The sequence below is a fragment of the Hypomesus nipponensis genome, chromosome 20, assembly GCF_054491055.1.
Source record: "Hypomesus nipponensis isolate SF chromosome 20, ASM5449105v1, whole genome shotgun sequence".
NCBI lineage: Eukaryota > Metazoa > Chordata > Actinopteri > Osmeriformes > Osmeridae > Hypomesus > Hypomesus nipponensis.
The window spans coordinates 9930589-10201291 of NC_140380.1; the positions used below are offsets into that span (position 1 = coordinate 9930589).

Below are 270703 nucleotides of genomic sequence, written 5' to 3' on the forward strand. Positions count from 1 at the left end.
GGGGGAATGTCCCTATACTTATTGTGAGTCACTCTGGATAAGAGCGTCTGCAAAATGACTAAATGTAGGGTGCATCCGAGTGTGTCTTACCTCAGTCTCTGCAGACTTCCCCTGAGAGTCATCTCCATGTTCTCCTAAAACAAATCAGGAGTTTAGGTGTGCGTCTTACACACACACACACACACACACGTGACTCGTGATTGGTGCCCCAGGAGGAACAGAATATCCCAACATGCTCTTCACCTTACCTGCCTTTTGTGGTCTGGTCTCTCGCTGCCCAATGAAAACGGAGAGAGAGGAGTGCCCTACAGGAAGAGAAGTTAATGTATTTTCTGCCTGACTATATCTACACAGAAGAACACAAATACCAGTTAAAGTGTCAAGAAACAGAACTGAGTAAACCACACACACACACACACAGGAGAGTAGAGGACAAATAATGCCCGACACACTCTCTCTCTCTTTCTTTCTTTCTTTATTTCTTTCTCTCTCTGTCTTTCTCTCTCTCACACACACACACACTCTCTCTCTCTCTTTCTCTCACACTCTCTCTCTCTCTCTCTCTCTCTCTCTCTCTCTCTCTCTCTCTCTCTCTCTCTCTCTCTCTCTCTCTCACACACACACACACACACACACACACACTCTCTCTCTCTCTCTCTCTCTCTCTCTCTCACCCCAGAAGGGCAGCTGGGGTTGACTGACACACTGCTCCGTCGATACCGGGCTGAACTTGTTGGACTAAACACTGTCATGCCATCACTGTGGTATGGAAACAGATACCAATGAGACAAACGACAGCGACATTTACAAAGCCTGCCACAATTCAAGTTTAAAATAAAACTTGACTGTTCAGGCGGATCTCGTACTTACTTGACACTAGTGATCATGGGGGCGCTGTTCGATCTACGAAGAGCCCCGCCCCCGCTCCCAGCAGCTGCGCCGGCGCACTGGTCCACTTCCATTCGTTCCATTTCTATGATCCTCGGCCCCCGGGAGAGCAGCGTGGGTAGCGGCCCTCTAAGCTGTCAGAGCAGGCGTCAGGCTTGACTCTAGCCCGGTGAAAGCCCGACCAGCAGGCCTCACTTCCAACCTACAGTTCCAAAACCAGAGCCGCTGACAGCGGGAAATATAACCGCTGCCGTTTGTTCTATAGCATTTTTGATAGATGAAACCAGACTTTGGAGACCTATCGCAAACCTTTCAAACAAATTAGTTGCTACGTAATGCCAACCTTTGGTGGTTGGACTAAAGTACTTTCCGTGAAACGCAAATCCTGTTGCCGTAAAATACAAATCCCCCAAATCCCCCCCAGAGACTGTAAACTCAGTTTTGATGGAATCTAAGCAATACTTTTAAGGTACATTAGGTTATGAGACCCTGCAAGTGACGTGACTTTTTAGGATTAGCAAAATGGCTAACAATCTAGCCTTAGAATAAAAGAGCATAGTACTGTACAAAGTCGCCTTTCGCAGTTCGCATACTTCATTTAAGTTGGCCGATAAGTCCCCCTCAAAACCAGCAGAATCTTCGAACATTTGGGGCGTTCATCGAAATATAACTAATTGAAAGATTTTTACTACATAGTCCTTCAACAAATAGAGAGGTAGTTCTCTACTGTGATTATAGTGCCTCGTACAGGCCACATCAAATATTACAGATAAGCGTATTGCAACATTGTTTGGTAGTAAGACTCCACTGGCAAAACTGTCAAAATGAAGTCCAAGAAATATTAACATTTATTTGATTACACTTTGTCGTATGACCACAATGTTTCCAGGCTTTACGTTGATGCGAAGGCCTATTTTAATGTGTGTGAGGGAGAGAGAATGTGTGAGAGGTTTATAATTCAGCAAGATGTTATGTGTGCATGACTGAACTGTATTAACTGGTCAAAGGGACTTTTAGACACCTTCAACACTCAAGATCGACAATTCGGTTACTCTATAACTTTATTGGGTGGTACACTTTTATATAACAACAACAACAACTGTATATACTCAATTAATCTCAATCAAATCAATTAAAGTGCAACATCTGACATACAAAGCATAGACATCCAAGAAAACACACATGTACATCAATAACTTCTGAGTAAACGGCAGTCATGCTCGCATCCCCACCCCCCAAAAAACAAAAAACCCTCAAAACATAATCCTGGAAGACTTGGATTCACTCTCTGCGTGCACCTGCCTTTCCTTCGTCTTCTCCTCCACCTCCACCACCTCCTCCTCCCCGACCCCTTCTCTCTTCAGTATCCTCAGAGGCCACAGGGTGGCGCTGCGGTGGCGGCGGCTGGCGCCGTCCGCAGGCCAGCAGCAAGGGCCGCCCTGATCCCCAGTCAGGAAGTAGAGGAGAGCGTTGAGCCAGGCGTTGCAGGCAGCCAGCGGCCTAGTCACCTTGTAGCAGATGGAGATCATCTTCATGGTGTTGCATCCGCCCACCTGACCCCGCCGCAGTAGCAGGAAGAGAGTCCGGGTCACGTGGAACGGCAGGAAGCACAGGGCGAACAGGAAGGTTATGGTCATGATGGTTTTGATGGACTTGCGACGCCTGCGTATGTAGTGGAAGTGTTGGGAGCTGGAGATGGAGACGGAGGTTCTCTCTCGGGCCCCCTCTACGTCTCCTCCTCCTCCGCCGTCTCCTCCTCCGCCATCTCCTCCTCCTCCGCCGCCGCCTCCTCCTCCTTCCTCCCGGCCCTCCCGTGAGCCAGGAGCAGAGCTCAGCGTCCGGAAGATGGTCCTGACCACCCGGGAGTAGCACCAGGCGATGATGGCGAAAGGCACAAAGAACCCCAGGAGATGCAGCGTAATCCCGTACGGCACGTAGTCGGCAAAGTCCTTATCGATGGCGTCGTCCCAGCAGTTGACGTAAGCCCCGTTGAAACCCTCCCCGCTCCCGCCTCCGCCGCCGTCCTCCTTAGACCCGCTGCCGTTCTCCGCTGGGCCTCCCCCTCTCACCACCAACCCCGTCTGGGCAAATCTGAAGATGGGGCAGGTGAGGATGAACACCATGATCCAGACCAGGGCACAGGTCCCCTTCACGGCCCTCTTGCTCTCCAGAGTGATGGTCCTCATGGGGTGGCAGATGCCCAGGTAGCGGTGCACAGAGATGCAGGTGAGGAAGAAGATGGAGCAGTACAGGTTGAAGTAGAACAGGAAGCGGACCAGGCGGCACATGAAGTCCCCGAACACCCAGTTGTCCCTCATCACGTAGCTGGCTACCAGGAAGGGCAGGGAGAGGCCGTACATTAGGTCCGTGGTTGCCAGGTTCACCATGTAGATCAGAGAGGTGTTCCAGCGCCGGGAGCCTCCGTTGCCGCGCCGACAGTCGCCGCGGCGCCGACAGGAGCGCAGCAGGACCACGGAGTTGAGCGTCAGGCTGAAGAGGAAGGTGAGAGAGTAGCAGACGGGGAGGAAGACGTACTTGTAGGACTCGTCGATGCTGCAGGAGGCGGTAGAAGGCGGGGGATAGGGGGAGGTGTTGGAGGAGGGGGAGGCGGAGGTGTAGTTCGGATTGCCTGGTCCTGCTGGGCCCAGTGGTGTGGCGTCGGAAGCCTGGCTTATCGTCATGCTTGGTGGATGTTTTCCCTTCTTGCGTAACGAGTCATGTTCCTCTGTCATCACACCCTACTCCGGGGGGAGATTGTTCCTGTTGGCTTATGTTCCTCTCATAGTTTCTCAGAATCTCCAGGTGCCGTCTTCCAATCAGTGTGTCATCCGAGTTTGCGGAGGGTCTGGCTTGGAGATGAACGTTCTGTTCGGGACACAGAAAACAAGTTCTTCAGTTGGGAAACACTGCTGGGGAATGTGCTGTTTTTGCTGATCAAGAGTAATTTTCGGTCTGCTTGCCATTTAATCAGTAACAACAGTTTCCGGAAACCCTCCCATTCATTCATGTTCCATCTGCTTTGTTAGTGATCCACTTCTTCGACCATAGATCAACCTTTCTGTGAAACTTGCCCAACGTGAAGCGTCTCTGCTACAGTACATTTACTGTGCTAATAGTTTTTCCATTCTATAGGCTACCGTGTATTGTGAACTAACATGTATGCATGTGTGCGTCTGTGCATGCATGCATGCTCGTGTGAGTCACCAAATGTCATAAATTAAAGCTAAACCCGTTGGAAAATAACGGGTATGTTTATGCGCAAGATCCTCCTAGAAACGTTTGCGTTCAGCGTCTCCATCTCCAGTTGCGTCTCCCCCAGCTGTGGGCGTCTTCAGACAAGACACCCCTTATTCAGTCCCCACAGACAACAGTGTCAGATCAACAGACAGGATTTCTTACCTCTGAGTCGGGTGATGGGTGTATTTCTAGAGCGGAGGGTGTTGCAGCTAAAAGTGTCCTGAACCTGGGTCCCAGAGCCCCCTTTCTCTGACCTTCACAGACTCTGTAAATAATTGATATCCATTCATTCAGACAGAACTGCAGAACGGAAACCCAATCCAACCTGGTGCAGTCGCACTGACTTGGGTTAACTACATCTTGGAACAGATTAATCGAATCTGAGATACTTTTGCATGCGTATCGTGTGATATTTTGTCAGCCGTAGACTGAAGGATATTGGAAAAGTACTCATCTTTCCTATCTGTGTGCATATCACAGTCAAGGCTGTCTATTATTATATTGTAACAGAATAAATGATTTTGTTCTGACTACTTTAATTCAGCTAAACTTGAAATAACCTGTGCACATTTGTAAACATTTTGATGAAATACAAAACCACTTACCTGATTCTCTGGTAATAAAAGGCTGTTTTCCTTTGTCGTATTCAGAAAGCCTGATGTTCCTATGACACTAAACATTCATTTTATCCCCTCTCGCAACAAAGCAGAACTACCGTTTGTGAAACATGCAGTAACTTCTCTTTTAGTCACTGCCTCACAATATGTATCTCTTTACTGTTTCTCTTCTAGGTCTCTCTCCCGGCTGATGTTTAATTATTCCGAGTACTGTTGTTCAACCTTCATTCTCCCTGCCCTGTTTGTCGTGATCCTCTGTTATTGACCCTTCATTCATTAGTGCAGAGCAAGTCAGCGAAGGTACACTTTTGTATGGACTCCCTCTCCCCTTCTCGCTCGCTCGCTCTCTCTCTCTCTCACACACACACACACACACACACACACACCTCCCACAGTCCTACTAACACACACGTAGGGCGGGCGACATGCCATACAGTACCCATTTACAGTTTATTAAATGCTAAATTAGTAATAAAAAGTCAATACTGAAAAAAACAATACTTTAGACATAAAAAATGAAAATGGCCTTTAAATTCAAGACAATAGGAAAGGGACTCTGGGTGTCTATGGCTATCAATCCTTCAATCTAGACTTATGCCTTTCTCATACGCGTGATTGGCTGAGACCTTGCTAAAATGGAACGGCTGCTTAGTAAGGCACAGGACATCATAGGAAGTAGCAGGTAGTTCCTACGAAAATGGCAGTTATGGTCATAAACCAATGCTAGTATCATAGGTGGGTAATAACAGGTACAAACGTGTCAAGATCATTTATCAAAGGTTAAAAACTGATACGAACTACTGTCCCAGACCATCAGTGGACAATTCCCTTTCAGTGGCAGATTCAAGGCTTCCCTTCCTTGAATTGACATCAAATATTTGTTGTACATTCACCCTGAATTCGCAACCCCTTAGCTTGTGTGTGTTACATTATTAACACACTATGAGTGGATTATTCCCTTATACACTTAAACACAATAAAACGTGGTGACAAAGTAGCATCCCTTTTTTGTTTGTAGGTAATACAACGCAAAGCTGGGTGGTCATGTTTATAGAAGTGCTTTCACTTAGCGATCGACTTCTCACAGGGCTTTTTGCTCCTTGGAAGGTGTCAGACAAATCAGAACAGATGTTAAGCATTCCACGTGTGGCTCAAAACATCCCTCTAATATGACTCCATATTGTTAAGTGCGTGAGTACAAATAAACATACTGTATGTCCTGTTACAATACATTTGATAACGATGCTACTAATAAAGGATCAGATCGACTATCCATATTCTTTACGATACAGATATCGTGACGTAATCCTGTGTAATCCTTCCCAATGTATCATTGTTCCCACTTCGGAGTGTTTGTTCCAACAGTCGCTAACAGATTCAAACGGACCTCCCAGCAACAAGCGCGTCGACCCCCGGAGATCCCAAAGCGCTCTCTTGCTGCTCTGCCTAACGTCCTGTGTCCGTCAGCATTCACGCGTCAACATCCTGTCCTGATGTCACATCCTGTTTGCGAGTGTTACGTCAGATCCTGTACATCCATGAGCATGGCGTCCTGTTTGGTCCTTAGCTGGTCCCTCTCCAGCAGGTGGCACACCAGCTCAGAGCTCAGGTCTGGGGGAAGTTGGGAGGGGCATGGGGGGGCATGGGGGTAACAGGTATCAGTATAGATGCCAATAAGTGACTCAGCAAGACAGCTATTAGCTGAGGAAGACATTTCAGTTTAGTCATTTTAGCAGATGCTCTTATCCAGCGAAGTAAGTACAGGGACATTCCACCCCCCGAGGCAAGTAGGTTGCCTTACCCAGGGACGCTACGTCATTATTGTGTGATTGTGATTGGTCACCCGATTCCCTAACTGCTCAGCCATCTGACCCCCCCCCCCCCCCCCCGACAATAATTCATGCATGTGTAAGATGTAAAGAGTGGGTAAAGAGAAAAGGAGAGAGAGAGTGTTTGCATCTCTGTGCGTGTGTGTGTGTGTATGTTTCAGCCCCATCACACGTTCTAGCATATCCAACTCGACACGGATGTTACGGGATCACGACTTTAGCGTGACGTTAACGAGCTATATGTGACGCCTGGCGAAGCGACAGCTGTGTCTGCAGGAGAGTGAACTCACCCTGTGCTTCCTGGTTGAGGGACAGCCTGAGGGAGTGCAGGTGCTGGAGAGAGCAGAGCCGGAGGTCGCGGAGATCCAGATGCGTCCTCCTGGTCGCAGCGGTACAGCTGGCGAGACGCTGACAGACGCACAGGTACAATGTTGCTATGCAGGTAGACCCGACAACGCATGAACTTGTAGATTGAGGCGCGATGCAGAAATACTGCCATCGTCTGACGGCAACTGTCTCTAGCTTCTTATTTGACGCCTCCCACTCAAGTCTATCCAACAGTCTGTTATCTCTCTGTCTGTCTCTTTCTCTCCTTACTCGTTATTTTTCAATTGTCCTTGTCTAACATTTCTGTTAACACTTTACTTCTCTTTCATACTATCACCTACCTCCTTTTCTTTCTGTTCTGCCCACAGCTTGTCCCGTAGCGCCCTCAGTGCAACCTTCACTTCCTGCTTCAGGCCAGAAGGGTGGTAGCCGTTGCTACTTGCTCCTGTTGAGCCCTGGAAAACAGGAAATGAACATGAAGTAAACATGTAGCAAATAGGAAGTAAACCGGAAGTAAACAGGAAGTAAACAGGAAACACGACAAAGGGATGGGGCAACATGGGTATGTGTTAAATGTTTAACTAACAAGGCCATACAGGGACTGTGGAATTTGGGCAGGATATATTGTGTTACAGCATAGTGAGTGATTGGTTTTGGGGATTTCTTGAATGGGTTTATTTTAGTCAAACTATCCAGGGGCGAAGAACACTCACCTCTTTCCCAGTTCCTGCCTCCTCTTCATCGCTTTCACTATTGTTGATATAGCACAGCTGTAGGTTTTTATGATGGGTAAACCTACGCAAAGAATCAGGTATGAAGACAATAAATCGCGCCACAGTAATGATAGAAGCGACCGGCAAAAGAAGAAATGTACCCGTGTCCGCCTACCGAGAAGTGATCACAGTGACCCGACAGCTTCTGGGCTCGACCTCGTCCTCCCCGCTCTGCCTCCTCGCGCCCCCCCGCCTCTCGTCGCCACTCCCCTCCGATCCCGTCAGCAGCTCCGATCCGCTCGCGCTCTAAGAAGAGAGAAAACATAACTCCTGAAGGAGGGGTGGAAGGATGGAAAGAAGGACGGCTAGGGAACACGTGGCGGTGAGGGGAGAGTGGACTTCGCAGTCCTGTTCTGGAGACACCATCAAGTCTCACGGAACATTCCAGGGAGGTGTTTCGCTCATGTTGTCGTCTGGTACCAGACATGTTGTAAATACCTCGAGTCTTGCTGACAGAGGCCCACCGCGAGAGATTATGACGTTGTCTGAAAGATGAGTAAAACGGAAATCCACAAATAGAGAATATGTCAGGATTGTTTGGGCCTGGGGAGGGGGGGTTTAGGTGGGGAAGGCATCCCTTTTAGCAAGCGCGAAGTGTTCAGGGACGTTAACCAGATTTGGTAATCCGTGAGGGCTGCCTGACTGCCAAAGACTCATTCCTGCTTCCTATGAGGACGGAAGGTAGCTGCCCTGAATGAACTTCCCCAGGCTTCTGGATTGCATCAAGAGCCTCCTCGGGACCTACCCCAGTGCCGAGCCACAATCTGCGCACAGACCAGCTCTGCAGACCCACGACCTGACAAAACGCTGTCCACAGACCAGCTCTGCAGACCCACGACCTGACAAAACGCTGTCCACTACAGCCCCAAGCTTCGCTGGATGGTTCGACCGTTGTCGTTTGTCGTTTGTGTGACTCGTTGGAGTGTGAGGTTCTGCTCTGGATGTCACGAGTCTGTCTGAAGAGGGTCCTGTCCTGGACGCTGCCTCCTCCTCTCCCCCCCCCCCCCCAGCACCAGAACACTTCCTCTTACAGTGTGGGAGGAGTGCAAACAAGCAAAAGAAAACACTTCAGACAACTGAGACCCAACCGTAAATACCCCCCCCACACACACACACACACATCCCCCCCCTTCACAGTTGAACCCTGACCTTTGCCCTTTCCCTCCTCTCCTCCTCTTGTTTCTCCAGCTCAGCGATCCTCCGGCTCAGGTCCTCCCAGTGCATTATGGGTAGGTCCTGGTCCTGTTCGGAACACTCTGAAGTCTTGCGACGCTGCGTCCCTCCTTCCTCTTCCTCACCGGACTGTCCCGCGTCAGTCCCCTTCTCAGTATCCCCCTCCATCTTTCACTCTGGGGAACAATGTTGATAATGTAGTTGAAGAAGATATGCTATTTGGTAAAAAAAAAAAAAAGTTATTCAGCAATGGGAAATGCTACATAGGTGTTTAATGTCAATGCAGGTTTTCTTTATAGGGTGTTTGAGAATGTGAAGCTGTGATACACTAGGCTTATACAATAATAAGCAGGTTGTATTTATTTTTTTCTGCTGGAATTCCTGAGGCTACGCCACAGTTTGAGACTGAGATTAGAAACTTGGATGTTATTTCAAGACTTGCAGCGAGACAACTGAGCTCGAATTTCTTGTCAAGCAGCCGCCTTGCTCTGGAAGTAGAGAGAAGGTCGAACTACAAGGTATCTCCAATGTTTAATATCCGTATCACACAACCATCGATTATATGTTGTTTACAAGTTAGATGTAAGGGGGGCGGATGACTTCAAGGCTACTTACCTATTCCAAACCATGCACAGCTCCCGACATTGCGTTTTCGCTTTCTGTGTTCTGGGTGCTGTTGATTCGCGGTCCACCCGCGTTGAAGCCTACTAAAGTCTATTAACATTTGATTAAACTCTTCCTATAAAGTTGAGGAAACACCCTGCCGTTTCCAGAAGGCTACCCCTTCCCTTTAATCCATCCCCCTCTTCCTAAGCGCGTTCCCACAGCTTTTTAACCTCGGTTTCGGCGTAATGAAATGAAGAAAAAAAACGTCTGTGACCGCTGAATCAAGAGCGTCGAGTCCATGGTACGCCACCTCTACAACTTTCCAGCTTCAGTTTCTGTCTGACTGTGATTACATTAGACTTTTTATTATAAATAAATAATAGTGTGGTATTTCCAACAGGAAACATGTACAGAATGAACACAGGAAAGGGTTAAGAATGTAGACGACTCCTAGGTGTCCTATTTCACAATTTTTGGAGATGACGGTTGATGCATTGGGACTTCCATGACCAGATGGGAGAATCCTTTAGACGGACAAAGAAATGCAGTGACAGTTTGGCAGTGCAGCACTTGGGGAGAAACAACGTTAGTAAAAAAAAATAACGGATTGATGTGGGCAGTTTTCTCGTGTTTAATTGACAGGCATCCGTTTGATTGCAACAATAGGGCCCCACATGTACTGCTACTGTATCCAATAGGTTTAGAAAGAAGTATTGTACGCGTTATGGTTTTACAAATATCCATGTCATATTTCTGATCACAGTTAGTTTTATTATTGAATGTGTTCGTTACAAAACATTGTTTTGATGTTCAGAATATCTGTTTAAAATGTAGAATGAGCTTATTCTAAGGTGACATAAGGGTTTTAAAAATTCAGACAAAGCAGCACATGAGAAGTTTTGTTACACAGGAAAAAAAACAATTCGAAACATACTAGCCATTCATCTCTTGACGAGAATGTTTTTTATATTTACCGTCAATTAGGCCCATAGATAAAAAAATGTCTGTCTTGTGAATACAACCTTTTACTGTCTAATTTGAAGATAAACTTACTACAGTCTCAAAAATACCATGTACTGCCATATGTCTTTCTTTCAATACAACAAGGATGCCTCACTTTTAAAATCCAGTCCTTCCGTACGATGAAAGCTATTTTTATGCTTGGTAACAAAACTGTAGTAAGGACTTCCTTTAAGATTCTTACATGAATCCTCCCAAAGAGGGTTTTGAGTTTCTGATAATAGAAAAATCTAAAAAAAATCTAGATTTATTTTCAACAAAATAACTTTTGCCCTCATGAACAATGGCATCACATTATTAAAATCCTCCCCCTCTTCTTCCACCTCCTCCTTCCTAAATCACCTGCAACACCTTAAATCACCTCCTCCACCACCTCCTCATTCTCACAAACTAGTCTGCGTTTCCATCTGTTCCCACTGGGTGGCGCTGACGAGCCGGTAGTTGAGTCTCCTGTAGTTGTGCGGGTGTATCTGCCTTTGCCTCACCACCTCATTGAAGAGGCTCTGCGTGACCGGAGGAGGAGGGGAGAACTTCCCAGTGTGGGCCAGAGCCTGGTAGTAGCCCCACTGGTCCTTCTCCATCCTCAGCATGTGCCTGAGCTGCACCCCCATCTCTGCCTTCCTGTCGATCTCTTTCTGGGCGTCCGCCTCCATGTCGGCGCGGGACGGCAGGGGCACCGAGCCTTCCAGCACCCCCAGGGCATATTGGACCTGGGGGGAGAGATGCAGGGAGAGAGGTGAGGGAGAGATGGAGGGAGAGGTGGAGGGAGAAGTGCACGTGGTACCACTAATAATTGTTATTTTGAATGAATAATCAACATTTTGTTTTGATAATTAACTCTTGCTTCGATGAGTTTTTTTTCTCTCGGATGCTTCACTTCTGCCAAACCCTTCCAGGGCTCAGTACCTTCCACTGACCTGACAGTGGAAGTGGGGAAAGGGGCAAATGATTTTGCAGATGCCCAGGATGAAGAGCGAGGGGAAGGCCGGGGGCATCATGAACTTGTACAGAGGGGTCACCAGCTGTTCCTGGATCTTCAAGCCCAGCTTTGTGGGATTGAGGAAGGGGTAGGTGAAGTTGTAGCCCGTGCAGAGCATCAGAGCCTGGGCCTTGGTCGTGGAGCCGTCCTGGAACTGGAAGGATCCATCCTCCAGGACTCGTATCAGAGGAGGGGCCTGCTCCACCCCCACGGAGGAGAGGGTGGGTAGGGTGGGCTTCCCGTGGCTCAGAATCACCTGGAGGGAGGAACAGGGAGGAGGTAGACCGCATTCCAGGACTCTCACCACCGAAATACCGTTAAAACTCTGCACTTCGGATCCTTGATCTTCATCTGTGCGGTTTTGGACTATTTGTTTGTTGCTTTGGATGAAAACGGCCTGCTAAATCAAGTTAAAGTAACATTTGAATTGGGGATGGGTATAGCTCAATGGTTAGAGGATTTGACTACAGATCACAGGTTTGAATACCCACCCATTAGTTGCTTTGAATAAAAGCGTCTCCTAACTGAAGACGTTATTACTTTAACTAGACCTCATTCGATTCCTGTTATTCTGGTTCCCATCCCATAGGCGTGTAAAAAAAGAAGCTTTGTAAAAACTTAAGAGTGCAAAGAGAACTAGTAACGGGTCAGTCCATGTGTGTGTGTGTGTGCAAGCGCACACGTGTGTGAATTCCCACCTTGGCGTTGGCTCTTGTCAGCTCTTGACAGATGTCTACTCCAGAGTTTCCAGCGCCGAGAACCACGACTGACTTTCCAGAGAATGGCTCAGGGTAACGGTACGAGTGACTGTGCATGACTGTGCCTAGGGACAAGAGAGAGGGAGAGCGAGGGAGCATAGCTCTTAATGACGGACGGCCGGCCGGCCGGACAGGCAGGGCCAAAAGACTGGACCACAGCCAGGAGTGTAAGACAGGCAGAGAAAGGATGGCGAGGGGGAAAGAGCGGTCCGTACCTTTAAAATGCTCCATCCCTGGAATGGAGGGGAAGTGGGGGTCAGAGTAGTGCCTTCAGGGAACAGAAAGGGGTCAGAGGTCAGAGCTCAGGGTACCTCGAAGGTCATTCGTACAGCGTGGCATGGCAGGACACAGCCTGAGATGTGATCTCATCTCACCCGTTACAGATGAAGACAGAGTCGAACGCCTCCGCCGTCTCCGCTCCCGACTCGTCGCGTGACGTCACCGTCCACCTCGTACCGGTCGACGACTCCCCTGTCTCCGTGGCGACGGGGCTGACGTCATCCACCACTGTGGCGAACTGGAGTGGAGGGAGGGAGGGCTAAGTGCTAAAGTCCCTGGTCTGTAGACACCCCAGGTGGCCTGTACCTACTTTGATGTGGGGCGTGACGCTGTGGGTCTCACAGTAGCTCTGCAGGTACCGATGAACTTCCTTGTGGGGCAGGAAGGAAGGGAGCTGGGGGTCAAAGGGGAAGTCGGGGAACATCATCACCTCTTTGGGAAGGTTGGTCCTGAAGGGGAAAAACATTACTCCACAGAGGGGGGCAAGAGACTTAACAAAGTCTGAGACAGAGAGAGAGACGGAGAGAGAGAGACAGACACACAGACACAGAGAGAGAGAGAGACAGACAGACACAGAGAGAGAGACACAGACAGACAGACAGACAGACAGACAGACACAGACAGGAGAGGTTCCTGTACCTGAGGTTTCTGTACATGCTGCTGTGTATGGGTATCCCGTTGTCGTAGTTACCGACGCGCTCCTCATAGAACCAGGTCCCGCCCACGTTCTTGGAGAGCTCGTAGACCACAGGAGGGGCGTAGATGTCTGGTCTGGAGAGGATGTGCCGGGCAGCACAGAGGCCGGCCGCCCCCGCCCCCACCACCGCCACGCGCAGACGCAACATTCTACAGGACGCCACCACGACAGACCAGCGTGGGGGTGAGAAATTATTGACTTAAACGCATACTACTTCCTCCTTTAAAATTCTTCAGCTAGACTTTGATCTTTCGAGGTGTTCCAGCCATGTACTTGTGGGGTGGGTATAGCTTAGCGGTTAGAGTATTAGACTGCAGGTTCTGTGTGGCTTTGGTCTGTTTGATGAATACATCCTTACTTTAATAATGAGAAGCACATCTAGCTATGAGTTATCTCTGGAAAAGCAAACGTGTGCCTTTCCCATTTCCCCGCTTGTCACTTAATCATTAATGGAAGTTGATTGCGGTGGATATCCCCGTTTGCTTTCGTCAATTTAGAACACACTTGACGCGTGCGCCCCCTGCAGTCCCAAATAAATTGTGACGTGAAGACTGAATCGTTATCGGAACTTCTTTTGAAGTTCTTACCAAATTGATACATTTGATGTAGTGAATCAATGTATTACATCCCATCATAAATGTATTCGATGGACATACCACTTAATCATGTTATTGTTACCAATGCACATTCCAACATCTGACGATAAGGCTGAAGTGAAGTAGTTGGTAAAGTAGACAACAATAGTTTAACTCTTATATCGTTTTTAACAGGAACAACAATTTTGTTTCTTGGAAATAGGTCTTAGAATGTAGACTACTGAATACTGTTACATGATACTAGTTCATATGTATTTTAGTTGGCCACAATGCTCCATTCATTTCTAGTCATTTTCTTTTGTTATTTAATCTTCTTAAGACTTTCTGGAATCGGTTAACGGATTAAGATTCTTCCGATGGGCTGCACAAATAGACATGTATTTACCTGTGATGTAGGTTCTCCGTTAAAGAGATGCAACAAAAAAGAGTGATGGAATGAGACGAACTTAAAATTCAACTTTTACCGGTGTTCGAATCTGAGGGTGAAGTGATACAACTACTTATTTAAGGGAGTTCACGATTTTAAGCCCCGCCTCTAGGTCGCACGAGTTCATTCTGAATGTGTTCTTGATAGTGTGCTGAAATTAAGTATAATTCATGCTAAATAGTTCGTTTGTATTACCATCACACATAGGCCTAGCCCTAAAATGTTTACATTTTCAGTCAAGGAAACTAATTAATAGTCAATGTTTTCTTCCTTATAATGTGGACATTGCTGACAACTTTCTAAAGCGGGGTAATAAAGGGGACATTACGTTTTTTTTAAATTTATTTTTTTACAATTTTCAGAATAAGAGTCATTTGGCAAATTAACAAGAGTTTTCCCTGTTTGTTTGAAAGTGAAAAGGCACTCTGATGGTCTGATCCTCTTTTGCGCCTCAATTTGTGACGTCACGTTTTGCTTTTGGATAACTGACGAAACTTTACAGCCTTTAACGTGTTCTGTTCCATGGTTAATGATGAGTTCCCAAAAGGGAAAAAGGCCAAAGTCCAAGCAAGAAGTGTTCATCTAAGGCAACGGAAAACTACTGATACATCATACAGAAAGAAATGAATGGTGTCGTAAGGTGTACTGAATGAGGCTCTCGCCATCTTGTGAGATGTGGTTTATGTACGCAGGGGGAAGTGGTTGAGGTTGATGAAGAGGTCACTCTTAATGACCCCGATGGGCTCGACCCTTTATCCATACAGCCTACACGTTGCATCTGATCCTTTCAATGGGGGCTGGGTTGTCCAGAAAGGAAGGGAAAGGAATCTTTCAAACAAGGCCCTCTGTTCAGTACCATGGAGCAGGCTAGTGTGATGTTGGAATCATAGACATCACTTATTATGTCTATGGTTGGAATACTTATGACTTCATTATAGCAGGCCGTACAGCAGATTTTGTTTTCTGCAAATGTAACCAAGGATACAGAATGTTCTACTGTAACCAAGGGTACAAAATGTTCTACTGTAACCAAGGGTACAGAATGTTCTACTTAGGTATTTTCTTTCCAATTTATACCTCAAAACAAGAGTAAGATGTGCTGGTGTTAACTTTTAAGCAACATTGCTTTTCATCTCATGGGACAATATATTTATGGTGTGGCAGTTAACAGATTCTGCCATGAACAAGAAGATCTACCATGTTTGTGGTCAATGCAACCAGTTTTTATGCAATGTTCTATAACTGTACATCGTTTCCGTCACATTTATACTTCACCACACCGCTCTGTACCTCTCTAATAATTTATCAATATTGGTTGAATCCAAACATAAAAAATATATTGGAAATGCAAAAATGCTCTCCTTCCTATCTATGTGGTATATTATTAATTTAAAGTAATCTGCACTGCCAGACTACAGTAGCGCAATTGAACTTTGTGTGTGTGTGTGTCTAAGTGAGCAGTTTCCTAGAAAGCTTTACTCTCCTTTGACCCGAACCAACTGAAGCCATAAAGTTGTGTAATTATGATAACAAATCATTTCCAGATAAGTTGTGCACCACATGCTGCCTGCATGATTCTAACTGGTCCTCCAACAAGTAAGATGGCATAGCAGAATCTTAGATGTGTGCAAGAAAGATTAATATTGGTTTGTTATATCAGCCATAGCCCTAAAATAATTACAAACATTATGATTGGCCCTCTTCTTACTAAGGTACGAAATAATATCAAACACAAAGTCAGTTTTTACAGAAAAAAAAGATATTTTATAACACAATGCCATAAACACAAACATGGTACCGATACATCACATTCCTCTACATGAAAAAACAGTAAACATTCTCTCTCCATCTTAACTCTCTCCCCCCCCCCTCGCTCTCTCTCTCTCTCTCTCTCTCTCTCTCTCTCTCTCTCTCTCTCTCTCACACACACACACACCTCCTCACACACTCCCTCCCTCCCTCACCCCCCCCTCTCTCTCTTTCTCACACACACATTCCCTCACCCCTCTCTCTCTCTCTCTCTCTCTCTCTCTCTGTCTCTCTGTCTCTCTCTGTCTCTCTCTCATACACATACACACACACCCTCCCTCACCTCCCCCCCTCACTTGGCCGTGGCGTTGCCGTGAGGCGGCTGCTGTTGCTGCTCTGCCAGGGCCTGCTGGAGGCGGGTGCGTTTGCGGGAGTAGTGCTGCCAGTGGAGCAGCTGCTGCTCGTCGATGAACTTGGCACACTGGGCGTTTACCAGCTCCTTCCGGAAGTGTTCGTACTGCAGGAGCTCCAGCATGTGCAAGCAGTGAGGATATCTGTGGTTCAAAAGAAACAGAGATGGTGTTTACATCAGTGGTTGCGTGAGAGAAGTCAGGAGTCAGATGGCTGAGCGGTTAGGGAATCGGGCTATTAATCAGAAGGTTGTCGGTTTGATCCCCGGCCGTGCCAAATGAGGTTGTGTCCTTGGGCAAGGCACTTCACCCTACTTGCCTCGGGGGGGAATGTCCCTGGACTTACTGTAAGCCGCTCTGGATAAGAGCGTCTGCTAAATGACAATGTAAAATGGTAAAATATGAGAATAAATCATGAAAATAAATATGTATTAATAAGATAAATATGGGTGCGAAAAAACGTTTGAGAATCACTGATTTAGCGTACAACAAGAGAAGGTTGACAGTCACGTGTGTGTGTGTGTGTGTAGGGGGAGAGGGTATTTGAACTGGCAACCTCTTGATCTGCAGACACTTACTTGAGGAACTTTGCATACTCGGGCTCTTTCCAGTAGAGTAAGTACTTCAGATAATTTACAAACGGCTTCTCTCGAAGGTACCCTCTCTGGGCTAGGACTGGAGGGTTACAAAGTAAAAAAAAAAAACGTGTACACACAGTTGCAATAGTGACAGCAATTATGTATATTCTTGTGTTTACGTTTTTAGAAATAATGTATTCAATACAAATGGACTCACAATTCAAGTAATTCGGGTTGGCCAAACACTGTACGAACTCCAGCTCTGACTGAAAGCGGTTTCTCGCCTGCTCATCTGAAAATTTAAACACGTAACTAAACACGTTAGCTGTGAGCTAACCAGCTAGCTCCTACGGTAATGTTTTTAGCTAGCTAAATGTAATAGTGTCAAACCTGTTTCCATCACTCCTGCCATTGTCTTTGGATGCTCCCGAGCAAACGTACATTCGCTGATTAAATAGAAACAATAAATATATTTTCGGTAGTTGGTCAACTAAATGTTGTTATGTCTGTGTTAATCTTTGCGTTCTGATAAATAACACACAGTACATCTGCCGTAAACCGCTAGCACTTTTTTTTTTTTTTACTTCAGTTTCCGACAATTTAAATTCCATGCAAGACCCTTAGTCAAACACAAGAGGGCAGCATTTAACACATTTTACTTTTACATCACGAACTCTCTGTAGTTTACCTTTCTGCTAATCGTGTTTACGTGAGATATTTGATCTGAACTTCCCCGGAACGTCTTTTTTTCTCTGCCATGGGGTTAGCTGACTGGTGATGTTTTTTTAACTCTGTATAACACGAGACATCTATAATCTCAGTATGCCTGTGCGCATCGTCCATTAAATATCGGGACACGTTATCCCTTATTTCTCAGCGTGAGAAATGGTTGAACGGTTGCAGCCCTGGAAATCTCATGGGTCACTCAAAGGCAACAGATTGAGAGTAAAGGGTTGCACCACGTGAATTCAAATAAATAGATAAACCATTTGTTTTCCTGACCAACAGGTTGACTGAATGAAATGCCCAGGGCTTTTCCCCTCTTGTTTTGCTCAGGGATGAGTCAGGTGAATAGTTGACAGTTGTTCTACTCGCCTGAAGCTTCTGTGAACTTTAACCTGCAACACGGAGGGAATGGAAGTGGTCCGAGAAGCGGTGTGGGTGTGGTAGGTAAACACCTATAAGCACTTTAGACTGGACGATGGCCTTTTGTGAATTTAGAAGTATTTCAAGAAGATGGTGTTGATGTTGTAATGATAATGTATTCATTTAGCAGACGCTTTTCTTTCTCCCGAAATAAGCATATCGGGCGATTTGAACCCGCGACATCTCATTCTGCGGTCCTATGTTCCGCCACTGTGCTGCCATATGACGTGTGTATCTGTTACTTGCTGTTTTAACAAAATGTAGAATAACGGCATACTGACTGCGGTTCAACCTTGAAGGCAATATTTTATTGTTTTTGTAACAGTTTTTAAAACAGTTTCAAGCTTTGTATGAAGTACATCCAGACATTTTTCATACAAAAGACAACTTTTTCTAATAGAACTCTAATAAAATAGATTTTAAAAAATCAGCAATTTACATAGACAACTATACAAATATGTATGTATGTATATATATGCTATATTTATAAAATCCCTTTTATATATATATATATATATATATATATATATATATATATATATATATATATATATATATATATATATATATATATATATAAGGGATTTTATTCAATTTTATGTTTCTATTAAAATGTGGAAATCATCATTTCCATTTCCACTTTGACACATTATCAAAAATGTGTATAAATTAAAACATGACTTTGATGATTTGATTTCGACATGAACATCCATATCCTTTCGGTTTCCCCATTTTCATTCTGAGTACAGCAGCTCACATTTGCATGTTCATGGTTATAAATGTTTGTGTGTCTGTGTGTGTTTGTGTGTGTGTGTGTGTGTCTGCATGAATTCTCAGTGTATAAAAAAAAAACTCAGTCCATGTGGCCTTTAGCTGTCAGGTGAAGAGGGTCAGTCATGTCTTAGTACTGGTCCTACTGGTCTGGGAGAGGCTGGGAGGAGGAGGTGGAAGCTGCCTCTGCGCTCCCTCCCCTCCCCTCACCCTCCCTCCTCATCCCCCGAGGCTGACGGCAGCAGCGGTGGTGTTGGCCCAGGCAGGGAAGGTGTCCAGGTCGAAGATGATTCTGCCCCAGCTGTTGATGGCCAGCGTGATGCAGAGGATCCCAATGATGTTCATCATCAGGCCTGTCCTGGCCTGGCAGGATGGAGGGAGGGAGGGAGGGAGGGATGGAGGGAGGGAGGGAGGGGTGAGGAGGGAAGGTGGAAGGACATAGGGAGGGATGATGACTACAGGCATGAACGAACCACACTTGAAGTTTATACAGTGTTGTTCGGTTGCCCAGTGTCAACCAACACAGGTAGGCCGACACAGGTAACCAAAATTCTGATTCTCACCATGTCCGACACCTTCAGGTAGCCGTAGGAGAAGACGATGGCGTTAGGGGGCGTGGCCACGGGCAGCATGAAGGCAAAGGAGGCGCTGAGGGTGCAGGGCACCATGACGTAGAGAGGGTTCACCCTGATGGACTGGGACTGAAGCACAACACAGCCAACGTCTTTTAGACATGGTTTTTTTGTTGTTTGTATTTGTGCGCTACAAGGGTGGCCTAACTAGGGCATAGGTATTCAAACACATGAACACGTTGCATTGTGTGTGTGAGAGAGAGAGAGAGAGAGAGAGAGAGAGAGGGAGAGGGAGGGAAAGAGAGAGAGAGTAAATGGTTGACAGATTTCAGAATGGACAAGATACGTACAGTATAGACTCGACATATTAATGTAAACACCCCCTCCGCGGTTCTCAGTCTCTCTCTATCTCTCTCTCTCTCTTTCTCTGTTCTCGTTCTATTCTCTCTCTCTGTTCTTTCTATCTTTCTCTCTCTGTTCTCTCTCTCTCTGTTCTCTCTCTCTCTGTTCTCTCTCTCTCTCTCTCTCTCTCTCTGTTCTTTCTCTCTCTGTTCTCTCTCTCTCTCTCTGTTCTCTCTCTCTCTCTCTCTCTCTCTCTCTCTCTCTCTCTCTCTGTCTCTCTCTCTCACTCTCTCTGCTCTCTCCATCCCCTCTCTGTTCTCTCTCTAGCTTTCTCTCTCTCTGTTCTTTCTCTGGGCGTTCACTGGGTTTATCTCTCAATCTTTCGTTCCCGTCCTCCACTTTGGCCTTTCTCCGCCTGTGCTTTCTCTGAGGACAGTGGTGGTTAGTCTGGTTCCTGGTCCTGAATTGACCGAGTCTATTCACGCCCACATTCCAGCACTATCAAAAGGAAACCTGAGTGCAGGTAGGACTGGACCACTGCTCTAACACACACACTTCTTTGATCCCTGCTGTTCTGGGAAAGGGGAACAGGACACTGACCTGCATCATGGAACTGTGTGTGTGTGCGTGTGTGTGTGCGTGTGTGTGTGCGTGCGTGTGTGTGTGTGTGTGTTTACCATCGACGCCAGGATGGGAAGGAAGAGTGTCGCCGTGGCAACGTTGCTGGCACATTCGGTGAACACTGCGATGAGGAGGCAGAGGATGATGGAGATGGCCCAGGGTGGGATGGAGTGTAGAGGGCTCAGCTGGTCACCCAGCCACCGGGACAACCCAGACACCTGGACACACACACACACACACAGGTACATACATACACATATATATACACACGCATTTGCACAGAAGGTCAGTACACAATATTATGGATCCTAAAAACACATTACATTTACATTTCGCCACACAGCAGACGCTCTTATCCAGAGCGATTTACAGTAAGTACAGGGATATTGCCCTGACTGATTTTCCACACACACACCTCGCTGCCCTTGGCCAAGGCGAACCCCCCCCCGAGAAGCAGAACGATGTTCCAGGGCATCTTCTTCTGGGTCACCTGCCAGGTGAGCAGGGTGGGGGCGGGGCTCTGGTACCGGGGCCCTGCAAGGACGGCGCACCTGTCACATGACTGTGTGTGAGAGGCAGTGTGTAGGTGTGTGTGTGTGTGAGAGAGAGTCTGTGTGAGTGTGTGTGTCTGAATAACCTGTGCTGTCAAGACTCTGTGACCTCCAGAAGCAGAGGAAACGAGGGGCTTCAGAGGGCAAGACGAACAGCAACATGGCTACGAGCATGGCCACCGTAGCGTCAGTTACATACCTGGAGGGAGGGAGGAACCAGACATTGACAGACAGCTCAACTTTTTCACATCCTACTGTGAATCAACCCCCCCCCCCACACACACACACACACACACACACACACACACACATGAGTTGTCGACAGCGATGGAACCAGCTGATGAGAAAGAACACAGTGTGTGTACCAACACGAAACATCGATCGGTTTGTCACACAAATTCAGTTGCAACATGTGCATGTGAGAGAAAGAGTTTGCCTAAACGTGTCAGGTTCAGAGAGACAATTATTTTGGATGAACCTTTGCACCTGACCGGTTTGGTCAGCGCTTGTTTGTCTTTCAATGTGTTTTGTGTCCCTTCAGGTTCGTGACGTTCATTTCATCTAAGGACATCTAAGGACATCTAAGGACATCTAAGGTAACTGTCCTTGTGACTCAACACGCAGGTGTCTCTAGTGACATGGTGTTTACGGGTGCGTGTATCGATGCATGTGTGTATGTTCCCGTGCGTGCTTAGCATGCAGCGCATCTGTGCATGTGCACACGCGCGCATATGGCGTGATGTGTCTTGGCGTGTGTGTTTAGTGTGAATCGGTGTGTGTGTGTGCGCGTTGAGCATACATACTCAGCCTTGGCGTTGAACAGGTGGGTAGCCCATCCGTCCACGAAGCGAGGGTCTCTGGTGAACCACAGCGCCACCAGCAGGAGGAAGAGGGTCAGGACGCTGAGCTCTCCGTAGCTCATGGGCCCCAGGCTGCGGTACTCCTCTAGGATCACCGAGTACGCCGCCCTCTCCTTCTCTGTCCGCACCGCCCCGCAGCCCCACGTACGCCTCAGGCTGGAGAGAGAGAGAGAGAGAGAGAGAGAGAGAGAGAAAATATTAAAGGGGAAGATAGAGAAAACAAGAGAGAGAGAATGAGAGAGAGAGAACTTGAGGGGAAGAGAGAAAGGGAGAATGAGAGAGAGAAATAAAGGGGAAGATGGAGAAAACGAGAGAGAGAGAGGGAAACAGAGAGAACAAGAGAGCAAAGAGTGAGATATTGACACAGAGAGGGAGAGAGAGAGAAATAGAGGGGAAGATTGAGAGACTCAGACACATAGACAGAACAGAAGAGAAAAAGAGAGAGACAGAGAACAAGAGAGCGAAGAGTCAGATAGAGACACGGAGACAAAGCAATAAATGCTTTCGAATGCTCTTTGGTCATCCATGACAAGCTAGCTCAACTATCAAGTTCCTAGCTCGGGCAATGACCTTTGAATCAAGACGGGAACAAAATCCATAATTCAACGCATGACGTTTCCTGTAAAGGCTGTGCTTCACTGCATCCTCAATGGCTCCCTATACCAGCCCCCTCCTTTCCAACGGTCCTCAGACACGTGTAGGGTTTCAGTTTGGCCACACTCACTTGAAACCAAGGAAGAGGCCTTGGAGCCACAGCCAGGCCAGGACCAGCATGAGCACCATGGTAGGGAAGGCGAAAACGAACCAGGATGCAAAGTTGATCACGTCCCCGTTCTGAGGGAAGAGCCTGAGGGTGGAGGCTGAGCTGAGGAGGTTTGTTCATGAAGGTGTAGTGTGTGTGTGTGTGTGTGTGTGTGTGTGTGTGTGCTATACGTACTGACTCATCTGTCCCACGAGCACCAGGTTGGGCCCAGTGCCCGTGAGGGTGGCCGTGCCCCCGATGCTGGCAGAGTAGCACACACACAGGGTCAGAGCCTTACACATCTTCATCCTCTCCTCCTCCTCCTCGCCTCCTGCCGTCCTCCCCTCCACCATAGAGACGACCACTGGATGAGAAGGAGTCAGACACCAGCTGTTAGCTGAACCGACTGTCTTTCATTATGGGATGGTTACTCGGTTACCATCTGAAAGCGTCCATCCGCCGGGAATGCAAACGCAAGGAGAACGCTGGATTCTAGCGGAATGTCAACGAGCTTTAGGCTTCAGTGTGTGGATGGGCCTTTCTTCTCTAATCTAAATGATTTGGGAGTTGTTGTGTGGATGGGTGGGATGGAGGAAGGGGGGTTTCCCAGTCTCACCCTGCCCATTGTTGGGCTTCTCTACTGGGCCTTCAGACGGAGGTGTATCCTGGGGGTCCAGCTTGTCCACCTGGCCCTCTCCATCCACCTGTTCCATGTCTTGTAGGCTGATGGGTTTCCCCTCAGAGTACCCGTTGATGGAAGGCTCCGTGAGGTGATTGTCCCTCTGGGCCGTACCATCCTGCTGGCCCGCGGGGGGGCTCCGGAGCTGCTCCAGCACGGCCTGGACAATGGGGACCATCATGGCGGTGGTGGCTGTGTTGCTGATCCACATGGACAGGAAGGCTGTGACTCCCATGAAACCCAGCATCAGCCTGGGACAGGGGAGAGGGATGAGGTTGGTCGAGTGAGGGAGGGCGAGCGAGGGAGTGGTGAGTTAACCAGGGAGCAGAGGATGAGAGATGGCGACAAAAGATAATCCTAATCTGGCGTTCTACACCGTGACCTGTTGTGGATTACAGGGCGGGTGTGCATACTCACAGGGCGGGACGCACCCCGACGACCAGAAGAACCCTGAGGGCAATTCTCTTGTGAAGGTTCCACGTCTCCACGGCTACGGCCACCATCAGACCGCCCACAAACAGCATGTTAGTGTCTTTCAGGTACTGCATGCACACCTGGCACACAGGGACAGTCAAACACACCGACGTGAACACACACACACACGGGGACGCAAGAGATAGAAGGGAGAGAGAAAGGGAGAGAGAGAAAGAAGGAGAGAGAGAGAAATCGAGGGGAAGATAGAGAGAACAAGAGAGAGAGAGAAAGAAGGGGGAGAAAGAGATTGAAGTGTAAGAGAAAGGGAAAGAGTGAAAGAGGGAGAGAGAGAGAGAGAGAGAGAGAGAGAGAGAGAGGGAGAGAGAGAGAGAGAGAGAGAGAGAGAGAGAGAGAGAGAGAGAGAGAGAGAGAGAGAGAGAGAGAGAGAGAGGGGGATGGAGGGATGGAGGTACCTCTCTGGACTCCATGATGCCCAGCAGGGGGAACAGCACGGTGGGCAGCAGAGCAGTCACAGCCAGCGGCAGCACCTCCGTGCACCAGTACACCGCCATGAGGGCGATCACATAGGCACAGCCTGCCTCCTGCACCCCACACACACACACACACACACACAAACACACACACACACAGACACAGACACGCCCACACACACAGACACACAGAAATTACTGTAAACCAGTTCCAGTGATGAAGCAATAAACCAAAAGAGGGTTTAGTATTTGTCTTTGATACATTACCCCCCAAGCCATGTCACAGTTCCATGGAAAGGGGAAGTTCTCATGTGAAGCCCTTTTCCTTAATCAATGTGTCTTTAAGATGGGTTCCATTAAAGTTAAAAACTCAATCAGAATTCGGTTTATCTGCCATGTAGGTTTACACAAACACAGAATGTACTGTGGCAGAAAGGGGCAAACAATAAACACATACAGATCTTAAATTGCAGGTTAATTATTGTTCATTATTATCCAGAGTGTCTTACTATAAATAATTTGTGCGACCAAATCATGTCTTGCGCCAGTAACTGTAAAAGTTAGTAGCGCAAGTGTCACCAGTGGAAGAGACCTGTAAGCTTCAAAGGGGGTTCTTTATTAATGAACGAATGCAATATGAGTAGGCTAAATGCCTGAAAATATCACGAGAAGGGAAAAACATTAAATGAGTTTAAGTCATAGACATTAGGTCAATTTTTACACCGGTCTGCCAATTTTTTTCGTTTTGATTAAACTATGAGGCTGCTGATCAGCATTCCCTCTTGCAGAAGAAATGAGAAGTCAACTATTTAATTCCACTCTTCACTCTTGGTATTTTGAGTTGTAAATGAGCAGAAAGAAATATGCTTTTTAATCTATGTAATCTTTATAAATAATAGGTAGGCTATGCATTTTTGATATAAAATTTAAGAAATATCAGTTGTAAAAATGTCAACGGACCCCTCTGCAACCGACACAAGCAAGCACACCCTACAATTGTACCCTCTCTAGTTATTCATTTTCCACTTCACTTTCCTATTTGAAGTTGAAGTTACAAGTTTTCGTTGTATCTCAAGTCAGAACTCCTGTTTTTCTGCACGGCAGGCTGTCAAATGAGCTTTCCTGAGACAGTTTCTCTCAAAACACTGATCGCATAGCGGGGTTTAAACTCTTTTATTTGTATTGGACGTAAAAGTCATGCTCGTCTCATTCTTAGGTAACTGAATAAGACTTTGCTGGGGGAAATCCAGAACAGCCTGTTTCCCAGGTGACAGCCACGCAGCGTGAGGTTAACTTTTTATTCTGAGAAGCTTGGACGGTTCTTGGAACACGAAATAAAACGTGGACTCTTATCGCGGATGGGGAATGAGAGTTTTGGGGGAGACGTGTGAGAGGAGAGAGGATGGTTGTTATGACACCATTTAGTTGGTGGCGCACAATACCCTGTGAAGCCCCCTTGTTGTCTTAACCCCAGGCGCGAGCTGGAGGAATGTGTCGACCTCGTGTCACGCAAGGTCTCAACCTTCTCGTCCATTGAGAGACTGACAGAGATGTAAATCAACGGTTGGAAATATTCATATTTATGTATAATATTTTTTATTGACAGATTGAGAGGAGTCCGAAACAAAAAGAGTGGGAAGTGGGACTTCTTATAATAAATTCACAGATTGAAGCGAAATTTCGCAGAACGTTGACTTTCGTGATTTATTGAGTTGGCCTAGACCTAAAATTAAAAAACGTGTCACAATTTTTCACTGGCAATTTCCAACAGTAAAGACAATATTTTCAATCAAATTATACATAAAATGGGAAACGCATTGCCTACCGTGGTTCTGATGAGTAACGGCAATGGAAGGAGGATGAATGGTGCGAGGAACAGAATCATCCCGTTTTTACAGGACCACATAAATTGTAGCGATGAAAACATCTTCTCCATGCACGATGAACCCTGCATGGAAAAAAAGCTCACTCGCTCGGTCCAGTTCCTGTTCTACTGGTAAGCCTGAAGATGTGGGGCAGTTGCGCTTAAAGTTGAAAAACTTCAGATTGCCCCAAGGACATGGCATCTGAGCTGTGTGCGTGCGTGTGTGCGTGTGTGTGTGTGTGTGTGTGTGTGTGTGTGTGTGTGTGTGTGTGTGTGTGTGTGTGTGTGTGTGTGTGAGAGAGAGAGAGAGAGAGAGAGGCAGAGAGAGGGAGAGAGAGACAGAGAGAGACAGAGACAGAAACTCAGAGAGAGGCAGGCACCAACACCTCTCAATCTGTAAATATTAACTTTGCGTGATTTTCCTTGCACACTGTTCTCCACGGGTGAGTTGATCTATCTGTTACAAAGATAACACTATTTCGGCAACTATTCAGTGGACTACAAAAATTCAAAAACATTGAAATTAAGACACCGCACCTGCATATTTTAGTTCAACATTACGCAACCATTCCGGCATTTTGAATTATTATTATGTTTATCAACGTAGGTGTTGCTTCAATATCTTATCTATTACTCTTGTGAATTCACCAGTGTCCTAAGTGTTGAACAAACGAATGCTATACATGTTAGCTAGGTTATACTGTTTTATAAATGACAGGTGAAGGGAGCTGGCGCTCAACTGCTGTTCGTCTAACTTTTGTCTTTCGGAGCTACACTCCCACCTTGTGGCCATATCGGTTACACGGCCCCCAAACACAAGCAAGGAAAGCTGGTATGTCGGGCGTTATGCTCTTATATGAAGGCCCTTAAACATATTCTCCTCCCTTGATATCTGCTGTAGGATCAAAATATGCACGAGCAAAACAATGTCTGGAGTAACTTGATCGAAGGACTAGAATGTTTTCTGACACCTATAGCATCAACATACAAGGACACACACACACACACACACACACACACACACACACACACACACACACACACACACTGAGGTTAGAGCAGGACCTTGTGGCCTGATGCCAGGGTGCATTGTGGGGCAATAGGGGGGGTACCAAGGTCTTGTGTGGGCGTGAGGCTGGAACCAGGCAGCATAAGGCAGAATGAACATCCTTCATCTTCATCACAGTATGAGAAGGAAGTAAAACATGCTGAGGTTATTTCACAGGTCAGGTCAACATCTCTCAAGACCAGTCGGTTGGGATCTTTCAGATACTTGTTGGGTTAGAGGAGGGAAGGAAAGAGAGAGAGAATGGAGGGAGGTGAAGAAGGTGAGCTGAAGGAGGGAGGAAAGGAGGGGTGTCTATTGTTGTCAGGAATGGATCGTGCTTTATTCAACAACTGGGTCCAGGTCCTCAGTCTTTCTACAGCAGCTGGTGGCTAATGGAGTACGTGGATCGATCCTGGGTTGAACATTAACCCAACATTGTGGGCGCTGGGTGTGTGTACGTTTGGGCAGAGGGTCCAAGCTAGTCAGTGTTCACTGCTTCTGTATCTGTCTGTCGTCTGTTTGATTCTTTATCTCCTGTTTACTGGGTAAGTTCCGACTTGTACAGTATTGTATTCTGTTATCCAAAGTAACGTACAGAGGGGTATTTGAACGTGCGACTTTTAATTCTGCAGTCAAACGCTCTAGCACTAAGCTTTACCCACCCCCACAAGCCGGTGTTTGATTTTCATTAAAAGTTTGAAAAAATCAGCTTTTTGTATGTAATGATATCTGAAGAGGCTGTTGTTCTTTAGAAAGTAAAACCTACAATGGAATTATTTATCATTTAGTGATTATTGTTTAGTTTGTGCTGATGTTATTGCAGCTGCCTCTATAACAAAGACAACTTGTGATAATATTCTTGTAAACGGTGCGGCTCTGTGGTGTCGTCAGAGTCCTGGTTGCTCTTTGTGTGCTATAGGAGAGCGCGGCCACAAATAGCCACATCTGGACTTTAGCAGTTTAAACTGAAACCTTTGACCCTCTGGCAAACAGTCATCTTTCCTGAAAGACACATGCAACACAAGCCTAAACCAAACGACAGATGCTGTGCCGATTATCATCGCGATTGTCAAACAAGGGATTTTACACAATGTCGTTCTCACAGTGATAGCGTTAATACCCCAAATCTGTGTTTGGCTGTGTGTGTATTCCAGACTGGCTGTTAGGACATGAAGCTGTGTTTTCCTGTGGTCTTGCTGCTGTCTGTCTGTGGTCATGGTGCAGCTGTAAGTTGGACAACTGTGACCTTACCCTGAGAAACTGACCAGTAACCTAGCAACGATGACTGACAGGCCTAATGTTCTACACCTACTAAAAATCATTTGTGCGATCCGGCCTACTTACTTTTCCATATATTTTCTTCTTTCTGTTTCTCTCTCTCTCCTTCCCTCTCTGTCATTCTCTCTGTCTCTCTCTCTTTTACTCTCCCTCTCCTTCTCCTCCTCCTTCCTCTCCCTTCCTCTCTTTCTCTCTCCCCCATTCCCTCTTTCCCTCCTTTATCTCCATCTTTCTTTCTTTCTTTCTTTCTTTCTTTCTTTCTTTCTTTCTTTCTTTCTTTCTTTCTTTCTTTCTTTCTTTCTTTCTTTCTTTCTTTCTTTCTTTCTCTCTCCCTCCCTCCCTCCCTCCCTCCCTCCCTCCCTCCCTCCCTCCCTCCCTCCCTCCCTCCCTCCCTCCCTCCCGGGTGTCCCTCCTCAGCACCCCCTCCTCCCCTCCCCCTCCCTGCCCGGCGTGGGCCAGCCAGGCTGTGCAGGCCAGGAGGCCTGGCGGGCAGTAGGGGGCGCTGTGGAGAAGCTGGGTCTGCAGCTGTTCAGGAGGCTGAAGGCCGGACCGGACCATCCCAACATCATCATATCACCCCTCAGCATCTCGCTCGCTCTGGCACAGCTCACCCTGGGTGAGAGAGAGAGACAGAGAGACAGAGAGACAGAGAGAGAGAGAGAGAGAGAGAGAGAGAGAGAGAGTGAAAGAAAGAAAAAATGAAGAGGAAGGTAAATTGTCAGATTTTTCCCAACCTCCCCCCTCCTCCTCCTCCCCCCCCCCTCGTCCTCCTCCCTCCTCCTCCCCCCTCCTCCTCCCCCCTCCTCCTCCCCCCTCCTCCTCCCTCCTCCCCCCCAGGGGCCCGTGGGGACACAGAGAAGCTGCTCCTGCATGCCCTCCAGGCTGACTCCATCTCCTGCTTCCATCCCAGCCTGGGGGCTCTGCTCCAGCACCTCACCAACACCTCCCTCCAGGTGGCCTCACGTCTCTACCTGAGCCCAGGTAGCCGTGTGTGTGTGAGGGTGTGTGAGGGTGTGTGTGTGTATGAGGGTGTGTGAGGGTTTGTGAGGGTGTGTGAGGGTGTGAGGGTGTGTGTGTGTGTGTGACGGTGTGTGTGAGGGTGTGTGTGAGGGTGTGTGAGGGTGTGTGTGTATGAGGGTGTGTGAGGGTGTGTGTGTGTGAGGGTGTGAGGGTGTGTGAGGGTGTGTGTGAGGGTGTGTGTGAGGGTGTGTGTATGAGGGTGTATGAGGGTGTGTGTGTGTATGAGGGTGTGTGTGTGTGAGGGTGTAAGGGTGTGTGAGGGTGTGTGTGAGGGTGTGTGAGGGTGTGTGTGTGTGTGTGTGTGTGTGTGTGTGTGTGTGAGGTTGTGTGTGAGTCCCATCATCGTCCCGCCCCCTCTGTCCCCTCCCAGGGTTCAAAGTGATTCAGTCCTTCGTCGAGGACTCTGAGAAGAAGTATGGGTCAGAGCCCGCCCCCCTCATCTCTGCAGAAGAGGTCAACCAATGGGTGGCCGACGTCACCGAGGGACACATGACTAACTTCCTCCCCAGTCTTCCATCTGATGTTGTACTCATGCTTATAAACGCCATGCACTTCAAAGGTAAGAGCTCTCTCCACCTTCTAAAGGAAATCATTTGGTTGAAACTGCTTCCAGTCAGTGTCAACAAAACGTCTTGTATCTTTTGAATGTGATCTTCCTTGCGATCATAAAAATTCTTCCTTTGCAACATTATTTCTTTCTATGACTTTTAAAACATGTTGTTTTCTTTCTTTTTTGCCTCTGTCATACCTGCTGTATCTTTCTTCTTCTCCGTTTGTATCTCTGTTCTTCCTCTGTGGTAGGGGAATGGCAGACTCAGTTTGACCCCAAGTCCACCTCCAAAGGAGTCTTCTACCTAGAGAACAGTAGCTCGGTCAAGGTGGATATGATGAAGTCGGCCATGTATCCCCTCAGACAGTTCATGGATGAGGAGCTGGAAGCCAGGGTGGGCAGCAGCAAAACATCCTTCTGCTTCAGTCTGTCTGATTCAGGGCAACATTCAGCCGCCTTCGGCTCTGGGGCTTCAACACAAGCAGGACGACAAATAATCTCTCCACCTTTCTCCCTCTCTTTCTCCTGTCTTGACCTCCCTTGTCCATCCCTGTACTGTCGTCTCCTCTCTGTGAACAGGTGGCCTGTTTTCCCTTCAAAGGAAACACCAGCTTCCTGGTGGTGTTGCCGGTACCAGGAGGAGGAAACGTGTCGTCTCTGGTGCAGAAGCTGAACATCTCTGACCTATACAGCCGGCTGCCCGATGAGACGCCCATGCAGGTCAGCCTGCCCAAGTTCAACCTGCAATATAGCCAGGAACTACAGGAGGCGCTGCAGAGCATGGGTGAGTAGGGACCATAGGATCCAAGGATCATATTATGTAGAATTACTCTGAGTGACCTTTGTTCAATTCACAAAGAATAAGAGTGCAAACAAAATCAACACACAACAAAACACAATCAACAAAATGTTCCCAGAGTCACTCTGAAGACTCCTCTGCTCTGCTCCGCTCCCCTCCCCTCCCCTCCACACCCCTCCCTCCCCTCCCCTCCCCTCCCAGGCCTGGGCTCTTTGTTCACGACTCCTGATCTGTCAGGGATCTCGGAAGGGGCCCTGGTGGTCTCCAGCGTCCTCCATGCGTCCGGGGTGGAGCTGAGCGAAGAGGGGGCGGAGGCTTCAGCCGCCACCTCCATCGCCATGACGCGCTCCATGACCAATCCACGCTTCGCCGTCAACTCCCCCTTCCTGTTCGCTCTCGTTGACGACGCCTCCCTCGCCCCTCTCTTCCTGGGCCTGGTGACTAACCCCGCCCCCGGGGCCAGCGTCATGCAGAACGACGGGCCCCCCGCCGACGATCCCTACGGCAACAGGACCCTCGGCGACAACGGAGCGCAGATGGACGGCCCCGACGGCGGTGCCGGCGGAAGTCTGCTCGGCGACAACGATGTGCAGAGCGATGAGCCCAGAGGAGAGAGCGCCTCGCCGTGTAGCGCCCCTAGTGGACAGGAGGGCTCGCTGCAGCCCCCTAATGAGGTGGCGGGCCAGGAGCCTGGAGGTTGTCCAAGTCCCAGTCACAGCTTGCCTGTCTAGTCAAACCTCCACAACCACGCCTCCACCAGAGCTTCCCTGGACTTCAGACCCAACGTAGAGAATCACAACCACACAATGGCCCGATCAAACTGGACACACTTAGCTACAGCAACAGCTGTCTTCTCATTGATCACTGGTTAGTTAAAAAAGAGAGTGCATGTCTGTGCTCTAAACGACTCAGATTTACAGTGGTTCCCATAGACGTATGCAGAGCAATCGACCACAACCAAAGGATACCTGTGTACCGATGAACATGATTTCCGACCCCGCTGTTATGGTCTTAATCTATGTTGTGTTGTGTACTTACTCGTCCCCAAACTGGTGAAACGTTTTTATTCATTATTAAAAAAAACAGAGGAAATATCTGTGAGGACTTGAGTCTCTTCTTGAAATGAAATGGGGACAGTATTCAACGTATCGTGTTTTCATTTAGCAGAGGGTTGTATCCAAAGCTACATGAATGGCCGAAGGGGGTTTGAACTGGCAATCTCTTGATCTGCAGTCAAATGCTCGAAAACAGAGCTACACGCATCAAAGCTCACTATCTACCTCATCCAATCTCTCGCTGTAAATCCCCAAAGGAGTGTGCGTCCTCGAATGCACTGCTGCATGTATGGAGGGTTTACATCTGGAGTTTATCACATGGTCAGAGACGAACGTGGGTCGCAGTTGGTCCAGTCCTGTTCTCAACGTGACCATCTGTGGCTGTGCATCATTCCCTGCATGTCAGTTGCCTTAATCTGGGGTTAAAGTGGAAAGGCTGGTGGGATTGAAAATATGATCTCATTGCACTTGTTGACGGGTGACCTTACGTCACTTTTGCTTTTTGTTAATGTATAAAATGTGTTTCAACCTAATCTATCTATGGGAACATCGTAATGAAGAACGTAGCCAATGACAATTGATTGATTTAGGCCTACTAAAGTCTTCTGAAGACCTTTGAATTGACTTGACAAGATCAAATTACAATTTCCCTGAAATATGCAGGGAATTGTGAGAATTGTTTGAAAACGAGTGAGGTTTAAACCATGTGAAAACCTAACAGATACTGTAGGCCTAAGCTGATAGTTATGGTCGTCAACATCTCGTCAGTGAAAAAAGCCGAGGTTATAGGTTTGTGTTTCGCATCAACCTCCTCGTGCTCTCAGAGGATTTGGACCAGGACAGTTTTCTGTGCCTGGATTTCCCAGCGGGCGAAATCTCAGTCCAAGCCTCTGGGCAGCTGAGTGAGAAAGAAGGGGGATTATACCCCCCTCCCTTCCAGTTTCTCACTCTCTTTTATCTCCCATCCCCTTCATTTCTCTCTCTCTCTCTCTCTCTCTCTCTCTCTCTCTCTCTCTCTCTCTCTCTCTCTCTCTCTCTCTCTCTCTCTCCCTATCTCTCTCTCTCTCACACACAAACACACCCACTTCCTCTCCTACCTGCTGTCTCATCTCTGATGGGGACTGACTGTTAAAATGAGCGTCTCAGAAATACACCGTGGGACTCTTCGCAAGTACGGTAAGAAACATCGCTTCATTACGATGAATAATACTTTCATTTAGCTGGTGCTGTTATCCTAAGCCGACAGTACGCAGGGGATTTGAACCTGCAAACTTTAGATCAAATGATCTGACCGCTGAGTTATCCTCTCCTTATTCCGTCATGTCTGTGTTTTGCGAAGGCTATAACGTGAGGTGTTCGACGTCTCTGTAGAAAGAGTTTCGTGTTTTTGTTAACATCCAATGATGTCACTAATTGCCTGTGTTGCTGTGAAAATTCACGTTCAGCTCTTCGATAAAACATTATTTATTTATTTATTTCGATCGATGTGATATTGTTAGCATTTATGTGAACTGCGAGGAAAAAAAACAGTTTTACACGACTGAAACCTTAATAATGCATTAGTTTACTTTTCTGAACTGAAGTTTCATATTTAATGTAGTATACTCATGCAGCAAACTCATCCATACAAAGCACCGTAGAGAATGCAATTGGAACCTGTAACCATTTGATCTGCAGTCAAACGCTATCCCACTTAGCTATACCCATCGGATCACTGAGTTGAGCAGAGATCCTAAAAGCTAGCTTCAATGGCACCACAGCAGCATATTTTGAAACATCAACCAATATTTAACAGTGCCTCTCCTTGTTGAGATGGACCCAGAGAGAAACTCAAAGATAAACAAGGCACACGAAGCCGTCTCAATCACTCCGCCTGACTGGAACAGCTTCGAACTGAGCAGCATGTCTGAGAGTCTAGACTCTCTCTCTCTCTTTATATATGTCTTTCTCTCTTCCTCTCTGTGTCTCCCTCTCTATATCTCTCTCCCTTTTCTCTCTCTCTCTCTCTCTCTCTCTTCAGCGCTAGATCGTGGAAATTGTTTTGTGCGACCTGCTGCTCCCAGCCCTGTGTCTGTGCTGCAGGTGTGGGGTCAGGGTCAGGGTCTGTGTCTGTGCTGCAGGTGTGGGGTCAGGGTCTGTGTCTGTGCTGCAGGTGTCAGGGTCAGGGGTCTGTGTCTGTGCTGCAGGTGTCAGGGTCAGGGGTCTGTGTCTGTGCTGCAGGGGTCAGGGTCTGTGTCTGTGCTGCAGGGGTCAGGGTCAGGGTCTGTGTCTGTGCTGCAGGGGTCAGGGTCAGGGTCAGGGTCTGTGCTGCAGGGGTCAGGGTCAGGGTCTGTGCTGCAGGGGTCAGGGTCAGGGGTCTGTGTCTGTGCTGCAGGGGTCAGGGTCAGGGTCAGGGTCTGTGCTGCAGGGGTCAGGGTCAGGGGTCTGTGTCTGTGCTGCAGGGGTCAGGGTCTGTGTCTGTGCTGCAGGGGTCAGGGTCAGTGTCTGTGCTGCAGGGGTCAGGCTCTGTGTCTGTGCTGCAGGGGTCAGGCTCTGTGTCTGTGCTGCAGGGGTCAGGGTCAGGGGTCTGTGTCTGTGCTGCAGGGGTCAGGCTCTGTGTCTGTGCTGCAGGGGTCAGGCTCTGTGTCTGTGCTGCAGGGGTCTGTGTCTGTGCTGCAGGGGTCTGTGTCTGTGCTGCAGGGGTCTGTGTCTGTGTGTTCTGGTTCGTTCTGGCCCTGGTCAGCTGGAGCTCAGAGGCCCCTGATCCTCTCACCATCTGACTCGCTCTAATCCCAGCGGATGAGAGAATAAGAGAGGGGCAGAGAGATGTGTTTAGGTTTGTGTGCATGTGTGTGTGTGTGTGCAGAGGGGGGGGGGGGCGTTGTTGTGTGTGTATGTGGTTGGGTGTTTAATGCGACCTGATTCTAAATCAACCCTCCACCCTTGAGATACTCAACCTTTTTTACTCCCTTGCTCTCTATCCCACATGATCTGGGCGGTTTAGCTAAAACCTCGCAGACAACAACAGTTCTCTCTTCTCTTCTGCTCCGTCTCTGCCTCTGTCCCTCCGCGCTGTCCAGGTGGATTCGTGTTCAAACAGTGGAAGGAGAGGTACATGGTGCTGTCCGCAGACGGCGTTCTGCTGGTGTGTCGCGACGCAGCGTCTCCTCCAGACCAGATGGTGGCACTGCAGGGAGGCTGTGAGGGCATTGTGGAGGGCAGGGAGATCCTGGACCTCCCGAAGCTGCCCTCCGGGGGACGGAGGGACTGCTGCTTTGCCCTCATCCTGCCCCTCGACAAGTTCCTGCTCCTGCTGACTCACACACCTGAGGAGTGCAGGTGAACAGATGAGCTGGGAGGGGGGGGGGTGGGGTGGAGGGGGCTGGGGGCTGGGGTGGAGGGGGGTGGAGGGGGGGGCTGGGGTGGGGGGGGCTGGGCTGGGGGCTGGGGTGGGGAGGGGCTGGGCTGGGGTGGAGGGGGGGGCTGGGGTGGGGTGGAGGGGCTGGGGTGGAGGGGCTGGGCTGCAGGGGGAAGCTGGGCTGGGGTGGGGTGGAGGGGCTGGGCTGCAGGGGGGAGCTGGGCTGGGGGCTGGGCTGGGGAGGGGTGGGAGGGGGGGGGGCTGGGCTGCCGGGGGGGGGGGGGGGGGTGCCGGGGTGAAGTGGGGGGGAGTTGGGTGTGTGGCTTGTTATCATTGTGTTGGCCCTTAACATCACCTCAGTTCAGATAACTTTGTAAAAGTATAAGATTGTGTTCTACTGACTGTACACTGATCTGAGGAATGAGAAATATTTTTTTATTATTTCTTCAGCCAGTGGCTTAACATGCTCAGGAAGGTGAGAGAGGTGAGTCAGTTTATCTGAAAGTCTTTTCGTCTACATCCTGCGGATGTAAAATATGCCTTTGTTTTTCACTATCGGTTCCGAATCAAATCCACTTTTATTTTTTATAGACAATAGATTTTATTCACAATTATGGAAGCAAATCAGTGGCATAATGTTTTGAATTTTAAAAGGCATTGAATACTTAATATTAAGTATATCAATTTTAAAGAGGTGAATTTAAAACAAACTAATTCGGTGGTGTTTAAATTTCAATATTAAAAATTCAAAATATTATGTGATGTAGGTCCGTGTACGTGAGTTTAATTCCTTATATCCTTATAACGGAACACGCATGAATACGAAAAACGTTTGTCAGTCCGTTTTTTCGTTTTTCTGCAAAAACGGAAAAACGGATTTTGACGTGTTATTTTGTTTTCTCGTTTTTTAAACACAAACCATAAAACAACTTTATATTTGGATTTTTCTCACGTGGGTGGAGGTAAGCGTGAAATGCCTGTCATTGGCCGAATGTGTTGTCAGCACTACCTGTTCTTTCAAAGTAAAAGTTTCCCCCATCTAACTCGATTAGCCTAATATGGGTTATCTATCAGTTACATTTTAGGGTATTCACGTTTATAAACTTGCCAATTAATCTTTATTGACTTGGGAGTTCACCCTTCCAACTTCATTCAATGCATCTAATTTTTTAGGGCCTACTGATATCTACAGGCTAAATAAACTAATGTCAAAATGCTGTAGGCTTAGTTGTGTTTTTCCATTTATATTTGTATTAGTAATATTATAAAATCACATCAATCAATTTTATTGGCCCCTCAGTGTGGTAGTGTTGCTGTAAATTGTTAGCTAACTGATAGTGCTTATAGATTCAACATTCCATTGAACTTCTTTCACACAACTGTAAAAATATATACATCATGGCAATTCTAAATGTGCAGAGGAAAATGGAATGTGCAACTGAAATGCAGGGATAGCAGCATGTGAGGTTCTTATGCACTGATGATCCTGTGCACCCTGCTCAGACACAGTTTATGCATGCCGCTAGGCGCTTGACCTATAGGCGGCAGGAGGAGGAGCATGGACCCCTACTCATCAATGGATCGGAAGCGGAGAAGATCAGCTGCTTCTAGTTCCTCGGGGTGAACATCAGCAACGACCTCACCTGGTCTGTTCATACGGACAAGGTGGTCAAAGCGGCCCGTAAGCGCCTCTTCTTCCTGAGGAGACTGAAGAAGTTTGGTATGGACTCAGTCATCCTCATTAACTTTTACAGATGCACTATAGAGAGCATTCTGACTGGTTGCATTACAGTGTGGTATGGGAGCTGCACAGACAGGGACCGCAAGGCCCTACGAAGTGTGGTCCGTTCTGCTGAGTTCATCATCGGCAGGAAGCTCCCAGCCCTACAGGACACCTACCACACACGTTGCCTAAGGAAAGCCTGCAGGATTGTAAGAGACTGTTCCCACCCATCCTTCAGTCTCTTTACCCCGTTGCCTTCTGGCAGGCGTTACCGCAGCAGCCGGTTGCGCACACGCAGACCGGACAACAGTTTCTACCCAAGGGCCATCAGGCTTCTGAATGGACACTGATGTGGACATTGATTTACTGCACACTAGTCACTTATACTCTGTCACTTTCAGCTACTGGTTGCACTATCAGTAACATTGCACTACTGTACCTCACTGTACCTCGCCACCAGGCTCCTGTATGGTCATTGACATAGTCACTGATCTGCAAATTTGCACTATTGTACTGTACTCCACTTAGGTCAAAATAGGTTATAGGGTTGAAACAGGTTTTATGTGCATTTAGGGTTAGTATAGTGTACTATTTATTGTTATCTGTAATTGAGGAAGTTTTAGTATTAGGATTAGTATAGTCAATTATTTATTGCTAGCTGTATATTTAGGAAGTTTCACTTATTTAAGCTCAGCATAGATGTAAATTATGTTACGTGTACTTATATGTTATGTTATGCCAGGTGTTTGCGTTGTCTTGTCTTAAGAATTTCAGTGCCCAGTCTAACCTTGTGTTGTTCTGTGTACCTGACAAATAAAAGACTTGAACTTGACCTCCCTGTAGTCTGTCACTGACACAGAGTTTCATGCATTCAAATTTCCCCCCAGTCATCTACACACCATACTCCACTAATTGAATGGTTACTTTTAAGTGTCAAAAATAAGTTGCACTATTAATAATACAAAAGCTGTGTCAAGTTGCATGGGTAGTTTTGATGGAGAACAATCTTCAAGACATGCCACACATCTTTCATTGGATATAGGTTGGGGCTCTCACTGGGTCAAGGATATAGACCTTTTTATTCCTTAGACTAGTGGTCACCAATCCTGTTGCAGGAGAGCTCCCTTTGTGTATAGGTTTATCTCCACATGACCTTAGCTTCCGTTACTGAGTGGTTGCACAACTAACTAGCACACACATGGTGTACTTTTCTCTGTTCCTTGTTGCCCTATTAAGTGTTGACATATACAGTTTGTATATAAAAAAGCTCCAAGTTTAACGCCATGTTGCCCTTTTTCATTTGTCTGTAATTAAATTGATTTGAAACCTGAAATGACCCTTCTTCAGAAATGACATTTTTTACAAAGTTTAAGTGCATGAATGTTTGTTTGGATTTCAGAGTTCCTAAATGAATGTAGTATAACTAACACATGTATCTGGATATATGTAAGATACAGTATTTCATGCAGAAAGAGAAGGTGCAGTTAGGTGTTGAAATGTATTTGACTTTGTATGGTACTTGAATGTTGTATCCCAAAGGAACAGAGAAAAGTACACCATCTGTGTGCTAGTTAGTTGTGCAACCACTCACTAACGGCAGCTAAGGCCGTGTGGAGTGAAACCTATACACAAAGGGAGCTCTCCTGCAACAGGATTGGTGAACACTAGTCTAAGGAATAAAAAGGTCAATATCCTTGAGTGACCCAGTGAGAGCCCCAACCTATGTCCAATGAAAGATGTGTGGCATGTCTTGAAGATTGCTCTCCATCAAAACTACCCATGCAACTTGACACAGCTTTTGTATTATTAATAGTGCAACTTATTTTTGACACTTAAAAGTAACCATTCAATTAGTGGAGTATGATGACTAGGGGGAAATTTGAATGCATGAAACTGTGTCAGTGACAGACTACAGGGAGGAGGTCAAGCGCCTAGCGGCATGGACAAGCTGTGTCTGAGCAGGGTGCACAGGATCATCAGTGCATGAGAACCTCACATGCTGCTATCCCTGCATTTCAGTTGCACATTCCATTTTCCGCTGCACATTTAGAATTGCCATGATGTATATATTTTTACAGTTGTGTGAAAGAAGTTCAATGGAATGTTGAATCTATAAGCACCATCAGTTAGCTAACAATTTACAGCAACACCACCACACTAAGGGGCCAATAAAATTGATTGATGTGATTTTATAATATTACTAATACAAATATAAATGGAAAAACACAACTAAGCCTACAGCATTTTGACATTAGTTTATTTAGCCTGTAGATATCAGTAGGCCCGAGAAAATTAGATGCATTGAATGAAGTTGGAAGGGTGAACTCACAAGTCAATAAAGATTAATTGGAAAGTTTATAAACGTGAATACCCTCAAATGTAACTGATAGATAACCCATATTAGGCTAATCGAGTTAGACGGGGGAAACTTTTACTTTGAAAGAACAGGTAGTGCTGACAACACATTCGGCCAATGACAGGAATTTCACGCTTACCTCCACCCACGTGAGAAAAATCAAAATATAAAGTTGTTTTATGTTTAGTTGTTTTAAAACGAGAAAACAAAATAACGTCAAAATCCGTTTTTTTCGTTTTTGCAAAAAAACGAAAAAAAAGGACTCACAAACGTTTTTTGTATTCATGCGTGTTCCGTTATAACGATATAAGGAATTAAACTCACGTACACGGACCACGGCCGATGTACTTCCATACACAACATGCATCGGATATAACAGATATCCACAACAATAAAAAAAAAAAAACTTTTGAGAGGAGCATTTCGATCCCATCTCTCAGCTCGCTCACAGCGGTCCTCTCGATTCCCAGAGCGTCTCGACGTCACGCCCCTGCAGACGGCACCTGACTCGGTCTCCCTGCATCACAGACAGAGATTCGCTTCCAGACCACGTCACCGGGAAAGACCCTCAAACTCCCCCAGTTAGCGACACAGAAGCACCGTCACCGGGCCCAAGCACAGGAGACGCCCCACAGAAGGAGAAGGGTATTTCATGAAGGCCTATCATGCAGGCCTATTCCTGAAATTGAGATGACTTGCGTGCTTTTATGATGGTAATTGCTGAAGAGTGATTAGAGATGTACAGGGTGATTTACATGATGTACATATTGTGTACATAATGTACATGTCCTGTGCCCTCGCAAGTGTTTTGGGTTTGTAATGTGGAGTTATAAATGTATACGGTTAAGGAATTATGACAAATTAAATTAACAATCTCTGAATTCATAATAAAAACGCACGGTCACTCGTCCTCCATAATGCTTCATTCGTGTCATCTCTTCCACCCTCCACCCCCAGTTAAGAAATCCCCGCGGTCAAAGAGGAACGGGTCTGGGCGGTCGTCAGGTTGCCTCCGCCACGGCAGCAGCAACAACGCTAAAGCGGTCCGGGCGGTTTACCTGCTGATGGGCGGCGCGGCCGCGTCCTCCGCCATGGGTTACCTTGGCGCCTGCTCTTCCTCCAACCTGGAGACCAGGGCTCCCGACCTTCCGATGACCACAAACTTCTCCGAGATAGGCTCCGGAGGGGCATACCACACCTGCAGCCAGACGGCAGACTCACCCCACTTCCACAGTTTCGACTTCGAGGCGGGAGACTCGGACTTTGACGCCTTTGACTGTGGCGGATTTGCATTCTAGTGGCCTGGGACCAGGGCTGGCCCAAGGCATGAGCGAACCAAGCGGCTGCTTAGGGCCCCCGTGGCCACCAGAGGGCCCTCAAGAGCACATTAAATTACAGTTTAATGTAATTTATTTTTAAAGCGACTCAGAGGGGCCCCCAAATCAATTCTGCTTAGGGTCCCATAAAGGCTTGGGTCGACCCTGCCTGGGACTGTCTTGTGGCGTTTTGAGTTTGGCAGGCAGAAGACTTTCAGGTCATTTATCTTTATCTACACAATTGATTCTTGGTGATATCTCCTTTCTATGTGATACACGTGAAACAATGTATGGCACCCAGTGTCTTGACACTTTAAATGCTCTCTTGATCATTCATTGTGGTTGTGCAAATGTAACTGCTGGTTGTCGTCTAGTATCCTATGTGTTCCACCACTGACATCATAGGGATGTGAGTGACAAGTCTGTAAATAGTATCGTTTTTTAATGATACTGTTTTAATTAAGAAATACAGGTTTACGTAAATATCACGATAATGTCCCAAAAAGTCCCCTAAAGTTTCTCTTTATAGATATTATGTTTTACTGTCCTACATAGGCTATTTTAAAACTGAGATCATTGGCTCTTATCTTAGATGATAGTGTTGTGACCCATGTGCTCTGTGATGATTGTTGTTGGCCGTCTTGTTTTGGCTGTTTTTCAATGTTCAAATCTGAGAATCTAAATTAAACATCATGGAAATTACGTGTTCGCTTTTTTCTACGTTTCTTAGAGGCAATACGCCTACGGATTGATAAAACAACCAATTTCTTTGCATGTTTCACGTTGCGTGACACAATGTTTTTTTAAAGAAGTATACTTTCAAATGAACCACGGCAGGCCACAGTCCTATGTAAAACAAGGATACACTAATTTGTAAAATAGAACAACCAGTTCCATTCAACATCACACTTTACTTGAGGTCAATATTTTGTAATCGCGTTTGTTTCGCTTGACTACGAGTCTATCCGTAGTTTCCTGTTAGGTTGCCAAGGAAATGAGGATCATTGATGGTGGCTTTGTAGCTAATCTGAATGAACATTTGAGGTTTGACTTAATAATTTCATTGTGTTACCAAACATAAAACCGTTTTTGTATTAAAATGAAGTATTAAAACATTTGAATGCATTTGTCAACAATTTCATGTTGACGTGGAAGCCCTGCTAACATCCTACTTGTCGTTAAATTGTTAGCCTAGCTAGCTTGTGTCTGACTGGCCTGGTAGTCTACAACTCTCATCCGGGTGTGTTTTTGCAACCTCAGTTGACATATCGTACCTAATGGGTTGATCATAGTTGCAACATTGGCTAGCTAGCTAGTCATATCCATACTTTTATCGTAAGTAATGTCCGATTTGGTTAGCATGTTACTGGCTCAGTTCAATTACAGCAAGCCAATGGTTAGCCATGTGTTTATCCTGCTCAAGGGAAAGGAGCCGGACTGGTAATGGCAGAGTTACATATTATCGGTCAGATCGTCGGGGCCAGCGGCTTCCCTCAGACTAGCCTGTTCTGCAAATGGGGAGTTCACACGGGTATGTACTTGTGCTTATTCACATCTGGCAAGTTAAGTTGCGCTGTCAATGCGTGGACTTAAATCAGTTTCATCCATACCGTACGATTTCTTAAGTATCCATTGACACGCTTATCTGTTCGTTTATAGGAGGGGCTTGGAGGCTTCTCTCTGGCCTGAAGGAGGGTCAAACTCAGGTGGACCTACCCCAAGCAGGAGATATGGCCTACTGGAGTCATCCCATTGACCTACACTACACCACCAAAGGACTTCAAGGTAGGACTTATGGGCTAGATCCCGTTTAAGCCGGCATGTTAACCACTCACTCAATTTGCAGTTGTTTTAAGTACTAAAAAAAAGCTTCCTCGTTTTGTATTCTGGAATTATTCCCCGATTTAGTCCCACGCAATTCTGTCCCGGACGCCAGCTCTGTAACAGTGCTGTTTATTTCTTCCGGACTCATTTACATGGACATTTAGTCATTTAGCAGACGCTCTTATCCAGAGCGACTTACAGTAAGTACAGGGACATTCCCCCTGAGGCATGTAGGGTGAAGTGCCTTGCCCCCAAGGAGACAACGTCAGTTTGCACGACAGGGCATCGAACCGGCAACCTTCTGATTTAACACCCTGATTCCCTAACCGCTCAGCCATCTAATCCGTCCTCCGTCTCTCCGTCCAGGGTGGCCCAAGCTTCACCTGCAGGTGTGGCACCAGGACTCGTTCGGGCGCTGCCAGCTGTACGGTTACGGTTACTGCCACGTTCCCTCCAGCCCGGGGCACCACCAGGTGCGCTGCGTGACCTGGAGGCCCCAGGGCACCTGGCAGGAGCAGCTGAGCCAGGCCATCGTGGGGGGAGGCCCCCAGCTCCGCTCCCCAGACCTGGTGTACAGCGGGGCGGACAGGTACCGCCTGCACACGGTGGCCATGGGGACAGTGGAGCTGGAGCTCGGCGTGATCATGAGACACTTTGAGAGGTACGGCGTGGAGAGCTGAGACGATGTACCACGACCGGTGGGGGGCGTGGGGAAGGGCTGGGGGGGCGGGAGGAAGGGCTGGGGGGTGGGGGGAAGGGCTGGGGGGGTGGGAGGAAGGGCTGGGGGGTGGGGGGAAGGGCTGGGGGGGGCAGGGGGAAGGGCTGGGGGGCGGGGGGAAGGGCTGGGGGGACGTGGGGAAGGGCTGGGCGTGGGTAAGGGCTGGATGAGGCAGGAGACTTGGACATCGAGGCAGGTGAAAAGAACTGGTCGGATGGGATTGTTTCGCCTTGGAAGATTTGTTTTGGTGGCGTACCTGTTGAGAGTGAAACCTCAACTGCTTGTCTTTACCATTTTTCTCCACAAGGGGGACAGTGAGCCTTTGAGCACCATCAGCCTTTACAATTTGTCCTCACAATTCAGTCATTCCTCATTTCACAGCAACTACTAATATTTTAACCAATGCAAAACAGATTTTATACTTTATAGCCGTTTCTTAGTTTTTTTTTTTACTTTTCTATAACTATTTTGGTGTTTTGATATAGTGAAATTATGTAAATAAAAATACACACTTGCATTCCAAAGTTCTGTGCCAGTAATGTTTAACCTGTTGTCCAACAATAAACGAACGTTGGTTTATAATTAGCTAGTTATCACAGTTGATGAGCGATGATTGTGTCTCACTCTTCAGCCAAGCTGCGTGAACAAGCAAACACGTGCTTTGAAGCTGTGTCTCACAAAGCCACTTTATGGTTACTTCCTGTATCTTGTTACTATTTAAGTTCAGACACAGGATGCAGAAACAAGAAGATCAGGGTCTTGGTACCAAGCAAGGGGGAATCAAAACAACAATGCACTTATTGTATTTGAATGATTCCGATCGTGTATGCATGTTGTTGCTTTGATTCCCTCGCGGTTAGTTTAGCTAGTATCGTCATCAGACGGGCCTGCTTAACCTGGCTACAGCCAACATCCGAAACAGAGAGAGAGAGAGAGACAGAGAGAGAGAGACAGAGACAGAGAGAGAGACAGAGAGAGAGAGAGGGTTTACCAGTTAAAGGTCACTATTTTGCTTCTTATATAGACTATGATTTTGTGTAAAGGCAGACAAGCAAGGGAGATTACATCAATTTGTTTTTCTTTTAAGAGGTTTAAGTAGGATACAATTGAGACAAATTAAACTGTAAACTAAGTTGGAAAGGTATATGTAGGATTTTTTTCGATTGATTGATATAAACCCGCCATAATCTATGGGTACTAACGAACCATTTAGCGTCAACACATTGATGCTTTGAAGCATTCCAGGTTAGGGTGTCTGGGTCACGATGGCATGGCGAAGCCCCGGTGGTGGCCACTAGGGGTCGCTGTGTCAGCCAGACAGTCCAGGAAGGCACTCTTCCAGGGAGCCAGTGAGTGAGTGAGTCAGTCTGGGCTGAGCTTCTGGTGGTGGAGGTGGTGATCTCTGTGTGGTGCTTCCCTGTGGTCTGACCACCCGTGTCTGCGACTGTCTGGCGGAAAAAGCAGCTCCCCTGGCCAGACTGCTTTGTGTCAGGAGACTGCAGACGAGGTGTAAGAAGGCAGGAGAGAGAGAGAGAGAGGGAGAGAGGGAGAGAGGGAGAGAGAGAGAGAGAGAGAGAGAGAGAGAGAGAGACAGAGAGACACAGAGAGAGAGAGAGAGAGAGAGAGAGAGAGAGAGAGAGAGAGAGAGAGAGAGAGAGAGAGAGAGAGAGAGAGAGAGAGAGAGAGAGAGAGAGGGAGGGAGGGAGGGAGGGAGGGAGAGAGAGAGAGAGAGAGGGAGAGAGAGGGAGAGAGAGAGAGAGAGAGGGAGGGAGGGAGACACTAGGAAACAGCTCAGAGGGGTGGGGGGGGGGGGGAGGGGGGCGTGTTTGTCGACATCGCCTCCGCCGGGCGAGCTGAACGAGAGAGGCTTCGAGACACCCAGAGGCCTTCCCAAGGCTGCCCCACGTTCCTCTCTGCTCCCACCGGGACGAGTGGCGGCGGCATGAGGGCCGGGCGCGTGCTGCTGGCGGCCGTGGCGTTGCTGCAGTGTGTGCGCCACAGCGGGGCCTTGTCCACCTGCAAGAGCCTGGACCTGGAGCTGGTCAAGAGGAAGCGCATCGAGGCCATCCGGGGCCAGATCCTGAGCAAGCTGCGGCTGTCCAAGGAGCCGGACGACGACAGGGGCGAGGAGGAGGAGAAGGAAGAGGAGGAGGAGGGCGTCCCCGCGTCGCTCCTGTCCCTCTACAACAGTACGGTGGAGCGCCGCGGGGAGCAGGCGCGCACGCTGGCGCCGCACACCCCGGATGAAGACCAGGAGGCCTACTTTGCCAAGGAGGTGCACAGGTTTAACATGACGCAGAGTGAGTATTCGCACACGCTGTGCGGTTTATAGCCCGGCGAGAAGTCTACCCACCCACACCTCCACTTCCTGTCGATACAGAAACTCTTTCATGCTGCCGTCGGTCTTCTCTGTCTGCCCTTGAAACAGTGGATGGGGGAGGGGAGGTAATGGGTTTCATTTTCGGATGATTTGATTGGTTTGTAATAGGCATGTGTCATCCGGGTGTACTCATATCATTGATTCAGTCTCTCAAATCCTGCATAGATGCCGTCTTTGGTTGAAAACTAGAATTTATAATCTCATGTTTTTGAAGAAAACCCTCCGAAAAGCTTTGGGGTTGATGTGTTTTGCACAGAAGGGTTTCAGCAGGGAGAGGTTCCTGGCAGAAAGAAATCACATGGTTTATAGAGCAGTCAGAACAGCCCATGAGAATAGATGCTTCTGATCTCATTTTAGCATGTCCACCTCACGTCAAATGTTGTGGATATGATGCAGATGACATCCGTTTGAAGTCTGGACAAAGTTTCCGACCAAACAAATATAGAAACTGTAGTTGGCGGCGAAAACATTTCAGGATGCAAATTTCTGTAATTACGTCCTTCAGATAAGGTTTGTTGACTGGAAATGGGTGTTTCCCTTTGTCGGTTTTACTAAACTCACTGCAATCGGTCCGCTGTGTGTGTAAACCACAAGCACCCTCAACCTTTTACCTCCCTCTCACCAGATGCTTCCTTCCTCTTCTCTTCTCAATCCTTCCCCCTTTTCTTTTCTGCACGGAATGACGGCATGAATCTCGTGTCGTGCGTTCTGGTTGTCACTGAGATATACCCTGGCAACTCAGGTTGACGTTAGCAGCGTTTAAGAGCAGGGTCTCTGATTAAGGCTCTGGTCAATGTGGTGGGGTTAGCGTAATGCTCTGCGGTGAGGCAGGCCTGGTATGATCTTCAGACCAGAGTAGCCTCACTTCCTCGTCGGCGCTGTCGATATGTAATTATTGTCACAGACTCACATGGGTAATTTTGGTGATGGCAGATAGTTTGTGAGATGGGGCCAAAAACTGAAACTGACTTTGGCCCTCTGTACGTTTTTTCTTTCTTCCCCCGACTAAAATGTTGCTTTAAGAAAGATGGTTTAGCTATAACCAGTGCTAGATCTTCTTTCCTGTTCCTCTTTACGATTCACACATTTTTTTGTGGTGGTTGTTAATGCCCAACCAGATATTTTATGCCCAAACAGATACCGTCCAGATATTTGCAGTGATGCTTCAGCCACAATTTCTCTACAACAGGGGTCTCCAACTCTGATCCTGGAAAGCAAATTTCCTTTAGGTTCTTCAACCTCAGTTGTAACTGATTCAACACATCAACCAGCATAAAAAAAATCTAATCAGGTGTGCTACAGTTAGATTAGTGTCGAAGCCAACTCCTGCAGTAAGGCAGCACTTCAGAGACCCCTGTATAATACTTGCAGTGAAAGTATTTACATTTAGTCGTTTAGCAGACGCTCTTATCCAGAGCAGCCGGGAATCGAACCATCAACTGTCTGATTATCAGCCCGACTCCCTAACCGCTCAGCCATCTGACCCCCGTCTTTGTGTGTCAGTGACAGTCTACCTACTCTGTTTCTCCCAGGTCGCAATGCGTCACAGAACAGGATGCGCTTCAACATCTCTGAGATGCGGGCGACGCTGGGGAACGACAGCCTGCTCTCTCAAGCGGAACTGCGCCTGCTCATCAAGAACCCCACCATGCTGCCCGGAGCCGAGCAGAGGCTTGAACTCTACAGGGTCAGAGGAGAGAAGTCCCGCTATTTGGGCTCGCGGTTTGTCTCGAACGTTTCGGCCAATCACTGGCTCTCTTTCGATGTCACGCAGACCCTAAGTGAGTGGCTGCGAGGGTCAGGTGAGACAGGAGGGTTTCTGGGTAATACAGATAACATGTCATGAGTATAGACGTGAAAAACATGGCTTTACCAAGATGTCTTTTTTTTTTCCACAGGAAAAGAACAAGAGTTCGAACTGAAATTGCCTTGTGAATGTGGAGAGGATATGCAGGCTTTCCAATTTACTGTATCAGGTAATATCACAATACTACAATCTCACAAGTTTTGACGGTTGGACCTCAGACCAATCTGACTGAACCCTCTGTTTTCTGTCAACAGGGATGGCCGTCACTGAAAGAGGAGACAAGGGACAGCTCCAACTGAGAATGCCAAGGCCTCACATCTTGGTGATGTCACTTCCTGTGGAACGTCACAGCCAGCTCACCTCTCGCAGGAAACGACAGACAACAACAACGGAGATGTGCACAGAGTGAGACTCTCTCTCTCTTCTCTCTTCTGTCTCTCTCTCTCTCTCTCTCTCTCTCTCTCTCTCTCTCTCTCTCTCTCTTCTCTCTTCTGTCTCTCTCTCTCTCTTTCACACACACACACACACCCACACTTTTAGTGACCAACAACTATTCTGGTATTTTCTTTCCTTCCAGTAGCACTGAGAGCTGTTGTGTGCGAAGCCTCTACGTAGACTTCCGGAAGGATCTGGGTTGGAAATGGATCCATGAGCCAACCGGCTACTTTGCCAACTACTGCATGGGACCATGCACCTACATATGGAACACAGAAAGCAAGCACTCCCAGGTATAACAGACATAATAGCATGGTTGGGGAGTCTCTGGTACCAGGCGGAAAGCCTGTCGTCACTCCAAATTAGAGGCTAGTTACCCAGTTTACCAAGGGTGTTGCCTGGAAAATGAAATCTAGTTTAGGTATTTTAGATTTTTCCATGTCAAGACTGTCTGGGTAGGATTGATCTGTTTCACTGTGCCCCCCCCCCCCCCCCCCCCCAGTCCATTGTGGTAGAAGTATTTTGATATATTATTGTTTATTTTGTCATTTTTTTATGATTATATATACGTTCAAAAAAAGTGACTAGTAATCAGTGCATCATGTTGCGTGCTGAACGGGCTTCTCTTCCTTAGGTTCTGGCTCTGTACAAACAGCACAACCCTGGAGCATCCGCACAACCTTGCTGTGTGCCGCAGCTGTTGGAACCGCTGCCCATCCTCTACTACGTAGGACGGCAGCACAAGGTCCCGTATTTAGGCCTATTTAAAACAATTTAGCATACTCTACGGATTTGACGTTTTCACCCGTTCGATAGCTTGCTAGCTAGATTTTTTCGTCGAAAAAAATAACTTAAGTTAGCATCGATATTAAAAGTCCGGGAAGGCAATACGGATAGTAGCACAAGGTCCGGGTGGAAACTACAAAAGTTCACATTTCATTCGGTTATCAGATGTGTTTATCCAGCACGCCGTGTAACTAGAGGGCTCATGGAAGTATAGCGAGAGATCAAGGATCTGGCATAGTTGGACCGTATTTCAATGTTGTTTGTGGTATTTCATTGAAATGCACAAGAATGTTAAATCGGTCTTAATTGAAAGCTGTTGTGGAAAATTAATTGTGGATGTGTCCATGATAACGTTGGCTGAAATGTGTTCTCTTTCTGCAGGTGGAGCAGCTGTCTAACATGATAGTGAAGTCCTGTAAGTGCAGCTGAGATCCATCTCACCTCATCCTCGGAGCCGGTGGTCCGTTCACCTCAGAACACCACTGTCTTCATCGGTGTGTCACAACAAAAAGATTTAGGAGACTTAAAGGAGATAAGGCCATTTACCAGAAAAGTTGGAAGGTTGACTACGTACTAGTTAAGTTTACTTTGTCAAGACTCCAACCGATTTTTCAGTCTTAATTTTTAACTAGCTGTGTCGTGGGCCGTGTGGGCAGCTGGGGTCATGTTTTGTTTTTACGGCTGGATGTACCCCTCTCTTATCCTGAACATTTCCTAAGGAAGCCAGAAGTAAGTACAGCAAAGAAGATTTAGCTCAAAATACTGAATGCGTGATGCTTCCTATTGGTATTTCTGCCTGATCCATTGTTGATCAAATTAATCATTTTAAGTAAATCGACCCCTCTCAGTTCAAGATTCAGCAAAGGTTGAAAATTGTAGCAACATGATTTTTTTTTTGTAGCTGAATAAAAAGATAGTGAATTTGGCATAAGTGTCTAAGTACTTTATTTTTGTAAACACCCGTTGTGTTTTTATACAGGGACTCCTCTCTCTGTTTGGTCTCTTGTGCCCTCTAGTGGCCACGTTAGTAAAGACGCATTCACAATATAGAGACGCAATTCACAGGCACCGTAAAAAGCTGTTTATTTTGGAATGTCTTCAAAAACATCGACACATTCAGAGGACAATTTTAAGGCTTTTTGGAATGTCACCGTCCTGAGATAGAAGTCATGCAGGAATGAAACCACACGGCCTATGTTTTCTCTAACACCTACTGTGGTACACAGTAGGCCTACATGTACATTTATTCATTTATCAGACGCTTTTATCCAAAGCAACTTCCAAGAGAGAAGTCGCTTTAAATGTGAACATTGTCAAATGAACAGGCTGGGCCGTGTGCATCTACCAAAAAAGCATATCAACGATTAAATCAATGGAAGGCTTTGGATGTGGGATATCCAAGGTCAATCAATAAGGATCACGATTTCAAATGATTATCTGCCATGTACGCCCCTACCACTCCCGGACGACCTTGTCCCACACCAGCTGCCCGTGGGGTTCCTTGGCCCCCACTGGGAGCAGGGCCAGGTAGGTGGGGGTCTGGGCCCCCTCCTCGGGGCTCTTCGGGGCTTTGTCGCCTGCCATGTCAGTACGGACCCACCCTGGGCAACAGGCGTTGAGAAGGATTCCATCTCCGGCCCTCGTATTGGTTATCTCGCGTGCCTGGATCATCGAGAGCACAGTCACTCCGATCTGAAGAAAAATAAAATGATGATTAATTTCATGACGGCAACTGTATTTTTTTTTTGTCGGGTTGTTGGGTACGTTCCAAATGTGCAGTTGTGAAACTCAGGTGCGGTTGCAGAAACTTCTTTCATGCTATTCAATTGTGTTATAACAGCAAAATCTCTGCCAACTGACACACAGGTCAAAGGGTTTAGCAAGAGCTCAATTTAAACGGCCTTAGGAGTGGGAACACCGCCCTAGAAGGTGGCAGTTATGAGAAATGTGTAAGCTAGCTACTATAACAAGGATTTGGCTGAAATGCAACTCTTTCCACGCTGAGTAGTAGGTATATCTGACTGTATTTTCACAAAAGAGAAAAACCGATTGAGTTTGCAGTATGCACCCTTAACTAGCTCGTGATGCGGACTACACTGACAGTCCAATACCTTCGTAGTGCCATAAGCGGTGTTCGACCACCCTTCCGCTTGATGGCTACCCTTCTGAGCTGCAGTTACAAACTCCCCCATCAGACCGCACAGCTCCTCCTCAGACAACTTCGGGTCTCTAAACCTTAATAAAAAATAATATAAAAAGAGGTGAAATACTATCACCTTTAAGATATAAACAGGTAACTTGCGATGATGTTGAGTGAAACGATTGCAGTAGTACGCCTACTTGGCTTGAAGTTGAGGGCTACATTGATCAAGGGCCCGCTTGCTGACAAAGCTGGATATGTTGACTACCCTCGCGTTGGGTCTGAGAATAGGAAGAAGGGCGTGGGACACCCACAAAGTTCCCCAAAAGTTGGTCCGCATGGTAACTTCAGCCTGCTCCCCAAACGGTTCCGTTGCGTCATCTGGGAAGGAGATGGATTATATAGTCACTTTTTATACTTTATTCAGTTGCCAGACACTTTTATTCACGGCGGCGTACAGATAGCGAATGGATAGTACTGTAGCCACGCATGCCAGACGCTTTTCTTTCCAAAGCAACGTAGGCTACAATTTACAGACAGCGGTTACGACCACAGACAGTGGTCGCTTTATATCAACCTACGGTTTTATACACAAACAGGGAGTTCAATAAATCATGTTTAGGCTATGTATGGTTCTCGCTAGTTATACCACGTTAAAAGAAAACGGAAAGTCATACAGCGAGGCTCACGCCGCCGTGTAGGATAGCCTATCCTTACTTTTAAAAGCAATCCCAGCGTTGTTGACGAGCACATCCAATCCCCCGTAAGTGGTCTGCAGAAAGTCACGAAGTTTCACAGCACTTCCTTGATCACAGATGTCCAGATGTTGGAAAGTTGCCTGAAATCCCTCGGACTTCAGCAATTCCACGGCCTCTTTACCAAGTTTCTCATTTCGGGCAGTAAGGATCACGTCCCCGGGAAACTTCGCCTTGCAGAGCTCTTTCACAATTGCAAATCCAATGCCTTTATTACCACCGGTCACGACTGCAACTTTCTTCGACATTTTCTCTCAGTGTTTACAGTAATGAGTGGCTTGGTATTATTTATAGCACTTCGGATTCTGTAGTCCAACCCAACGACTACTACAATCTCACCTGATGATCTAGCTATAGATAGCGTATGCAGCCTTGAGAAAACAATAGCCTAGAATATGCTTAGTCACGATGATATCATTATCCCATTTTCAGAAAGCTAATCTGAGCTATATAATGTAATGGCAGGAGTGTAGTCTATATTTTTGATATACAAAAAAAACGAGGTTGCAATGGTGGGAGGTTGAGATATCCTCCAAATCAAATTACTTTCCAATCGATGTGGGCATGGTACAGAACAATAATATGAGAGCAAATGAGAATTTGAAGAAAGAAGGGTCACAGCCTCTGTCACCCCTGTCAATGTACTCCGGTTGCGTTATGGATCTGCATTAGCGTGCAGCTATCAAAACAATTATGCTTATTAATAAACCATTTGACTTTTTAATATACACTTTTTTATACCCATAATCGAAAGCCTTGCAAAAACTTTTGCAAGATACGGCAGGAAATAAACCTGATTATTATGACCATTGGAAGCATGGGAATATTACAGATTCTTAAAATCCAGTCTACACTACGTTTATTTTACACTACGTTAACCTTTATTTACATAATGCATGAGCAGCGTGATAGGATTGATTGTCGCGAGATTGTGCGAGGGTATAGGTTCAGTAAACATGGCGACGTCTAATTTGCTCAAGGTAGGAGACTCTTCAATTCAATAAGCTCAAAAGCATTTGTAATGATTGGTTGCAATTGCTGTCTGTTTCGAATAGTGGGATTACTTTTGTTGGTCTTGCTTGAGACTTACCTAAAACCTGGCAGTCGCGTCTCCAACATGTATAGTCTGTGCTAACAACTGTAACAGTGGTTAAGCTTGCTAGCTAGCTAGCTTGCTAGCTACTCCAGTAAACATGGGGCCGACCAGCACATAAGCCAGTTAGCCATGTAGCTTCTGTCGAGCTGAATTGCTTTTTCTAACGAGCAACGATTTCTACACATACATTTCGTTGATAGTTGGTAGTTGTTATTAAGTAAACATTGTTCAACGTTAGACTGTGTCTTACATTGTGCATGCTAGCGAGCTGCTAAGACTATATTTGTAAACGGTCTCTGTCAGTGTTCACGTGTCTGCACAGAGTCTAGAGAAAACAAGTAACGCTATATGAACAGCATCTCATTTGCATGCTCAACATCGGTTGTGTTTTGTTGATGTCAGAATAAAACCGTGAAAGAGTGTTTCTTTTTGGTACTCTGAGTGGGAACCAGGAGCATATTTCAGTTGTTTCAATAACGACTCCTGTCAGTGTCGTTATTAGACAGCCTAGCTGCATAATACTAATACATTCCACATACATATCCATCGTATAGTGGATCAAACCGGCTCTTCTCTTTAACTTAGAACAAAGGCTCCCTCCAATTTGAAGACAAGTGGGACCTGATGCGCCCAATCGTCCTAAAGTTGCTCCGACAGGAGTGCGTCACCAAACAGCAGTGGTTTGACCTTTTCTCGTGAGTATAGCTCCGTTGTTGATATGATAAACGTCACACCTGAGAGACGACGTACAACGCAGTAGCCAATGGGTATGTGTAAATGACCTCTTCCTGTTACCGTAGAGACGTTCATGCGGTATGTCTTTGGGACGACAAGGGTCCAGCCAAGATCCACCAAGCCCTGAAAGAGGACATTTTAGATTTCATCAAGCAGGCACAAGCGGTATGTCCTTTCAAGCTTGGGGAAAAAGTCTATGCAAGGATTTGATAAGTCGTGACTGGCAAAACACTGATCATCCAGAGCTTAGAACACGCACCCATGTTGCACTCACTGTATTAAACAAGCCTACATTTCTTCGCTTCATTTGTTGTCTCCCTAGGAAAAAGCCTGGTTTATGCCTTTTGTAAGCACGCTAAAAGGGATTATTATTTGTTTTCCACCTGGTGACATGCACACCTCCACGTGTACATTTGGCTTGATAGAACATTGCAAGGTGCTACTGCCTTTTGGTGACCCTGAAGTGTGGTGACACGGGCGCTGTGCTGTTTCCCACAGCGAGTGCTGAGTCACCAGGACGACACGGCCCTGCTCAAGGCCTACATTGTGGAGTGGAGGAAGTTCTTCACCCAGTGCGACATCCTGCCCAAACCCTTCTGCCAGCTGGAGATCACTCTGATGGGGAAGCAGGGGAGCAACAAGAAGTCCAACGTGGAGGACAGCATTGTCAGGAAGGTGAGGAGAACGGCGATGGGTGAAAAGAGAGAGAGGAAGGAGGGTGATGGAGAGAGGAAGGAGAGAGATGGAGAGAGAGGAAGGAGGGTGATGGAGAAAGAGAGAGGAAGGAGGGTGATGGAGAAAGAGAGGAAGGAGGGTGATGGAGAAAGAGAGGAGGGAGGGTGATGGAGAAAGAGAGAGGAAGGAGGGTGATGGAGAGAGAGTGGAGGGAGATAGAGAGAGGAAGGAGGGTGATGGAGAAAGAGAGAGGAAGGAGGGTGATGGAGAGAGAGGAAGGAGGGTGATGGAGAGAGTGGAGGGAGATGGAGGAAGATGAAGAAGGATTTCTGAATCATGTTTAACCTAAACATAACAGGGATTGGGGGTTTATAACTTATAACTACTACTGCCATCAAGTTCGGGGTCCTCATTCAAGTGTTATAATTTGCTCTGGTCTCTCCTCTCTCTCTCTCCTCTCTCTCTCTGCCCAACCATCCAGCTCATGCTGGACACCTGGAATGAGTCGATCTTCTCCAACATCAAGAACAGGCTGCAGGACAGCGCCATGAAGCTGGTCCACGCCGAGAGGCTTGGTGAGGCCTTTGACTCTCAGCTGGTCATCGGGGTCAGAGAATCCTACGGTGAGAACCAGGAAACGTGGCCCGTACCAGTGGCGAATGGCCTCGTTCTAGTAGCGTACATGTGACCTGCAGTCTAACCACTCAGCTGCGCCTATCCCTTCCTGCGTGTAGTAACTAGGGCTGCTCTTCCTCCGCCCCTCCTGCAGTGAACTTGTGCTCCAACCCGGATGACAAGCTGCAGATCTACAGGGACAACTTTGAGAAGGCCTACCTGGACTCCACAGAGAGGTTCTACAGAACACAGGCACCTTCGTACCTCCAGCAGAATGGAGTCCAGAACTATATGAAATACGTGAGCCCTCAGCCTTCCTCTGTCGTATAAGAGTTATTAAGAACTTAATTATTTTTTTAATCAGTAATTTTTTTTTTGCCCTCTTTCCCAGACAAGCAGACCAGCCTTTGTTTACTTTCTGATAGAAATGTCAACGTTGATGTTAATATTTTTCCCCAAACACTTTTTTTTTTTTTTATTATTATTTTTTTTTTTTACTTATCTTTTGTTGGCTTATACAATGTTTTTATTTTTATTTGATGTCTTTATTTTCCCAAACAGGCAGACGCCAAGTTGCGTGAGGAGGAGAAGCGAGCGCTGCGGTACCTGGAGACAAGGCGAGAGTGCAGCTCCGTGCAGGCGGTAAGTCTCTCCGCCGCCGCCCCCCTTCACACGCTCACACCGTTACACCGAGCCCCGACGAGTCATTGAGTTTTCTGGTCCCCCGACATCAGCTCATGGAGTGCTGCGTCAACGCTCTGGTGACGTCGTTCAAGGAGACCATCTTGGCAGAGTGTCCAGGCATGATCAAACGAAACGAGACAGAGAGTGAGTACGGCCGGAGCACTCCAGCCAAAGGCACAGCCAGCTCAGGTTTGCAAAAGAAATGTCATGTCCGTGCCCCCCCCCCCACACACTTCCTGTCCGTGACCTCACTTCCTGTCCGTGACCCCACTTCCTGTCAGTCCTCCCTCCACCCTTTGATGTCAGCCATCCGTACAGGACTGTATTCCTTTATGTCAGTATCTGACCGACACCAGAGCACACGAGGAACATGCCAGTAATCCCCAGTGTGTCCCAGTAGATTAACTATACAAGCCTATATGTGTGTTTTAGCATATCATGCATGTATTTTTAGTATTGAGCGTACATGGTTTTGATAAGCACCATCTAAACTGATGGCTGCAAGCCGTTTAATCTGGGTTATCACCACTGCTATCCTACTGTGCAGTGCCTCTGCTGTAGCTGTGCAGGGCGATCTGGGCCCGCCCAGGACAGATGGGTGACTGTGTGGTTCCTCCGCAGAGCTGCGTCTGATGTTCTCCCTCATGGACAAGGTTCCCAGCGGGATCGAGCCCATGCTGAAGGATCTGGAGGATCACATCATGAACGCCGGCCTGGCAGACATGGTGGCCTCCGCGGAAACCATCACCACGGTGAGGGGGGCCAGCATGCGCACGCACACACACACACACACACACACATTCAGTCAACAAGCGATTCAAAAATCGACAGTAACAAATTGAGAGATACGTCACTGAATTACGTGTGTGTGTGTGTGTGTGTGTGGACAGGACTCTGAGAAATATGTGGAGCAGCTCCTCACTTTGTTCAACCGCTTCAGTAAACTGGTGAAAGAGGCTTTCCAGGACGACCCCCGCTTCCTAACAGCCAGGGACAAGGTAGGCTCCACACCCTTCTGTCTCCTGCCAGCCTTCCAGGATCCAGCTTTAGAAAATAAAGCATGGCTAACCCTGATGTCGTTGTGTACATTTAACAAATACCCCAAACTTTTTTTTCCAGGCTTACAAAGCGGTTGTGAACGATGCCACCATTTTTAAACTTGAACTGCCCTTGAAGCAAAAAGGGTAAGAGAAAAACTCTTCTGTTTACCACAAGAATATACAAAAAAACAAAAACAAAAAAAACAATTCTTCACAGAGTTTGTATTTGACCTGTATGTGGTTTTCATTTGTGTCCTTACTCTACCTGGTCTCCCTTCCTGGCGGGTCAGTGTGGGTCTGAAGACCCAGCCGGAGTCTAAATGTCCAGAGCTTCTGGCAAACTACTGTGACATGCTCCTCAGAAAAACCCCTCTGAGCAAGAAGCTCACCTCTGAGGAGATTGAGGCCAAACTGAAGGAAGTTGTAAGTGCGTGTTTTTAAACGTGGACTTTGTAGGCCCGAAAAAAACCAAACTGTTAAATTGGCGTGGCTCAGGGCCTCAGTCGGCCCCTGGTCATGTACGTAGATTCTGCGTGGTTTGTTTATGGTGGCTATGGGCTCAGTAGAAGACTTCTGTGACTTGATGACGTTGATGCTCTCGTGTTTTGGAGGGAGCCGCAGCGACATCAGAGTGACATCAGAGTGACATCAGAGTGACATCAGAGTGACATCAGAGTGACATCAGAGTGACATCAGAGTGACATCAGAGCAACCTGTGTTTTCATGCCCGGTCGTTTGTGTCTGCGTCTAGCTGCTGGTGCTGAAGTACGTCCAGAACAAAGACGTCTTCATGCGCTACCACAAAGCCCACTTGACCAGACGTCTCATCTTGGATATCTCGGCTGATAACGAGATCGAAGAGAACATGGTGGAGTGGCTCAGGGTACGTGTGTGTGTGTGTGTGTCTGTCCACATGAAGCGCTTGTATAACACAGACACTCTGTAAGAAGGAGTGTGTGTGCAGTTTTTTTTTCCTCTCGTGGCAGTGATTGGCTCATTTCGGTCACGTGTCCTCACAGGAAGTCGGGATGCCTGCAGACTACGTAAACAAGCTAGCCAGGATGTTCCAGGACATCAAAGTGTCAGAAGATCTCAACCAGTCTTTCAAAGAGATGCACAAACACAACAAATTGGCGTTGCCAGGTAACAGACAGGAAACTGGCCCTCTACCTGGACCTGACCCGGGGGGGTGGGGGGTGGGGGGGGGGTGGGCATGACGGGGGGGCATGACCTGTGTGCTGTCCTGTTAGGATCTCACTGCATTTCTGATGTATTTCTCAAGCTGCTGCGTGTGTTTGTGTTTGCTGGCGCGCACGCGTTTCCACCAGCCGACTCGGTGAACATCAAGATCCTGAACGCGGGGGCGTGGTCCCGCAGCAGTGAGAAGGTGTTTGTGTCTCTGCCCACGGAGCTGGAGGATCTGATCCCGGAGGTGGAGGACTTCTACAAGAGGAACCACAGCGGACGCAAGCTGCACTGGCACCACCTCATGTCCAACGGCATCGTGAGTGACCGGCCTGACGGCAACAGCTGCTCCTGGCCTGCACTGTGTTTAGAAGGAGGTACATTACATTTACATTTAGTCATTTAGCAGACGCTCTTATCCAGAGCGACTTACAGTAAGTACAGGGACATTCCCCCCCCCCCCCCCCTATTGATGCTATCAATAGCATCATTGCTATTGATGTTGAAAAAAAGAAAGTTGGTTTGAGTTGGTTTGTCACGTATAGAGGTTCTTTAAAATGTTACCCCAGGCATTTAGTTACAGATCTCACACACGGTTTCGAGTTTACGGAGAGACATTTCTTTGGTCAAAACAACGAGATTTTTATGTCACTGCACGCCTCTGTCTGGTCAGATCACCTTCAAGAACGAGATGGGACAGTACGACCTAGAGGTCACAACCTTTCAGCTGGCCGTGCTGTTCGCCTGGAACCAGCGTCCCCGGGAGAGGATCAGCTTCGAGAACCTGAAACTGGCCACGGAACTTCCTGACGCTGAGCTGAGACGCACGCTCTGGGTGAGGGGCTGTAGGGACCGCACTTCCTGTTTCCTGTACGGTAGAATACAGTAGAGTCCCTCATTAAATACTCATCAATGTCGCAAACCTATAAAATAAAATAAAACGCTAATATTTTTTCTACCTTTCAAGACAATATTTTCGAAAATATTCTTCAAACCATTCTACAACTTTTTTTTTTTTATTCGCAAACTTAGTTAGTTGCGAGCCCTTGGTACATAAGTAATTGTTTTTATGGAAAAAAAGAAAAGAAAGAAGTGAGCTGGGATCTTAACAAATATATCATTCTTTGGGCTATGTATTTAAATGTTTTCTTTACTAAACTCACCCCGTGTCCCGTCTCAGTCCTTAGTGGCATTTCCTAAACTGAAGCGGCAGGTGCTATCGTACGACCCCGTCGTGGGTTCACCCAAAGACTTCTCAGAGGGCACGCTATTCTACGTCAACCAGGAGTTTTCACTCATGTAAGATCGCCCAGTTAACGACCAGCGTTCTTTGAAATACCAAAGGAAACGTCTTCTTAATTGGTTTACTCCAAAAAGTGTGTCGTGTATGTAGAGTATATTTAGGCTGTTGATACTTAGGTTTCTTCACCACAGAAAAAACTCCAAGGTGCAGAAGAGAGGGAAGATCAACCTGATTGGCCGACTCCAGCTCACCACTGAGCGAATGAGAGAGGAGGAGAACGAGGGAATTGTCCAGCTCAGGATATTAAGAACTCAGGTAGGAGTCTCACAGCTCTGTCAATAAATCTATGTTGGACCATTTCCAAGTTATCATCGTTTTATGTGCAGGTCATGATTATTAATCATTGATCATCTCATGATCATTTTCATAGGCAGATATCTACTGTTTTGTTCGAGACATTGACTTGGCACACACACACAGAATCAACCTGTCAATATACCCGGAGCATTTCATCTAGATCATTGTACTTGGCTAATATCTACTGCTCTGTTATTGATATTGACTTTCTCCTCAAACCCACCCTCCCCAAACCCACCCTCATCCCCTCCCCTCCCCCCCTCCCTCTTCCACCAGGAGGCCATCATCCAGATCATGAAGATGAGGAAGCGCATCAGTAACGCCCAGCTGCAGACGGAGCTGGTGGAGATCCTGAAGAACATGTTCCTGCCCCAGAAGAAGATGATTAAGGAGCAGATGGAGTGGCTCATAGAGCACAAGTACATCAAGCGAGACGAGACGGACATCAACACCTTCCTCTACATGGCGTAGCGAAGCACTCTGGGATGTCGCTCGCGGCGACAGTGGTCAGCCTGGGTGGGAGGGGTCATGCCTGACGGACAATTTAAACATGACCAGGCCCCCGCCGCCCCCCCCCCCACACCCCTCGCCCCTCCCCATCCTCCTCCCTTTTCTTGTGTGGGGATAAACCCTTGAATTATTGACCTGAGAATCGCAGGCTTATTTAAAAACAAAACAAAAAAAACAAACAACAACGAAACTAACTGGTAACTGGGAATCCCTGCCTTACAACTGAACAGAAGAGAGAAGTGGGTGTAAGCAGGAGTCTAGAAGCTCCAGCGTTGTTCTGGGCAGAAGACAGGATGTGGCCTCCATCTGTTGCCATGACGCCCCCCCCCCCCCCCCTCCAGAGTTTTTTTATGGAGCTGGGTTCCACTGTGTCTCAAAAGGCGTGAGGCAAAAGACTGTTGGTTCGTGATGCCCAGGCTGAGGTGTTCCTTAAAGGGGCGTTCCGTAAATCTGGATTCTGAAAGTTCAGAACCAACCGGGTCACATGACTAAGAACAAACATCAGCTCCAGAATAAGTAAACACACAACTGAACCAACATAGCTAGCAAACTGTGGAAATGAGATAATCCTGCTTTACTGGGTTAAGCCCCCTATAGTACAGTTAAATCAGGTCAACCCAAATCCAGGCAAGAGGAGACAAGGCCAGTCATGGTACAGGTGGAAACTTGTTTCCCCCCCCTACCTTGCCAGACATATTTGTTGTGGTGGAGATGACAAAATTCATAGCACTAATGACAATGACTCGTTCGACATCGGTCAGTAGTTGTCTGAACACTTTGTGAACACGGTCTTGACATTGTTACAAACACAGCAACAGACTGACTCGGGTGGGCAAAGTTTCCAAAATGGACCCATCTTATTTTCCCAGGACTAGTTTTAGACGGATACTGATGGGAGGGAACACTGATGTTGGGCTGTTCTTAATTTCAGTTTTAACGTTATATTACAATTTTACAGGACCGAAGAGGAACAATCAATTGGTTGGGTGACATAAAAATTCCCCCAACTAGTATGCAGGAGTCCTCCAACCATCCCTACATGTGCTGTAATAACCTGTGTAGAGGGTTATGGTACTGTAGAAGGTGGAGCATTTTAGCATTCAGCTTATACAGAGAGAATGCGAGAACTCTGTTCTACTGTGTCACATATTCAAGGGGCCAGAGTGATGTCTGGTTGTGGAGTTTGAAAGTCAAAGGCTCATTTTTTTTGTGATGAGAGGATGGCAGCAGGTGCCCTCCTCCTCACCCTGTCACCAGAGAGGAGCAGGCACCGTCCTCCTCCTCACCCTGTCACCAGAGAGGAGCAGGCACCGTCCTCCTCCTCACCCTGTCACCAGAGAGGAGCAGGCACCGTCCTCCTCACCCTGTCACCAGAGAGGAGCAGGCACCGTCCTCCTCACCCTGTCACCAGAGAGGAGCAGGCACCGTCCTCCTCCTCACCCTGTCACCAGAGAGGAGCAGGCACCGTCCTCCTCCTCACCCTGTCACCAGAGAGGAGCAGGCACCGTCCTCCTCCTCACCCTGTCACCAGAGAGGAGCAGGCACCGTCCTCCTCACCCTGTCACCAGAGAGGAGCAGGCACCGTCCTCCTCCTCACCCTGTCACCAGAGAGGAGCAGGCACCGTCCTCCTCACCCTGTCACCAGAGAGGAGCATGGGGTTACCAGGACAGTGAGTAAAGCTGTGTTACAGACGGTAACTGCCATGAGACAATGCAAAAGGAGAGTGTACAAAAAAAGATGTGAAAATGAGATTAAATAAACAGCACCTTATTAAAAACTAGTTTTGTACAGTTCCTCCTATAAGATGTTTTGCCCTTTGATGATTGTTATTGTTACAGATTTCGGCCACAAGAGTGTGACAACGTGCATTTTTTATGTATGGTATAAGTTATATAGTACATCCTCCTATCCTATACAAATGTTACAGTTGGTCAAATTCTCAAGATACCTCCACAACACAACTTGAATGTTACGTGTTCTCAAGCAAATGTGTTCGCCTATTAGCCATAATATTCTTGACTGAGTTTTTAATGAAGCTTGAAAAAAAAAAAAAAAAACAGTTTGTGCTGTGTATCTCATTCCCAACATGAGAGCAGGTTTAAAGAATATCTTCTGTTTGAGAAAAGTGTGCAATTAGACTGGTGCAGCCGGGGAACCCCCTTCAGCCTGACCACGAATGGAACTGAAGTGTGTACGCGCGCGCGTGCGTTCAAGAGACAACACCGGCTGCACATGCTCAGTCTGCAGCATCTTAGTCTCTTGCGCGCAGGCTCCTCCCTGGTTTGCGCGTGAGGAGAGGAGAGAAGAGAGCTGTATACGGGTCAGAGGGGGGTGCGTCGCTCCGAACGAGGAATCTCAGCTGACCCGGGACCGCCAGACCCGACCGCTGGATTCCCGGAGGACCGGATAGATCACGTCGCCAAGGAAGAAGAGGTCTGTTAAGGTAAAACATACGGGAACACGTTCTGGGACCGATGCCGCTGCAGGTGCAGTTGCTGTAATCCGCGCAATACGCTGTGATTCCTGTGCGGTAAGAAGAGGATGAGAAGGCGCCGATGGTTGGTATACAGCAGCTTTAGCCGAACTGTAGGAGAAGCATGTGTTGCAGACGAGATGGGCAAGACATTACTCTAAAATCACCTGATTTATGGCTTGCCGTCCCAAATTCTGAGCACGAACGGTTCAGCTCGAGGGGACACGCTCAATCGGCCGGTTGCGTGCTGTACCGCGCGCGACGGAAGCCGAGGGTGATGTGGCTGGGCTATCCGCGAGGATTTTCTATGCACATAATAGGCGACATGTAGGCTAATAACATATTCATCACTGAACAATGTTACAATAGATTTGTTCATGTAGCCCATCGCAAGCGGTTTTCAGTTCCTGCGGTTCCCAATTTGCTTCAGAATCTTATTCTCTGGAATCTGGATAGAGTAGCTTGCAGTGGAGTGGTTATTTGATAATGTAGTTATTTCAGAAGAATGCGCCTTGCTGTTTTATTGTTGTCTACAAAGAACAAATTGGATATTGTCGTTTTCAGAATGACAGCAGCCCCATCCAATCTCCCAATGTTACTGTTACACAAATTCCCGTTTAAAAATAACTGCTTTTTTTCTTTCTTTCCCTGCATCGGTTGGGCATTTGTAAAACTATCCATGGCATCAGCTATGTTGGAATCCAAAATCAAGTTTCCGTTGCGGCTTGAGAATGTACATGTCCTGGTCCAGGATGTGAGAGAAACATCTGTAAGCCTTGTCAAAGACTGCCCCCCTGTGACCTCGAGTCGATATGATGCCTTACCACTAGTGAATAGATAAGAGGTGAGAGTGGGAAGCACGTGTGCCCGATGTCATGGTCGATACTGTAGCTGGCCGGCTGGAGGAGACTGCAGAGAAGAGATGATGCTGGGATAGCCCTCCGTGCAGGGAGGTGAGGGAGGGAGGGGGGGGGGGGGGTGTTCCTGAGCCAACCAGGTACAAGTCCCTCCTCTCTCCTCCTCTCCTCTTTTGTCCTCCCTCTCCTCTCTTTTCCTGTCCTCCCTCTCTTCCTCTCTTCTCCTCCTCTCCTCTCTCCCCTGCCCTCTCCTCCTCTCTTTTCCTGTCCTCCCTCGACTCTCTTCTCCTGTCCTCCCTCTCCTCCCCTCTTCTCCTCCTCGACTCTCTCCCCTGCCCTCTTCTCTCTTCTCCTGTCCTCCCTCCCTCCCCTCCTCTCCTCCCTCCCCTGCCCTCCTCCCCTCTCTGTACAGTGGAAACAGATGGAGGGGAAGAGGGGGGCTCTCCATGTCTCTGCTGTGTGTCAGCAGATCAGTGCATTACTGCCCACTGTTCAGCTCCCTCAGTGTAATCAGTCTTTCAGCAGAGCAGAGTAGACCCCCCCCAGCCTACCCAGCCTCCTTCCAGTTGCTTCCTCGTGCACACCAGACCAGTACTGGAAGCAGAAGTGTGAGACTTGACACAGACGTGATGTTATCCGACCGTGTGATGATGTGGTACTGGATCACCGGAGTTGGTTCCCAAAGAGGCAGAGGCTGCGGAGAGTAACAACCTGCAGGGCGGTGCTGAAAGAAGGGACCCTTGCCTTTTCCAAGTTGAAATATGTCTGTGTCCGTCAAAACAACCAACCATACACGAATCCCTGCCAGTGGCGAAAATCTGCTATCAATTATATGCCATTTTCTCAAGAGCAATTCCTGAGGGGGACACCACAAATACTGCTGTAACACATAGTTGTTATATTATTAATATGATTGAAATATCCTTATGTTCACAGTGATTTATTGGGCGGGACAAATCCTATTTTACCAGGATGGGGGGATTCTGTTCCCCCAGAACCGCCTATGATCCCTGCGGCAGCTAGTGGAGGGTCGTCATATACTTCATCCTTCAACTGTCATTTAGCATTAGCAGCTAATCCAGCACCAAGCTTGACACTTTACCAATAACTACCATCAGAATTCACATGGACATTAGAATCCATCAATCAACCAATCCATGTATTATTTATAGAGAACTATTCAAAATGACCACTGTTGACCATTGTCCTGTAGATGAAAACATGAATTACCAATCAGTTATCTGACCTCAGTTGAGGTTGAATTCAATGCTTGTGGAGTAGCGAAAGACTCAAACTGCGGTGCAGCAGGGCTCCATTCCACGGAGGGTCTGATTGGGATCTGATCGGGGAGACGTATGGCGAGAAGAGAGGCCGCACAAGACGGCTTTCCCAGCGCTGTCACGAGCAGCGACTCCACACCATCTGTCACTCTCCGTCCCCCTTGGTATTTGGTCAAATTTGTTTTCCAATCAGTGTGAGTCAGACTTCCAGTCCATGCTGAGTAGTAAACAGACACATCCTTTAGTTCCATTCATTGCTGTTTGGTACTTGGTTCAATAATTATTCCAATCAATGACTCAATAGCGGGACAGCCTTGCCATGCAGGCCTAATTAGTCTATAACCCTACAGACCGTAACCCCGGACAACAACTTTCTTTGCATGTGTATGTGTTTTTTTTTTATTTTTTACCCTCTGCTCCCTTGAGAGGATTTTCCATGTTTGTCCTTTTGATTTGGCATTCCTCCCCTTTCTCATTCGTTCATTTCATCGACGGTGACCTGTCTCTCCAGGGACCCCTGGAAACACGACAGGAACAAAAACACTGTAAATCTTTTCGGGGGCTAAAGGTTTGATTTGATTAAGTCAGCTTCTGAGGAGAATTGTTTTATGAGTCCGGACAGGAGTATAGAAGCAACCCATTTTGGCTGACGGTGCATTTAATATATAGTGAAAGGTCTTCAACATTTCTTTGTTTTTGGTCCCTTTTATCTGTTTATGTTAAATGGATTGAATGTGTTGTTTGTATTTACTGTCTAATGATGGTTCAGTTGCTGTGTCTGTATTCCCTGGACATGGAAGATTGACAGAGAACATCACGCAGCAACAGTCAGTTAAGGTTGATTAAAAAGCCCCCAAAAGGCTTTCGTCTCATTCTACTCTCTCTCTCTCTCTCTCTCTCTCTCTCTCTCTCTCTCTCTCTCTCTCTCTCTCTCTCTCTCTCTCTCTCTCTCTCTCTCTCTCTCTCTCTCTCTGTCGCTCTCTCTCTCTCTCTCTCTCTCTCTCTCTCTCTCTCTCTCTCTCTCTCTCTCTCTCTCTCTCTCTCTCTCAGTCTCACTCTGTCTCTGTCGCTCTCTCTCTCTCTCTCTCTCTCATATATAGATACACACACACAAACATACACTCACATATCTCCCAAGACAGAAAAGATGGCCTCTTAAACCTAAATAAGATTGAGATCATAATCAAATCTCAGAAAGTCCCGATGGATCACAAATGGACTGTAAATTACAATATCTTTGAACAGCCTACATAGGCCCTTGAAAAGCAGGCAGGATCACAAAGCTTGTATAACGACAGATCAGGTAATGATGATGGTTTCCCTTTTCTTGCCTTCGATGGTTGTGGTAAATTGTCATGAGTCACCATGGCGATATACAGTATATTATGTTAGATGAACCTTCAAGACAGCCAAGGTAGATTTGTTCTTCCTGGAAACCGGGATGAGATAGGTCAGCGAAGCTCAGCTACATCGTAGATGGAGGCCAGTCAGTCAGCAGCAGCTTGAATCTATGGCTGCAAGAAGATTGGCTGTTTCTTGAACGGCTCAATCTTTCTTTTCCTCCTCCTTCCTCTCCATGCCCTGGTCTTTCACTGCCTCCCTCCATCTCTCCCACTGGTACTGTCTCAAGTGATGGATGTGTTTGGGGTCAGTACAGGGGTCACTTGCAGGAGATTACCAGAAATATCAAAGGATGGATGAGCGAGTCCTTTTTTGACGTGGTGATTCGATATCTGTGTTCTTTAGTCGTACTTAATTGACGGTTGTGGAAAATGTCGCTTCTGCTTTGAAATGTTTCGGTCGTCAAAAGCAGTTGGACACGTCTGTGTCGGAGACTTTGCTCGAGGCACCGCGGTCGGCCATGTTTACTTCCTGTTTCTGGTTGGTGACAAGCAGAAGTGGAAAGCATCTGCTGACACTGACACTGTCGCTGAAGCCGACAAAGTCAAGTCACCACACAGCATGTTTGATGTATGTTCAACTCCACACGAGTGTGAACGCCTAAATTCCTTGCAGTGTTTGTGCTTTCCTCATCCTGTCTCGTTTTAAAACACGACGCCGGACCGGCTGAGCGTTCTAGAACACGGGACCCTCCCCTCCGACGCCTCGCTCTCACCCCGTCTCCCCTTCTGGTCTCTCCCCTGCCGTGACCCGACAGGAAGCAGGATGTTCTGCTCGGCAAGGGCCTTCGAGGGGCAGCAGCACGCGGCGTTGAAGAGGCAGTGTCTGCAGAGCGGCCTGCTGTTTGAGGACCCTTGCTTCCCGGCCGTGGACGACTCGCTCTTCTACCAGGGCAACCGGATCGGCCAGGTGGTCTGGAAGAGACCCCGGGTGAGTTCAGTTTATTTACTTCTTTTTGGACATTTGATTTTGTTTTTGATTTTATCCAGAGAGACGTTCTGGAGGGCTGGGGCTGGGGCTGGGGGTGGCTGGGGGTGGGGGCTGAATGAGTACGGCATCTAGTCCCAAAAATGTGTAAGGTACATGTCTCGTTTAAGAGGATCGGCGGGATATTGCGCTGTCCTTCATTACTGCCCGACAGGAGCGCTCCACACCTCTGTTCAATCTGTGCATCCAGTGTTTGACCGCTGTGAACTGCCCTAAAACTCACCAGGGACTTGACCTCTTCAAACACAGGCAGCGCAACTGTTGATAACAGTACACAGAATGATACAGGCAGGAACTTGTTTTTGGTGTTGAACTGTAAGACTTAAAGGCCTGAATAGGTAAAAAAAAAAAAGTGGTTCTGTTGACCCACAGGCAGTAGATAAGCCCATGGTTGCTTGGCTGCTTGAAAAGCCTCCACTCTGAGTCCAGCAATATAAGACCTGGAGAATGAAGAAACATTCGCAATAAAAAAAAGCGTCTTTAACGCCTTGGGCGAGACAATGCGTTAGGGACTGTCCAAGTCAATTATCCCTCCTGCTCCCTAACATATCCTCCACCTGGGGCGCCTCTGATTTCCAAGTTTCGGAGCCAAGGTGCGAAGTGTGTTGCTGGGCGGCTGGTTCCATTAGTTTTGGCAATTCCGTTCCTCTGTTCCCCCTTCCTTGCGGGTGTGCGAAATCGTGACGTTTTTCTCTTGTTGCTTGGTTGAGCTGAATGTGATTTATATAGTTGCGTGTGTTAGCTGAGCGTGTACTCTACCTACTTTCCATGAGTATGAGGTACATTTATTGATGTTGGTTGGTTAAATTGCACTCAAATACTGTCTTTAAAGTATTGTGTAGCAAGTTGTATTGCTCAATCATTATTCAGTCCCTGTTTTCAGAGTCAGTAACAGCTAGTGCTAATCCGTCTAGTGTAGCCTACAGTAGTAGCGCTACTGTCATTTACAGTAGCGCTACTGAGGTATCCCAATTCGAACTGAAATGCCTAGTTCCTCATGAGCACTGTCTTGTTCGGTTGGGTGTTTATATTTTAGTTTATTGTTGTTATTTTTGTTTGTAGGTGTGTCGTTTTTAACACACAACCTTACGTTTTGTTGCAGGCACAAATAATCTATACTGTGCGGCAGGTAGGAAATTCTGTGTTCTATTTTTAGGAGACTTATCTTTCATTCATTATTTTACAGTGATCATAATGTGTACTACGTTTCATCTATACACCAGTCTTTTACACTGGGAACACAGGGGGAACATATTTACCTGGGGGCCTGAGGAAAGAGTCTGGCCATTAATAAAGCAATACAGTGATGTGATGATGTATGTTACTGTAATCATTATACACCATCACATCAGACCTTATGCTCGTGTAAAGTAGGTAGAGTAAGCTATAAACAAACACAAGCAATCAAAAATCACATTCAACTCAACCAAGCAACAAGAGAAAACGTCATGATTTAGCGCAAGGCAGGGGGAACAGGGGAACTGAATGATATGGAACACCGGTTCTGAAACCACTGCTTTGGTCGGCGACGAACCCCAGCGCGCAAATAATCCAGTCTCACCAACTTCTTCTTTCTCTCTTTCAACCTTTTTATTTCTGTTATTTCGTGTTTGTCATCTTATTTTATTGCATGTCTAAGACACCATGAGGTAGCTTGATGTGGCTTGTGGCTACAGCAGATGGATTGTAGCCTGTCTTTGGTGGGTACTAGCAGGGATTCCAGCGAGAAGTTGAACACTGGAGTACATTTCACATTTACTGCTATCCCCGTTTAAAAGGCACTTGAGTGCGTTTATGTCTCGGGCCCAAAACAGCAGAGCATCCAGAGCATAAATAGAACAACCTTATAAAATGCATCTCTCTCTCTCTATCTCTCTCTCTATCTCTCTATCTCTCTCTCGCTCTCGCTCTCTCTCTCTCTCTCTCTCTCTCTATCTCTCTCTCTCTCTATCTCTCTCTCTATCTCTCTATCTCTCTCTTGCTCTCGCTCTCTCTTTCCCGGCCTCACCCAACAGCATCCTCCAAATTACTTGGTGTGATTTATGAGATGACTGACAAGCAATAAAATGTTGGAGCTATTTATCTGTTTATCTGAGCTCACTTGGCCCCCCTCCCAAGCCAAACACGTCCAGGCTAAGTGATCTCGATCGGTGTTGCAGCTTGATTAGTCTTCCCTTACTGTCAGCTGTGGTCCCCTATAATCTTTATTATTACCAGCAAAGTGAAGTATAATGACAAGAGCGTACACTTGTGTTGTGTGTGTGTGTGTGAGAGAGAGAGAGAAAGAGAGAGAGTGAGAGAGAGAACAGGTGTGCAGTTGTGTTGGATGTGTGTGTGAAGGCTGCAGGTGAGTGATTGGGACTCTGAGGCTGCAGTGACAGCTTCTCAGTACTGTGGTAAATGATTTGGTTAATATAGCTGCCAGCATTAGCCGTGACATCCACATTATTCCAGACCCTTAGGGTTGGGAGGGATCGATAAACTCATCATCCCACCACCTGAGCCAGCCCCCGGAGCTGGGTTGGAGGAGGGGATCTCGGTCCACAATGGTTCCCTCACTCTCTGGGCCTAGTCCAGTATTTTTTCAACCTTTAGAAATTATTTTCTAAACATTTTGTAGAAAATATTTTTGTTACCTATCAAACCTTTTTTTTTTTTTTTACCTTTAGAAACTTGTATGGGTTACTTAAATAGTGTGGCAAATAACCCAGACCAATGTCAAAATGCAAAAACACAAGAATTTACACTTTGGGACAGGTCAAGTTAAGATTGGGATGGTTAATTTTGCACTTCAGGACAGTACTGGGACAGTGAGGAAAAAGGTTAGTTGCAAGCCCTGCCTGGTTCAGCCTGTTCCTGGATCTCTGTGCGTTTGAACCCTGCTTGGGGCTTCCTCTGTCTGGATCAATACTGTTGCAGACTCTTAAAAAAAAGGTTAGAAATTATAACTCTGCTTACGGCAACACACGCATACACACACACACACACACCTTATTGCACATTGACTCATCCCAACTGGTCGGCAGGACTGTGGGACGCTGCCTCAAGGGAGCTCTGAAGGAGAACTGGTCGACTCTCAGCAAAAGTTGGCTTTTGCTGCAACCAGCTTTCACCTGAATCAGCAAATCACTGACCTTGGCTGTGTGTGTGTGTGTGCGTGTGTATTTGTGTGTGTGTGTGTGTGCCCTCCTCATAATGCAGGAACACATGAGCACATGCTTCTGACAGAGGACGCGTAAGAGGAACCAGCAGAGCTGCCTGCAGTGACAGGCTTGAACACACACACACACACATCTCATATGCACACGCACACACGCCCCTTAATTACTTTTGCCTTAATAAAATATTAAGCACGTCTAGAACAAGAGCATTCAGGAGGCTCATTCGTTATTGTCAGGAGCAGAGCAATGGCTTTCCAGTCCACACTGGCTGCCCTGGAACCGGCACACACTCTGCCCGTTCTGACTGCTAGAATACTCTCTGCCCTGCTGAAGAGATTGGCTCATTAAAAAGAACATATTTTATCTCTTTGAATTTCTCCTCCATCTTTTTTACCCAGCTCTTAAAATGGGACAGTGTGTGTGTGCGTGTGTGTGTGTGCGTGTACATGTGCGCTCGCGCGTGTGTACGTGGTCAAAACGTAGAAAGCTTTCGCCTCGTCGTCGAGTTTAGACTTTGGTGTTGGTTTGACAAACACCATCATAAACAAGCTCCGCCTCTTCTGACATCATCATAAACAAGCCCCGCCTCTTCTGACAGACAAACCACCCAGGATCTGAGAGCATGGTTTAACCACACCCAACCTGTCTCTAAATAATCACTAACAAGGATTGCAAAATGTATTTTTTAAATACTTTCAAGCACACTTATGTATTCATGAGCATAACCTCCCAGTCTTGACAGGTTCTTTGAATATTCATTGCGTGCTCTCATCCTAGAGAGAGGTGGTCTCCCCTGTCAGAAGGCTTTTATGAAATGATGCCAACACTTGGCTGTGGAGAAGGTACTTGTCTCCTGGAGGAGAATTGCTTCTCCTCAACAGTAGCCTGCAGTTACAACGCCAAACGTCGCCACCCATCCGGCGTGGCTATACGGAGACTGTGTCCTGCCAACCAGAGATGCCGTGCTCTATTGTGGACATTGAGTTTTGGAGTGGATGCACGTGTAACTGGAACCGCATATCCTTGATCACCTTCTGTACTTGCTTTGAGATCATCAAGTGTTTGTTCCTCGATTTGTACTGAAGGGAGGTGTGACTAAAACCAAAACGAGCGAGTGATAGAGGGAGAGAGAGACGGCACCGGTCTTGTCTAGACATCAAACAGACAGGGAGAGACGATCTTCACTGCACACACACTTGCCCGTGCACACCTGCAACATGCGTGTAACGAAGCCGTGCGTGTCGCGTTCTCGCGTGTGATTCCAGTCAGATGCTCCGCAGTTGAGGCGGATCCAGCGTGTGAGGTTTGTGTTTGGGCTAAACTGCCTGAAACGCACGAGGTACGTGCGTGTGGAATGTGAGAGAGTGTTTATGCTAGGAGCTCCTCTTGCATCAGGGGGCTAATAAAGGTATCTGCACCTCCTGTTGCCACCCCCCCCCCCCCCCCAAGTCTGACTCTTCCACACCAAGAGATGAGAAGGCTACTTAGCCTGTAATGTTCGATTTTACTGAAAGTGCATCCTTCTCTGCTCCCTGAGGTAATCTGTAGTCACGGAAACCTAGACCCAAATCTGGCGCAGGTGTTGGTTCTGTGACTGTGTGTGTCTGTGTGTGTGTGGGGGGGGGGGGGGGGACTCTGAGTGTGTGTGGGAACAAGGTTACAGAAAGGTGAAAGGTGAGGTTATGTGTGAACTGTGAAGAATTGTGTGATGTGTGTGTGTTTGTTGGGCTGTGTGTGAGTGTGTGTGTCTGTGTGTGTGTGTGAGGTGTGTGTGTGGTTAGGAGGTCTCGAAGGGGCCGGCTCTCCCAGAAGCTGTGACCCTGCAGCTTCTCCTCCCTGTCGCCACATTTATCTCCCCAACATCTCAGATCATATTAGCTGCTGTTAACCCCCCCCCCCCTCTCTACATCTCTCTCTACATCTCTCTCTACATCTCTCTCTACATCTCTCTCTACATCTCTCTCTACCTCTCTCCTTCTTTCTTTCTACATCTAGCTCGCTCGCTTTTTCAGCTCCTTCTCTGTTTACCTTCGATGACTACTTTACTGTGATGAAGAAAGTGTTTTGTCCGTCTCTTCATAAACGGAGTGACTAAGTTCAGTTGAGTTCTGGATTTTAATAAGTATTTATCAATCTGCAGATTGGGAGAGAAAACCAGACCTCTGACAATAAATGACAACACAACACCAGGCTTAGGTCTCAATCAAGTCTCTCTCCCCGCTCTGAAGGACAGAGGACCATCTTTTATAGGGCACAAGAATGTAAACATAGTGACAGTCAGGCAGAAATGCCGTTACAACAGTCTCAGAGAAAGAGATTCACAGCTCCCAACACATAGTTGGAGCTCTCCTTGTAGTCATGACAAGGACCATTTAGCCAGTAATTTCTCCTGATCTCAAACATCTATTAACCCTGACACATAGACACAATCTACTCTTATTAATAGCAAGCTTACATGAGAACATACTAACTAGTATCCAATGACTAGTTCTCTTGATTAGTGAATAATGTAAGCACACAGGAAATCTAAATTTCTTCCACAACTGTATCCTCTCTCGCATGCTTTCTATTTATTCTCTCTCTCTCTCTCTCTCTCTCTCTCTCTCTCTCTCTCTCTCTCTCTCTCTCTCTCTCTCTCTCTCTCTCTCTCTCTCTCTCTCTCTCTCTCTCTCTCTCTCTCTCTCTCTCTCTCTCTCTCTCTCTCTCTCTCTCTCTCTCTCTCTCTCTCTCTCTCTCTCTCTCTCTCTCTCTCTCTGTCTCTCTCTGTCTCTCTCTCTCTCTCTCTCTCTCTCTCTCTCTCTCTCTCTGTCTCTCTCTCTCTCTCTCTCTCTCTCTCTCTCTGTCTCTCTCTCTCTCTCTCTCTCTCTCTCTCTGTCTCTCTCTCTCTCTCTCTCTCTCTCTCTCTCTCTCTCTCTCTCTCTCTCTCTCTCTCTCTCTCTCTCTCTCTGTCTCTCTCTGTCTCTCTCTCTCTCTCTCTCTCTCTCTCTCTCTCTCTCTCTGTCTCTCTCTCTCTCTCTCTCTCTCTCTCTCTTTCTCTCTCTCTCTCTCTCTGTCTCTCTCTCTCTCTCTCTCTCTCTCTCTGTCTCTCTCTCTCTCTCTCTCTCTCTCTCTCTCTCTCTCTCTCTCTCTCTCTCTCTCATATGTTCTCCCGCTCCTCATGTATTCTATCATGATTGATAAAATGCGGGCGTATCTCGTTGCCTCATCTATATTCCGATTGACAGGGACCTCGTCCATGTCTGGCCTTCCCTGTCTCTTCTGTCCTGCTTTACATCACTTCCCCCACACTTCCTGCTTTACATCACTTCCCACACACTTCCTGCTTTACATCACTTCCCTCACACTTCCTGCTTTACATCACTTCCCTCACACTTCCTGCTTTACATCACTCGCTCTCACTCTTCCCTCAGTCTTCCTGTCACTTCCCAGGTCGCCTTTCTACGATCAGTCTCTCTTTCTTTTTGACCACGACTAGCCACTGTTGTACACAAACCTAATCCTCAGCTTTTCTCTCTCTTCCCTCCCTCCCTCCCTCCCTCCCTCCCTCCCTCCCTCCCTCCCTCCCTCCCTCCCTCCCTCCCTCCCTCCCTCCCTCCCTCCCTCCCTCCCTCCCTCCCTCCCTCCCTCCCTCCCTCCCTCCCTCCCTCCCTCCCTCCCTCCCTCCCTCCCTCCCTCGTCAGGAGCTGTGTGAAGACCCTCACCTGTTTGTGGATGGCATCAGTGCTCACGACCTGCACCAGGGTCAGCTGGGAAACTGCTGGTTTGTGGCGGCGTGCTCCAGCCTGGCCTCCAGAGAGGCCCTGTGGCAGAAGGTACGTGTGTGTGTGTGTGGCTGAACTGTGGTACTGAAGGTACACGTGTGTGTGTGTGTGTGGCTGAACTGTGGTACTGATGGTACAGGATCTGACCTGGCAAGTAACATCTTATAGCTCCAGTAGATGGTGCACACTGCTGTTTGCTTGTGTGCCTGTGTTTTCGTATGTGTGTATAGTATGTGTGTTTATAGTGTTTGTGTGTGTAGGTGTGTGTGTGTGCCCATTAGGACCCATTACTTGGCGAGGGGTTAAACAGTATGTTGTCTTTGTGGCACCAGAGGGCTCATTACAGATCATGAATGCTCCCCCTCTCAGGAGACCTCGGTTTTGACAACCACCTCAAAGTAGCACCTTCTCCCAGGACAATGATGGTTGGAGTACATCTGTTCTCCTAACCTGTGAGAGAGAGAGAGCGAGAGCGAGAGAGAGAGCGAGAGAGAGAGAACAGGTGTGCAGTTGTCTAACCTGTGCTGCTCTCTGTCAAGGCTAGGTGCCACAGTGGAGTGTGTGTGACTTCCTTCTCTTATCCCACACACACACACACACACACACACACACACACACACACACACACACACTCCACCCAAGTGGTCGGTTGACAAGCACCCCCACAGGACAAATCTACCGAGGAAGCTACGCCCACAACTCGATTCATGCATAGCGTGACCAGCTCTGTCTGTGGATGTGTGACATCTTGTTTTTGCCAGACCCAAAATGAAAACAGAAATGGAACACAGAGAGTTTTTGATTTAAGGTTTATTCAGGTCACAATCTCATTTGAAAAGGAGGTAAATTACTTACAGTCTTTGATTATACATTTGCAGCGATTCATCAAATGTCTACTATTAACAGAGAGAAGCTTTGATATCGTACATTATAACTCCCCAACTAGTTAAAAATATATATACATATATTTTAAATATGTCATTTTAATATGTGTCTGTAAATTATATATTATATTTTCTACTCTTCTTTATATTCTTCTGGTCATAAAGTATTTGATGGCTGGTTTTGATCTTGTCTAACAGCAGATGGTTAAAAAGGACTTGACAGTTGAGAGGAAGTCAGCTAAGTCAGTGGCAAAGTTAGGGGAGAGGAGGGGAGGGGAGGGGAGGGGAGGGGAGAAGAGGGGAGGGGAGGGGAGGGGAGAAGAGGGGAGAAGAGGGGAGAAGAGGGGAGGGGAGGGGAGGGGAGGGGAGGGGAGGGGAGGGGAGGGGAGGGGAGGGGAGGGGAGGGGAGGGGAGGGGAGGGGAGGGGAGGGGAGGGGAGGGGAGTCCCCCACTGGGGTTTCACAGTGTCTTCCTAAACAACAACTTAAAGTCATAATCGTCAGTTTGTGAAAGAGAGCACCCTGTCGTGTTCCCGAACAAGAACCGAGAATACTCCGTTGTTACACTTCTGCTATGAGCCAGGCCAAAATGCCAACTGTTAATTATGACTCCAACTACCAGCTTCACCCTCATCTAGCAAGTAACCTAAACCTAAAAAACCCAAACCCAAACATCCATCTCACAGTGACTGGTCAGCTACCCTAGTTGTGGACCTCAAAGGCGATGGAGCAGTCAACGTTCTCCGGCCCGCACCCTTCCTCAAAGGCAAACAGGAAGTACATCACCTTCCTCACCGAGGCCATCTCAGCGATCCGCTCCCCGAACTCCTGGGCGTCTGCCTGGTAGCACTGGACCGGCCCGTCGTCCGGGTCGCCCGCCGCCCGCCAGAACACCCCAGCCGGCTCCAGGAGCTGCCTGACCATCAGGTGTGTGAGGTCGGGCGTCCAGTGCTGGGAGGTGGCAGTGATGGTGAGGCGTCCCGGCTGGGTTAGCCTCACCCCCCAGTGGGTGAAGCCCAAGGACTGCTTGGTGAAGTCGAGGCGGTAGACGGCCTCGTGAGGGCGGAGGAGACGCTCACCGTCCTGCCTCTTCTGGCCCCGCTGCTGGAGGGACTGCACCCGCAGACGCATCACCTCCGTCAGCTGGAAGTCCATGTGGAAGGACAGCTCCTGGGTGCCTGTCATCCTCTCTCTGTCTCTGTCTCTGTCCCTCTCTGTCTCTCTCTTCCTCTCTCTGTCTCTGTCCCTCTCTTCCTCTCTGTCTCTCTCTTCCTCTCTCTGTCTCTGTCCCTCTCTTCCTCTCTGTCTCTCTCTACCTCTCTCTGTCTGTCTCTCTCTCTTTCTACCTCTCTCTGTCTCTGTCTCTCTCTACCTCTCTCTGTCTCTGTCTCTCTGTACCTCTCTCTCTCTCTATCTGTCTCTACTTGTCTATCTCTCTCTATCTGTCTTTACCTGTCTATCTCTCTCCCAATTTCTCTCTCTTGCTCTCTCTCTCCCTCTCAGAGCGTTTTAAGTTTCAACCGCTACAGAACCGGATGAGCGTTGGGGGAGGAAAGGAAATCCTTTTGTATCGATCCGGCTCTCGCTTACTCTCTCCTCCTGAGCTCCCGTCTTCCTCTGTGGTTTCGGTGCCTCTCGTTCTGCCGTTCTTCTGCTTCCCTTTCCCCCGCCCCTTCTTCCCGCTCCGGGAAGCTCGCTAGACTCTCTCTCTCTCCCTCTCTCCCTCTCTCCCTCGACTCTCCCTCTCTCCCTCGACTCCCTCCCTCCCTCTCAACCCCTTTTCTATCCGCTCTCCTTTCCCTGACGTGGTTATTTGTGTGAACCGTACACAGTGGATGATGGCTTTCCAGGTGGGGTCGTGGGCGGGGGGGGGGGGTATTGTTGGCAGGCGCTAAGCAACAGTGCTAGGCAACCGAGGGGTAGTGACGTTGGAAGGTACGGCATGGGGATTGCCCTGTTTACCACCTGGTTGAATACTTCATCCTAGCTCTGGGAGAGGAGAAAGGTTTTTATCAGTTTAAAAAACAACGTGTTCATTTAGAAGATTCTTTCATCCAATGGGACGTAGTGGAGGAAGGGGGAGATTCAAACCTGCATCCTCTCGATCGACAGTCAAATGCTTGGTCACTGAGCAGTAGCTGGTATTATCCCTGTTTGTACTGTTACACAGGGTCTCGATGCAATCTACAACGGAAATAGTTGTGAATCTGTCCCCCCCCCGCCCCCCACCCCCGCCCAGCCCCTGCCCCCCCACCCCCCGCCAAAGAAAGCAGGTGTCACCAAATGTTGTCTGTTCAGCAGCTAAAAGTTGAGCTGAAGGAGTCCACGTCTCGCGGAGACTTTTGTGTTGCTGATACGGCCCGTCTCAGTGGGTCAGAGAGGGTCACGCTGGTGCTGCCTCTCCTCCGAGTCTGGGCCAGTGTCCAGGCCTGCGTCCGGCCAGGGCTCTCCCCAGCCTGAGTTCAGTTATTATAGAGCTTTATTGTCTTTTGGATGAGTGCCGAGATGGATTTTCTCACTGCAGTCCAAAGTCATAGAGAGACTGGGAGGGAGGGAGGAGAGGGGGGCTAGAAGGGAGGGCAGGAGCAGCGGAGAGGGGATTGGGAAAGAGAGGGAGGTCAAGATTAAGAGAGAAAAGGAAGGTGAGTCTGGAGGGAGAAGGAAAGGCTGACTTGCTCCCTCAGGAGCCCTCTCTGTCTCCCTCCCTCTCTGTCTCTTTCTCTCTGTCTCTCTCTCTCTCTCTCTCCCTCCCTCTCTGTCTCCCTCCCTCTCTTCCCTCTCTCTCTTCCCTCCCTCTCTTCCCTCTCTCTCTTCCCTCTCTCTCTCTTCTCTCTTCCCTCTCTCTCTCTTCTTCTCTCTACCTCTCTGTCTCCCTCTTTCTCTCTTTCTCTTCCTGAAGAAACGGCTTCCCATAGCTGAGGCCGGAAAGTTCTTCAATCAGCAGAGAGGAAGCCAGCCAACCAGAACAGTCTTGTCGTGCTCAGTCCATTCCCCCGCCCGCTCCAAGGGCAGCAACACAGCACTGATTCATTTGAATCTGATTTCCCCTCTCTCCTCTCTCCACACGCCGGTGTGTAAGCACTGCGCTTGCTATTCAGAGCGGTCCAGCAGACTGGAATGAGTTGGCGCGTGTCGTGTTCGGTGGACCCCGGTCCCCCTGCCCCCCTGCCCCCCCTGCCCCCTCTCCCCACATGGTGGAGGTGATCAATTATATTTGTTCCGCAATGGAGGTGGCGGGTTGACAGGTCTCTCGATACTTAACACTCCCTCCCTCCCTCCCTCCTCTCCTCAGGTGATTCCTGACTGGAAGGAGCAGGAGTGGGACACAGAGAAGCCAGACTCGTATGCGGGGATCTTCCACTTCCGCTTCTGGCGCTTCGGGGAGTGGGTGGACGTGGTGATCGACGACAGGCTGCCCACCCTGGACAACCAGCTGGTGTACTGCCACTCGGACGACAGCAACGAGTTCTGGAGCGCGCTGGTGGAGAAAGCTTATGCCAAGTCAGTAGAGCGTAGATACGTCACTGCTACTCCTGCTCTCCTCCTCCCCTCCTCTCTTTCTCTTCCTTCCCCTCCCCTCCACTCCTCACCCCCTCCCCTCCTCCCCTCCCCTCCTGCTGTCTGTGACCCTCCCCTCCTCTCCTCCTGTCTGTGACCCTCCCCTCCTCCTGTCTGTGACACTCCTCCCCTCCCCTCCTCCTGTCTGTGACCCTCCCCTCCTCCCCTCCTCCCCTCCTCCCCTCCCCTCCTCCTGTCTGTGACCCTCCTCCCCTCCCCTCCTCCTGTCTGTGACCCTCCTCCCCTCCCCTCCTCTCCTCCCCTCCCTTCCTCTCCTCCCCTCCCCTCCTGCTGTCTGTGACCCTCCTCCCCTCCCCTCCTCCTGTCTGTGACCCTCCTCCCCTCCCCTCCTCCTGTCTGTGACCCTCCTCCCCTCCCTTCCTCTCCTCCCCTCCCCTCCTGCTGTCTGTGACCCTCCTCCCCTCCCCTCCTCTCCTCCCCTCCCTTCCTCTCCTCCCCTCCCCTCCTGCTGTCTGTGACCCTCCTCCCCTCCCCTCCTCCTGTCTGTGACCCTCCTCCCCTCCCCTCCTCTCCTCCCCTCCCTTCCTCTCCTCCCCTCCCCTCCTGCTGTCTGTGACCCTCCTCCCTTCCTCTCCTCCCCTCCCCTCCTGCTGTCTGTGACCCTCCTCCCCTCCCCTCCTCCTGTCTGTGACCCTCCTCCCCTCCCCTCCTCCTGTCTGTGACCCTCCTCCCCTCCCTTCCTCTCCTCCCCTCCCCTCCTGCTGTCTGTGACCCTCCTCCCCTCCCCTCCTCTCCTCCCCTCCATTCCTCTCCTCCCCTCCCCTCCTGCTGTCTGTGACCCTCCTCCCCTCCCCTCCTCCTGTCTGTGACCCTCCTCCCCTCCCCTCCTCTCCTCCCCTCCCTTCCTCTCCTCCCCTCCCCTCCTGCTGTCTGTGACCCTCCTCCCTTCCTCTCCTCCCCTCCCCTCCTGCTGTCTGTGACCCTCTCCCCATGGCTCTCCCCAGGGTGTATGGCTGCTACGAGGCTCTGGACGGGGGGAACACGGCGGACGCTCTGGTGGACTTCACCGGGGGCGTGTCCGAGCCCATGGACCTGCTGGAGGGCCACATGGCCACGGACGAGGCGGCCCGCAACCAGCTGTTTGAGAGGGTCCTGAAGGTCCACAACCGGGACGGCCTCATCAGCTGCTCCATAAGGGTGAGGGGTCAGGGGGAACATGGAGGAACCTGGAGTAACCTGGAGGAACCTAGAGAACATTAGAGAAACCTAGAGGAACCTAGAGGAACCTGGAGGAACCTAGAGGACATTAGAGGAACCTAGAGGAACCTAGAGGAACTTAGAGGAACCTAGAGGAACCTAGAGAACATTAGAGGAACCTAGAGGAACCTAGAGGAACTTAGAGGAACCTAGAGGAACCTAGAGAACATTAGAGGAACCTAGAGGAACCTAGAGGAACTTAGAGGAACCTAGAGGAACCTAGAGAACATTAGAGGAACCTAGAGGAACCTAGAGGAACTTAGAGGAACCTAGAGAACATTAGAGGAACCTAGAGGAACTTAGAGGAACCTAGGAGAACTTTGAGGAACCTGGAGGAACTTAGAGGGACGTATAGGAACATTTTGGGGTGTTCAGGCCTGTTGCTGGGTTCTGTTGTTTCCATTGTTTTGAACCTGGTGACGGTCAGAGGCCGGTAGGGTTTTGATTGGATGAATGTTAACATGCTGCTGTGGTTGTAGGCACAACTACACGCACACACACACACACACACACACACTCTTTCTCTCTCACACACACGTACTCTCACACACACAAACACATGCACACACTCTCTCTCCCTCTCTCTCTCTCTCTCACTCACACACACACAGTAAACAAGCCTTTAAAATGATTGTCTGCTGTCCTGTTCAGCCTGGCCCATCTCCATGCAGACAGGCAGCTCTGGGTTTCTTTCAAGCTTACAATGATTCCCAGTGGAGTAGCTCTCAGTCCAGACCAATAGCTGCTTTATATTCATTTATATTCATGACAATTCATTCATGGGTTGACGAAACGCTTTTTTGTTTTGGAATAACAACTAACAATAGCGTGAGCGGAGAGACCAACCAGCATGTCAGCCAAACAGATAGGCCCCAGATACCAAAGCTCTTAGTTCCTGTTGTGACCTTTCCTAGATTGGCAGTGGTTATTTGTTCTAACTTCGGCTCTGGGTTTTTGGCTGGACTCAGTCCTTTGTTGGGTGGGAGACTGATTGTAAATGCAAGAGAACGCTTTTAAAAACCCTCGTGCATCTCCACAGACTCTCCGCCTAATTGCTTTTTTGTTCCTCTCTTTCTTCGTCTATCTTTCTGTTGATTACTGTGTTTCTAGCTTTCTGTCTCTCTCTCTCTTTCTCTGTCTACCTCTCTCCTTCTGTCTCTTTCTCTCTGTCCATATCTCACTCTCCTCTCTCTCTCTCCTTCTCTTTCTCTCTCCCTCACTCTCTCTCGGTCTCTCTATCCATCCCCTCTCTCTCCTCTCCCTCTCTCTCTCTCCCTCTCTCTCTCTCTCTCTCTGTTCTCTTTAAAGCAGCGGAGGTGAAACATGATGAGTGTCAGGGGGAATAGCCCGAGCTTCTTCACAGCTCTCTTATTTGGACAGGCTCGCTGCTCAGTGTCAGGAGCACTCAGTCTCCTCCGTCTGTCTCTCTCCGCCCCGACGTGTCTTCGCGCAGGTGCTTGAGGGTCATGGAACCCTGTCTAGAGGTTCTAGTCTGGAGGTTCTAGTCTGGAGGTTCTAGTCTGGCAGTTCTAGTCTGGCGGTTCTAGTCTGGCGGTTGTAGTCTGGCGGTTCTAGTCTGGAGGTTCTAGTCTGGAGGTTCTAGTCTGGAGGTTGTAGTCTGGAGGTTGTAGTCTGGAGGTTGTAGTCTGGAGGTTCTAGTCTGGAGGTTCTAGTCTGGCAGTTCTAGTCTGGCGGTTCTAGTCTGGCGGTTCTAGTCTGGCGGTTCTAGTCTGGAGGTTCTAGTCTGGAGGTTCTAGTCTGGAGGTTGTAGTCTGGAGGTTCTAGTCTGGAGGTTGTAGTCTGGAGGTTGTAGTCTGGAGGTTCTAGTCTGGAGGTTCTAGTCTGGAGGTTCTAGTCTGGAGGCAGTAAATATATATGCTGCGCTCTGACGGCGTGCTGCTGTCGTTGTTGAGATGTTTTTGAAGTTAGTCGGGTTGTTCATCAGATGTGGTTGCTTTGCGGTCCTGGACTCTGACCGCTGAAACGCGATTAGAACTGTAAGTGTCTGGTCCTGGAGACTGCGTGCTGTCTGCAGCGTGATACAATGTAACGGATCACCAAAATACAAACTGAATTACACCTGTCTGACAAGCATAGACAGACGCGGAGCGGGGGGGGAGGCTCTTTAAGGCGGGACAGTTTCGCCGCACCGTGAAATACACGACGCGGGTCGAGGAGTTATGTGCGTCCGTTGTATTTATTTCGTTTCCCTTCAGAGATCCACAGCTGCCGCCGCCCTCGCAGAAGGGTCATCTTCATTCGTTTTAAAACCTCCAGAGAGATCGAGTTACATCAATAAAAACCTCTCCCTCTCCCCCCCCCTTCCCCCCCCCCTTTCCCTGGTCGTCCAGGCGACCACGGTGGAGGACATGGAAGCCAGGCTGGACTGCGGCCTGGTGAAGGGCCACGCCTACGCCGTGACGGACGTGAGGAAGGTGCGGCTGGGCCACGGCCTGCTGGCCTTCTTCAAGTCGGAGAAGCTGCACATGATCCGCATGAGGAACCCCTGGGGGGAGAAGGAGTGGAGCGGGCCCTGGAGCGACAGGTGAGCACGGCTCCCTCTGGTGGCCTGGGGGAGGAACTGCACCTCGGGGTCGGGTCGGGGGAGGGGAGGGGGAGGGGGAGGGGAGGGGAGGGGAGGGGAGGGGAGGGGAGGGGAGGGGAGGGGAGGGGAGGGGAGGGGAGGGGAGGGGAGGTTACATAGGGAGTTGATTGAGGATTTCTAAGCACCTAGTAGAACAGCCTGAATGTTAACGTGCCAGACATTCAGCTGGTGAACGTTTCACGAGAAAAAGGGAGGCTTTCCAAAGACAGGACCTTCATGGTTGATCATCACGCTCCAGTTCTCAGAGGCCGTCTGGCTGTGCCTCATCCGGCTCTCCCTCCAGGAGCTCGCTGAGTTGTAACGACTAGCACGCACGTGCGCAGGAGCTGCAGTCAATGAAGCACATGGAGGTGCTGGAGACGACTTCCTGCTTAGGGAGCTAGGGAGGACGGTGGCCTGTCTGGGACACACAGAAGCACGACGCACAGACCCGCGTTAAGATTAGGGTAGTCAGAGTACGATGAGTATGTGTGTGTGTGTTCGCAGTTGTATTCAGTATAGTTAATGGGCTATCTCAGGGACTGATGACATCACTTCCTGTCCCCTATCCCAGTTCGGAAGAGTGGAAGAAGGTGAGCAAGAGCGAGAGGGAGAAGCTGGGCGTGACCGTGCAGGATGACGGAGAGTTCTGGTGAGTTCGGCGGCCATCTTGTGCACTCACACAACCCTCCATATGGTCCTTTCATTTCCACATTCTCAAAGCAAAACCGTCTCATTTCAGTCTGTGTTTCGCCTTTTTCGTCTGATTCCGGACGTAGCGTTCGCGAGGTAAACGTTAGCGAGCTTTTGAACCGCGATCTACATCTCTCTTTCTCTCCGCGAGAGGTTTACTGTCCTCTCGTTCGCAAGGCCGCTCGCTAAACATATTCATACTCGTGTGTTCAAGATACGGACTCATAACAACTTCTTTCTCTCCATTCCGTTTAACCTCTCCTTCGTTCAGCCCTGCCTAACTAGGCCACTTGCACCATGACACTCTCTACGGGCTACGTCCCTCTCTTCCTCTCTCCTCACATTATTCCTCCCCCTGTTTCTCCACCAACCTCTCCCCCTCTCTCCTCCTTCCCTCCTCCACCCACCCACCCACCCACCCACCCTCCCTCCCCTAAGGATGACCTTTGACGACTTCTGCCAGTACTTCACGGACCTGATCCTGTGTCGCCTCATCAACACGTCGTACCTGAGCCTCCACAAGACCTGGGAGGAGGAGGTGATGAGGGGCGTCTGGATCCAGCGGCCCGACCCGCTGAGGAACCGCTCCGGGGGCTGCATCAACCACAAGAACACCTTCTTGCAGAACCCGCAGGTGTGTGTGTGGGTGTGGGTGGGTGGGTGTCTTCTTGTTTCCACTTGTTTTTGTCTCGTAGATGAACTGTGTGTTTGTCTTGTTTGACGCTCTTGGGCAGTACGTGTTTGACGTGAAGAAGATCGAGGACGAGGTGCTGATTTGCCTTCAGCAGAAGGAGAAGAGGGCCACGCCCAAAGAGGGGAAAGGAGAAAACCTGGCCATAGGCTTTGACATTCACCGGGTACACACACACACACACACACACAAACACAACGACACGACTACAGAAGTCGTAAGCATCCACAATTTTTTACATGAATATTGTCTTATATCTTTTCTTTTTTTTGTTGTTGGTCTTAATCTTTCTCTTTCATTATTTCTCAAAGCATGATGCAACGTTCCCTCCGGTCCTCTAGGTGGAGCTAAACAGGAAGTACCGCATGCACATGGCCCAGCAGAAGGTGGCGGGCTCCATCTACATCAACTCCCGCTGCGTGTTCCTCAGGAAGGAGCTGAAGGAGGGCCGCTACGTCATCCTCCCCTCCACCTTCGACCCGGGGCAGCAGGGGGAGTTTCTTCTCCGGGTGTTCACTGATGTGCCTTCAGACTGCAAGTAAACCAGACGTCCCACATGCCCATTGTAACCCCAAGGTTAGGGTTAGGGTTAGGGTGTAGCCACAACTGTGTTTTTGCAGGGGCCCCATCTTACAATGATGGAGGGTCACAAAAATGTGTATCAATATATATTCTTTTAATACGTTAATTTTATTTATTTTTTGTAAAACATGATCGAATGATGTGCTTCTTACATAAATGAATGCTTGTTCACCAGCAATTGAAGTGTGGCTTTGTAAAAGGAGCTGAATTTCCCAGTTCTCCCGCCACCCCTCCCCCCCCCCCCCCCCCCCCCGCCCCGGTCGTCGCAGCAATAACCCCGTTTCCAGTTGCCCCGGTCGTCATAGTGATAACAGCACGTCCTCTTCCCGCCAGAGAGCTGACTGTAGACGAGCCCCCCCAGACTTGCTGGACTGGGCTGTGTGGCTACCCCCAGCTGGTCACCCAGGTCCACGTGCTGGGCGCAGAGGGACTGCACGGCCAGGACTCCAACGGAGGTACCACCGCTCCCAGCCTTTCTCACTCCTCTCTCTGTCAGTCCTCCCTCTCTCACTCCTCCCTCTCTCACTCCTCTCTCTCTCCTCCCTCTCTCTCTCTCTCTCTCTCTCTCTCTCTCTCTCTCTCTCTCTCTCTCTCTCTCTCTCTCCTCCCTCTCTCTCTCTCTCTCTCTCTCTCTCTCTCACTCCCCCCTCTCTCACTCCCCCCTCTCTCACTCCCCTGTCACTGCAGCTGGAGTTGTTTACTGAATAGTTTTCTTGTTTGTTTGTCTTTTTCATTGCAACTTTATTGCAACTCTGTTTCATATCCAATTTATGTCTTTTTTTATATCTTTATATTTTTATATATTGTTTAGACACAATGTGGACTCACACCTGAGTTCATGTTTGACTTGTCGGTGCCAGTGTGTGTGTGTGTGTGTGTGTATCTGTGTGTGTGTGCTGGTGTGTGTATCCATGGGTTTCGCATGGCCACATGCATGACGGTGACCCTCTCACACACAGAACTGCACTGCCTCAATCCCAGCAAGAAGAGACCCCAAACAGGAGGTACTGGAGCGCCACCTAGTGGCTGTCAGTGACGGCCTGTAGCTGTTAGCTCTGATCCGTCCTCTCCCTGTGCCTGTGTGCTCGTTACCGAAACAAACCTCACTTCCTGCCCCGGCTTCACACGCTTAGGGAACAGGCCTTGTCCAAGTGTGTTTGAACGTAACACGATGACACACCCACAGACACACCCACAGACACACCCACAGACACACCCACAGACACACCCACACCCAGTCTTGAGGCGGCGACTGACAAGGCCCTCTCTCCCTTAGCCTCGGACCCGTATGTGATCATCACCTGTGAGGGGGAGAGGGTTCGTTCCCCCGTGCATAAGGACACGCGGAGCCCCAACTTCGACATCAAAGGCTTGTTCTACCGCAAGAAGCCCAAAGAAGGCATCCACATTGAGGTGAGGCTCGAGGGGGTTCGATACAGACCCGGTTCTATTCCTCTTCATCCATTCCAAGCTTTAACACCTCTAATGGCGCTGCGATCGAAATATCCATGACCGACTGTCCATCAATGAAAAGGTTTCATCGATGTGTCAGTGCGAGCTCTGAACATCCACCCAGATCGTAAACACAACCAATAGACTTGTGTTTTTTCTCTCTATTCCTCTTTGTCCCTAACCCCTCCCTGCCGTTGCATCTCTGCTCTCTCTCTCTCTCTCTCTCTCTCTCTTTCTTCCCCTCTCCCGCCCGCTCACCCCCGACCGACCTCGTCTGATTGGCTCCCTCAGATCTACAACAGGAACGTGATGGTAGACACCTTCCTGGGTCAGGTGACCGTGTTCAGCGACCCCAACGATCGTCAGGAGCAGCACACCCTGCACCTGCGCGACAAGGGCAATCGCCAAGACAACGACCTCCCGGGCACGCTCAGTGTGCGCCTCGTCACCCGCACCACGCTCACCAACATATGACGTCGGCGCCGACCTTGACCCCTCACCCCTTTAGTGTCTGAGCATGCCCCCAGTGTGTACCCCCCCCCCTCCCAGCGCCACCCTGTCCTCGCTTTTCTCTCTCTCCCGCTTTCTCTCTCTCTCTCTCTCTCTCTCTCTCTCTCTCTCTCTCTCTGTCTGTCTCTGTCTCTGTCTCTGTTTCTGTCTCCGTCTCTCTCTTTCTCTATGTCTCTCTGTCTCTCTCTCTCCCCCTCTCTCTCCCTCTTTCTCTCTGTATCTCTCTGTCTCTGTCTCTCTCTCTTTGTCTTTCTCCCTCTTTCTCTCTCTCTGTCTCTCTCTATGTCTCTCTCGATGTCTCTCTGTCTCTGTCTGTCTGTCTCTCTCTCCCTCTTTCTCTTTCTCTGTCTCTCTCTCTGTCTCTCTGTCTCTTTTCTGCTTTCATGCTTTCTCTTTCTACCGTCTCTCTCCTGTCGCTTCCGGTATCGGGAAGCAGCTCTCTCAAGAGGCTACACACACACACGCACGCACAGTTCTGTCAACAGGCTGTTTTGCTCGTACACACACACACAACGTTGATACACACACAACCACATTCCTCTGCATGCTTCTTCTGTACACTCGTATGCATCTGCCAGCATCTGTAAGGGCTACGCATTGCCTTAAGGCTGAGTCCATCTCTTTACGTCCCAGAGACCAGCTACGCATTAGGTAGGGGTGAGGGAATGAGCTACTGTAATGGGTGGTGCTGGGACTCCCTCCCCCCCCCTCCCCTCCCCCCCCCCCCCCCCCCCCTCCCCTCCCCTCCCCCCCCTCCCCCTCCCCTCCCTCCCTCCCTCCCTCCCTCCCTCCTGCTTCATTTCAGCACCAGACAGACTGCATGTCTCTGAAGGACAGCTGCACCCGTGTCTCATGGTGAACAGCGATCACTCTATACTGTCGTCTGGGGAGTCCAGGCGCCTTCTTCCTACCCCCCCACCACCACCACCCCCATCCCATCATGCTTTCCAGCATGATGTGTCACTTTATACCGGTCAAGTTATCACAGAACAAACTGAGGCCACAATCTTTTCTCTACTATGTGAGCGCTGGTGTTTTTTGGTGCTCGTGTAGCCTTGACCCCTTGACCCTCCCTCCACCTGAACTTTGGGACTGCGCTTTCACCAGTTGCCATGAACGATTTCTCCAGCAGCATGGCTAAAGACTTCTTCCTGCTCCGCGTATCCTCCCACTCTGCCTTTAATACGAACCCCCTCCCTCCTCCCTCCCTCCTCCCCCCTCCCTCCTCCCCCCTCCCTCCCTATTGCCCCCCCGCCCCCCCCCCCCCCCCATGAACAAGTGCTTTACAGGACCAAAGATGGACCAGCCCCCCTCCTCCCTCCCCTCTCCCCCCCCCTCCCACATTCTCCCAGCACCGAGCTACCACACCCTGTGCCACGACGTCATCACTAACGGCAACGCCACTGCCTGACGCTTCCTCTGACTTGTCATGTGACCTTGAGGCCTTCGACTCTTGTCATGTGACCCGGAAGAGACTGCAGTTGTGTGCGTATATCTATTTTTGGGTGGCATGATCCAGGTGTGCTTGTGCTTGTGTGTGTGTCTGCAAGTGATAGTGGTGCTTAAAGGTGATCACTAGGCCTTTATGTGTGTGTGTGTGTGTGCAGTGCGTTTGTGTGCTTGCGTGTGTGTGTGTGTGTGTGCAGTGCGTTTGTGTGCTTGCGTGTGTGTGTGTCAGGGAAAACATGTGACATACGTGAGGTGCTTTGGAGCAGAAACCAGGCCTTTGGAGACGCACCTTGCACCTCCCGAAACCTACCTGGGTGTAACCACACGGAAGGATGAACGACGAGACTGGAAGAGGAGAGCAGGAAATCTGTCTGCCAACTCCTGCCAAAAAAAGAACCTGTGCCATACACTTGGTGCTGGCCCTGTCTCCATGGAAACTATCGGTTCTAAAGGTTTCCTCATGGTCCGAATGGCATCCATAGAGAGAGAGAGAGACAGAGAGAGAGACAGAGAGAGAGACAGAGAGAGAGACAGAGAGAGAGACAGAGAGAGAGACAGAGAGAGAGACAGAGAGAGAGACAGAGAGAGAGACAGAGAGAGACAGAGAGAGAGAGAGAGAGCATCGATACATACAAAACCATCACTGGTTTCAATCCCATTTCTAACTTAGCTTATGTCGCTATCTCTTTTGACCTGCTTTTTACAGCTGGGTTATATCTGACTCCGGCAAGCCTTCAAGATAACAGTTCACCATGCAGAATATGTTTTCTTCAAAAGTGCAATCAGACCTTTCTGTCGTGAGTTTGACAACTGTGGTGTGTAAATCTCGTACTACTATGGTTCACGTACCATAGTTAAAATTTCACATGGGTTCAGTGTCTTTTTGACCAATATTGTTTACATCTTATTTTCAACAGTCATTCATTGATGAAAAAAATATGGAATCGTGTTAGTTGAAGCTATTTCCTGAGACGTTTCTTTTGAATGTAATGCGGAGAGCATCGAACAAATCGATCTCTCAATCGAAACTTTAGGGACTTTTTACTCATTTTAGTTTCAGCGCCAAATTGCATTACTTGAACCACGTTTCATGGTATTCATGACTATATACAATTTAATTGTATATATGTTTATTAAATGTGTATGTGTGTATTGCATGGATTGTTTTCTATATCCATGGCCTTGTATTATATTGTTAAAACGTATCGTTATAATTTCTGAACAAAAAGTCTTGGAAATGGTAGTGTTATGCTACAGCATGTTTACATTATGGCGCATCATGTCAGAATCATATCAATGTAATTGTAGTCTCTTACGGTTCTTGACAACGTACGGCAACAGTACTGACCGTCTAGCATTAATTGTTTATATTTAAAAGCTGTTTAAATGGTCACTTCTTGTAGTCACTCTGTTGATCTGTGTCTGACAACTAAAAAGTGTTTAAAAAAAAATGAAAAAAAAAAGTGTAGGTAGAAGAGAGACTGCTAATCGAGAGGTAACATAAACCAAAAGTAAGATTGATAAAGAACGACAGGTGGTTTGCAGCGATGGGAAAGAATAGTGCCAACAAATGGGCGGGGCATCACAGAGCCAAGGGCATTCATTGGTTGCTGCCAGGACTTGGTAAGGTGCGTCCATTCCATAGAGTTCCATCAGAGCCTGTTTAAGGATATTAGACATTCTCTGGTTCCATTCAGTCTGACCAGGGGCATTGTGGGTAGCTGCCACAGGCTTTTGGATTGACATGAAACCCGGTTTCCCAACTACGAAGCACCTTTATGAAACTGTGCCGATGTCCCTTATAAATTAGCACTTATAATTATGATCCTTTGACCACATAATTGACTGTTTACCATTTTATTTTTAGCATTGTTGTGCCGGTATTTGCCACATAGCTGCCAAATAAATGTTAATAGAGTAGGTGAGACAGACACCGTTCATTTAGAACGAAAAGTGATGCCACCATTTGGTGGAAAATAAGTTGGGATCATGTGAGTTTTGTAAACTTTTATGAACTTAATTTAGTTTTTCTTTCCTATTTTTCTTATTTGTGTATGTATCATAAAGTTTGTGGTCTTGTTGCATTGCCATTGCACCTTCTTATCGTTTGCCAAAAGTGTAACAATGTCCATTGCAAACCAGCGCCACATCAAGGTATTGCAGTGAATCCGATGGGTAGGATCATCGACACTCTGATTTGTCTGCCTATGTTTGTGGTTAATATGTATCTCTCTGATGGCCCATGCCGTCATCGTTTTTAGGATACTGCACATCAGAATGCTGTGGGAACCCGAATAACTTGACCCGTTCTAGATTTATAATGCCAACACATGTAGCAAATGACTTGAAATCAGCGAACGACGTCTGGTTCGATTTTTTTCTGAAGTGTTTAAATGAGCCGGAGCAAGAGGTTGTTGCTACTTTCAGTGCTGTATGTGGTTTACAGGCTTATTTTGCATTCTTGCATGCATTTTACAATAACCAAGTCTGACAAAGTAGTTCAGGTCGGTATTTTAAACGGCTCACATGTAAATGAAAGTTGCAACACCAGGAATGCTGGCAATTCAGCCAACTGCTGGACACAAATTTAGATGTAAATATATTTCTTACGTTATTTATGTCAAAGGCAAGATATATTGTATTTGAAGGAAGGGTCTAATGACACTATTCAGCCAGTAGTCTGTACCAACATGTGGAATATTGTGAATATTATATCAACGAATGACTAAATGAAAAAAATGATCTCAACTTTTGTGTTACAGATGGGAGTGTGTATTTGATTTTAAAAACCTGTGCTACTACACATTGTATGTTCTGTATTGATAGGCTTTAGACAAATATCAACATGGTGCAACAACTTTGGTTAGTTTTTTCACTACTTTCTTATACCCTTGCATACTGCTGCATGTGTCAGTACGACATGGAATGGTTTTGGGATTTCAGAAACAGTTATGCCAGGTGTTAAGTTATCTTTACAATAGCAATTATATAAACTGTGTCACAAGTCGGGTGACACTTCCTGTATTTTTGTCATTGACATTTTATTCAGTCTTAACACACTCGACAAAAAAGCTTGTGTTTCCCTTGTACTTTTATGCTGATGTTTATGAACTTAAGACTGGAATATACTGCATGGTGACACTAGAAGATTCAAACATCTTTATAACAGGTATCTTTTATCAGTATTTTATACTCTTGTTCATTTTATATATCTAGTTAACCTTGTGTTACAAGCTGATCGGTTTACAGATAGCTAGACATCAGAGTTATCTTATATACTGTGTGTTTGTGAGTTTATCGTTTCTCGATTTGCGTTTTGTTTCATTCTGTGTTTGTTTGGTTATGTTCTCGGTTTACACTGTGGTTATTTTATAGTTATGATCTCAAATTATTTATTTTTCTTGTGTATTTTATGTCAACTTGTGGCATGACTTTGAAATAAACAAGGAAGCTTTATCCCTTTTAAACATTTAAACGTTTCATTTAAACACCTTTAAACAATGTAGTGGAGTAAAAGTGTGCTCAAAGTTCCTTTCTTAAGGCTAAAACTGTAGTGCAATTTTGTCTGTGTTGCAGTGCAGTGCTTGTTTGGGGCCCTTGAAACTGTAAACCATGTATAGAAATCTTCAAACCCTTCTTTAAACACATTCCATAAACATACACAACACATGCGTACTCTTTGTACGCCGACTTTGCCTACGTGCTACAAATGCAACAGAGCCACGCTCACGTCTTCAAAATAGCAGGTTGACCTTCTCCGTGAACAATAGACCACAGTGGGGGCAGAGTTAGGATGGAAAGACTAGCTGTGTATCAGTGTACGCGAGCTCCTATAGACCCACAGTGTGTGTCTTCCTTCTGCATGGACCAACCCTACCCCCTGACCTCTCCCTCCCTCCCCAACACAGACACACACGCACACACACTCTTCGCTGCTCCCCCCTCCCTCCTCTCCTCTAAGCTTCCTGGTCTATTAGCCTGGGCCTTAAGCCCGCCTCTCATCTAATAAGGATGAGTGGCTGAATGAGAGAGAGCTACCAGAGTCAGTCCTCCACCGGATGCCAAGTGACAACAGGAACCTCAGGTAAACAGAGTGACAGAAGAAGAAAAGGAAGGAGGCGGGGTAGAAGAAGTAGCATGTGACAGGTCTATAGAGAGAGAGAGAGCGGACTTGAGGGCCGACACACACAGAAGAAAGGAACTCCTGCTGCTTTCGGTTATCCGGTTCTCTTTTCGTTTTTCTTTTTACGGTTCTCCGCGGACCTCGAGGGGAGAACGAGCGAGGAGGAAAGAGAGGGAGAACCCGGATCCTGAGGGGTGAGTGTGGTGGGCAGTGCGGCCGTCTGGAAGGTGGTTCGACCGGGGGCCGAGGCTTTAGCTCTCCCAGGCCTGGGTGTTGCTTCTCTCCCAGAGCTTTAACCCAAAGCCTCTTACTTCTCTCCCCCCACATGTTCCACTTACCGTGCCAGTCTACTAAAGGGACCGTTATACACACTTAAAGTGACGGGATGAGGCTGCGTGTGTGTTGGTTTGTGTGCGTGTATGGACTGTGACAATGTGAGTGACCATGTGAGGTGTCGACTGATCCTCTTTTTCAGAATCGCACGTCGGATATTTTTAGGAAGGCGTTTGGAATTCATCCAAAATACGTCTTTTTTTTCTTTTTTTTTGGACTGTCTGTTTTTAATTGCTCTTTGGAGTGATCTGTTTTGTATCATTTAGTAAATGTCTTGGAAAGATCCGTGTCTGAACTGTTCCCCTGGTCCACAACATGGAACTTTCCTGTTGAAGTTAAAGTATGATCAGAAAAAAACATCCAAATATCACTGGAGTCTGCAAACTTGTTTTCAGTGGACCTACGTGGATGACTTATAATTGCTGAGCAGAAATACATTTTCTCCAAACAGTCGAACCTTTACTGGTGAGCGAGAACAGGAATGTCCTGGTATTAGAGTTGGTTGATAGCTGGTATAAAGTGTATTGATACTAAGTTGAACACATTTTAAAGGACCACAATATAAAAGGTTATGATCAATCCTATAGCTGGTTATTTTTAAATGATTCTGAGGAAAACTTACTTTGGTTTAAAGATATTGTACTGCTATTTTAGCGAAAAATATACAGGTAAGTTGTCTTCAAATTAAACTCTAGAAACAAAATAGTTTTTTGGTTCTTTACCATAAGTACTTTGTGAATTTCATTATGCTCTTTGTGTGTGCGTATCCTTGCCATGTGAGTCATAATTGACATACATACCTATATACGTCCTGGCATCCTAACTCAAGTAGTATTAAGCAGCACACATACACATGCAGATTAGCAGTTGAATCCCAATGAAGCCATACAGAATTACTGATTCTAATCCCTCCCATAGCACTTGGTATGCTGTGCAATGCAGTCTTAGCAGTGGTGTGTGTGTGTGTGTGTGTGTGTGTGTTTGCTGGATGCATGCGAGGTCAAGATTAGGGCGTTCAGTACAGTGGACTGTGGGAACGGATAAGGAGAGAGGGAGTTTCGATGCTCACTCTACCATGTTGGTTTAAAAAAGCACTTTAATGAAGATTATATTGGAGAAAGTTATGAGGAAAAAGTCAGGAAAATACTTAGTTGTGTTGTTGAAGGATAGCACGCAGAGAATTAGAGTCTAGGTCTGGTGTATGAGTACATGTATGCGTGGAGAGGTATTCAAGAACACAGCGCAGGGTAGATTCTTGAGAGACAGTGTCGATCAGGCTTTTTGTATCCGACACGGGACGAATTTTGAACGTCTTTGAACGACGTTTGGCCCTAGGAGGGGTCCCATCCATCCTACTTTCACCTTCCTCCCCACCTTGAGGTAATCTCTGATCTCCCGTGCATGAATGGGTAGAACAGTGCTTACAGTACGTCCACTACCGTGTGGGTACCAATCCAATTATGACAGATCAGCGATTTCCTTGAGGAAAGCAAGACGGAATGTTGTCGAGAAATTCAGATGGAAGTTTTACCGGACGCGTGTCTCTCTGCCGTGGTTGACAGGAGAGAACGTTCCTCCCCTGACACCAGCCGTTGGCTCGGGTTGTTGTGATTGGTCCCTGGCGTCCTTAGACGAGGTCTGTGGCAGCGTGCGTCTTCAGATTGACCCCCCGCGGTTCCCATTAAGAGGCTCAGTCTGGTGGGAGGCGGAGCAGAGCCTGCAGGTTGCGAGGCTGCCCTGGGCCGCTACAGCGGAGATAATCACATTAGATCATGCATCAATTACATCCGAGTTCCACAGCTATCTAATGTAAGGTGTTCGGCCTGGGATTCGTCCAGTAGAAGCAGTCGTTTGACTTTGATTTCAAGTGTGGAGAGGTTTTAGACGTTTCCTTCTTCCGACACACCTGATCTGTTATCGGCATGAGGTTCCTGCAGAGCTTGATAACGACCCGTTTATTTGAACCAGGTGTGTTGGAGCAGGGAAACATCTAGAACATGCAGCACAATGGGTCTCCAAGGACTAGGGCTGACAAGACTGGTTGAGTACAGTGAATCTCTACATTAGTCTGCAAAATATGGAGAGGGTTGGAGAGAGAGGGTGTGGGGGGGGTGAGAGGGTGGGGGTGAGAGGTTGGGGGGGTGAGGTAGTGGGGGGTGTGGGGTGAGGGTTAGAGGGTCATGACAGTGCCATATGTTCCTCAAATGGCAGAGGACCATCCGAGGCTGACTCAGCCAGCCCTGTTCGACCGTCCCAGAAGTCTGTCCTTCCTCTCCCTGTTCCTGGGGAGGTCCTGAATCTGTTTTCAAACAGACAGGATGGGCAGCATCTGTGAAGCGGTGCCCGGGTCCAGATAGCACACAGAGACAGGATGGGCAGCATCTGTGAAGCGGTGCCCGGGTCCAGATAGCACACAGAGGAAGCTGGGAGGCTGCAGCCTAGTCACTGGTAGTGCGTTTAGTATATTGGGCTGTTCGCCGGTCAAAATGGATTCATTAGGATGCAGGTATTGTATTTCTATTTCTATTTATTTATTTCATTTCAAGACAGGGACATCGCACAATAAAACATTAATCTTGTACAACGAGAATATTTATTGTGTCAGGGTCTAGCAGATTGCTATTTTCCACCTGTAGTCTCTGTGCAGGTTGATGGAATGGTACATAGAGAAATTTGTATAAGAAGAAAAAAAAAATATTGAAGAGAAAATAAATTATTAGGTAAAATAACATAACAAGACCAATAATGATAGAGACAATGTATAAAACAGAAAAATAAAAACATGGAAGCAGATTCAACAAGACAGGTCAAGCTGCCCCCTAACACACACACACACACACACACACAAACACTGTCACAAATTCAACAATTCATAAATGAGTACACTCTTGTCTTGACAGTAGCCAATACTTTGCAAAATGTGAGAAGGCATGGGGAGTGCAAGAAAATGATGACTTCCTAAATGCAGTTTTGCGTCAGGGTATATTACATTCACCCTTTGTAACATTGTCTAGAAACCTTTTAAAATATCCCAACTGCTTTTATTTGTCCCAACAGAAAGTAAGGCCAGTTATAAAAAACAACTGAATCAATCTGAGAATTGTTCACGCTTCTGTTTCTATGGTAGCAAGGAAGCTTTGGAGCGGTAAGTGCTTCGCACGGTCACAGGACGATCATTGTGATGTCTGATGGGGAGTCCCATGTGGGGGGGGGGGGGGAACCATCCAGCAGCCTTATCAAACCATGGTCTGTATGTAAGCAGGCAAAGAGACTAAGCATAGGGATTAGTCCCAGGAATCTGAATAAGCCCTTAAGGTCCAGAAGCAACCCCCTAGACCCGTTCTCCCTCCCTCCTCCTCCTCCCCCCTCCTCCTCCCCCCCCTCCTCTTACCCCATCCTCCCTCCTCTTCCCTTACTCACCTGACCCCAGGTCTGTCTGGTCTGAATTGTTTAAAGCTAGACTTTGCCAGATGATGTTGTTTTTCAGAGTGGGGTTTGTTAGAAGAACGTAGTTCTGTATAGTTTAACAAATAACACTTCTGGAGGGATTAGTGGTTAGAACATTTGACTGCAGATCAAACGATTGCAAGTTTTGGATAAAAAGCGTCTGCTAAACAAACAGGGTATTTTATTGCTGTCTATAATTTAGACAGCAATAATAATAAAAAATCCCCCATTTGCGGTTTCTATGAGCTGGCTGGGTTGCATTGTAGCCAACGAAAGACAGAGGTGGTTGTCCTAGCAACAGTTACTAGCCCTAATCACTTCCTTGGGTCCTCTATCCTCTCCTCTATCTTGTTATGGGATGGATCTCAGTGATGTTATTGGCTTTTGTGTTCATTGTAGAAAGACACACAAAGGGATGATTTGAGGCATTCAGAGTCAAATATGGCTGATAAATTCTGATTTGTTTTTGACTGTAAAGTTCAGACAATGACAGGAAGTCTGGACAGTTTTAGGGCTGTGAGAGGAGGGGTTAGTCTCTATATTTAGCAGTGTGTGTGTGTACGTGTGTGTTTCAATTGTACAGGTTATGGACTTAATCCAAGACAACTAAACCACAGTACCACTGGCTTTGTGGCGGTAAAAATCCATAGGTTGATGTCTTTAATTCCTTCTTGATTAAAGTGGGATTCCAGAGGGGCTCAGACGGTTTTGGGGGTCTCCACCTCTCCCTGGGTCCCAGCTGGAAGCTCTGAGTCTGGGGACAGCTGCTGTCTACAGAGACCCCTGGAGGGGGGAATCCCTGTACATTAAGACGCATCCTGACTTCTCTAGATGTATGTTCATCACGGGGGGGGCGGGGCCAGAACTTGAGTTTGAATCTCCCCCTCTGTGTTGCTTTGGATGAAAGCGTCTGTCATGTAAACACGTTGTTATTCGTTTCATTATTAGACCATGTTTTCTGCCTCTCCTGAAATTTAACATCCAACTTGTTGTTGTTGTTACTCTCTGAAAGGTCCACATCCTGCCTGCACTTGGACTCTGAATCTTGTATTTAAATGTTTTAGTTCTTGTCTGAATTTGGTGTTTTTTGTCTGATGTTTTTGTCCTGTTGCAGGTCCTCGTATGGAGTCATCTGAAGTCCTGGGCTCCCCCTGAAGTTGAACCATGGTCATTCTGCAACAGGTACATCCTCTAACGTCTGGCAGTGTGAAAGGGACTAACAGTTCAACCTTGATTTTCTGCCCAATCCCTGCCCTTTGCCCTCTCTCTGCACACACAGACACGCACACACACACACTTATGCGCACACACGTACGTCTGCACGCACATCAGACACACACACACTCCCACACACACACACACACACACACACATGCCGTGTAGGCTATGACCTTTTCTGGCTGAGACTGTTTAATTTAAATGCTAATGAGAGTAGCACCCTTGTTAAGAACACCACAATGGGCACCTTCACGGAACCCTCGCAGCCGTGCGCCATGCGATGTCTCAGGTCGAGCCGCCTGGACCAATCAGAGGGCACGGTGGCGTTTAAGCACTGGTTCACAGCCATGCTAAATATAGGAGATGACCTCATTCTCCCTTTAATGCTCCCTAGCAGGCAATCAATAACTTATCACAAAGCTCAGTGCTCCAGCGCCAAACTCCAGCTGGGGTCCCTGACCCGCACCAGAGACTGGATGGGAGGTAGAGATCCGGAAGCGATGTCAGGGCCGTTTGCGGTTACGGCGAGACCGGCAAAGCCTCTTTAATGCCTCGGGTTTAGATTTGGTTGGAGCTACTTTCTGTAGCTTTTTTTTTGGGGGGGGGGGGGGGGGGGGGGGGGCTGACTGTGGTCAGTCTGTCTTGGAGACTTCCTGGAAGGCGAGTCACATGATTTGAGACCCGTTCTGACACACGCCAAATATCACAGCGATCACTTTATCTAACAAGATTTGAGACAAGGGCCCAGAGTCCAGGTTGGAAACGGTTATTGTGGCTGGTGAAAGGCCCAAAGACACCAGCCTGGCCTGCATCCAGCTCGCTCACACAACAACAACAACCGCAGCTTAACAGTCAGATGTGACAAAGCCCATTCTCTGGCTGGAGACTATTTCCTGGGTCCGCCGTTTTCATCCTCAGGGTTGCAGCTCCGCCCCCGACAACAGTCCATCTCTCTAAACTGCACCCTCCTCCCCTAGCAACAGTTTTAGTGAGGAAAGGTGAAAGGTTACTTAACCTTTTCGTGGAGTCCGCAGTCGGACCAGGCTAAGCCTTTGTTCCACTGGCAAGCTCAAACGCTTGGCATATTTCACACCTACATAATGATATCCATCGTGAATGTACCAAAACTGTTTAGAAGATTTACCTCAAACTCTTGCTGAAGCTGAGCTTGGTGGTTGATGGGTGTTACCTCACAGTTTGGATAAATCGTTCCAGGACACTGCTGACTACGAAGCTGATGCTGCAGATCAAGGTTTAATCACGACGGTTAGAAATAACCTCCAGTATACGAATCCAGATTAATGGTTGGCGAGGCAACAACAAACTCTGGGTTGATTATGTCATGAGTTGAATAGGGTACGTCTCTGTATATAGCAGCTGTCTGTCAGTTTAAACGGGTTAGGGTCGGATTAGAGTCGATTTATCAGGTAATAGAAGCTAATGAACCGATGTTGTCCTTGCTACTGAATGATATTGGCAGATTGATCCGATCACGGTTTTCTACAATCCTTCATGCTACAGCCTCATTGATCATTGCGGGTAAACGGGGTCAGATCACAGCTCTCCCCCAAAGAAACGCAAATCCATCGATCGCCGAATGAGAAAAATCTATATTATGAAGCCAAGGGCAATTTCCACACAGTTTTCACTGTTTCACCACTGGACCAGAGTCATTCACTTTCCCTCAGTGGAGAGAGCTGTTGTCCGAGGCTATGCGTCAGGCCATAGGACAGCACACATCTTTTCTCTATGGAATCTGAGCTCACAAACTTTCTCCTCAGAGGACACAAACTCCAAAAAGTAAAAAAAAAAAAAAAAAAAAAAAAGATCTTAGTCACCACTTAGTTCCTATAAGAGAATGGTCAGTGTGCCTGCATCTGTTGTGGTTGTAGTGTCTGACCACTGTGGTTTGCTTCCAGGGAGACTATGTCTGGTTGGACCTCAAAACGGGCCAGGAGTTTGACGTGCCCGTGGGAGCGGTGGTCAAGCTGTGCGACTCGGGACAGATCCAGGTGCTGGATGACGAGGGCAGGGTAAGATCTCGACAACGAGACGTTCATTTCACTAGAACTTCTGATTCGTTGAGTAGCCTAATTGGTTTAAGGGACTTGAATCGCTCAAAGTGTAAACTGTTACAGAGAGACACATACTCGATACCGAGACGATAACAGTTAAAATGTTGAATGTTTTTTTTTCTGTTTAGTATTTAACACCAGGGCCAGACATGGATTGAGCCTAATTCTAACCTGAAAGCATTTTCATTTTCATGGAGATCCGAATCCGAATCAGAAAATCTTCATGAGATTTTCAGAGATCTTCATGGAATTCTTACTTTAGGATCTTTATTCATGTCTGGGAAACAGACCTGATGGTTAGCTGTTCCTCCCCACCCAGGAACACTGGATCTCCCCCCAGAACGCCACCCACATCAAGCCCATGCACCCCACCTCCATCCAGGGGGTGGAGGACATGATCCGCCTGGGCGACCTCAACGAAGCCGGTATCCTCCGGAACCTTCTCATACGCTACAACGAGCGGGTCATCTATGTGAGTCTGGATCTGTAGCCTAACATGCGCATAGGTTTGGGGACGGACTGTAGAGATACGTCCTGATCGATAATTATCGGCAAAGCACAGGGGTTGGGGTGAGATATAGGGTGATAAAATGTTTTGTCCTCACTCAATATTCAAGCCGAATTGATATGCTCTCTTGTAGCCGAGTCCCTAGTTACGAGTCCCTAGTCACGAGTCCCTATAGTTACGGGTGTGAAGACGAGCATCTCTTGGCGTCATGAATGTGGATTTACATGTTTGTGTCATAGCTGTAATCGCACTTTCCAGATCGGGGTCGTTTCAAAGACTTTGAAACGTCATTTGAAACATAACGCTGTATCTGTGCTTGATTGATCTTGCCTGGTGCAAAGGGGACAAAATAATGACATGTCTTGACCCAAACTTCCAAAGTTCAGACATCCCCCATGTGACAAGACGCTCAAGCAAACATTCAAAGTATTTGAAATCGTTTCAAATACTATGTGATCCACACCACCCATGTGTCCTTCCTCGTCAAACTACAGCTGTTGTGCTCTCTCCTCTTGTTGCCTCATCCTCCTCGACCCTCCTCTCCCTCTCTCCATCATCTCGTTTCTCTGTTTAGACAAATTGCGGTGGACGGGTGAGTAAAGAAAGCGTAGCCTTGCCCTTGTAACATGGCTGTACGTGAAGCTTCTGCCTGTTCATCCTCCCCCTACTGACTGGGATCACGTCTGCTGTAGTCACGCTTTGGATGTGTGCTTCTAAAATGCACTTTGACAACGTAGCGATGATGCTGATGATAATGTCCTGTATGTGTGAATGGATGAAACAACATCGGCTTTGACGGATGATTAAATATGGGGTCGTTGTCCAGATCATTGTTAAAAGCACATGATTAAAGGAAGTGAGCGAAATTGATTTTGAAATTAAAGTTGGACGCTACTCGGAATCGAAGCCATTTAATGACATTAAACTTGACCACATTTCAAGACAGTCTGTGTGATTAGATACTGAACCATTGTACCACTGAAATATTTAGTATTTTTATTGATTTTATCCCAAAAAATTATGTTATGATCAAACAATTGTTTAGATAACAAAACACACCATAAATGACTTAACACAGTAGTCTTTGGGTCTGGTCATTGGTCCTCAGGGCTCATTGTCCTTCTAGATTCTAGATGTTTCCCTGACTGAACACACCTGGTTCAAATGAATGATCGTTAACAGAACGACCCCATGGGCAGTTACTCATTTGGCCTTCCACACCAGAGCAGAAGGCCACTGAATTGACATACATTTAACACACATAGATACCATGCATATGTACATGATGAAACGGTTATCGAAATTTGGATAACACAAAATAATACGACATAAAACGACAACATATCAGCCGTTGTTGTAGTGGCTGATATCATATGAAATGGATCACATGGTCAAACAACCATGGTCAAAGCGCCGTATCCCCTTCCTGACCACTCCATAGCTGACTTTAACCTCTCGACCTCTGCAGACGTACACGGGGTCAATCCTGGTGGCAGTGAACCCCTACCAGTTCCTGCCCATCTACACCCCGGATCACATCCGCCTGTACACCAACAAGAAGATAGGAGAGATGCCTCCCCACATCTTCGCTATAGCTGACAACTGCTACTTCAACATGCAGAGGAACAACAAGGACCAGTGCTGCATCATCAGGTATTGTGTGTGTGTGTGTGTTGTGTTTTAACTGTGCAGGTTATGGACATCATCTACAAAGACAACTATACTACTGCCCTACTTTATTGTGTGTGTTATTTTTTTCTTTAATGACACAAGCTGTTTTCCAAACTTGTCAGTGCTTTTAAAACTGTGAATCTTTTAAAAATGCTGCTGAGGTTGGTTATTGGTTATTATTGGGTTGCTGTGTTTTGCTTTGTTGTGTTTCAAATGTGCTTTTGTTGGCTGACGTCCATCTTGGCAAGGACACTCCTGTAAAATCATATTTTTAACCTGGTTAAATTGAGGTTAATGTAATAACAAAAACAAACTTTGTATAACTATTGGACTTTTACAGCACGTATATCGACATGTCTCACATTCAGATCCCAAAGGATGTCCTGTTCCTCCTGACAAGACTGGTCTCTGATGGTGTGTGTGTCTGTCTGTGTGTGTGTCTGTCTGTGTGTGTGTGTGTGTGTCTGTCTGTGTGTGTGTCTGTCTGTGTGTGTGTCTGTCTGTGTGTGTGTGTCTGTCTGTGTGTGTGTGTGTGTCTGTCTGTGTGTGTGTGTGTGTGTCTGTCTGTGTATGTGTGTGTGTCTGTCTGTGTGTGTGTGTGTGTCTGTCTGTGTGTGTGTGTGTCTGTCTGTGTGTGTCTGTCTGTGTGTGTGTGTGTCTGTCTGTGTGTGTGTGTGTCTGTCTGTGTGTGTGTCCCCCAGTGGTGAGTCTGGAGCTGGGAAGACTGAAAGCACCAAGCTGATCCTCCAGTTCCTGGCTGCCATCAGCGGGCAGCACTCCTGGATAGAGCAGCAGGTGCTGGAGGCCAACCCCATCCTGGAAGGTGAGACCCCACCTCCAGCCCACACCAGAGAGACCCCACCTCCACTAGACAGACCCCACCTCCACTAGACAGACCCCACCTCCACTAGACAGACCCCACCTCCACTAGACAGACCCCACCTCCACTACACAGACCCCACCTCCACTACACAGACCCCACCTCCCCTAGACAGACCCCACCTCCACTAGACAGACCCCACCTCCACTAGACAGACCCCACCTCCACTACACAGACCCCACCTCCACTACACAGACCCCACCTCCACTACACAGACCCCACCTCCACTACACAGACCCCACCTCCACTACACAGACCCCACCTCCACTACACAGACCCCACCTCCACTAGACAGACCCCACCTCCAGCCCACACTACACAGTCATGAAAGCCACCTTCACTCGGCGAGAAATCATCTTTAAGTTTTGACTTCATACAGAGCTGAGAATTGATCTTCAGATTGGAAGTTTTGAACAGACCTCTGTCTTGTTGGCATTGTCCAGTCATTTTTTTTATTTGTGTGAGCGTTTGCATGTATGGCTGTACAACAACTTCCTGCCTCTGGTCCAAGGCTAAACCTGGAATTCATGCCTATGTGGCTTCAGTTCCCTGTAATCTTGCTTGTGCAATGCCCCAATCTCACGTTCAGACGCTTCCCTGAAATGAATGTTGACTGCTGAGGAAACGAATCAATACCAGCAGCGATGTGTCTAGTTTAACAAGGAGGGCTCCGCTTACACAGTAACTCTCTCAGGTTTGACTCGAACCTCAGACGTTAAAGGCAAGGACATTCTCAGATGTTCTGTTTGTCCTCGCTCATACAGCGTTCGGCAACGCCAAAACCATCCGGAACGACAACTCCAGCCGTTTCGGCAAGTACATCGACATCCACTTCAACAAGAGAGGAGCCATTGAAGGGGCCAAGGTGGAGCAGTATCTGCTGGAGAAGTCCAGGGTGTGCCGACAGGTGAGACACCGTTTTCTGCCCTCCAACTCTTTCGTCCCTTCATCTTCCCTTCCATATTTTGGTTAGGCTCACGGACACACACACACACAGATACACACCACATACTGTAGTTTACACAGATCCAGTTCTGTCATGTTAATGTCGATATTTGTATTTAACATTTAAAGTTCATAGTTCGTGTGTTTTAGATGACTTGGGTGTGAGACTGGTCCTGTGTTAATACAAGTCATTCTGATGAGAAATCTTGTCTTTCTCAAGGCGGCTGATGAGAGGAACTACCACATCTTCTACTGCATGCTGAGAGGAATGGCTCCAGAGCTGAAGACCAAGCTGGGGCTGGGCCTCGCCACCGACTACTCTTACCTCACCATGGTGTGTGTGTGCTGAGAGAGTGGGGGAGATTGTGTGTGTGAGAGAGAAAGAGAGAGAGACATTGTGTGTATGTGAGAGAGATTGTGTGTGTGAGAGAGAAAGAGAGAGAGACATTGTGTGTATGTGAGAGAGATTGTGTGTGTGAGAGAGAAAGAGAGAGAGACATTGTGTGTATGTGAGAGAGATTGTGTGTGTGAGAGAGAAAGAGAGAGAGACATTGTGTGTATGTGAGAGAGATTGTGTGTGTGAGAGAGAAAGAGAGAGAGACATTGTGTGTATGTGAGAGAGATTGTGTGTGTGAGAGAGAAAGAGAGAGAGACATTGTGTGTATGTGAGAGAGATTGTGTGTGTGAGAGAGAAAGAGAGAGAGACATTGTGTGTATGTGAGAGAGATTGTGTGTGTGAGAGAGAAAGAGAGAGAGACATTGTGTGTATGTGAGAGAGATTGTGTGTGTGAGAGAGAAAGAGAGAGAGACATTGTGTGTATGTGAGAGAGATTGTGTGTGTGAGAGAGAAAGAGAGAGAGACATTGTGTGTATGTGAGAGAGATTGTGTGTGTGAGAGAGAAAGAGAGAGAGACATTGTGTGTATGTGAGAGAGATTGTGTGTGTGAGAGAGAAAGAGAGAGAGACATTGTGTGTATGTGAGAGAGAAAGAGAGAGAGACATTGTGTGTATGTGAGAGAGATTGTGTGTGTGAGAGAGAAAGATAGAGAGACATTGTGTGTATGTGAGAGAGATTGTGTGTGTGTGAGAGAAAGAGAGAGAGACATTGTGTGTATGTGAGAGAGATTGTGTGTGTGTGAGAGAGAAAGAGAGAGAGACATTGTGTGTATGTGAGAGAGATTGTGTGTGTGAGAGAGAAAGAGAGAGATTGTATGTGTGTGTGAGAGAGATTGTGTGTGTGAGAGAGAAAGAGAGAGAGATTGTATGTGTGTGAGAGAGAGATTGTGTGTGTGTGTGTGTGTGCCCACCTGTGTAAATGTGTGTTTTTGTTTCTCCAGGGTAACTGCACGGTGTGCGACACTCGTGACGACCTGAAGGAGTACTCCAGCATCCTGTCAGCCATGAAGGTCCTCATGTTCTCTGAAACAGAGAACTGGGAGATCAGCAAGCTGCTTGCGGCCATCTTGCACATGGGCAACATGCGCTATGAAGGCGAGGGCATATTTATCAGAATGTGAAGGGGATGTTTGTCTAGGCCTCCTCTTGCCATAACTGTCCCTCTCCCTCATACAGCTCGTACCTATGACAACCTGGATGCCTGTGTGGTGGTGAGGTCACCTGACCTGTCTACTGCCGCTTCCTTGATGGAGGTGGGTCTTCCACTAGGGCGTGTGTGTGTGTGAGTGCTGTAGACTGCCACAGAACAGACATCTCAACAAACTCAACGGTTTGTCTCCCTCGCGATCCACAGAGCATTGCCCTACTCAGTGTCACTAATGACAATCAGACTTTGTCAGACAAGTTCCTCATCTCAGACTTCAAGGTCATGGTTGTTTTGGACATCTGAGGGCTCCTGGGGTGTTTGTGGAAGTGGACTCGAGCTGTGTTTGCCGTGTGCAGGTGAACCCGAAGGATGTGATGACCTGTCTGACCTCGCGCACCCTCATCACCCGAGGAGAGAGCGTCTCCACGCCCCTCAGCATGGTCCAGGGCCTGGACGTGAGGGATGCCTTCGTCAAGGTGACGACCTTTGACCCCCACACACACACACCCCTCTCCCCTTTAACCCCCACACCCCCCTCTCCCTGCCGTAAGAGAAGATCCAACTTTATTAATCCTGAAGGAGATTCCTGACGGTTGCAACATTGCTCAAGAATAACAACAATAAGAGTAAAAGACAATATGGTAATAAAACGAAAGTCTACAAAATGGTAAGTGCTAAGGGAGCAGATGCGCATCTAAACAAAGGGACAGCCTGACGTTGGGTGTATGTTGTGTCTCACAAGATCCCCTCAGAAAAGGTTGACTTTTGAACGTTTTAACCGAACCCCTTCCAGGGGATCTATGGAAGGCTGTTTGTGTGGATCGTGGAGAAGATCAACGCAGCCATATTCAGACCTCCGTCCTGTGAGAGCCAGCTCATAAGGAGGTCCATAGGCTTGCTGGATATCTTCGGGTTTGAGAACTTCAACATTAACAGGTAGGAGTCAGATGGCTGAACGGTGAGGGAGTCGGGCTAGTAATCAGAAGGTTGCTGGATCGATTTCCCGCCGTGCCAAATGACGTTGTGTCCTTGGGCAAGGCACTTCACCCCACTTGCCTCGGGGGAATGTCCCTGTACTTACTGTAAGTCGCTCTGGATAAGAGCGTCTGCTAAATGACTAAATGTAAATGTAGGTATCCAAGTGGTTGGTTACTTGGTTAATTAATTTCCAATGACTCACACTTCATATTTAACTTTATCATCATCATCATCGTTCAATGTGTGTAATTAGCAGACACTTTGCTCGAAAGTGACGTCCGACACAGAACAGGGGGGTTTTAAACCTGAACATGCTCTAACCACTGAGCTATACACTCCCTGTTTTCTTTTTTCTTTTTTTACCATCTCTCCCCTCCGCTTGCCTCGGCAGTTTTGAGCAGCTGTGCATCAACTTCGCCAACGAGAACCTGCAGCAGTTCTTCGTGCGTCACGTGTTCAAGCTGGAGCAGGAGGAGTACAACCTGGAGCACATCAACTGGCAGCACATCGAGTTCACCGACAACCAGGACGCCCTGGACATGATTGCCAACAAGCCCATGAACATCATCTCCCTCATCGACGAGGAGAGCAAGTTCCCCAAGGTAGACCTCCTGGAAAGGGGCCGTTTGATATGAGAGCCTAGCCCTGCATAGAACCTAGTCCTGGATTGAAATGTTTCAAAATATTAAAATGGATGTTCTCTGTTCGTTTGTAAGGTAAAAGATTTAAAAGGATTTCTTCCTCCATGTTTGTAAGGGAAACGAGGATTTCTTCCTCCATGCATGTGATTTGTTTGGTCTTCTGTTTCCTAGGGAACCGATGCCACCATGTTGAATAAACTCAACTCCCAGCACAAGCTCAACATCAACTACATCCCTCCAAAGAACAGCTATCAGACTCAGTTTGGTATCCAACACTTTGCTGGGGTGGTGCATTACGAGACCAGAGGTAGAAGCTAATTAATTGATTGATTAGTTCACTGATTTTGATTTAATAACTGTCACAAGTTAATGTGTTATTTAATCACAAGTGGATGCACTGATTTAAGCACATTCATCTTCTGTTAATCACCTCACAAACGTTAATCAGTTTATTTCCACCATCCAATCGGACGCACTTTGTTGCTGATTGACCTTTCTTCCGTCCAATCAGGCTTCCTTGAGAAGAACAGGGACAGCCTCCACACTGACATCATCCAGCTGGTCCACTCGTCCAAAAACAAGTTCATCAAACAGATCTTCCAGGCGGACGTTGCCATGGTGAGAGAGCTTGTTGCGTCAGAGGTCGGGTGAGCAGTGTGTGGTTCATGGTGGCTGCTTGCTGGCTGAGGACAGAGTTGTGGACCAGGTGGAGTGATTTGGTGCAGTCACAGAGAGACTCACAAGGCTCCCAGGTGTTGTGGCTTGTTCATAGTCCTCACTTTTCATCACATACTCTCTCTGTCCCTCTTGTCCTATCTCTCTCTCCCTCTCCCTCTCTCTCTAACTCTTCTTCTTTTCCCCATCTATTGCTTTCTTTCTATATCCTTTTTCTTTTTCATGTTTTCCTTCTCCACTTCTCCTCCCTGTCTCTCTCCTATTCTTTCTCTTTTCTCCCTCCCTCCCTCCCTCCCTCCCTCCCTCCCTCCCTCCCTCCCTCCCTCCCTCCCTCCCTCCCTCCCTCCCTCCCTCCCTCCCTCCCTCCCTCCCTCCCTCCCTCCCTCTCTCTCTCTCTCTCTCTCTCTCTCTCTCTCTCTCTCTCTCTCTCTCTCTCTCTCTCTCTCTCTCTCCCCTCTCTCTCTCTCTCTCTCTCTCTCTCATTCTCTCATTTATTTTTTCTACATCTCGGCTACATTTTGATCTTGTCCCATCACCTTGCCCCAGTTTCTGTGTGGCTACCAGCCTCCAGCCAGCCCTCCTCTGAAGGCCCGCCAGGTGTGTTTCCAGCATGCTGTTGCTCCCCAATTAGCGTTGCTGCAGCGCTCTGCTCGCCCCGTGTCCCTCCCTCCAGTCTCCTGTGGAACCACAGCGCCCAGTCGTTAGAACCCCCTCCTTCCTTCCTGTCTCATACAAACCGTGATGTAACTGTAACCAAAAAAAAGATATTGTGGAAAAACTGGGTTCTGGTTGCTTGTTGTTAAAGAGCAGTTCTGCTTACTTCAGTGTATTCTAAATACATTCATGAAGCATTACGGTTTGTGTGCAAGTTATTTATATGTTTAGAGCAGATGTTGTAATCTTCACCTTTAGAGTATTTAATCTGTTTCTTGGGCACTGTGATTAGAAGTGGTGTGATTAGGCTTATGAGTCCATGCTTAGGCGTGTTCTAGTTCTCTGTGCGTGTCCCCGTGTGCCATTGTCCCTCTGGACTGAGGCGCTAAGCCACACACACACCTCAGGGAACCCTCCATGATGAGTGGAACCCTCAGGGAACCCTCCATGATGAGTGGAACCTCAGGGAACCCTCCGCATGCTGAGTGGAACCCTCAGGGAACCCTCCATGATGAGTGGAACCTCAGGGAACCCTCCGCATGCTGAGTGGAACCCTTAGGGAACCCTCCGCATGCTGAGTGGAACCCTCAGGGAACCCTCCGCATGCTGAGTGGAACCTCAGGACGTCAGACGAACGTCGTCAGACATGAAGGCGCTGTGTTATTCCTGCAGGGTGCTGAGACCAGGAAGCGCTCTCCCACCCTGAGCAGCCAGTTCAAACGCTCCCTGGAGCTGCTGATGAGGACGCTGGGGGCCTGTCAGCCCTTCTTCGTCCGCTGCATCAAGCCCAACGAGCTCAAGAAACCTCTGGTGAGGGCTGTGTGTGTGTGTGTGTCTCTGTCTCTGTGCCTGAAGGTGTGTGTGTCTCTGTGCCTGAAGGGGTGTTTGTGTGTCTGAAGAGGTGTGTCTCTGTGCCTGAAGGGGTGTGTCTCTGTGCCTGAAGGGGTGTGTCTCTGTGCCTGAAGGGGTGTGTCTCTGTGTCTGAAGGGGTGTGTCTCTGTGTCTGAAGGGGTGTGTCTCTGTGCCTGAAGGGGTGTGTCTCTGTGTCTGAAGGGGTGTGTCTCTGTGTCTGAAGGGGTGTGTCTCTGTGTCTGAAGGGGTGTGTCTCTGTGCCTGAAGGGGTGTGTCTCTGTGTCTGAAGGGGTGTGTCTCTGTGTCTGAAGGGGTGTGTCTCTGTGTCTGAAGGGGTGTGTCTCTGTGCCCAGCTCTTTGACAGGGGTCTGTGTGTGCGGCAGCTACGCTACTCTGGGATGATGGAGACCATCCGTATCCGCAGAGCCGGCTATCCCATACGCTACACCTTCGCTGAGTTTGTAGACCGCTACAGGGTCCTAATGCCCGGCCTCAAACCCGCCTATAAACAGGTGAGCTGTAACTCGGTCCTGGACAGCTATTGGCTGGCTTGGGCGCTTACTGTACTCGCCACCTTGTCCAATAGAGAGTCGGTCTCTTACACTTTCTCTGGGAGAGAAAGACATGGTTGTTTTTGTGACCTGCTAACCCCAAGCCCAACTCCCCCTCCCTTTTTGCTATGGGAGGACTAGTGGGCCTTGAAGCTATTTGCGAGGGGAGCTGTCACTCAAACCTTGAGCGTCTCTCATAGGAGGACCTTAGGGGGACATGCCAGCGGATCATGGAGGCGGTCCTCGGACGAGAGGACGATTGGCAAATCGGGAAGACGAAGACCTTCCTCAAGGTGAGAGCGCTGGTGTGACCTGCAGCCGCGTTACAGAGGAGCTGTCTCCCAGAACGTTTGAGCAAGTGGGAAGTGAAATGTACTGTGTGTCCAACGTGACGAGCCGGTGTTCTCCTGTCAGGATCACCACGACATGCAGCTGGAGATCCAGAGGGACAAGGTCATCACTGACAAGGTCATCCTCATCCAGAAGGCAGTACGGGGAGTCAAGGACAGGTGAGAGAGACAGAGAGAAAGAGAGACAGAGATAGAGAGAGACAGCGAGAGAGACAGCGAGAGAGAGAGACACACAGAGAGAGAGAGAGAGAGAGACACAGAGAGAGAGAGAGACACAGAGAGAGAGAGAGACACAGAGAGAGAGAGACAGGGAGAGACAGCGAGAGAGACAGCGAGAGAGCGAGAACCATGTGCGACCCATCTGCCAGGCCCCAGAGTGACAGCTTCTTCCCGTGTGTCTGCGCAGAGCTAACTTCCTGAGGGTTCGGAGGGCGGTCACCCTGATTCAGAAGGTCTGGAGGGGCTATCAGTGCAGGAAGAACTACAGCGCAGTGAGTTCCTCTGTCTCCATGGTTACTGACACTCCATTTCCTGCTGTTCATCCTCCTCGACTCACAAACCACCCCCCCCCCCCCCTCCATGGATGACTGTTAAAAACAAAAAAAGATTAATTAATTAAAAAGATTTCCACTAATTTTCCTGAAGAGCTATTGTATTTGAAACTGGTACTCTTGAGTACACATGCCATGCATTGTTATTTTATACATATATACTGTCTGTTATAAACTATACATCTTTCTGTGCTGTGCATAAAACACATGTTGTTGCCCTTCAAACTGGCCAGTGAGTCTTGTCCCCCTTCGCTCCAGATGCGGGTGGGTTTCCTGCGTCTCCAAGCCCTCTATAGGTCGAGGAAGCTCCTCCTAAGCTACCGATTGGCCAGGCACCGTGTCACTCACCTCCAGGCCCGCAGCCGTGGTTTCCTGGTGCGGCAGGCCTTCTGGAGGCGTCTGCGCGCCGTGCTCACCATCCAGGCGTTCTCCCGGGGCATGATCGCACGGAGGGTCTGCCACAGGCTGAGGGAGGAGGTGAGACTCTGGGGAGGGGGTGGTAGAGACGGGGGGGGGGGGGGGGAGGGAGGGGGAGGGGTTTCCTGTCAGGGATCAGGGAGGGTCAGAGCTGCTTCAGAGTTTAGTTTGCAGCAGACACCGGTCCAGTGTTTCAGGGGCAGAGGACGGTCTGAAGCTACAGCTGTCTCAGCTCGACGAGTCGGGTGTTTCGTCGCCTCACTTTTTCCTCCTCCACATCTCTCCACCCCGCCTCTCTCCACCCCTCCACTTCATCCTTTCCCTCCACCCCTCCCCTCTCCACCCCTCCCCTCTCCACCCCTCCACCCCTCCCCCGCAGCACCGTCGCAGGCTGGAGGCGGAGCGGCAGCGCCTGGCGGAGGAGGAGGGTCTGAGGAACCAAATGACGGCGCGGCGGGCCAAGCTGGAGGCGGAGAGGAACCACCAGGAGCGGCTGGCCCAGCTGGCGCTGAGGGAGGAGGAGCGGGAGAGGGAGGCGCGCGAGGAGGCGCGGCGCAAGAAGGAGCTGGTGGAGCAGGTGGAGAGGGAGAGGCTGCAGCCGGTGGATCACTGCGACATGGTGGACAAGATGTTCGGCTTCCTGGGGAACAGCAGCGCGCTGCCCAATCAGGAGGGGCAGGGGCCGTCCGGCTTCGAGGTGATTGGCTGGGAGTGGGAGCGTGACAGCCGCGCGGACACCGCAAAGTCGACATGTCTGGACGGTATGTGTTTGTGTTTCCTGACGTGAGTTCTTTTGGTTCTTGTCCAATCAGGACCTGGAGAACGCCCCCCAGGGCGACGACGTGGAGGAGGAGCCTGAGGCCCCGCCTCTTCCTGACGACGAGGGGGAGGACCTATCAGAGTACAAGTTCTCCAAGTTTGCCGCCACCTACTTCCAGAGCACCGCCACGTACACCTACGCACGCCGGCCGCTCAAACAACCGCTGCTCTTCCACGAGGATGAGGGGGACCAGCTGGTGAGTGTGACCTATGACCCCCCCCAGCCACACGACCGACCTCTAACGAGGCCGAGGAACTCGTTATGACAGAGTACGTTGTGTTAGCGATGGAGGAACCGAGCAGTTCTCGCAAGGAAACTTTCAGGCATTGTCCTTGAAGTCAGGCTGGGGTTCATTGGTTGGTGGGATTGGAAGGGTTGTGGGGTGAGAGTTTGGTATAAATTAGGAGATTCGTTGGAAGAAGGGCAAAGCCAGCCTTTTCCTTCAATCTCTAACTCTCTATCCTCCCTCCCTCCCTCCACCTCCAGGCTGCGTTGGCCGTGTGGATCACGGTGCTGAGGTTCATGGGAGATCTTCCCGAGCCCAAGTACCAGCTGGTCGTCAGCGACGGCAGCGACAAGATCCCCGTCATGACCAAGATCTACGAGACGCTGGGGAAGAGGACCTACAAGAGAGAGCTGCAGGAGCTGCAGGTGGAGGCAGAGGTGAGAGAGAGGGGAGATGGAGGGAGGGAGGGAGGGAGGGAGGGAGGGAGGGAGGGAGGGAGGGAGGGAGGGAGGGAGGGAGGGAGGGAGGGAGGGAGGGAGGGAGGGAGGGAGGGAGGGAGGGAGGGAGGGAGGGAGGGAGGGAGGGAGGGAGGGAGGGAGGGAGGGAGGGAGGGAGGGAGGGAGGGAGGGAGGGAGGGAGGGAGGGAGGGAGGGAGGGAGGGAGGGAGGGAGGGATGTGAAGTTGAAGCATTGTAGGACAAAGGAAGACAAGTGAATGCACGCTGAGTTGCGCATTTCAAGAAGAAAACAAAGTAGAAAGATCTCCAATGGAAGGAGGGAGTGTGGAGTGGTGATGACATATTTCTGAACCTGATCAAATCTTTTCCCGACGTGACTTGTCCCTCGCAGGGCTCTGATCTCCCTCTACAGAACAGCGTCGACATGCAGAAGAAGAACAGCGTGAGACACAAGCTGATCTCTCTCACCCTCAAAAGGAAATCCAAGATTACAGAAGAGGTGGGTGGGGCTCCTTCTTCAACCTTGTTTTTATTGACCAGGATGGAATAAATAAAACAAATAAATATGATTTATTATTTTAAAAAGTATTTTGACGTATGTCTTTTTTTTTGGCTCCTCCTCCCCTCTCCCATAGGTTGCCAGGCGTTTGACTGACGGCGACTACAGCCTACAGGGAAACAGCATGCTGGAAGACCGGCCCACCTCCAACCTGGAGAAACTCCACTTCATCATCGGCAACGGCATCCTCAGACCAGCTCTCAGGTGAACAGCTGGGATACACTCACAGCTACCACTCAGCTACAAGGGAGTCAGGTGGCTGAGCGGTTAGGGAATCGAGCTAGTAATCCGAAGGTTGCTGGTTCGATTCCCGGCTGTGCCAATTACGCTGTGTCCTTGGGCAAGGCACTTCACCCTACTTGCCTCAGGTGGAATGTCCCTGTACTTACTGTAAATCGCTCTGGATAAGTGTGACTAATACTATATATAGTAATGGATGATATTTGACTATGAAGTTAAAAACTAAGGATATCCTAAACTCAGAATTACTTCTGAGAACAGCCAAAGGCTATCTATCTTTACTATCTATCTATCTTTATCATCTATCTCTACTGTATGTGAAATAATGTGTGTAAAAGGGAAGTAGATTTTGATTGGAATGGGTGGAAATACTGTCACACACTGACACATGCGTCTCTTTACCGGAACCACGGTTGGCAGGCTGTCCTTACGCGTGTTGTGATCTGCCGCAGTCCTTATTCTGACTAGATTCATTTGATTCGATTTGATCTGTGATTGGCCGGCGGCCCTGTCCGTCACAGGGATGAGATCTACTGTCAGATCTGTAAGCAGCTGAGCCAGAACCCGTCAAAGAGCAGCCACGCCCGGGGCTGGATCCTGCTGTCTCTCTGCGTGGGCTGCTTCGCACCGTCCGAGAAGTTTGTCAAAGTAAGAGGAGCCTTACACTCGTACAGCCCTCGCTCTCCCACTGACTGTTTTTTGAATAGAGCTCAATATTTTTTGTCTTCTCCTCTCTCACGCTTCTCTCTTTCTGTTTCCTCTCCCTCTCTTTCTCACCCTCCCTCCCTCTCTTTCCCTCCCTCCCACTCTTTCCCTCCCACTCTTTCCCTCCCTCTCTTTCCCTCCCTCCCTCTCTTTCCCTCCCTCTCTTTCCTTCCCTCCCTCTCTTTCCCTCCCTCCCTCTCTTTCCCTCCCTCCCTCTCTTTCCCTCCCTCCCTCTCTTTCCCTCCCTCCCTCTCTTTCCCTCCCTCCCTCTCTTTCCCTCCCTCCCTCTCTTTCCCTCCCTCCCTCTCTTTCCCTCCCTCTCTTTCCCTCCCTCTCTTTCCCTCCCTCCCTCTCATTCCCTCCCTCCCTCCCTCTCTTTCCCTCCCTCCCTCCTTCTCTTTCCCTCCCTCTCTTTCCCTCCCTCCCTCCCTCCCTCCCTCTCTTTCCCTCCCTCTCTTTCCCTCCCTCCCTCCCTCTCTTTCCCTCCCTCCCTCCCTCTCTTTCCCTCCCTCCCTCCCTCTCTTTCCCTCCCTCCCTCCCTCTCTTTCCCTCCCTCCCTCCCTCTCTTTCCCTCCCTCCCTCCCTCTCTTTCCCTCCCTCCCTCCCTCTCTTTCCCTCCCTCCCTCCCTCTCTTTCCCTCCCTCCCTCCCTCTCTTTCCCTCCCTCCCTCCCTCTCTTTCCCTCCCTCTCTTTCCCTCCCTCCCTCTCTTTCCCTCCCTCCCTCTCTTTCCCTCCCTCCCTCCCCTCCGTCAGTACTTGCGGACCTTCATGATCGGAGGCCCCCCTGGCTACGCTCCGTACTGCGAAGAGAGGCTGAGGAGGACGTTTGTGAACCGGACCAGGGCACAGCCCCCCTCCTGGCTGGAGCTGCAGGTGCACACCACAGGATCTCCACACACGCACGGAGAACTGGATCTGATTCACACAAGACTTACGATGTTTGAATGTAGAAGATTGACTCGGTCCAAACGTTGCTGTTGTTTCTCCACCTCCTCTTTCTCCACATCCTCCTCCCTCCTTCTCCTCTCAGGCCACCAAGTCTAAGAAGCCCATCATGCTTCCGGTCACCTTCATGGACGGCACCACCAAGACCCTGCTGACCGACTCTGCCACCACGGCCAGCGAGCTGTGCAACGCCCTGGCAGACAAGATCAACCTGAGGGACCGCTTCGGCTTCTCCCTCTACATCGCTCTGTTTGACAAGGTACTGACACACACCCACACACACACCCACCCACACACACACACACACACACACACTCACCATGGACAGGGATGGCAGGGACACCTGGGGAAGGCTTTAAACACCTATGATGGAGACTCTCTCTGTCTCTCTCTTTCTGTCTCTCTCTCTCTCTCTCTGTGTGTTTTCTCTCTCCTCTCCCTCTCTCTGTGTCTCAGGTGTCGTCTCTGGGCAGTGGCAGTGACCACGTGATGGACGCCGTGTCCCAGTGTGAGCAGTACGCCAAGGAGCAGGGCGCCCAGGAGAGGAACGCCCCCTGGCGCCTGTTCTTCAGGAAGGAGATCTTCACGCCCTGGCACGACCCCAGCCAGGACGCCGTGGCGACCAACCTCATCTACCAGCAGACCGTGCGAGGGGTCAAGTTCGGCGAGTATCGCTGTGAGAGGGTGAGTGGACGGAAGGGTCCAGGGTCAAAGGTTCAAAAGGGGTTGTTTTGGTCCGTCCATCTTATCTTTGTTGGTCTCTTTCTCTCTGTTTCCATCCCTTTTATCCTCCTGTCTTTCCTTCTCTTTCCCTCCTCCTTCTCTCTCTCCTCCTGTTTCTCTCCTCCTCCTCTCTCCCTTCTTCTCTTTCCCTCCTCCTCCCCTCTCTCCTTCTCTTCCCCTCCTCGTCTCTCTCCTCTCCATCCCTCCCTCCTCCTCTCTCTCCTCCTCCTCCTCCTCTCTCTCCTCCTCCTCCTCCTCTCTCTCCTTCTTCCAGGAGGAGGACCTAGCAGAGCTGGCTTCTCGGCAGTATTACATTGACTACGGCTCGGAGATCCTCCTGGACCGCGTCCTCAGCCTCGTCCCCTCCTACATCCCCGACCGCGAGGTCACCTCCGCCAAGACCGCAGACAAGTGGGCTCAGCTCGTCATCGCCGCCCACAAGAAGGTACCGGTCCACGGCGAAGGATTAGATTCAATGGACGCAATCGAACCAGATGGATTTGAAGCGAGGTTGTGTGTCTGACCTTGTGTGACCTCTCTCCTCTGCAGGGAGTCCACACCCAGAAGAGGCTTGGCCGTCAGAAGGTGAAGGAGGATGTGGTGGACTTCGCCCGCTTCAAGTGGCCTCTGCTCTTCTCCCGCTTCTACGAGGCCTTCAAATTCTCAGGTAGAGCTTTTAAGACGCTTGAAGTTCGCCGGAAGATTGTGTGGGAAAACGCAAAGCTGGTACAGAAAACTTAACAGAGGGATTGATTTCAGTGCGTAGCCGTTCCTGTGCATCAGGCATTTGTTGCGTCTTTTAATGTCAAGTTTTGTCAAGTATGACTCTTGCTTTCTTCTCTTTTTCTCTCAGGGCCCAGTCTGCCGAAGAACGACGTCATCGTGGCCGTGAACTGGACCGGAGTTTACTTTGTGGATGAGCAAGAACAGGTCCTTCTGGAACTCTCTTTCCCAGAGATCACTGCGGTGTCGAGCAGCAGGTACACCAGACGCATCCCCTCATCTTCACAGTTTCTTGTGTTGATGCCGCAGGAAGAGCTAGCTTAGATGTTGTTGCTCATATACTCATGCTCAAGTCATATTTCCAACGTTGTTGTAGTGTTTACTATTATAAATCCTGAATCCTTTTTTTGTAGTAATGTATTCTCTTTTCAATATATAGGGTTAGGGTAATAAAAATATATATATAAAAGTCAGGAGGGAGTCAAGTAGCTGAGAGGTTAGGGAATCGAGCTGGTAATCAGAAGGTTGTGCCATATGACGTTGTGTCCTTGGGCAAGGCACTTTACCCTACTTGCCTCAGGGGGGAATGTCCCTGTACTTACTGTAATTCGCTGTGGATAAGAGTGTCTGCTAAATGACTAAATGTAAATCAAAAAGATTCATATTTGTTCTCCTACAGAGGAGGTAAACTTCAGGGCCAAAGTTTCACGCTGGCCACAATCAAAGGAGATGAGTACACGTTCACCTCCAACAACGCAGAGGACATCCGTGACCTGGTCGTCACCTTTCTGGAAGGCCTCAGAAAGAGGTCAAAGTTCGTGGTGGCTCTGATCGACTGCACCAACCCCGGTAAGACAACCACCAAACATGACAGTTTCAAAAAAGAACTCAACATCATGAAATATTTTTTATATATTCGCGTTTTTAGTCTTGTTCAACACGACTGCAAATCAGAAGATGTTTACGTAACACGGAGAGCATCTCAAACCGAATCAATGACACAGCGAGCATCTCGAACCGAAACAATCTCCCTAAATGTGTCATCGTTTTCCTTCTCCACTGCAGCTGGGGAAGACCCATCTTTCCTGGGGTTTTCCAAGGGGGACCTGATCGTGCTGGACCAGCACTCAGGGGAGCACGTGATGACCTCCGGCTGGGCCCACGGGGTCAACGACAGGACCAAGCGCAGGGGAGACTTCCCCGCTGAGTGTGTTTACATCCTGCCCACCATCACCAGGCCGCAGTACGACATCGTGGTGAGGAGCGCCAGGCCTGAGCGGGCATCTGCTTTCTGAGAATGACGTGGTAGAGAGATGAACAAGAGGGAAAACTTGAAGTCTTCCTCTCTATTCTGTTCCTGTAACCCCTCATCCCTCCCTCCCTCCCTCCCTCTCAGGCCCTGGTTACCATGACTCCAGACCAGAGGAAGGAGTCCATCAGTCTGTCTCAGCTGGCTCTGGCAGAGAGCGAGGACAAGATCAAACCTTACACCTTGGAGGAGTTCTCCTACGACCACTTCCGGTACCGACGCATCTTCACCCAGCTCCTCTCGTTTCCTTAAACTTCATTCATAAAATAAGATTGTTTTTCCATATAGGTTGTAAACTCCTTCTCTTCCTGCTTCCTCACTTCCTCCTCCTCCCCCCCCCAGACCCCCTCCTAAGTCTACTCTCAGCAGGGTGATGATCTCTAAGAGCAGGGGGAAGGAGCGTCTGTGGTGCTGCACCCGCGAGCCCCTCAAACAGCCCCTGCTGAAGAAGGTCCTCGCCCACGACGAGCTCTCCCAGGAGGGATGCCTGGCCTTCATCGATATCCTGAACCATGCTGGACTGCGGAGGCTGCTGTGGGGGGGGGGGGGGGGGGTTCATGTGGTGTTTTCTCTGTGGTGTGGTCTAACTGGTGCATCGAGGATGTTTGGTGTTCTGTTGTTGGTTGTCCTTGACCCCCCCCTCCCCCACCTCTGATGAGGTACATGGGCGACTACCCCTCCAAGAGAGTCCGCTCGGTCAACGAGCTGACCGACCAGATCTTCGAGGGGGCGCTGAAGGCTGAGCCGCTGAAGGATGAGATCTTCTGTCAGATCCTGAAACAGCTCACAGAGAACCACATCAAGTAGGTCTACACACACACACACACACGACACAATCGTGACAGCTGTTTGGGTCTAATGAGGATGCTGACATTTATCTCAGCATTGTGGTGACATTTCCCTGACTCCATCCATCAGGGGGTCTTATTCATGTTACTGTGTGGACAATCGAAACACTGTCGCAATGACAACTAATCCGTTATATTGGCAGTAAAATGGTCACAAATTAGGTTTATCAATCAGTTGGCATCCCAAGTGCTCTTAATCGATTTAAATGGTTGTGTGTGTGTGTAGGTACAGCGAGGACAAGGGCTGGGAGCTCCTGTGGTTGTGTACAGGTCTGTTTCCTCCCAGCAACGTGTTGCTTCCTCACGTCCAGAAGTTTCTCCAGTCTAAGAAGCACAACCCTCTCGCTCCTGACTGCATGCAGAGACTACAAAAAGCCTTACGGTAACACACACACGCACACACCTCTCCCCCCCCCCCCACACACTTCTCCCCCCCCCACACACACACCTCTCCTCCCCCCCCCACACACACTTCTCCCCCCCCCCACACACACCTCTCCCCCCCCCCCCACACACTTCTCCCCCCCCCCACACACACACCTCTCCTCCCCCCCCACACACACTTCTCCCCCCCCCACACACACTTCTCCCCCCCCCCCACACACACTTCTCCCCCCCCCCCACACACACTTCTCCCCCCCCCACACACACAGTCATCTCATGCCCGTGCTGCATGTCTTGTGGCTGACAGGAACGGGTCCAGGAAGTATCCTCCCCACCTGGTGGAAGTGGAGGCCATCCAGCACAAGACCACACAGATCTTCCACAAAGTCTACTTCCCCGACGACACGGACGAGGTGGGCCATGGCCGAGCTAAGCGGCAACGTCGCTGACATTTTCATAACCTAACATAACTAACGACTTTTGTGTCATCGTACGGTTCGGCACTGTGGTCTTCTTCCTCTGCAGGCGTTTGAGGTGGAGTCCAGCACCAAAGCCAAAGACTTCTGTCTCAACATCTCTGGTCGGCTTCTCCTCAAGTCTCCCGAAGGCTTCAGCCTGTTTGTCAAGATTACAGACAAGGTATCGTCAAGCCGACCATGACACAGCCTAACAGATGATAGCATGCCATTGAGTATGAGATTCATAAAAAACTGTCCTGATTGATCTTGTCCTCCTGTGGTTATAAGATGTGTGTGTTTAGATGCGTATGCTGCAGTGTTGAAATGTGTCCAGGCCAGCTTACTGACTTGCCGTCACTGGCTCTCACTTCCTGGTCTGTCTCTCACTTCCTGGTCTGTCTCTTACTTCCTGGTCTGTCTCTCACTTCCTGGTCTGTCTCTCTGGCTATGTTCCCAGGTCATCAGTGTTCCTGATGGGGATTTCTTCTTCGACTTTGTGAGGCATTTGACTGACTGGATCAAAAAAGCTAAACCTGCAAAGGATGGTGAGTTTTGACATTCCTCTTCCACATTTTTCTTTTCAGATGTTTTTTTGGCTGTTGAGCTTCGGTAACTTGTGGTAGTTGAAATAGGAGTTTAGATTCCGCCCTGTACGTTATTTTGGGTAGAAGTGCCTGCTAAATGAATTCATTACTGTAACTACAATGCTGTCATCTTTGTGTTTATCTGTGCACAGGTGTAGTGCCTTCGTTGACCTATCAGGTGTTCTTCATGAAGAAGTTATGGACCAATACCGTCCCAGGAAAGGACTCAATGGCTGACAGCATCTTCCACTATTACCAAGCGAGTGACTTATTTTCATCAGTAATACCATGTTTGTGCGCATCAAACAATATAACTACATTTTCTAAATCCACTCCTAAGTTATTCGTACGTCACAGGAATCACGAGGGAGTAAATAAGATGGAATCGAAAGAATTATGATACGAAAAAATAATCAATCGCGATCGTTTCCCTGTCCTTCCAGGAGCTTCCGAAGCATCTCCGTGGTTACCACAGGTGCACTCGTGAGGAGGTGTTCCAGATGGCTGCTCTGATCTACAGGGTGAAGTTTGAGGAGGACAAGTCTCAGTTTCCAAACATCCCCAAGATGCTGAAGGAGCTCGTCCCTCAGGACCAGATACGACACTTGTCCCCCGACGACTGGAAAAGGGTGAGGGTTAGACACCGCATCTGAGATGCTGGCTCAGGGTCGGGACAAGATCGTTTTTTTTTTTATTTTGCTCGTTGGTGGAAATACACATTTATAGGTGTGTTTGTAGGAACTTGAAAATGTTTTATTCAGTCATGCAGAGGATTGACTTTCTCCAGGGCAAAAGTATTTTGAAAAAATATACATCATGTAAAATATCGGTTTACGATCCCCCGAGTGTCTGTTGTAACCTTGTCAACGTGTGGAAACGATGTTGAGTTTGTCCTTGTCGTCTTCACAGTCCATAGTGGCTTTTTTTAACAAGCAGTCAGGGAAGACGCGTGAGGAGGCTAAGCTCTCCTTCCTGAAGATGGTGTTTCGGTGGCAGACATTCGGATCTGCTTTCTTTGAAGTCAAGGTGACTCCAGATTTAAACCGGTTTTCCCATGCACGCACATACCGTTTCTCGGCGACAGTTCTACGTACGGTAGCAGTTTGAGTACATTCGTAGTCAAAAAATATGATTCCATGCAGCTTTTATCACATCTGCGGTTTAATGAGTAACAATCACACTGTTTATTATACATTTCTTCCATTCCCATCTCCTTCAATGAGACTAACAATCAGTACATATGAGAAACCAGCTATTGGATAAGTATTAATACTAAAATGTTTTATTTTGTCCAACAGCAAACCACAGACCCCAATTACCCTGAGATTCTGTTGATAGCGATCAACAAACATGGCGTCAGTCTGATTGATCCCAGGTCTAAGGTGGGTGTCTGCTACTGTGAGTCTATATGTGTGTGTCTGTTTCAGCTGTGTTTATTCACCCCTCCATCCCTTTCCAGGACATCTTGACGACGCACTCCTTCACCAAGATCTCCAACTGGAGCAGTGGAAACACCTACTTCCACATCACCATCGGCAACCTGGTCCGCGGCAGCAAGCTGCTCTGCGAGACCTCCCTGGTGAGACGAACCACTGGGAATTAGGAGACACTCGATCTGATACAGTTTTATCCTGCCGTTACCGTGGTAACCTCACGCGAGGCTGAGAGAACGATGTTCATGATTGGTTGATTATCTGGCTGTACTAATTGCGTGTCACTTTCGATAGAAGCATCTGCTAAATGAAAGTGACGTAAAAACAGTACGTATGCCCATTAGAAGACCCATCAGAAGTGTTGTCGCAATCAATCTTCCGCTTAATGATTTCTCCTTTGTTTCGAAGGTATCTTAAAAGGATGAATTAACAGACTGAAATGTGATCTTAAATGTGTTTTATTTGTGTTCCACCCAGGGATACAAGATGGATGACCTTCTCACGTCCTATATCAGTCAAATGCTAACAACTATGACCAAACAACGCGGTACCCGTGGCAGCATCAAGTAATGTAAACAATCACGTATCCATTCCCTTGTCTGAAAGGACTGTACCCCGAAGAGCTAAATCAGCTGTCCTAGAACCACATGACCACATTTGAGATGTTTAGTTTACTAGAGCCTTCCTTGAAGTACTGTTATCAATGTGTGTGAAATGATTCTATCGGTGTTAAATGGTTAGGTTAGGAGTCTAACTTGAAGAGAATAATGAAGACTTTAAATTGGATTGACATCTTGAACATGACATTATTGCCAAGTCATGCCTGTCTTAAATTCACAGATTGCCTTCTCTTGAACTACCCATACTCAGTGCACTAAATTACAATTTGTAATATGGCAACTAATCAGGTGTTTTGGGGGGTAAATTCCTGTAGAACCGAGTTATGCAAATTGTGGCGGTATATAGCACCTTTTAGATTACTTCCATTAATATTTTACAGTATTGTAAATGTTTAAGTATGTTGCGTTTCACAAAGACTGTTCTTTTGCTCAAAATGTTACTGGCTGTTTGTAGTATCGGCATGGCAATAACAAAAAAAAATACACATTTAGATCCAAAAGTTTCAGTCTTAAACGGTTCGTGGGTTTATTCCTCACTTTCCATAGCACCTGACCTTTCCTTCACTGTTTTTAATGTGTGCACACAGATCACATCTTCAGATTAGACACCTAAAGCATCTATGCATCCTCAATCTGTGTTAGGAAGAATGGAGTCAATTACTGTAGATTGTTGTAATTTTGCAAACTGGGGTTAGCCATCAATTGGTGGAACTAATCATTTTTAATATAGGACAAGTATTGAAAAACCAATCATTAAACCATGTTTATAATGTAAATATGACCACCCAGGCTATAGCACATGTGTTCTGAATGATCTGTGTATGTAATCCTAGCATTTCTTTGGATGTGACAGATTTAGGTAATGGCACATTCAATGTTTTGTAAATGTTGGTAACATTTTGGTATTAATAAAGGGTAAAAAAAAAAAAATGTTGCTAATGTTAATTGAAATGCTAATGCTAATATTGAAGGGCGAAGCCCTTTTTGTTTTCCCTCACGTTTTCCCGCCCTTTTTGTTAGTACAGGGGGAAAAGGGTTAGGGTTAGAAGGCAAAGAAAACACCAAAAGTCAGTGCCTTTCACAGGAGTTAAGTATGATTATCATTTTTATTTGCATGTTTTAGAATGAAAAGTAATACCAAAACACATTTGGTGTTTTTCCCCCTATACTAACAAAAAGGGCGGGAAAACGTGAGGGGAAACAAAAAGGGCTTCGCCCCACAATATTAGCATTAGCAACAAAAACATTTTTTTTAATGCTAAAAAAAAATTGCGAAGCCCTTTGTTTTCCCGCCCTTTTTGTTAGTATAGGGGGAACACTGAGCCTTCATTGGAATTTACATTGACAATCACTTCCAACCATTTAACACAAATGCTAGAATTCACTTAAATTTGTACAAAAAAAAAATTTCTCATTAGTTTGATTTTGTTGTCTCATCCTTACCAGAAGGATTTACAAATAGTTGCTTTACAATTGTGCTCTCAAATTTACTGAGATTAAGTTTCTAGATTGCAAAATGTCATGACCAAAACCATTTTACAGTTTATAAAGTGTTGCTAAGTGCTTTGTCTTAAGGTTATTACGGAAAGCATACTTTTACATTCAAACTGCTGAAACTAGGTAGAATGCCTCACACGCACACTGAAATGTTTGAAAAAGTTACACAATACTGATTACGCTATTACAATGCATTTAAATTAAGACTTTAAAAGCCATTAACAAACACAAACATTTGAAATTAGTCAAATTAAAAAGGGCACTTTTTCTTCCTTCACAACAGAAACCTTCTGCTACATTTTAAAAGACTAAATGATATCCAAGAAGTGCCACGTCGGCGAGGCAGTGAGAAGCTCAGAGAACCGCCCCTTAAAGTGTCATTTAGTTGCTCAAACCTGATTCTTACTATCCTGTATTGTATTTGCTTTGTGTTGCAAAAAATGTCCAGATCAAGGGTCTCCCACCCTGTTCCTGGAGAGCTACCTGCCTGTAGGTTTTTGCTTCAACCACATTCATTTGACCTGATTCAACACTAGTTACCTGATCGACCAGCTGATCAGAGTCAGGTGTGCTAGACTGGTGTTGGAGCGAAAACCTACAGATGGGTATATCCCCTGGTTTAGGTGCCAGGTTTCTTGTGTGTGGAGGGATAACATCTCACAGAGAGGGTTGTCAGTGTTCAGACACAGTTGCCAGGTTTGGGGCGGTGACCAAAGGGCTGCGAGCGTCTCCCAGGATGGTGACGCTGGAGATGGACCACACGTCACTCAGTTCTGCCCAGAGAACCAGAGGTTTATGGGTTAGCCACCACGTCATCTTACAAATCTGTACATGTATTGATAAGGTGTCAAACTAAATAAATGTCTCAACTGCCTCATATTTAACTGCCTTGGGGATTTCCTTTGGCATTAATGAAGCAAATCCAACCAAATTGGAGGGATAGTTATCGTTAAGCGGCAGAGAATTACACCTTAAATCCAGACGTTGCAAGCTAATGTCGCTTTGGAGAAAAGCGCGCTGTAAAATAAAGGCGTACATAGCTGACCTGTTGGGAACTTGCTGTAGGTGCCGCTGTCCAGGGTCGTGTCTCTGGCGGAGCAGAATGCCAGGCCCCGCTCTCTCCACCTGGCAGTAGCACAACAACAACAGTTACCTCCGCGTTAACCCCCACCCAGCATTTTATTTAAAAATAAAAAAAATACATTTTGTGTACAATTGTTAAATAAAGTGTTGTAATTTAGCTTCCTGACGAATCCCAGCCCCAGTGTCTCACCAGTGGAAGATGGAGATGAGGAAGATGAAGAGGAAGGAGACCAGATCTGTGAGGATCCACATTAAACTGTACTCATCAGGAGTCTGGGGGGAGGAGAGAGAGAGTAGGTAGAGAGAGAACAATTGATAGAGGGGAGGGATTAAGGAATAAAATGACAGCATATTGGCTAACCATATAACCCACCAAGCAAAGAATATCACACTTAAAAAGTACAAAACATAAATTTAAACTGCCAATGCGTTTGTGTAATCGTATAAAGATGACGGCGCTCTCACCATGAGGAAGAGGGGCCTATGCAGGGTGCGGAGCAGCTGAGGGGCGTTAGTGGTGACGGAGTGGGCTCCAGCACACCAGGCCAGGGAGTACAGCCAGGGCTGGCTGATCACATACAGGTTGGTGCTGATGTTCACCGCTGCATGCTCACTGTGGGGAGGGCAGGTTAGAGCACAAACAGCCCTGGAGACACACACACACACACACTACAGTACAGACTCACACACACACACATTTAGTCATTTAGCAGTCGCTCTTATCCAGTTACAGTAAGTACAGGGCCACTCCCCAGAGGCAGGTAGGGTGAAGTGCCTTGCCCAAGGACACAACGTCATTTGGCTCGGCCGGGAATTGAACTGGCGACCTTCAGATTACAAGCCCGATACCCTAACCACTCAGCCACCTGACTCCCATACTACAGACTCTCTCTCTCACACACACACACACACACACACACACACTCTCACACCTGATGAGCTGGGTGGACATGGAGCTGTAGTGGAGGTTGAGCTTGACGATGTGGTTGTGCTGCAGCTCCTCCAGGGGCAGCAGGCTGCCTGAGGTCTGCTGGAGGTCAGGGTCCTTCTCCTGGACTAGGGCTCGCTGGTCTGGAGGCAGCCACAACACCTGACACACACACACACATTCATAATGATCCTTTCGTATCTCACATCTCCTGGGTACCACTTACAGAAAATGCTACATGACTTGTTCCTGGGAAAACGCGTCCCACAGCGCCCCCTACCTGACTGGAGCGGATGGACGACTGGTTTTGGATGACGTCCAGGGTGCGTGAGATCCAGGTGTCCCTGTAGGGGTGGCCCCTGGGCGGCCTGTACAGGTCAAAGATCACCAGCTTGTTCCTCCGGGCAGCCAGGTCCAGGAAGGCCTTGAGGGTGCAGACCGACTGGTTCTGGGCCCACGCCCGGTCCTCAGCACGCAGAGATCTGGCTGTGCCGAATGGGTCACGCTACAGAGAGAGAGTGAGGGAGACAGAGAGCAAGAGAAAGAGCAACAACCAGAGAGATGTGGGTAGAGGAAGACAAAAACTGAAAAGCATTGACAGAGTCGATACATAATTAAGGTGGTAGCACACTGATGTAACACATATCAATAAGTTCTGTATCTAAAGTTTCATAATGGCGTCACCACACAACCCAGGACGTCAATGCTTTCCTTGACTCCCTCCTGTTATTTATTACAAAAACACAGAAAATGAGCTTGGCCAGCAGAAATCAATACCAGCTTCCTCTGAGCTTGGCTATATGACACTGCAGAGGGGAGAGCTGTCAAAATAAACGCAAAAAAAAAAACATTCTCTCACCGAGAAGAACCAGGAACCCGCGTTGAGCATCTCCAGCTCAGCCAAGGTAAACATGGCCGCCGGCGCGTCCGTCCTGTTGGGAAACACGTCCTGGACGTTGGTGGTCCTCTTCAGGGTCCGGTCGTGCATCAGGAACGGTACGCCGTCGTAGCTGTGGCAACAGGGGGTCACAAACGCCGGTCGGTTAGCGGTGTTTGCCAATGTTAGTGTTGTTAAGCGACCGGTGTTTGTCGTCGTTAGGAGGAGAGAGATGTTTGGCCGACCTGATAGTGACGTCGGTCTCCAGCCCTTGTCCCCCGGCTTCCAGCGCCTTCTCAAATGACATGAGGGTATTCTCTGGAGCAAGCTGTGCGTCAACACACACACAATTATCTAAGGATTAACAGTAATCTACCCTCGGGGTAGATAATCCCAAACAGAGAGATGGAAGTGCTAGGCAATTAGTGATGTGAACGAGCCACCTTCAGACCTGGGTCAGTCACCATTTCCAAATACTTGAACCGGCACTCGGTTCGAATCTCACTGCGATTCCAAGCCGAACGTCTCCGGGCTGACTCCCGAGAGGGGTCAGATGTGAACCGAATCAAATGCACCTCTCCACTCGTTGACATTCGTTCACATGGTTGTTTTGAGTGGCCCAGGTCTGGTTGATCCTCACCATAGGTGCTCCCCTGTGTCCGATGAGAGCTGGCGCTGGGCCCAGCCTGCCCTCCTCCTTGATGCAGGGGGAGTACAACCCCAGGGGCACCAGGTACAGCGCCCCCAGCACGGACACATACACCCCCACGATGAGCCCTCGTCCAACTGGAACACACAAGGCTTCACATCACACGCTCCCCGCTTCAACACACTGAAAGATACGACTACTACTAAGAATAATAATAACACTATAAATAGCTTTTATCATACGTCTCACACTACTTAAACCTTGTGTAATAATACTGATTAACTTATTCAATATTTATTTCATTAGTTTGTATCGTGCAGTCCAGAGCTACAAAGCATAATACTACTACTACTCCTAATAATAGTGCTACATGATGTTTCATGCTAAAAGCTTACAATGTACAGGAGGGGATTTGAATCTGCAACCTCTTGACCTTTAGGCACCAGCTTTGCCACTGGGGTGTATGTGGTGTGTGTCGTGTTTGCAGCGCAAATCAGTTTCCACTTTAGGTCACGCTTTCTCACCTTTCCTGTTCATGCGAAAGAAATGCAAGGCTATTGGCCAGGACAAGAGTGTCATCAGCAAGACTCCGCCCACATGCAAAAACGGCGCGGTCACCTTTTAAAACGACAAAAAAACACTATGAATTATTTGGTCTCTGACGGGAAAGGAAAAGGGAAAAGAAAAAGGAAGATGGAGAGAGAGAAAGGACTCGCCTGGAAAGACAGGAGAAGTGTGGTCCACTCTTTGCTCCATAGGTCTGAGAGGACGGCTGTTGCCACGATAGAAAAGGCCAAAGATACCAGGATACCGATCTGTAAACATGTACATTATATTTACATTTAGTCATTTAGCAGACGCTCTTATCCAGAGCGACTTTACAGCAAGTACAGGGACATTGCCCCCCGAGGCAAGTAGGGTGAAGTGCCTTGCCCAAGGACACAACGTCATATTGCACAGCCGGGAACCGAACCAGTAACCTTCTGATTAATCCCCAATCCCCTAACCTCTCAGCCTCCCAAACACCTGACAGTTACGCAGCCAACAGCAGTCAGAAAAAGAGACCCCCCCATAATATAAAATAATAAAACAGTCCAAGATAAACTATTATTCAGGAAACCAGTCAGCCATCTTGTCCAAAGCAACACAGAAGGGGCTGTTGTGTCTAATTCTGTAACGAACGACAGCGCACGACAGTAAGACATTAGTTGTGAGATGTGGGTGGAGGTGAAGGAAGTACACAGAGGTCAAATCAAATCTAAATGTATTTGTATAGCCCTTTCTACAAGCAATGTCACAGAGGGCTTCATATACACCCATAGAACTGCCCCTCAAGGAAGACAGGGAAAAACTCCCAAAAAATCTCACTGTAGGAGAAAAACTCACTCCTCATATTAACATCAGGTACAATGGGGACTGTTAACAGCTTCAGAGGACTGTAAGGATGTAGGGTGATGTGCTTACCTTGTGTCCCCAGTGGAGGTAGAGCTTTTGTCCCTCTGCAAGCAAACACACCGCCAACAGCTGCAGATTACACACACACACACTTGGTCAGATCACACACACACTTGGTCAGATCACACACACACACGGTCAGATCACACACACACACGGTCAGATCACACACACACACACACACGGTCAGATCACACACACACACGGTCAGATCACACACACACACAGGGACATTTAGGGTGCTTTCACACTTATTAGTCCGTTTGCTTGGTCCGAATCAGTGGATGAGTTGCTACTTTGTTGCATTTTTCATTAGGTCCGGTTAGTGTTCACACGGTCCTGTTTTAAGCGAACCAACGTTTGAAAAAAAACTGACATAAAAAAAAACTATGACACGCGGTCATACAGGTTGTTAATCTATTGGCCAGAAAATGTGTGAGGGAAAATCACTTCCTTGTCACAAACAACAATGGAGCAACAGCAGCGTATTGCGATCGCAATACTATCTTTAATTGTTATTTGGTGTTGCACGACCACGTTTTTTGGGTTGCTCGTTGGTCTTTTACTCAGGATTATATCCAGGTTATCAAACCATGGGAATGATATGTTTTCGTCTGACGAGCTACCACTTTTCCATAGAACATCACGCACTTTTAGCTGTCTAAGTTTGTAACTTTCAACCAACATTGGTCCACTGTGCAATATTGACGCTTTATTTCAGTACCTAGGCCTATATCACTAAATCATTTAAATACCTCGCTACTCTGTCTCCACAAGTATCTCTGCAATATGATCATCAGACCATATTTGCCGTTCCTTCACTTCATCATTGCCCCACGCTTTCCCTCAATAATTTCGCTGCTAATGAACCGCTGTCTCCGCCAAGTGTAAATTCCTTTTTCAACCCACAATGCACTACATTTTGGTTTGCTTCCTGGAATAGGTCAATATTAAGTCCAATTACGTTCACACCTAAAGCGAACCGAACCATGGTTCACTTGGAACCGGACCGAGTCCCATCTTTTTAGGGGGACCATGGTTCGGTTGTTTGGTCCGCACTAGAGTTCGAATGCGTGTTCTCACCTCTCCAAACGAACCGTACTTTCAGAGAAAACGGACCATGGTCCGATTGAAACGGACCAAACATGTCAGGTGTGAAAGCACCCTAACTCACAAAGGACCAAACAAAACATTCCTCCAACGGGAGAGAGAGGAGCGAATCAACTAATTTGTGATGACAAACAGCTGTTGCATACTAAAGGGCGCATGAGTAAGGGTGACATCTAGTGGACAAAACTGAGCACAACACCGAGGGACACTAAATCAATAAATTAATCTATCCAACCATCCATCGTAAAAGACCTTACTGATACACTGCCCCTTCTGGAAACTCCACTAAAACCTTCCGCTCTTTCTTCTGCTTTCACAGCAAAGACTATCTGGATCCTTCATCGTCAGTGGAGGATGCTGTGATGTTCACAGCTTGGGGCAGAAGACCCCAGTGGTTAGGGGAGGGGGACCCTGGGGAGTCATTGATTTATGTTGGATGTTTGTGTGCACCTCTGGACCCCCCCTTGGAGGGGCCCCGTGTTCCTAATCCCCTCTCCTTACCAGCAGCACGGCGACATAGGTGAAGAAGGCTGCAGCAATGACCAGTAACACCACAGACCAGGGAAACCAGAAGCCCAGGTTCCCAAAGTTAAACCTACAGAGAGGAGAGGGAGAGAAAGAGAGAGAGACAGAGAGAGGGAGAGAAAGAGAGAGAGAGAGAGAGAGAGAGAGAGAGAGAGAGAGAGAGAGAGAGAGAGAGAGAGAGAGAGAGAGAGAGAGAGGGAGGGAGGGAGGGAGGGAGGGAGGGAGGGAGGGAGGGAGGGAGGGAGGGAGGGAGGGAGGGAGGGAGGGAGGGAGGAAGGAAGGAAGGAAGGAAGGAAGGAAGGAAGGAAGGAAGGAAGGAAGGAAGGAAGGAAGGAAGGAAGGAAGGAAGGAAGGAAGGAAAAGTTGAGAGAGGGAGGGAATGAGTAAGTGAGTAAGGATGTGCATGAAGGACAGAGGGATGGAGAAGGAAAAAAAAGGAGACTGTGAAGGAAGCTCGGAGTAAAAACTGAGACTGCAGTCGTCAGACTAACTTGGAAGACGCTGAGGTAATTTTATGAAGGGAAGGACAGGATGATCTCAACAGAAACAGCACTGGATTTCAATGGGAACTGCCACTCCTACTGTGTGAACCACAGCCACAGAGGTTAAACACGAACTTGCGTCTGTGCCGAGAAATGGGGAGTGTGTGTGTGCTGTGTACAGTATGTGTGTGTGTGTGTGTATGTGTACAGTATATGTGTGTGTGTAAGTGTGTAAAGTGAGTGTATATACAGTATGTGTGTTTGTGTGTTTTGTGTCTGTGTGCAAACTTACCAGTCAAAATCATTGTAGTCATTCTGTGCTTCGCTCCAGAAATACAGAAACACCAGGGTGAATGAACAGGTCACCACGAGGAGGACTAAACTAGCACCCTCCAACTGCAGAGACGACAAACACAAACATAGCACGTAACTGGGAAGGCGTGGAGCCGGCGTTTACAAATCCAAAACATACAGAGCTGTGTTTTACCGCTCCTTGTAAAGGGAATGACCATTGAACTCTCAAGGAGAGAGAGGAATGCTAGAAAAACTGCTCATTTGATTGTTAAGCCTGGTTATGAAAGGCAACACACAAGCCTTTCTTTGTAGAGTTTTTTTGGTAGCCTTTGTCATGTTCATGATTGATGTGTTGAGATTTTGTGTGTGTTTCAAAGAGAGAGAAGCGTGTGTGTGTGTCTCTCTGTGGTTGGAATTATGTTAAGGGTTGGGGTTAGGAGTTAGGGACGGTTTATAGTATTCAAGTTAGGTTTTTGGGTTGAGGTTAGAGTTAAGGTTAGGAGTTATAAAAAAATGGATTTTGAATGGGACTGAATTCTAACTCCTCACAAGGATAGATGTACACAACATATGTGTGTGTGTGTATGTGTGTGTGTGTGTGTACGTGTGTGTATTGGCGTGACCTCTGACCTTGCTGCAGCAGCAATCTCCCGGCTGGACACGGGTCCTCTGGTAGCGTCTCCATTGGCAACCATACAGGCCAGCCAGACAGGACACCAGGGGCTGGTGCTCGTAGCGCTGAAGCAACTTCTGACGAACCACTCGCAACCTGCCCAGTTTCAGCTTAGACAGCGTGGTAGGAGAGGCCATGGCTCACACACACACCTTAAACATACAGCAACATAACCCCAAGAGCCTCCAGAACAGGCAGAGACTGGGGATGAGAGAAGGTTTTTGGGGGGTGGGGACAGAGAGAGAGAGAGAGAGAGAGAGAGAGAGAGAGAGAGAGAGAGAGAGAGAGAGAGAGAGAGAGAGAGAGAGAGAGAGAGACAGACAGACAATCTGGGATGAAAAACTCTCTGATGGCGAAATGTATTGTGTCATCACACTGATGTGTAAACACGTGTTTAAGGGTGTGTAAACATCAGTCAGTGATGAGTGAAAGCCCCCCCCCCCCCCTCCCCCACAAGTAAACACTGATTCATCCAAGTACTTTATCTTTTAAATATGACGGTTCGCTTTGGAAAAAAAGCTGATTATTTCTTCACATTAGCAAAATACTACCATGTTAGTAATTTTTATGCTGTCTTTTTTCGGCAGGGAAAACATTATTAAGCACTGTTTTTTGTACATTATGTAGATTGGTATAAAGCCAGGGACTTGTGGTTAAGGCTACAACAGACAAGTTGTGAACTTCATCCAGGAAACATAATTGATCCTTTAGTCTCGACATTACATCAGTCTTCCTGCAGTTTGAGTTGATCAGAAATGCTGAAATAACCATCCAGGAATATTCAAAGAGAATGACAGGTACCAGTAGGCTATAGAGCCAAGCTTTGCGCGAGATGCTTTTCATAATCCGCGAGCACACTGACTGACCGCAGGGTATCAAATGGGCTTGTTCAATGAATCGAAGAGAACGACGAATTCTTTACCGGTTTTAGTGTAAATAGGCTAAGCTATAATTACCTTAGCGAGCAGGTCTCTGCCGTTACCGCGGAAGCCGCAGTGCGTACAGATCTTTACGGTGAACGATCTCTACGCAACTCGTGCAGATAGTCCTGACAGAAAGTCTGTTGACGTCGACCGACCGACACCTGTTGCCAATGGAGACTCGGATATTTAATCTACAGTTTATGTATTTTAAATTAATATTCCCCGTTCAATCTCCGATTACCTGAGTTAAAGTTCAATGGTCGAATACCGATGTGAGTAGTTTGCTGTGTACAGTTCGTGTACAGCTGCAGCCCCATCGGTTCGGAGGAATTAGTAACAATCATTGTTAGGGAGTGCATGCTCTCAAACCCCTGCGGAGGCGGGGGATCGGAAGTTTTTACTATCAAGCCATTTGGTCTTACGTAAAGGGATAGGCTCGTAGTTGCTGTAATGTCTTTTAGATTAACTGTGGCATAACCAACGTTTTAAAATGAAGGACCCAATTACGCTGGTCATGATTGTGAGAAGCTCTGCCGCGTTCACGTCAGTTAAAAGGCGTCTTTGTCCCAATGTCCCATACTGTGTGCACTGAAGGTAAATAACCTACTTTTTTTTGCGCACAAAGGGGACCTACGTTTTCTTAAGCATGATATGAATATTGGGAAGTGTATTTCGGCTATATTACATATAGGCACATATCAGTCTAAGAAACTCATCAGCCCCTGTTGACAACTTTGAGCTCAACTCCATATGGATATTCTGAGGAGATTCTGAGGAGAAATAAACTCAGTGATCCCAAAGGGAGCGAAACCAACACACGAGCCGGGGTTGTTATCCCGAGATCTCACGGTATTATATGATCCGGTGTTGTGCGATCAGATGCACAGCTTTCATAAGGGGGTGCCTCTCGTATTGATCAGGCCTCTCCGTCCGCACTCTAATGTCTGTTATGTACTCTAATGTCTGTTCATCAAATGATTCTCACTGTACACCGAGGGGACTAGCATGAGTAACCTGAGTAAATTTCGTGCATGTAACACTTTCCTAGTCAGTGTTAGCAGGGGGAGAGTTGCGTTTACATCAAATGGAAAACAAGGCCTGCCATGAGAAATGCTCTCCCCCTGCATACGTTTCTTCCATTCTTCTACCTCAGCATTATGTACATTTAAAAGCATACATTTAATAACAATACATGTGTATGTATAGGGTGGACAGCTCTGAAAACAGAATAGTCCATGGTAGGTGGGGGATTATTATGTTTTATTTTTTTCATTTATTTCATTAGAACAATAAGAGTAATATTTCCGAAATTCAAAAATGATTTTATGTTGAGAACATTTCTTCTGATGTCGATACATAGAGGTTTAAGTACTTGTCTTTTGTAAGTTGTAGGCATGTGAACCTTTGGTCAGTTCAGGACAGCTGATATTCTGGATAAGAAGACTGTTGTTTTCGACCTGTCTGAGTAACCCACCCTACGCGCAGGCTAACTGCATTAAAATCGCGTGCCTTTGAACCCATACATTAGTAATAAGAGCAATGTGAAATACTTTGATCCTTTGTTGTAAACAGATGCTGGTGGACTTAAATTATGGACACTAATTAACAAATTATAAATGGAGATCATATGCAAACAATGTAGCCTGGATGAAAGAGGGTTTAAAGCTTTCTTTGAGCGGGTGGCAACGTGGACAATGGATAGTCCTGATTGGCCGACGAACTCTTACAAAACAGGCCCGCCGTACGAGGAACAAGGAACATGTCTCCTGTCCTGTCCCTTGCTGTTGGTTGTTCAGGGTCGAACAGCAGTGAATTCACATTAGGTTAGCTTGTAGGGCGTTTTGCCCCCAAATGTTATCTAAATATTTAATCTTCAACAGTACACACCAAAAGTATTTATCACAGGTGACCTTCCTTGTGTTTTTTTGTTGTGTACAAATCCTGTTGGAAATGATTGAATACTGACAGGATCATGAACTAGAAAAGGATGCTGTCTTAAAAACATTTGATAACAGTTTAACAGTACACAGCACTGCAGCCAAAACAAATAACAAAAACATAATTGTTTAGACACTGATAAGTATGTGCTTACAAAGTACTAGTACATTCCAAATTAACTATTTGTACGCAGCTTTGGTTTAAAGCATCCAATTTAAATGAAGACAATGTCAAATGTTTACAAAACACTGATGTTATTCCAACCTTTCTCCCTCGATGTACTCACTGTGTATCAGGTGAAGGCTTGTGAAAGGTTAGTATTGTAGCACTAAAAAGCTACTGTTTAAGGCCAAAGCTCATTAACAGTGAGTCATGAGGTCCTATTGACAAACTCCACAGTAAAAGCTCTTACATAAGCAGATCTGGTTTACGATACAGAAATATATTATTTTTAAGAGTGGAGATTAAATGCAGGTTGGTGTGTGTGGGTGTGTGTGTGAGTGTGTGTGTAACGGGGGTGTAACAGACGGGATCTTGCTCCATCCTAAAGGCTTTATGGACCATTTGTTCATCCCTGCCTGGTCTCGAACGCACCACCTCTGACTGCCAAGCGCAACCACTACCAGCTACGCCAAAGAAAAGATAGCTATTCATTGACACGGGTAACCCATTACGTACCTGAGGAGTGAGTTTCAACGATTCGGTTACATATACACAGGCCTGTCTGTACGCATGTTTGCACATGAACTCCATTTAGAATGAGTCAGTTGTTAATGTTGAGCCCAACAGTAAGTGGGAATGTGTGTACATACATTCTAGCCCTGTTTAGTTTCATTAGCCCCCCCCCAAAAAAATAAAAATAAAAAATATTTTTTTTAATCTACATTTGTTAATTTCTCTTTCTAAAACCCACTAGAGTACACTATTAAAAGGATATTTTCAAAAATGTCTTCTTGGGGAACATGCCCCCAGACCCCCCTAGTTTTGGTGGTTTACAGGAAAAATAATAGGTTTTATCCAGGGGCTTAGCCCCCCCAAATGTGGGAACCTAGATTCGCCCCTGGTACATACAGTACCAGTCAAAAGTTTGGACACATTTTCCCAAACCTTTGACTGGTACTGTACATGTCTTTCCTACGGGCAGGAACACCGCCAGGAATTTCGAGCCCCATGGAAAAAAAAATGAGAAAAAGGTTTATTATTTCTATTCGTTTTTCAATTTTGGGGTTGTCTGCCTATGGCGTCTGCTGCACCACGGTCCTGGCAGATGAAGGGGTTTCACGTCGAGGGTGAGATATCAAGTTCTTGTTCCCGGCAGGAAGTCCAAACAACTCTGTCAGAGACCGACCACGGCAGCGCTTAGTAACGGACGAAGGGGCTTTCTTCTCATGCCAATTAGGCCATCACGAGGAACGAGGTTCACAAACAATTGGCCCAAGAGCACAAAGAGTTGAGGGAAGGACAATGACGGTTATTTTTCATTCGCTCCATAATTACACAAAACATCTCCGCGTGAGAGAGGACTGAAGGGACAAACATTCAGCAAACATTTTAATTCAAAGCGATTGAAATGAAGCGCAACGAATGTAAACGCATAAGCACACAGGTCAAGAAAGGGAGAATCAAGCATAGTTTAAGGATGGAGATGAGGTGAGTCCGTTTACACAGCGGAATTGGGCTTTATCTGATTTCCATAATAATATTTTGTTTCATTGGCTGCCAGGTCAACAGTATCAGCTGGGGTTGCCCACAGATTTGCCTGAATGATTTGCCTAACCCTGAGAGTGATAGGAAGAAGACACAAATCATCCCTTCTCGTCTGTCCTATATATTATTTATGTGCAGAATTTGTTTATTTTTTGGTTTACTTTTACATCAGCGCAATGGTACAGAATAATATTTGGATAGGAGAACATAGATATTCAAAGACTGACCAATGTATTCAAATTTGGGGTATTTCTGACCAGGAAAGTCCCACATTCATGAAACTTACTCTGGTTACTCATACTAGTCCCCTCAATATACAGTCAAATAATTTGATGTTGGGATATTGTAAACTTTTCCTCTAAAATATTTTTTTCAACCTTTCTAAACTTTATTTGAAACTTTTTTCTAAAATAATATATTTTATAATTATATAATTATAATATATTTTTGAAAACTTTTGAGAAACCTTTTTCCTAAAATATATGTTCAACTTTTCAAAACTTTTTTTTTTTTTAAACTTTTGTGGGAAAACATTTACAGAACGGAACTGTTGTATGCTGGAATATACAGAACAGATATCACGTGGTGGTGGGGGGGGGGGGGGGGGCATTTCAGAAATGAAGCTACAGCAGAACGTCTTCCCACTCGGTCAAATGCCAGAACCCTGCTTTAAAAAAAAATATATATATAGATCTGTGTGTCATCCAGTATTTATAAAAGTTTGTAGTTTAAAGACATTTTGCTTCTGAAATGCTTTCCTACTGAACTGACTTGACTGATGTCATGTTTATAGAAGCACTTCCTTGTTTGGACAGGAGAGGTCAGCCTTGTTCAAGTAAAAAATAAAGAATAAATCACTACGTAATGATCAAAATATCATGTACATACTATTTCTTACACCCGCTGATCAGGTGATCAAGGCATGTAGTCATAGTATTGTGTACATTTCCAACTGGGTGTTGTAAGTATGTGTAAATGATTTAGCCTCTAATTGAATACTATAATTAGAAGTAACTTGGACTGACCTGGGCTATACTGACCAATTATCACACTCAAGGATGTATTAATTACTTGTTATATTAATAATTGTGAGTGTTGGAAGATGCCTTCTGGCATAAAATAATCGGAATAAATCTTATATAACTTCTCTAACAACCCTTTCAATTTAAACCTTTCATCGATAATTAAAGTTGCAGTAGCAACCGATATCCAAATCTTAGAGTAAATTGATTATAATCTTTCTTGTATCGAAGCCAAGACAACTCAAGTAATCATAGCATTTAACGTGTATATTGCGCCCTCTAGTGTCTCAACATAAAAAGTTCTGAAACGTGGTTGTCGCTGATCCATCGACTTCCTGGTACTGACAACTACCACTAGGCTCGCGCGCGGGACGCCGGTGGACTTTGATGCATGCTGTAGGATACTAATAGCGGCGTTGGACAGACCCACAACTCAATTATTGACGGGTCTACGAGGCTTCTGCGATAATGGCAGACTTGGGAATATCATTAGTGCTTTTAGCAGCAATAGTGTGTCTCTGTGAAGCAAGCCGCCGCACCACTGCGCAACTTTTTGGGAACAAATACGGCCTTTACATAACAGAGATAATCTCTACGTTTCAACTGTGTGCTTGCACACAGGAGCTCAAACTGCTGGGCGAAGCGGGTCAAATCGAACCGTACATTGGTTTGACCATAACTTACGTAATCACGGTAGTTCACATAACAACTTTTCAAGGAGCGCTCTGCAACCCCTATGGTGCTTTTGAGCGCGTTTACCGCAGAGAAGTCACCTATGCGAGCGCAGTGTGTTTGATAGCATGCCAAATCATCGCGGCGATAGCGGCGCAGTTTTTGGCTCCCTACGTCTGGACGTTGGGACTGTCCGATCTACACGTCAGTCATGGAAGATTCGGATTTAAATGTTTCAGCCCCCTCGGTGGCACCTTGATAGAGGCAGCGGCTGTGGAGCTCGCCTGCACCTTTTCCGTCCAAGCCGCAGTCATACACATTCATAAAGTGGAGGAGAAACTCCAGGTCCATGCCATTGCAGCCATCATCACATCGCTGGTTTATGCAGGTTTGTTCCCCTACATTAGTATAAGAAGAATGTAATACCCCAAATGATATAAAACGCTTAAATTCAAGCAGATTATATGTTATTTCAGTCAGTTAACAACTGAAGGGAATGTGTTGATGCGTTACTAAAGAGAAAACTGAGGGCTGATTGTTCGCGCACTGATAAGGAGACAGGTAGCTGAGCGGTTAGGGAATCAAGCTAGTAATCAGAAGGTTGCCGGTTCGATTCCTGGCACTCTACTTGCCTTGGGGGGATTGTCCCTGTACTTACTGTAAGTCGCTCTGTATAAGAGCGTCTGTTAACCCTTGTGCCTTCGGGTCATGACCAAAAGGTTCACAATGAACCATCGTTGTGTTTACCCAATTTTACCCTATACAAAAGCAAATAAAAATAATTTCCTTTTCACCTTCGCAATGTGGGGGGTCTGAGACAGCCCAACGATTAAAAGAAAATGCTTCATTTTGTTTTTGTATGCGGTAAAGTTGTTGCAAACAACGGTGGGTCACAATGACTGATGGGTCAGAATGACCCGAGGAGAACACAAGGGTTAAATGACTAAAAATGTAAATGTAAAATGGATTTGATCAGAGGACCATCGGTACAAAGTTGTTTTGGTGCGTGAGCTGTCACACCATCCATCCCAGCCCTGTTGTCCGTTCACAGGTGGTAGTATTTCAGGAGCTGTGTTCAACCCAGTCCTGGCCTTATCCATCCAGTTTCCTTGCAGTGGACACACCTTCCTGGAGTATTGCTTTGTCTACTGGCTGGGTCCATTGTTGGGTAAGACAGACGGAATGGATGCCATTTGCCCCCCCCCCCCCCCCCCTATATCCAGTTATCTTATATTAATATTGATAACATGATATTACAGGATCACGATGACTCATGCTTAGAGATTTGTTGCTCTTGTTGGTTAGTGGTAACTGATTTAAATTGTTGTACTTGCTGTGAAATATCTATATTTTTTACTGTTACTTGCTTTTCTACAGGTACACTTGCACTTATAGCGATTCATGTTGTTTAATTGTAACTTGTTTATTTACATGCTCTTATGGTTCTTCCCTTTGGCACTTATTTTGGTTGTTCACAATATGTCTGTGTTTCGGCTACCCACAATGTTTTTGGGGCTATCTTGTTATTATCAGTGACCTTTGCACTATCCAAAGCTCAAAGTTGCTTTGGATAAAAGTGTCTGCTAAATGAATAAACGTAAATGTATTTCAAGTCTAGTGGTGTGGCACACAGGTAACCTGATACATCAAATGTGTTATGTTCACCACGGGTTCAGTTATTTTGATACATGCTATAGTGGAAAGTATGAAATTCTCTCTCTCTGTCTCTCCCTCTGTGCATCAGGTATGACAAGCTGCATCCTACTATTTGAGAAAATTGTTCCTTTCCTTTCCGGTAAGAGCACTGTTGGACTGGAGTTCCCTGTTGCCCAGAAGAAGAATCAGTAACACTCACGTCAGATGTTAATGAGAAAACATAACGTGTTTTCACTTCGTTGTAAAGGGTTGGGTAAGAAGGTATAATGAGTACATAAATGATAAAAACATAATACGAGGCGTTATTTCATGAGAAAAGCCCATACTGCCTGGTGAACTAGAACAGTTCAATGAAGTATATGTACATACAGTTATCCCATCATGCATTACCATGCAATAATAACTGGACGCTGCTTTAAAATGGGACCCAGCTGGAGTGAGGGAGCATACTCAACATGAACAGAGGTCCAGCCAGCTTCTGACCTCTGACCTCCCTCGACTCACACAGATCACATACATGGCTAACTCGAATAAGAAAACTACTACTGTAATCCTGTTTTGTTTTTGTCAACACGAAGCACAATTTAAAAGCTTGTATTTGTCAAGCTAGGTTTGACAATTTTGTGTGCTATGAAATGGTTGTGTCAGCCGTTGGTTTGCCTGTAGTGATCAAGGAGGTCTAACTGGAGGTTGATGCATTGCATGGATACTAGGAATGTTCAAATTGTTCCTGTGTCCAAGCGCACAAGGTTTAAAGGGTGATAAAACAGAAAGACGTTTGATTAACTGTGCCTTAAAGGTTAGCTTCTCGTCCTGACAAAGAGCCCAGTCTGGACGAAGCGTTATAGTTACCTCACTGGAGTACAAATGAATCCTTTTGTCTTTTATATATAGAACCGATTTAGTTTAGTGTTTTGAACAATTTAAAAGTAATATGGTCTTTCAAATGTGAAGGTCTTGTAGAAAAAATATTTATAGATCATGTTGCTTATGTTTGCCTGGGACGAAATGTGTTTTACTTAAACAAATTTTAATAAAAATGATATGCATTCCACTAAAGTAACCTTTGATCAATTCATCTTATGTTCCGGGTGATTGATGTTTCTGTTGAAATGTACAATTTTGCAATTTATATAGTATGAAAAAAAAAAAAAAAAAAAAAGTATGTTTCAAAGTGAAAGACGCCATGCATGACTAGATTTAGCTGACGGTGATTATATTTGTGGCTTTACCTCCGTCAGATAACCGTACTGCTTGAGGGCCTGTAATCAGTTTGAGACTTCAGGGAAACGTTACAGGGTGGAGTACATCTGGGTCAATGATGAAATCTCCATAAACGACCACTCAGAACTTAGTAAATAATGGACTTCTGTTCTGTAGATAAAAACATACAAACAACTTTGGAAACTGCTTGTTTGTTCAAGCTCAGGGTCATGAGGTCATGTTCTGCAAGATTTTGTTTTCGCTTAGTAACTTTTCAGTTCCCAAATACTTTCCTCAAAGAGGAATGCATCCCTTTTATAGGGAGGAGCAATACAATTACATTTAAGCATCCAGTCTTTTACTAGTTTAATAACGTACAATATTAGTTAACTCTTTAGGAAATATCACTGGGCATGTGCAATATCGTTATCGCCATCATGTGCCGTATAATTGATCGACCTTTTACTAGCATTTACTCCCTTGTCATCAACCACACTAGTATATTACCATGTTGTCTTTTACCCTTGTTTTTTTATTTTGTAATTTTTGAGCAATGTTGTAACCTTGGAGCAAAATCTGGCTCAACAACGTCCTTCAGTATGAATACATTTGTATCTGATGTTGAGGTCTCGTGCGAGAGAACGCTGTACTTTCTCCCTGCGAGGGGAGGGGGGGGGGGGATGATGGAAGGAATGAGTAAAAGAGAGAGACTGTTAGGAGTCTGGAACTGTCAGCATGTGTCAGCACAGATCCTCTCTTCCCTAAATCATTCTTCTCTGTGGCAGTGGGACCCGACCCCCTGCCGGACACGCACAAAGCAGCCTCTTTCTTAAAACAATACGGTGGGGGGGGTGGGGGGGTAGAGAACTGGGCACCGGTCTGCCCGGAAGAGAAACGAAGCCCATAGATGGCCCACAATAGCACTTGAAAAGGGTTGGCAGTTGGAATTCAAATAAATCCTGTGGGCATTCAGTGTTGATGCGGGCTCATGCATGCATGCAAACACCCTCTCTGGGAATGACATCACTTCCAGGGTTATGCTCGTCCTCCGAACTAGCATGCGTCTACGAGTGAGTCTTAAGAGTGATGGTTTGTGGCGTCTGGATGAGAGTGTTTGATGAATCGTTTTACTTTGAATTTATGGCATTGATGATCATCACAAGACCAGAGGGGTCTGTCCATCCTCAACGTACACATGGGACTATGAAAACAAACGTGCCGATGAGTCATTTATTTCGTTTCCTTCATACAAAATCACTACTATTCATTATGACAAATACACAACAGTCCACAAAAGTGAAGAAAATCTGGTCCTCAAGTCAGGTTACAAATGTGAACATACACAAAACAATAACACAATTGCTGCTTTTTATGTTGTTAGTTCTTCCAGTAGCAACTTCAGCACCTTCCAGTAGCAACTTTGCCATGTATATGCAGAAAGGCCAGAGCCTTCACTTGGCTGGTATTTGTTACACAATCTGACCTTAAAACTCCTCCAGCCCACCTCCTGCCTCCTCTCAACTCCCCCTACTCCTCCACTTCGCAAGACCTTTATTCCGGTGCACACAGTGGCCTTTCTGTTCCTTCTGAAACACAAAGATCAGATTTCACACAGAGGATTATCAGATGGACCCCGGAGCACACTGACATCATGGCCAACTCAGCATAAACCAACAATGGCCGTGCAACAATCTGAAATGTCCGCTTTAAAATGCAGGTGATGAGCACGGCAGAACAGGGAAAGAAATGACACCGTGGTAAAACTTTTCACTGATCAACATGCAGTTTGGTTGGCAACTGACTCTGGTTCTACACAATTACTACCAGAAAGGTCACCTATAATCCAGTTTGGTCATTCAAGCACAGGTCTATCAAAACCAGGTTTTATAGCATCCAACATGTGTTGGTTGGCCCAGAACATGATTGGTCGGTTAGCCACAACCACAGGCAGTAAAACCTTCCCAATCTACACACTTATTTGAACCCACTGGAGAGGCAGTTACAAACGCTCATTGGCGTCCTCAAACTGCCTCGTGACCCCAACTGCCCAGAAGTGCCTTCAAGTTGAACAGGGGGAGGGAGTACCGGGGGCAGAGGTGCAACGAAGCTACCGTCTACGTTAACGGGAGTTGTGGGGACTGACCAAGGGTCGACAGATGGGGACGACACAAATTTGAGATTTTAGAAAAGAAAAGTTACAAATGTGCAAAATCCTGTTAGAGTACGAGACTTCCACGGTTTCATCAAATAAGAAAACTGGGGTGCCTGTGCCACCTAGTAGTCCTGTCCTATAAATAGAGATGCACTGCAGCAAATCTTCTTCAAACTCTTCTTCGACACATGGGGAGGTGATAAACCATGTATACATTACAGAGCATGTACTGTTAGCATGCTGCCGACCCTCCTCAAATAGAAAGGAATTCCTGAGCACATATTGGTACGTACATGTCAACACAGCTGTGGTCACGTGACTGGGCTGTGGGTTCTCTATATGAGTTTCTCTTAGGCCATCTGCTGGTAGAACGCCAGGCAATCTGCACCCAAATCTGGTTCGGGGATTACTAATCCAAGGCCCTGGGATTTGCCTCAAATTGTGGGGATGATGTTGCGCACGAGCTCAAACCAAAACACTTGACCACTCACTGGAAACACTGCTACAGTAAGCTTTTTTCAGACCCCACCTTGACGAGAATTCACTTCAGATGTGTACGACGACCATGTTCTGTTATCCAACACGGCATTTGTAATTTCACGGTACACCGCCTTACCCACAGTGTGGGAGCTGGTGTGTAGCAGATCTAAGATGTTTGTTTGTAGTTTTTTAGGACAGGCTTAGCTCAGTGGTTGAGCAGTCGACCGCACACCAAACTTGCAGGTCCCCCCCCCTCCCCTGTGAATCGCTCTGGATGAGACCGTCTGATAAATCAATCGTTATTTTTGTCAAGTCAAGTCGTGTGTGGCGCTACATTCTTTAACCGCGGAGCTGACCAGAAAGGGGCACAGTGTTAGAGAGCAACGAGAACTCTGTAACTCGGCAATGTCTGTAGTTCATGTTGATGCTGAGAATTGAGTCAGAATTGGCCAGAAAAACATGCTAGCTTTTCCTACCGCAAAACGCGAACGGATGCAGTAGATTATCTTTGTATTTTTGGCATACTGCATTTGACAAACTGCATCGCCGTATTGGAAAATGTGGAAATGCGTATCGCGATATACGCTTTCTGGCGTACTATGTAGTTATACAAGGCCTGTGGATATTGTGGACAAACACAATATATTTATTTAATCTACCTTTGCAGGGGAGGGAGTCCTTGGTGTCGACCCCAGCCATGCAGCGACGTGGCTGGGGTGCAGACTGGGCCAGCATCCCCTCCAGACGCTCCAGGGTGGCCTGGCCCTCCAGGGTGAGATGGGACAAGCCCTCCTCGAAGTTGTAGAACGTGGGGGGGTCGATCTGTTCGCTCTCTGTGGGGCAGGATGTGGAATGGAGATTAGCTTCCTGTGGCGGAAGGCATGGCACAGATTTATCAACGGGTTTCGGGCGATTGAGATCTGAAAGAACGCGTGCGTGGTTGTTCGGTCCTTTGAAGGGTGAACCTAGGAACTTCACAATGAACATTCTTAAGTGTCAGCCAACACAAAGAGAATTTGTGTAACTGGTTGTGTAATTGGTTGTCTAAAGGGGTTGAGATTTAGTCACAGGTTGTTTCTTCACAGTTCACACAAACTCACCAGCCTCTTCCACGTCATACTCGTCTCCCTCCAGGTCCGAGTCGGACTCGTCAGGGTCGGGGTGCAGGGCTTGGCAATCCGTCAGAGCAGTAAACATGGCCTCCACTGAGGGAGGAATGGAGGGACATGGAGATAAAATCGATCTCAGACTGCCGGCAAACTACAAACTCTGGTTTTATAATGGCGCTAAAGAGCGTGATTTTGTTTGTTAGGGTGCGTTTAAAGCACTTACGGGAAGCCTTGTCACTGGGAACAAAGCGGATTTCTGTGACTTGACTTGTGGAATCGTCATCGCAGTCTTCGTCGCTGCTCTCACTCTGATCATCCGCGTCTTCTATTATGTTTTCTTTTTCTCCATTAGCTGGAAGGACATACGCACATACAACAAAGCAGAGCCGTCAACGCATGAACAGGCCTGTTTCCCTGCAGGTAGCGCACAAAAATGCGCAAAATGTCCTGGCAGCAACATTAAAGTTTTTTTTATTTTTAAGCCATCACATTTTATGGCTATGATTCAAAACCACTTAAATTTAGAGTAAAAAGTGCGTCTGTGACTTCCCAATGACCTACAACTCCAAAAACCCTGTCCATGCAGTAATTCAAAGAGGGTTCTGGTCTAAACAAGCTCGAGGGAGCATCGAGTGTTCTAATCCTGGCTTTCCCAGGCTGGCAGCGAGCCCATACGCAATAGCACAATGCACACTGTGGGCAAAACAGGACAGTCAGCAACATTGGAAAGTCACAACTACACCCTGGTTTCCCAACATTTGCTGTTGGCATCTTACTTCTAACTCACCGAATGTGGGATGTGGCCTGAGAACTCACACTGTTCATCAGGGAAAAAACAATATCTAGCGTAATTATTATGCAATTTTGGTTTTGTGAGAATCTATCCGTAATCATTCATTGGTGTAGTAACAGTAAAACTCGTTTAGGAAACCTTACCTTTGAGTTTAGAATTGACCATTACATACAGGTGCTCCTTCGGGTAAGAAGTGAGGTCGCGTGAGATCGCGTGGAGGCTGATTGACTGGTAATCCAGACAGAAACCCATCCCGGATACATTGAACCACGACACGCGCCTGTGTTCCACCAAATGCTCATTAACCAAACACACACCGTTTTAAGCACGTGTAACAACTTATACATTGTGCGTTTTGGGGTAAGGAAATAAAAATGAGCATGCCACGTAATCACACATGCGATATTAAAATGATGGCATGACATGAGTGTGAATAACGGAGTTAACTCACGTTTCTGCGATTAACAGAGTCCCCGGTCCGAGCCCCTCACTGTTCCAGACAGCCGTGATATCGGCTTGTTGGAGGTGTATGCCTTCACTTGGAGGACACACGGAGGTCAGCAACACCATCGTGTAGATAAGTGAGAAAAAAACGCCAGAAATGAAGAGATGCCAAGTGGTTAGAAAGGATTTTCCGCAAGTCTAACAAAATGTTCTGAACTATCATGCGCCGTCGAGCATTTTGAAGCGATCGAATTTCAGCTAGTTGTGATGAGTTCACAATTTTGTCTCTTTTTTTTGTAACTTCTGCAGATAACGGCTTTTACTCGCTTGTGTAAGCTCCGTTCTAAACCAAACTGAGTACCGAACTGTGAAGACAGTTTCTGTAGTTGGAGGAACGTAGGCTAATTAGCTGACAGGGGCGGGTTGACTCTGGGAGGAACATTTAGACTATCTGAACCTCAAAGTTCATTCGTCAGACAAAAATCTATTCTTTTCCACACAACGTGTCTCTTCCACACTGCACTTAACACCCCCGATTTCCAAAAATACAAAAATAAAACTACCTGGCTCACGTCTGGGTAAAAACCATTTTATTATGACAAATGTACAAGATTGGATTCATATGAAAGAAAAAAGTTAAAACGTCTTTGAAAGAGGAATAGACAAACACAGACTCTATAAGCTTATGTTCACACCAAAGGTATCTTTCCTCCAAGTATGACAGTGAACAACTGTAAACTTGGATAATTGGCAACAACGTTCCCCTATCAGCCAGTGAATCTCTTATTTCTCTTTATATTTACTGTGACAGAATTGTCAATATGCAATTCTTGCTACTTCTTATGTCAATACATTGAAGGTAGGCTAGACATCTTGAGGAAGATATGAAACATCATAACATACACAACTATTAATACGTTCTGTGATGGTCAAACCAGTTCATTTGCATCCGACTCCCACAATGCAGCTACCATAAGGAAGCCCCCTGTCATATAACCTAAAGGTTAACGATACTTATCAAGTTGAGTACATTGCAAGCAGCACAAAAATGATTAGCTCCAAAAACCATTCTTTGCAGTTGAAGTATTCAACGCATTGTGTGAAATACAAACGTATAGAGCAGTTTTTTATCATCAATGAAGACCATGCCAACACTATTTTACACGGACAATTTACAAAAGGGCTTTTCTTTGTGGAAACGGTCTTGTACTTTTCCAATGAGAACCATCGCCAACGTTGCTTGTGTCCAGCAGTCGTACATATCTCGAGGCCAGTCTGTCAGTGCATGCAGTTGAGTCATGAGGAACACCAAGCAAAAGATCTGTGCTATATGGACCTCGCAAATCCTTTGGCGATAACGTGTCAGCTCTGAACAAAATGACTTCCACAACTAACATGCCTATTGTCAGATTCCACAATAAAAATATACTTAAAAATATACCAATCACAGCCCTCTACAAAAAGAAAACAATTGAAAACAGATATAATCCTGAAGAATTGCCAGAGATATTTATCCATGATTAAAACGATATACACACACGTTGATATCCGAGGTCAGTTGAGTCCTTTTTGTTGTTTTGGTCATTTTACCCAAACAAACAAGCCGTTTTCATAGTTTGCTGTTCATTAGAGTCAGTAGTAAATAGCCTGACTACCTTAAAATGAAGGAAAAAAAACCATCTCTGAATATGACATACAGATCTGACAAAAAAAAAAACGGAGAGACAAAGTATACTGTCTCCTTTTGTGTTAAAATGCAGAGTGGGAAGTCGAAATAGTGATGGTCTTTAGCGTACTTACACTTGACGCAGAGCGTCGGTTAAAAATGATGTCTGAGAGCACATGAGTACCTGACCTTTCCAAGGTTTCAACTGACATGGGCCATATTTGATACAGAGGAAACAATATCTATTTTACAATTTAATAAAAAGGAAAACAATTCAAATGTATGATTTCATATACAAAAAGCACATTATAATATATTTATATAAAAAATACAGAAGAAAAACAGAAAAACAAGTAGCCTAACGAGTGCTGGCAGTTTTGGTATATTCCCAATCATTTATTTCCCTATAATACCCTTTTAACGTTAACCCAGGCAATACTCACTGATAGTATTGGCAGCAATTACAAAATAATATTTAATATATGTATACAGAGAAACAAAGACTAAATTAATGCTTCTAAAACATGCACGTGCTCACACAGTACAAGTGTGAGTTTGCTGCGAGGATGGTCTAGTCTAGTTGGTCACATACTTCACACCCAGTCCTCTATTTAGAGAAGGTTTGTAATAAGGTTGACAAAACTGAACTTGTAATTTGGCATAATGCATGAAGCTGCCTGTGTTGATGGTGAATAGATAGCAACAAAAAAAACAACGGAAAACATCGCAAATATAACAACACAACATTTAAACAAGTGTTTTTTCAAGAAAAACTAAAAACAACAACTGCTGAGATTCATAGATGTATTACTTCTGAACATGATCAGGGTTACTTCTATAGATATTAGTCTGAAGCGCCCGCTTTAAAATGTTGTACGATACGGTTTCAAAGATGACTGTGTCCAGTTAACCTTTATGAAGTCATAAGCCTCCAAACAATATATAGAAACAAAGTAGTGAAAAATGATTAAAGATTAAGCTTATCAAACAACTGATTGTTACAGAATAAATTCTTAAAAATAAATAAGTCTAATTTAATGCAGGGATTTACTTCTGATTTTAAGCATTCAAAATAACTGTAAACTACATATTAAAATTGCAGGGCAAATTGCAAAAAAAATCTTGCCAACAGTCCACAAAACAACTAACCCATCCACGGAATGCATGTTGAAGCCAATTCTGTCCATTTAAAATCTTTAGCGTGGCGTGTGTGGACAAACAACACTGATCGATCTCCTACTAAGACAAACAGACAGTTAATTAATATCATACATCGTCTTCTTGTCCAGACTGATACGAATTTCTCAGGGGAACAAGACCAGAGGGAGGCATAATCTCTGTTGGAGGACAGTTGGGAGCAGCCATGTTGGGAAGCAAAAGTACCAGGTGATCCTGGAAGTGTCCTGGATGAAATCAAACTGGGGACCAGACTGATTTCTGAATCTGAGTCCGACCTGAAGTTACGTCGGTGGGTGAAAGGATTCCACATCTAGTGATGCCTGTCGTCGAAACAAACAGAATGAGTCGGTGCCACTGGCGACTGTGCAAGCCTCCTGGAAGAGCAAGAAGTGAGAGAGTGAGAAGGATCTTCCCCCCCTTCATCTTTCCTGTTTGTCCACTCATGTACTCGTTCATATACTGCTGCGAAAGACCATTATGGGATGGTCAACAAGGACTGGAGTGTAGGTACAGAATGTCGATGGAGGGAAACAAACAGAATAGTAAATCAATATAAAAAATACAATACTACAAAAAAAAAAAAAACGAAATCTTTTTACAACTGTTCGCTATTGCAAACATAGTCCACGAGGTCTGTGACGCCCAACAGGTCGTCCTCATCATCTTCCTGCGACGCCATCTCCTGGGAGACCAGGCCGTTGGGCGCTATGGCAACAACGGGCATGGCGACGTTGACGTTCTTTGGCCCCAGGTGAGCCAAGAGGTCCGGCGCCCCCATTGCCGCGCCCGTCCCCGGTCGGTTCATGAGCCCCTCCAGACCCTTCACGGAACTCTGTCCGTTAGTGGGGGGTAACTCCACCAGGTTGTATTCCAGCGGGGTCGCCCCCTTCCCAAGCCCTCCCTCCTCCTCCTCCTCCTCTTCCTGCTCAGGTGTTTGTTTCTTGTCCTCGTCCGAGTCGTCGTCCGAGTCGATGCGGTTCACCCGCTTACGGACCGGCCTCTCCTCTTCCTCAGACTCGTCCGAGTCGTCGTCGTCGTCCTCGGACGCTCGCCGGCGTTTCAGCGAAAGCCGTCGGCGTCTCTGGCGAGACCCTTCCTCCGACGAGTCGGCCCTCCTGCTCACCCTCCTCTCGTTGTCGGAGCCTTTGGAGAGGCTCTCTGGAAAAAAACACGTTTTTGGACTCAAAGTTAAAAACCTTCCCCAAAAAAAGCCCATCGAAATGACATGAAAACTGAACATTTTAACGTCAATCCAATCTTGGGACTCACACTCAACACAACTGAATCAGTTTTTTTATTACGAAGACCCAGACATTTTTCCACAAAACGCTCATAGGAGCGGTACAGATCGGCTACCGACCTTCGCTGTCGGAACTGGCCAGGCGGCGTCGAGACGTGACCTTGTTGCGGTTGGCGCCCGCTCTGGAACCTTCCGACTCGGATGTCTCGCAGTAGTTCACCTGCTTTTTCCGACTCCGGCGGGAACGTCGCCTGCTCATGTCAAGGTCGCTATCGCTGAACTCGCTGGAACCTTCCGTTGCTGCGTACACACACACACACACACGCACACACACTGGTCAGGCCTCAAAAACATTCTCATGTAGTACAAATATTTTACATCACAGAATGTATGATATTACATGATTTAATATCCCTATTCATGTTGCCAATATTCACCATTGCTACACTCTGCTAGTAAACTGCTGCTAGTTTTTCATTTCACATCGTCAGTTAAACACACCCATCTCTTCCTCCTCCTCCTCGTCAGTTTCCTCCTCCTCCTCGTCGTCCGAGTAGCCTCGCGGTCTACGTCGTCGTCGTGGTGGCGGTTGCCGAGCGCCCTTCCTGCGTTTGACGGGCTTCCTGGTTCGGGAGGACCTGTGACGTGGGCCGCTGCCGTTGCTCCCGGCGTCGCTGTTGGAGTTGACGTCGCTTTCCGCATCGTTCTCCGAAACCACAAACTCCTCCTCCTCCGTGCTGTACACAAAAATTTACATTTAGCAGAAGCTCTTATCCAGAGCGACTTACAGTAAGTACAGGGACATTCCCCCCCCCGAGGCAAGTAGGGTGAAGTGCCTTGCCCAAGGACACAATGTCATTTTGCACGGTCGGGAAACGAACCGACAACCTTCTAATTCACAGCCCGATTCCCCAACCGCTCAGCCATCTGACTAAGATAGTTAGAAACAAGATTTGCGGATAATTCTTCAGCAAGTTGCCATTTCAAGTAAAGACCTTCTATAAAGGCTGTGTGTGTCAGTCACACACACACACACAAAACATCATCAACGAAAAATATCTCGTTGGGCCTCGCCTGTCGCTCAGACGGAACTCGTCCTCGCTCTCCTCCTCCTCCATGGTGCTGTCGCTGTCCAGGTCGTTGAGACGCCGGCGCTTCTTCCTGCGCTGGCCGGCACTGGGCCGCGGCGGGCGGCCGTTCTCCTTGCCCTCCTCCCCTTGCAGGATGGTGGACATGTCCTTTCCCCGGTGGCCTGTGATGTTGGCCATGTCTTTGCCCCGCCCAGCTCCTACAGGGGGCGCCACAGATCAGAATCAACGCAGGTTTCAACGCGTCCAACAACCAAATTCAACTATTACTACTGTAGTCTAGAGCAGTGGTTCCCGACCCTGGTCCTCTGGACGCCCTGTCCTGCAAGTTTTAGATCAGAGGTCTTGGGCCTGATAACAACCCATTAATTTGAATCAAGTGTGTTTGAGGAGGGAAACGTCTAAAACATGCAGGGCAGAGGGTCCCGAGGACCAGGATTGAGAACCACTGGTCTAGAGCAGTGGTTCCCGACCTTGGGTCTAGAGTTATTGTGCTAGCTTCCTCTTTCATTTTGATCATTATCATATGACAGATTTCTGATTTTGTTAGGTTGTGTCCAATGGCTTCCTACCTCCACCCTCTGCCTCCTTGATGTCTTCCTCAATCGCCTCCTCAATAGCCTCATCAAATTCATCAAACCTGCAAAGAGAGTGTAACGTTGGCGGAGAGACTCACCCAAAAAAACTGTCATTATTGAAGCACAAGTTCACACTTGAATTGGTAGGTTATGATATCCCAGATCAAATGTTGTTATCGTAACTTTTGCTGGACTTTCAATATGCATCGCTTTGGATAAAAGTGCTAAATCAATAAAATATACATACCTGTAGCTTATCGACTTCTTCGCCCTTGTTGACCTTCGACCCCAGCTCTTGCTCTTCTTGACCTCTTTCTTTACCTTGATTACCTCCTCCTCCTTTTCCTCCTCTACCTCCACCTGAAGCAAAAGTGAGCATATGGTGAACTCCGAAAGTAAAAGCTCACCTATGAATGTCTGGGAAACGTAAATATATAAACGTTTTAATAAACGTTTGAAATGACTGATTGGCTGGATCCTAAATCGCACAGTTCTTTATTTGTTGAGCTTCCCAGACTACAAATCAAGAGAGCTTTGCCTGCAACAGTTACAGCTACTTACTGAAGGGGTGATGATATTTTCAACACTGATTCCAACGTACACCAAACGCTCTTTCCTGGAGAAAGACAAATGTTTGATTGAATTGAAACAAAAACAATTTCCTGTGACGTGAAATTGGAGCTTAATTGCTGTTGGAGGAGTACAGGGAAGTTGGGAAAATCTCAATGTTACGGTGCCCCCCCGCCCCCCCAACCCCCAAAGTTGATATCTGATGTTTGCCCCTGCTGTGTGTACATGACCATCCAGCGCTGCCCCTTAAAGGGGCAGGAAGACCTTTACCTCCTCTCAGCCCGTTCTCTCTTCTTCAGCGCGGTGTCAAGGTTCAGCAGCTGCTCCTCCAGCCTATCACAGAGTTGTTTCTGTGTGATGTCACAAGGGGAAGGGGGGAGTAAACATGACTGTTACTGACTCACCGAGCGCACATCCGTATGGGTCAGATTGTCGGATTCAGTGTCACCACGTCTCAAGATTTAAATATAATTTAAATATAAGATTTAAATATAAGAATATATATATATATATATATTCTGTACGTTATCTAAATGCCACAAGGATGTTGGCATTCAGGAAAATAAAGAGAACATTTGCTCAGTTCTGGATGCTTACGTGTTGACAGGGCGGACAGAACCATTCGCCGTCAGGGATGATCATGAGGGGGGGTCTGAGGCAGGCTGTGTGGTAGCCGTTGTCACAAGAGTCACACAGTAAGATCTGTAAAAGAGACAAGATGAAAATTGACAGACATCACTTCCAATTTACGCAAACTCTGTCAACAATGCCAACTCAGCCACCACAAAATATACCACCCATCCCCGCCGTGTCAACTTTAATTACTTTTGTGGATCACAAGACACAGATTAGAGCTGTAAGCCTTAGAACAGCAACAAAGCTTGTCCTCAAAGCTCTTTTTGGTGTAAACAGTTGTCAGGGTTACCTCACCTAGACGTTTTTCAAGAAACTAAGAGGCAGATCACATGGGACGTACCAACTCTGGTTGATTGGGGAGGCCACAGTGTTTGCAGGGGTCATCGTTAGGAGGAAGATCGTCATCCGAAGAGGTTGACTCGTCGGAACTGCGCCTCTGTCTGTTCCTGTTTCTCCTCTTTCGGTTCCTCTCAACCTTGTAATCTTCATCGCTGTCGTCCTCGTCCTCGCTGTCGTCCTCGTCGCTGGATTCGTAGTCCCCGTCGTCGGAGCCCTCTTCGTCGGAGCCTTTCTTTTTGCGCCGTGTTCGGGTGTTGGACCACCGGGTCCTCCTCCGCTTTCGTCCCTGAGAAAAAGAATCATCATCTTGAGAGCAGAGTCACAAAAACACCAGGCATCGATGGAATGTGTTTCTCAATGAGGAACGGTGCGATCAGATGGGCAAGAGCACGTCAAAAGCAACCTCCAAAAGAACTCACTTTGGTCTTAGGTTGGCCATCTTCATCAAGCTTTTTCTCCCTCGTTTTTTTCTGAAGAGTTTTCTCCTCGTCGTCCACCTCCTCCTCCTCCCCCTTCTCTTTGTCTTCCTCCACCTCCTCCTCTTCCTTCTCCTCACCTTTTTCCACCCGGGGCGCAGTCTGCTTCCTCTCCAGCTTCCGATCCTGAAACTCCACCACCTTGGGAGTCGGTCTGCAGATCCTGGGCGACCTCCTGAGGGACCTTCCCTCCCCCGTGTCCGACTCCGAGTCGCCCCTTTCTTCCCTCAGGAGGTCTGCCCTCCTCCGATGGGTTGGGATCTTAATTTTCAGACGTATCCCTTCCTCTTGAACCTCCGATGAACCTTTGTCCCCTTCCGCAGCCTTTTCCTTCACCTCAGGATCCTTTTTTTCATCCTTGTCCTCGTCTTCAGTCTTCCCGTCGGGTTTGTCCTCCGTCAACGCCACGTCCGGTTTCGTCTCGCTCGATTTCTCGGCTTCTGCTGAAAGTTTCTCGTCGTTCTTCTCACCAATCTCGGTTTCAGGACACCCCTTTGCCTTGGCATCTTCCCTCGCCTTTAAGTCTTGTTTTTTGTCTTTCTCACCTTCAGTCGTCGTGAGAGAGGGTGTGTTTTCTGCTTCTTTCTTTTTAGTACCTTGTCCTTTTAATGGTTCCTCGCAGTCCATGGGAGTTTGGTCCTGTGCAACCTCGTTTCCTGACGACGTTTTGCTTTTATCTTCCTTCACAGGTTGTTTTTTAGAGTCTTTCTGCATGGTAGTGTTTTCGTCAATTGACTTTTTCAAACTTATTTCTGCCGATTCCTTCTTGCTTTCCTTCTCTGCAGCCGGTGTTTTGGGAAGTAACTGGCACGAATCAACAGTTGGGACTGCCATCGCCTCTTTAGCTACATCGGTTTTTCTCTCTGCCAATTCCACTCCGCCTTTACAAGCTTCCGTTTTTTCGTGTTTGTTTGTGGAAGTCTTCCCTTTGTCTTTTAAGAGCTCCTTGGCTGTGTCTTTTGTGGAAATCTTCTCTCTGTCTTTTGCAGATGTTTTCTCTGTTTTCTCTGTCTCCTTTGTGGAGACATTTTCTGTGTCTTTTGCAGATTTTTTCTCTGTCTCCTTTGTGGAGACATTTTCTGTGTCTTTTGCAGGTATTTTCGCCGTTTTCTCTGTCTCCTTTGTGGAGACATTTTCTGTGTCTTTTGCGGATGTTTTTGCCGTTTTCTCGGTCTCCTTTGTGGAGACATTTTCTGTGTCTTTTGCAGATGTTTTCGCCGTTTTCTCTGTCTCCTTTGTGGAGACATTTTCTGTGTCTTTTGCGGAAGTTATCTCTGTCCCCTTTGTGGACTCTTTTGCAGTGTCTTTTGTGGAAATCTTGTCTCTGTCTTTTGTTGCCTCCTTCGCTGTGTCTTTTGCAGAGGTTTTTGCCATTTTCTCTATCTCGTTTGTGGACTCTTTTGCTATGTCTTTTGTGGAAATCGTGTCTCTGTCTTTTGTCGCCTCCTTCGCTGTGTCTTTTACAGATGTTTTAGCTGTTTTCTCTGTCTCCTTCATGGACTCTTTTGCTGTGTCTTTTGTGGAAATCTCTCTGTCTTTTGTCACCTCCTTCACTGTGTCTTTTGCAGAAGATTTTGTCATTTTTTCTGTGTCCTTTGTGGAGACATTTTCTGTGTCTTTTGTTGAAGTCTGTTCTTTGTCTTTTGTCACCTCCTTCAATGTGTCTTTTGCAGAAGTTTTTGCAATTTTCTCTGTGTCCTTTGTGGAGAAATTTTCTGTGTCTTTCATTGAAGTCTGTTCTTTGTCTTTTGCGGACGTTTTTGCTGTCTCCTTTGTGGGCATCTTTTCTGTATCCTTTATGGAAGTCTTAGCGACAGAGGGAGCTAATTTCTCAGCACATTTATGCTCATCCAGTTGAAGGTATGTTTGTTTCTTAATATTTTTAGGGTCCGAGTTCGTCTTCTGGGAAATACAAGTCACCTCCTTCCCCTTTGAGTCAGTGCCTGAATAACGCTCCAATGTCTCCTTGGTTACAACTGGCGTCTCACGTCTCTCTATTGGTTTCGATCCCTCTTCTTTTCTTATATTTTGTAAGACCGCGCGTTCTCCTTTCTCTTTACCGCTATTAGGGGAGTCCGTATCTTTCTCAAGAGGTGGTTTATCTGCCTTTTTAATTACCGAAGAGGTACTAGTCTCTTTAGCGCTGTCGAGATTCTCTGTATTTTTACTCTGTGTCAGGATATCGGTCTTCTGAATAACCGAAGACATTTCTGTGGCTTTGATACCAATGGTCTTTCTGCTTTCTTTGTTATATGATGGTGCTTCATCCTCCTTAATGAGCACTGCTGTCTTTGAGAGCTGAGAGCCGTCTGGTCTATCTGTACTGGGCTCCGGTCTCTTGGTTTCTTTAGTGACAACTTCCATTCTTTCGCAGTCGGATGGCTTCTCTTTCATGAGGGTGGGTTTCTCCGTGTCTTTGATTTCGGCGGGTTTGGAATCCTTCGAGGCAACTTTCTCCTGGGATTTTTCGGGGTCCTCCAACTTTGAAGAGGATCTAGGGACAGTTAACACAGATGTTTCTTTCTTTCCCTCTGGTTCCCGGGAAGTGTTGGGTGGGGATGTTGTGTGTGTTTTTACAGATGCAGATGCCTTGTCGTCGACATCAGCCTTCGCAACCTCCATCTCTTTGCATTTATTTTGTCTTTCTTCCCTCTTTACATCAGATGAGTTCCCAGGCGGATGTGTATCTTCGTCTTTAGACGCAGGTAAAGGCTTTTCAAACGCAGACTCTGCCTCATTAGGGATCGATTCCTTTGATTCCTTCGTTTTGACCAAAGCTTCCGGGTTTTTCTTGTCTGCCTTTGTCTCCGCTGCCTCATTCTGGGCGTCCGATCCGCTCGACGTAGTCACTTCCATGGCCTCCTCACCGTCGTTCGCCGACTCTTTCTGTTTGTCTTCCGCCCCGTCCCCGACTGTGGTCAGTTCGGGCAAGTTTTTATCTTTGGCTTCAGCTACCTCACTTTCACGGCCGCATGCAGACACTGTTGGCTTCTCATCGGTCGAGTCTTTCTGTGTCTCTCTGTCCTTCTGAGGAGATTCTTTCAACCCGTTGTTATTATTAAAACTCGCGTCGGTGGGATGCTGGGAGTTGCCGTTAACCTGGTCAACCGGTGTGTCTTTCACCGCTGCGTCTTTACCGGACTCGTCAACTCTCTGAGGATCTTTGACCCGAGGAAGGGATGGGTTTCGAACGATGATGCTACTGCCGCTGTTGTCGAAGTCCTCGCTTAGCTTCATCTCTCTCTTCTTGAGGGGGATCTTGGCCTGCTGGTCGTTCTTCATCGCCTTCTGGAGCTCCTCCGCGCTCTTCTTCTTGACTTCCTCCTCGCCGGCTTCTGTCTGCAACGGCACAGACGGCTTCTCCGAAAGAGGTTCCTTTGCGTTTGTGTCTGTGACCACTTCCATAGGCTCTTCCTTGATCGCCGGTCTGTTCGTGGAGATGTTTTCGTCCCCGTCGGGTTTCTCTGGTCGGACGGTGGATTCCGTTCGGTCGACTTTGACGTCATTCGATGGCGATCTGGGACCTGCTACGACCAACTGGGCTTCTTTGTTCAGCGAGGGTTCTTCTTTGCTCTCTGTTTTGGTCACGACGACACCAGATGTAGCCTTGCACACCATGTCCTCTTCATCTTCAGAGCTGTCCTCAAGCTTTTTTACCCCACCTAAAAGAAAAAAGGTATCAATGGAGTTCTAGATTTACTGGTTGTGTAGAATTAACAGCATTTGAAAGATGACAATTTTCCATTAGGACAAACAACTTTTTTTTATGCGATCAACAACGTTACCATTTTCATCTTGAGTGCCATCCTCTCCCTCTTTCTTTGTCAAAAGCGAAGGGTCAATCTGAGTCTTCAGCAATGCCAAAATCTCAGCCAAGTCATTTCTCTCCCTGCGAAAAGCAGAATAGCTTAGTTGTAGACCACAAATCTGACTCGCAGCATAAACCATTCCCACAGGCTCCCCAACAGAGTAACAGTGGATACTAAATTAAACCCAGCAGGGTTACCATTTCAACTTTAACCTGTGTTATTATATGCCAACGACAGTACGAGCTATCTGAATGGCTAATGGCTAGTCATGCCAGCCGCGTATTGACCTCATCACCGATCTGCTGTCCTCTGAGGTCATCTGCGGGCTGATACGGATACTAGACGAAGACTAGACTCTTTGAATCATAGACATATTTATGTTTTTTTTTTGCTAGAGGCAACAGCTGAAACACACCGTGAGAACACTTGAGGGCAAGCTACAATTAGCCTAGCATTTATTTGTATTTACAAAATGAAAAGAGCTAAAAATGCCATATAATAAACAACTTACAAACGTCGACAGTTCTCCGGGAAATATCAAACCTCGGCTTTGCCGATACGTTCAGGCCTCAATTTGATATTTCCCCGGCATGACCTCACTCTCGGTTATTAAGTAGTTATTAATTAATTGGAAAACATATTTCAAATGAACTCTACAATACCTGACAATGCATTTCCAAGAAGAGCCGTCAAGGTCATCCTGCTCCTCAATGTAAACTCTGACGTTGTTGTCCTGGTCCAGCTGAAACCAGTACATCAAGCCGTCCTTGTCGCGGCCAATCGGCTGCAGTCGCATCTTTTCTGGATCTTCATCGTTGATTGCTGTCTTGAACTTGACATTGTCATCAAACTGGCTCTCGCAAAGATACTGAAGCGAGGGAGGGAGGGAGGGAGGGAGGGAGGGAGGGCGGGCGGGCGGGAGGGAGGGAGGGAGGGAGGGAGGGAGGGAGGGAGGGAGGGAGGGAGGGAGGGAGGGAGGGAGGGAGGGAGGGAGGGAGGGAGGGAGGGAGGGAGGGAGGGAGGGAGGGAGGGAGGGAGGGAGGGAGGGAGGGAGGGAGGGAGGGAGGGAGGGAGGGAGGGAGGGAGGGAGGGAGGGAGGGAGGGAGGGAGGGAGGGAGGGAGGGAGAGAGGGAGAGAAGAACAGGATGTACAACAGAGGTTTTGAGAGAGTTGTCAGACCAACTTGTCAGACCAATAAGAGATGATACTCACTTTGAGGATTCCCGTCTTGCATTCTACTGTCATGTCCTTGTATCCTTTCTTTTCCAGCTCCCAAGCCCAAGTAGTGTTGAATTCCTGACATATCTAGTAGGGGGGCACATTTTGACAGCGATTAAAACTGGCATGCAAAAGACACACATAGAAGGGGGATGGCTCTCCAAGAGTCAAAGCCATGTATTTGCTTTCAATTTGATGATAAGCCACTGCTTGTATAAAACTCACTTTCTTTGACACTTGAAATACACTGGCCCCCTAATCCACCACATCGACCACTTAAAAATGCAAAACAATTATATGGACAAAAATAGGGAGATTTCTTCCAAATAAATTGTACCTTCACGAGATGCTTTTCCCATCTGTCTACTGACACTGACTTGCCGATCTTCCTCAGCAACTTCACGTGCAGGTCCACCAATAGTTTCGGAACTGAGGAAAGATAAAAGACTGATGAGCATAATAACTAACCATAAACACAAACCTTGTTTGTATGTTCAATAAATCTGTGGTATGTTCAATACATTTGTGATGAGCTTTTAGACATTTCAGTGTAAACGTATGAACATACTTAATTTGTATCCAACGCCAATTTATATTTGATCATGGTTGCATGGGTAGTTCTGAACGTCAAAACTGTTTACAATTTCCCAGTCGGCTATCAATCAAAGTTTACGTGATTTCAAATATACGAGTAATTGAGCAATGCATTAAAATAAAATTATTTGATATTGTGTTGTGCAATTTTAAAAAGCCTTTATAACTTACTTTTAAAATAATTTGTGTTGTCCAACACTAAGCACATCGCTGGTCAAAACAATGGTGCTGCCATAGTCTGTCTACTATAAGCCATTTCATCGAGTTTCAAGCAGCCTTCCTATTACGTTTACGGGAGGAAATAAACTGAATTTATCTGCGATAAACCAAACAAATATCCGCTTGTAATCTTACACTGCACAAATCCGCCAAAACATTTCAAATGAAGCTCATTAGGTATTTGCGTAATTAAGGGACTCCATTCAGGAAGACTTGATGTGCGTGCGCATGCGCATTTCGGTACGAGCGAAACACTACATGCAAAATACCATATAACTGTAAATATTGAGACCAATTTCTTGCTCCACGGAATCCCTTACGTGCACGATACGTGTAACTTGACAAAATTTCGACATATCCTGAACCAGATCATATTTTTGTACCACTGTAGGGCCGATACGCACAACATTTCTGCGTGTGATTAAGAGCTAGTCAACCCATGGCAGATAAAGGCTGGCTGGAAAATAAATCCTAGCCAGCTAACATTTCAAACCCTCAAATTGTGCAGAAAGACTTATTTATTCGGAGATTAAATACAAAAACAAGCTCCAACGAAGCATATACGTGCAGCTTAACGTACATCGCAAGCATACGATTGCTGCAAAACACTGTAAAACACACAATGATGTTTGGAAACCACACAATAACACAACTCGCACGAACGACAGCACGCTAATGCAACGGTGTAGACGCTCCTCCCCACCTATCTGGCAACAGCAGTCTGGGGTTTTCATACAGTACCTGAAGATGTGTCCTGGAAATAGCGCTCCAACTGAGTAAATGTGAGCTCCGGTAAATCCAACAAGGGTCCGTACCGCTCTAGGAAAGAGCATATTACGGCGTAGCTTGGGCATAACCCAGGGAGAGAACCCGCCGCTGCCGCCGAAGCAGCCATCTTTTCCAATGGAGGACCTGGAGACCGTGCTAGTAGGACCAATGACTGCCCACAATTCAACGCGTCAAATAATATAGAGGCCCAGAGGTCTTTGCGGTAGAAAGTCAGATTACTATGTATCTGGAAAAGTAAATGTAAACAGACCAGTATTATCACTGTACAGTTGATTCACTGACGCATTGTTTTAATGTATCCAAATGATCCACGTTGTTTAACTGGACTGTGCTAAGCGCAACCAATTGCTAGTTGCCATTTTGTTACTTAGGCTATACTATTCGCAAAGATTTGACTATCGTTGTCATGCCATTAACATTTTTTATGTACTTTTATGTAGCCTAGTTCTGCTAACCTTGACACCCAAAACTTGAATTACACTGTACAGCTGTAAAAATGTCCTCGATCGTATAATTAATCGCAAAGGGGTAACAAAGGCAAACTACTTTCTCATATTATTTTGAACATTGTTGAAATGTTTACAGATTTAGTTATTACAACACATGAAACACACACACTAACACAAATACACTAATGTAGGGAAAAGGTGATTGGGTAATTCATATGAAGTAGGCTATGCAAATGTGAATTATAAATGTATTATAATAACTGCTCAGCCTCAAACATCAAAAGCGTTCCCTCCATATTAAGTTTTTATCGGATATTTAATGTCTCCAGGTCTGTAATAATGATGACCAATTAAAGTCCCATACAGCATTAAAATGAATAGGCAATATCTTGCAGTTGGAAGATTAAAAAAACAACAACAACAAAAAAACAGCATATTATGTCGATAAGCTAATTTTTATTTCACATCTATTTGTACACAATAAATACAGTTCTTAACATCCAAGAAAATATAGTTTCAACGCACTGCAAATGTTGCTGATGTTTCACTTTTGGGAAATCGGGACATAGTTTCAGCCCTAATGTAGCCTACTGAAAAAAATCAGTATCAAAAACGTGACAATCAGCTTCTCCGCTAGGGGGAGTGTGAACTTGACAACCGTATTCTTTCAATACAACAGGGTAAATGTAAACTTCAAAAATAAGTTTGATGACATTCAGATCTCAAGAAGATCAACGCAAACATAGCAACATGACTACAGAAATATCGCTTTTCCTCTAACCCAAATTTCAACAAATGTCAGTGTCCCTCCCTCTTCCATAAAACATTGTAGCCTATTTTACACAGATCTCCATCTCAAAGTTCTCGAAATGGAAGAGAACATCTGTCACATAAAAAAGACACTACAATGGCTATTTAAGGCTAAATTGTTCTGAAGCATAGGAAAATAACAAGAACATTACTTTGCATACCAATATAGTTGGAACACAAAACATCGAAACAATTAATGAACAAATCGATGCAGCAGCAGCATCCACAACAGAGACCAACCAGCAATACTGAAAAGGGCATAAAAAGACTACAAAAGTGCTTCAGTATTTCAGTCAGTTCACAAGTCCACTAGGTATGCTGCAGCTGGAGGTGGGCACACAACCTGCCTTCACCGCATCACGATGTGACGCACTCTTTCACCGCTGAACCACTCCCGACCCAAGAACTATCCTCACCCAGGAAACATTATCGGCTAATGTTAAGCCTAGATTAGTATCGATAACAACTGAACTATATCCTTATTGTAAAACAAAACGACACAAGGATACTCTAACATATACTCTTACATACTACAGGTAACCCCCCCCCCCCTCCCATCCCCCCCCCCCTGCCATTCCCCCCCCCCCCCCCCCCCTCCCATCCCCCCCCCCCCCCCCCCCCGGCATTTTGAAATGTTGACATTTTGATGCAAAAAAACTTACCAATAGAAGTTACTTTGTTACAATGTTAAAAAACAAATAAGAAAAAAGTGCCATTGGGCATCAAATCTCACATGTTGCAATTCACACTTTCTTCCCTAAACATTAACAACCCCAAGCTAACATTGCCACATTTCCCTTTCATTCATTAAATGTTGGATTCATTTTGTTTTCCCAGACGTTAGTATTTCACAAGAGCTGAGGAACCAGCCTCGTTCATGAAGTGAATTTCCCTGAAAATGTGGAGACGACGACCAAGAGAACCAAACCAAAAAAATCTGCCTTAATTTAAAGCTGCGATTTGTTAATTGTTGTGAACACAAGTTCAATCCTCCCACTGAATATTTGTTGCATTGTAATCCAACCGAAATACATCTTTATATTAGCAAGGCCAGACTGTCGCAATATAATGCCTTGTTGTGAACGCAAAGAGGAAAACAACCCGTAAGAGGAGAAGAAACACAAACACGTGTAAGCAGAGGCACAAAGGAGAGATAAGGGGAGAGAGATAGGAAGTGGAGAGAGGAATAAGGGATGGAAGAGGAAGATGAAAGTGAAGAGAGAGAGGGAGAGAGAGAGGAGAGAGAGAGAGAGAGAGAGAGAGAGAGAGAGAGAGAGAGAGAGAGAGAGAGAGAGAGAGAGAGAGAGAGAGAGAGAGAGAGAGAGAGAGAGAGAGAAAGGCACAATGTATCGTTTCCCCCCAACGCGCACTGTCTGGGCCCTACTTGGACAAACCGAGAGGAGGGGGAGGAGTCAAGTCCTCGAGGCCTCCTTGCTCTGGAGATGAGAACCTCCCTCCCCCTCCTCCCCCCTCAGAGAGAGCCCAAGGAAACCTGGATCCACCAGGTCCTGTTGGTCTGGGTGCGCCTGCCACCAGGGCGGCGCTGTGGCTACACCAGCGTGATCTCCACCTCCTCCCTCCTCTTCACCTGGCCGCGGGGCTGCTGCTTGGGGGGCGGGGGGGCCGCACGCACCTGGGGACAACACAGGAAGCACGCGGAACGTGGGTTGATGGGATACGTGAACACGCAGTGTGGAGGACTTAAAGGCTGTAAGAAAAAACGTTCAAAACGCATAAGGCCTTCAATCGGAGAATCATTTAAATTCCTTGTCGTTTCCCCTCCTTTCAGTTAGTAACTGAATCCCTTCCAAAAACGTATACCGATGTATGATATGCTACAATGTAGAATTGCACGCAGACAAATATCAAGCAGTTATGCGCATCTCTCTGTGTTCTGGTATATGCCATCTGCATGTGGCCCAAACACAGTTTGCACAGGCTCGGTGGGGTACTTACGGGTCTGATGGTGCCTGCCCCTCCGTCTGCGGGGTACCTGGGGGGCTGGGGGGAGCTCTGTACCGGGCCTGGGGGGGGGGGGGGACAGGAACACGGACAGTTACTTCAGACAAATCACAGTTCCATTGAAAACATCCAATAATAAAAAATAAAATAAAAACCCCAGCTGAATTAGTACTCAGACTGCATTTACATTTAGTCATTTAGCATCAGCACGTCATTTGGCACGGCGGGGAATTAATCCGGCAAACTTCTGATTACTAGCCCGACTCCCTCACCGCTCAGCCATCCGACTCCATACATACTAATACACTACACTGCATATTAGACAACGTATTAGCACACACACCAAACTACATACTAGCACACCGCACTACAACCTAGCAGACTCGATCGAAGAGGACAGGAAAACTCTGAAGGCAGCGGCGGGTGTCCTTACTCTGCAGGGGGCTCTTGAGCGGCGCGGGCGGAGGCCGGTGGTGGCCGTTGACGTAGGCGGGTGGCTGAGGGATGGGGGAGGCGGAGGCGCTGGAGGGGCTGGAGGGGCAGGGGCTGCTGTGGAAGGGGCCGGGCTGGCAGGGGCTGCTGTGGAAGGGGCCGGGCTGGCAGGGGCTGCTGTGGAAGGGGCCGGGCTGGAAGGGGCTGCGGGGAGACTGGTCGCTCTGGGACAGGGTGGAGGGGGACGCCTGGAAGACAAAGGGAGGAATTTGTTCAATATTGAAAACAGTAAAAGTGTGTGTGTGTGTGTGTGTGTCTGAGTGTGTGTGTCACCTGTGAGCTTCCGTCTCCAGCCTCTCCGTTCTCGCTGCTGCCGGTCAGGTCCTCGACCAGCACGGCAGGAAACACGCCCACGGCGCCGTTGAGCTCGCCTTCCCAGAAGCCATCGTCCTCGTGGGTCTCCTTGCTCAGGACGCGGATGATGGCGCCCTCCGGGAACGACAGCTCCTCCTCCGTCTGGGCAGCGTAGTCGTACAGGGCCTTCGCAAAACACACTGAGGGGGGGAGGGGGGGACGGAGAGCAAGAACAACAGGTGTGAGACAGTGTGTGAGAGAAGAGAACAGGACAAGACCAGAGACGCAAAGAGAAGAGAGAAGAAGAAGGGAGAACAGAAAAAAGAAGAGAATAGAGAAGAAGAAATAAGAGAGGAAGAGAGAAGAAAGGAGAGAAGAATAGAGAAGGAGAAGAGAGAAGAAGAGAGGAGAAGAGAGAAGAAATAAGAGAGGAAGAGAGAAGAAAGGAGAGAAGAATAGAGAAGGAGAAGAGAGAAGAAGAGAGGAGAAGAGAGAAGAAGAAGAAAGGAGAGAAGAAGAGAGAAGGAGAATAAGGGAGAAGAAAAGAGAAGAAGAGATAAGAGAGAGGAAGAGAGAAGAATAGAGAAGGAGAAGAGAGAAAAAGAGAGAAGGAAGACAGAACCAGTCCCTCACCACTGGAGTCTCCGTTGACGACCCCAGACGGCAGCTCCATCTCCGGCTCGGTGGAGTTGCTGGAGGAGTGCGAGCGTGCGTCCAGGGCGGCCAGGGACTGCAGCATGCTCAGCAGGCTGTTGGAGGAGGGCAGCTGCAAGTACTTCTCAGGGACGTAGCCCACCTGGCCGGTCCGGTTCTTAGCCTGACAGGATGTCACACGCACGGTGGGAACACGGGTTCAAGCTCTGGTTTTTCCTCGGAAAGGCTGAAGTGACCCTGTCCTGATCACGTACCTTCACCCAGTCCTCCATGTCTCCATCGTCGATGACCTCCAGGACCTCCTGCTCCTCAATGGTCAGCTCGTCGGGCTGGGAGGCCTGGGGGAGGGGAGGAGGGGAGGAGGGTAGGAGGGGAGGAGGGGAGGAGGGGAGGAGGGGAGAAAGACGAAGATGAGAAGAGAGGAGTGATGCAATCCCCACATAGGAACATTAGCAGCAACAAGACCATCAAATCAACTGTGCATAATGAAGGGCTGTATACACGAACAAACCAATTCTCTTTTCTGACCCAAAGTATATTTACTTACATTTAGTCATTTGGCAGACGCTCTTATCCAGAGCGACTTACAGTAAATACAGGGACATTCCCCCAAGGCAAGTAGGGTGAAGTGCCTTGCTCAAAGACACAACATCAATTTGCACGGCCGGGAATTGAACCGGCAACCTTCTGATTAATAGCCTGATTCCCTAACCGCTCAGCCATCTGACTCATCTGACTCCTTCTCAGTGACCACTAGTCACAAAACTGTCATTGTCACCTTGTGTCACCTCTCTGTGGGTCTAGGTTGGTCACATTAACGGGCTGTACAGATGTGATTAGCGTCCGCTTGAGGCTTCTTTCCCACCTTGTATGAGTAGAGGACTTTGCAGGTGAGAGGGTAGTTCCTCAGAGTGCTGGAGGGGCTGGAGCTGCTGTCGTCCAGAGCTTCTCCACTGTCCTCCAGACCGTCCTCATCCTCTCGGTCCAGATCTGCTGTGCCCTGCATCGCCGTCCACACAGTCAAAGACCAGTCAAGTTAGACAGTCCAATTACAGATGAAATGTACTTTTGATGACAATTTAGTCGTTTATTTTCTTGGGGGGACGGGGGGGGGGGGGGAGACGGTTGATGTCTCGGAGCTCGCCGCACAAAGAGTCAGTGTGCACTCACCGAGAGTGAAGGATCATGGGTACTGAGGGAGTGTGCACTCACCGAGAGTGAAGGATCATGGGTACTGAGGGAGGCCCAGCGCTCGTTCTCCAGCTCCTCCATCACCTGGTTCATGGCGCTCTTCAGCCAGGTTTCCACGGCGATGCCCGCCTCCCTCAGCAGGTCCAGACGAGCCTCTGCTTTCAGTTTCACCGTCTGCAGTGACATCATCAGTGTGAGACCGTGCGCGCAGCGACATCATCAGTGTGGGGCCGCGAGTAAAAATCAGAAGCTGGATTAGAGTCTCAACTCAGTGGTGAGAGGCGAGAACATGCCATGTGTTTTCCATCCAGCAGGGGGCATTAGAGCCTGAAGTAAGATTATTTGAGTGTCCGTTTTGCTGGATAAATGAGGAAATTAGAATTGGCTTGGGTGGGGGGGGGGGGGGGGAGTGGGGATAACAACCAAAAAATGTGTGTGTGTGTGTGTGTAAGGGGAGGGTGTATGACAGCGGCGTATATCTAACATTATTTTCTCTCAAGCACACACACACATACACACACACTCCTCTGGTTACCTCTGCTCTGCGTAGAGTTTCCTTAGCCCCCTCTATTTTGATGTCCAGCTCTGCTCTGTTCTGCTCTGACGAGCCCTGACTCCCGAACTCCTCCAGGGCCTCCAACATTCAGAAAACATAAGACGTCACTCAATGATGAATCAATGAAGAAATTACAGAAACATGTTGATGTTTATATAGAGAATACTCCTCTACTTAACTGGGACTCAATCACAATAATACAAAATAAAATAACCAACACAAATCTATATGAAAAAAAGTCAAAAACGAAACAATTAATTAAACATTAATATTGCTCAGCATGACTAGTGAGGACACAATTAGTTTACAATTAATTGTAAATCTTTCTTTATAAGGCCACCAGGAAGGTAGCAAAGAACATTCTTGACTGTCGTAACATCTAACAACACCGCAGATGGGCAAGAGATAATGATCGACTAGTGAGTAAGGATACTGCAAAGTGTTTTAATTCGCCTCTGACACATTTCCCTTCCGTCAATGCTGTCAATGATTGCTCCTGCATAACCTAGCTGGCATGTGTCAGTTGCAGGGATGCTGCAATAAAACATTTACTTCCTCCATACAGACTCTCTCATTGGATCAAATTGCTCCTTGTCTCAAACCCTGGTCTCCAGATACTAGAACCGATCTTGTTCTCTCATTCCCTCTCTCTGTCTCCCCGCCCCCACCCTCTGTCTCTCCCTCCCCCCCCCCTCCCCCTCTCTGTCTTCCTCCCCCTCCTCCTGTCTCCCTCCCCCTCCTCCTGTCTCCCTCCTCCTGTCTCCCTCCCCCTCCTCCTGTCTCCCACCCCCTCCTCCTGTCTCCCACCCCCTCCTACTGTCTCCCTCCTCCTGTCTCTCTCCCCCTCCTCCTGTCTCCCTCCCCCTTCCTACTGTCTCCCTCCCCCTCCTCCTGTCTCCCTCCCCCTCCTCCTGTCTCCCTCCCCCTCCTCCTGTCTACATCCCCCTATTCCTGTCTCCCTCCCCCTCCTCCTGTCTCTCTCACCCTCTGGCTGTGGATGATGTTCTTGTGCTCGCGCGCCACCCTGGTGGCCCACCTCCGGGCCTCCTTGTCCAGGCTGTGCTCCTCAGTGGTGCCCCCCTCCCGCTCCAACGTGCCCACCTGGAGACAGAGAGACAGACAGGGAGGAGAGAGAGACAGGGAGGAGAGAGAGACAGGGAGGAGAGAGACAGACAGGGAGGAGAGAGACAGACAGGGAGGAGAGAGAGACAGGCAGGGAGGAGAGAGAGACAGGGAGGAGAGAGAGACAGGCAGGGAGGAGAGAGACAGGCAGGGAGGAGAGAGAGACAGGGAGGAGAGAGAGACAGGGAGGAGAGAGAGACAGGGAGGAGAGAGACAGACAGGGGGAGAGAGAGACAGGGAGGAGAGAGACAGACAGGGGGAGAGAGAGAGAGAGAAGAGACAGAGAGTGGAGAGAGAGAAGTGAGAGACAAGGTCATACATTTAGATAATCATCATCACAACGAGAGTGAGGACGAGAAGGTCGAAGGTCACGATGAATATAAACCCAAACACATAGCTGCAACATATCTCAAATATTCCATGGAAGGTCTTGGCCACTAATATCTGATTTCCGACTAGGTGTCTGTAAATATGCCTGAAGAGATTCTGAGAAATGAGTTAGGTCTAAAACATGACAAGAAGGGCCCATTGAAGCAGGGTGTTATTCCGGAATCTGGATAAATCAGCTGTCTGTGTTAAAGAAAAACAACCTTTAGGAAAACACTTCCTGTAGATGACCTCAGCCAATACATAGCCAATCCATGCCTTCCATTTCGATGATCTCACAGGAGAAAAATAAAGGCAACGCACCAATCTACTCATCTCCACAAGGTTCACACAGCCATGCTGGCCTGTTCCTGAACTAGTCAGGCAGAGATGATGTGTGCTATAGTTGTCCCACTTTTCATCGATCCATCTCAATCATAAGGTCAGTACTGATGAAACACTACCAGTCCATTCTACATGGATCTCGCTCTAGATATAGACACACAGACAGATTGATAGAAAGATAGATATGAAAGAATTACATTGATTTAAGGACAAAACGCCGCCACAAGGAGTCAGGTTTCGTCAAGAGAAGGTCACAGGGGAAAAGCTGAATGACATAAGCATATATATATATATATTTATGTGTATATATACATATATATGTGTATATGTATGAGAGAGAGAGAGAGAGAGAGAGAGAGAGAGAGAGAGAGAGAGGGGGGAATAAACTGTGTTTTTGACCAGGAAGCTGTAAATAAATTCCCATAGATCACTGAGGAGAGGAGAGCCACACTGAGGTCCTGTCAGAACTTCAGAGTGTGTGTGTGTGTGTGTGTGTGGGGGGGGGGGGGGGGGGGGTGAGGGGGGTCAGGGTGCGGACGCTCCACAAAGCCCCCTTTTCACAGACCGCCGTCGTCCACAGACCTGCCTGCAGATCCAAGCGCCTCCCTCCCTCCCTCCCCCACTTTCCCTCTCTCCCTCTTTCAGCTCTTTTCCGGATCCCTTCGTCCTGTGGCAGACGCTGGGTGGGGTGGGGTGGGGGGGTTCCAGGGAGGGACGGCGGAGAAGGGGTGGGGGGGGGGGTGCACTGCATCACTAATGTTTTCTTTAGGAACAGGCCACTGCTTGTTTGACTTCCAACAAAAACAACAAGAGGGCTGTCCAGTGTGTCCAGGGGAGAGGCAGGGAGGGTGGTAGGAGAGGCAGGGAGGGTGGAGGGAGAGACAGGGAGGGTGGAGGGAGAGGCAGGGAGGGGGGTAGGAGAGGCAGGGAGGGTGGTAAGAGAGGCAGGGAGGGTGGAGGAGAGGCAGGGAGGGTGGAGGAGAGGCAGGGAGGGTGGAGGGAGAGGCAGGTAGGGTGGAGGGAGAAGATGGGAGGGTGGTAGGAGAGGCAGGGAGGGTGGAGGAGAGGCAGGGAGGGTGGAGGAGAGGCAGGGAGGGTGGAGGGAGAGGCAGGGAGGGTGGAGGGAGGGAGGATGGGTGTGAGCGTGGTGGCATCGCTGGGTCACCTGGGAACAAGGATCACGCTGCCACCTGTACACACCCTGGTCAACAGACAGGTACAGTTACACCATATACACACACACACACACACACTCCATGGGGCACCAGACAGAGGCAGAGAGACAGAGAGAGAGAAAGTAGTTGAGAGAGAAGAGAGAGAGAGAGAGCAGGAGAGACAGAGCGAGACAGAGAGCGATGCATCATGAGGATCTTACAGAGTCCGTGTTGCTGGGCTGGAAGAGGAGAGCTGGAGCATTGTGGAAGACTGGGTTCTGCTGCACAAACAGCTGCTGGTGGAACTCCTGGACCACCTGGAGACACACACACACACGCACACACGCACACACACACACACACACACACACACAGACACAAAAGATAACCTAATAAAGCAGCGCAACAGACAACTGATATCAGACAGACGCTGCCAAATGCGATTATGTAAAACCTCACATGACTGTTATCATTATGAAAGAGTCTCTTTATTCCAGCCTTTGAACGCTCGCAGGGTCACTGCTGTCCCCCGTGCTGTTCTGGTTCAGCCAGGCTGGAGAACAGGTCCGTGTGACAAGGACCACACACACAAGAGACCACTCAAATACTGAAGACAGACAGACAGGTTTTGGCAGAGAGACAGGTAGACACACAGAAGTGAAGGCTGAGAGGGCAACAGACAGACAGACACAGACAGAGACACAGACAGACAGACAGACAGACAGACAGACAGACAGACAGACAGACAGACAGGCAGACCGACAGACATAGCAATAAAGGCAGACAGGTAGAAAGACACAGAAAAACAGACAGACAAATGTGGCACTGCAGAAAAAGTACCATCAGGCAGAAACACAAGCTCTGTCAATACACACACACACACACACACACACACAGCTTCCTCACGCTAAAGACACAGTGACACTCGTGTGAGTGGAAAAAACAAGCGATCACCACGGTCGAGTTACCAGGAGGCAAGATGACCCCCCCCCCGCAGCCGGAACCGAGAGAAGCCAATGGCTGAGAGGTAACGAAGGAGCCGATTGGATAACTGATCGCCACGGGAGCCAGAAGACTCCGGTCATTCAACACCAATTAGAAGCTCATCAATAGTAAACAGTTCATATCACGACAAAGAGGGAGACAGAGATAGACAACAGAGGAATCTCTGGGTAACCTCCTCCTCCCCCACAGCCTCTCTCTCCCCTTCCTCTATCTCTCTCTCTCTCTCTCCCCATCCCTATCCCTCTCCCCCTCTCCTTCCTCTCTCCCCCTCTCTCTCTGACAGCCACGGGAAAGTTCCTGAGCGATTCCTCACCCCTGTGGAGCGATCCAGGAGGGAGGTGAAGGTGCTGTGGGCGTCCTGGAAGGCTTCCAGCTCAGACTGGCAGAGAGACACCAGGTAATCCTTCACATGGTCGTAGATACCTCCATCCAGAACCTGCCGGAAGCAAACATACAGTTCAGTACAAACTCGATGCAATCCGTGAATCTCTCAGTCAATAAATGTGATGTGAACATATACATACACACACACACACACGAAAAGAAATGACATCACTCAACGACCCAAAAAAAAGGATGTATTAATCGAACAGACTTCAAATATATCTTCCTTGTGTCACCGATTAATTTTGGTGAAGGGTTAAGAGAAGGCAGGGTGCAAAGCTGGGTGTTTCACCTGGATGCTGTCGATCAGATCGGTGTGGTAGTAGCGCTGCTGGTGGGCATTGGCTGCAGCTAGCGTTAGCAGGTAGTCGTTCCTGGCCTGGGTGGCTTTTGTGTTGCACTCGCTCCTTTTGGCTTTCAGCTACAACACCCCCCCCCCCCGCAACAGAGACATAAACACACACACATAAACATTTAGTCACTTATCCAGAGAGACTAACAGTAAAGTACAGGGACATGCCCCCTGAAGCAAGTAGGGTGAAGTGCCTTGCCCAAAGACACAATGTCATTTGGCACGGCCGGGAATCGAACCAACAACCTTCTGTTTAATAGCCCGACTCCCTAACCGCTAAACCATCTGATCCCCAATAAACACACTCAATTCATGTGTTTTGTACGATTTCGACTTTCAGACGTCCATGTGTTTACACTGAATATTTGAGCTCTTAGAAATGTGCCAAGTGTGTTAGCTAGGCTAACAGACTGGAGCTAACCCCCTCACCTTCACACTAGCCCTCTGCAGACTGGACCTAGACTGGAACAGACTCAGTTTGGACCTGGATGGAAGTAGCGGAGGAAAAGAAGAGGAGCGGAAGACAAGGAGAGGAGGAATAGAACAGGTAGAATGAAGAAAAGGAGAGGGGAGGAGGACGACATCGAGGAAGGAGAGGAGGGATGAAGCTGTAGTTACACAACCCCAGACAAGGTACACTCTGTCTCCAGAACATTTGAAAGTTCCAGCCCTCTCGATGAACTTATATCCCACCACTGCAGCATTCAAATCACATGTAGATTGTACACAGGTGTATGGGTGGAGGTGGAGGTGTGAAGCGGCTCGCTCCATACTTGGCTTCCAGCTCTGCCTTCTCCCTGACGGCCTGGGCCATGGTCTCTGTCTCCTGGTACTTCTTCCTGGCCTTGGTGAGGTCCTTCACAGACTCCTGGAACTCTGCTTGGACAACCGCTAGCTGGTCAATACACTGGAGGAGGAAGGGAGATAGATGTGTTTACCCTTAGATTTGCATTAAAAAAATGTTGTTGATTTATCCAAAGTGACGTTCAAATGAGAGGACACAGAGCACAGCGGATGATTAAGGATCAGAAGTGCAGAGTTCTACAGGATTTCAGGGGTCACAGTCTGTATTCATGAGCCACATCGCAAAGAACCCACATCTCAGCTACCAGGCACGAAAAAAGAATGCTGCAGTGCAACAATAACATCCAAATTCCTCAGCTTCAGTCTTCTAAGTTCTATTAAACACTCCGGGAAAGGCCCAGAGAGAGCGATGTGTGTACCCTTAGATCGAGTTCTGCCTAAGCTACGATTTGCCAATCAGTTCCTTGACCGCCGAACCGTGTCATCTAGTTACAGGATGAAGGAGCCATCGTGGTGTTCTTGTTAGGGTGAGGGGGGGGAGGGGAAACAGGGCGGGCATTGTTGACGGTGGTCTGGGGAACGTAGAGATGTAACCAGAGAACATCAGGCGCAGGGCAGACGTGAAGGGCAGACCACCTGACACGGACACCGACGAACGCAAGGCCACATACCGACTTGAGAAAGTCTAGCTGTCTGAACGAGGCAGGGGGGAAGGAGTGGGGGGGGGGGGGGGGGGGGGGGGGAGACAGGTCTGCAGCCCTGCCTCAGTCAAGCGGGAGATGGGAGGTCTTTACTGAATATTCTGAAAAAGTTGTTCCTTCTTCCCATCCACCCTTTGTTCCATCCTTCTTTCCTTCCTTTCCTACCTACCTACCTACCTTCCTTCCTACCTTCCTTCCTCCCAGCCTACCTCTCCCCCTCATCCCCTTCCTCCCTCTTTGCTCATTATATTCTCAAGAATGGAAGGGGTGTAGGATCCGTTTTCAGAGGAAACAGAGCGGGGGTTTGGTTTGGCTCCGGTACCTTCCGGAGCTGCTGTTCCTTCTGCAGTCTGGCCATCTTGGCCGGTTCGGCCACCTGGGTCTTGTAGTTTTCGCAGGCGCTGATTCGAGACTGGGTCAGGTGAATCGTCCCCTCCAGGTAGGATTTCCACACAGAGTACATGTTCCTGGCACACGCGCACACACACACACACACACAGTAATATGCTGATTTAACCCAGAGCTGAGGGGACTGTGTGGATTGTGTGTGTGTGAGAGAGAGAATGTGTGTGAGCGAGCGCGTGTGTGTGAGCGTGTTACCTATGATCTGCGGCCTCCTCTGATAGGTTGTCGGGCCACTCCCTCTTGAGATACTGATTGGCCAGTTTTTGTAGAGCCTGGAGGTGAACCAGAGACAGAAGGGATGACCTTTAACCTCTTCACCCACGCTATATTTCATGCCTCGTTTTTACCCCTAGATACAACAGCCTGTTTCATTGCTATCTTACGACCTTGACCCGTGAACCAGAGATCAACTTAGCAGCAGGTCTAAAAGGAGAACGAGGGGAGTGGGGCCGAAGAACCAAGAAGAAAAAGGTATTTTTACGAGGATCGTCAGTTCGCCATGCAACTTAAGATCCAGGTTCTTTTTCCTCCTGAGTGCATGGTTGTGCTTCAAGGCAGACCTAAGACAGTTCTGGCTTCATTGTGTACAGTCGTGCAAAGCGGTTAAACTTGCCTATAACTCAGTATGACTTGAGTTTTGACAAGGCACTGGTAGACTCGTATTTGACTGAAAAATGAAAATAATTTAGACCACGGCCACACCACCACCGGACCGGCTGTGAGGTTAGACTTTGAGGAACTGAAATAGCATAGCAGAGTAAACACAGGGAAGAAAATCAAGACAGGAAGAAATATTTCAGGCATTTTTTCTCTCCCCAACCACCCACCCACCCCCACCACCACCACCTGAGGTATGTGGGAGGGATGCTCTTTCGTTACATAGATAATCCATCATTACGAACAACTAATAAAGCTAATGAAGGCTAGAGGTACAATCTGCAACGTCATATTTCTGTCCTGTCAGCGTGGGGTCGGGGGTTTGCTGGAGGGGTGGCGAGAGACGATGCGTCTCAAATCAGGGGGGTCAGGTGGAACGGTTAGGGAGTTGGGCTATTAATCAGAAGGTTGTCTGTTTGATTCGTTGAAAATGACGTTGTGTCCTTGGGCAAGGCACTTCACCCTACTTGCCTCAGGGAGAATGTCCCTGTACTTACTGTAAGTCGCACTGGTTAAGAGCGTCTGCTAAATGACTAAAATGTAAAATGTCTCAGTAGGTGAACTCTCACCTGCATCTGCTCTTGCTGAGAAGAGCTATTTCTGCCTCTTCCTCAGTCTCTCTCCATTTCTGCCTCTCCCTCCTTTTTCTGTCTCTGTTTCTGTCTGTCTTCATTTAGACCTGCCCCCCCCCCCCGGACACATTAAGGCTACGACCCCACAGCTCCTGCAGCCAAGGCTTCTGATCCTCCATAGACACCGCTTTAGGAGGGAGGGAGGGAGGGAGGGAGGGAGGGAGGGAGGGAGGGAGGGAGGGAGGGAGGGAGGGAGGGAGGGAGGGAGGGAGGGAGGGAGGGAGGGAGGGAGGGAGGGAGGGAGGGAGGGAGGGAGGGAGGGAGGGAGGGAGGGAGGGAGGGAGGGAGGGAGGGAGGGAGGGAGGGAGGGAGGGAGGGAGCCCCTTAGAGTTGGCCAGAAAGATGTGTCTGAATAGAATGGTTAGAATAGGAGGTTAGGAGGAGGACGGTGAGGGATAGAGGGGGGCATTCTATCACTCCCCACTGCCCTCTGAATACCAATCAGATCAGGGCATTGGCACGGCGCAGGTGCGGGAAAGAGAGAGACGGGTGGAGGAGAGGCAGGAGGAGATGGAAAGAAGAGGTTTCAGAGTCCCTCTGACCCACTTTGATTCAACCGTCTGTGGTCGGTCACATGACCAGACAGCGACACGGCCCCAGGGGGGGGGGTGACAGAGGGCGCCATTGAACCTGAGACACCTGCTGCTTTAACCACTAAGCGGGTCAACGAGCCCTGCTACAAGCCCTGGGGGGAGGAGGAGGGGGAGGAGGAGGGACTCATTTATTCACAACACAGGCAAACAAGAAGCTCAAACACAACACCTGTTGAAAACAGCAGATGCATCGATGGAGACGTCTTTCTTAACAGTGTCGCTACATTAGCTGGGTTCACACACTTCTCTCCCATATCTCAAAATCATTAGAGTGCATCTGATAACCGTGTCGTTGGTTTCATTCCACTGGGCATGTTGAGGTTACGTAATCAAGTGCACCCAAAGTATCTGACGGTGGTTTCCGACAGCCGGCTGCCCCATGTCCCGGGCTGTTTTGTAACTGTAACACTATCTGAGCGTGCTGGCTGGCAGGGTGAGTTCCCCAGAGGTCAGACAACAGGAGGAAAACTGGGAGCGCAGTTATCAGCGAGCGAGGTGATTTACAGCTCCGTCACCGACATAGGATGTGGCCTTTGGGCACAGACACACCCCGCCGACACGTGGCTGGAGAGTTCCCAGTTGCTGCTAGCACACACAAACACACAGGAAGTCAAGAGCCAGGCTGTAGAGCGACCCCTGACCCCCGTGTGTGAGATGCCAACATGCTGCTGTGAGGTCTAGGCAGCCAGACCGACCGGCAGGCAGGCAGGCAGGCAGGCAGGCAGGAGCTCTCGTTGTTTATACTGTGTCGTGATAAGGCCCTCGGCCCACAACGATGCCTGCTCACTCGTAGCAAGATCTATGAGTCTTTGCCCTGAAGGGATACACAGAGGAAGGTGTGTCCTCATCAGGGTGCTCCAGGGAGGGTTGATGTGTTTGTAAGGCTCGGCTGACCTGCAGCATGGCCTCGGGACAGAGAAGCGCTCACTCCTCAGATGGGAACCTACTGGACCGGTGGCACAAATAATGTATGTGTCTTGTGGTCTTGTTTAGGGGGCGTTCTGTGTGGGGAGGCTTATCATTATGGGATGCGCCCGGTTTTGAAGATGGCTGTTGATGAATTATCAAGATGCATGGTACAAGAGGAATCCCCCTGCCCCCTCTTCCAAATACACACACACACACAAACACACACACAGTTGAGGCTGGTTTTAGTAACCCCCTCCGGTGCCAGGCGCCTCTTTCTCAGTTGTGAGGCACATTCCTCACAGAGACGCAAAGCCGTAACAGACCAGCCAACAGCAAAGGGATCTTTTTAGACGGTCAACTGACATCCGCAGGAAACTGGGGACCAAAACAACACCACGTGGAGGATGCTGATCGCTTCACAACACAGCCACACCTGTGAGAGAGAGAGAGAGAGAGAGAGAGAGAGAGAGAGAGAGAGAGAGAGAGAGAGACAGACAGACAGACAGGGAGAGAGACAGAGAGAGAGAGAGAAAGACACAGAGAGAGAGAGAGAGAGAGAGAGAGAGAGAGAGAGAGAGAGAGAGAGAGAGAGAGAGAGAGAGAGAGAGAGAGAGAGAGACAGACAGAGAGAGAGAGACAGAGAGACAGACAGAGAGAGAGAGAGAGATAGACAGAGAGAGAGAAAGACACAGAGAAAGAGAGAGAGAGAGAGACAGAGAGACACAGAGAGAGACAGAGAGAGAGAGAGAGAGAGAGAGAGAGAGAGAGAGAGAGAGACTCACCTGGGCATAGTCTCTCTCGACAGCTGCCTTCTTCTGACTAAACGTCCTGAGGAAAAAAGCAAGCAGAGGGTCTGAGTTAATACAACCCAAATTACAAATCGACTCAAAAAAGACCCCATTTAAAACTTCAGACTCTGAAGTGGCATGCTAGATTACTTACCCGCCCACTTCATGCACATCCTTATTTTTTCTCCCCAGCAACAACAATGATTGGAATCCCCAAATATGTATGAATACCAACAGTGTTCATTCAGAAGACCCCATAAGGTGCGGTGGATGAGAAATCTAGAAAGCGTGTAGTTTAGTCATGGTCACCAACACAAAACCATGACAAAGGAAACAGGTGACTGGCTCCAAAACCCAGTTTGTGAGGTCGACCTTTTTCAGTGAAATAACACAGGACTGGTCTTGCATTCTCCAGCTTTCAGGCTGTCCTGACTCGACACTTACCACTTCCTGTACGAGAGTTCTCCTCTTCCTGTCGCCTGTTCTTCCCTCTCTCTGCATGCCTCCCTCCCTCTTCCTCCCTTTCTCCATTCCAGTCGTTCATTTGCTTTACTTGTGCCAAACTTTTTGTTTTCATTTCTCAAAAAGCTGTGGTGATTTTCTGATAACAACACTAGACATCTCTCTCTCTCTCTCTCTCTCTCTCTCTCTCTCTCTATCTCTATCTCTCTCTGTCTCTCTCGCTCTCTCTCGCTCTCTCTCTCTCTCGCTCTCTCTCTCTCTCTCTCTCGCTCTCTCTCTCTCTCTCTCTCTCTCTCTCTCTCTCTCTCGTTGGTGGGGTTTGTGTAACGTGGCTCTGCTCCTTCCAGCAAATCGTAAAGAGCAGATCAAACATCTGGAGTCTGTCCATCCTTTCTCTCTGCCAGCTGTTGAGAGTAGGATGAGGTTCTTTCAGGCCCATCTCAACCCCCACAACCCACCTCCCCCCTCCCGGCCTCTCCCCTCCTCACCTCAGGTCCTCCAGCAGGTCGCACTCTGTCTGGTGTTTGATCTGTAACCTGCTCATCTGCTCAGCATGGGTGTGTTTCAGCTCCTGGGTCACCTTGACCTGTGGAGTAGGGAAGTGTGTGTGTGTTTGTGTGTGTGAGTGGGGGGGGGGGTCAGAAACACCACATCAGAACCCTCAGAAACACCCAGCGGAACCTTCAGAAACACCCAGCTGAACCTTCAGAAACACCCAGCTGAACCTTCAGAAACACCCAGCAGAACCCACAGGCTTTCTCCTGCCCCTCTTCCACCCAAAGGTTTAGACTGATATATACACTTGCTTCATTTTAGAATTAATGAATACAGAGTATACTCACTTATCATCACTGACATTAAGCCAAAGCATATCTCCAGTCATTCCTACTACACCACTGGTACACGCATCAAACTGTCAAAGTCTGGTGGACAGCACCCCACAGGGACATCATTGAATTAGTTTCTCTGTCTCCTTACACTTGAAGTGTCTGGTAATTTAAAGCCTGCATATGGCGTGTACGGTCCAGTTAAACAGCATGGGTTTTACTGTCTGATGTGACTGTCAACCCTTTCAGTTTGATAGCATATCAGCTCGTCAAGATTCCCAGCAGCAATTTACTACTCAGTCTCATCTGATCTATCTCGATCATTAAGAGGTTCAGAGGTTGGTATAGTACTTAGTATTAAGTAATACTTAGTAACAAACACTTTTGTACAGTAGGTGAAATATATTAAGTTAGTGTATTGCTGGGTTAGTGTTTAGTAGGAGCATATAGGGGATCTAAAGTCTAATGAGCTGGGGTAAACGGTGTCTCGCGGGGTCTCTGAGGAGGGAGTTCTCCGGTCTGGTAAGTTGGCCGTGAAGTTCGGTAATGAATCCTGGTGACCCGGACTCAATGTTACTAATTGGGAGTGTAGTGAACCAGGAAAATCAGGGCTTTGGATTTCATTTTGTCTTTCAATTTTTGACTCCGAGCTGAACCAATTGAATGTGTTGGATTTTCAGTGTTTTTCGATTTGCTTTTATTTGTTGGTTTTTCGCGGGTGGGGGCAGAAAATATAATTACTGCAAATACCTACAATCTTGGACCGTTGAAAAAGTTACAGAGCAAGTCGACTCAGACAACACTCCATAGTGATGTGAAACATCTGCAACTTCTTGTTCAACAGTGTAGTCTTTAAGGGAAATTCACAGGGGACCAAATAATAACTCATGGGCTCTATAGGGATTCACAAGGCAAGATTCAAGGGTTTCATTCTCTTGAATGACTAAGTAGGTTCACTGACATTTAATTCCAACTAAGGGTCAATTATCGCTGACTCACTCATGACAATAATGTGGACGAGTTCAAATGTCATGGTCCAAAAAAGTAATAATTTGAAAGATAACATCGATATGACTAGTTTTACCATCAAAGAAGCCTTCCTTAAGATAGATACGCCGTAGATCCGTATTTGTCACATTGATTTCTTACCGCCTTTATATACCATACAGTAACATTAAAGATCAGAAAAGATTGCCCTCTGTAATGTTGTGCAATATTTTTGAAATATGATACCAAGAACATTTTGTTGCGCTACATCCCTACTTCTATTTTTCCAAGCTTCAAACGTAAGACATTTTTAAACCCTGCAATAAATATTTCCTTATTGTTTAGCCAATGTTTTGCTTTGACCCAAGTCTAGACTTACAGCATAATTGAAACCACGCAACAATGTATCCCGTTCTCCCTTTTCCCCCAATATATTAGACCCCTACTTGGGGCATTTCTTGCTAAGAATGTTCATCACTTCTATTCACGATTGCACGATAAAACAGCAACGTTGCCGTACGAATGCAATTTAATTATTTTGATCGACAGACCGAAGGTTTACAAAGTTACATCTGGAAGTTGTTCAACAACAAAGCTTGCATCTTCCAAGAATTAAATATGCAACACTCGTCGAAACATTTGAAGCAAAGTAGCAACGGGACAACTCACCTTTCGTGGCGGAGGTTGCATTTTTCTTTTTTGTCATTAAAATATCCTGGAAAATGTTGGAAGTTAATCCGTCCACGCAACGTGGATTATATGATAATTCAAGAACAAGAGCCACGCACGGGTAAATTTAGTCAGTTTCGGGCGGCCATGACGACTCAACTCAACACACGGACGAAGTCCTGTTCAAAATACTGGCCTCGGGGAACATAGAAGCGAAGTTTGCGATTCAGCGGCGTTTCCGGTGGTGGAAGGATGGGGAGGGCGACACGCCGAGGAAGTGCACGGGACTTTTCCTTTGGGTCTGATGGTGGATGGTGGAGAGACATGATCGGAGATGGTGAATTATTTCGTGGCCTTGATGCCCCTGGTGGCCGCTTCTTCTCCACAAACATGGATTAGTTGGGGATTATATGATGAATCCCTCCCACTCACGCACATCTGTGCAATAATACGCACCTATTTTTAGGCTGCCGCTTTTTTACCTCAAGATGCGGATAAACGACTCCCGTTGAATAAATAATCATTCTAAATAATTCATGGACACACTTAAAGGCAATAACTTAATGTGCAATATTTATATTTGTTTATTTATATTGTTTTTCATGCTGGTGAGAAGATAGAAAAACACTCAGGGAACGCTTGACTTTTTGGGAAAGATTTTAATAGTTATTGAATGTTCTACATCGTACAGTAAATATAATACAATTACAAAGTTGCCTTACGCCTGTCACCAGGCTCACTAACCGATCCTCCTGAACAACATAAAAACTAAAACAAATTTACACTTCATATACACAAGTCTGATGTGGGTCTCTGCAATAAGAATCCCAACCTAATGTTACAAAAATGCTCCATCAGCGTTGCTGCAACATTTGTGACAGAACCTTGCAATAACGTTGGGTCACTGGTTGGGGGGCCTTCTCAAGGTTCTGACGATAAACTTAATCTGGAAAATATTTGACCTCTTTCTTCTGGAAGACGCAAAGCTTATTTCTTACTGTATATTACCGTTTCAAATCAAAGTTGTACAAGGCTGAAGTGCACGACCAAAACTATCTGAATCAGTAAAGAAACACCCTTTCTGGTTCAGGGGTCGCATTCCAGCCGCAGGTGTTGAAACACTGGTCACTTCCAACGCACAGTCATCTTAACACTTAGCCTTGGTATCTGCTTTTAGCCTATATGTCTATGAACAGACTGTTGTTTCAGAGACCCCCCAATGCTCTGAAGGTCTTGAATGGGCCAGTGAGTGAGGAGCTGTTTCCCCCCGGTCCGTGGACAGACCTGGGTCAAGTTAAACTAAATGAGGCGCGTTCGATTTGCGCGTTCGATTTTCGCATTCGATTTGCGTTAGAACGTTCATCCGATCGATCCGATCGACTGGTTCCACTCATTATTTGACAGTATTTGCGAATAGTGATTGACCCAGGTCTGTTAAAAAACCCTCTGCTCACCCCCCAGACTTGTGTTCCACTCAACCTCCTATGAAGTTCCTTGACACAGCCAGCCTCTGCTGAACCCATCGGATCCTCTACCTTAAGAATAATAAACATCAATCATTAAAACTTTAAATAACACTTATGGTAAGAAGCGCTTAAATCACATACCAGAAATGAATCGTTATTTTATTTTTTTTTAAATCTGTTTTAAACACCAAGGTTATACTCGTACACATGGTTGATTTCCTCTGAGGTTTTTAAAACCCAGGATTTAGGGGGCGCATCCTGGTGTTCTATTCGACCTGGGATTGCGCAACAAGCCATATGCAGCCCTCTGTTTGCATCACATTTCAAATTCTAATGAAGAGCTGTAAAAAAAAAAAATAATTATGTTGTTGTAGGGGTCAATGGTCTCAAATTAAACAAGCTTAATGTGTCGATAAAAAAATGTACTGTTGTTATCCAAATCTTTAGCACAATGTTACTTTAGTCCAGGGGTGGCCAACCCTGGTCCTCAAGAGCTTCAGTCTTGCATGTTTTAGATGTTTCTCTGCTCCAGCACACCTGACTCAAATTATTGAAGGGTTATTATCAGGCTTGGATAACGACCATCCATTTAAATCAGGTGTGCTGGAGCAGGGAAACATCTAAAACATGCAGGACTGAAGCTCTTGAGGACCAGGGTTGGCAACCCCTGCTTAAGTCTCTAAATTTAGATGTTTTTGTTTCTGCAGGCTCTCTGTTCTAACTCTTGACTTAAAAGAGGAAGGGTATAATGTTCGTACTGTCTGCTCTGAACTACCGTCCCAGTGTTTGGATGCTACACTCACACAAGACTGCACACACACACACACACACACACACACACACACACGCACGCACGCACGCACGCACGCACACTCGCACACCTACTCTACCTTGGTAACTAGCGAATGCTTCTATATCAAGTCCTATACTAATTTGTGTGTTGGCTGAACCATTCCACAAACAAAAATCCCCTACGAAAAAGTTCCAAATCAATATGTTGCATCTTGAACAATGGTCAACTACTTGCAATCCACTAAATTAAGTCAGATGATAGTGTTTACCCAGAACAGATACAGTATATTATCCCTACGCCTTAAGTTTACAGCCAGTTTACAGAGACCAATGTGTACCTTACCAAATCAAACTGAACTAAAATTAAGTGTCCTAAACGATTCCGTACCTATTCGTTAGCATAGATTATTACTTTTAGATGCTTGTGCAATATTTTTTTTTTTGACACACTCACATGACAATTCTGATACGTGGCCACGCCCAGGAGGATGAAGGGGAGGGCAGAGAGTGCTCAAAGTGTGACCTCACATCCCTTAGAACCCCGTGACAACCTCCAGACACCGCCCAACCCTGTCCCCTGAAAAGTCCACCATCATGACCCTTGACCTTCCCCTCTACCCTCAAACGACCAGTCGGATACTTGTGGTCCACGAAATATGTGTCCTTTGACCTCTATCCACGACCTAGTCTCACTGTAAATCCTCCTTGGCCTTTTACTTTCTGTTCAGCATACGTTTCCTTCAACACCGCCTGTTATTGTATTCCCAAGAAGTCAAGATATCCTGGCCTGGCTCCATTAGAAAAAGAAGTCCTTAAGTCCTTAAGGACATAAGCTATTCTGGTGCAAGGTGGACTAAGCAACCAGGTACCGCAAAAGGTTTAGCAAACATGCAAACATAACGATTCAGGATTTCAATAATTCTTCGGATGAAAAACAACGGTTAGTAGAATGTAACTGCCAGTGTTTTTCTCCAAATGGGTTTGAACTCTTGCAGGAAGTACAGAGATACTACTTCCTGTTGTCACGTGCACTGACCGAAATTCACATCAGTAACGTTAATTTTAAAGAAGCAATTCTCGGAGCAGGAGCTGATTTACTTTGAGGCTAGGCGTCGACTCTTCTTCCATCCCTCACATACCTGCGCATCTCTCTCCATTGCCCCCTACAGGTCACCTGAGGAACTGTCAACGCTAATCCGGTTTTAATGCAGTCCTTGCTGGCTGTTTGTCTATGTAAACATGATATGAAATCATATCTTTATTGCCAATAACAATTATCTCCAGCCTGTGGTTCCTTCACAGTTTTGGAGATGGGAGACATGCACAACACTGTGTTCCTCAGAGGACAAGACAAATTACTTTTTTTTTACTTTTTTTGTTTTTTGTTCCTCAAATGCTTACTACCACCTGAAACAATGGTGTCAAACAGCTTTCCTCAATTAACCTCACTGTCCCTTTAAATCCTTTAACGTCAGTTTCAAAGGTCCCACTGACACCCTGGCTTACCAACCAAGCGCCTCAAATGTCTGCAATGCTAACTAGCGCTAATTCACATCGGAGCATGTTAGCCTTAAGGGAAGATGCATCCAGCCAATGACAAAACCACAAAAACGTTGCCTTCGTCCAATCACAGCCGCCGACACATCTGTATGTAGCTTGTGTGTATATTAGTATGCGTGCACATCCTATGCCATCATTACACCGGTGTATATGCACACTTTGAATACTTAAGAGTTTTACATATCGGGTGAGTACGTGTGTGGAAAAACACAACCACTGCTTATGCACGCATCTGCATACCTACATATTAATATATTCATATATGTCCAAGATATTTAAATTGCTTACTATACTCTAGTAGATGTACAAGCTAATTAGGTAGTCACTGACTTCACTGAAATTGTCCTCTAAATGGTGTTGAACATATGCTTATGGTATAAATCTTTCTCCTGCTGGAGTGTTACCACATTGAAACTGTCACACAATGGGGTATATCCTTACAAAGCCATGTTGATGCACTGCTACAAGCTGGAAGACAACCCTTGTTTAACTGTGCTGGAAAATGGCATTCTTGAACGTAAACCCAAACCAGAAGGCAAATTAAAAAAGGCGAGGAAGATCAGGAGTGAGGGGCCGCTGTTCCAGGGGATGACTGGGATGTGCCAGATACACCACCCAGATACACCACCCAGAGAGAAAGAAAAAGTTTGATGAGAAAGAACTAGAAACATTTGAAGGTTTGGCAGCGTACAGAGATGTGTGTGTTCCCACTGCTGAAGGGGTTGGTTTAGTATCAGAACCAAACGACAAGAAACGGACACAGAAACATCGAAAAAGGAATGAAAAGACAACCGTACTATAAATGTTTTATACTGCTGGTCAGTGTGCCTGTATTTTAAGAGTTTCAAAATAAACGAAAACTATTCAACAAAAAAAAACTGAGGCTGGTAAAAAATAAAAAATAAAAGCAGCTTCCAAATATGAAAAGAATGCTTAAAGTGACACTGGCACTTTAGTTTTTAGTTCTTGCAGACCAACTTGGTGCCCTTCCAATGACCCTTCTGCACCAATGTAAGACTTGAGTTGTGGTGAGCGATGCTTGACTCCAGATCTGAGAGAAGAATGTATGAAACAAAGGGATGACATCGTTTTTTAATACAAGTAGCACTAAATCAAACATGTTTCATTTGCTATTTAGTCTCTTAGTCTTAAAAGCCATATATGGGATAGATGCCGGTGATATAATCTCAGGACTGGTTGTTTGCCCTAAATAGCCATGGGGCATTACAAGTGGGAGAACCTTTGCTGATCTGAGATCAGTCACTTACATAAGACAGACCTGGGGCTGTTACAGATGGATGACAGGGGCTGACCTGAGATCAGTGCCTTACATGGACTCAGCCCTGAGGCTGTTACAGATGGATGACAGGGGCTGACCTGAGATCAGTGCCTTACATGGACTCAGCCCCGAGGCTGTTACAGATGGATGACAGGGGCTGACCTGAGATCAGTGCCTTACATGGACTCAGCCCCGAGGCTGTTACAGATGGATGACAGGGGCTGACCTGAGATCAGTGCCTTACATGGACTCAGCCCCGAGGCTGTTACAGATGGATGACAGGGGCTGACCTGAGATCAGTGCCTTACATGGACTCAGCCCCGAGGCTGTTACAGATGGATGACAGGGGCTGACCTGAGACCATTCACTTACATGAGTTGGTGGGTCTACCAGTGCGGAGGCACGTAGCTGTACCCGGGGGTTCCCTGGGGCCGGTAGGTTGGCACGCTAACTGGATGTCCTCCCATGGGTTGGGTGTGCTGAGGTGTGGTCAGCAGGGTGCCTAACACAAGCACACGCAAACAGGACACACACACAGAAAAACTATTGACTATTTCCACTCACAAAAAGTAGTAACTGTGTGTCAACGCTATAAAAACCGTTTCACGTAAATGCCCCTGACCCCTGACCCCTGGTCCACTCACCGGCAGACATGGCCATGGTGGTGCCGGCCACCATCCCCATGGCGACGGCGTTGGAGCGTGGCGCAGGGACGGGGGCGGGGTAGAGGGCGGAGGGGATGCTGTTGGGCTGCACCACCGTGGTGTGGTGGATGACGTGAGGCTGGGCGGCGTACACAGGCTGTGAGTAGTAAGCACCCTGGGGGGGAGGGAAGGGGAGAGAGGGGGAGGGAGAGTGAGGGAGGGAGAGTGAGGGAGAGTGAGGGAGGGAGAGAGGGGGAGAGAGGGAGGGAGGGAGAGAGGGGGAGAGAGGGAGGGAGGGAGAGAGGGGGAGAGAGGGAGGGAAAGAGAGGGAGGGAGAGAAGGGGAGGGAGAGAGGGGGAGAGAGAGGGAGGGAGAGAAGGGGAGAGAGGGAGGGAGGGAGAGAAGGGGAGAGAAGGGGAGAGAGGGAGGGAGGGAGAGTGAGGGAGGGAGAGAGGGGGAGAGAGAGAGGGAAGGAGAGAGGGGGAGAGAGGGAAAGGGGGGGAGAGAAGGAGAGGAGAGTGAGATGGACGGGGAGAGAGCAAGGGGGAGAGGAGGAAGGGGGAGAGAGAGGGAGGGAGGGAGGGAGAGAAGGAGAGGAGAGTGAGAGAGAGACAGCGAGGGAGAATGGGACGAGGCGAGGAAGAGAGAGAGAATGACATCACACAAATGTCCTCGTTTACCCAGAACCAGCCTGCTGGAAGGCCATCCGTCCCCGCGTAGAGCAGGGCGGGCGAGGGCGAGGCGAGGCAGGGCGGGGCAGGGCCTACCTGAGTGTAGAGGTTCTGCTGGGGGTAGGCACTTCTGATGGGATACATGGCCGTGCCGTAGGGGTTGGGGGATGGGGAGTAGGGGGGGGGCGCCCCGTTAGACTGGCCTGGGGGTACCTTGTAGGGAGTCCCCGCAGCATATCCTGAGAGAGAGAGAGAGAGGGAGGGAGGGAGAGAGAGAGAGAGAGAGAGGGGAGAGAGGGGGGGGGGAGAGAGAGGGGGAGAGAGAGGAGGAGAGAAAGAGAGAGGGGGGGTAGAGAGAGAGAGAGAGAGAGAGAGAGAGGGGAAACAGAGAGATTTGATTTAGTTCCTGCTTCCTCGTGCACCTCAAACACAAACTGTCATGCTAGCGTGGTCGCATTGTGTTCTGTGACGGTTACAATGATGTCGTGAAAGATGCAGAGAAAGATTAGAAAGACACCACAGCACTGTGAGTGAGTCAGTCACAGTGAAAGCACCGCACGGATAAAAAGACCCTGCATGATTGTTATAGATTATGGGACTGCGTGTCGTGGTCGTCCTGTTGCGGGGCCAGGGAGGCGTGGCCGTCACACACAGGGGGTCACATGGAGCGACTGAGGTCACTTCAAAATGACAAACAACACACGTGTACATTCAAAATCCCAAGACGGCTCTCCCAGTCATCACACATTAAGCACAGACACAGACTTCAATATCGACACTACTCACACACTCACACACTCACACACACACACTGACCTTACGCTATCTACTGGTGGTCTACAGTAACACAGAATCACTACACTACTACACTACACAGTTCAAGGAATGAGTCTAAGTTTGTGAGCAGATCTAAAAGCAGACCACCTGTATCTGTGTTCACGGCCATATGAGTCTGCAACCAGAACTAGCTCCATTACGGACAACAACCAAAGGAAAATAATTGTTGAAAAAGTTCATTGAAGTGCACTTGATTTTCTTCACAGTTGGCCCCTTATGAGATTGATTCAGAGTATATTTTGCAGGGGTTGAGACAAGTCAAGCCCACCCAAATATTTGCTAGTTTTTTAAAACAGTGATGGATCTCCGTTATGGAGGCAGGTCTGGTTGCCGTGACAGCGAGGATGATAAAGCACAACAACAAAAAACACGAAGCCAGCGTCATGCCAAGATCCTCCTGTGATGTCACTTCCTCTTCCTCCTCACATCTTTCTCTCAGGCATATTGACCCTCCTCTGACCCTGACCCCAGACACACACAGCACCTATCTCTGTGTCACCCCACAGCCTGTCTCTCTCTGTGTCACCCCACAGCCTGTCTCTCTGTGTCACCCCACAGCCTGTCTCTCTGTGTCACCCCATAGTCTGTCTCTCTCTGTGTCACCCCACAGCCTGTCTCTCTCTGTCACCCCACAGCCTGTCTCTCTGTGTCACCCCATAGTCTGTCTCTCTCTGTGTCACCCCACAGCCTGTCTCTCTGTGTCACCCCACAGTCTGTCTCTCTCTGTCACCACAGCCTGTCTCTCTGTGTCACCCCACAGCCTGTCTCTCTGTGTCACCCCACAGCCTGTATCTCTGTGTCACCCCACAGTCTGTCTCTCTGTGTCACCCCACAGTCTATCTCTTTGTGTCACCCCACAGCCTGTCTCTCTGTGTCACCCCACAGCCTGTCTCTCTCTGTGTCACCCCACAGCACCTGTCTCTGTGTCACCCCACAGCCTGTCTCTCTGTGTCACCCCACAGCCTGTCTCTCTGTGTCACCCCACAGTCTGTCTCTCTGTCACCACAGTCTGTCTCTCTCTGTGTCACCCCACAGTCTGTCTCTCTCTCTGTCACCACAGTCTGTCTCTCTGTGTCACCCCACAGCCTGTCTCTCTGTGTCACCACAGTCTGTCTCTCTCTGTGTCACCCCACAGCCTGTCTCTCTCTGTGTCACCCCACAGCACCTGTCTCTGTGTCACCCCACAGTCTGTCTCTCTGTGTCACCCCACAGCCTGTCTCTCTGTGTCACCCCACAGCCTGTCTCTCTGTGTCACCCCACAGCCTGTCTCTCTGTGTCACCACAGCCTGTCTCTCTGTGTCACCCCACAGCCTGTCTCTCTGTGTCACCCCACAGCCTGTCTCTCTGTGTCACCCCACAGTCTGTCTCTCTCTGTGTCACCCCACAGCCTGTCTCTCTGTGTCACCCCACAGTCTGTCTCTCTGTGTCACCCCACAGCCTGTCTCTCTGTGTCACCCCACAGCCTGTCTCTCTGTGTCACCCCACAGCCTGTCTCTCTGTGTCACCCCACAGTCTGTCTCTCTGTGTCACCCCACAGTCTGTCTCTCTCTGTCACCACAGCCTGTCTCTCTGTGTCACCCCACAGCCTGTCTCTTTGTGTCACCCCACAGCCTGTCTCTCTGTGTCACCCCACAGCCTGTCTCTCTGTGTCACCCCACAGCCTGTCTCTTTGTGTCACCCCACAGCCTGTCTCTCTGTGTCACCCCACAGCCTGTCTCTCTGTGTCACCCCACAGCCTGTCTCTCTGTGTCACCCCACCGTCTGTCTCTGTGTCTCAAGCCTGGCTGTCTCCTGGGACTGTAAGCTGTGTGTGTGTGTGCCCGTCCGTGTGTGTGTGTTCGTGCATGCATTCAATACCCATACTATGACTGACGTGTCTGTCCACCAGGTGTAGATGCATGTGTGTGTGTGTGTGTGTGTGTTAGTGTCGATAGATGTATGTGTGTACGTGCAGATGTGTGTGCAGACGTGTGTGTGTGAGGGAGTGTGTTGTATGTGTAATACGTAGGGTTCATATTTACTGAAAGCAGCAGAGGCTGCCTGGTACTGCCTGTTGTCTGCGCTGCCGTCCATGGTCAGGTCGTAGGAGCCCTCCGGACCCCCGGGGGCAGCAGAGGCCTGGGGCCAACCCTGCTTCAGCAGCAGTACTGTCCCAGACACACACATGGAGAAGTTACTCACACACACACACACACACACACATACAGAGAGAGAGAGGTGCACGCAAAACACACACGTAGAAACACAGCAACAACCACGTGTAGTTTTACAGCCTACAACAGACAGGAAACAACACACACGCACAAAGGCAGAGTCTGAGACACACACACACACACACGACCATGGCTCAGTTCAAGCCTGCAGGTATAGCTGCAGCCTCCACTGCAAACCGGCTCCCTGTTCAGATGAGCCCCAGCAGAGAAGACTGCTCTGGGCCTGCTTCTCTACTCTCGCCTCCCCCCTCCCCCTTCCAGAACCGCCCCACTCCAGCTACCACCACCTGCCCCACTTCTGACTAGTCATAGCCCATCCTCTCCGGGCTGTGACGAGGTCCTGTGGATGCTACTGAACCGCCACCAGGTGGCAGCAGGGAGACTGATTTGTTTTGACTGCGTAGCGAGAGGGTAATTATCCCCGGCTAAAAAAAGATATAGATGTTTCTCTACGAAGCATTAACTGGTACAACATAGACTGAGGCAGGGGAGGCAGGGGAAGCAGGGGAGGCGGGGGGGGGGGGGGGGCAGGATCCTGCCCTGAAAACGACTTGCAGCAAACGGCTCCTTTCACAAAGAGAGATCGCTTTTTAATGTGTCTGACTGAGAATGCACTGCACTTATGTCTGACCAATCGTAGCCTGCGCTATTGTCGGCACGTCAGCGGCGAGGATTTCACTGCAGTCACACACACACAAACACACACACACCAATCCCATTATGTCTTATCTTTTCTTTACTGTTTAAAGAACACTTCTACATCCGTATACACACCTCCAATACAGTCCTTGAATATGATTGATAAATATGATCTTTGGATGCATAGCACATTAAACAAGGATGTATTGCAGTAGCACTTAGAAGCTCTCTTGCAGTCTAACACAGTTAGTAGCCTGTAAACATCCCACTTTAGAGCTCTGCGTGAATGTCATACAATCAGCTTCTCAGTCTACTCTGAACGTCCCTGGGCAGACAGAGAGAGGGAGGGAGGGAGGGAGGGAGGGAGGGAGGGAGGGAGGGAGGGAGGGAGGGAGGGAGGGAGGGAGGGAGGGAGGGAGGGAGGGAGGGAGGGAGGGAGGGAGGGAGGGAGGGAGGGAGGGAGGGAGGGAGGGAGGTGTAGAGAGAAAGACAGAGAATAACGGAGATAGGAAGAGAGACAAAGAGTGAGACAGAGCAAGAGAGAGAGGGAGAGGGAGAGGGAGCAAGAGGGAGAGAGAGGGAGAGAGAGAGGGAGAGAGAGCAAGAAAGCGAGGGAGAGAGAGCAAGAGGGAGAGAGAGAGAGAGAGGGAGAGAGAGGGAGAGAGAGCAAGAGAGAGAGGGAGAGAGAGACTTTGACTGCAACAGGACAGAGACAAAACTCTTCTGATAATATTCTGATCAGATTTCCATGAAGTGTCTTATTGCAGGGGCTTGAGTCAGTTTCCGTGAGTGAAAGCAGCTCTACCTGAGAACAAAAACACTAAGAAGGAGGGGAACCTTCTGGAAGGATCACTGTGGAAACGTACTGGGGGGCCTTCAGGGAAGACCACGTAGGGCTTCAGTTCTGCGTGCGTACGCACACTCTCATCTGTGTGTGTATCTGTGTGTGTGTGTCTGTGTGTGTGTCTGTGCATGCAGGTGCTTGCACAGTAGAAAACAAGCTTTCATGGCGATGTTGAATTTCAGATCACCCGATATGCTTGCCTGTGGGTGTGTGTGTGCGTACGTGAGTGTGTGTGTGTGTGTGTGTGTGTCAGTGTGTGTGTGTGTGTGTGTGTGTGTCAGTGTGTGTGTGTGTTGTCCTTACCTTGGGGGTAGCCTGGGCTCCCAGTCTGGTAGAGGTTGGGTGTGTATGTGGGAGCAGCAGTGGGGTAACCTGCAGGATAGCCTGAGGAGGGAGAAGACAGGCACTTAGAACACCACAGAGTGTGTGTGTGTGTGTGTGTGTGTGGGGGTGTGTGTGTGTGTGTGTGTGTGTGTGTGTGTGTGGGGGTGTGTGTGTGTGTGTGTGTGTGTGTGTGTGTGGGGGGGGGGGTGAGAGAGAGAGTGTTTGTGTGCTCAAGTGTGTGTCAGGATGACAGAGAGAAGTGCACGTGTGTGCATTAGTGTGTGTGTGTGTGTGTGTCAGAAGGACCGACAGAAGGACAGACGTGGAGTGTCAAGAGTGTCTGTGCCGAGCGGATAATCACAGGTTATTACAGGTTATTACAGGTTATTACAGGTTATTACAGGTTATTACAGGTTATTACAGGTTATTACAGGTTATTACAGGTTATTACTGTTGAGGAGGAAGCTTCACAGTCCCGTCACTGTGATTTACGCCCCGCCCCTCCTTATGCCCCCCCCTCAGCCCCCCACCCCTAGCCCCCCCCCCCCTACAACTAGTATTGCAGGGAGGGGTACTTTTCTATATATTTTTTCTTTAATCGGTTCGATATAAACATTTCCCAATGTTCGATACTTGTACTGTGGGAATACTTTGCCTGCACAGCCGATGCTGATGGCCAACCCACAGACAGTACGAAGCCTGCTTGTAGAAGCCGTTGTGTAACAGAATCCTGCAAGGGAGCTACCTCTAACCTCGCAAGCACCTCAGTGACAGACACCAAGACCGACACGCCGACTAATCAAACGCAGAAAGGATCATCCCGGTTTCTCGCTCTCTTTGACACGGCCAATCAGCGTGCGAGTGAGCAGGAAGCAGGAAGTGTGGTGAATGGGAGGAACAGGGAGGCACAGCCGGGTCGAGGCACAGCCGGATCGAGGCCCAGCCGGGACGAGGCACAGCCGGGACGAGGCACAGCCGGGACGAGGCACAGCCGGGTCGAGGCACAGCCGGATCGAGGCACAGCCGGGACGAGGCACAGCCGGGTCGAGGCACAGCCGGGTCGAGGCACAGCCGGATCGAGGCACAGCCGGTCTCCCCTTACACCACGGGCTCTGTGTGCCCGCCAGGCTAACCTCAAACACCACCTACGCACATATCCAACGCCCAACACACACATGCACACGCACACATGCACACAGTCAGAACCCACACCTCACTAATTGGTCTCCATATTTATGGAACAGTGTGACTAATTGCATGGAAAAGGAAGGAAGAGAAGGGAGGAAGAGAGAAGAACAGAGAGAAAGAGAGAAAGAGAGAGAGAGAGAGAGAGAGAGAGAGAGAGAGAGAGAGAGAGAGAGAAAGGTAGAGGAAGAGAGAGAGGAAATAGGAGAGAGAGAGAGAGAGAGAGAGAGAGAGAGAGAAAGAGAGAGAGAGAGAAAGGTAGAGGAAGAGAGAGAGGAAATAGGAGAGAGAGAGTGAGAGAGAGAAAGAGAGAGGGAGAGAGAGAGAGAGAGAGAGAGAGAGAGAGAGAGAGAGAGAAAGACAGAAATGTAGAGAGAAAGGTAGAGGAAGAGAGAGAGGAAATAGGAATAGGGAAAGAGAGATAGAGAGAGAGATAAAGAGACACAGAGTGATAAAGAGAGAGAGAGAGGTGGGGGGGAGGATCCCTACAGTCAGCAGTATCTGAGGATGACATCAGAGGAACAGCTAAAGAATGTCCCTCCAGCCTGCTCTCCTCTGGCCCCTGTCCCCACGGCTGTCACCGTCTGTACGTGTGTGTACGTGTGTGTACATGTGTACGTGTTTATATGTGTGTGCTTATGCATGTGTGTGTGCGTGTGTGTGTACTTGTAGGTGCTGTGCTTCTTCCACCGCCGAGCCCTCGACCATCTCGTCTCCTCCGCGCTCTGCAGCCCGAGGACGACGGCCAGCAAAGGATTCTGGGAAGTGCAAACCACGGCGCCGAGGGCACCTTTGGTATAAACTCGCTCTTATCAAACTGGCTGCCGTAGCAACAGCCTGGTCTATGAATCACCAATGGAATGTCAGCAACCAGCCCTGGCTGTGGCTGGGGGACGAAAACACACCAGAGAAATCACATTTCCTCCTCCTCCCCTCCCCTCTCCCCCGTCTCCCCCCCTCCTCCTCTCCTCCCCTCTCCTCTCCCCCTTCTCCTCCCCTCTCCCCCTCCTCCTCCTCCCCTCCCCTCTCCCCCTTCTCCCCCTCCTCCCCTCCCCTCTCCCCCTTCTCCTCCCCCTCCTCCTCCCCCCTCCCCTCTCCCCCTTCTTCTCCCCTCTCCCCCTCCTCTTCCCCCCTCCCCTCTCCCCCTCCCCCTCCCCTCTCCCCCTTCTCCTCCCCCTCCTCCTCCCCCCTCCCCTCTCCCCCTCCTCCTCCCCTCTCCCCTTCTCCCCCTCCTCCTGTCCCTCCTCCTCTCTTCTCGCCTTCCTTTTTCTGCCTGCCCTCTTTGTGCATGCGGCACAGACTGATCACACACACGCACACACACACACACACAGCGGCTGCAGAGCGCCCCGTTCTTGCACCAGTGGGCGGTGGAGAGACGGCGCTCTCTGAGGAACATGCTAATGCGCTGGGTGTCGAGAGCAGCGTCACTCTTCACTGTGCGTCACGGCGACACGTTGCTACGAGCGACACGTACAACGACGCGCACCTTGAGAGGAACCTTCCGGAATCACCACCAGCCTAAAGCATCCATCCAACATGCTATCTTACCACTGCTACTACACAAAAGGCTATTTCTTGACGTGACAATAGTGTCCATATACAGTCTACAAACACTGCCTCTGCCCTGAGCTGGGGCATGTCTAGGAACACACAAATCGTCAGAGGGAACCACAGAACAAATAACGGATGTGCATCGTCATTGTAAAGACAGCCCTTTGCAACTAGACTGGATTCATCTCCGTTACAAACTCAGCAATAGGTGTGAGAGGAGAGCGAGTGTGATTCAATTATTCATGAAGACAGGAGAATACACCAAAGTAATTTGGGCTTGAAGATGATAGAGGACTTGGGGAAAATTCATTAAGATGTTTTATGGACAATGTCGCTGAATGAATAAGCAGGAATACAAGTAAAACAAGACTAAGATGAATCCCTATGAGCCTCGATACCGGGAAAAAGGCCGCGCTTGGAACTACCAATCACCTGCGAGTTCAAGACGTTACTTCCTGTTAGGCGCGAGAGAAGAAGAAAAGTGTGCCGTGGTTCGGAGACGGCAGACGGCCAGACAGCCGGAGGGGCTCTGGACTCACCTGCGTATGCCAGGTTCTTGGGCGTGCCGTATGGGGCGCCGGGCTGGACAGGACTGTACACAGGATTCATACTGGAAGACAGTCTACCCTTACTGCAGGGGAGGAGGAGGGAGGGAGAGGGAGAGAGAGAGGGAGAGGGGGGGGGGGAGAGAGAGAGAGAGAGAGAGAGAGAGAGAGAGAGAGAGAGAGAGAGAGAGAGAGAGAGAGAGAGAGGGAAAGAGACAGAGATAAACAGCAGGTGGTCAGTAGGATAAACTTGGCTGCAGACAGTGGCCTGTACATGTTTGACCTTTCACATGGACCCTTCATGCACTGTTGACATAGTGACGCTGTGAACTATGTGACTTCAAGAAAAACAAATTAAAAAGAGAGAAAATGGCTTCTCTCATTGTACCCAAGGTTAGAGGACGTCACACAATGAAATGCTGCCTTACATATTAATACACTCAAGGGATTAAAACACCGATTATCACATTTCAGGTTCCTTGAGAGAGAAAGCCAGGGCAGAGATTAGATGTGCGTCTCAACAGCAGAGGAGGGACAGCTAAGGACGACACCAGCAGAGGGGGTCGTGGGTCGTGGATATTTACAACCATCTTGGGGAGACGTTAGCACCCCGACCGACTGACTCGGAGCCTGTAAAAAGGTTAGGAACCAGACGTACAGAAACACACTGCATGCGAGACGAGTTTCAGAAAAGGGGAGCTATCCGTCTGGAAGCAGGGCTGCCCAGGCCGATCCTGCTTCCCACTCACCGGAGAGAGGCCGGCCCCCCACCTCTGCCTTCCCAAAATAAACAGGTGGGTTCTGACACAGAAAAAGACACTTACAAATACAGGGAGAACGGTTCCATGGACTGAAGGAACTGTTCTCTCCTATCGGGATGTGAATCTGTGTTTTGAAGAATGAACAGTGACTTTACAGTGTATTGCGCACATGCTGTGGCTCCACCGTCTCCTTCCTTCACCAGAAGGTTGAATGTGAGAAAGGAACAAAGAGATGGATGTGATGAGGAGGGTTAGATAAGAACATGCAGAGGAAAGGGTTACATAAGACAAGCAGCCAGGCTTCCATCCCCCCCTTTTCTGAAGCGCAATGGATCGATCCATCAACTCCTGTCACCTGTCTGGATCACAGCACGTCCCCAGCGTGGGGGAGGAAGGGTGGGGACAATAAATCAAAGAGCTACTTAAACCATAACAAAATTAGAGGCTATGACACTCTGTTCAATTAGTAGGAGAGAAAGACGGTTTGGTTACAGCAGCTTCAGGATCCAGACACAGACTAAAGACCCACTCCTTTGACTGTATCTGGGAACAAACCATAAGCAAAGGCAATTATATGATCAGTACTCATTATCAACGCAAGTGAAGGTGAAGGTGTGGATATATTAAATCAAACATTCTCAACGCTTTATCTTACAGTGCAGATTCAGTTAGGTACCGTCCCAAACGACATTGAGAATCAATGTTGCTAAATTTGACTCAAAACACAAGCAGGAGTGTTATTCAATGATAACATTTACTGCCTTCTGTTCTCTGGCACTAAAAAGCCTGTAAAATAAAGCGTTTCGAACACTACCATAAATTATTCAGTTTAATCTGTACCAACTCGCTTCAACAGTCAAAAAAAAATGTGTTTCCAATTCGTAACACTCAAAGTTTTACCAATTACATTTTTAGAACTGATTACGGTTAAAATCTCCTGTACTTCACACCTGGCTGTTAAACCACATGGAAGGAGAGGAGGGGGGGAGGGGGGTTGTTAGAAGATCTGAAGTTGTTCTACACTGACCTCTTCAGGTTCTGAGCACTTTCGGGTTGGTATAAGAAACTGAATTGGTCGGTAGGATGCCCCCCGGCCATTCTCTGGGCTATAAGGGTAGTAGATGATGAGGCAACGCAACTCTGTGAAATTAAAAAGAGCAAACGAAATAAATAAACCATGATTACAGCAGAGGCAGAGAAGGGGTAAAACGACATGACAGCAAGTAAAGAGAGAGAGATAGGGAGGGAGAGAGAGAGGGGGGGAGGGGGGAGGAGGGAGAGAGAGAGAGAGAGATAGGAAGGGAGAGAGAGAGAGGGGGACAAGGAGGGAGAGAGAAAGATAGGGGAGGGGGAGGGAGGGAGAGATGAGAGAGGGGGAGAGGGAGAGAGGGAGAGAGAAAGATGGGAGAGAGGGATGGGAGAGAGAGAGAGAGAGAGAGAGAGAGAGAGAGAGAGAGAGAGAGAGAGAGAGAGAGAGAGAGAGAGAGAGAGAGAGAGAGAAAAAGCAAAGCTAGGCTAGCTCATAACCAAAATATAGGCGTAAAGCATGCAAATAGCATGACAGTGGTGTGATTGCGAGACTCCTAGTAGGCTCAGCAGTGTCCTCTGTGTCACAGAACAGGACACTGCCTGCTCCAACACAACTGGACACTTTGACATTCACCAAGTGATCAGATATCAAACACTTTTACCTCTAACATGACCGCTTACCTGTTTTACACAGTTTTTACACAGTTTTACATTTCATTATTATATAACAGCATGAACTAAACACACCAAATAGGGTACCAAGGTCAAAAGGTTAAGAGAACTTGTTTTCCTCTCACTCTCCTGTTTGTAAAGAGCATGCCTGGTCCCTTACATCACTCCTTATCTCACCTAAGTACTTTCTCCTTATTACCCGCCCGCCCCCATCTATAGAAAAAGCTGACACGGCCTAATCTAGCATCTTAGCTTCAGGCTACAGTTGGAAAGACCTGGGATGGAGATGAGAGGAACGACAGTAACGTTTTCATTAGCGGGGGGGGGGGGGGGAGGAAGGACCTTGGAAGGTTCTGAGCTCTGAACTCAGAGACAGACGCACAGGACGCCGTGAGAGAGAGCGACTTCTGAGCGCGCTCAACATCCTCCACAAGCACACAAGCACCTGAGGGGGAGGGGGGGGGGCTGAGGTGCTGTTCTCTCCAACGTCGCCCGTGGCAAACAATTCCTCCTCATCCTATTCATGTCGACAGCCTCCAGCCAGACATCGTTAAGAGAGAACATTGGGGGTTTATTTCAGTCTTGAACGCGCCTCTAACAGTCTCTTGGTGTGGGGTGTGGGGGGGGGTTCAGACATGCAACAAACCCTGCAAGACATTCCATTGCATGTATTCTAAGGCACTGCGCATTCCAGCCCTGAGCTCTCTCCCCCCACCCACCCCACCGTGTCTGTCAGTTCATCCTCCAGACGCACACAACAAACGATGAGGGCGGACTTTAACACACACACGTATGTACGTACACACACACACGTACGTACACACACACACGTACACACACACACGAGCTCAGGTACAGATGCCACGTGACAGGCTAGCTATACGCTCTTTCTCTCCCTCCTGTTGTCACTTCGTTACCTACGCTGAGCTAACAGGAACATGTATAGGAGAAACAGGGGTAGAGAGAGAGAGAGCGATAGAGAGAGATAAGAGAGAGAGATAGAGAGAGAGAAGGAGAGAGAGAGATGAGAGAGAGAGAGAGAGAGAGAGAGAGAGATGAGAGATAGAGATGAAATAGGCAGATTAGAGAGAAAGAGAGAGATAGAGATGAAATAGGCAGATAAGAGAGAGATGAGAGAGATAGAGCAGGGTGTTTGAAAGAAAGAAAGAAAGAATGAAAGAAAGGTTTACTGGTGAAGCTGTATGGAGGAGCAGTCTTCTACAGAGTCGGGTCAGACAAACTAAGGACTACCTCCTCCCTGGTCTCATTAGCAGCATAAACACATCTGGGTTGATATCTCCCTCAGATAAATAATCAGTCGATTGCCACCCAACGGTCTTCAAAGATGAATGAGATTAACCTCCCCCTCTGCGAACACTGTGAGCCGGCGCAGATTCTTAACCGTGTGTGTATGTGTGTGTGTGTGTGACTGTGTGTGTGTGTGTGTGTGTGCTAGTTGAGTGCAAGTGTGTACGTGCGAGGGCATATCATAACCACTTACGTGTTCAAAATGTCTCGTTGTGCTTGATGCATGTAGCTCTGCGCATGTGTGCGTGTGTGGATATGTTCATGAGTGTGTGTGTGTGTGTGTGTGTGTGTGTGTGTGTGTGGCAGCATGGAGGCCTACATCCTGGCCTCGGGCAGAGCCAGAGAGGGGCACCCCCGGGGCAGCTGAGGTGAGAGGCAGTTCAGATTCTCCTCAGACACTGAGCCAATCCACCGGCTCCACACACCCAGCCGGCCCCTCCACCCTCCTCCACACACCCAGCCGGCCCCTCCACCCTCCTCCACACACCCAGCCGGCCCCTCCACCCTCCTCCACACACCCAGCCGGCCCCTCCACCCTCCTCCACACACCCAGCCGGCCCCTCCACCCTCCTCCACACACCCACCCTCCGACGCCTCAGCAACACGTTTCACAAACGCTTACAGGCCTGAGGCCAATCCTCCTTACTGCATGGGCTCTAACAAAAGCCTTTATTAACATTCCTGTTCATCATCGGGGCTGGTTTGATGTCAACGGAGCGTTTATTAAAACACCGAGATAAGAGGCGTTGGAGGGGGGGGAAGAGGAAGACAGGAGAGGCCATTTGCGACGTCGTGGCATCAACGCCAGAGCAAGAGCGTCTCCACAGTTAATTGGGAGCCGTCACGTCTCCAGGGCGATTTGTCACTGCCCTCTGGAGACGGCAGGAGAAACAGCATGAAATCCTGCGCCTCACCGACGTCTTTGTCCACACTGGGATGTTTACCTGCTGAAACGTGAGCTCAGTGTGGGTGGGAAGAGCCACGAGTCTGCTGCCACTTTCGCTTTCGTAGCTGAACTCTCGACTACGTCCAGCTAAAACTACAACTCCCATAATCCCCTGGCTTACCATGAGGAAATCTCGCTGTTTTTGCTGGGATTTTCACGACCGAACTTGCTTTGGATCAGAAACAACTAAGACAGTAGTGTTATAAATATACAATAACAGACTACTTTCACCTGCCTTAGCTACTGTCATGTCAATTTACAAGATTCACCTCTCAAACACACACACACACACACACACAACAAGAATCACAAAGTGATACATAAAACATTTGAAGAAAAGGGAGGAAAAAGAATGATCTCAATCTCTCTGTGGTATCTTCAAAGACAGAACGATGGAGGCTAGGGATTTAGTTATGTCTGTGATCGCCCCTGGGCATGTTGGTTCATCTCTCTCAACCTCTCCTATTCAGTCACTTCTTTCCTGCACAACCTCTTTGTGAGGGCTTGTGCTGCTGGTTAAGTGCGTTGAGCTCGGGGGTAAAGCAACATAGCTGGTTCCATGAGGCCTGGAGTGCACTAGGGTTCCACCGCCACATGGCACATAAATACACGTGTAAGTGGTTAATCTACGATGATAATCACATTTTATCCTCCCTGTAACAGTATATTGGTGGATTTGGCAACCGTTCGAATGACATCAGGGAATAAATCGGGGCCGTAGTATAAGATTATTTACTCTCAGCTTCTGGGATTTCGTCGCATATAACAAAGCTAAGCATATCCTCAAATGTAGCATGGTGCAATTCTGGCTGTCCGGGGAGACGACCGTAAAAGAAGAAGATGGTGTTTAGGTCGTGCTAAAGATGTCAAGACTGCATAGGGCAGGACGATCTCTGAATGTGATGCTTATATCTGTGTTCTCTGATCTCCAGGCATTTTATCAGTGTTGTAGGATGCTGAAATAAACATGACAATGAAAAGACGAGTTGTGTACGAATTATATTATTATTCATGGTATTTACGTGTTTATGGTTCAAATGAATATAAAAGCCTAGTCTTTATTATATACGTTATCGTTGTCTTGTCATTGTTGTCGTATCATCATTACGCCACAAAAACGATTAACTAATAATTAGCTTATATCAAATTAGCTATTCTAGCCATAGGCTAATAGGAGGCTACGGCATTCTCCAAAGGAAAAACGCAACATCACCACAAATGGGAAAAGTCATTGACGAACAAAACATTTCCCAACTAGCTATCACACTAGCATGTACAGTGCGTCTTTATAAACGTCAGTTCTTGAAATATCCTACAAAAGATTGCCCTCCATTACAGCGGATATAACAAATCGAAACGATAGTTTTTCCCCTGCTATGCTCGTGAAATCAGTTGTGGAAATAATTGCTGTGCTCAGAATTTCACTTGTTTTTTTATGGTCACACAGTCTAACTCCCGACACCATTTTGAGCCGCACGTCTCTTTGCGAATTGCAGAGCTGCAACTGCAGGAGGAAAATATACCCGGGACAAGAGGTCGGCGGTAATTCCACCGCACTAACAGTCTGCCCGTCACGTCTTTATAACGCATCCTCGAGATTCTGTCTGTGGACTTCTACACTGCAGTAACATTAAAGACACACCAACCCATTTTGTTTCACACTTGACATGCATTTGTCATGTTTTGTAAAACCTGGTTTATTTCTTGGAACGTGTGTCCATCTTAAATAGCCTAGTCTCCGTCTATCTTTTTAACGTGTTAAAATGACAATTGCATTAAACATTATATGGCAACATCTGTCCACAAACTAGGAACACATCTGGGAAAATCTTACTCACCAAATATCCGAAGGGATTTTATATAGTGTTGTGGCTTGTCTTGGATTCAGTGCAGGGTCCCGAGTTGTCACTATTTTGCGTTGTTCAATGCTGGCGGTTTTCTCCTAGGTTCGCTTCGCTGCTTTCTCATGAGCGACGTTGGTAGCATCGACATCCACACACAGAAAGTGGGGGGATGGGAAGTTTGAGAGCGAGAAGCAGGGGCGACGGAGGGGGGCAGTAAAGATTGCAAACACAAGAGGAGGACCTTTACTTTCTCATACGATAGTCGATGAGGGACTGCTAGGCCTTGTCTAATCAACCACACACTCAATACTCCAACTTCACATTTTGTAACGAGCGGTAAAAATGTAGGCAATTTAAATTCCCCATATGGAAACCATGGGCTGAAGACCGTAGAACATATTGGAAATATTTAGAAATGTCAAGGTTAAATATTCATAACAATATGTCCTCATAAAACGAAATTGCAGAATGCAACCTCGTATGATATGTTCCAAAAATAGCTTATCTAAACCTTATATGCCCATCTACAAACTCAGAATAGTAGCAAATATACAATAGGTAAATGCAAATGAACCTATAATTATAGCCCAACTATGAAGCCCATTACAGTTTCAAAATTGATGAATATAGTTAAAATAGGCCTATTCTCTATATTATTTTTCTCATTCATGATGTATTTGCTTATGACTATTATGACGGGCCTAATGTAAATGAGGCATCTTAAATTACTATTGAGGGCACACTATGAATAAAACATGACATTCCCTCATGGTTTAGGTTATAATGGTTTGTGTGTGAGAAATGAGTGAACGTATTTAGTTTGTGTTTAGTTTACATATAGGCCCATCTGATTAACATAAATCATCTGTGACTGATTAAAGAAAACAAAACAATTATACAAATAATTGTAATATCAATATGAATCCACATTGTTGATATTTTTAGTTTTTTTCTTGCTATAACGCCAATCACACACGTGATCAAACGTATTCTTTGTTATTGTCATATTGTGAACATCATGATCTTCACAGCATAGCTGTACTCTTGGTGCAAGACAGTCAAGGTCATCAATGATGGACAGCATCTAGTGGCTGCAGTGTGTACTGTCAGTCTAGAAAACATAAAATATAAAAAATAAAATAAGATCCTGTTTCATGGCAGATTCTGAAAAACCCCTTTACACACAAGTATTTGATGGGTTATGGTTTGTTTATCATTCTATACCTCTGAACAGTATTATTAATATTTTAATATATAAATGTATATGCCCTTCTACTGTCATGATGTAATAAACTACTAGGGGAGGAAAATATAGTAATTCAGCTGTAGTTATCACTGTAATCTTTTCTGTCATTTATTTTTTGCCACCCTCATTCATTTAGTGCACAGGGAAAAATAAGACAGCTATTCTATTCATCTCCAGCATAGCCGAGTCATTGTGATATAACTATCAGAAAATAGGTCATTATCACTGACTTTAGACTCTGAACAGCCAGGAGTCTTCTAGGAAAGTCTAAAGCCATGTTGATCTCACACAGATCAAATATAAACGAAGGGGCCGCTAGTTTATTTGCCAATGTCTTAGCCCCAAAGATCTGCATTTCATGTGTGAGCCAGTTAACAGGCTTGATAATGACACAGACCAGTGTAGTGCTGAAAGTAGGAGATGTTTCTTATGACATGAGTGACCTAGTGAAACAGTTAGGGTTAATCCACAGATGGATTAAGGTGAGTGTTTGGGGGTAGCAGTGCTACTTGTGTGTGTGAGTGTGTGCGTGTGTGTCTGTATGATAACTGCATAAACAAAGTCAATATTTTCTATGATACGTTAAAGCCACTGATGACAGATAAAAAGACCTGGGCAGGTTTGAGAAACAGGAATCATGGGCAGAAAAGGGAAGGTGAGTCAGGAGAGAGAGAAGGTGTGGTCAATCCAGGCTTCTAATCCCGATTTATCCAGCAGGTCAGGCCTGTCACTTCTGGATTAGACCACACTGTCTCCTCTCAAGACAAAACAAAGACTCTGTTGCAGTCAGCTTCCATAAATTCAAGCTTCTCACAGGGAATTCCTCAGAGGGTATTGTCCATCTTGGCTTGTGAACACAAACGCTTCTAACTCCACTCCAGATTTCCTCTTTGGATTATTTGCGAAACAGCAACTCTGACGCCACTTTGGAGCTATGGCGTTGCTTAAATCAGGCTTGCTATGGAGAAAGGGTAAGTCGCTTTGATATTATTATCAATTAGGGTATACATTGTATCATGTCAACAAAAATGATTAATGTATGGTAGATGTGATATATATAGTGTCTCAGATGAAAACTAATTTCAGAGTTGACGAGATATCACATGTATGCCTAAAGCCTGAACAGATAAACAAGACCAAAGGATCGGTTTTGTTGTACACAAGAAGAGGGAGGAAAGGCATTCATGGAAACTATTATTCACACACTTGCTTTGTTTTGAGATCTATCTCCTGGTTAACAGTGGATGACTTTATGAGGTAGAAGTTACATAAAATAAAGTGAATGAGCTAGTGGCAGAAAACAAACTGGAGGAATGGAATAGTTCTGGAATGTGGAAACGCTCACTGTTATGAAACTACAATCCGCCCTCTATTCATCCTTAATCCAATTAACTATCTGAGTTACCCAATCAAGGAGTCGCTGGGAAATTAGACAACCAATAGGGCAGCTCCTTTGAATGCAATGTTTGGATGGAACATGGATGGGACAACCGCACGTGAAAAAAGCCCTACAATGCCCAAATAATCTCTTCATGGAACCGCTTGGAATGACTGTGGGCGCTCCTTATCTCTAAATCAATTATCACCTTATTCTGTCATAACCCAGGGTCCCAAATTAGACTATATTCTGACTGGAGTAGAATGAATGGTATGGAAAACATTATCGGTACAATTTCCTTGGACAGTCCAACATTAACAGTCGTCCACCATCACCTTGTTCACTCTCCGCCCTTCTCTTCAGGCTCCGTCCTCAAGCGTTGGAAGCTGAACTGGTGTGACCTGTGGATCGACGGGAGTCTGGTCTTCTACAAGACGGAGAGCAGACGCGAGTACGAACACAGAGTCAACCTCAAGACGAGCTGTGTGGATGTGATGATCGGCCTCGAGTGTGGAGGTGGGTTCTCTGAGAGGTGTGTGTGACAGAGAGGTTATCCAGAGATACCTCCGTTGTCTATCTCTGTCTCCCTCTTGTGAGAGAGTGTGTGAGTGTGTGTGTACACACAAGCAAGTAACTTGTTGTCTTTTGATCAGCCGTTCCCCCTGAGAGTCATCCTAGAGAGAACCTGCTAGTGATGCAGCTGAAAGACGGCTCTCAGATCATCGCGTGTGCCAACAGTGAAGATGAGGCGCTGTAAGACCACCCACTAGTACCTCCTTTCTCTCTGTATACATCTCCCTCTCCTTGACCTCAACCCTCTTTCTATCTCTCTCTCCCCCCTCACCCTCTCATTAAACACATTCAGACTGTTTAGTATATCAAATACATACATACATACACATGTCCATATATAGGCTGTTTGCGATAAATATCCATCATTTTCTCTTTCCTTGTCCTCACAGAGCGTGGAAGTTGACTGTTATGGAGGCTAAACGAAATCCAGTAAGTTAATGAGTAACACTTCACATTGAGTTCCAACAGTGCACTACATACAGTATAAGACTATTTTAATGAGAGAACCTACTTATCGAGGAATAAAGCCCCTTATAAGGGCTTCTGCAAACCTCATGGTTCTTTATTAAAAAAAAATCTTTAAATGGTTCTTCTTTCATTGTAATTAGTTCTAGGACATTCTAGAACTCATTGCAATCGACTTTGAGATTCAGAAGTAGCTCGATGCTAAGTAGGTGTTAATCTTCCTCACCTATAGGCGGTGTTTACCTATGACCCGTACGATGACTCATACCAGTCTGTCCCACTCTGCGGCCACAACACCGTCAATCTCCCACCTGGTTCAGGTAAGAACACGTGTGGACAACCACATCAAACGCGTAAAACCGATGACCCCCTTGTGTCATGTGTTCACTGATTATCATAAACCGTCCAATAGGATGATTGATATTATTCATCGTATAACTAAATAACAACTAATAATCAAAATTTAGCACTGCATTTCAGTAGCTGTTATATAATCTGCATCATTAGGAAACCTTGCTTCCGTTCCATTAAACTTGCATTGCGTCGTGCACACCTGAGAGCCAATTCGGTTCCCCTCTCACCCAGGTACACATCACGTGATCATCCAGAGGGACCCCTACGATGACTTCGGGGAGCAGATTTTTCTGGGGATGCTCGCGGGCATGGCGGCGGGCGCTGCCATGCGCTCTTTCCTCTGGATGCCATTCTGGTTCTGCTGAAAGAACCTCTGGATTCCCGCCTGTTTTTCCCTGGCCTCCCTTCTCGAGAACATTAACTGACAGGCAGGGAAGCCGTAGTATGACGCAACTACTTAGTGACGCTGCTATTGGCCTCACGGCTACAAAATGTTTATTTTTATCTCTCCGATTGTGTGTGTGTTTTTTTTCTTTTGTTGAGAATAGTGTGAATAGGCTACCATCTTTCTTATGGTGAAGCTAATCCAAAATTGGATATGTGAGGAAATATCTTGTAAATAAGTTGTGTATGTTTTGTCTTCAGTACTGTACAGTTTGGTCTGGTTATCAAATGTGTATCAAAAACAAAAATAATCTAAATTCGCCTGGGGTTCGTTGTCAAGGGACCGCATGCTAATTTAAGCAAGTTGTGTAACATGTCATGGTCTCTGACTGTCAATTTGCTTTAGAGATTAAAAATGTATCAACCCATGTTTTATGATATTTATGAAGTAAATGTCAAGCATCATCTGTTTGAGAGGAGGGTCCAGAGGACACCACTAGGGAGAGACAGAGGACTGTGGACAGGAAGATTTAAAGTAGTCTGCTTTGAACGGTGCATGTATTGTTCAAAATAGTCTTCAAACAAGATGTTAACACTGGTCACATATTGTGACGCCGGCTATCAAAATATGTGACCTCTTGTGCCCAGGTCAAGCTGTTGACCAGATCAGAGACTGTCTTTTGGTTATAATACATGGCAAGGACAAAAGTCACCTGTGATGGTTTGATTGGTGTGTCAGGAATTTTCAGCCGTGTAACAGGGTGGTCACCTGGGCACAAGAGGTCATTTATTTTTATAGCTGTCGTCAGAATACGTGACCTCCCTGTTACGTTGCTGAAAATGTCTGACACGCCAACCAAACAGTTTTAGGTGTCTTCTTTGATCTACCCGGGCAGGCCTATAATGTGATAACTCAGATAAAATGTCTAAAGACAATGTTGCAACTGTCTTATATTTTCCTTTAAAACTGTTATGAATAATAAAAGTCGAGTTAGGAAAGTCATAACTTATTTAACGTGCATACTGCATAAAGTGCGAGTGAGCACTTAAAACTTAGGGTAAAATACAACTCAGTAAATCCACTCTAGAATAGCCTAGATAAAAATAGGTTCGAAAAATAATCTGATAAGTAATAAACATAAACGTTCAAAATGTGTAAACATCCAAAGATCGCCTCAAGAAAACTCGAGGAAAAACAACCGAATAACAACTTACATATTTCCGCGAAAATATAAAAACAGTTTTAATTCAGTTGCATTATGGGAGACGGATGATTGACACGGCAGCCATTTTCCTTCTGGACTCCCAGCTTCCATTGTGTGAGAGATAGTAAATACTGACACTGGTGACAACCATAACATTTATTTCTCAACGAAAAAACGTGTGTATTCACTCCAGGTAAGTTCCAAATTTTACCATATATTTTTGTCTAAAACACTTAATCACCGTTTTATAAAAGTTTTTGATTTGTTAAACTTAATTTTATATCAAAATAGCCTTTTATTCTTACGGTGTAGAAATGGAGAATCGACTGCCGCGATGCCAGAGAAAGGGGCTTTCTACTTCCACTGGTCTAGGCAGAGAGAACATTCCGCTCCACTTTCATGTGCATTTTTACTTCGCTTAAACGATGTAAACAAACGTTCGCCTGCAACTCCAAGCGAGTTTTAGGATACCTAAATTTGTCTACTTTGATATCCTAATGTTCGATGTCACATTTATTTTGTAGTTTTTGAGAGGTTTTTAAAAGTTTATGTCCCGCTCTTTGCCTTAACATTGGTAGGCTCATTCGATTGCTCCTCCATCTGAGGCCGCCATAATCTTGCGGTTAGAGGCGGGACTACATTCATCCACCCGCCCCTATGGTCTGCACAAAATGACTCGATTGGTCCTCAACTACGACATTGACGATGGGATTGGATAGTTTTACATTGAGGTCTCAATACTGGTCTGATTGGTTAAATCAGTATCTAGCGCTTTTAGACTGGCCACATTGTTATTACAGCTGTTTATCAAAAGACAGATATTACCAAAGCCACCTCAAATGAAGACGATACATCATAACGATGCACTATAAGCTTATCATCATTTTAGAAAAATGCAGTTCACGATGTATTGATCTGTAGACAAAATAACAGATTTGCTAAACAGAAAGTAAACACGTTGCGGCAGCGCGTCAACAGAAAACACAGTTGTTCACGTTGCATTGTTTTTCGTCGTTTTCTCAGGTGATAACTCGAAATGGCTCGTACCAAGCAGACCGCCCGTAAATCCACCGGAGGAAAGGCTCCGCGCAAACAGCTGGCTACCAAGGCTGCCCGCAAAAGCGCGCCCTCAACGGGTGGAGTGAAGAAGCCCCATCGCTACAGGTATGTCCAACACTCACACGCGGACAAGACTTCAAGCACCCTGAAGTCGAGTTGTACCCCGCTGAAGCAACAGATGCCAAACACAACTCCACGCCATGCACGATTCGTTTTTCCGATTCGGATAAAAGATCCCGATAAATCCCCCCCCCCTTACCGTGATCTGGTTCCAGGCCCGGGACCGTGGCTCTGAGAGAGATCCGTCGGTACCAGAAGTCCACAGAGCTGCTGATCCGCAAGCTGCCCTTCCAGCGCCTGGTGAGGGAGATCGCCCAGGACTTCAAGACCGACCTGCGCTTCCAGAGCGCTGCCATCGGAGCCCTGCAGGTGTGTGTGTGTGGAGGGGGGGGGGGGGGGTGTTCGTCCCATTTCAGAGGCGAATTAAAATAATAACTATACATTAAGAATATTAAAATGTTGTTATTGTATTTAATTAGTTTGTTGCTCTTATCCAGAGCGACTTACATTAAGTTCAGGGACATTCTCCCCGAGGCAAGTAGGGTGAAGTGCCTTACCCAAGGACACAACGTCAATTGGCACAGCTGGGAATCGATCCGGCAACCTTCTGATTAATAGCCCTCACCGCTCAGCCATCCGACCCCCATAGCTTTAGTGAGCTTTTATCATGTCTGTCTGTGGGTCTACCGTGTCTCTAAAATGTCTGTCAAGACATTCTGCAAACAGAATCTACCTGCGGGTGCAAAACCAGGTGATCTGATCCGTCCTTCTGCTTGTGTCTCTGCAGGAGGCTAGCGAGGCGTACCTGGTGGGTCTGTTCGAGGACACCAACCTGTGCGCCATCCACGCCAAGAGGGTCACCATCATGCCCAAAGACATCCAGCTGGCACGCCGCATCCGCGGGGAGCGCGCCTAAGAAGAGACTCCTTCCCCCCCCCCACCCACCTATCTCTCCCCCTCTCTCTCTTTAATGTTTCACTTCCTCTATTTTCGTATTCGTCGCCTCTCACTATCCCCCTTTCTTCCCGTTCGAACCCTACACCCCCCCCCCCCCTCCAAAGTCCCCCCCTCCCCCCCTCACCGCCCCACCTCCCTGCTATCTTGGTAGACTTTAGAGTAACCGTGGTTACGGTGGGATAGAATTGTGTTGGAGCGTTGTCGCTCAGAGTTTTGTCTTCGACAGATGTTTTAGGGTAACCTTTTTTCGTGCATGTAATAGATGTTGCTGATCGATCGCACACACACACACCTCACACACACACACACATTGTATGTACACACACATAGAACGGCAAGTGGGTTTTCGTTGAGGCGAACGTTGCTTGGTTGTGTGTGTGTTTGTTGGGGGTGACAGCCAGGCTGCAGCTGAGGGGCAGGGGGGGTGGTCTGCTTAAGGGGAGCAGCAACTTCCACAGCAGGGTGCTACTAAAACTAACCCCCCCGGCCTCTGCCCTGCCTGAACCCTCCCTCTTTCCCTCCCCCCTTCTCTCCCTCCCTCTTTCCCTCCCCCCCTCTCTCCCTCCCTCTTTGCCTCCCTCCCTCCCTGCCTCTCCCTCTTTCCCTCCCTCCCTCCCTGCCTCTCTCACCTCCCTCTCTCCCTCCCTCCCTCCCTCCCTCCCAGCCTCTCTCACCTCCCTCCACCCACTCTGAACGTCAACCCACCCATCACCTCCCTCCTTACCTGGAACTTGCCTGCTTACTTGTCCCCCCCCTTACTTGTAATTTCACCTCTATGGTAGGAGGGGGGCAATATTGTTCTGTTGTTAGTGTGTGTATGTGAGTTCTGATCAGTCAAACAAATTGTATTCGCCGAGGAAAAAAAAAAAGAAAAAAAAGTGGTTACTTAAAAAAATATTGATAACTATAAATGTGGATATGGTGTCAATTTGTTTTTCTTTTTTGATAATTCAGACATACTATGTCGTTTTATTTTTACCACTCAAATTACTGTGTAAAAGGATCTATGTTTTCCACTTGGCAAACTCACAGTTTTTTAGAATTAGTTCTATTTTTCTTCTCTTTGGAAAAATCAGGAAGATGATCTGTTTCATAAGAGAGCTGTAATTCCGACGGCAGCCACAAGGGGGAGCTCCATGCCAACCTCCTGTTCAGTCTAGCTCTACAATCCAGTCTTCATCCATGTTCCCACCATCTTACTCTACATGTGTTTATGTAGATCAGCATTAGTTGTAACTACAGTTCAAGGGTCGGCTTAGTAGCAAGAATTACTCTTTTTGTTTGGGTGTCTCCTGTCTTTTCACTCTATCGATGACCAGTCCATAAAATCAGTCGTTTTCTCAAAAGATTTGTGATGGAACAATATAACCTCATGTTAGGTTTTTTTTCTTACGTTTTTTTTCTTTTCTTTCTTATTCCTCAAGATTTTCAGATGTTTAAATGAGCTGATCTTTGTATTTTCAAAATTTCTCATATTATCGTGGTAATAAATAGATGTTACACAAAATAGCCTGTTGTGTTCCTTCATTTGAATATTTGTGTTAGATGTCCTGCCTGTGTCCTGCCTGTGTCTAGCTGTGCAGTTAGATATCCTCCTGCCTGTGTCCTGCCTGTGTCTAGCTGTGCAGTTAGATATCGTCCTGCCTGTGTCTAGCTGTGCAGTTAGATATCCTCCTGCCTGTGTCTCCTGTGTCTAGCTGTGCAGTTAGATATCGTCCTGCCTGTGTCCTGCCTGTGTCTAGCTGTGCAGTTAGATATCGTCCTGCCTGTGTCCTGCCTGTGTCTAGCTGTGCTGTAAAACATGGACCAGCAGCAGTGGATGTGGCTGTTATCTGACAGTGAACTGTTGTGTGAGCGATGTCTGTTATGTGAAACGTGTTAACTCAAGATACCATCTTCATTCAGTTGCCTGTGTGTGTGTGTGTGTGCCTGCTCTCCAATGTGTGTGTGTGTGTGTGTGTGTCTGCTCTCCAATGTGTGTGTGTGTGTGTCTGCTCTCCAGTGTACACACAAGGATGTTTACCTTCTTCGGCCTCATTGTGCCACACCTAACAGGAACCCAGAAAGCAGTTGGTAGAAGCGGTGATGACCAGTTGGATAGCATATACAGTTATACAGCATCTACACTCTCATGTTTGTATGGACACAGTAAATACCCACTTGTAAACCCCCCCCCTAACGAAAACAATCGTTTTGTTCCAGTAGATTCTTTAATTTTTTACATATGCTGCTTTTTCAGTCACCACGACTCCACAGGTGAAGAGAGAGCCCTGATTCAGCCCGGTGGTCAAACTGCAGCATCATTCCTTGATACCTTTGCAACAAGGTTGAGAGGGGCCACAGGGTGAGAGGAGCCGGGTTAGAAAAGGCCACAAGCAGTCTCTTCAAGAGCAGGAAGGAAGATGGCCGCCTCCTCTCGACGACGTGCTCACCCAGGCCTGAGCCCTGTGTGTGTTCACCTTCCCCAAGGCTCAAGGACTAGGGGGGGGGCATGTGATCCACCCCCCAACACATCTGTTCCAGGCAGGGATTACGGCACAAATGTCTGTCTGAAACGCTCAGTGCTGATGGCCAGATTATACCCCACACTGCACCCACCGAGAGAGATTAACCAATCAGGGCACCAGAATAAAGGCAGGGATTAACCAATCAGACCGCAGAGAGGGAGTGCGCAGGGATTAAAACTAGTACAGAGTGGGATTAGGGCAGAGTTGAGTGCGCAGAAGCCCAGCCTTCTTCTCTAGAGTTTCAGTGATAAAAGTTGTATTTTCAACTACAGCTTTCAATGATTTCTTATTCCAAAATCAAGATGGGAGATAATTACTGCCTTACTGTTTATTTGACAGATTTTTTATTCCATATCTATGTTCAGAGCCATCCTGAGCCACAGGTAAAATAGTGCTGAATTGTAAATCTCCATGTAAAATATTTGGTACCGTTGGTGTGTGAAGAAAAATACATGGGGGAGTTTTAGATTAAATGTACTAAATGTACATCACTTTTCATTAATCACTGTATATGTACGTTTGTTTCAGTTTCTTAAGATATCCTAAACTCACTTTTAATGCCCATGAACCAAAACAGAATGAAACAAACAAGTACAGTATTTCTACTTGACTTGTGGTCGTGTTGCATGCCTGTAACCAGGTCAGCCAGGGATTACAGAGTAGTCAGCAGAGTTTTGTGGGGGGGAGGGGGAGGGGTAAGAAAGACCGGATATGCTTGGTATGTACTGGATGGACAACAAACCACGTGTCACAGACAAAGCACTCAGGTTTAAAGAGAAAAGGGAGAGATGATGGCTGAGGAAAGACATGGGAAGCCTTCCTGGGGCCGGAGGCCTGGACTAGGTAACGTTTATAGAGAAGCACGGAGAAGAGGAAGAACAGACAGGCAGACGGACAGACGCAGGCAGGCCGGCAGACAGACAGACAGACAGGCCGACAGACAGACAGGCTGACAGACAGACAGGCTGACAGACAGGCTGACAGACAGACAGACAGACAAACAAACAGAAAGGCAGGATGACAGACAGGCAGGTAGGCAGGCAGGCAGGCAGGCCGGCAGACAGGCCAACAGACAGACAGGCTGACAGACAGACAGGCTGACAGACAGGCTGACAGACAGACAGACAAACAAACAGAAAGGCAGGATGACAGACAGGCAGGCAGGCAGGCAAGCCGGCAGGCAGACAGGCAGGTGGGTAGGTAGGTAGGTAGGTCGCCAGGCAGGCAGACAGACAGGTTGCATGATGTTGCAAGAAGGAGACCCAGACACAACCACCGAGGAGAGAGGAGAGAGGAGAGAGGAGAGAGGAGAGAGGAGAGAGGAGAGAGGAGAGAGGAGAGAGGAGAGAGGAGAGAGGAGAGAGGAGAGAAAAAACAAAATGGAGGACAGCGGAAGAAAGAGAAGGGGGAGGTAGGAAAATGAGACAGATGGGGGAGAGAGGGAGAGAGAGACAGCAATGGGGGAGGGAGAGAGACAGAGATGGGGGAGAGAGAGAGAGAGAGAGGGACAGAGGGACAGGGAGTAATCCTGACTAATTCACTTAGGGCATTGCTGAAGGGAAGCTAAGAGGATTGGGCCACTCCCAGAATCAGATCAGCAAAAATAACCGACAGCAAGATAGAGCAGAGACAGATATTCAGGACAGGGTGAATATCCCTGAATATGAGACACACTGCAGAGGAACTAGAGAACATCACGACTCCATTACATTTCTGACACATTACCACTTATGTAGCCTGAAAAAAAACTGACTAGATTCTGAAGACTCAGAACCCATTGATGTTTCTGAAATGAAAGAGTCCTTGAGGTAATATATCATTGCCCCGTTGTCAGATACAGGACTCTCATTTTGACACTCACAAAATCAGGATTATCGGTAGGCAAATTTGTATTCAAGTTAGCTTTAATGTCACAAAACAAAACATAGAGAAAGATAAGTTGTTTCATATAGAATAGCCATGACGCTATAGCCTAACACCTTAATAATAAATAAGCTTCCGAAACAAATTTCAAAATATCCAAATGACGATCTAAACTGAAGCAAAGATAACATATGACTAAAAACTCATATTAACCAATACTGATTGTCCCTTCAGAGAGAGACATGACAATGAGAAAAGGTCAAAGCTCCTTGTATGCCAAGCCTGCGTCCTCCCACCCCCTACAACGGAATTTCTTACAAGCGACATTCAAGCCATCAACATTAAAATCTAAAGAAAAAATGAGCATTTGCAGAGAGACGATAGAGAGGTTGGTGGTTATAACCTGTTAACCCAAAGAGGAACCGTCGGTTTCCCTTGATACTGTTCCACAGGTTTGGAACCGAGCGCAGCGAGATCAGTTTCTGAGTTTCTGTCCATTCTGGAGGACCGGCCTTCTGTCCCTGTTTAACAGCACGAGGGAAAGGAAGTAGGCCTATTTGATGTCCTGCATTTACAGACGAGAGATATGAGCGGCTTCCGTTTACTCCTCTCTCCCCTCCCCTGAAAGAAAAACACATTCTACAGGGGCTGCTTTGAGGAAGAAAGAAAAACCACACACACACACACACAAAAAAACAAGCAAACAAACAAGAAACTTAGAATAAAAGACAACAAAACAAAAAGGAACCTCTGCCAGGGTTAGCCGTTTCTGGCGAGGGCCTTATTGAGACAGGTTAGCTCGTCACACTCCACTTTGTCATCTCTTCTTCCTCCTCCTCTTCCTCGTCGCTACAGGACCTGGAACTTCCAGGAATTCTGGTCTTTGTGGTCCAGACAATCCATAGTGGTGAAGCCCAGCTTCCAAGCCTGCTGGTCTTTGTAGTCCAGGCAGTCAACGGAGCTGAACCCCAGAGAGGAGGCCGTGCCGTAGCCCTGGGAGGAGAGCGAGGCCGGGGACTGGCTCAGAGAGCCCCCCATGGAGGGGACGGTGATGGGGCTGAGTGCGCCCCCGGTGGCGGAAAGCTGCGAGTGCATGGGGGACAGGTAGGCACTGCAGTCCAGGCCGGTGAAGTAGGAGGAGGTGCCCGTGTAGCCCTGGGTGTAGGCGGAGGGCTGGCCGTAGCTCATGGGGTAAGCGGAGGGGCGCTGCATGCAGGGGGCTGCGGAGGAGGCCAGAGGGTCGGGGAGGGGTGATATGGCAGGACTCCAGATGGACACGGCTGCGTTGCCCTGGTTAGAGCTGGGGGCCAGGGAAGGGCCTTGGGGGATGGGGGATGGGCTGTAGGACCCGGAGGGGTTGCCTACGGGGTCGGGGGGGTTGGGCTCTTGGGCCGGTGACGTCTTCTTCTTGGGGGGGCGGGGCTTGGACTGGCCGCTGCTCTGTTGCTGCTGCTGGCGGCATTTGGCGCGGCGGTTTTTGAACCAGACCTGCAGAGAAGGACACACGGTCGCATGAACACACGTTATTAACGGCATATCCTAATCATCGCGCGGTACATTCAGTCGTCTTACGTACACCACTGCCCTCGCTCTCCCTGAGGCTTTACGTTATTTAAAACAATCTCACACCAACGGCTTCTAAAATTGGCAGAGATGTTGTTTTGATGTGCCCACCAAAACCACCAAAACTCTCCCAAACTCTGCACGTAATGCACCTAGACTCAGGTTGCGTTTCAGACACCTTGTCCTGACCGTACCTGGACTCGTGATTCGGGCAGGTTGATCTTGAGGGCCACCTCCTCTCTCATGAAGATGTCTGGATAGCGCGTCTTGGAGAACAGAGCCTCAAGGATGTCCAGCTGCGTGCGCGTAAAGGTGGTGCGCTCGCGGCGCTGCTTCCGCGGGGTGGCTGAGAAATCCAGAGATACAGAAACTGTGTGATAATAATGGTAATGATCGGTTGGCATGATTAATGAGAACACTCAAAACTCTGTATGTCAAAGAGAGGTTTCCTAAAATTATACAAAACATTTTTGTTTTACAGGACGTAAGCCTATTTAACGAATCCTGTTCAAGATTTAATTTGGGTGATGTAGAAGTTATTTTTCTATCTGAAGTTATCTGTTTTACCGGAGCCCAATACATTAGTAATAGACAGTTGGAATGCAATACCTGAGCTCGTAGATGTGGACTATTCTATGTTCCAAGTCTAAACGTTTGCCGAAATCCAAATAGGACGCGAGAATGAGACAGTGTAACCTGCTGCTATAGTTCACAAACGTGGATTTAAATTACAGCGTTGTCCTGAAAACGAGTGATATGTTTTTTCATTAATATTTCGTAAGAGATATAAAGCAATTCAATAGATTTATCTGCGATAAAATTATGGTTTGAATTGTAGCCTAATTTCGAAACACTTTCTGACTTCGTAATGTTTACTTGTGAAATTATAATTTTTAAATCTTCAGTGGTAGCCCAATACTAGGCTAAGTTAATAAATAGTAAAAGTCTTGAAACTAAATTTGACGTCTTTTATCTGAAAAAATATTTGTATTTGAATGTTTTACCTGTGTTACGCACGAGCCTGGCCATCCTGGCGCGTAAAGCTAGATAGTGTTTGGCTATTTGAAATGTGCCTACAAGAAACAAAGATGTTGAACGGTCAAATAAAGATGAAATGATACTCACAAGGGTATGCCACTGTAGTGTGCAGCAGATCCATTCCGGGTCCAGGCAGATTTAACCCGTTCATAGCGTAATGAGGCTGCTTGATGTAGGACATCATCTTTGCGTGAGGATTTAAATCCTTTCGGTTTCCTCTTTAAACAGACACGGAAAACCGGAGAACGATTTCTCCCAGTGCTTCTCCGTATATTTTCAAAAGTTTGTAAATACGGTCCACCTTCAGCTGTGTACTGAATGCCTTTAGTGGAGCGCGTCCCTCTCTGTGGAGATGTCCAAAAGTTTATGACAGAGCACCGTTATCTTTTATCTATTTACTTCACTGAACGATACTATAGCAGCATTTGGAGTTAGACAAGATTCAAATGCTCTCGTGAGTTTAGGACATGATGAAAGTGCGAGGATCCTTCCTTTCCCGATATCTGCGCGCCTGGTACAGGTAAAAAGGCGCGTGCTTCCGATGCGTCGGGGTGATACCGCTACACTGAGTAATTTTACCGACCGCACAAGCTAATTAGAGGTACAAAGTGGACGCACAGTAACCCCTCCCTTCTCTCTCTCTTTATCGTTTTCTCTCTCTCTCCCCTCTCCCTCTCTCTCTCTTTCTCCGTCTCTCTATTTCTCTCTCCCTCTTTCCATCTCGCTTTGGATGTCTTCATGGGCTGCCATATATTTCAATTCAAAGTAAATTTCGTTTTCACATAAAACAGTCCACCAAGAACTGAAACTATAAAATTATTTGGAAAGCTGAAAAACAACTAATAGGCCTATAATATGGACAACGAATGTCTAACTTTCGGAAATTAGAACAATATGACGTCGATTTAAACAAATGATTAGGCCCGTATAGGCCCACATGACAATGAAAAACTGATAATAAAGTCCATAAGAACATTGGCCAAAATGTAATTTTCATTTGTAATTGAAATACATTAATGGGAATTCTACCAAATCAAATTCTACCCTCTTTCATTGTGATAAAATTAAACAATATGTTAGAAGAAATTGCCACATTTGAATTTTTTTTTTTTTACTGGATTTCAATCTGGACCTTGAGTTTCTTTAAGCAATATGTTTTTGTGTTGTCAGATCGTTACCAGATTACTGTAAACTGCGTTAAACCTGTGCAATAAACTATGTGATCTCAACACATACACGCACGCACACACACGCATGTAGGCTACACACACCCACACACACAAATTCACAAACACCCACAAAGCTCATTTGATTTATCATAATATGCTTTATCTGAAAAGTAAGTATCTTATCTCCAGATAAAGGCAGGAACGAGAGAGCAATCCATTCAGTTGTAGAGAGACACACTCAAAGAGAGATTGTGATATCAAACAACAGAACCGAAAAGAACGGCAGGTGGACTAAACTGACGTATGAATAAAACTTTTTGAAACATCCAAAACAAGAACGAGCAGACCGTACATGGTTCTTTTTGGGCACAGTCTGACGATGAATACTTTTTTCAGGTTGACTTTACATCAACCAACGAATCACAGGAGATTTGAGACAAGATATCGAACCCATGGACCAATACTTTCATGGACTAACTTTATTGGTTGAGGAAGACAGAACAGGGAAGTGCTTTGTAACAGCAGTCGGAAACATCTAAAACAGCTATAATATGTGTATTTCTTCTCTGTTTCTTTTTTATGTTGTTATACTTTATTCAAATTCAAAAGGTTTCGTTACAATAAAGTTGTTTTAGTAATACACTTGCGGGCGTCTGTTCGTTTCAGTTATGAATAATGATGTGTAAAATAAATTAGATAAGAAAAAAATAAAAAGACAAAGACAAAGAAAAAAACATGTTAAGTTTTGTAACTAACAAGTGTTGAGTAATAGTGGGACTTCACTAATAATTTTATCTCTGAATTCATGTAAACCAAAACAAAAGTAATGGATTTTGATAGAAAATGACAATGGGTTGACAATTGAAGAACATTTTAAAATTGTATTTTCTAACAAAGATTTGACTAGTTTCCAGTCATCATTATTTTCCATATTCTGACCCATTCTGGTTATATTCCTGACAAGGATTTAAATAATATAATATAATTTCAGTACAAAAGTAGAACACATATTCACAGATGACAGATCCACTAGATTAGGGGACAGATAGCCATGTAGCTGCAAGAGCAATTAGAGAAGTAGGGAAGAACTCTGAGCTGCTGTAATCCCTAGACACATGCTGCCACGTGCCCCTCCCTCTAAACACACACACACACATGTACACACATACAATCACATACACACACACATACACACAGACACATACACGCATACAATCACATACACACACACATACACACACACAGACACGCGTGCCAACTGGTGCCATGGAAGAGGTTTGGGATTATTTTAAATTGGAGAACTGACTGTAATACAAAGAGAGAGAGAGAGAGAGAGAGAAAGAAAGGAGAGAGAGAGAGAGAGAAAGAAAGGAGAGAGAGAGAGAGAGAGAGAGAGAGAGAGAGAGAGAGAGAAAGGAGAGAGAGAGAGAGAGAGAGAGAGAGAGAGAGAGAGAGAGAGAGAGAGAGAGAGAGAGAGAGAGAGAGAGAGAGAGAGAGAGAGAGAGAGAGATGCAAACAGACAGAAAGTCAGGGGAGACTAAGGGTTTGAAGGAGAGGGAGGCCAGGGAACGACCAAAACAATAGAAAAAACTGTAAAAATAGAGATGGCAAGAATCCAAGAGAGGCTGGTGCAGGATCTCAGTGACGGGGCGGAAAGAGATGGGTGGAGGGGTGGAGAAGGAAAACCAGGTGAAGAGGTGGAAAGGATGGAGGGAGGAGAACAGTCTGGGCCATGTCCTCACCAACACACTGCAGTGCTTAATCCAGATTAAAATGTCTAAAACGGGCCGGGTAAATCTGCTGGCCAGCCAGTAAAACAGAGTGTGCTGTCAGTCGCAATCACTCACAGCACACACACACACACACAGTAATACTACCCCCCTCCCACACACACACACACACACACATCCCTAATCCCCAACACAGTGGCAATTTGCAATTGTGTGGAAACACTTTGTGTTCTCACACACCACACCAGTCACACACACTCGTACACAAAGACACACGCAGACACACACATCCTAATCTCTTGTGCTCACTCAGTACCTGGTGCACCAGCAAGCCCACAGCACTGCACAACACAACAACCCCCACCGCTCTGTCCTCCTGCTCACAGTCTGTCAGAGCACACCAGCTGGCATCACCAAGACTGGAAGAATCTATCTATGCATCTGTGCATCTATGTATCTATGTATCTATGTATCTGTCTGTCTGTATGTCTGTATGTCGGTCTGTCAGTCTATATCTGTCTGTCGGTCTGTCGGTCTGTCTATCTGTCTGTCAGTCTATATCTGTCTGTCTGTCTGTCTGTCGGTCTGTCTGTATGTCGGTCTATATCTGTCTGTCTGTCGGTCTGTTTGTCAGTCTATATCTGTCTGTCGGTCTGTCTGTCTGTCGGTCTGTCTGTCTGTCTGTCGGTCTGTCGGTCTATGTCTGTCGGTCTATATCTGTCTGTCTGTTGGTCTGTCGGTCTGTCTGTCTGTCTGTCGGTCTATATCTGTCTGTCGGTCTGTCGGTCTGTCGGTCTGTCGGTCTGTCGGTCTGTCTGTCGGTCTATATCTGTCTGTCTGTCTGTCCTTTTACCTAAGGTTTGCTTCATATTTTGTCACACAGTTCATCCTACACACAGTACATTGTGCTGCATTTGCATATTGCCTCATGTCATTCCTCTGTCTCTGGGGTTTCTCTGTGTGTGTGTGTGTGTGTGTGTGTGTGTATGTTGGGCTTCTCGCTCTTTCTGTGTGTGTGTGTGTGATGAGTCAGGGGATGGTGTCTGAGGTGACAGTGTAGGTGACTGATTGCATTGGACAGTAATCTCGGGGTGGAGATTACCTGGGTGGTATTAGGGGAACTGGGAGTGTGGAACAGTTAGTGCTGAACTGGGAAAAAGGGCCAACAAGCCCAGTTGACGTCCTTTCTCTCTGTACCGTCGACTCTGACGGAGGAACGTTAATGTTTAGATTTTGAGAGTAAGCCTGAAAGTTACACTGAAACCGTCACGGTTTCACATCTCAACATCACGTCTAAACTGAAATCTCGTGTCCTTATTGTGACAGTTTTACTGCTAACTGTAACACAGTTTTGCTGACATAGCCTAAAGGTAACGGGTACATTGCGTTGACGTGTAGCGTGGTCAATTACATTCTTTCACTCGCTTGTTTAGCAGCACTTGAAAATTGAATTCATTAAAATGTTAATGTTTAGTCATATCATAACTGTGAAGCATTATAGTACATCTGAAGAGAAGGTGCACACGTTAACTAACAATTCTCAGTCAGTTTGATAAAAGTTTGATGCAGATTCAATTAAGCATCAAGCATGAGGTTTCGTGCAAGGCTCCACTTGAAAAATTCCATTAAAAGCAGGCACAAAGGAAAATATGATCTTCATTTTTTATTACAGTTTTCCTCAGTCGCTTTGGTACATTTCTCAGATAAGAATTCTCAAAACAGTAAGTGCATTTCTCAAAACAATTCGTACAAATAGCAAAACACCATGGATTACCAGCAAAAGCCAGTCTCTTGCTCAAAATCCATAGTTCATCTCTGAAAAGTAAATAGTGTCAATGAACATGTCAGGGCCATCAGAATGACAAGTCGTTGCGTCACTGTGTACGGATAAGACAGTCAAATTGCTTAATCATGTTGTCAATATAACAGTGTATTCTGGAGGGATGTTCTGATGTAAAATATGACTAAAGTTTGATTGCAAGAGACTGAACAACATTCACATACTTTTACTGTTTGTACTGTAATTTGTTGACAGACCAAGTCAATGCGATACAGAAAAGAAAAGTGAACATAGGACAATCTCCTTAGGGAAAACTGTACATGCAGTGCTGTAGGAATTACAGTGCAGTCTTCCTACACCTCCTGACGTTCCTGTTGGGCCACAAATTGTCACCCAGATCACAACAAATATCTTCCCTTGCGACGGAGCGTGGAAAGAATCTTTTAGAGTGTCTTTACTCATCAGGATAGCGCATGTGTCCTTGGCCTCTCTCTCTTCTGCCTCTTCTGCCTCTTCCTCTGTTTTGCCTCCCAACTCCTCCAACACGCAGCCTCAATCCTCTTCCTCTTCCTCTTCCTCTTCTTCTTCTCTCTGGCTGTTGACCCTGTCCATTTCCTTGTCCTTCCACTGTCAGACATTGTAACATTGTGTTGTGCTCCGGCTACATATACTTGCCAGTTGATGGTTCATGAGATTCACCTGGTTCAATATTCATCTGGGAGCAATTTACCAATTCAGGACAGATTTAGATAAAAGACTAATGGAAGGTATAGAAATATGCTTGACATATTATGACAACTTGTTCAACCATTTTGCAAGTAAACACTTATGCAATGAAATAAAGCTTAAATGTTGTGGGGGGTGAGACTATTCAACAGAGACCCATTATAACACATTTTGATCAACATGACAAAAGCAATATATAATGTAGAAAACAGCAGAGAATTGTACATAATCATTTGCATGGATGTACCAAAGCATTTGCAACCTGTTCAAAGAAATGATAAACTGCTTTTTTGATGTGCACAAGTGACACAATGATGTGAAGATTGAACACGTAGTTTTGAGAATTTCAATTCTGATCTGAGAAATGTACTAAAGCAACTGAGAACAATTGTAATTTAATAGCCCTTGTAAACCTAGCTACAAGTCAGGTGCATACAGATAAAGTCATCAAAGATGGAACATTACTTTACTTCAAAATAAACCTCCCATCAGTAGTGCTCATCCGTCCAACTGAACTGTACTGCAGCGTGATGGCGTGGTGGCGCCCTCTTGTGGATAAATATTTTTGTTCGGTCCTAATAGATTATATTTACTTTAGCGTATAATATTATTAATTGAAACACTAAATATTAAAATACCAGGTTACATTTTTTTCTCTTTACTATAAAAAGTGATAAAAAACAATATTTCAAATTAAGTTGGTTAAAGACGAAAGATGTGCGTACTGTTCTTCTTCCGCCCAAACACGGATGTTGTGATTTTGATCGATCATGTGCGAAACGGACGTTTCGCTAACGGAGCATGTGTTGTTTAATTCTTGCGTAATCGGACTATAGATTAGGTCACCTAAAAACAAAACATCCCCGGGATGTTGCACGAAGCGAAAGAAACGTGTCCTTTTGCCGAGGACAGTTTTAGCCGTTTTTTGACTCAGAGTAACATGTACGGTCTCTGCCAAGCAGGACAACAAGAGTTACTGGCTGCGACTTTGAAAGGCAAAGTTGTCTGTTTCAAGTACCAAGACTTACTACAGAAAATCAGACCTGTTGCTAAAGAGGTCCAGTTCACTTACATACCAGGTGAAGTCCAGTCCAATCAGCTTTTCTCTTTGCAGTCAGCTATGGCAAGCGAGTAGCCTATTCAAAGTTATCACATGTCGAAGAAGGCTTGTCTTTCTATCTCACCGTGATGTTTGGTTGCTATTGAGAATGGAAATGTACAGTAGGGTCCTCAAGCCAGAGACCACTAGTCAACATACTTATGTACGTGTGTTATGTATGTGTGTGTGTATGCACACTGTAGCCTACTGTCTGTATAACGGCTAGCTGCAAAGGAGATAAAACGTACAACAAGTTTCTATATTGACCTTTAAATATCTCTCCAGTTGACGCTGAGATTGTATCAATCGATGCGTTCACCAAGTCTCCACCAAACCGAGGGCTTGTCGTGGGAATCACCTTCATTAAGGTGATTCATCTCCCCTCTCCCTCTCCTCATTCATCAAGCAGATTATCTTCACAACGACAAACAAGGCCTAATAGAAAGCCCCGTCTCTCCTCAGGATTCTGGCGACAAAGCAACACCGTTCCTCAACATTTATTGCGATTACGAACCAGGTTCTGAGTTCAACCTGGAGTCGATTGCACGTAAGTCAGATGTCGTGTTGTGACAGCGTATTTGTATTCACGTAATTGGACATAATTGTTTGTCGTATTAAGAATAAATAATACTATAAAGAGGCTGTTGCCTTCTTTCCCACATGTTACGGCGTGAAAGGTAAACCATGTGTGTTCCTTCCTTAGAGAGCTGTCTGAACCTGGAGCTGCAGTTCACTCCGTTCCAGCTTTACCACACAGAGTGAGTCGCTTTGTTTGTGTTTCAATTTCAACACGCTCAAACCGCACCTGTCAAAAGGCAACCCCATGTTTTGAAATCGATTCAGTGTGTATCAACTGAATACTGCGCCGTGTTGGCGACATTTGCTGAAGTATTGTTTCTGGTTGTGTGCGTGCTGGCAAAAGTGGATGACATGTTTGAAAACGGCTGATTGTATGACAGTTTTATGCTTTTGGATTCAAACCATTCTGATCTGTAAACCACAGAGCCTGTGTATTATGTCCCTCTGATTCAGGGTACATTGTGGAGACGCAGGCAGTGAAACAGTTTTTCTGCTGAGTGGTCACGACCAGAGAATCCACCTCTACAAAGAGGTGAAGTGGGACCCGGGCTCGATCTATCTTGAATTCATGAAAACGTTTTTTTTGAACAGTGTGCTTTAGCGTGAGACGAATCCACTCCCTCTCTGACAAACTTTACATTTGAACTCTCTCTCCCAGAATGCCTCACTTCACCAGTTTGAGGAGCAGCCAGTAGAGAAGTTGTTCCCTGAACTGCAGAAACTACCGAGCAAGTTAGTGTGTCTCTCTGGTATGATTCATTAAATGATCCTATGACGTTGGCAGTAATGGTGTGTTTGTGTGTGTCTTCTGCAGTGTTCTTTGGATGGATGTGTTAAGTATCCCTGGGGACCGTCGGCTGTCTGCGTTCGGCTGTCAGAACGGCTGTGTGGGTCTGGCTCTGGTGGACCAGACAGGACCTGGTGAGGACACACACACACACACACGCTCACACACTCCACCCATCAACCCATAGGGTTTTTCTTTCTCGTGCTGTGATTTTAAACCCTAACCGTCTGCATGCAGTGTACGCATTATCACATTGGTGTGTGTGTGTGTGTGTGTCAGAGGTACTACAGAGCTGGAGTATACAGCAGGACAGTCCCATCTCCACAGTACTGCTCTTCCCTCTCCGCTGCCAGACTGACTCTGACCAGGAGGGCTACAACCTGCTGGTGACCAGCACCATCGAGATGGCTGTGGTGTACAGGTGACAGCCACCCCCCGCAGGGCACGTCCAGGGACGGGGGGGGCACGCGTGGGGGGACAGGTGCAGCTTAGTGGTTAGAGCGTGTGCCTGCCGATCGAGTCACGTGGGCTGGTCTTCCGCAGGGACGTGCAGGAGTGCGGCGTTTCTCGCCCCGTGTGCCTCGCGGGGAGCGACCAGAGCGACGCGGTGCTCTGCGCGCTGACGGTGGATCTGGACTTTGACGGGCAGAGGGAGATTCTCCTGGGAACCCACGGGCAGGTAAGCACGTCTGTGCTGCATCGCTGCAGGGCTGCATTGCTGCAGGGCCAGTATACAGCGAGGAGGCTTTGGGAGTCTGAATGCTCTCTTGTTCACGCTTTGTGCGTGCGGATGTCAGTGATGTGTTTGTGTTTGGCAAACACTTTTATCCGGAGCAACGTACGAAAGGGGGGGATTTGAACTTGCAATCTCTGGATCTGCGGTTAAAATGCTCTTTGAAGGCTTTTTGTTTTAATGTAGATTTCGTCCAATATGCATACTCTTCAGTTCCTGTAATTCACTGATTGGTCAGGGATTTGGAGTTGTGATCCAATCACATTCTTGCCACGCAGGAGCTGCTCTGCTACAAGTTCCAGCAGCCAATGAGAGGGGCCACGGGCCAGTTCCAACTGCAATGGAGGCGGGGCTTCAAGAGCTCCTTGCTGTCCATCATCTACCTGGACCTGACGGCCGACGGGCTGAAGGAGCTGGCTATTTTAACACTGAAAGGACTGCACATATTACAGGTAGACACACATAGTGGCTTGTGCAGAAGTCTAAACATCAGAGCACACCTCCAAAAAAGAATAGAGTAGCACAGAGGTCTTCAACCCTGGTCCTCAGGGACCCCCTGTCCTGCACGTTTTAGATGTTCCCCTGCTCCAACACACCTGATTCGAACGAATGCTCATTATCAGGCTTAGATAAAGACCCATTCATTCGAATCAGGTGTGTTGGAGCAGGGGAACATCTAAAACGTGCAGGACAGGGGGTCCCTGAGGACCAGGGTTGAAGACCTCTGGAGTAGCATATATATATATATATGTACATATTAAGATATAGTATACAGATATTATATGGTTTGTCTTCAACTTTTTTTCCCCCTCATCTCACTAGCATAGTCTGACCAGTACAGCAGATCTCGTCCTCCAGCGATTGGCTCAAAGAGTTTCCATTCTGACGACTACGTCCGAGTTCCAGCTAATCACTGGCCAGGATACTGAGGAGAGTGATGTTGCAGCCAATAAGGAGCTGGATGCTATAGAGCCACCATTGGTATAGAGACTTCCATCTCAAGTTGAGACCTCCATTCTGTTGCCTACAGTTTATATGTAACTGTGCTGACTCTGTGCTGACTCAGAGAGCAGGAGTTTTACATGCCTCTTTGAGAATCTGTAAGATTATAAAACATTTGTATTTATTGATGATGTTATTTAGGATCATGATTCATGAATCTTTAAGATTAATCTTTATGTTAATTATTAATCTTTTTTCATGGACTTGCATTGCTGACCGTGTTGCCAAAATATTGCAATGTCTTTCCAATTAATTGATTTATTGGGCAGAAAAAATAAAACACTAGTGCCTACTTGCAACAACATGACAAAAATTTGAGATTGCGGTCTTATAAAAAATAAATAAAAAATTGCCAGAAGTGGAATCATTCTTGGAAGTTTTTTAATCGAATAGGAAAAAACGGGTAAATTCACTCATGGAATTGGGTCCATGTGACGTCAGCTCGCGCTCTTGACAGCGACCGTCCGGAGATGCCCCGGTCGCACCGTCAGGCTCGCCTCTCACCGGTCAGCGGCAGTGTGGTCCACTGCTGAGATTTCAGTGAATATTTCCCCCATTTACGAGTACAAAGACAACAATAGCAACAGCCACACTTTTCCGTTACCAACCTTCCGAAGACTTCCCACATCCCGGAAGATGGCGTTAAAATAATAACAAAACATATTCTCAGTAGTCCCCTGCGCAAATCTTTAATGTTTACCTTTTGAATAGTTCATCGTGTTACCACAGACGCACTCACTGCATTATTCTATGAAAGACAAACAGGGATTGCGCATGAATAGGCTCGCCTGAGAACAATTACCAGAACGAACAGCTTTTGAAGTGTCAGGAGCGCGTTAATGAATGCATTTCTCTCAGTGGGTTTTTATATTTAGCTTTCTGTGACGCTCCGTAAGGCACCAGTCGAGTCGTGAACAAGACAAGCCGAATGCACTGTTTCGAGTCATCTTTGTGCCGGTGAAGAGAGAAGGTAAAGACGTTTCAAGGCAAAAAAATAAGAAGAAAAACTTGACAATTTCGAGAGAACTCGTAGTCGCTGTGATGTGGTGAAAAGCGCGCCGTGGAATAACGCATATTTAATAGGCGACTAACTGGTCAGGTCTGAAAATGATGATGGCCGGTGGAGCAGTTGAACAAAACGATGTATTCTCGATTCCTCACCATCACAGTCAACAGCCACACATGGATACGGATCTCCCCGACTCTCGAAAACGGCCACTGGAAACTCCAGCCGAAGAGGCCTGTTGTACCAAGCGCACCAACGTTGGAGGTAAGAGAAATCTCAATCAATCCGCTTGTCCATCGGTGTCTTATCAGGACTGTCTCATGCGCATTAGTCAAACAGTGCCTCATGTCACAGGGCCTTGTTGATGATGTGAATATACATAAACTTGTCATCAGCCTATAAACATTTCCAAACATTTCCCAGCAATATTTTCTTTCTTGAAAAGATCTCTTAACGGCCGTATTGAATGGATCATGTCGTTTGGGGAGAATAATCAGTGTGTTCGACAAGCTATCGCGTTCAAAATGTCAGAATCATCCTTTACTCAGAACCAACAGAATGATCTAGGACTATACTGGTCTGACTCTGCACATCTCTACATAGGCCTACTTGACCTACATTACAAGTTACAACACTGTAAACGAAAACAAATAGCACTTTCCTCCGAGTCAAGACACTGTCAGTTCAACAATGTCAGTTCCGAACCCAGTAACCCTGCACGTGCACATCTGGACATCCTGCATGCATGTTCTGCATGGAGAGGAAAACACGGATGTCGCCGTCAAGCTACGCACATCGATGGTGTAGCAATTACAATTCTGATAATAGTTAGGCCATATATATATATATATACTGCCAAGGAAAACGATAAATTGTTGATCCCTTGGTCATAAACCAACTCCTTATTCTTTTTAGTAAGTAAGAAAAGTTTATTTGTATAGCACTTCTCACAGATAAAAATCACCAAGTGCTTCACAGCAAAATGCAATATAGAACTCGGCATTAAGATACAAGAAAATGGTAAATAGAAAACATAACAAACAACCATAAAAAAACCTAGACCAACTAAAAGCCTTGAATAGCAGTCTTCAATTGGGTTTTAAAAGATTCGACAGAAGTCACACAACATAGAAAGGATTTTTAATGGGTTTTCACCACAAATTTGGTCATTCTTGGCATCATAAGGGTGTACTATAACATGCAATGTTGCAGCTGTTTAAGAGCCTGAATAATATAATATAATAACACAAAAATGGCCTTGTGGGCATCATTACTTTCCTAGAATACGCTCTAAAATACAATATTGCTGATAGTACCATAAATAATGCGGTAGAATGACACTTAAGGAAAGGCTTATGTCTCCAGCTTGAATCCTGTTCAATTCCGCAAGGGGTTGTTTGTGAAAAGGTGTTCTGTTGTTACAAGGAGTTACACTCCCTTTCTTTGATTGTAGACATCTGAATTCTCATAACTGTGACAGCATGGGCTTGTTTGTGTGTTTTGTGTTGTGGTTGGACGAATTACCGCTGTCATTATCCATGAGGAGATGTTGAGAAAGACAACGACATCTCCATAACATCAACTGTCTCTTCAACCCAAACTCCCTGCCTTAACCTACACCCAAACGCAAACAATGTCATTTGGATTTCCTGTGTAAACGGCACTGCAAAACAGTGACAGCAACACACACACACACACGTATTTGCCTGACGCCCAGATGCTACACCACACACACACACACACACACGCTTGTCTTCTTCAAGCACTAATGTTCCTCAGCATGTTTCATTAGTAAGATGCACCATAGAGGATGCTGTCGCTAATGACTCAGTCCTGTAGCTGTGGGACAGCATGAGGGTCTGGGGTACGGACGCCCCCTCGTTCTCTGAGCCCTTCATCACTGGCCCTGGTTTGGACTCTTAACTCTTCATCACTGGCCCTGGTTTGGACTCTTAACCCTTCATCACTGGCCCTGGTTTGGACTCTTAACTCTTCATCACTGGCCCTGGTTTGGACTCTTAACCCTTCATCACTGGCCCTGGTTTGGACTCTTAACCCTTCATCACTGGCCCTGGTTTGGACTCTTAACCCTTCATCACTGGCCCTGGTTTGGACTCTTAACTCTTCATCACTGGCCCTGGTTTGGACTCTTAACCCTTCATCACTGGCCCTGGTTTGGACTCTTAACCCTTCATCGCTGGCCCTGGTTTGGTCTCGGAGCCCTGCGCTCCTCAGTAGAAACATCTAATAGGCAAACACCGAGTAGCAAAACATGAGTCGGTTTATGTCACATTCGCACCATTGATGAGGTGCGAGACTTGTGTTTGCGTGACAGGGGTGAGATTGTCGGTGTGATGTCACACAGAGTAGCGGAATGTTCACCCTATAGAGTTGACGGAATGCCGGAACATTCTTACTACAATAAACTGAGGAAGCAAGATTTCTTCCATTAAGCTGGGTTTAATACCATCACCCACCTAATTTTATTAGCCGTATCCTTTCGATGTGCAGCACTCGATATCCGTAAAAGTATCTTATGTGGTGATGGAGGAAAATGATTTGATGATCTTCGACAACGGGTTGGAACGCACACCTCCTGACCGCGTCTGATATCGATCACATCGTCCGTCCTGATCAATAACATGACGGTCTGTTACCATAACAAAGAGGAGAGAGAAAGAGAGGCCGTTCTCGCACACGGGCTCGTTCACATCACGTCTGAGAATCACCCGCACATCACAGTCAGTCGAAACAAATGCACCCGGCTCTTCTCTGAATCCGATGTACACCTTCTCTGCTGAACACAAACGTATATTTTGCTTGTTGCTTCATGCAAAACTATGTGTAATTAGCCCATGTCCCGTGGTCTGTTACTGGCTAGCGTGCTGGATCTAAACCCATGTATCAGAAGGATTAGCTGTGATATGCTAATGTTACTAATGGAAACCTTGGCACAGGAATGTGAGCTGGTGGGGGTTTTGGTGAGAAGGACACAGGTGCCCTTGCAGAGCTATGTGACGTGTGTGGACTGTGAATGAACCAGGTGGCTGGGTAAGAGACATAGACAGAGATAGAGAAGAGAGAGAGAGAGAGGGTGGGGGGGAGAGAGATGAAGAGAGATAGAAAAAGAGAGAGAGGCCAACAGGGAAACAATGCCTATGTTCACCAGTGAGTCTAGGCAAGACAATGAATGTGATTGGTTTATGGCTGCAATTTACTGCAACACATTCCCCCAGATACGGATGTGCGCACCTGTAAATACTGCTGTTTGTGCTGAGCTTCAAAGACTGGAAATCCCTCTAGATAATGAAAGCACCTATTAAAATCAGGACATGGGATGCTAGATGCTCCTTGGAAATTACTATTGACTGAAGCCAAACCCCACTCGTCTAAATACACACCAGCACGCACTGACACACACACACACACACGTGCGCGCTCACACAAGCATGCGCACGTAAGATAGCGCTCTCTATAGAAGATTTACAGGCGTAGTGATTGGCTTCCTCGCCCCCCCCCTCCACCATTCTGCGGCACTGCCATTTGCAGTGGTTGATGAGCCCCTCAACCCCACCACCCCCGCTCCTCCAACCGCCCTCCCCCACACCCCTCTCCAACATGGCGGTGCGAGGGGAGGGGTGTGGGGGGCGGAGTTGAAGAGAGAAGGTAAGAGGGCAGGGTGGGGGGGGGGGGGGGAGCAGCGTATAGCAGGCTCCACGAGCCCTCCTCCTCCACCTCGTTCATCATCCACTCGCGGCGTCCACACACACACACACACCTCTGCAGCCGCCACTCAAGGTCACCCTGCACGCTCAGAACACACACACAACCCCCTCGTTCCGTCCCCGTCCTTTTACGCTTAAAAAAAAAAAACACAAAAAAGATGCGTGAATCGGTCCCGCTATTCTTTATAGAGCTGCGTCAAAAGAGGTGGTGTGGGAGAGGGAAAAATTCAATTTTTGGGGGAGATGGGGGAGGGAGGCGGAGGTTGGGGGGGCGGGCAGTAAGGACAGGCATTGGGGTGTGGGGGCATGACGCGGTGGGGGGCGGAGGTTGCTGATTGGCCGGGCGAGGTGTCAGTCAGCTACGCCACTGCAGACAGACGGCCACTCGATGAATATGGATGAGAGCAGTGAGAAGGGTGATGCGGCAGCAGGGAAGACCCCCCCCTTCAAACCGGTGCGGGCTCGAACAATGCGTGGCGTCTTTCTCTGAAAACACTGAGCGTACGCATTAGCATTTTCTCAGACAATTGAGGCTCGGGCCAGCTGCAGAGATGGCTTGGATGCTGTGGTGAATGCTGCTCTCTCCCTCGCACTGAGGTATCTAGACCTCGGCGAAATCGGTTGGTTGGTCGCATTCCTCAACGCCACCATTGCACCTATGCCTAGCGTAACGTTAAGGTACCCTTTTGAGATTGCGCCCTGGCGTTGATGGAGATCTGACTGAGGATTCGAACCAGCAGATCTCAGAATGGGTAAGATCCTTTAAAAAAAAAAAAAACTCTCCCTCTCTCTTTTGTATTTATTTTTTTCGGTGTGTGTCTGACTTGTTGAATACGTCGTCGTGTGTGCAACTCTTTTTGTGGGGCATTTCGTACGCCGTGAATCTCATGGGCTCATTAATGCCAATTTTGTTCCGCCGTCCTCGCCCCTGTCAGTAGCAGGTTGGTGTATTGAAATGCAGAGTGGGTATTCTGAGGGCTACTGAGGAGGAGAAGGAGGAGGAGGAGGGGGGGGGGGGGATGGTCACAAGGCATTTCCTCCTAACCCACCCCCCTTGAGTGACTCCACTAAACAGGTTTGTCTCTGTAAGTGTCAGTGTAAGATTGGGGTGGCGGTGGTGGTGGTGGTGGTGGTGGTGGTGGTAGTGGGGGGGAGGGTTGAACTTACACCCCCCCCTTCCGAGTGTCTTGGCTCCCCCAATGTGCTCGCTGTTTTCCCCTGTTCCCTGGCGGATTGCAGCAACAGATTGTCATGTTTACTCTACCACATGACGCCATTAAAACCTGTTACTGTGATTTCAGACACTAGGAGGGAATTAATTATTGACTAATGACAGCGGAACTGTGCTCCGAGGCCAGAGGAGGGGAATCTCAGAGGCTTGCTCTCCTGCTGAGCTTCCTCTGGATTGGAGAAATGTAGGGTAGAGAGGGAGGTTTACGTCCACCGGCAAACTGGTGCTCCGAGACTCCACAGTTTCTTTTGTTCAGACGGGGGCTGTGTTTCGACTCTCTGACTGTGGAGAAAAGAGTCCCATTGAACACAATGTCTGAGCCGTAACCACGGTCCTTACTTTTCCACCAAGGTCACTTACTGCCATTCGCGTCTTGAATAGGGGAGGGGAAGGGACCTCGGTTTGAGTAAGGGTCTGACGGCATTAGAATAGGTGTTAGCTGGGTTATGGAGGCCAAATTCCTCTTTGGGAGTCATTGTTATAATTTAGTATTGTTTACAACAATCACATTGACTGTGTTCTCCTGTTGACGTAACATTTCAGTCGAAGATGACAAACGTTCGCGTGTCACAATGACACATCGAGCGGAATGCGTCTTCCAACCGCCACCGTCCTCTGGACTGGCGGGACCGCGAGACGTCGGGAACGACCCGAAATCTGAGGAACGGTTACCTCACCGTAGTAACATGTCGTACCCGCCACACCGTCTTATTTAAGCCCCGACAGTGAATATCCGAGTGTGACATGACAGGCATACTAATGGAGCCCTGAGCAGAACTGACGTGTCGACTGCCTGTGAAATCCCTCGATGTCACAGTGCCCGTGTTCGTTATGATGTGGATCTAATGAGCACATTACAGGGGGTCAGTCAGTCAGGCTAAGACGCAGTCAGGGAGGTGGAAGTGTTGTGGACCTTCATCTATCCTTCCTGTCGCCTTGAGACGAGACCCCATACATCTGTGTACCCCTCCAGCCCCTCTGCAGGGGAGCGAGCGTGAGCGTGCCACACACCCACAGACCCTGTGGCGTTTGTTTGCACCCAATTTGAAGAAACAAAATGAGGTCTTTTGTTTCTTTCTATTTTGGTCGGGGCTGCTGGCTGCCATAGTATGCGTTTCGGTTACGGGTTTTGATCCAGTCCTGACACGAGCACGTCCCTCGGTGTTGGAGCTTAAACAGAGTGACGTCACCCTCTCTGCCAGTGAGCCTGCTGGAGCGATCTCGGAGTGACATCATTCTATAGGAACACGGATGTAGAAGGAATGTGTAAGGTCGACAGAGGGGGGAAGAAAAAAAACGAATAAAAAACCAACCCTCACTGCAGACTCTTAGCCAACCCTGCACAGCCTGAACCGATATTACGAAACGTTACGTGTTTAGTTTTTTTAACCCCCTTATCTGATCATGAATGTTCGTTGTCTGTGTTGATTAGTGATGCCTTAAGTGGCTCACTCAGGGAGGCACTCTTCATAATTAGGACCGGGTCCAAACCCACAGCGGGTTGATTGGTTCTGTCTGGATTAGCCATGTCACTCTGTAGGACCTTGTTAGGACACTGCTCTCCTCAGAGGCGATGAAGCCTTGATTAGCCCCTACGCATCGAGGGGGAGCTGTCTGTTGAGAGCAGTGACTGGCCTTCTAGGTCTTTTGCCGATCGTCTGAGGACGCGGCGCTGTCAGTCACGCACGGGCGAGAGGCTCTGCGAAGCCAGCGATGCCCCGAATCTGAAATAGAGGAGACGGTTTCTGTCTTGGCAGACGCCACGTCGAAAACAAATCTGAGGGATTTGAGTCGCATATGCTCTCGTCGATCCCCCTCTGGCACCCAGGATCCCCCCATGTTAGGTTTAATAGACTGCAACCATATGACTGTTTTTACGTGTTGTCCGTACATAGGCGCCTGCGAGCGACTTTGCTTCTTCCGTCACGCTGTCGGCCCACGGCGCTCCTGTGGCGCAGGTGTCTGTGGGGTTTCAGGATCGATCGTGAAGGCAGCACCTGGCTCACTTCAAAAACCTTCACTGTGATGTTCCGTCAGAGGGTTCCGAAAGAGATACAGTTAAAATTAGATCTCTGCGAACGAGAAAGGAGGCCAGCATTTTTCCCTCCGCAGGAAATCTGGGACGGAACGCAAAACGTGTCACCGATCTCTAATGAAAATGTGGGACCCCTTTAACTCAAGAATCACACACACACAAACGTAAAAGCCCTCTCTAGACTATCCTCCGGAACTGGAGGGACGTAACAGGAAAGCATGTAGCTTCTAATCCGAGTGAAGGCTTGTACATGTTCCTGGATGTTCCCTATATTTCATGAATCCTTCAACGACGTTGAAGGAACGTGTTGCAGCGAGTGCAGACGTGTTAGCCTGTTACACTGCAGACAAGGGTCCATTCATGACAGAAAAATCCCTCACAAAAACTCGAAAGGCCGCTTGTTTAACGTTGCCCTGTGCCCTCGAGGGGCCGACCCGTAGCACAAATCAAACGCAACTCAGTCAAACGCATGAGAGTACCGGATATTTGCAACCGACCCAGATTTACATTTACATGTAGTCATTTAGCAGACGCTCTTATCCAGAGCGACTTACAGTAAGTACAGGGACATTCTCCCTGAGGCAAGTAGGGTGAAGTGCCTTGCCCAAGGACACAACGTCAATTTTGCACGGGCGGGAATCGAACCGGCAACCTTCTGATTACTAGCTTGATTCCCTAACCGCTCAGCTACCTGACTCCCTAGATTTGTTTTACTGTGTCTGCTGGGGGTGTAAATGACATGTGGGGGCTTCTTTACAAGCTCTGACCCCTTCTCTCTCCTTCTGTGTGTCTCTCTCTCTCCCCAGAGGAGGGCGAGTACTTTCTGAAGGTGCTGATCCCTAGCTATGCGGCCGGCTCTATAATTGGCAAGGGCGGCCAGACCATTGTACAGCTGCAGAAAGAAACAGGCGCCACCATCAAGCTGTCCAAATCCAAAGACTTCTACCCAGGTAAGAACGCCCGGGCGAAGCTGTGTGTCGTGTTGAGGCTCACACTGATAAGACGGGCAGGAGGTCACGACGCCGTGAGGGCAGGACGCTGTGTGGACGTCAGACAACAACGTTATCGAGTGTGTGTGTGTGTGTGTGTGTCGTGCGAGTGAGTGGAACAGACCCCATCTTTTCCTGCAGTTGGATTGCCCCAACTTAAGAGCCAAACCGGTTCTGTCTTGATGGCTTCACCCAGAGCCGGGGAGCTTAGCAGGCTGTGTGAAGATTCCATATCTCGTATCGACTCCAGAAGCTCCACTCAGACCTACCAGTTCTTCCTCTTCCTGTTTGGCTGAACTCTAGGCATGGAGCCCATCCAATTTATGTGTCTGTGTTCCCCCAGAAGAACAATCATTCTTCATTCTGGTACAATGCAAGAACTGCATTTAATCAATTTCCTCCTTTAGCTGTCTGGCTGCCATTTTACCTCAAGATGGAGAGTGCAGTTTCTGGGGGGGGGGGGGGGGGGCAGAAGGGGGAGGGGGAAAAAAAGGAGGGAGGGAAGGTGGGAGGTAGGGAGGGAGGGAGGGAGGGAGGGAGGGAGGGAGGGAGGGAGGGAGGGAGGGAGGGAGGGAGGGAGGGAGGGAGGGAGGGAGGGAGGGAGGGGGGGGGGGGGGGGGAGGTGGGGAGGGGGGGAGGGAGGGAGGGAGGTAGGGAGGGAGGGGGGGCATGTGTCTAATGGCCCTGATCACGCTAAACATGGTTATAACATAGATGGTGTGTGTGTGGGGGGTCGCTCATGTTCGCAAGTGACCCCTTCCTGATGGAGGTCACGGCCCTCTGGAGGCCTCCCTCCCCCTTCTCCCCCCCCCCGGATGAGGAAGCATTTCGTCCCCCGATAACAGCGAGTCAAAGAAATGACACTGTTTTGTCCTTCATGCCTCGGAGGAGCCTGGTCCCATCTGAAGGAGAACAGGTGTGCCGCAGCCCTCCCTTGATTGGGTCCAGATGTCGGCTGTGATAACCGACAGAACCAAACGATCCCGCTTTGTTAAGCAACTCAGCTCCACCATCAGTTTATCATCGTCAAGAGGCAAATGACCAGAGCCAGCCCTAAGAACACGACACACTCTCAGAGGTTACTCACAGGGACTGGGACTGGGACAGATACTATTAACAGGCTTTTAATATACGCTTTGAGTTAATTCTTCCGCCTCGAGCAATGAATTAAACTGACGATTATAGAGAGGAAGGTGGCTCTCTTGGACTCAATTTAGCCTCTGAATACCATCCTAGATTCTGACAAGGAAGGAAGGTGTGTCCCCTAATGTTAGATGAAACGTGCCGATCCGGGAATTTTGAAGTGAGGCTTCCTTAGTTGCTGCTGAAACAGCTCAGACGTGGGCCAGACGTTTTAAAACAAGAATGAAGCATGATGAATGATTCTCAGACTGGGCCTTGGCCCACAGAACTCTGGCAACAAACAGGACTAAAAGAAGCAGATCTTTCTTCCTCCCCTCCTCCCAAGCTACATGCACAGAATCTCTGCTAGGATTCTTCTTGATTCAGAATCTGCGGAGCTAGAGAACCAGTGAGAACTTGTCTTCAGGGGGGGCGACAGTTGGGGACAGTTGGGGACAGTTGAGCCTCTCTGTGCTGCAATGTCCTTCTTCCTTCTCTGTGCTCGGGTCATTGATGTGTTGATAGGCCACCACCTGCTCTGCCCCTCCCCCTTTCATTACACTGATGACTGACTGATAGAGTTCAGGGAGAGGGTGCTCCTGGCAGGGATCTGATTGGACGGTGTTAAAGTATGCGCCCCCCCCTCCCCTCATCTTCCCTGAAAGTAAAATGAAACTACAACAGGGCACTATGAGGTAGAACTACATTTTCGGGGAGGTCAGCAGAACCGCAGCTCCTATGAACACTGGGGACCCAGACATCAGTCCTTCTCTGCAGCTGCACACTGAACCCCGCACCTGTTATCCCCGGTGAGAAATGGAACAGAGAAAACCAAACGTTGATAGTTATTTTTAATCCGTGACACGGTGTTGATGGATTTTAATTCAACGCATCGTATAATTTCTCCTCAGACCTCTCTGAGAATAACAGGGTGTTCGTCAGCCTGAGTGGATGAGAGACTGGAGTGTTGGGGAGAGACTGGAGTGTTGGGGAGAGACTGGAGTGTTGGGGAGAGACTGGAGTGTTGGGGGAGAGACTGGAGTGTTGGGGGGAGAGACTGGAGTGTTGGGGGAGAGACTGGAGTGTTGGGGGGAGACTGGAGTGTTGGGGGAGAGACTGGAGTGTTGAGGAGAGACTGGAGTGTTGGGGGAGAGACTGGAGTGTTGAGGAGAGACTGGAGTGTTGGGGGGAGACTGGAGTGTTGGGGAGAGACTGGAGTGTTGGGGGGAGAGACTGGAGTGTTGGGGGAGAGACTGGAGTGTTGGGGGGAGACTGGAGTGTTGGGGAGAGACTGGAGTGTTGGGGGGAGACTGGAGTGTTGGGGGGAGACTGGAGTGTTGGGGAGAGAGACTGGAGTGTTGGGGGGAGAGACTGGAGTGTTGGGGGGAGACTGGAGTGTTGGGGAGAGACTGGAGTGTTGGGGGAGAGACTGGAGTGTTGGGGGGAGAGACTGGAGTGTTGGGGAGAGACTGGAGTGTTGGGGAGAGAGACTGGAGTGTTGGGGGAGAGACTGGAGTGTTGGGGAGAGACTGGAGTGTTGGGGGGAGAGACTGGAGTGTTGGGGAGAGACTGGAGTGTTGAGGAGAGACTGGAGTGTTGGGGGGAGAGACTGGAGTGTTGGGGGAGAGACTGGAGTGTTGGGGGGAGAGACTGGAGTGTTGGGGGGAGAGACTGGAGTGTTGGGGGGAGACTGGAGTGTTGGGGAGAGACTGGAGTGTTGGGGGAGAGACTGGAGTGTTGGGGGGAGAGACTGGAGTGTTGGGGGGAGACTGGAGTGTTGGGGGAGAGACTGGAGTGTTGGGGGGAGAGACTGGAGTGTTGGGGAGAGACTGGAGTGTTGGGGAGAGACTGGAGTGTTGAGGAGAGACTGGAGTGTTGGGGGGAGAGACTGGAGTGTTGGGGGAGAGACTGGAGTGTTGGGGGGAGAAACTGGAGTGTTGGGGGGAGAGACTGGAGTGTTGGGGGGAGACTGGAGTGTTGGGGAGAGACTGGAGTGTTGGGGGAGAGACTGGAGTGTTGGGGGGAGAGACTGGAGTGTTGGGGGGAGAGACTGGAGTGTTGGGGGAGAGACTGGAGTGTTGGGGGGAGAGACTGGAGTGTTGGGGGGAGACTGGAGTGTTGGGGAGAGACTGGAGTGTTGGGGGGAGAAACTGGAGTGTTGGGGGGAGAGACTGGAGTGTTGGGGGGAGAAACTGGAGTGTTGGGGGGAGAGACTGGAGTGTTGGGGGGAGACTGGAGTGTTGGGGAGAGACTGGAGTGTTGGGGGGAGAGACTGGAGTGTTGGGGGAGAGACTGGAGTGTTGGGGGGAGAGACTGGAGTGTTGGGGGGAGACTGGAGTGTTGGGGAGAGACTGGAGTGTTGGGGGGAGAGACTGGAGTGTTGGGGGGAGACTGGAGTGTTGGGGAGAGACTGGAGTGTTGGGGGGAGAGACTGGAGTGTTGGGGGGAGACTGGAGTGTTGGGGGAGAGACTGGAGTGTTGGGGGGAGAGACTGGAGTGTTGGGGGAGAGACTGGAGTGTTGGGGGGAGAGACTGGAGTGTTGGGGAGAGACTGGAGTGTTGGGGGGAGAGACTGGAGTGTTGGGGGGAGAGACTGGAGTGTTGGGGAGAGACTGGAGTGTTGGGGAGAGACTGGAGTGTTGGGGGGAGAGACTGGAGTGTTGGGGAGAGACTGGAGTGTTGGGGGGAGAGACTGGAGTGTTGGGGGAGAGACTGGAGTGTTGGGGGGAGACTGGAGTGTTGGGGAGAGACTGGAGTGTTTGGGGGAGAGACTGGAGTGTTGGGGGAGAGACTGGAGTGTTGGGGGAGAGACTGGAGTGTTGGGGAGAGACTGGAGTGTTGGGGGGAGACTGGAGTGTTGGGGAGAGACTGGAGTGTTGGGGGAGAGACTGGAGTGTTGGGGAGAGACTGGAGTGTTGGGGGGAGACTGGAGTGTTGGGGAGAGACTGGAGTGTTGGGGGGACAAGGCGTGGCTCTTTGTGCTCCAGCACGTTCGTTTGTTCCTCTTCTGGCTCTCCCTCCTCACCTCTCTTATCGGAGACTTGTGGCAACATGTCATGCTAATTCCGTGCACATGCAGTTCATCCCTCCACACACACACACACACACACACATTCCCCCCCACCCCCCCCCACAGACCCCCCCCCCCTCCATTCAGCTTCGGTGAGCTCTGCTTGGAAGATTCCACCCACCTCCAGTCTTCCCATCCATCAGGGTAAGACAGGCCCAGTGTGAATGGGAAGAAGGCCTTCATGGGATCTCTACGCCTCACACTGAGGGGGGGTAGAGATGGATGAGCGCTGATAGGGAAGAGTGTGGATGAGGCACGGTCGTGTGTGAGTGGACCAGGACAGAGGGGGGGGAGGGGGAGGGTGGGGGCACAGAAATAGCCCATTTGAATCTCTCTGGACGTGACCCTGGCCCAGCTGCACTCAGGCTGCTTCCAAACACACCAAGTTTCTTTCTGTCTCTCTATCTCCCTCACCCTCTCTTCCTCTATCTCCCTCACCCTCTCTTCCTCTCTCTCCCTCACCCTTTCTCCCTCACCCTCTCTCTCTCTCTTTCGCTTATTCTCTGTCTCTCACACTCTCCTTCTCGCTCTCTCTTGTTCTCTCTCTTGTTCTCTCCCTCTTTCTCTTTATCTGTTGTTCACCCTCTCCCTACCTCTCTCTCTCTCTCTCTCTCCCTCCTTCTCTCACACCCTCCCTCTCTCTCTCTCTCTCTCTCTCTCCTTCTCTCTCTCCCTCCTTCTCTCTCTCCCCCCTCCCCCTCCCTGTGCTACTCTGACAGTGCTAGTTCCTGATAGTAAATGCTGAGTGAGACGACATAGGGTCAGGCCGACCCTCCAGAGTGTTGTTTTCCTGTTTGCTTAGTAACACTCAGGCCCCAACCCACTTTCTGTTACATGAGAGGATCTGGAGCAACACCCCCCCCCCCCCTCGTACGCACTCATGCATTCATACTGTACGTGCACACACACACAGTCAACTGCCTCCCCCTAAACTAAGCTGATACACACATGTACACACACACACTCCCAGCTCAACAAACTCCAGGAAGCACCAAGCTCCTCCTCTTCCAGCAGAGAGCCAAGCCAGCATATAAATGTTCTTGACTGTTCTGAGCGGACAGATAAAATAGTAATGATGTCATCCAAGTATGAGGCCCGATGTTTCCGATTATCTGGAAAGCACAACGTGTGACCTCACCCTGCAAAACGACACCGTTCAATTTCGGGGGAGAGACAGAGAGAACTGGGGGGCCTCCGTCGAAGGAAGGTCACGTCAAGCCAAGCAACGTCAATGAAGCGCTTTGATGAGGACGGTTTTTAGTAGTCGAAGAAGCAGATAGTGTGGCCGTTAGCACTTTACGGCCCAGCGCAGTTACAGAAGTGCAGGCTAAGGCTTTGGAAAGGAGCCATAGGACCCCAGAACTACCACTTCTCTTCCTTCTCCACGGGGAGAGAGAGACTAGTGTGCCAAAACCCCACCTCTAAGATTAAAGACACTGTTATGCTATGTTTTATTAAGCTCACATATCAGATCCCACAGCATAATAATGCAGTCTAGTACTCCTGGAGATCTGGAGGGAAGTTCACCCCGCCCAAATCATCTCTACGGAACCTCTTTTTTATTGCGGTCTGTGCCTCGATGCATCGCAACGCTTCAAAGTGCTTAGTGTTTGCTACAAAACGGGTTATTTTGGCAACGGGACAGAAACTCGTCATGCTCTCTTCAGTGTATAAACTAGTGTGTGTTTATATTTACATTAAGTCATTTAACAGACGCTCTTATCCAGATTTAATCCACATTTAGATTGTATACATCCAGCAGATGCTTTTATCGAAAGAAATGTACGAATGTAGCACTTTCAAAGCAAATAGATCATGGATCAGAAGTGCATAGTTCTAACAGTATTTCGGTGTCAGTCTGGATGTTGGGTTTCACTGCATGTAGAAGAACTTGCTTCTCCAATAGAGTTAGCAATGCTTGTGTTTAGGCTGTGCGAGTATGTACGCTGGTATATTGAGTTGCATTTGCACATAGCACAGCTGACAGCACCCGGTCAAAATGTCACCCAGTACGCTTGAATATCCAGCCTTGGAAATGTCCAGTATCGAAGGGTCACAGATTTGGAAGCGAACGAGAAACTCAATCCCTTTTCTGATAATGCTCTCCTTGGAGCCCATCCAGTAGAAGGGCCCGAGTGTTTTGATAACTCTGATGGACGTTTCCTGAACGTGGACAGGTGCTCATAGGACAGATGTGTGTCACCCAATCCGGTAAGAGGAGATGGAATGACATTATAAAGGCTTGGAACATGATTGGGTCCGGGCAGGACCCGAGTGATGTTGCCCAGAACCAGAAGAAGAGGTTTGGCCAGCTGGTCTTTCTGTTAGAAGAGAACTCCCCAGAGTTGGGGTACGACGACTGACTCTGCCAACGGAAAATGATCCATGTGCCACTTTGTTAGATAGAATTTTGGTTCCATTGGGTTGAGGGATTGAATGGGATTGTTGCTCACTGTGATATTGTTTGTTATTTTGACTTTTGAGCGCTTGTTCCCGGCTTGACATGGAATGTGAAATACGTCAGTGGGATTGAGTGTGTGTGTGTGTGTGTGTGTGTGTGAGAGAGAGGGAGAGAGCAAGCCAAGGGGAGTAAGGATAAAGAGGAGAGAGAGAAAGAGAGAGAGAGAGAGAGAGAGAGAGAGAGAGAGAGAGAGCGTCAAAGAGAAGCCTGCAGGCTGTAGAATGGGCGCGCTGTTGCATCACCTGTTTCCACGGCGCGACTCCTTAACCATGGCAACGGAATTCCGGTAGGGCCAACAAGGGTGGCGGTGGACTATTGGGGGGCATAAAGGCAGCCTTGAAGAGAGAAAGAGGCTCTTTGGAGGTCTATGGCAGGGGAGGGGGAGGGAGACCGGGGTGGTGGAGACAAGCTGAGCGCGGCCAATCCCAGAATTCCAGAGCTGTGAAAGAGTTACATCATTAAAGTGGAATCTTTTGTCCGCTAGCGGTTTGTCACTGAAGTAGCTTTTTCTTCTCCTCCACAGAGCTATTGTTGATGGGGGGGTGGGGGCTAAAAATAAAGACATTTTGTCATCAAACCTGATAAATCTTTACATTTTTTCACCCTTAGCAGGTGTTAAATGAAACCTTGCACGACTAACTATACAATTACATTTACTTTTCATTATGTAATTGTTTTATTACACTTTCTATGTTGCGTTTCAGGATCATGACAAATTGAGAAAGATGTCATTAGCAGGGGTGTAACCATACACTCAGCTCAGGATTCAACATGTATCACCATATTTTGAACAACATTTTAAATTAAACTGAAAATCAGATTTATTTCCAAAACATGAAACATTTTCAATAATTTTCTTTGTTGTACATACAACTTAGTAAACTCAGTTCAAGCGATTTCTGTGAATGCAGCGAATGCACACATGACACAGGTGCAGAGTAGGTCGCATGCTGGTAGCTCAACCAATAGCATCAAACAGACGTCGTATTGTAAAAATATTGCCATAACTTTACGATAAATATCGTACAAATTTTGTATTGCGATATATATTGTTCCACGATATATTGTTCCACCCCTTGTCATTAGTTGTAATTCTGTCTCTCCACCCCCTCCTGTATAGGAACCACAGAGCGGGTGTGTCTGATACAGGGTACAGTCGAAGCTCTCAATGGCGTCCACAACTTCATCGCAGAGAAAGTCCGCGAGATGCCTCAGAGCGCCCAGAAGACTGAACCGGTCAGCATCATGCAACCACAGACCACCGTCAACCCCGACCGCGTCAAACAGGTGAGGCGGCCCGGTCAACTCCTCCACCCTCCCACCACACCGACACACCCTTCATCTCACGACTTTGTACGAAGGGCACATCTCAGGCTGGTATGGCCAGCGGTGGTGGGTGGAGTCGTTGAACCACGGTCACGCCACCACCTGCACGCCTTGTCCAACAGAGGCTGGTCTTTCTGCAGGTCTGACCCACTGCCTGGGTCCTGGCAGGGTTACTAAAGTGTGAGGGCAGGGGGTTATTTTTTACCCCGCTGCCCTCCACAGTCAGACAACGCTGGGCAGCAGCTGCACTTTAAACCCCCGGATTAACAAACCGCTGAGTTCAGAGTAAAGAGTGTGGCTAGGGAAGTCAGATGAGTCAGTGAGAGATCTCTCTCTCTCCCTGTCTCCCTCCCTCTCTCTCTCTTTTTCCCTCTCCCAGTCTCTCTTCCTCCCTCCCTCTCACTCTCTATATCTCTCTCTCTCTCTCTCTTGCTCTGTGTCATTCACTCTCCCCCCCCTCTCTCGCTTTCTCTCTCTCCCTCTCTCTGTCTCTCCCTCTCTCTTTCTTGCTCACTCTTTCCCTCTCTCTCTTTCTCTCTCTCTGTCTCTCTCCCTGTCTCCCTCCCTCTCTCTCTCTCTCTCTCTTGCTCTGTGTCATTCACTCTCTCTCTCCCCCCTCTCTCTATTGCTCTGTGTCATTCACTCTCTCTCCCCCCCCCCCTCTCTCTCTCTCTCTCTCTCTATTGCTCTGTGTCATTCACTCTCTCTCCTCCCCCCCCCTCTCTCTCTCTCTCTATTGCTCTGTGTCATTCACTCTCTCTCCTCCCCCCCCCCCTCTCTCTCTCTCTCTTGCTCTGTGTCATTCACTCTCTCTCCTCCTCCCCCCTCTCTCTCTCCCCAGGCCAAGCTGATCGTTCCCAACAGCACGGCGGGCCTGATCATCGGTAAGGGCGGGGCCACGGTGAAGGCGGTGATGGAGCAGAGCGGCGCCTGGGTGCAGCTGTCCCAGAAGCCCGAGGGCATCAACCTGCAGGAGCGCGTGGTCACCATCAGCGGGGAACCCGAGCAGAACCGCAAGGCGGTGGAGATCATCGTGCAGAAGATCCAGGAGGACCCACAGAGCAGCAGCTGCCTCAACATCTCCTACTCCAACATCTCGGGCCCCGTGGCCAACTCCAACCCCACCGGCTCCCCGTACGCCAACTCTGCCGAGGTGATGCCCAACGCGGCCGCCGCGGCCGCCGCCACGGCCTCCAGCCTCCTGGGCCAGGCCGGCCTCGCGGGGATGGGCGCCTTCCCCGCCGCCATGTCCGGCTTCTCCGGCAACGACCTGCTGGCCATCACGTCCGCCCTCAACACGCTGGCCAGCTACGGCTACAACACCAACACACTGGGGCTCGGCCTCAATCCGGCCGCCGCCTCCGGGGTCCTGGCCGCCGTGGCGGCTAGCGCCAACCCCGCCGCCGCCGCCGCCGCTAACCTCCTGGCCTCCTACGCCAGCGACGCGTCCGGCGGCGGCGGGCACCCCGCGGCCGGGCTGGGAGGGTTCTCCCTGGGCTCGCTGGCCGCCGCCACGGGGGCTTCCAACGGCTACCTGAACGCCTCCTCTCCCCTGATGGCGTCGTCCCTGCTGGCCACCGAGAAGCTGGCGGATGGGGCCAAGGACGTGGTGGAGATCGCCGTGCCGGAGAATCTGGTGGGGGCCATCTTGGGGAAGGGCGGGAAGACACTGGTTGAGTACCAGGAGCTCACGGGCGCACGCATCCAGATCTCCAAAAAGGGAGAGTTCATCCCCGGCACACGGAACCGTAAAGTTACCATAACGGGGTCGCCCGCGGCGACGCAAGCAGCCCAGTATCTCATCAGCCAGCGAATCACGTATGAGCAGGGTGTGCGTGCCACCAACCCACAGAAGGTGGGGTAAAAAAAAAAAAATCTACGACAGAAGAGGAAAGAAAAGAGAGGGATGGAGACAGAGAAAGAGAAGGGAATCAAGAGGGTCACGGAGTTCAAAATAAGAAGAAAAAAAAAAAAAGAAGAGGAAATGTCCAAATATCCGTTCAATATTTCAGTATTAAAAAGAGAGGATCTCAAAGAAGAGGGCCTGGATGAGAAATATCAAGATAAGTGTGTGTGATAATGTGAATGTGTTTTTAGGGACTGAAGTCCTGGTGTTTTTTAAAAAGTTGTGTCGAGTCCTTTTTGATGACGGGTGATCAGAGTAAAGCTGAACTGGTCCACTGCCACGCTGCAGATCTAGGGAGGGTGACGCCACGCGATTTCACCCTCTTTCAAAACCTCTCTGCTGGGTCTGCTCATCGGTTTCCTTCGTTTTCAGTTTCTCTTCTTTTCCTTTGTCGGTTGTCTTCTTCGCTTCGCGGATGTCGGCTACCGCCAGAGTCGAGAGCGTCGGGTTCCAGAAGAACTGGTGCTCGTGCCTTTTTCCTTTAGCGCTCACCTCGCTCGCTGTACACGATGCAGAAGCCATTGTTTACATGGGAGAGGTTCAATAATGAGCACCTGAGGCCAGTTTAGGCCTTGGTTGGAGCAATCTAGATGTTGATTTCTTAGCAGAAATTCTATAGTTTGACGTAACGTCTAAAGAATTGCTCATATCGCGATTGAGGAAAAATAATAATTTGGTTATTGTTTTTATTTATTGATATGGTCTCATTTAAACACCAGTAGATTATTTAAACCTGTGAATTCAGGTTGATCTGAATGTAAACACAGTATTATTGTTCTTTTTGTATTTACCAGGATCAAACACTGAGTTGCAGTGAAAGAAATGTATCATTCAAACCCAGTCAGAACTGCACAGTTAGCTACTGTATGCGAGTATAGTTCAGGGGTCGAATATAACAAGAGAGTTTAGAGGAGACACAGGAATGTACACATTAACATGCACACGACATCAAGCATAACTTCTCACAGACAACCCCTCCCACACACACACACACACACACACACACACCACAGACATGTTTAGCATACACACACAAACAACACCCAAAACTTCTAGTCGTTGGACACCCCCCATTTCGGTGCTAAGGATAACAGCTACAAAAGATAGCTCTGTATCTCTTGTATCATTCAACAGATAAATTAAGATTGCTTTGGAGACTGTTCCTCACTCCCTCCTTGATTGTAAAAACACATTAAGTGATAGTCCTGTCAGTAGAGGTTTTTACGAGATCTAGCTCAGCCTTAGGGCTTGACATGTTGACAACGACATGCAGGTTGGTCTCGTTTATTTGCAGTAACACCGTTCTCTCGTTTGCCGTGGCACAGGGCTTTTCCAGCCTTTGTAGACACCTAAAAAGTCACTGATCCAAACCAGTGTCTCATCATTTCCTCAATGAATGGACCCCGTTTTTTCAGTTTGTCAGTTGATATTAAGCCTCAAGGCATACAGAGCGACGTGCTAAATCCCAACAGACCATGTGTCAAAAACCGAGAGGCAAGACAGCATTTTACCCAGCTTGAGGTGGCCTACCTTTTTTCCATTGAAGCAACATCTTACCGCGAGAGTTCCCAAGGGAACGAGGCTCCACAAAGTAGATACGTTAATAAAAGCTGTGTGAACCCATATCTGTGATAAAGAACATGATTGTGGTTTCACATTCAAGGTTCTTGCAGATAGTCAACAGGCACTCATAAAAAAGAGTTGGTTTGAGTCAGATTTCTAGTTCGGAGATTCAGGCTCTTTTTTATTTCTGTGAAACACAACAGTTTTCTGTGAAACATTCGTCTCAATTAGAGTCCTATTTTAAATGGAAACGACCTATTTCTACACTTGGGTCAGTCCAGCCTTCCTTTCTTCAACGGCAAACAAGCTTGATAACTCCAGTGGAAGAAGGCAGCATAAACTATAGGCTACCACATGTATTGTCATCACATAAGGATGAGTGTTTGGCAAACGGCAATGAGGGTGATTGCGTAGAACAGTCTCCCGTAGTACTTGCGGAGATTACCCTAGCTAATTTGCGTGCTGCTATTCATGGTTTTCATCCCGAAAACACTGGGTCTCTCAAGACCGCACTGTGAGACGTGATGGAGAAGCACCTTAATGTGCGGCTGTCCCTAGAGCCAAGTGTCAATATTGTACAGTACACTATTTTACATATCTTGACAAGAAATGGGCATGTGAAGCCGGCACACATGCGTAGCATGTTTTAGAGCAAACCGGTCGAGAGAGCAGGTGTATCTCCACACAAAAGCATTCATACTGGAGATGTCTTGTGATGATTTATTTTTTGTTTATTATAGGCCTACTAACGATGCGCATCATTGAGATACTATAGCCTACTAGAACTATTGGAAGTCTGTTCTGCTTGTCCGTAAGCAGCCGGACACATTTTTAACCCGGTTTTATTCCTATCACGTTCCCTGCTCTGTCGAATCCTATTCTGATTCATGTTTGCGTTTTGAAAGCATTTAGACACGAGTCTTCAACCAGAGCTTTATAATCAGATTTCGAAATATAGGGCTGTGAAGGTTGCCAGCGCATATTGAAAAGTCATTAATGTAGTCAAGCCACGTTTGCTACAGAATTGACTTTTACCTCTCTTATCGAGTTGACTTGTTTAAACTCTGCATGGCATTGCACCAGCAAACACATTTCCCTGACTACTCTTTGTACACCGCCTGTTCACATTATTTCTGAAAATAAACACAGTTTATATAGCCTAGATAAACAAAACAAAGATTTGGTCTCACGGAAGCATAACTTCACCTGTTGGGGGTAAACCAACCACTTAAAGCCCCAACATTTGCCCTGATTTAAGATACAAGCACAAGTCAAGTTGAATTTATCGATGCAAACAGATCCCTCTAGGGGTGTCTGTTACGTTCTTTGTGCCAACTCCTCTTTCTCTCCGTCCATTCTGCCCTTAAAACTTTCTCCAAAAGTTTGATCTTCTTCATAAGTCGTATTTTCAGCTCTCTTGGAATCGTCCTCCTCTCCTCGTTGCCCTGCCCCCCACTGCTCTGATATCCCCTCCTTTTGTCTAGTCTGCTCATGGGTGACGATGTCTTGGGTTGCAGGATGTGCCGAAGTGATTGATGGGAGTTATGCACTATAGGTCATAAGGGTATGCAAATGTTTTCACAGCCTGTTGAGTTCACGAGGCTATACCGCACAGATAGCACTACATAGCTCCAAACTGACACCCACCAGACGCAACCAGCAACATTAGTTCAAAATACGGTATCAAATTCCCCCTATAAGAATAACAAGCAGAATTTAGAAAAAAGGCTTCAGTTGTGAAGTCTGGCTTTTAAGTGGGAGGTAGTTTTTTTTTTTCCTTCTAGAAAACGAAATTAGAGGGTGAATCTTGGATGAATGAGCCTGTTGGTGGAACAAACTGAGCTTATCTGTCCGGTTGGGTTCTGAACAAAATAGAGCAAGATAGGAGAAGTGAGAGAGAAGGTGGAAACTCGTTTGTGACCTCAAGCTGAAACAATTACATCCTTTATGCATATCCTCTTATCTGAAAAATGACTAGAATTCATAACTGTGGAATATGTCATGTTACATGATCTATATGTACTTTATTGTAGCTATTCTAGTTTGTAGTCCAAATGCAGTCCAGCGTTGTTGATACAGTGTGAACTATGTTATATTTGTGTGGATGACGAGAGTGCCAACTAAGCCCAATTAAGATTAGCTTTGCGATTTGTTTGTGCATCACGATGACTCATCATCGACAAGGTGGCGTCCATATTTCTGTTATTGACGATTTCGTTTGACAGTAAGAAAATGTAAAGAATATTGGAAGCAATATAGTTGCATGTTGTCCTGTTTTGTGTTTTTGTTATGTCTGTATATGAACCTTTGAAATTACTAAGATTTTGAATGAATAGGTTTACATGTACTTTTTGTAAGTTATGAAAATGCTGCTATTTGATAAGTAAAATATACAAAATATTTTAGTTGAAAAGATGTCTGGTTTGTTGATTAGAAACATGCTCTCAAAGTCAGGAGCATTAAGCGAGGTGTATAGAATACTATACAGTACTGATAAGATAGTAAAAGTAATAATAGACTTCATAGTACAACCTGTGCCAAAATAGACTCTTCTGCAGCTTCTGAAATTGTAGATGTGCGATCAAATGTTAGATATCCATAACTTGTTTAGAAGTGCTGATCAAGTGCCAATTGAACAATGTCTTTTAAGTCAGATAAGATAATCAAATACAATACTTAAGAAAACAAAGGACAAAGAACTCTTTTGTGCATTGTTCTACCTGATAGCTACATAGAGTAAGAGATTGAAGATTGTGATTTTTATGGATCCTAACTGTTTTCCACTCCATGCCCTTGTGTGTTCGTTTGACCTGTGGCTTAAGCACTGATGTGTTATCACTGTCTCTCTATAGGCCAGCATGGACTAAAGCATAACATGTTATAAGCATTCATAACATAGCCATTAACGATCAAAAAAATGTGTTTCGTGGAGTTAGATGTTATCTTTTTGCACGTCTTCTATTGCATGGTATCAAAGTGAATTATGGAGGAAAAAAAAATAAAAACAAAATAGCGAGATGTATCTCGCAACATTCAAAGACATAGCGTTGCATGCAGTCAGTCGTAGAGCATTTAAGTTTACTCACCTCATGTTTAAAAAGTTTTTTCTTGTTAAGGGTTGGGAAGGAGTCCATTATTGTCATGTTGGCCCTAAGATTTCACATCACAGATCAAATGTTCATCGACAGATTCCATAACTCTTAACACGCTCACAGACAAAATAGTCGTTTTTTGAGATACAGTGAGGAACATTTACGAAATGTGAAAACGCGCATACGTGAAAATGTTATTCAATGCATTGGCTCTTTGTGTTTCACTTCATTGAGTACCAGGTATGGATTTTTCTTTTTTTTTAAGATCAAGATTTGAACCTCACAAGACCTATAAGGAATATTTTTTAAAGATTTTTTATACCACAACTTGAAAGCCCAGATCTAATCTATGAATGTACTCCCATTTATTCATTTTTTTTCTGTTGAATGTTAATCAATCTTTTAAGATGAATTCAGGGCTGGAATGTCAACTACATGTAGAGTTAACATTTTTTTTTATAACAAAATTCAGCTTTAGTCAGGTAGGCCAAACACGGCCATTCTCATGACCCCAGATGTTTCAGTAACCTCCAATTTCGCTGTCAACATTATCCTGTTTGTGTGGTGTTGCATAAATGCACTTTACTGATCAATGGGTCATAACGTTTTACAAACACCATCTCCTAATGTTAGAAATTGAACAAAGCAAACCATGTTTACTTCTTAGACGTTTTCTTTTGTTATTCTTTGCTGTTATTTTATTTTGTTTCCTTCTTTCCCCTCTTTCTCCCAAAGTCTTTGGCTCTTTTGTGAATGATGGCAAAGATTTGTGTGTGAGATCTGACTGTATAAGGATCACCTGTTCCCCCACTCCTAAGCCCCGCCTTCACATTCCCATAGGCAGAGGTTTGTGTCAATCACTTTGATTGAGTTCCTCTGGAATGCATACAGCTGCAAGAGACACAGAGGGAGACCAGATTAAAACTTTATTTTATTTTAGACTTATTTTTACATAGAGGCTGTTCAGATGAGAGTCCTGCCTAAAGCAAACAGGAGAAACTAGGATTCAACACAGCTAAAAACACACAATATATATGACATGACACTTAAGTCATGTTCCATGCTGTCACCACCAAGTACCCACAACCGTAATGTTTTTAATTTAATTAATGAACAACTTTAGGCTTGGAAACACTGTTCGTGTCACATAGTGTATCTCTGCTGTCAGAGAGCCTATGGTTTCTAACATTAGAGAGTCCAGCTCCCAAGGTCCTGTTGATTTCACTCCTCAGAATTAAGGCAAATACAGCACCAGCAACGATTTGGAGAACTTGTGTCACACACCCCTCCACCAACCAATCAGACCAGCCTGTTCATAAAACCCTGTAGAGTTGGCAAAAACTGCATTGCATGTTTGTTTGTTTTTACTTCTGTTGCATCATTTATTACTAACCCTCATAAATGTTCTTAATACCCCCACAACTGCTTTGCTACTGAGTGCCAAACTAAAACATTAACGAAACATGTTTTATTTCTCCAAATGCAATCTGGACATTAATTAGACCCCAAAGGTTGGGGTCAGGACTGGTGTTAAACTGTGCTAACTGGCTAAGAGTACTTGCCCCATCAATTACCTCTTCTACTCAACTCTGCATCTTTTTCAGCCTACATAAAATCACTTTGTGTGCCGTTGTGTTAGGCACCTGTCATTCTATTCACCCTTGGAATGGATAAAGATGATATTTTTCCTCTGAATAGTGAGGGAACAATACAAGATTTCTTCTTTTTTTCCATCAACTAGCCATGAGGCCATTTGTTGTCTTACCTCGTGACCTTCACGTGAACCTTGTCCACCCTCAAGAACTCATGTCCGTGTTTGGCTGTCTCGCGTCACAATTGTTTTGCGCCAAACGTTGCTGAGACTTCCAACTGTATCAATTTAATTTTATGTTATGTTCTTCCACGTCAACTGGACTATCTCGCAGGGTCGGAAAGCTAACAAAAATGTAGACTAAAATAAGCATGAGAAAACCTTGCCCACGTCTGTGAATATTGTTTTTGACGTTTTTTGTTTTTAGTATTATTATTTTTTGTTAACCTCTGTTTTTCATCTCAACAAAAATGGACTGACAGCATATGTAATAGGTTAACCTATACTGATTTTATTGATTAGAAACATTTGTCCATAACCTCTTGTATTGCCTCTAGTGTCAAACTTGGGGAACGCCAAATAAAAGTTTACAGTCTGCGACTTACCCTTAAGGGTTTTCTACCTTGTAACGTAATCATTTGGAAACCTGTCGGAGCAGAATTCTCCCAATCAAATAAGGTAGCAGACAGTTGTCTCATCGTCCTTCAGTGACAAGTGCCAAATGAAATCCTTGCTGCGCCAAAAGGCAACCAGCCTACAAACGGAAGCACTGTTAGAACACTAGAATATTTCCTGTCCAATGTCCTCCCTAAATACTCAAATGTTTGATATCTAACCTCATATTCCACTATTGTTATGCTGCCAGTCCCTTTGCTGTTATCCTCAGTAAAACATCACAAACACTTTTTTAACGATACACTGTTGATGAATGACAACAGCAAACTATGGAGCGGGAATGAAAGGATTTAAAAGTGTCGTTTTTGTTCAATGTTTTTTTTATGATTATTATCAGTTTATCTGAACATCATTCATGAATAGATTTAAGAGTAATGAGTATTTAATGTAACTGTAGTATTGTGTTTGTAAAAAAAAAATCAGTGAGTTGTGTTTTATGACTCGTGGACTACCAGTAAAGTCAGCATTTCAGTGTTAATATATTGAATTGTTTTTTAAAGATTATTTTTGCGACGGCAACAGCAACAGAGTCATTATAAATGTTCATTTTAGCATCACTTGTCTGCTGTTCTTTTATTACCCACCATTTCGGGCTCTGTCTCATTTTAGACGTTTTGACAAGGCCCGTGTTCAACTGACAACAAAAGCTAATTTTTCTAAACAGAGAACTGGATTCTTGAACAATGGATAGCATAATACTCTCGTAATTACGTTATTTCAGTCTTGCTTACTATGTGTGAGATAAGAGTGCTGTCTATTCATTGTTAGAGTTTGAGTTGTATGGCGTTGTTGAACGTTATACAATAAGTGACATTCTGAAGCTCTAAAGAATCTTATCTCTAGATCTTATCTTATTTCTAGAATGATCACACAATCTTTTTCTCAATACTGACGTCCGTGATAGGTGCAGCGAACAACCATTCCTCCTACACCATTATACATTTTCATACTATCTGTAGTACAAGGTCATGCAACGTTTCTCACCTTGAACGAGAATAAGGATCATGAAACCCACACAAGTGGGCCTATCCTGTAGAAAGAAGAAAAACGTTTTACCTCAGGAAACATGCAGTATGATCAGCAGTTTCATTAAGAACCTCTTGTATTAAATATGCTAACTTATGAGACAGTTTTCTGTCACATTCAGTAGGCCTAACTGCAGTAACAAATAAAATAGCACTCCAGTCTAATCCCATAAATCAATGGTGCATATAATTAAGATGTAAGTTGTTGCATTGATTTTCATGTAGTGGTAACAGAAAACACTAAACAGCAGATGGGTTCACCATGTGTGATGCTAGCAAATAGCTGGCAAAACACCACAGTATTAACGGACTGCCTGCAACATTTATTTAATTCTACAGCCGCAGCCATCGAAAATGATAGCCAAGGTCGTCTGTGCTTTGCCTGTTCATTCAAGGGCGTCTCTGGTGAGGGAACTTTGAAGCCTCCTGTAACCAAGCCTTTGTTAATTTATTTACAATTATTTTGTATTAGTTAGGTATGAAACAATAATTAGGTTTTGCTTTGTGAGACATCTCAGAAAAGGCTGCAATATTCTCAGTTTCATCTTGCGGTACTGAAGCACATTTGATTCCCACTGTGGGAGAAAGTAGCAATGGGCTTGAATGATAAAATTACGTTGTCAAGGTAACAGGTTGTACTGAGGACTGCAAATATGTCACACTGGTGGATGATCTAGCTGGATTCAACCTGAAACCAGAGTAACTCGGACACACTCCATATCCGCAATGCCCCCCCTCCCTTCCCCATGGATCCCAGGTAAGCGTCAGTATGACAATTGGCCCTACATCCTGTTTTAATACTTATTTTATATTATAAAGAGGACCATCCCGTTGATTTTGATGTAGCCTAGACGTGAAGCTAATCGAATCATTGCAGCGCCGCCCATTGCTTTAAGTGGTAGGCTACAGTGACTTGCGAGATGAAGTATTGAGAGGTAAGGTGGAAACCAGACTACTGCAAAATGAAGAGGCACGGAGGCACCCCTTAACATGGCTCCTGGTGTAACCATGGAAACCTCTATTTCATGGTTGGAGTGATCCTGCTGGAGTGGGATTTGAAGGGTATATCTTTGTCAGACGGTGCAAAACGAGTTGTTTGGTCCAAATGCGGTCAGCGCATGTAAAGTGCACAAACAAATTGGAGGACTGGTGAAAAGGCAAGTTAATTGCACTACCTATTATTTGTATTCAGAATGGTGTTTTTTCTTCCTTTCTCGGAACAAAGATAGCACATGATTATTAATGCACACTTTTAATATGGCCTAAAGACCTGAAATGAAACATATAATTAATTACACGTGTTATGAATAATCTGTAAGGGGCTTGTGTGTGTATATGTTTGTGTATGCGTGTGAAAAAGGGATGTGTACGAGAGAGCGTGTGAGAGAGAGTGTGAGAGAGCGAGAGAGTGTGAGAGAGATGGAGAGAAAAAAATAGTAAGCGTAAAATAGTACCATATGTCGCTGTACAATCTCCTCCAGAACAGTAGGTGGCAGCGCCCAAAATGGCACGCAGTCATTTGTGGTTGTTCTCTGCAAAAAACTGAATGAAGTTTTTAGCAGTTTGCTAGCTAACTTGCTATAAATGTACATGGCATGCCTTAGTAACATACCTCTAGCTTCATACGTTTGATGGAAAGGTTATATATACTATATGTCTTGTAGTAGGCTAATACAGACAAATTAGTTGCTAGTTAATAACAGGTGTGCAAGACAGCGAGCTAAAACCTAGCCATCTTCCAGCAATCACGGTAGCTAACTTGGCAAACGCGTTAGCTAGTCGTATTTCCCAGGTTCTCGTGTCGAGCAAAGCATACGTATTTAATCTCAATTTATTGTCCTGCACGAAGAAACAAAATGGAACAACCCTGCAATTTATTGGATGAACTAAAGGTACACGTCGTTAAAGATGTAGGTATATTGTATTACCCCTCATCATCAGAGAATGACTGGCATACATCTTAAAACCATCAGCTCAACCATATTAAACTGTACCCCATTTACAATTAATGCATATTTATTCCCAGGCTCCACCAACGGTTTATTACATTCCAGATTTCATAACAGAAGAGGAGGAGGCTTATCTTTTACAGCAGGTAATACAATCCAATAGGTTCAACAAAAATGCATGGTTCCTAAATCGTCCAAGAATACTGAAATTGTACCATCGAAATATCATCGAAAGTAACAAGTACTTGTTTTTATTCATTGTGTCTGTCCATTTAACAATTCATTTCTGCTTTAGGTATATAAGGCACCAAAAACTAAATGGACCCAGCTTTCTGGTAGAAGACTTCAAAACTGGGGTATGTGTGAAGTCTTCTGTTGTGTTTATGTGTGGTAAAGTATGTGATTTGATGTGAAACAGACTAAGGACTAGAATGACTGGTATTAAAGATTCCTGGTGCTATAGGTGGAAAGCCTCATCTGAAAGGAATGCTTTCTGAAACGCTTCCTGATTGGCTGCTGTCATACTGCGACAGAATCTCGTCTCTCGGCGCATTCTCGGGGAAATCCGCCAATCACGTACTGGTCAATGAATACAAACCAGGCGAGGGAATAATGGTACTATTGACACCTTACTATTCCTAACTATGAAAATGTTACGTTTGATATTCAAAGAGCTGCAACCCTGTTTGCCAGTGTACGTTCCCTATGTGTTTCATAATAACCTTTCCTTTCTCTTACTCTCTCTGTCTCACACACACACACACATACACACACACAAGCCTCATGTTGATGGGCCCCTCTACCACCCAACAGTGACCACCATCAGTCTGGGCTCACATACCCTGCTGGACTTCTACAGACCTGTCAGTACCCAGGAGGTAAATGTCAGCCCAATTTAATGATTCCCATCGCTAGTGAGATGTCTCTTTAGCTTTTCAAATCAAAATGTATTTGTATAGCCCTTTTTACATGCATGCATGTCACAGAGGGCCTTACATACGCCCCTAGAACTGCCCTTCAACCAACCTACCTTTTCAAATCTTTAGCTTCCCAAAAACTGTCTCTGAGTTACTTTGAATATCTCCTGACCTAAAAACCTGTTTATCCATGCAGTTTAGCGCTTTTAGGTATACACATGCACTGTCCTGTACAACTGCTGGTCTAGCTAACATGGAACCCGAATAGACTCGAATTTCCTTCGGTGATCCATGAAGTGAATTAGCCATAGATGAGGACATTGATGTGGAATCTCTGTGTCGCCAGGTGGATACCCCCCAGACCGAACAGAGCCGCTACTTCCTGTCTCTGCTGGTCATGCCCCGCAGCCTCCTCATCCTCCAGGAGAGCATGTACCAGCACTTCCTGCATGGCATCCAGCCCTCCACACAGGACGTCCTCACCGACAGGGTGGCCAACCTCCCCATCGACCGGCCCCTGCCCGGGGCCACGCTGACGCGAGGCACCAGAGTGTCCCTCACCGTGCGCAACGTTCCCAAAGTCATCAAGGCCTCTCTCCTCCTGGGGAGGAAGTGATGCGTGAGAAACGTTGAGAACTTTGGGTGATCGGTCTGGATTGGTCATGAAATGGCATCAGATTGTCAGGACACGAACATTATTTGAATTCCAAAGACTGAATGTGTTTACTGTATGGGTCGTTTATGGAAGTATTTATTGCAGTGCCAAAATACATACTAATGTGCAGGGATGTGAAGGGATATCCATATTTCAAATGATGCTGCACTTTAAAATGCATAGTCTTAAATGAGTATTTACTTTACTTAAACATTACCAAGACTCAGGTCACTTGAAAGCAATTCCGAAATCATTTTTTATGTCACAAAATATTGCGTGATTAATACAAATCAAGTATTGATTGCGATTGATTCATTGTCTTTTTTAATTTCAAACTATGTAAAATATTTTCCTTATATATCAAGATGTTTTGTACAGTAGCGACCAAAGTTTACTTGTTGTAGTCGATGGTTTGAACACTTAATAGTGAAAATGAAAATTGATTTCCGGATATTTCTATAGCTACACAACTTAATTTGCACAAAGTAAAACATTTGCTATTATTATCTAAATTATAAGATGTGTATTACTGTTACTATTAATTGTTGTAAAATAATAATACTGATTTGAATGACGTTGCAAGTAAATAGTTGTACACGCCCTTGTTAAAACTGTAAATCTAGAATCTAGCTAGACTGCTTATTCGTGGAAGTCAGCAATGTTCAGCAGCATCAGGGTTGGGTTAAACTTACATTAGTCAGACATCTACACTCCTTCCTGAGTGGTCATCAGACCTTTCAACTTTATCAACTGAGCCTAGGACAGTTTGGTAAGTCAAATCACCTCATACTGTCGTATTTTCTATTGATTATTTTGTGCTGTTGTTACGGATTTTATTCTTCCTACTATCACCTAGCTAGCTAGGCTAACACTGTTGTAGTTCTAGCTTTACTTCCCGTAGTACAGTACTAGATCTCGCCAACACGGGTTATTAGAGGCATTTAGTGCTGGCTAACTAAAACCTTCATCAGACATGCCAGAGCTAGCTACTAGCATATTTTAGGGTAATTGACTAGTGTAAAATAAAGTATTCGCGTAATACCATGCATTTTGTGTATGTTTTAGGTATGTAGGGGTTAGGCTAGTAAATGGCCACACTGTCGTTTAGCCTGGGCTAAAGCTGGTTAGCCTCTCAAAATAGCTCGTAAGGCAACTTTGACACATATTGCACTCTCAATGACAAGCTAACGTGTGCTAGCAATACGAAGACCGATATATAAAGAAGAGTTTTTAAAAACCAAAACCTAGATAGCGTATTTCCCTTCTTAGGAAACTGGGCGTATTTTGCGTTAAGAATACTTTAATCCCGTATACGGGAGAAATGTTTACAGTGGGTGTGTCATTCTACATTCCGAGTATCAGTGCACTAAAAGCCCTTAGGCTTTCCTGCTTTGACTACAATGACAACGCTGTGTCTCTACAATCTCGTTTGACAGTTCAATTCCTGACTGACCAAATATGTTTTTGGCCAAAAGACTAATTGGTGGCATTCTAGATGTTGTAAGGTAAGGACATGAATATTAAAGGGACAAGGATATTAAAGTGCTTTCAGATTTGTTTTTCAACAAATATGGATTGATCTTCTTAATCAACTTTATTAAGATATACTTGTCATCCGTTTTAGGTTAAATAGTTAAGTTAGAAGTTAAATAGATTTGACACGGTGTAGAATTTCTCTTCCTGCTTATCCATTGCAGCAACATCGATCCAGGACAGTTTGTGCCAACAGACCCAGTGAGTCAATCTCTCTCTGTGTCTCTGTCACTCTTCCTCTCTCAGACGACTGATGTCTGTATCAATGATTAAAGTTATGTATGTAGTTGACTGGCAGTGTGAGAGGAGCTAACTGACTGACTGTGCCCAAGCAGCCCGCCCCTCGAAGGCCTCTTGCGTACGCAGAGCATAATGAGAGTGATGAAGAGAGACAGTTTCGCAAAGTCTTCCAACAGTTGGCTGGCGACGTGAGTACATCCTAGGTCAGCCGTTTCTTTCATTCTTTAATCAGATAGCTGAAGCTATATCAAATGAAGCCTCTGGTCCTTCTCTGCAGGATATGGAAGTGAGCGCCACTGAGCTGATGAACATCCTCAACAGAATCATTTCCAAACGTGAGACACGTCTTTCGCCCACTCTGTTCATGCAATGTCTTTAAAGCAGTCTGTAAAAGCTTTTGGTGGCGAGGCTGGTTAGTAGTCGAGCTCGTAAATCAAAGGTCACAGGTACAAACCCCGGTGTGGGTGAAGCTTGGGTGTAAGTGAATAATGTGTGACCATACCCATATTATATTTTCTCTCGCTCTGTCTGTCTCTGTTTCCCTCCCAGATGGGGATCTTAAGACGGACGGCTTCAGCATTGAGTCCTGCAGGAGTATGGTGGCGGTGATGGATGTATCCTTCCCACCCATGATGGAACGAGATGGGGAGGGTGGGGCGAGGGTGAGGCATGGAGGGTGGGTGGGGTGTGGGTAACTGCGGTCCTTCAGGGAGGGAACAACCGTACTGTCGTAGGCCGTCCCTGATCGATGATCTTAAGGCTCAGAGAACACAGCGTCCTCCATGGGCCGTTTAGGATGTTTTGAGTCAAGGCTGTCTGGAAGAGCACCTGGCTGCTGTTTTGTCCCTAACCGACTCCGCAGAGCGACAGCACTGGCAAGCTCGGCTTCCACGAGTTCAAACACCTCTGGAACAACATTAAGAAATGGCAGGTGAGTGTCTACTCCACCGTCGACAAGTTCCCAAAACGTGCATATGGATGTTTTTGTCTATTGAAACTCGGTAGTGTAGGTGCTGAGTAAGGTTTGTGTCTTCCAGGGTGTGTACAAGGCGTATGATGCTGACCATTCTGGAATCATTGGAGCTGACGAACTACCGACTGCTTTCAAGGCTGCAGGTGAGAGAGAATCATTTTGACTGATCAGGAGACTGTTGTCCTTGTTCAAAGGTTCACTCAATTTATTTGATGCGTTCTTGTATTTTCTAGATGGAATCATTCATCGGTCCGCAATTGTGTTTAAAGGGGCGAATGATTCCAAAACTTCCCCTAACGAAGGATGTGGCGTTGTGTTTGATCTGTTGTCCTTGTCCATGCAGGTTTTCCTCTGAACGACCAGCTGTTTCAGATGATCATACGCAGGTACAGCGACGAAGACGGGAACATGGACTTCGACAACTACATCGGCTGCCTCGTCAGACTCGACGCCATGTGCCGTGAGTCCCAGAACCCCCTCCTGTGGTTCACGTCGAGGCTTGTCGTTGCCTGTGGTTACGAGACATCAGCGCTAGACTTGCCAATCCAGAGTTCAGGCGTTCTTTGAATTGAAATGTACAGAATTGAGTTTCCTAATCTATTGTGGTTAGCGGTCTTCTCGATTGCAACTGCACCTTGAGGGCAAGTCTAGGCTTTCAGCATTTATATTAAACTGCAGAAAGTGTCTGCTAAATTAATATATTATTATAAATGTATTTGGTGTGTTTTATGCAGATCTATGCAAGGTTTTAATTGATGATCTATAAATAAGAAATCGATCCTACGGAACTAGTAGATTCACTCTAAGTGTTCCTCTTCTAGGCGCCTTCAAGACCCTGGACAAGGATAACAATGGGACCATCAAGGTGAACGTCCAGGAGGTAAATCTGTCCTCTCACCACCAGTCACATACAACTTTGTCTGGGCTCTACTGCACATTTTATCCCCTTTAAAAAAATTTTTTTGAAGATCTGCAATAAGCCTCAATAAAAGGGACTTTGGCTTATTTTTGATTGATTGTGAACTTTTCCCCTTTTTCGTGCTGTGGTTTTAATGAGCCCTTACCTCTTCTACTTTCATAACTATTTTTTTTCAATTTTTTTTTCATAAATGTTTTTTTTTTTTTTTCTTCATTCAACAATCCCCACCTTCTTTGGTTTAAGGTGATAAGTGGATGCGCAGCTATAAACACAACGACAGGATGTTGAATAAGTTCGATTTTTGTGTCATTAAGCGCCTTCCCTAACGATCTGTGACCTTTTCTTTGACTCTGCCCAGTGGCTCCAGTTGACCATGTACTCCTGAGTGTGTGAATCCCCTCAGCGCGCTGACCACCGAACCACTAAACGTCTGTCTGCTTCGCAACATGCTGGCGGCTCCCACAGACGGGCCTTCTGTGTCTGCCTGGTTGCTGTTGAATTCTTCCAATGGGATATTTTGTGTTTCTGCTTTGTAATCGTTTTGGGGTTTTCGTTGGTAGTGCCACGTGGTGAGATGGGTGGGGGTGAGGGTTGGGTGGGGGTGAGTGGGGTTGGGTGTAAGGGAGGGGGGTGGGGTGTAAGGGAGGGGGGGGGGTGAGTGGGGTGGGGGGGGGGGGTGCAGAATCCTGTTCGCACAGCATCCCTGTATTGATACTAACCGCCACTCTGCTGTTGTGCCAATATTGGGAGCCACAACATATGCTTGGGCCAGATCAGAAGGCTGTTGTACCCAGTGAGGAATGACTGAAATGCTGACTTATATGTTTCTAAATACACAAGTTATTCATTAATATCGGTTGCCGTGGCATGTTTTTGTTTCTTCAGCATTTTTTGTACACATCTTTGTTATTAGTGCACATTGATTGTGGATAATAGTCTAGCCAGTGTTTGGGTTATGATGTTAAGTACTTGACATTGTGCACTCGGGCTGTGCGTTCTCCAGTGTTGTTTGGCCATTGTCGCTCCAAAGGTGTAATTGGGAACATAAATGAATGATTGGGATGCCTATGATGTCAAACAAAAACTCAGGCATGTCGTTTGTCTTCAACAATGGAGGAAAAAAGAAAAAACAAAGTGTTTTGCGGCATTGGTGCATGAAGCCAATTTGTAAAAAAATATATCAAGGATAAAAAATTACTTGGTTACCTGATGCCATAGTCACTGCTCCGTTCCTCAAATACCCCGTGTCAAATTTTATATGGAATGAAATAAATGTTAACAATATGTTGTGTCTGGATTGTTATTAAAGCACAATTTATATGATTAAAAGTGTTACAAAATGTCATTTTGATAGTCCTTATAAAAACTTAAAGTAGAAAGTAGTTAATTGGATTGATCCGACTTTCTAGATTTCTTACGAATGTATTTAAAACCTTATCAAATATTAATTTGGACTCGACAGAATGAATATGCTGTGAATAGGATTTTTTTTTTTTTTTAGAAGTTCGGTAAATCCTGGAGGTGAACTTTCTAACTCTTTCTCATTTGATTGATGAAACCGTTATAACGACCAAGAAGCACCATTTTTACCACTAGGTGGAAATGTTGCACCGAGAAGAGATTCAAACGCATTTTCGACTTAATTAGTCCTCACCGCTGAGTTATTGCCATCCTGCTGGGAAGTGGAATCCACCGCCACACCAAATAGCCTACCCATCGCTGAAGAGAGGTAGGCCTACTCTGAACATTTACTTGAAGTTGTCAAATGTTGAGAAAACGTGTTTACTCGTAACTATTAGGCTACTGTACTTTTTTTGTTAGCTCTTTCAAGACTTCAGAGTGAGATTAGCTGAACGTATTTGAACTATAGCTTTATTAACGTAGCAAACAGCAGTTTGGAAAAATAGCCGAATTGTAAAACGGCGAGCAGGTGGGCCTACTAGTCAAACTGCTGTATTGAAATACACATTTTGCAATATTCCAGTTGGCCAAATCTACAGAGTTCATTCTGCACTTTGACGATAGAGCTAGCTGTCCATCAATTCAGGTAGGCCAAGTGATGAACCTGATCCTCCTATTGTTATTGCATGTCTTATGCCGTGTCATCAAACGCAACAGATTCCAAGGCAACAATGGCGTATCTGTGCATGCCACTGTTGGCACGTAAAAAGCTAATCTTAAAAAAAAAAAAACGTATTTCACAATTGGTGGCATGCATTTAAGCGCCACAAACTTGGTCAACGACACGAAAACAAATACCTTGTTTCCTTCTAAACCCCACCCCTTGGTGATCCAACCAACATTATTGTTGTTTTGGAGTAAGAAATTACTGTGCTGTGGACCCTAGAGTTAGAACATAATGATCATATTCCTATTAATTTGTGAGGGACTATATGACAAAACATGCTTGTGCGTTGGATAGTTTTAGATTTGTCCTGCAGTTATTAGGCTACTCCTATTAGTCAACTGACCTTAAACAAAGCCTGAGGGGTATAACAAGTATAAAATATGCAGTTGTGTACAAGTGGCTGATAGTTATACAATATCTGATAGTAGTAAGCTGCAACAATACCCCTTTTATGTGACCGATTTACTTAAAAACATCTGTACTTAAAACGCCAGTACTTTTTATATAGCCTAGCATCAGGAGAACCTTGGCTTAACAAGGAGTCCTTATAAATGTTTAATCCCCCATTCTCTCCAGGAAGAGAAACAGACGAGGAAGAAATTCACGTGAATATCTTTGACACAGGCCAAAGTAATCGGTCCAATTGTGACAACAGGATTGACTGCATTCTTTTGAGTTAACGATGAGCTGGGTTTCCCTATTTAGCGGGGAGACAGAGAGATAGAGAGGGAGATAGAGAGGGAGAAAGAGAGGGAGAAAGAGAGGGAATGAATAAATACAGAGGAATGGTAATCCTTTAAAACTTTGGAGTTTCCCACGTCCGTCCTCCTCCTCTCTAGTTCTCGTCATGCTGTGTGAACGAGAGGATGACGGCGCGCCGTGTCACTTGGAAGCAGTCGCAACATGCAAGAATTTTCCCAGAAGTATTTTTTTCTGTTTCCGTCAGGCAAGCTGTGAGAAGCTTTAACTAACTGAATCCTGCAGTTGGATTATTTTTGTGTGATTATGCAGAAGGCTTCATCTCTGGTACGCACTGACTTTTATATGATTTAAAACTTATATGCATATAATGTTTAACATTTTTTTCGGTGTTCTGGTTAACATTTATTGTAACAAAGTTAGTTAGAAGGGAGAGGTGGGTGAATACAGTTTATTGCACAGACGTAACACAGTAGACGATTTGAATGAGGCTGATCCGATTTGATTTGGATATATTTGCTTATACATTTTATGTAATTCAATGGGAAACTCAGACGAACAGGCATCTCATCCTTGCAAAAACAACAGGCATAACCTAATTGTATACAATACGATACTATTCTGTTTTAGATAAAGTAGCTAAGTACATTAGATTGAAGCTCCTAAATTATCAAAACTCATAAAACTTGTTTAAGTACTACAATTTCTGTAATGACTAAAGCCATAAATATTTGTTGCCCGGTCTTTCCGAATGAAGACCAGTCTCCAGTTGATGGTTAATTTTAAGTTAAACCTAATTTGATTACAGGACAAAAAGGGCTTTCAGTCGGGGTCTCTTTTTAAATGTTTTTAAGACGAGCCAAATCTCACATCCTCAGCTGACAATGGGGTGTTACATGTTATGTACAATGATACCTGAACACACACACACCATACACACGCGTTTATGCACATACACATTCACACAACCTTTATGCAAAATACGATTCAGCATGCTTTTCCAATGTCTTGAAATCGTGGAACACTTCATTGGAAAGTCGTTATGTACAGAACAAAATAAAATGAAAAACGAAATCTCACAAGATCTTTGTGTTAATTACAGATGTAGTTGCTTTGTCTTTGACTGTGGTTGTTCAAGTGCAGTGTATTCATGTGTCAGGTTCAGTTTGGAATCCTTTGGTCATTTCAAAGTCAGACCACTTTATATTCTAACACTGTGATTTCCAGATGCCCGCTGGTGTTTAGGGTGGCTGCTAACATGGAGAAGGAGAACCTCACCAAGTGAAACCCAGGGTGTTCTCACCCAGCCAGGGTTCCTCACAACCCGTTAAGAGTGTCGCTCGGAGACCCGTTCTCTCTCCAGCTGCTCCACTAACCCATACCGGGATTTGACGGACCACTCCCAGACACAGACCTACATAGGTGCTAGCTAGCTAGCGACCAGGAGACGGACCACTCCCAGACACAGATCCACACAGGTGCTAGCTAGCTAGCGACCAGGAGACGGTTCGGACTGCATCTCAGTTAAGGTTGCCAGATTCTCTCAGGTTCCCCCCAGTGTGGAGTGAGGTCTGTGCTGGGAAGCAGCAGGCGGCCTGGCTGGGCACCATGATAGACCTGAGCCACCTGACGGAGGAGGAGAAGAACGTGATCCTGGCCGTGCTGAAGAGAGACGCAGAGCTGAAGCAGGCAGAGGAGACTAGGATCAGGTGATTGGCCACTTGGCCCACCGACATATTTCAGCCCCCTTTCACCTTAAGCCCCAGTTTAACTTCAGCCAAGAAGTATTATGATATCCCGTCTTTTCATGTTGTTGTTGTTTTGTTTTGTGTTCACATTTCCTGTGGTACAATCAAGAAACATGCATATGAATAATTTTCTTTAACTTCCCAATTTTTTTTATTTTTTTATTTTTTTTTTACAAAAGTTTATCGTCATTCATAAAGTGTTTGCGTAGACTTGCACACGAGTTCTATTTATCTATTTATTTATTATTATATATTTTAGATCTGTGTTCTATTTTTTCCTCCATGTGTAGGAATCTGCAGAAGTCTGTGAGTGACAAGGTCCAGCTGAAGTACCTAACAGGAGAATGGTTTTACGAGACAAAATCCAAGCGTCACCAAGACCGGATCCACGGCTCTGACATCATCAGGGCGTCCATGCGACAAAGGAAGGGTGTGACCATCTGTGAGTCGTCGGGGGTCAAAACTAAATCATGACTTTCTCACGGGGTGAAAGAAATAAGTCACATTGGGAAGGGGGCGGGGGGGGGGGTTACTACATAACTCACCTCAAGTTAACTCTTTAAACTTCGAATCCAACTCGTCTTTGAAGATGCTGAACGCTTTTCGAAGCACACGGGGACAAATCCAGACTGACCCTAATCGACTAACATTGATTTCCCGATTATCTTAGATTGTGCCCCAATCGCACTGCTCCAATTATACCGTACAGTGATACACGCAAGCAGACATGCTCCCTGGCGAGTCTGGGTTAGCTGTGTCGGTGCTTCTGATTGGTTCTCCCGTGTCGGTGCTGCTGATTGGTTCTCCTGTGTGTTGCTTCTCTGTCAGTGGAGCTGTCCCAGATGTGGACTGAGCAGCCCAGCTTTGTGAACAGCGACAACAAGGAGGTCTTCGTCCCACCTGAAATGTCTGGTCTGATCGAAGATTCAGTTCCACGAAACAGCCATGCCAGGTGGGCCGTTCGTATAAAGACATGATGTTTGTACAGAAATATACATCTGTCTGAACTATCCCTCTGTCACTTTCATGGATATTTATGTGTTTATTTGTATTTGTAAATATCATGCAGGCAGATTGAGACCAGAGTGCAATTGAAGAGTATAATGACAGTTACAGTCACAAAGTACAGAGATGTCTGATTAGTATGGAAGCAATTAAGTGACATCATGTTTTGACTGTTAGTTATTGAATACTTAATATTGAAATTTAAACACCACCGAATTTGTTGGTTTTGAATTCTCTTTAAAATTGAAATATGAGCATATTTCAATTAAAAAACTCTGATCCAAAAACTCAAGGTCAGGAAATTCAGATTGCTCAAATTCGAATAGTAAAAATGTGAAAAAATAGAACCAAATTTGAGGCAAATGAAATTCAAGTAAAAGAAATTGGGGGCGAAAATTTTTTGCCGAAAAGATTCTAGTCGAAAAAAATGTCATAGATTAGTGTACACTTGGAACAGAGGCCGGCTCATAGCAAGCACTGCTTGTGTACATTACAAACGTGTACTGTACGCATAAGATATTCGAAAGCTTCTGTGATGTTTGTTCTGATGTTCTGTGAAATCTAGAAGCTTAACGAGGGCTATAATGAGGGTGTTGTTTTCCTGCGTCGGTCAGCCGGTCGTCCTAAGCAGCGCGTTATGCCGACGCGGATATCTGTCGTCTGAACCTCTGCACAGAAACACACCATAAAAACATAGTGTTGCCAGTAAATCTAGCTCGAGGGAAATAGGATAGCAGTCTGTAGTTTCCTAAACTTTCACATTCCGTATGTGTGGGCTAAGTGTGTGTGTGTGTGTGTGTGTGTGTGGGGGGGGGGGTTAAAACCTGGTCATAAGGATCTGTGAGTTAAGAGAAACTCAGTGAGTCAGTTAGACAGACATTAAGTACATCCTTCATAACATGCTCCTAGGGTTCCAATAATCTGCTTCTGAGGTCAGATCTCACATGTTCTTGTTTGCTTGTGCCCCAGAGATGTTCCTTCAGACAGATGTGTTGAGAAAAATGCTTACTTGGGCCGACTAGTCCTGGCTTGACTGTAGGGACAAGCAGAATATGGCTCTTCCAAGAACCAGCACATATTTTCTCAGAAGAACCTTATCTCAGTGACTCAAAGTTTTTGTCTGTATTTTCAAAGGGAACACATTTGTAATCGGGCAGACATGCTGAAACCAGTTTTACAGTCACCTACCAAGGTAGGTGAAAGCAGATGTTAATCTCAAATTAGATATCCTTGTTTGGTGATTTTCTTATGACAGACATACCATTTACACAGACCCCCCCCCCCCCCCGCCCCCAACACACAGTTCGGTCAGAAATGACAAACAAGTGCCAATGCCAATCTGTTTGTCTGTTCCCGTACTTCTCCAAAGCAGAGACAGAACCCCTTCAACAGCCAAGCCCCTGCAGCTGAAACTCTGGAGAGCATTGGCTCCCAGCTAACCAATGGGGCGATGGAACAAGCCAAGACACCTGGCAAGGGTGAGTCTCTTTCAAATTACTCACAGGTGCAGCTAAATATTACTCACTAGTACAGTTAAATATTACTCACAGGTAAAACTTTGTTTTAATAAATCATGTATTCTGTTTGATTTGAGCCCACGGTTTGATGGACAAACTGTCAAATCACTCTCTTTGCAAACAAATGTAAGTCTTGTAATCTGATCCCATTGAAAGCATGCATGTGAATCCTGTTTTGGGCCTTGGTGTGCCTCTGTTTCCTTGTCACTCAACGCTGGCTTTTTTAGCTGGGTGATGCATGAGCTTTTGCCATCAACCTCCCCCGTCTGCCTTTTACCCCAACACGTACATCCACGCTTGAACGTGATAATCACATTTCTGTTTTGTAAACCAGAGAACTCTTTCAAACAATAACATCTCCTGAAACGTGCCAGTGAGTAGTGACTGGTTCAGAGATTTTCCCAGAGGCTCCCCAGGTCCACGTGGGAGCCAGACTACCAAGGGATTACACAGAAAAGCACATAGCCTGACTACAAAGCTCTAAGCTGCAGTGCATGACTTGTACTAGAGATGGATCATTGGAATGCTTCTCAGTAGCTGTGAAAATGGTTACCGTGGCGTCCCGAACCAGAGAACTGCCCCGTTATCCGAACAGCACTAATGAACTACAACCGCCTTAATGCCCATTTAAATCACGACGATGAAATGAAAAACAGACATGTCCATCCATCCAGTTCATATAAAGATGCAAATAAAACACACTTACCCTTTCCCTCAAGCACTGTCCTCTTCATACATAAAGGGACTGTGATGAAACAAGGGATTTGCCCCTTTTGCTTTCTCTGTGTTCGCGTTAGTGTGTTTAGATTCAATCCATTCTGCACTGTTGTTTCCTTCCAGACTTTCTGCCATCCTCCCCCTGCAGCTCTCCTCGCCTCACTAACCCTCGACCACAGGGTTCAGAAAACCGGGTCCAGCCAAACGCACCTGTTCCCATTCCCGTCCCCCGAAAAAGAACGATCCTTTGCAGATCCCACGACTCTTCGCTAGAGATCGACGGGCCTGCGTCCAGGCAGAGCTTGCACGCCCCTAGAGGGATCCTCAAACACAACTCCAGCTGTAGCTCCACTGACTCTCTTCCCCGACGACTGGCCAGCAACCGCCAGCCTACCCCGCAAATCCCCGCCACCCCGGACTCTCCCACGAACCCTCTCCCCTCCAGAGAACCCGCTGGCTGGCTGGATAGAAAACAGGTGAGGTTCAGTTCGGCGGTCAGTCGCGGGGGCATTGAGTGGTCGCCGGAGTTGCAGGATGGGAAGGAACTGGGGGAACACAGCCTGCTGGACCTGGATGTCGCGTCCCCCTCAGTGGTCACGGCCCCCTCAGAGGGGGACCCGAAGACCGTCCATGAAGACATGAGCAGAGACAGTGAGGATGATGGTCAGTGTTTCCCTGTGAGTCCACTACAGGATGAAGAGGAGGCTTCCCCCTGCATAGGATCACCTAGTTGTAAGCAGGGGCTGAACACTCAGACTCAGGTTACAGGTTCAACTCATGTTCCTGTTGGTAAGGATGGATCAATCCTTAGAATTACAAGGCTAAGATTAATCAATCATCCAATCGATCAACCAATCAATACTAAATAGGCCATTTTAGTACTTTTGACAAATGTATGTGATTAAATCTGTTGAATTTGTTAGTTTTTACTGAATTACATCACTAACTTCTTGTGCGTGTGTGATTCATATGATATTCAGTGCAAACAGTATGCATGTTCTGTACTATTTGCTCATGGTGATTGGTGCTTTGGGATTTCAAGGAATTGGACTACGCATCTACCTCTTGTTGGGTTACAAAGATTTTGAAACTGTGATTGTATTGTTGCTCCATACAATCACTCTACAATCAGCTATTCCCAGACCACAAAAAATGTCTAGCAATATGTATTAATTAATTAATGCTAAAATAAACGGCCTTCTATCAAGCATTTCTTATGGCAAAAGCTCAGAAAACATTTTTTTTTGTAGTCTGTGAGCTGTTGATTGTCATCTAATCCTTGGTCGTCAGGGCTACCGATCTCCTTCTCTCAGCCTGTCCAATTGTATACATCTGACGTGAAATGCAAGTGATAAATCGACTGGTCTTGATTTCTTTCGCAGATCAACGCAAGCATGATGATCGTGCTGAGCCCCCTCAGGTGTTCGACTCTGGCACGGCTGACCAGACGCCAGGTAAGCCTCTTCCTCCAGGGTCAGGGACGGAGGATGGAGGTGACCCCGTCGCTGACACCTGTGAACGGGTCAGCGTGAGCCCCGCATGCAGCGACACGACAAAGCTTCCTGCCCCCAAACCAGAGATCTTCGTCCGGTCCGTCTTAAACGCCGAGTCAGGAAGCGAAGCTGGCTCAGAGGAAGACGAAGACAGTGGTGCTGAGTCACCTAACCCACGACGAGGGCTACTAGGTTTACTTAGCAGATCAGAGGCGAAGGAAAAGACCTCTGAAGAGTCCACACAGAGTCCAGTTGAGAGAGAAGCTCTACTGTCAGGAGTGAAAGAATCTGACCACCCCAGCTCAACTGGCAGTCTGCAGTCGCAGGCGGAGCTTCCTAGCCAACAGACTGACCAATCAGTGGTCGTTGTCGCCTCCATCTCCGATGCTAAGTCACCAAGTGACGCCGGCGTAAGTAAACTACCCTGCACTGCGTCTCCAAAGCCATGGCTCTTTGGAATATTTAGTAGAGGTCAAGCAAAGGAAAAAAGCCCTGAAACAGAGAGAGCAGTCGAAACCACCTCGTCAGAAGACAGAGGACTAGATGATGTCATGTCAACCTCCCAAACGGATTCAACGACCCCTCTGCAATATCAATGTGAAACTGATATTGAAAGTGATGAAACTCCGGAGGAGACAAAGGTTCTACAGCCAGAGTTCTTGAGCGAAGATGCGATCCAATCTGCCAGTTCAGTCGTCAACAAAGTTGAACATGAGGTAGTTAAAAGTGAAGTCGAAGCTGACGAGTTTCTTAAGAAACTGTCCAACCTGAAGTCATTTTGGGAGAGAGAATACAGTAGTCCTAAAATACTGATCGCTAAATCAAGCACTGATTCAAAGATTCATCCGAGTAGCGGGGATCATTGCGACCAGATAGAGTATTTGAATGAAGACCCTCCTAAGATCGAAACAACAGAGGCCTCATCGCGTTTTCAAAGTCCTCCGCTTGACCGTGTCTCCGGTGGCATGACAACCTCCGAAGACTTGGAGAGCAGTGTCGACGCCTTCTCCCAACGGACGGCTGTCACACTTCCAGAGAACCCTCCTCCGGTCGAAAGCAGCGTCTTGTTGAACATACCAAGCGCAGATGGTACGTTTACGGCTAGACCCATCCTCATCTGTGATGAGACAGACAGCAGCCCTGAGGAGGCGGCTGCAGCCTTTCAGGTTGTCACCCAGCCGCAAGATGACGCTTCTTTGCCTGTCCGTCCCTTAAGTCCCAGTGTGAAGAATAAGGGTGAGAGCGAAACAGTATCTCACGAAAGGCCCTTAAGCCCAGCCCCAAACACACCCAAGTCTCGGATTCCAAAGCCCAAGGATGCATCTGATGATGAACTTAGGAAAGGTCCGTCAAAAACATGCCATCCAAAAGCTTTGCCAAGAGAAGTGACAAATTGCAAAGGATCTAATACCGGTTCTCCTTTAAAAACATTCCCCATAGACATTGCCTCTCCGTCAATGGAGCTTGAAGAGGAATCTGAGAACCAAACAGTTAGCCAGAGAAAAAGTCCCTCACACGAAGCAAAGCAAGCCCTTAAATCCATCTTAAAGATTCCGTCTTCTCTCCCACAGTTCAGACAAGAGCAGTTTTCCATGACCCAACCAAGAAGAGGCTCCGATCAGAGTGCTCTGTCGTCATTGCGATTCCCTAGTCGGTCCATCGCCCATCCAGGCAGAAGAACCAGTTTAGGGAACCTAAATCTATCATCCGGTCTCCCGCGTGGACCGAATCACAGAGACCCAACTGCAAGGAGAACCTCAGAAGGGGGCGTGATCGGACCGCAGCTTTCAAACCGAGATTTAGGTAAACGGAAGTCTTCAGAAGATACCGGAGTCAGTTCCCAGCTCGCAAGGTCCTTCATTCCCCAGATTGTTCATCGTGTCGACACGACTCAACAAGGGACAGACGTCCCTCCCTTTCTTCAAGAACGACAAGCGGAAGAACAGAAAGCGATCTTTGATGCCCCCGCTGCCTCTATCGATGTTGGAGACAGAGGGTTAAGTCCAGGCATAGACTTGGAGAAGTCCCAGGACACGAGTACCACTGAAAGTTCGATGCTAAATGTTGACAGTGGCTTTTCAAGTGGAGGCACACCAAAGGTTCAATCTCGAGCAAGTCATCCATGCAGTGAGCGTTTACAATTTTCTCCTCAAAAATGTCATGATTGAGAGATCGAACCTGATTTTGATTTGGATGAAGCGCATTGTGGAGGCCAATCATGTCAAGCTGATCTGTGATTGGTTAAAACACCCGAGGATATCTTTCAGAATGAATTAGTGTCTGGCATAACATAAAAGTAGATGCATAGATCGATCAAACTGAATACAAGATTGGTTATACTTTTCCTGATGTTTTTCAAAATTATTTTTGTTGAACTTTGAGATTCTATTGTCTTCTTGTACAACTTCCTCCTTCTCATTGCACTACAACCCTGCCTCCACATTTAATCTCCATCTTTTAGTCCGTCAAATGTTTATATCATTAGGCCAGATGAATGCCTTTAACATATCAAGTGCCTACTGATTCACAAGATGAGTACTAGAGAAACCAACAAAAAATCATGCTCTCTTAGTACAATCAAGAAAGAGGTCTAGATCATATGTGTAGTCAGGGGTGTTTTGATTATCAGCGGATTGTAGCTAATAAAATGACTAATTCAAAGCCTATCAAATGGTCGTTAATAATAATAAAAAACATTGAAACTGTCTAAATAAAATATTAAGTAGTTATACAATTCTTCAACCTGGTTAAAAGTAACCCTCTGCTCACAACCTTATATTTTCATATTGATGTTAGTTAATGTATTCTCTCTCTCGTGATGATTATAGTTGTTTAAGCTAATCTTGAGTTTGGGGTCTGATGTTGTTTCATGTCCTAGTTTCATGTTTCCAGAGTTGATTTTCTTCCATCGATGGCAGGTTATCACGAGGACGCGAGCCCTCTCAGGACAAAGTTGAAAGCAATGCCTCGGAGACCGATGTCTTTCTCTAAGAGTTTGGAGGACCTAACCTCAAGATCATCAACACGTAAACATGCTTAAGTTTTTGCTTTTTCATTCACTCCCAGAAACAGAACATTGAGCCGCCAAAGCAACATGATCTCACGTCTGTGTCAAATGAAACAGCTGTGAATTTAGTAGAGTTTACAGCTAACGCTTATAAAGGAAATTATCTTAAATTGGCGATAATTTGCTCACTTAATACAGTTGTGTATTTTCCATGTACACAAACATCTCTCCATATCATAAGAGGAAAACTGGTTAGGTTCCCATAAACCCATGACAAAGATCAGTCTTTAATTGTTTAAACCAATCTCCCTCTTCTTGCTTCATTGTGTCCTCTTCTCTCAATATTGAGTTAACGTTGTGCTCTGCAAGAAGTCACGGGATGGCGAGGGAGCATCCGGTCAAACACACCGACACAAACGTGCTGCAAAAGTTCTCACTTGGCCGTCAATGTAGATTGCTCTTTGTTTCAATCATCCAATGAAGCATTCATGTCGTTTTTGCCATCGTGCCAAGTGTTGAACTGATCTAACCTGATGTTAACCGTAACGAAATATCCAATGATTCAGCTGTTTTTTTCTGCTCTCTCCAGTGCCTCCCAGACCCCCCTCCTTCTCCGACTCTGAGGACATTAAGATGATTAGCGCGTCTGTGTCCGCTATCCCACAGGAAGAGGTAAACAGGAACTACAATACCTCCAGAGCCTTCCTTGTAACAACTCAGTAGATGTTTACAACTATTGTTTTAGGAAGAGCGAAAACCTATTACAGATATATATTTTTGTCTAGATTAAAAAGATGATGGTCATATTTAACAGTATAAATGTTTAGTCTGCATACATTTCTTCCCTTTTTTAGTTGTTGGCAGGAATATCCACCAATAAGAAAGTTCAGTCGGTTGAAAGTCCTTTCTCAGTGTGAATCTGT

The 270703-nt window shown here is 47.1% G+C and overlaps 29 protein-coding genes across 61 annotated transcripts in view; 15 read left to right on the plus strand and 14 right to left on the minus strand.

Annotated features, from left to right (window-relative positions):
- LOC146246346 (P2R1A-PPP2R2A-interacting phosphatase regulator 1) overlaps positions 1-1620 on the minus strand; it is a 6289-nt gene extending 4669 nt beyond the window's left edge. The window contains exons 1-5 of one of the 3 annotated variants that reach the window (XM_084683698.1): positions 1482-1620; positions 871-1022; positions 675-759; positions 249-305; positions 91-134 (exon numbers count right to left, since the gene is read on the minus strand). In XM_084683698.1, coding sequence (XP_084539824.1) covers positions 91-134; positions 249-305; positions 675-759; positions 871-1022; positions 1482-1535 — 392 coding nt within the window. In that variant the 5' untranslated portion in view covers positions 1536-1620. Of the gene's footprint in view, positions 1-90; positions 135-248; positions 306-674; positions 760-870; positions 1114-1481 lie in introns of all 3 variants that reach the window. The other 2 variants (XM_084683700.1, XM_084683699.1) reach the window with 2 other exon arrangements.
- Positions 1621-1940: 320 nt separating this feature from the next.
- LOC146246347 (P2Y purinoceptor 3) lies at positions 1941-3947 on the minus strand. Its single transcript, XM_084684079.1, has one exon. It carries the CDS (start codon positions 3618-3620, stop codon positions 2142-2144), a length of 1479 nt encoding a protein of 492 aa, XP_084540205.1. The 5' UTR covers positions 3621-3947; the 3' UTR covers positions 1941-2141.
- A 1226-nt stretch (positions 3948-5173) lies between these two features.
- Positions 5174-9984, minus strand: LOC146246348 (uncharacterized). Of its 4 annotated transcripts, none has more exons than XM_084684467.1 (7): positions 9460-9984; positions 8821-9020; positions 7787-7917; positions 7612-7693; positions 7240-7353; positions 6862-6979; positions 5174-6353 (listed from the first exon to the last, which is right to left on the minus strand). In XM_084684467.1, the coding sequence occupies exons 2-7, from the start codon at positions 9010-9012 to the stop codon at positions 6259-6261; spliced, it is 732 nt and encodes a 243-aa protein (XP_084540593.1). In that variant the 5' UTR covers positions 9013-9020; positions 9460-9984; the 3' UTR covers positions 5174-6258. The 4 variants fall into 4 exon arrangements, with proteins under 4 accessions (XP_084540593.1, XP_084540594.1, XP_084540592.1 ...); XM_084684468.1 differs by having other exon boundaries at positions 8821-9059; XM_084684466.1 differs by having other exon boundaries at positions 8821-9332.
- A 73-nt stretch (positions 9985-10057) lies between these two features.
- On the minus strand, positions 10058-14283 carry LOC146246349 (uncharacterized). The gene is made up of 8 exons (XM_084684462.1): positions 14165-14283; positions 13126-13332; positions 12797-12935; positions 12582-12724; positions 12423-12475; positions 12148-12272; positions 11388-11705; positions 10058-11180 (listed from the first exon to the last, which is right to left on the minus strand). Exons 2-8 carry the CDS (start codon positions 13329-13331, stop codon positions 10854-10856), a joined length of 1311 nt encoding a protein of 436 aa, XP_084540588.1. The 5' UTR covers position 13332; positions 14165-14283; the 3' UTR covers positions 10058-10853.
- Positions 14284-15947: 1664 nt separating this feature from the next.
- Positions 15948-17840, minus strand: med31 (mediator complex subunit 31). Of its 2 annotated transcripts, XM_084684470.1 has the most exons (5): positions 17632-17840; positions 17334-17389; positions 17161-17235; positions 16944-17040; positions 15948-16509 (listed from the first exon to the last, which is right to left on the minus strand). In XM_084684470.1, exons 2-5 carry the CDS (start codon positions 17353-17355, stop codon positions 16308-16310), a joined length of 396 nt encoding a protein of 131 aa, XP_084540596.1. In that variant the 5' UTR covers positions 17356-17389; positions 17632-17840; the 3' UTR covers positions 15948-16307. The 2 variants fall into 2 exon arrangements, with proteins under 2 accessions (XP_084540596.1, XP_084540595.1); XM_084684469.1 differs by lacking the exon at positions 17632-17840 and having other exon boundaries at positions 17334-17505.
- Positions 17841-18375: 535 nt separating this feature from the next.
- On the minus strand, positions 18376-26234 carry LOC146246351 (Na(+)/citrate cotransporter-like). 2 transcript variants are annotated; one of them, XM_084684458.1, is made up of 12 exons: positions 25958-26234; positions 24115-24243; positions 23645-23781; positions 23165-23478; positions 22744-22912; positions 22531-22653; positions 21750-21962; positions 21033-21145; positions 20811-20929; positions 20452-20613; positions 19424-19561; positions 18376-19223 (listed from the first exon to the last, which is right to left on the minus strand). In XM_084684458.1, exons 1-12 carry the CDS (start codon positions 26084-26086, stop codon positions 19080-19082), a joined length of 1890 nt encoding a protein of 629 aa, XP_084540584.1. In that variant the 5' UTR covers positions 26087-26234; the 3' UTR covers positions 18376-19079. The 2 variants fall into 2 exon arrangements, with proteins under 2 accessions (XP_084540584.1, XP_084540585.1); XM_084684459.1 differs by lacking the exon at positions 22531-22653 and having other exon boundaries at positions 25958-26232.
- Positions 26235-26423: 189 nt separating this feature from the next.
- On the plus strand, positions 26424-31787 carry serpinf2a (serpin peptidase inhibitor, clade F (alpha-2 antiplasmin, pigment epithelium derived factor), member 2a). Of its 2 annotated transcripts, none has more exons than XM_084684461.1 (8): positions 26424-26439; positions 28199-28270; positions 28740-28938; positions 29160-29303; positions 29713-29901; positions 30144-30286; positions 30472-30676; positions 30893-31787. In XM_084684461.1, exons 2-8 carry the CDS (start codon positions 28214-28216, stop codon positions 31420-31422), a joined length of 1467 nt encoding a protein of 488 aa, XP_084540587.1. In that variant the 5' UTR covers positions 26424-26439; positions 28199-28213; the 3' UTR covers positions 31423-31787. The 2 variants fall into 2 exon arrangements, with proteins under 2 accessions (XP_084540587.1, XP_084540586.1); XM_084684460.1 differs by lacking the exon at positions 26424-26439 and adding an exon at positions 27414-27589.
- A 1086-nt stretch (positions 31788-32873) lies between these two features.
- Positions 32874-41180, plus strand: LOC146246353 (uncharacterized). The gene is made up of 5 exons (XM_084684166.1): positions 32874-32922; positions 34806-35064; positions 35534-35567; positions 39633-39807; positions 40120-41180. Exons 1-5 carry the CDS (start codon positions 32880-32882, stop codon positions 40458-40460), a joined length of 852 nt encoding a protein of 283 aa, XP_084540292.1. The 5' UTR covers positions 32874-32879; the 3' UTR covers positions 40461-41180.
- Positions 41181-41431: 251 nt separating this feature from the next.
- On the plus strand, positions 41432-43005 carry b9d2 (B9 domain containing 2). Of its 2 annotated transcripts, XM_084684112.1 has the most exons (5): positions 41464-41522; positions 41739-41813; positions 41902-42009; positions 42138-42263; positions 42669-43005. In XM_084684112.1, exons 3-5 carry the CDS (start codon positions 41922-41924, stop codon positions 42980-42982), a joined length of 528 nt encoding a protein of 175 aa, XP_084540238.1. In that variant the 5' UTR covers positions 41464-41522; positions 41739-41813; positions 41902-41921; the 3' UTR covers positions 42983-43005. The 2 variants fall into 2 exon arrangements, with proteins under 2 accessions (XP_084540237.1, XP_084540238.1); XM_084684111.1 differs by lacking the exon at positions 41739-41813 and having other exon boundaries at positions 41432-41522.
- Positions 43006-44842: 1837 nt separating this feature from the next.
- LOC146246355 (transforming growth factor beta-1 proprotein-like) lies at positions 44843-49359 on the plus strand. Of its 2 annotated transcripts, none has more exons than XM_084683421.1 (7): positions 44843-45320; positions 46933-47202; positions 47299-47376; positions 47462-47612; positions 47785-47935; positions 48277-48387; positions 48810-49359. In XM_084683421.1, the coding sequence occupies exons 1-7, from the start codon at positions 44963-44965 to the stop codon at positions 48855-48857; spliced, it is 1167 nt and encodes a 388-aa protein (XP_084539547.1). In that variant the 5' UTR covers positions 44843-44962; the 3' UTR covers positions 48858-49359. The 2 variants fall into 2 exon arrangements, with proteins under 2 accessions (XP_084539547.1, XP_084539548.1); XM_084683422.1 differs by having other exon boundaries at positions 47788-47935.
- A 135-nt stretch (positions 49360-49494) lies between these two features.
- Positions 49495-51871, minus strand: cbr1l (carbonyl reductase 1-like). Its single transcript, XM_084683423.1, has 4 exons — positions 51286-51871; positions 50769-50949; positions 50540-50663; positions 49495-50120 (listed from the first exon to the last, which is right to left on the minus strand). Exons 1-4 carry the CDS (start codon positions 51569-51571, stop codon positions 49881-49883), a joined length of 831 nt encoding a protein of 276 aa, XP_084539549.1. The 5' UTR covers positions 51572-51871; the 3' UTR covers positions 49495-49880.
- Positions 51872-52233: 362 nt separating this feature from the next.
- LOC146246357 (cullin-5) lies at positions 52234-59544 on the plus strand. 4 transcript variants are annotated; one of them, XM_084683418.1, is made up of 19 exons: positions 52234-52303; positions 53005-53114; positions 53220-53319; positions 53653-53829; positions 54311-54452; positions 54599-54744; positions 55006-55086; positions 55179-55317; positions 55750-55880; positions 56019-56126; positions 56248-56312; positions 56459-56591; positions 56920-57051; positions 57188-57311; positions 57497-57672; positions 58027-58188; positions 58534-58652; positions 58788-58911; positions 59230-59544. In XM_084683418.1, exons 1-19 carry the CDS (start codon positions 52280-52282, stop codon positions 59422-59424), a joined length of 2388 nt encoding a protein of 795 aa, XP_084539544.1. In that variant the 5' UTR covers positions 52234-52279; the 3' UTR covers positions 59425-59544. The 4 variants fall into 4 exon arrangements, with proteins under 4 accessions (XP_084539544.1, XP_084539543.1, XP_084539546.1 ...); XM_084683417.1 differs by having other exon boundaries at positions 56248-56311; positions 56449-56591; XM_084683420.1 differs by having other exon boundaries at positions 55179-55272.
- A 6696-nt stretch (positions 59545-66240) lies between these two features.
- On the plus strand, positions 66241-85519 carry capn5b (calpain 5b). 3 transcript variants are annotated; one of them, XM_084684253.1, is made up of 13 exons: positions 66241-66405; positions 73304-73435; positions 77560-77768; positions 78791-78983; positions 79523-79534; positions 81410-81588; positions 82202-82279; positions 82759-82954; positions 83055-83177; positions 83353-83549; positions 83927-84048; positions 84870-85006; positions 85337-85519. In XM_084684253.1, exons 1-13 carry the CDS (start codon positions 66241-66243, stop codon positions 85517-85519), a joined length of 1926 nt encoding a protein of 641 aa, XP_084540379.1. The 3 variants fall into 3 exon arrangements, with proteins under 3 accessions (XP_084540379.1, XP_084540377.1, XP_084540378.1); XM_084684251.1 differs by lacking the exon at positions 79523-79534 and adding an exon at positions 84553-84597 and having other exon boundaries at positions 81395-81588; XM_084684252.1 differs by lacking the exon at positions 79523-79534 and having other exon boundaries at positions 81395-81588.
- Positions 74970-75452, minus strand: LOC146246359 (olfactory marker protein-like). Its single transcript, XM_084684270.1, has one exon. The coding sequence runs from the start codon at positions 75450-75452 to the stop codon at positions 74970-74972; it is 483 nt and encodes a 160-aa protein (XP_084540396.1).
- Positions 85520-96071: 10552 nt separating the features above from the next.
- On the plus strand, positions 96072-121362 carry LOC146246360 (unconventional myosin-VIIa-like). Of its 2 annotated transcripts, XM_084684246.1 has the most exons (48): positions 96072-96089; positions 98045-98158; positions 98520-98672; positions 100177-100361; positions 101081-101202; positions 102024-102166; positions 102425-102538; positions 103542-103695; positions 103777-103853; positions 104104-104223; positions 104541-104683; positions 105117-105327; positions 105538-105673; positions 105878-105984; positions 106588-106629; positions 107368-107505; positions 107901-108059; positions 108299-108391; positions 108513-108607; positions 108855-108939; positions 109258-109476; positions 109796-110113; positions 110229-110432; positions 110723-110899; positions 111332-111418; positions 111555-111682; positions 112240-112366; positions 113177-113296; positions 113454-113627; positions 113825-114052; positions 114366-114536; positions 114641-114758; positions 114945-115071; positions 115494-115663; positions 115880-116070; positions 116211-116335; positions 116466-116623; positions 116773-116926; positions 117198-117353; positions 117663-117768; positions 117881-117994; positions 118271-118358; positions 118550-118656; positions 118841-119026; positions 119307-119423; positions 119696-119779; positions 119857-119976; positions 120308-121362. In XM_084684246.1, the coding sequence occupies exons 1-48, from the start codon at positions 96072-96074 to the stop codon at positions 120398-120400; spliced, it is 6576 nt and encodes a 2191-aa protein (XP_084540372.1). In that variant the 3' UTR covers positions 120401-121362. The 2 variants fall into 2 exon arrangements, with proteins under 2 accessions (XP_084540372.1, XP_084540373.1); XM_084684247.1 differs by lacking the exon at positions 106588-106629 and having other exon boundaries at positions 114369-114536.
- Positions 119541-131270, minus strand: LOC146246361 (glycerophosphodiester phosphodiesterase domain-containing protein 5-like). Its single transcript, XM_084684250.1, has 18 exons — positions 131188-131270; positions 130980-131107; positions 129981-130224; positions 129349-129452; positions 128551-128644; positions 126949-127008; positions 126201-126299; positions 126009-126102; positions 125476-125621; positions 125081-125163; positions 124818-124968; positions 124239-124463; positions 123963-124120; positions 123496-123643; positions 123221-123303; positions 122993-123072; positions 122609-122720; positions 119541-119973 (listed from the first exon to the last, which is right to left on the minus strand). Exons 3-17 carry the CDS (start codon positions 130158-130160, stop codon positions 122620-122622), a joined length of 1806 nt encoding a protein of 601 aa, XP_084540376.1. The 5' UTR covers positions 130161-130224; positions 130980-131107; positions 131188-131270; the 3' UTR covers positions 119541-119973; positions 122609-122619.
- Positions 131271-135993: 4723 nt separating this feature from the next.
- On the plus strand, positions 135994-139049 carry LOC146246362 (aquaporin-11-like). The gene is made up of 3 exons (XM_084684265.1): positions 135994-136673; positions 137337-137453; positions 138030-139049. The coding sequence occupies exons 1-3, from the start codon at positions 136082-136084 to the stop codon at positions 138131-138133; spliced, it is 813 nt and encodes a 270-aa protein (XP_084540391.1). The 5' UTR covers positions 135994-136081; the 3' UTR covers positions 138134-139049.
- A 1311-nt stretch (positions 139050-140360) lies between these two features.
- Positions 140361-144508, minus strand: LOC146246363 (methylosome subunit pICln-like). Its single transcript, XM_084684268.1, has 6 exons — positions 144130-144508; positions 143822-143958; positions 143109-143237; positions 142877-142981; positions 142436-142609; positions 140361-140730 (listed from the first exon to the last, which is right to left on the minus strand). Exons 1-6 carry the CDS (start codon positions 144246-144248, stop codon positions 140696-140698), a joined length of 699 nt encoding a protein of 232 aa, XP_084540394.1. The 5' UTR covers positions 144249-144508; the 3' UTR covers positions 140361-140695.
- Positions 144509-144690: 182 nt separating this feature from the next.
- Positions 144691-158634, minus strand: rsf1b.1 (remodeling and spacing factor 1b, tandem duplicate 1). The gene is made up of 16 exons (XM_084684245.1): positions 158476-158634; positions 157259-157350; positions 156916-157008; positions 156366-156571; positions 155680-155783; positions 151838-155556; positions 151420-151704; positions 151041-151145; positions 150714-150793; positions 150435-150489; positions 150121-150233; positions 149868-149935; positions 149282-149495; positions 148709-148944; positions 148328-148507; positions 144691-148125 (listed from the first exon to the last, which is right to left on the minus strand). Exons 1-16 carry the CDS (start codon positions 158627-158629, stop codon positions 147563-147565), a joined length of 6267 nt encoding a protein of 2088 aa, XP_084540371.1. The 5' UTR covers positions 158630-158634; the 3' UTR covers positions 144691-147562.
- Positions 158635-161042: 2408 nt separating this feature from the next.
- On the minus strand, positions 161043-178324 carry LOC146246365 (F-BAR and double SH3 domains protein 2-like). 2 transcript variants are annotated; one of them, XM_084684248.1, is made up of 20 exons: positions 178094-178324; positions 176099-176196; positions 175143-175188; positions 171765-171841; positions 171487-171631; positions 170433-170566; positions 170089-170143; positions 169600-169728; positions 169237-169359; positions 168140-168235; positions 165916-166032; positions 164911-165009; positions 164397-164549; positions 164050-164184; positions 163439-163522; positions 163164-163347; positions 162510-162730; positions 162178-162424; positions 161739-161806; positions 161043-161415 (listed from the first exon to the last, which is right to left on the minus strand). In XM_084684248.1, exons 1-20 carry the CDS (start codon positions 178112-178114, stop codon positions 161332-161334), a joined length of 2316 nt encoding a protein of 771 aa, XP_084540374.1. In that variant the 5' UTR covers positions 178115-178324; the 3' UTR covers positions 161043-161331. The 2 variants fall into 2 exon arrangements, with proteins under 2 accessions (XP_084540374.1, XP_084540375.1); XM_084684249.1 differs by having other exon boundaries at positions 175143-176014; positions 178094-178323.
- A 408-nt stretch (positions 178325-178732) lies between these two features.
- On the minus strand, positions 178733-199376 carry LOC146246366 (protein FAM168A-like). Of its 4 annotated transcripts, none has more exons than XM_084684257.1 (9): positions 199201-199376; positions 194435-194547; positions 192641-192732; positions 189342-189422; positions 187364-187489; positions 184515-184744; positions 183835-184009; positions 183563-183692; positions 178733-182962 (listed from the first exon to the last, which is right to left on the minus strand). In XM_084684257.1, exons 2-8 carry the CDS (start codon positions 194503-194505, stop codon positions 183577-183579), a joined length of 891 nt encoding a protein of 296 aa, XP_084540383.1. In that variant the 5' UTR covers positions 194506-194547; positions 199201-199376; the 3' UTR covers positions 178733-182962; positions 183563-183576. The 4 variants fall into 4 exon arrangements, with proteins under 4 accessions (XP_084540383.1, XP_084540384.1, XP_084540387.1 ...); XM_084684258.1 differs by having other exon boundaries at positions 184602-184744; positions 199201-199375; XM_084684261.1 differs by lacking the exon at positions 194435-194547 and having other exon boundaries at positions 184602-184744; positions 199201-199375.
- A 2010-nt stretch (positions 199377-201386) lies between these two features.
- On the plus strand, positions 201387-203587 carry plekhb1 (pleckstrin homology domain containing B1). 3 transcript variants are annotated; one of them, XM_084684271.1, is made up of 6 exons: positions 201387-201423; positions 202194-202364; positions 202484-202583; positions 202793-202832; positions 203101-203189; positions 203449-203587. In XM_084684271.1, the coding sequence occupies exons 1-6, from the start codon at positions 201387-201389 to the stop codon at positions 203585-203587; spliced, it is 576 nt and encodes a 191-aa protein (XP_084540397.1). The 3 variants fall into 3 exon arrangements, with proteins under 3 accessions (XP_084540397.1, XP_084540399.1, XP_084540400.1); XM_084684273.1 differs by having other exon boundaries at positions 202194-202346; XM_084684274.1 differs by having other exon boundaries at positions 202194-202346; positions 203101-203188; positions 203454-203587.
- A 1259-nt stretch (positions 203588-204846) lies between these two features.
- On the plus strand, positions 204847-206974 carry h3f3c (H3 histone, family 3C). The gene is made up of 4 exons (XM_084684275.1): positions 204847-205004; positions 205835-205975; positions 206146-206299; positions 206718-206974. Exons 2-4 carry the CDS (start codon positions 205848-205850, stop codon positions 206844-206846), a joined length of 411 nt encoding a protein of 136 aa, XP_084540401.1. The 5' UTR covers positions 204847-205004; positions 205835-205847; the 3' UTR covers positions 206847-206974.
- A 5132-nt stretch (positions 206975-212106) lies between these two features.
- LOC146246369 (homeobox protein otx5-like) lies at positions 212107-214042 on the minus strand. Of its 2 annotated transcripts, none has more exons than XM_084684264.1 (3): positions 213946-214042; positions 213015-213166; positions 212107-212745 (listed from the first exon to the last, which is right to left on the minus strand). In XM_084684264.1, exons 1-3 carry the CDS (start codon positions 214040-214042, stop codon positions 212107-212109), a joined length of 888 nt encoding a protein of 295 aa, XP_084540390.1. The 2 variants fall into 2 exon arrangements, with proteins under 2 accessions (XP_084540390.1, XP_084540389.1); XM_084684263.1 differs by having other exon boundaries at positions 213015-213190.
- Positions 214043-220023: 5981 nt separating this feature from the next.
- On the plus strand, positions 220024-223827 carry kptn (kaptin (actin binding protein)). 2 transcript variants are annotated; one of them, XM_084684255.1, is made up of 11 exons: positions 220024-220342; positions 220648-220730; positions 220825-220909; positions 221066-221120; positions 221395-221473; positions 221600-221673; positions 221756-221862; positions 222008-222149; positions 222272-222407; positions 222740-222913; positions 223284-223827. In XM_084684255.1, the coding sequence occupies exons 1-11, from the start codon at positions 220132-220134 to the stop codon at positions 223446-223448; spliced, it is 1311 nt and encodes a 436-aa protein (XP_084540381.1). In that variant the 5' UTR covers positions 220024-220131; the 3' UTR covers positions 223449-223827. The 2 variants fall into 2 exon arrangements, with proteins under 2 accessions (XP_084540381.1, XP_084540382.1); XM_084684256.1 differs by lacking the exon at positions 220648-220730 and having other exon boundaries at positions 220772-220909.
- Positions 223828-224335: 508 nt separating this feature from the next.
- LOC146246371 (RNA-binding protein Nova-1-like) lies at positions 224336-249775 on the plus strand. Its single transcript, XM_084684254.1, has 4 exons — positions 224336-224733; positions 232267-232410; positions 240223-240389; positions 241270-249775. Exons 1-4 carry the CDS (start codon positions 224571-224573, stop codon positions 242290-242292), a joined length of 1497 nt encoding a protein of 498 aa, XP_084540380.1. The 5' UTR covers positions 224336-224570; the 3' UTR covers positions 242293-249775.
- Positions 249776-251472: 1697 nt separating this feature from the next.
- Positions 251473-254367, plus strand: alkbh6 (alkB homolog 6, nucleotide demethylase). 2 transcript variants are annotated; one of them, XM_084684267.1, is made up of 6 exons: positions 251473-252172; positions 252307-252375; positions 252525-252585; positions 252693-252844; positions 253009-253107; positions 253493-253770. In XM_084684267.1, the coding sequence occupies exons 1-6, from the start codon at positions 252137-252139 to the stop codon at positions 253760-253762; spliced, it is 687 nt and encodes a 228-aa protein (XP_084540393.1). In that variant the 5' UTR covers positions 251473-252136; the 3' UTR covers positions 253763-253770. The 2 variants fall into 2 exon arrangements, with proteins under 2 accessions (XP_084540393.1, XP_084540392.1); XM_084684266.1 differs by having other exon boundaries at positions 251475-252190; positions 253493-254367.
- A 64-nt stretch (positions 254368-254431) lies between these two features.
- On the plus strand, positions 254432-258046 carry capns1a (calpain, small subunit 1 a). The gene is made up of 11 exons (XM_084684269.1): positions 254432-254570; positions 255238-255306; positions 255499-255535; positions 255670-255762; positions 255852-255909; positions 256124-256188; positions 256437-256505; positions 256612-256690; positions 256891-257007; positions 257369-257427; positions 257825-258046. The coding sequence occupies exons 2-11, from the start codon at positions 255260-255262 to the stop codon at positions 257849-257851; spliced, it is 651 nt and encodes a 216-aa protein (XP_084540395.1). The 5' UTR covers positions 254432-254570; positions 255238-255259; the 3' UTR covers positions 257852-258046.
- A 1080-nt stretch (positions 258047-259126) lies between these two features.
- The window catches only part of sytl2a (synaptotagmin-like 2a), a 15663-nt gene continuing 4086 nt past the window's right edge, over positions 259127-270703 (plus strand). The window contains exons 1-11 of one of the 8 annotated variants that reach the window (XM_084683960.1): positions 259127-259195; positions 259451-259513; positions 261521-262002; positions 262332-262483; positions 262870-262993; positions 264181-264238; positions 264416-264524; positions 265404-266069; positions 266663-266734; positions 269692-269799; positions 270370-270452. In XM_084683960.1, coding sequence (XP_084540086.1) covers positions 261902-262002; positions 262332-262483; positions 262870-262993; positions 264181-264238; positions 264416-264524; positions 265404-266069; positions 266663-266734; positions 269692-269799; positions 270370-270452 — 1473 coding nt within the window. In that variant the 5' untranslated portion in view covers positions 259127-259195; positions 259451-259513; positions 261521-261901. Of the gene's footprint in view, positions 259196-259450; positions 259514-260488; positions 260621-261520; positions 262003-262331; positions 262484-262869; positions 262994-264180; positions 264239-264415; positions 264525-265403; positions 266070-266662; positions 266735-267212; positions 268901-269691; positions 269800-270369; positions 270453-270703 lie in introns of those variants that run through there. The other 7 variants (XM_084683963.1, XM_084683959.1, XM_084683962.1 and 4 more) reach the window with 7 other exon arrangements.

Excerpts from the sequence above, each read along its gene's own strand:
- serpinf2a (XM_084684461.1), top strand. The coding sequence starts at position 28,214 with ATGAAGCTGTGTTTTCCTGTGGTCTTGCTGCTGTCTGTCTGTGGTCAT. Across the intron at positions 29,304-29,712 it reads ACGTCTCTACCTGAGCCCAG|GGTTCAAAGTGATTCAGTCC; the intron begins GTAGCCGTGTGT and ends GTCCCCTCCCAG. Across the intron at positions 30,677-30,892 it reads GGAGGCGCTGCAGAGCATGG|GCCTGGGCTCTTTGTTCACG; the intron begins GTGAGTAGGGAC and ends CTCCCCTCCCAG.
- LOC146246360 (XM_084684246.1), top strand. Across the intron at positions 103,854-104,103 it reads CTGCCGCTTCCTTGATGGAG|GTGAACCCGAAGGATGTGAT; the intron begins GTGGGTCTTCCA and ends TGCCGTGTGCAG. Across the intron at positions 117,995-118,270 it reads TTGTCAAGATTACAGACAAG|GTCATCAGTGTTCCTGATGG; the intron begins GTATCGTCAAGC and ends CTATGTTCCCAG.
- LOC146246365 (XM_084684248.1), bottom strand. The coding sequence starts at position 178,114 with ATGCAACCTCCGCCACGAAAG. Across the intron at positions 175,189-176,098 it reads GACCTGCTGGAGGACCTGAG|GACGTTTAGTCAGAAGAAGG; the intron begins GTGAGGAGGGGA and ends TTTTTTCCTCAG. Across the intron at positions 162,731-163,163 it reads CGTCAACGGAGACTCCAGTG|TGTGTTTTGCGAAGGCCCTG; the intron begins GTGAGGGACTGG and ends TCCCCCCCTCAG.
- LOC146246361 (XM_084684250.1), bottom strand. The coding sequence starts at position 130,160 with ATGGCCTCTCCTACCACGCTGTCTAAGCTGAAACTGGGCAGGTTGCGA. Across the intron at positions 123,644-123,962 it reads ATGTCCACCCAGCTCATCAG|TGAGCATGCAGCGGTGAACA; the intron begins GTGTGAGAGTGT and ends CCCTCCCCACAG. Across the intron at positions 123,073-123,220 it reads CTCATCTCCATCTTCCACTG|GTGGAGAGAGCGGGGCCTGG; the intron begins GTGAGACACTGG and ends TGCTACTGCCAG.
- alkbh6 (XM_084684266.1), top strand. The coding sequence starts at position 252,137 with ATGGAACAACCCTGCAATTTATTGGATGAACTAAAGGTACACGTCGTT. Across the intron at positions 252,376-252,524 it reads AGGCTTATCTTTTACAGCAG|GTATATAAGGCACCAAAAAC; the intron begins GTAATACAATCC and ends TTTCTGCTTTAG. Across the intron at positions 252,845-253,008 it reads AACCAGGCGAGGGAATAATG|CCTCATGTTGATGGGCCCCT; the intron begins GTACTATTGACA and ends CACACACACAAG.
- cbr1l (XM_084683423.1), bottom strand. The coding sequence starts at position 51,571 with ATGTCGAAGAAAGTTGCAGTCGTGACCGGTGGTAATAAAGGCATTGGA. Across the intron at positions 50,950-51,285 it reads CGCTGGGATTGCTTTTAAAA|ATGACGCAACGGAACCGTTT; the intron begins GTAAGGATAGGC and ends TCTCCTTCCCAG. Across the intron at positions 50,664-50,768 it reads AGCCCTCAACTTCAAGCCAA|GTTTAGAGACCCGAAGTTGT; the intron begins GTAGGCGTACTA and ends TTTTTTATTAAG.
- LOC146246348 (XM_084684463.1), bottom strand. The coding sequence starts at position 8,098 with ATGTCTGGTACCAGACGACAACATGAGCGAAACACCTCCCTGGAATGT. Across the intron at positions 7,354-7,611 it reads AGGCAGGAACTGGGAAAGAG|GGCTCAACAGGAGCAAGTAG; the intron begins GTGAGTGTTCTT and ends CCTGTTTTCCAG. Across the intron at positions 6,354-6,861 it reads CCTCAACCAGGAAGCACAGG|ACCTGAGCTCTGAGCTGGTG; the intron begins GTGAGTTCACTC and ends AACTTCCCCCAG.
- kptn (XM_084684255.1), top strand. The coding sequence starts at position 220,132 with ATGTTGCACGAAGCGAAAGAAACGTGTCCTTTTGCCGAGGACAGTTTT. Across the intron at positions 221,474-221,599 it reads GAATCCACCTCTACAAAGAG|AATGCCTCACTTCACCAGTT; the intron begins GTGAAGTGGGAC and ends TCTCTCTCCCAG. Across the intron at positions 221,863-222,007 it reads GGTGGACCAGACAGGACCTG|AGGTACTACAGAGCTGGAGT; the intron begins GTGAGGACACAC and ends TGTGTGTGTCAG.
- LOC146246363 (XM_084684268.1), bottom strand. The coding sequence starts at position 144,248 with ATGGTGTTGCTGACCTCCGTGTGTCCTCCAAGTGAAGGCATACACCTC. Across the intron at positions 143,959-144,129 it reads ACTCTGTTAATCGCAGAAAC|GCGCGTGTCGTGGTTCAATG; the intron begins GTGAGTTAACTC and ends GGTGGAACACAG. Across the intron at positions 142,610-142,876 it reads GTATGACGTGGAAGAGGCTG|AGAGCGAACAGATCGACCCC; the intron begins GTGAGTTTGTGT and ends CCTGCCCCACAG.
- LOC146246371 (XM_084684254.1), top strand. The coding sequence starts at position 224,571 with ATGATGATGGCCGGTGGAGCAGTTGAACAAAACGATGTATTCTCGATT. Across the intron at positions 224,734-232,266 it reads CAAGCGCACCAACGTTGGAG|AGGAGGGCGAGTACTTTCTG; the intron begins GTAAGAGAAATC and ends CTCTCTCCCCAG. Across the intron at positions 240,390-241,269 it reads ACCCCGACCGCGTCAAACAG|GCCAAGCTGATCGTTCCCAA; the intron begins GTGAGGCGGCCC and ends CTCTCTCCCCAG.
- rsf1b.1 (XM_084684245.1), bottom strand. The coding sequence starts at position 158,629 with ATGGCTGCTTCGGCGGCAGCGGCGGGTTCTCTCCCTGGGTTATGCCCA. Across the intron at positions 151,146-151,419 it reads TCCCCAATCAACCAGAGTTG|ATCTTACTGTGTGACTCTTG; the intron begins GTACGTCCCATG and ends TCTCTTTTACAG. Across the intron at positions 150,490-150,713 it reads AGAGAACGGGCTGAGAGGAG|GAAAGAGCGTTTGGTGTACG; the intron begins GTAAAGGTCTTC and ends GTCTTTCTCCAG.
- LOC146246355 (XM_084683421.1), top strand. The coding sequence starts at position 44,963 with ATGAGGGCCGGGCGCGTGCTGCTGGCGGCCGTGGCGTTGCTGCAGTGT. Across the intron at positions 47,203-47,298 it reads TGAGTGGCTGCGAGGGTCAG|GAAAAGAACAAGAGTTCGAA; the intron begins GTGAGACAGGAG and ends TTTTTTCCACAG. Across the intron at positions 48,388-48,809 it reads ACGTAGGACGGCAGCACAAG|GTGGAGCAGCTGTCTAACAT; the intron begins GTCCCGTATTTA and ends CTCTTTCTGCAG.
- capns1a (XM_084684269.1), top strand. The coding sequence starts at position 255,260 with ATGTTTTTGGCCAAAAGACTAATTGGTGGCATTCTAGATGTTGTAAG. Across the intron at positions 255,910-256,123 it reads CAACAGAATCATTTCCAAAC|ATGGGGATCTTAAGACGGAC; the intron begins GTGAGACACGTC and ends TTTCCCTCCCAG. Across the intron at positions 257,428-257,824 it reads TCAAGGTGAACGTCCAGGAG|TGGCTCCAGTTGACCATGTA; the intron begins GTAAATCTGTCC and ends GACTCTGCCCAG.
- LOC146246353 (XM_084684166.1), top strand. The coding sequence starts at position 32,880 with ATGAGCGTCTCAGAAATACACCGTGGGACTCTTCGCAAGTACG. Across the intron at positions 35,065-35,533 it reads CACACACCTGAGGAGTGCAG|CCAGTGGCTTAACATGCTCA; the intron begins GTGAACAGATGA and ends TTATTTCTTCAG. Across the intron at positions 35,568-39,632 it reads TGCTCAGGAAGGTGAGAGAG|AGCGTCTCGACGTCACGCCC; the intron begins GTGAGTCAGTTT and ends CTCGATTCCCAG.
- med31 (XM_084684470.1), bottom strand. The coding sequence starts at position 17,355 with ATGGCAGGAGTGATGGAAACAG. Across the intron at positions 17,236-17,333 it reads GGCAGGAGTGATGGAAACAG|ATGAGCAGGCGAGAAACCGC; the intron begins GTTTGACACTAT and ends TTAAATTTTCAG. Across the intron at positions 17,041-17,160 it reads CAACCCGAATTACTTGAATT|TCCTAGCCCAGAGAGGGTAC; the intron begins GTGAGTCCATTT and ends GTAACCCTCCAG.
- LOC146246349 (XM_084684462.1), bottom strand. The coding sequence starts at position 13,331 with ATGTTGCGTCTGCGCGTGGCGGTGGTGGGGGCGGGGGCGGCCGGCCTC. Across the intron at positions 12,936-13,125 it reads AGCATGTACAGAAACCTCAG|GACCAACCTTCCCAAAGAGG; the intron begins GTACAGGAACCT and ends TTTCCCCTTCAG. Across the intron at positions 12,725-12,796 it reads GCGTCACGCCCCACATCAAA|TTCGCCACAGTGGTGGATGA; the intron begins GTAGGTACAGGC and ends CCTCCACTCCAG.
- h3f3c (XM_084684275.1), top strand. The coding sequence starts at position 205,848 with ATGGCTCGTACCAAGCAGACCGCCCGTAAATCCACCGGAGGAAAGGCT. Across the intron at positions 205,976-206,145 it reads AAGAAGCCCCATCGCTACAG|GCCCGGGACCGTGGCTCTGA; the intron begins GTATGTCCAACA and ends ATCTGGTTCCAG. Across the intron at positions 206,300-206,717 it reads CTGCCATCGGAGCCCTGCAG|GAGGCTAGCGAGGCGTACCT; the intron begins GTGTGTGTGTGT and ends GTGTCTCTGCAG.
- LOC146246362 (XM_084684265.1), top strand. The coding sequence starts at position 136,082 with ATGGCAGACTTGGGAATATCATTAGTGCTTTTAGCAGCAATAGTGTGT. Across the intron at positions 136,674-137,336 it reads CACATCGCTGGTTTATGCAG|GTGGTAGTATTTCAGGAGCT; the intron begins GTTTGTTCCCCT and ends GTCCGTTCACAG. Across the intron at positions 137,454-138,029 it reads CTGGCTGGGTCCATTGTTGG|GTATGACAAGCTGCATCCTA; the intron begins GTAAGACAGACG and ends TCTGTGCATCAG.
- LOC146246357 (XM_084683417.1), top strand. The coding sequence starts at position 52,280 with ATGGCGACGTCTAATTTGCTCAAG. Across the intron at positions 53,320-53,652 it reads TCATCAAGCAGGCACAAGCG|CGAGTGCTGAGTCACCAGGA; the intron begins GTATGTCCTTTC and ends TGTTTCCCACAG. Across the intron at positions 57,052-57,187 it reads ACATGGTGGAGTGGCTCAGG|GAAGTCGGGATGCCTGCAGA; the intron begins GTACGTGTGTGT and ends GTGTCCTCACAG.
- LOC146246359 (XM_084684270.1), bottom strand. The coding sequence starts at position 75,452 with ATGACAGGCACCCAGGAGCTGTCCTTCCACATGGACTTCCAGCTGACG.
- LOC146246347 (XM_084684079.1), bottom strand. The coding sequence starts at position 3,620 with ATGACAGAGGAACATGACTCGTTACGCAAGAAGGGAAAACATCCACCA.
- LOC146246366 (XM_084684257.1), bottom strand. The coding sequence starts at position 194,505 with ATGGCCGGGGGGCATCCTACCGACCAATTCAGTTTCTTATACCAACCC. Across the intron at positions 192,733-194,434 it reads AGTGCTCAGAACCTGAAGAG|TAAGGGTAGACTGTCTTCCA; the intron begins GTCAGTGTAGAA and ends CCTCCCCTGCAG. Across the intron at positions 189,423-192,640 it reads CAAGAACCTGGCATACGCAG|GCTATCCTGCAGGTTACCCC; the intron begins GTGAGTCCAGAG and ends CTCCCTCCTCAG.
- LOC146246351 (XM_084684458.1), bottom strand. The coding sequence starts at position 26,086 with ATGCAGGGTTCATCGTGCATGGAGAAGATGTTTTCATCGCTACAATTT. Across the intron at positions 24,244-25,957 it reads CGTTACTCATCAGAACCACG|GAGGCAGGCTGTGCCTATGT; the intron begins GTAGGCAATGCG and ends TGTGGGGTGCAG. Across the intron at positions 19,562-20,451 it reads TTCCCATCCTGGCGTCGATG|TCCCAGTCCATCAGGGTGAA; the intron begins GTAAACACACAC and ends GTTGTGCTTCAG.
- plekhb1 (XM_084684271.1), top strand. The coding sequence starts at position 201,387 with ATGGCGTTGCTTAAATCAGGCTTGCTATGGAGAAAGG. Across the intron at positions 201,424-202,193 it reads AGGCTTGCTATGGAGAAAGG|GCTCCGTCCTCAAGCGTTGG; the intron begins GTAAGTCGCTTT and ends CCTTCTCTTCAG. Across the intron at positions 202,584-202,792 it reads AACAGTGAAGATGAGGCGCT|AGCGTGGAAGTTGACTGTTA; the intron begins GTAAGACCACCC and ends TTGTCCTCACAG.
- LOC146246369 (XM_084684263.1), bottom strand. The coding sequence starts at position 214,042 with ATGATGTCCTACATCAAGCAGCCTCATTACGCTATGAACGGGTTAAAT. Across the intron at positions 213,191-213,945 it reads CACTACAGTGGCATACCCTT|TTTCTGTATCTCTGGATTTC; the intron begins GTGAGTATCATT and ends ATTATCACACAG. Across the intron at positions 212,746-213,014 it reads TGCCCGAATCACGAGTCCAG|GTCTGGTTCAAAAACCGCCG; the intron begins GTACGGTCAGGA and ends CCTTCTCTGCAG.
- capn5b (XM_084684251.1), top strand. The coding sequence starts at position 66,241 with ATGTTCTGCTCGGCAAGGGCCTTCGAGGGGCAGCAGCACGCGGCGTTG. Across the intron at positions 78,984-81,394 it reads TCATCAGCTGCTCCATAAGG|GCGACCACGGTGGAGGACAT; the intron begins GTGAGGGGTCAG and ends CTGGTCGTCCAG. Across the intron at positions 83,178-83,352 it reads TAGGCTTTGACATTCACCGG|GTGGAGCTAAACAGGAAGTA; the intron begins GTACACACACAC and ends CCGGTCCTCTAG.
- b9d2 (XM_084684111.1), top strand. The coding sequence starts at position 41,922 with ATGGCAGAGTTACATATTATCGGTCAGATCGTCGGGGCCAGCGGCTTC. Across the intron at positions 42,010-42,137 it reads CAAATGGGGAGTTCACACGG|GAGGGGCTTGGAGGCTTCTC; the intron begins GTATGTACTTGT and ends GTTCGTTTATAG. Across the intron at positions 42,264-42,668 it reads CACCACCAAAGGACTTCAAG|GGTGGCCCAAGCTTCACCTG; the intron begins GTAGGACTTATG and ends CTCTCCGTCCAG.